The sequence below is a fragment of the Pholcus phalangioides genome, unplaced genomic scaffold (assembly GCF_987345545.1).
Source record: "Pholcus phalangioides strain wild (caught in Gottingen) unplaced genomic scaffold, Ppha-v1.0 ptg000009l_1, whole genome shotgun sequence".
Classification (NCBI taxonomy): Eukaryota; Metazoa; Arthropoda; class Arachnida; order Araneae; family Pholcidae; genus Pholcus; species Pholcus phalangioides.
In genome coordinates this window covers 18,294,075-18,582,432 of record NW_028301602.1, presented here as the reverse complement: position 1 = coordinate 18,582,432, position 288,358 = coordinate 18,294,075, and the positions used below count along the sequence as shown (strand labels likewise).

General features: G+C 37.2%; 1 protein-coding gene across 1 annotated transcript; it reads right to left on the bottom strand.

Moving 5' to 3' along the window:
* Nucleotides 1-48,165: 48,165 nt before the first annotated feature.
* LOC149082172 (alkaline phosphatase-like) lies at nt 48,166-212,252 on the bottom strand. The gene is made up of 9 exons (XM_089235689.1): nt 211,893-212,252; nt 87,629-87,849; nt 80,978-81,152; nt 77,495-77,673; nt 75,666-75,873; nt 73,135-73,275; nt 61,482-61,673; nt 59,815-59,937; nt 48,166-52,295 (listed from the first exon to the last, which is right to left on the bottom strand). Exons 1-9 carry the CDS (start codon nt 212,020-212,022, stop codon nt 51,943-51,945), a joined length of 1,722 nt encoding a protein of 573 aa, XP_089091815.1. The 5' UTR covers nt 212,023-212,252; the 3' UTR covers nt 48,166-51,942.
* Nucleotides 212,253-288,358: the final 76,106 nt, after the last annotated feature.

Here is a 288,358-nt window from a genome sequence, read left to right as displayed (position 1 = left end):
ATGAAATTTGGATTTTCACGTACGACCATTTCACGAGTGTACCGTGAATATCTGGAATCCGGTAAGAAATTAAATCTACGACATCGCTGCGGCCGGAAAAAGATCATGCAAGAACGGGACCAACGACGACTGACGAGAATCATTGAACGTGACAGACGTGCAACCCTTCCGTAAATTGCTGCAGATTTCAATGCTGGGACATCAACAAGTGTAAGCGTGCGAACCATTCAACGAAACATCATCGATATGGGCTTTCGGAGCCGAAGGCCCACTCGTGTACCGCACGACACAAAGCTTTACACCTCGCCTGGGCCCGACAACACCGACATTGGACTGGAAACACATTGCCTGGTCTGCCGAGTCTCGGTTCCAATTGCTTCGAGCTGATGGACGTGTACGGGTATGGAGGCAACCTCATGAATCCATGGACCCTACATGTCAACAGGGGACTGTTCAAGCTGGTGGAGGCTCTTTGATGGTATGGGGCGTGTGCAGTTGGCGTGATATGGGGCCCATGATACGTCTAGATATGACTCTGACAGGTACGTAAGCATCCTGTCTGATCACCTGCACCCCTTCATGTCCATTGTGCATTCCGACGGACTTGGACAATTTCAGCAGGACAATGCGACACCCCACACGTCTAGAATTGCTACAAAGTGGCTCCAGGAACACTCTTCTGACTTTGGACACTTCCGCTGGCCACCTAAATCCCCAGACATGAACATTATTGAACATATCTGGGATTCCTTGCAACGTGCTGTTCAGAAGAGATCTCCACCCCCTCTTACTCCTATGGATTTATATACAGCCCTGCAGGATTCATGGTGTCAATTACCTCCAGCACTACTTCAGACATTAGTCGAGTCCATGCCAAGTCGTGTCGCGGGACTTCTGTGTGCTCGCGGGGGCCCTACACGATATTAGGCAGGTGAACCAGTTTTTTTCGGCTCTTCAGTGTATATAAAACTACAGAGATGTCACTTATAGTGTTTCCAATGGGAGCGTTTTTCCCTTAGTATAACTTACTTTCGTCGTCTTAACTAATGCTCTTCCTTATAACCTTTTCCCCGCTTACAACGCTTTTTTTTAAATGATAGTTTTTGAAAAATGTAATAAGCGAAATCGACTTGTAGAAAAATTTATCTTTCTCTTTGCACTTTCATTTTAAACTACTTTTGCTGAAACATGCATCTCGAATTAACTGCTCATGCGCGCACACAATTCTAATTGTATAATAAATTTTTTTCAGTGTGTGGAAGGCACGAGTTTTTGCAACTGGAGAATTTGTTGCACTATAAATGTGTCCAATAACATATGAGACGCCAAACATGGCTCCCCGCTCTGGATTAACATAACATTAAGGCAGAGGAAAATGATCGAGACCTGATTGCACTTTATCCAGTTTTGGAAGATTCGCAGAAAGGGAGGGGGGGGGGCTGGGGAATTTCCCCCAAAGGAAACAACGATACCTAAACTAGAGGACGTGCCCCACCTGCCCATCCAACGCACCTACTTCTATAAAACTATGCTTTTTTCACCGTATATATAAATAACAAGAAGATAAGATACGGAATGGCATGGCGGTATCCTGCTGTATGTGAAGACTTCTTACCTATGGGGGGATGTACTGATATGCCCCTTCATACACGCATGAATAGGTGAAGAGATTTAAAAAGTTCTAATCTTTCTAGTGTTCATTTCACGCTTGCGCGCCCGAGGGGCGTGGTGGTAAGATGCTCGTATGCCACCGCGTGAAGGTTGCTGTCACGGTCCCAGGTTCAAACCCGAGGGAAGATATAGGTAAGATGTTTTACCTACCAAATATTATCCAACCAATAAAACCGGTCATTAAAATAACTTTTTCATACTCTAAAACAGAACCGCTAAAAACAAAAAATTCTGGAAATTTTGACGGCTATTGGTGACGTGTGGGGGGGGGGGGGGGGGGAACATAAAAATGGAGAAAAAAGGAAATAATTCTGGAAATCCGAAAAAGAGGACAAAAGGGCGAATTTTCGGAAACGAAGGAGGACACTTGAAATGACATCAAAACGGAGGATTGTTGATAAACCTAGGTAAAACCGTAAAGAAGTGAAATTCACATGTACAATATAAATTTATAGTGCTGCCATCTAGTACAGATAAAACTCTTTCAAAGTTTCCTTGATTTACGAAATCACTGACAATTACAAAAAAAAAAAAAAAAAAAAAAAAAAAAAAAATTGGTCCAAGAGATATTATATATTATTATATTTCTTAAGCCCCCTAGGCGCTGGTTTTTAAATGAAAAGTATTTTTATTTTAATTATTATCTGCACAAATACTTTACGCTACTCGCAAAAATGATAGCAAAAATATGTAAAGGGGGTATTAGCGGTGATTGGGACCCCTATATTTGGGACATACAATATTATATGTATATAATATTTATAATAATTATGTGTATATAATATTATATAATATTAGGGGCGGTATTCACCGACATGGTTTAAACTAGTCACAATTTTTTGATAAGAAATTCACGCGGATTGGTTAAATTCAGGTTTTTAATCAATCTATGTTGATCTCTCATCCAAAAATTGTGACTACAGTTTAAACGAGCGTTTCTTAACCGTTTTTCGCCCGTGGCTCCCTTTGAACTACATTTTTATTCTCGTGGCTCCCCTGTCTTACCCAGAGTCTTCAACTCTCATCTTGAAGCAAATCCCTTTATACGTATTGAATTGAATTGATTTTTTCAGTGAATTTATACTGAACGAAAATTTTGCAAAGAAGATTGGGCTCCGGACCACTGGCCTAGAATTTGTTGAGCTGCCCGCTAATTCGAGTTCTATTCAGGACCGTCTCAACATCATGGGCACCTTAGGCAAAGTGATGCTATGGTAGTCCCATACTGGAAATAAACAGCCTGCATATTTCCTACTTATTTTCAAAATTAATTGTACTATACAAAATATCATAAGGTGGGGTCACTTATGGACATGAGACCCCCAGGGCATGACCCCTCACAAGAGTGGGACTGACAGAGATGCAGCCCGGGCCTGATATGGTTTTCATCATTTTTTGTTTTTCACACTATAAATTTAATATGGAGGAGGGGTCTGTCAAAAAACCCCATCCTAGGGAACCTGCTGCAAGATGTAGGTGGTCAGGCCCTGGTGGGTCCATGCCCTAAGACGGCCCTGGTTTTATGGGTGGTTTTGTTGGATTCTGAAAGTGTATAGTCAGTCACTAATTATAAAAGCTTTATTTTTCACAAATTAATTTTTTTTTCTCAGAGCTTTCCGTGGCCCCCCTTGAAGTATCCCAGTACCACTGGGGTGGGGGGGGGGCATATGGCCCCGGTTGAGAACCACTGGTTTAAACCATGTCGGTGAATACGGCCCTAAGAGGGCCGTATAAGAACATAGCCAAAAATAAAACTATTCCAATTGATTTTACATAAAGAAAAAAAAAATTTATTCATGATATGATAACGATAATTTAATTGAACTTTATTAAGTTTGCTGAGCCTACACACTCAGCAAGGACCTTCGTACCCGCACCGTTCAAGGTTTCAATTGAATTTAATTGAAAACTGTGTCGTGCTGCCATCTAGACGCCAACACAGTCATCGAAATCACGGTCTTTTCATTATTTAGAGAATAATACAAACTTACTTTTTCACTATCTTAAGTTTATATGATTCAGCGCTAAACATGCACTGTGTGCATTTGTTGTAGCATTACAAACTGCGTCGCATGTTTATTGAGACAGTGAGAAAAAAATGTAAAAATAATCGACATGTGTGTGAGATAGATTGTTTCAATATTTAAATTATTAATGCTATGTAGTATGCTATTAAAAAGTTGAAATTTAAAAACAAACAGGTATTTTCAGGGAAAAATGGAAATGCTTCTATTCGTTCAATAAGCGCCTCAGCTCTTCTACGTCAGTGATTCCGAACGTGGGCGATGGAAAGTTCGGGGGGGGGGGGTGGTAGAAGCTACGGGTATAACATAAGATTCTATGGGTTAGATTGCGATGGGAGAAAAAAAATTCTGAAGAAGAGGGCGATGGGACAAAGAAAGGTTGGGAAACTATGATCTACATCAATAACTTCCCTGCCCCCCAAATGGACATATTGGGATTCTTTGCGGATGATTCAATTATTATCACCAACAACATAAAATCTGATAAATGCAGAGAAAATCTTCAGGAGACTCTGGAGGAGGTTGAAGACTGGTGTGAGGATAATGTTGCCGAGCTTAATCATGCCAAGTGTCAGTTCATCTGGCTAACAAGAGGAATCAGATTCACTAGAGCACCAATCTATCTGAGAAGAGAAGCCATAAGGCCTGTGAAGAAAGTGAAATATTTGGGATGTATTCTAAACCAATCATTATCCTTCGTTCCTCAAATAAATCACGTAAGAACTAAGGCTACCCAAACCATGGGAATGATGTCACGCATTACATTTCCAAGTGCAAGACTAACTCTTAAAAACAAAGTCATATGTTTAAATCAATCATTAGACCTATCATGACCTACGCGTCCCAGTATGGGCTCATGTTTCAAAAACCAACATGCAGCGTCTGCAAAGTCAACAGAATAAAATACTGCGAACTCTTGTGCGTGCACCAAAGTACATCAGAGGGGCTGACATTAGAAAAGACCTGAAGATTCCAACCATCCTCAGCTACATCCAACAAATCTCAGAGGATCACTTTGAGAGGATGAGGAACTCAGAATACGAGCATCTGAGATAGCTGGTCGATTACAACCCACGTCAAACATTAAAATTTCTCAGGCCTCAAAACGTGCCATGATCGGTGCGTTAGGGTCTGAATTACTGAGCTCTGTATAATCTTCGTCTATATATCATAATATTTTTGTACTTTTATCTTGATATCGAAATTATCGATCAACTCTATTGTATAGAGTAACATTGTGATTAAATGTGTATGACTGATCTTGCACTGCACCAATTTGTATAATTTCGGCTAACACACTTGTTTTTCTAGGCAAACAGGGCCGCAACTAGATGCTTGGTCACCCGGGGCAAGCGCGCATTTTGACGCCCCCTTGTAATGTTGAAGGAGAGGTTTCAGAATGTAATTTGCGCCCCTTCCGGTCCAGTGCCCGGGGCACGAGACCCTCCTGCTCCCCCTGGTTGCGGCCATGGTGGCAAACAGTGCCGTCTTAACGCATGTGCCTACACGGCCCAGGAGCTTCAAGGAAGAGGGGCATCACAAAAATGAGATTTGGTTGAAATTTTCTGTAATTTACCTAGTAGGGGACTCAGAAAAACCACTTGGCCCATGGTGCTCTTAAGATGGCCCTGGTGTGGCAACTCACCTGGTTAATATCACCGAAGAAAAAGAAATACATATTTTCTTGGAGCTGAACAAATATACGGTTTCCGGAAATAGCACTCTACAAAAACCCAGATTTTAAGGGCTGTTGAATGCCTATAAAAACAGCCAGAATTTACGAAGAAACGTCGTTGCGTTCTTCGATATGACAAAATTTGGCGGGCGCGGTAGCCCGGTCGATAAGATGCTCGCCTAAAGTACCAAAGGATGTTTAGAGGTGTCGCGAGTTCGATACCCGGTTCGTCCTTGTCAGAAGACTTTCCTGACACAGGGGTACAACAAAAAAACGGTGACTTGACCACAGCAAAAAATTGCTACCGCAGGGAGTTCCCCCATCGAGAGGTTAGCGCACCAACCTCTCGATGAGTATAAAAAAACAAGCCTGCCGTTCGGAATCGCGAAAAATTGTAGGTCCCGGTCTAATTAGCCCTCGTGTGCAGAAAATGACCGTGGTGCGACAAAAATGATCAAATGATCAAAATTTGGCTCTATGGTTTGATATACAGTAAAGCATCGATTACCCGAAACAATTGGGGGATGTTCGGATAACTGATTTTTTGGATAATCGATAATTGATGAGAAAAAATTGCACCAGCAATATGAAATAAAGAAATAGTTATATTAAAAACACGAAACTGTATATACAGGATGATTCAGAAAAGATGGGAAAAACTCAGAAAATAGGAAAAACAGGGGATAGTGCACACACCAATACAAACAATTGTCATCGAAGAATGTATGGTCTAACATGAAACGCGTGTTAGCGCGTCACGAAACGGCCGCTCCGCAAACATTAAAACGGCATTCCTATTGATATTTATCAGGGGAAAAAAGACACCATGCATGCAAATGTAACCTGGGAAAGAAGAAGAAACCGTATGCAAATCTGTGTCATAGTGAATAAGGGGCGATTCAAGTATTACATAAGCAAATTTTCAGCCATTTTTGACCTCCCCCCCCGTCAGAAAAAGTCAGCAAAACTCTGATCCCCCCCCCCCCCCCAGCAAATTTTCTTCAGCAGCTTAGAATATTTCATATCTCAAAAAATGGGTGGTTGATGACGTAAGCAACCTTCAAACCCTCCCCCCTCCCAATCTTGTCATCAAAAGTCAGCAAATCCGAATACGCCCTCCCCCCCTCCTCGATGCTGACGTAATACTTGAATGACCCCTAAAAAGGCGCGGACACTAGACCTGTGAAGTTATTCCAGCGTGCAACCGTTCCACCAGTTATAACCCGGGCCGCAGCTAAGGTGGGGGGAAAGCAGGTTCCTCGTGCCGGTTTCAAGAATTTTCTACTTATTTCGTCAACGATCTTGGTGTTGAACCCCCTGTCTATCGCAATTGCTCTGATGGTTTCAAGTTCATGGTCTAATGTGTTCCGACCTGAACAGATGGTAAATGCTCTCGCTAAATAAGTGCGAAAAGCCGAAAGTTTCTGTTGCATGGGATGGCAAGATCTGAGATCTGAAATGAGGTGGTAATGAGACCGCGAAAGGCTTGCGATAGACCGAGGTTTGGAACTGTGATTTCTGTTTCGTTACTAATATGTCCAAGAAAGAGAGTTCATTGTTAGTTTCAAATTCGGCTGTGAACTGAACATGGGGATCTATGTCATTCATAACGAGTAACAATTGTTCCAAGCCATCTTTAGAGCCGTCCCAAAGCATAAAAGTATCGTCCACGTACCTCCGATAAAATGAGAATCGCCTCCAAATCGTTCATTACAGTAATATGTGTTCCACATGACCAAACCACCACAGGGTATAACACATTGCAGGCGAGTCACAAATCCAGCAACGGCAGAGTGAAGAAGGTCCACATACACGGTTCACAACGGTCAACCGATTGTGGTTTAGGAGCGCAAGTTCTTATAACCGTCTCATTTGCATATTTCCACCGAAGTCGCTCGTACCAGCGCCACCTATCGGTTGTTTTTTAATTATTTTTTTTCTTGTCATAAACCCGTGACCCAGCGATGCTAACTCTACAAACCGTTTTTTTGTTTCGGTTATTTTCCCGGTTTTTATTCATTTTTAAAATTTTTACGGACTTTTTGCCCACCCTGTACATTAAAGCCGCATTCCATGGGACCGAGGATGAGAATAGTGTCCGTTATAACGGGGGAGGTTCCACTATATCACCCTTGAATATACTATGGTCAAAATACCTGAGAATCCATACATAATATATATATATATTTGTTTACATTTGTGTGTGGTTTAAAATGTGAGTTTTATTCTACGAGTGATCGCGAAAAAGGATGTAGAAGAAGCCCGAATTTAATTTGGAAACAGCACGTACATTAATAGCAATGTCGTAGTCTTTGCAAAGAACTATCATGTCCGAATAGTCGCGTGAGACGAGGTAATCAATCACGATGTCATACTTGAGATCTTCCACATCAATCAGCCGAAAAAGTACGTGGACCTCGACCTTTAACATCTAGACATAGAACTTGTAGATGTTAGGACTGTAATCTGTCTGAACGGGAGGGACTTGGACAAATATTGAGACATTAATTAATGAAAGATCGTCTCTAGTTTTTTTTTTTTCTCTTCTGTCTACGCATCGGTATGTACGAACCATGTGATGCTTGTGCGAATAATTCCTCGTACAGACTTTTTGCACAGTAGATGTCTCTCCGACCGCTGACTTTAGATGCATTCAATTGCAAAAAGTTTTCGAATAATGTGCGGTTACTCGAAATGTCATTAATTTTCAAGGGGTAGTATACATAAGAAAATTGAAAAATTATCTTTTTAAGTAGGTGCTTGTGTGTTAAAACTTCTAAATAATAAAATGTGAATGCGGCTACTTACAAAATGCGGTTAATTACAACAAAAAAAAACCAACATATTTTTAAATACGATATTAAGGGGTCTCATACCTTTTAACATGGGGGGAAAACTATGCTCTAATATAGAAATATCATTAAAAATACTATTTAAGCATCGATTTATTCCAAATTTTTTACACATGTTCTTAATTGTATGTGCTACCCTATGCTGGTAGAAAGTTTTACATATCTTATATACTTGAGTTTTTGTAAATTTTCAAAAAACATTCATTAAAAACAGCTTGCGCGCTTGATAAAATACCATGACATCAATGTGATTGAATGAAAAATGAATCAAATTAAAGGAAACTGTTCAATTCATGAAACGAAGCAAAATGTTGAGGTTTCTTTGACTGGATCTTATTTAAAATTAAATTTTAAAATTCAAATTTTAAATTACAAAAACTTTTAAAATTAAAATTCAATTTTAAATAAGATTGAGTGAATGAAATATCAACCTGTTGCTTCGTTTCATCATGCGCGAAAGCTGTTTTTTAATGCATTTTTTTTAAAAATTACGAAACATTAAGTATCTAAGATATGGAAAACTTTATACCGTCATAGGATAGCACGTACAATCAAAAACATGTGTAAAAAGTTTGGAATAAATCGATGGTTAAATAGTATTTTTAATGATATTTCTATTAGAGCAGAGGTTCTCAATCGGTGCTCCGCTGAGCCCTTAGGACTCCTTGTGCACTCTCCAGAGGCTCCGCGGCCGCTCAGGAAAAATAAAAAAGACAGTAAAATTAAAAAATGGTAATTATAAATATTCTTAAACAGTAAAAATAAATCAATAACTTTGATGGATAATTAAAAAATTTCCCTACAGGGCTCCGCCATAGAATTTTCTTTCTAAAAAGGGTTCCGCGAGTTAAAAAAGGTTGAGAACCGCTTATTAGAGTATAGTTTTTTACCATGTTAAAAGGTGCGAGACCCCTTAACGGAGACATTTGAAGTTTTCAGCATTTATAGCCAATGACTGAGGGTGTTGTGCTTGCTTCACAAATTCGGAAACGTAAATTAAATGCAAAGTTGTGAAAATTCTGTAATTGCCAAAAATATAATTTTTATTAAAAACTAAATGAAATGGTTTAGCTCATCCCTTTTTGTGTACGGTCCCCCAAAAAATGGCAACTTTTGAGCCAATGAAAACATCCCGAAACAGTGATAAGTTACCAAAGAACAGTGATTAACATATGCAATACTTCAATAAATAATGCTTTTAAAACTATGAAATATTTGGCGAATGACTTTTCAGAGCAGGTGAATTTGTGAATAATTGGCATTTTTAACACGCGGAGACTATATAAAAATTTAATTTGTTTATGTTTTTGCGTACAAGACCCTTCAAATAAATTTTGAGATTTCAACCCTTTAGTTCGCAGTGCTGCTCTCTTTGGTCACTGTGTTGGTGGTCGAGTGGTCATAGCGACGCGGGGACCCGAGTTCGAGCCCCACCGTCGCCACAGATGTGGCAGGCTGAAGTTGGTTTTCTGTGGTTCCCAACTTCGATGAGTGAATGCAAGTCGATCTTGTGCCACAGACAGAAAGCCTACAACAGTACACAATCATAGTTGGAGAAATTGATTTCAGATAGCAGCACTGCACATAACAAGCATTACATTGAAACAAAGTTCAAGATAGGTTCACAACACGGACACTCGCAATCCAACATGTACCAATTCGTTAGAAGTTTCGCTGAGGAAAATGGACGAGGTGCATGTGGGGTTTAGTAGTAGGTATACGGGATATGTGGACTATGCAGAAAGTACAGTTTCAATAAAAAAACAGTTAAATTTTTGATTACCATGTGGATAAAAAGTGACACTTTTTTTTTGCAGTTATCTTTTTCCAATGGTGCAAATAACGTATATACCAGGTTTGAATGAAATACGTCCACCACAACGGGCACTACTTACGTCTGAGTAGTGTTAGTTTATTTATAACCACCCTGTATTTTTCAATTTTATATTTTAAGCTCGTTTCAGCATTGGTGCTTCTAAACAACTGCTTGAAGTTTAATTTTTGCACGTGAGCTGTTTACGAAGTTTCTGCAATTATCAGCTGAATGGCTCGAAGGTAGACACGTGTCTTCTATTTCTTGACAAGTCGAGCGAGAATTATTTTTGACCCATGCATTTGGGAGGGAAATACCATGTATGGAGGAGACATATTGCTGAGCATCCTTCAACAATGATAGAAAAAGAAGTTTTCAACAAATAAATGACGTTTTTACACTATTCAAATCTATGCAAATGATATAAATACAGTGTGTTCCTTGAAGTGAAACATCCAATATTTTCTTAGATATTGAGAATGCATTTTTTGTCGTGTAATATTTATTCATACAATATTGTTGGCCCTGGTGCCTATACAAGAGGATGCGATTGAAAATGACAAAGATATTGTGTGATATTAGACAAAAATTAGCATTCGGGATACCTAATTTGCTGAATATGACCCCTTGAAAAATTTTCTCGTCCGGATACTTCAATGCTTGCCAATTAAAGGGTCAAATAACTGCACATCATTTGAAAACTTTTTGTAACTAAAAGTATGTTCCCGAAGCGAACGGTTGCAGAGACATCCGCTGTGCTAACAATTTGGGACAGCCCGAATAATCGATTTTAAGAAATTGTTACAGACTTAACAGCACCTTACGTAACACCTTAGGGAAAAACTGTATGTCTCAAATATTCGTTTTTAGATAGCCCATGAATACTGGAGAATGTCAATGGCGGTTTCATTGTACGGTAGAAATTACATCACCAAATGGACGTATTCATTGAGCAATTTCGAAGTAAATGAAACAGAGTATAATATTTTTTTACAAGTAGGAAAATCAAACAAAAAATATAATTTATCGTAGTGCGTTTCTCAACATAATAGCTTATACATTATTCATGTCATTTCTTCATTCTCATGAAAATAATGAGAAGCTCTTCTGTCTCATAAATTGCCTCGCCTCACGCGAGTTTCTTATTTGCTGAATTATAACTTTATTTAAAAAAACAAAAATATCTCGAAAAAGCACCCTATTATTACTACTACAGACCTATACATTCCTCTCTGTATGAAATATATAACCTGCTATCCTCATCCTAATTTCTGTCTGAATTAAAATTAATTAATTAACAATTCTTTTTAATTGCAATTTTATCACCACAAGAAATGATTAAGTAATTATATTAATAATAATTTGTATTACTTTAAGCACATTGAGATCCGTAAAATTGATTGAATTGAATGAGACTGCAGGAAAGAGCCATATGCATCGAGACGTTATTCCTTATAGTGTGTGAAGCTTTATTTATCAATCGTACTGGAAAAACATATGATCGATATACAGTGTCGTATTTCTCAAATACACTCCATTCCAGTGGAACCCTGGTGCACACACATTCTGCAGTTTCTTAGTAGATATTTTCCTATCGTATTCTGCGCAGCTGTGGTATTCGAGTGGTCATAGTGGCGGACTCGCATCGCGAGGATCCGGGTTTGAACAGTACCTCCAAGAAGGCACTGTTTGCCATAAACGTCATTCAGACTACCTAGCAAGTTTGCCACATTTTGAATTTTTTTTCCCTGAATATTGGTGAGGGAAAATTGATTACTTACTGACGTCACAAGCAGACTGCGGAGGCCTTCTATCTCTAGGAGGTGCTGGTTCAAACCCCACCATCGCCGCAGTGGTGGTCGGCTGAAGTTGGTTTTCTGCGATTCCCAACTTCGAGGTGCGAATGCTAGCCTATCTCCCCTTTAAAATGTCTCGCCGCAGAGAGCAACAGGCCTACAACGCTAAAATTATTCATTTATTACACTTCAATCACTATGAGTTGAGAAAAAACTCATAGTTTAAAAAAGTGGCAGCACTACACATAACAAGCATTACACAGAAACAAACTTCACGTACGCACACATTCCAACATGTACCAATTCGTTAGAAGTTCCGTAGAGGAATATGGACGAGGTGCATGTCTGGTTTAGTAGTAGTAGTATCGTATTCTGCGCATGCGCATGTTTGAAACTGGTAAATGGGATCGCATTAGTACCCGAAATTTGACAAGAGCTCGGGAACTGATTAGTGTCAAATTATGAGTCACCACTGTATCTTCTGATTCAGTTAGTGCTAGATACAATGTGATTGCTACTAAATTTGTTTCCCATGCACTTTATGGACCAAAAATGAATAAATTCGAGAAAAACAAGTTGTGCAGACCAGCAGAAAGTATGTATAAGTAGGAGAAAAAGTTTCAGGACCGAAATATAAATAACAGAAACTATTTGCGGACGGTCAAAAGGACGTTTAAAAAAATTACAATGTTCATGATGAAATGAATAGAGAAACTATTGATAACGCAAATAACGCAACCATAATTTTTTATGATCGATGTATTTTATTTTGTCATAATCATTAGTTTTCATTAGTTTTATTTTAACCCTGGTGCCATAAATGTGTGGGTTGCGCTTTTTCAAACTGCAGATTTTTTTTGTTTTTCTGACCTCAGGGAGTGAAGCTCTGACTTGAAAAATTGTGCAAGTTTTGAGTTAGAAACACGGTGAATGTAATTTTTCGGGGCTTTCATCAGAGGGCAGCACTTAAAAATTTAACTTTCAGCGCTTTTTTTTTTCAAGATTTCCTCCACAGGAGAAATTTCCTCCGGGAAAAGTGTGATCTATTACATATAATGTAGCCCCCCAACATTCTGGAAAAAATTATATGTTAAGATGGCTGCATCATTTTGGCTGAAAAAACTTGAACGAAGTGAAATATTTCTTTACGAAAAAAAAAATGAAAATTTGAAAAAAAATATACATTTGCTGACATTTATGTTCGAAATGAAAAAGAAATTGGAAATTTAAAGAAATGATTGCTCGGGTCGGAAAAGGTTAAGTATGCATTTGTTCTTTTGTATTAATTGCTGTTATTTGGGGTTTCCGTATTTCAGTATATTTTATATCCATATATTTTATAGGCATTTCATTGGGCATTTTTCCTGTTTTAGCCTTTGTATTTGTATAACTCAGTATCTATAACGTGTCATCGATCATAAAAAAAAGGTATATTTATGCATCAGCTAATTTCAGTTAATCACCAAACCTCATCCCAAAGCCCAAAGCATCAAAAAACAACATCCTCAAAATAATAATAATAAAAAAAAATCGAGTAATTAATCATAGATTTTTATCCAAAAAAACTTCATCTGCGATAATCTGAAATTCCGGCAAAATTATCCTCCGAATCGGGAAAAAAAAACCAAACATGAACATGACATAAACATGCGGGGAAAAAAAAAGGCGATTTCCTCAAGGTGAACGAAAGCTAAATAAGTACGCAAAAAAATGCTCATAAAACGAATAGGAACCGAAATAAACATTCAGATGCCGCTTAGTTAATGACCGTAATAGCATTTTTACTTAAAGCAGCTTAATTATGAACTAAAATAAATAAAAACAAAAAGGAAAACGCGAAGCATTAACAGTTATTTATCGTAACGTAAATGAACCATTGCCTCGTCGGTATTCCAGGGACTCGTAACGCCATTAAGATGCAAATAACGCCAAAAAAATGGACTCTTAAAAAACGCTATCACTAACTTTTCTTTTATTATTATTATTATTATCATCACTATTTCTTTTTAAGAATGGAAGGGTTGGCAACACTGAAGAAAAAAGAAAAAAATCCCCAAAAATAATAAGGGAAAAGGAATGTACGAACGACGTTTTTAGGATGATGAAGGAATCGGGCAGCGGTCGCGTTAACGAACGGAATAATAATAATAATAAAATGTCGTTAATTTACCAGATGGTTGTTAAAGATCGTTAACTTCTTGAAAGAAGAAGAGATATTATACTAAGGGCGAGAGAAAAAAAATGGTTTTAGGTCGTAAAGATGAGGTGAGGACGGCTAAAGAAAATTACCGAACATTATGAGTATTTATTTTGTCCCCCCCATCATAAAAAGAGGGGGCGAAACCAAAAAGTAAATAGCCAAAACTGCCATCGTTTCAATGTAGAAAACTGTCCATAAAGATTATTATTACTCAAGAGACAGAAATAATATTATTCACTTCATACTAGTTAGAAGCAATTAAGTTTTAAAACTTTTTATGTATTTTTGAGTTTTGAAAGAGCTATTTATATTTTGAGATACTTTAGGAGGTGTATTTTTGGCTGAGAAATCTCTAATGAATCGTTTCGGTGGATGTGTTTTCAATTTTTTTTACAGGTTTTTGTGATTTTTAAAGTATTTTTTTTCAATGACTTTTGGTGATGATCAGGGCTCTGATTTTTATGCCACTAAAGATGGAACGTCGTTGCTGATCGGTAAATTCAGGTTTTTTAACCTATCAGCAACGACGTTTCATCTTTAGGGGCATAAATTTCCGAGCCCCAGTGATGATGAATTGAGTTCTTCTTCGGCTATGTATCGCTAAGCTGACCATATTACCTCGAGAGAAATCCGGGAAATTGGGATTCCAAATACGGAAAAATACGATGGGCAATACAAATATTGCTGAAATTACGGAAAACTCACAATTCTGGGAAATGAAGCATTACTGCAAATTGCAGTGGATTAAAATGCATTCCACGGAAAAAAAAAAAAAATTTTCACACACCAAGACAAATGTGGGAGATTAATGTTCTTATTTATAGTTGTAATTATCATAATATAATTTATGAGTTGAAAATTAATTTCAATCTTTGACTTCAATAAAGAATGCAAATTCAAGTTGGCTTCGTGTGAAAAACGGGAAAAATCGGGACACTTTTTTGCCAAAAAGTCGGGATGGCCAGAAAAACAAAAATACCGGGACTGTCCCGAAAAATACGGGATGTATGGTCTCCTATGTATAGCCTACAACATCTAGTAAAAAAATGCTATGCTTCTGTCTTGTCAATTAGTATGTTCATGACTGTCCTTATGGAGCAATATGAAGCAAGTTGTGCTGATTAAATGGAGCTGAGGAACATCTGTATTTATTTGACAAATCGAAACAGATGGCAAAGAATAAAAAAAAAATAATAATAATCGGAATTTGTAATGTATTACATATGTCCCGTATTTCCCGGGACAGTCCCGGTATTTTCTGTTTTTCTTGGCCGTTCCGACTTTTTGGCAAAAGTGTCCCGGTTTTTCCCGTATTTTACACGAAGCCTAATTGAATTTTTATTCTTTATTGAAGTCAAAGATTGAAATTATTGTTCAACTCATAAATTGTATTACGATAGTTACAACTATATATGAGAATATTAATCTCCCACATTTGTTTTGGTGAACTTTTGTTTCCGTGGAATTCATTTTAATCATTTTAATCAATTTGCAGTAACGCTTCATTTCTCGCCATTGTGATTTTCCGTAATTTCAACAGTATTTGGCAACTTTGTTCGATTTTGGCGTCATTTTTGGCAATAATTGGCGATATCCCGTATTTTCCCGTATTTGGAATTCCAATTTCCCGTATTTCTCTCTAGGAAATATGGTCAGCCTAGTGTTACATAAAACAAGATGATCGTAACCTTTTGACGATCACATTGTATCTGCGATATACACGAAAACAATATCCGGAATATAAACGAAATTTGTTTGCAATAGGACGGAAAACAAACACCAGGAATGAGAAGGGAAACAACACAATCAAAACCCAACATAACGAACTCCAAGAGACCGGAGGAATCACTTCGTTACAAGGAAATTTCGTTACAAAGGAATTCCAGATTTTTGCATTATTCCTATGCAAACTTCTCTGAGGAATTAGAAAAGCGTTCGTTAAAACGAGGTTTTCGCTATAACGGAATTCGTGAAAACGGGATTCGACTGTATTTGCAATGTAAATAAATGAAACCAATATTCGAAATATAAATGAACAGTATTTGCAGAATATATAGTATAGCAAATATACAGAAAACATTCGTAATACAACAAAAAACAATATTCGCATTTTAAACGGGAACAATATTCGTATTTCGTAAATGAGTAATATTTGCAAAATGAACGAAAACTATTTACGAAATCGAACGAGCAATATTTGCAAAATGAATGAGTAATAATGTAAAATAAACGAGTAATAGAAAAACAAAATAAATTGCGGAATAAACGAGCAATAACATCATATTTGCAAAATAAAACCTAAACAATATTCGGAATAAACGGGAACAACGTTTGCAATATCAAAGAAAGTATTCGCAATTTGAAAGAAAACAACGCTTGCGATACAAAATGAACTATAATATACACACAAAATTAGAGACTTTTTGAAGTTTCAGTAAATTTTGTCAAGTTAATGTGCATTTATGAACTAGTTTTTTTTTATGCAAGTTTTTTTTTTTGTATTATTCATATCTTAGATGATATTCTGTGGTTAATGAGTTGATAATTTCTCACGCGGGAGATGTTTTCCGATTCTCTCTCGTGCAAATACAAATAATGCAACAAAATTGGAAGAAAAAAAGCACTAAAATTTACTCAATTTCAGAATCTCGAAACAAAAACATGCGTCTGCATGATGATATCCATTTTCTACTCGAGAAAATTAGTTTTTAATTATTCCCTCGGAGACGAATTATGCCAGTTTATATACAATGTTTTTTCCGAATCACTATTGCTCGTAGATACACAAATACTCGCCGTAACCAGCGGTATCAAGTACACATTCGTCCCTAGCGTAATATATTTCTATAAAAAAATTTTTTCCTGAAGAGAAATTTATACTTATCAATTATACCTGATGTGCATGATTCTGATATTATTTATTTAATTACATAGCTAAATACACAATCGAAGCTCGATATAACGACTTCACTTGTCCCGTCGAAAACAAGAGGGACGACATATCGAAAGTAAATCATATATGATAGCCGTTACGTGAAAACAGTTGGGACTCATGCTACCGGTCGTTGCAATGGAATAGTAGCTATAATATTAGGGTTCATTATAACGAGCGTCAACTGTACTCAGATTTTGAATGAATCTCTAGTTCCCTATTTTACTGCGTATAACCTGTGGATTATGCGGTTCCGCAAAATTTCTCTCACGCAAGTCCTAGGAATGGGTAAAGAACGAAACAATATGCAGGTCACAAACTTATTTAAAACAGCTATTTACACGAATTCACTAGCAGATTTGCTTAGACGCGCTATACAGAGAGCCTTCCCTGAAAAGCGGCTTCTCAACCGTACAAAAGGGGGGAATTCTCTTTCAACTACTACCAGGTTTCGCTTTTGCGCGCATGTAAAGAACCAAAGAAAAGTCGAGAAGTTTCTCCACTAATTTCTCGCGGCATCCCATTCTGACAAATTTCTTTTTACGCCATGACATCGCCAGATCATCGGAGCTGTCGCCAAACTCGTCAAGTTTGTCGCCAATTCAGCGAGATTTAGTATTTAGCATTTAGCATTTTTATCGAGAAATGAGTTAATTTTCACTTTTACACAAGATAATGACTATTTACACTATTTACATACGAACAATGACATAATAAAGGATAAATAAGAACTATTTACACAATTTTCGTAACAACGCATTTTGCGGATTGCAAATCCAATAGTGCAAATTCCATTCATCAACGATAACATCCTAACGAATTGAAAAGATTACCTGTAAAAAAAAATCCCGATTTTTCTAGTAATATCCATACGCCATCTACAAATTTGAAAAAAATATGGTTCTTCAAAAATTATTTTTGAAAATATTAATTTCTATTCCAATGTCTTAGAAAAAGTAGTTGAAGATAAGATGCGCAACCGCATATAATCCGCACTAAGATATTGCGGGTTTACTTCAGTGTATAAATCCATGGATTATACGCCTGGAAATAGGGTAAATGGGGGAAATACATAAACAGGACAAACAGCCCTTCCATCTCTCAATATTTCATTATTTGATGAATGGAATTCTCAGTTGCGAATTATACCCTAATGCGAATTATACGATATCATTTTTTCCAAAGACTTTTCGGACTTTGGAAATAACATATATACTTTATTTATGATTTTTCCCATTTATACGAGTATCATGTATGCGTCCGTATCCATAATACAACATGTAGGTCTAGTTTATTTCTAAATATTTCGATTCAATAATTAAATATGATTAAATTAGAAAATAACTTATCTTTTCGAATCTCTTCATCTCCAGTAGTTTTACTAATACGATATTCGTGAATAGCGCTGTCATTTCAGCAAATCTTTCTTTATCTCTGAAATCGGAATTTCCGATAAGTCGAACTAACGATAACTCGAAGGTTTTTGTCGGCTGCTGCTGCAAATATATTCGACTTATTTAGATTTGACTGTAATTTCTCGAAGATTTGATGGAATACGGAATTATCTCATTCCGCGTGCATCACGGATCGCTCATTTTTCTCCCACACAAAGGGATTTTTCCTGTTTTAAAAGAAATAAAAAAAAACATATTCCCACCCAATTATACAACCATTAATGAATATTTTTCGAAATTATTTGATTTTTATGCGTTTTGAGGAATCGTTTCGATGAAAATTGGCGAAAACTCCATTTTCTTGCTCGATGTCAGTGACGGCTAATTAATGTAATGATTGCGTCTCGGGTGTGTTGTGCGGATCTTTTTGAAAAAAGGAAATATTTGGTTTCTCGCTTTCATATATTTTTATTCCTTCTTGTTGAATATACTCTTGAAATCACATGTGAAAGAGTTTTGTGCCTCATTAAAAATGTATCGTAAATACAATCAGTGTTAATTGGAAAAATTTTAAGGCGCATCGGGACACGTGGAAGTTTTTATTGTACTTGATGCGGATATAAATTCCACTCACTTGTCTACAATGTTTCGCATAAATATTCTCAAATGGGAGAAAGAGCCCTAATTTCGAAAATTTCCAGTTAAATCGTTAACGTGTGTGAATTAGAATTTAGCTTAGATTTCAGAACACATTAGAGCTCGAAAGTCTTTCGGTAAACGCAATAATGCTAGTAGTGTCAATTCATTTTCATGCACTGCCGGGAACTTGACATATGCAGTCGACGCTCGTTATAACGACCCCTCGTTATAGCGACCATTCCATTGCAACTACCAGTAAGAATAGTCCCAAATGTTTTCATTTAACGACTACCCCCTGTGTATGTCGTACCTCCCTATCGGCGGACACTCCCCGTTAGCGGACAAAATTTTTGGTCCCATGGGTGTCTATAATCGGGAGGTTCTACTGTAGCACAGTCGTATATGACTGGTTGATTGATCACCGCTCATGGCCAGAGCTATAGTTGTCTAGCACAACAGCTCTGGGCGTGTCATCAATCAATGATAATATAACGACTGTGCTACAGTAGAACCTCCTGATAACAGACACCAGTTGAACCAAAAATTTTGTCCGCTTGTGGGGAGTGTCCGCTAATAGGGAGGAGCATACGATATACACAAGGGATACCTCGTTTATTCGACTTCCTCATTTATACGACGTTTGACAACAGGCAAAATGCCCAACGAGGTGGCTGATAAAAATATGGATGTCATATATTTCAAAAATACAGCAACCCAATTAAAAATGCAATTAACAAAAATTATAATCAATATACACACATGATAAAATATTATACAACGCCCATAAAGAATACTTATGGTTGTCTTATTCTAAGAATGGATAGCTTCTTGATTTACCCCAACATGTTTATCGTATTTCTTTTTAAACGTGTCAATTGTGTTACAATTTACTACCTCCGGGGGTAAGCAATTCCATTTATTGACAACCTTATTAGAGAAAAATTCCCTGCGACACCATAGTCTTGCATTGTCCCTCACCAATCGATACTTGTTGCTATACATTTTGATGTTAAAATGCATGTTTCTGTATTGTGATGCACGGGGAGGGGGGGGGGGACATAATCACAAATCGTCAATAAAAAAAATTGATTAAATATTTCACTGCACTTATCACTTTTACTAGCGATTATGCATAGAACCCAAAGTTGGAAAGTCTGATAAATATGAAAAAAATGATAACTTTTCTTATCTTCATTAAACCAATTAATTATTTTTAACCATACATGATACGTGCACTACGTGTATTTGCAACAAAATATGTGAACATGATAAAAATATTAATAACAACATTATCAGGCTTGTAATGTTGGCTTTCTTCACACGTGTTAACAAACAAAACCAACATTACCATTCGACTTTAACATCCTATACCATATTATTATGCTTAGTTAAATAAGTAATAATTACTAAATTAATTAGTTAATAATTAACGCGATTTATCATAATTACCAATACAAACTAAGGATTAAACATAATCTTAGTTGAATATGATAAGTTCTCGGTTTTTGACAAAAAAATTAATAAATCTGATTATGGAAAAAAAATGTGAGTTTGCCAAATTTTACTGTCCGCTAACAGAGGTGAAATAAATTAAATCCCTATTCCACGGGATCGGGGATCAGAAAAGTGTCCATTAACAGGGCGTGTCCGTTAGGGGAGTTTCCATGATATATGTTTCTTTTCGATATAACGTCCGTTTTACGATAGGGGGAGTCGTTATATCGAACGTCAAACGTATAAAGCAAAAGGCTATGACATAACAAAAATAACAACTTAAAAAACTTTTGGTTTTAATACTTTTCTTGCTGTGAAAATTTAAAAAAAAAAAATCTAATAAATATTTCATAGCAGTTATTTTCAAATTAATAAAGAAAGGGGAAAATCGATCATTTTTCATTATAGTTTATTACCTTTTTTCATACGGGACAAATACATTGAAGTTTTAGGATGGCTTTTAACTGTCACGTAAAACAAAAACGATCGGCTTCGATGGTTTTGTCATTATGGATCGCGTTTCCCTCAAACTAGAATGATTTACAGCCCCCCCCCCACTAATTAATGAAGCTTCAACTTCATTTTCGCAGTTTAATTAATTAACGGGGCAAATAAAAATCTATAGCGTTCATCCTAGTCCAAAGAATGCCGCGTGGTTTCCGGGTCCATAAACATGGGACGTTATGGATTTGTGTGGTGAAGAGATGCCGTAATACAGAAAGGAGATTTACGGCATAGTTTTCCAACTGACATTCCGCGGAACCCTGAGGGGGTTCAACAAGAGCTTTTCGTATGGCGGTCTCAAAAACTGTGAAAGTTCTCATTGGTGTTCAGACAACAAAATTGGTGAAACACATGGTGCATCGAAGTTCATGAATAACTACGCGAATGGATTTTTAAAAATATATATTGTTTTAATCCGTAACAGCGGCATTACCGAGATATCTCGTTCTTCTTAAAAGCCTTGCATTCTGGCAATCCCGAGCCCAACTAGCTCTTTACGGAACAGAACACACCGAGCACGACTGACTTGTCGCTTACTGAATTTTTAGCTCATTGCCCCGAAGGGCACGGTCGTGCCGGAGAAAATTCTGAAAGACGAGGAGGGAGATTGGGGGCCACCCCCCTTTCGTAGGGTACAATATACATTCTTTAATCGTTATACATACAATCGTTGTCACAATATACATAGAATTGTTGTCACATTATACATAGGATTGTTGTCAGAATATACATAGGATTGTTGTCAGAATATACATAGGATTGTTGTCACAAAATATACCTAGAATTGTTGTCACACAATCGTATCAATTACTGAACCGTACAACCGTTGTCGCAAAATACATACAATCGTTTTGACATTAACCATTCATTCGAGATTCAAAAATATAATTCGCAATGTGTAAATGCAAAATTACAAAAAGAAAAATCGGGAGCCCTATCATGGAACCCAAAGGAGGGTGACCTAACTCATGGCATTAGTGGCTCTGCGTAAGTTTCAGGTCCTATCCTGCGTCCGACTGGATCGCTATGTAAACGCGTCTTGTTGTCAGTCTAGCTGATCTCCTGGTGACCACTGGGGTATCCGAGCCCACCCTTTTGTTCGTTATCATTTGGGCTCGCCATTAGCTTGGCCTTCTCTGGGTTGTCACTCAGGAAGGTGATGAGGTTTACCAGCATTCGTTTGATCAGTCCCGGCCTTTTGGATATCCATTTTATCCATGGGGGGGGGGGGGTAGGCCCCGTGCAGCGTTCAGCAGGGTCCTGAAGTGCAGATGCGTCGTGTGTGGGCAGGTCCCAACCTGACTGCATCCGCACTTAAGATTCGCTGCGAAGGGTCCATGTCCGGTTGGAAACATGATGATCTCTCTATTCTTGGCTTTCATCTTAGGGATCATGTCGTTCGTCCGGGTGGTCTCAAGCACGCTGCTATTCTTCTAGCCTAGCATGTTTCTCCAGATTAGCGCCTTGGCGGCACGTGGTGGGAGACGTACGCTGCTAATTACCTCTCCGTCACGAGTTGCTTCTTTGGCGCATTCATCTGCCTTCTCGTTGCCCCACAGGCCCACGTGCGCCTTGATCCATGACAGTTGAATGTTCGGGTGCCCGTGGAACAGTAATCAGATTTGTCTCGCTGTCTCGTGGATCGTCCTTATCGTCACGATGCTCCCCAAGCTAGCTCTGTACAGAGAAATTTGCCTGTTTCCGAACTTTGCCGGGAGAGAAGGAATGTTTTTCCCCTTCGTTTTTTTAATAGTTATAGGATTATACTTACAGCATGAATAACAAAAAACGATAGTTTTTTTTCACTTCTTCGTTCTATTATTATTATTTTGTGTTAGGGGAAAGCATGTATCAGCTCAGCAATCGGGAAAAAATACTCTTTTTGAAAATAGGTGGCAATTTCTAGAAGGTTTAGTGATTTGCACTGTGGCAGTTAAATTTGAGAAACCGCTTAAAGGTTTAATTCCCATTCGCCGGGTCAGGGTAATTTACTCGTATGCAACAACTATTACTTGACCGTGAATGCATCTCGTAAACATACTTCTGTGGAACTTCTAATGAATTGGTACGTGCCGGAAAGTTTCCGAGGCGCATTCGGATTTCAAATTTTTCGGCATCTTCTTTCGATATTTTAATTTTTTTTACAAAAACATTAACAGATATTTTTAATTTTTGATCATCTTAGGGGGAGGGGAAACAGGACCTCCATGCCCTTCAACCACTGCGTACTCCTCTGCATCAAAGAATGTCATGCCTAAAACGCCCCAAAAAGTTTGTGTTTTTTAAGGGCCCGAGCTTAAGACGAATAGACCATGATTGTGAGTGTGTGTGTGTGTACATATGCGCGGCCCTTAAGTACTTGTGTTTTCAGAGATATGCACGCTACGTGTTATGCTGGAGCTGCCATCTGCCTTCCGTATTTTGAAATCAAAAATGGAAAGTGAGACAGAATTTTCATGTTACGTAAGTATCGAAAATTATGTATTTGTCTGTTCAACTGTATCTGTGTCCGTTTAACTTATCTAATCTGCGCCAACGGGTGTGCGTAGCATTTTAAATTCTTAATCAGATATACGAACAAAAGAAAAAATGAAAATAGAAATATCTGTAAAAATATTGTCGAATATATTGTACAGGGTGTCCCAAAGTTGACGGGTCTAATGAATAAAAAAAAAAGAATAAGAAGAGTATTTTTTTGCTTTGTTAGCTTTGATGATTGGTTGCCTCTCCACAACGAGCTCTAAAACGATAAACGCTTGTCTAAATTGACACAAACGTATCTACTAGTGTTAAACAGGTGAGATTTGATTGCTATTAATTTCAATATGCCATCTGCCATCAACTTTTCTAACCGTGAGTGAAGTGTAACGATTGAAGATTTTATCGTTGTAGGCCTCTTTTTAACGGGGAGATCAAGATGCTAATGCGAGTCGAAGTTGAGAACCAGCCTTTGCAGGATGTCTTCCGACCTACAAAGTGCCTGCGATTGGCATATGAAGGAAAAAACAAGCTTGTGCTTGCGTGTCAGTAGTGTAGTGAGTGTATGTTTAGAGAAATAAATTTTAATGTCAATCCGAGTGGGTAATTTACAGATCTTAGAACTCAGAACATTCATCGCGAGAAATATTTACTACATTCTGAAGGAATTCATTTGTCGTTAGGAGGGGGGGGGGGAAGAGTAGCTGATGTTGTGTTACCCCAAAACCCCCACGAATAATGTCACATAATTGAGAGATGCTAATCAGAGATTCATGTTTATAGAGCATGGTCGTTCTTTAAAATATCATTCATTTAAATGGTCTAATAATTATACACTTTTCATTGTTGCACTGTCTGTGCACACCCCTCAGTAATCAACCCTCTTATGGGTTGTTACTAAATTACACAGACCTTGCAATACATTATGTAGACATTCATAACTATGCGAGCAAGCACAACAAATAATACGAGACTGCAATTTGAATGTCTCCGTCGCGTTCTAACCTTTGCAGGCTGTCTGGCGACTTACTGATCACCGAGGGTGGTATGTGAAGGAAAAAGATAAGTTTGTGCAAGAGTGTAAGTATGTGTGTAGAGCAGCGGTTATCAACCTTTTTTGACTCCCGGAGCCTTTTTAAGTAAAAAACTCTATGGCGGAGATCCGTAAACCAATTTTTTTAATTATTCATCAAAGTTACTGATTTATTTTTACTATTTAAAAAAATATTTATAATTATTTTATTTAAATTTTACTGTTTTTTTTTTAAATTTTTCTCGAGCGGCCGCGGAGCACCTGGAGAGTGCGCAAGGAGCCCCAAGTGCTCCGAGGAGCACCGGCTGAGAACCGCTGGTGTAGAGTATGTATGTTTCTCTCTTCCTACCTACAAAAGTTTAATTAAATCCTACCTCTTATCTGAGACTAACATGGAAGACACTTTTGAATTTATTTGAAATTCATTTTTTTCACGTATATTTATTTTGTAACTGTTCCCAATGAATTTATCTTTGTGTACCTATGCAATGTATATATATTTTTTCTCCACCTAAAGCTTACATGTCTTCAGCACTTTTTATACCTTCCAATTTTCGGACTAAGAAAATTTAAATTTATGCGAGTATTAATTTTTTACTGAGATGCCTACACACACATACGCAAAAATTACTTGCAGCGGAGGAAAAACAGAATATTCCCCCCCCCCCACATTTTTATGTTGCAACGAAACCTTAATGGGATGTGAAGAGTCAGAAATCTCTGCAGTTTTAAATATTAATATCAAAGTCGAAAGAAAGTTTTGAAGTTTCAGAAATTTCACGGGTAGAGATTCGCAGAAGTGTGGGCATTTCTTCTAGTGCTTGCTTTGCTTTTAAAATCAGAATGTATGTATCACACAAAGAGAGTAAAAATATCAAACCGACTGTTTCCTTCATGATTTATTAAAACAGGAATAAAATACATATATATATATATATATATATATATATATATATTTTATGAATATGGAAAGTGATGAGAAGAGTGTGAAACGCTGCTTCTGTCGATAAAACACTGTTCAGAAATCGATATGTAATGGGCACTTATCCTCGCCACACATAGAGCGTGTGCATTTGTATTCATCATCTTTCAGCTTTTAAGCACAGGGGTTTTGAATTCAGACTTTTTTCCTCACAATTGCTTGTAATTACATTGGTGTTATTAAATATGGAACAATTGGGGAAAGAGAGGGGGGGGGGGTCGGTCCTTGCAAATTAAAAAAAAATCAAAAAATTTTCATTTTTTTAAATACTCTGAAAATGTCTGTGTCTATAACTGCGTTCGAATCTTTTGTCCTAACTGCACCCCAGAAGTACTCGTATTTCAAAAATATTTTGATACACTCAAAACACATTTAGGAGATATGTATTATGTATATAAACTCATGTTTAAATTCATTCAAATTTAGTTGATTAACTCTTGTGACAACTCCTTGTGAATGCCTAACAATGTTTTTCGTCAATGCAGTCGAATCCCGTTTTAACGAACTCTAAGAGACCGGAGAAATCACAGTTATTACGAAATTTCGCTATAAAGGAATTCCAGATTTTAGTATTGTTCTTACGTAAACCTATCTGCGACTTTAGAAAAGTTTTCGTTAACAAGAGGTTTTCGCTATAACGATATTCGTTAAAACGGGATTTGACTGTTTATTTTATCAATTAAACATTTAAAAATTACAATTGAATAACATCTGCATTTTCTCTAATTGTTTTGAGTAGTATATAAACCACTGATAGGCATTACCTATGCTAATTGTTCCTCATTCAAATGCTCTTTTTTCAAAACTGTTTCTTGTCAGATAAGAGGCATTTTTTGAAACACAGTTTGTTAAAGTGTCTTGAATTTTTGTGCGTCTCTCAGCCCTGAGATGTTACATACTTTAACGAGAGCATTTCTCATTGCACGTTCTTGGCGTTAAAATTCGACATCTTTCAATACGTCACTTGTAGAAAAGTGCTTAGCGAAGTTAGTTTTTAATTTGTTTTGTTTGATCTATTCAATTATAGCGGGGAATCGGTATGTGTTGTGGTGAAGATGGTAAAGTAGAAGACTCTGACGAGGAAGGTCGCTAGTTCGAATTCCTTTCGACCGCATTCAAATAATATTTTTCCTCACTTCCATCTTTAGTTTTTGACGATCTTTGATTTATATTATTCTTCATCACTCGTCATTTATTTTTAAACAGTAGCTTTCTAAACACCTTTCGAAACTGACAGAAGGTGAACCAAACTTTTCCGAGAGTTTATCGGCAATCTTTGAGAGTAGAGTATTTATTTTGAAGTAAAAATAATGATTTTTTTTTTTTTTTGAAAAACAAATTTCCCTATATACAATATAGCTGAATCCTCTGTTTTAATGAATACCGTTATAGCAAAAATCTCGGAACGAAAATTTTTCCAATTCTCAAATAAGTTTACATAGGGACAATATATATTGCGAAATCCAATATTACGAAAAGAAAAATACGTTGTAACGAAAAAAAAAATAGTTTCTTTAAAATCACTAAAAGAGTACAGAACGTTCGAAAATTTTTTGAAAAATCGGACCAAGTTGGAATTTCAAATTCAAACAGCGGTCATAGAAACCCATAGAAAAAACGACTAGACTTTCGAATTTGTGGATGTAGCTGTCTTTACAGGACACTTTTTGTTCAAAGCATTTTCCAGACACATGCATTGTTTCAGGATATTCATTCCCGAAATGTGCCGGCCCACTCAGACTACTGCTGAATGAATGAATGAACGAACGAACGTCAGAACTTTGCCACTGGACTTATCCCGTTGCCGAGATCTCTTCCAGCCCAGCTTTGTGACAGAGTCTGGAACACTTTATTTTGTGTCAAAAAGAAGAAAAAAAAAGAACATACAAAATTTTTACAAGATATTTTTCCCGTACTATTGTGTACTGTTCCGATTAACAAATTTTGTGGCAATAAGAGATGAGATGGGGTTGAGAGTTGCAGAAAAGTTTCGGGGTTTCGTTAAAACGGATGAATGTACGCATATTAGGATGGAGGTATATTTTAAAAGCAATTGGAGGCCCCCCCAATACGAAATAGAAATTCAGTGATTTTTCTAACGTTTAAAATTGATTAAAGTGAAGAATTTATTACTGTATACATTATTAAAAAAAATTGTTTCATTTATAAGCAAGATTTTCCAGTTTCACAGTATCAAAGTTAGCGAGTTATTTGGCGGAACCCAGTTTCGCCAAGAGCTCCGCCCTTCGTGACGTTTTACTCTATCTTCGTTACCAATCACTGCTTTGTGATTCCTCCAGTCTAGTAGACCTAAGAATGTAAGCTTTACAATCACGCGTCCGGATCTTGCACCATGCGATTTCTTTCTGTTTCTGACGTTGAACGAAAAGGATTTACGGAAAATGCCATCGCCAACAATTCACCGTTACGCAATTCATCGGCAGGAAAATTCACCGAATCATTGCTGAGTAAATTCATCGACAACAGTTCGTTAGAATACAGATACAGTACAGATGGAATGTGAAAATAGCATTAAGAATATTTTATAAGAGATATTTCATAATAGGAATTTTCAATGTTGGTTGGCGACGTAATCACCCCATTCTGGACCGTTTTTACCAGACGCGGGGGCAAAAATAGTAGCGGGGCTCCTTAGCCCCGATTTTTTTTCTTCGGTGAGAGAATGAAATCAAAATTATTCAGAAAATGAAAATTCAGAATGAAAGAAAGAAATAATTTCCTAACTGATGTAAAATTAGAGTGAATGAAAGAAATAGTTTCAGAATTGAAGAAAATTTTCAGAACTGCAGAATTGATGAAAATGCAGATTTGATAAAAATGCAGATTTGATAAAAATGCAGATTTTCAGAATTGAAAATGCAGATTTAAATGCAGATTTACAGAATTGAAAATGCAGATTTAAATTCAGATCTACAGAATTGAAAATGCAGATTTAAATGCAGATTTACAGAATTGAAAATGCAGATTTACAGAATTGAAAATGCAGATTTACAGAATTGAAAATTCAGATTTACAGAATTGAAAATTCAGATTTACAGAATTGAAAATTCAGATTTACAGAATTGAAAACGCAGATTTAAATGCAGATTTACAGAATTGAAAATGCAGATTTACAGAATTGAAAACGCAGATTTAAATGCAGATTTACAGAATTGAAAATTCAGATTTAAATGCAGATTTACAGAATTGAAAATGCAGATTTAAATGCAGATTTACAGAATTGAAAATGCAGATTTACAGAATTGAAAATGCAGATTTAAATGCAGATTTACAGAATTGAAAATGCAGATTTTCAGAATTGAAAATGCAGATTTTCAGAATTGAAAATGCAGATTTTCAGAATTGAAAATGCAGATTTTCAGAATTGAAAATGCAGATTTTCAGAATTGAAAATGCAGATTTTCAGAATTGAAAATGCAGATTTTCAGAATTGAAAATGCAGATTTTCAGAATTGAAAATGCAGATTTTCAGAATTGAAAATGCAGATTTAAATGCAGATTTACAGAATTGAAGAAAAGGCAGATTTGCAAGAATTTATGAAAATGCAGATTTACAGAATTGATGAAAATGCAGATTTACAGAATTGATGAAAATGCAGATTTACAGAATTGATGAAAATGCAGATTTACAGAATTGATGAAAATGCAGATTTACAGAATTGATGAAAATGCAGATTTACAGAATTGAAGAAAAGGCAGATTTGCAAGAATTTATGAAAATGCAGATTTACAGAATTGATGAAAAGGAAGATTTGCAAGAATTGATGAAAATTCAGAATTTCAAAGAAATTATTGTTCCCGTAAATGTTCCCCAAAACTCGGAGCGACCGCAAGTATCGCACACCCCCCTAAGAGCTACTCTGTCTCCATTCAAACCCGCAACTCATCAAAAGCCAGCAAATCCGATACCATTTCCCTTCCCCCGATGTTGATGTAATAAGTGAATGCCCCCCCCCCCTCACGCCGTTTCTTGTGAGTCTTATGAATTCAAACACTTACTCATAGAAATCGGATTTATTACTTCCACTTGGAATATTTTCAGAAATTAGAAACAAGCATTTCTTTTCCAAAAAAACAAGATAAAAAGATCACGTATCTCTCGCATGATCATTAAATTAATTAGCCGTCACTAACATCAAGTAAGAAAATAGAGTTTTCGTCAATTTTTATCGAAATGATTCCGTGAAACGGAATAAAAGCGAATCTTATTGGAAATATTTCTTTGCGGTTGTACGTATAAGTAGCGAATATGTTTCTGAAATTTACAAAAAAAATAAGGCGAAATCCCTTCGGGAGGAAAAATAAGCGATCCGTGATTCACGGATGAAAATCTCGCTTAAAAATTCCCGCAGAGATAGAGGGAAAATTCGGTTTTCTATCAAATTTTCGGGGGAAATTAATTTTTGTGTGGGAATTTTCACTCTTCTTTCTGAGGAAAGATTTGGAATTCGAAACTTTTCCCGAGAAATTCCTTCGAGATTTCTCTGGTATACAGTCAATCAGGGAACCAAATACATTCCCGAATATATCATTTGAAAGTTTGTTGAAGAATGATTTCCATATGTATGCGAGTTTGCAGAGAAAATGCTATCATCAGGTCGAATGAAAGTATGTTTGTGGATGCAAAATCGTCGATGGTTATAGGTTTTCTCATCCCTTTGAAAAGAAAAATTTCCGTATATTTTACACCGGGAAAATATCTTAGAATGACTGTGAAATAGATTTTCTCGAAGACATATGAACTGATAGGAATGAAAAATGATCGAATAATTGTTGAATTTGCTCTTTGTATTTCAAAAAATAATTTAAATAACATACCGGATGGTAATAATTAAACTAACACTACTCAGACGTGTGTAATGCCTGTTGTGGTGAACGTATTTCGTTGAAATTCGGTATACAATACACATTACTAGGGCTAGGATTTTTATGCTCTAAGAACATCTAAGAAATGCTCTATAAAAAATGCATTTATGCTCTTAAAATACTGTGAATATGCTCTATAAAATGAAAAATATGTCCTAAAAGTTTTTCATTCATATCTAAAATTTCCCTAAAAAATTTACCTTTTCGAGTAAGTTTTTCTCCCACAAATTCAGAATTAATGTGCAGCCATCTATATGTAAAAATACCTAGCCAAGTGTCGTATTTACCGTTGGTAAAAGCATCGCACAAAATTAAATAATTCATTTTATTGATAAAAACTCTCAATTTCCCACAAAACGTTAAAAAATCCTCCCCTCCCCGGTTTACTAATTTTAGCCAATTTTTCCCACCAGTTGCCATCACCGACATCGATTCAGATGATAATCTATTTACAGCAACACACCAGTGTCGTTGAAGGGCTAGTTTTTGATGCTCTAAAAATTCAATGTCATTTCTAATTGATAAAAAAATCCTGAAATTCATAAGTTTTCACACCAATAAGCAACGAATTTCCATTTTTAGTGCACAAAAATCCTAGTCCTAAGAGCTCTCGTCGTAGACGGGACCGGAAAAGCCAGTCTGAAGCCACTGAGTTATAGAGGAAACACTTCCTTACAACTCAGTGTCCGAAGCAAGATTGGAATAGCGAGGAAAGAATTTACTTTTTATCGAAAATTATTGAGATATGCAAAATATGGCTTAAAATTTCAAAAATATGCTCTATCATGTAAGTATAGTGAAACATGCAAAAAAAAAAAAATGTGCAAAGACATAGAAATCAGAGTCCTACACATTATCGTGATGAAAAGAAAACTGCAATACAAAAAAACGTCACTTTTTCACCATGGTGGTCGAAAATTGGACTATTTGACGTGAATAAGTCTTTTAAATCATCTGACGATACTTGGAGCACTTGCATAAAGTTTGCGTGAATTAATCTTTGAACGCTCCTATCTTAGGAATTACCCACACAAGTCAGAAGCAATGGAATCATGAAATCAAGAAAGGTAGGTACAGAAAAAAAAAATTTCAATATATACACGTTGACGCAGGATATAACGACCCCCTTGTCTCATCGAAAACGGGCGTTGTATAGCAGACATCTTCAACCCGTTGCAAGCGAGCATCCAGAGTGCTCTACGAAAACATTTGGGACTTATCCTAGCTGTCGTTGTAATGGAATTATCGCTATAACGAGCATCGATTTTGTGCTCACAAGCACCCAACGCTTCAAGTAAATACATTGTACAAATTGTATTAATGGATTGAAATCATCATGATTTCATGCATTAAAATTCCATGCGTAAATTGACATAACATGTCAATTTTGCCGTAAGGGTGCTCTTCTTTTGATGATGGGTGCAGGCAGTGCTCGCGCGACTAGAAAAAAAGGTTGAAGACCTCTGTTGTATAGGGATGGTCGTTGTATCGAAAGTAAAATGTATATGATAGTCGTTCCATGAAAACATTTGGTACTTATCCTAGCGGTCGTTATAATGGAATGGTCGCTATAACGATCGTCGACTGTATCTTCCGTCAGATGATATTCAACGGTCCCATCGTTCAATCCAATTTTCAAAGCAAGTAGAGAAGGCTTTATCTCGAAAAGCTGTCTCTTTTTCTTTTTGAACCTTGCGTAACTGAAATTTTTACCAGTTTACAACGCGTTCTCGATATGTGCGGTCACAAACTTTTTTGAAACTGAAAAAAAAATGTTGTTCAAATGCAATATTAAAATCATGGAGCAACCCCTGTACAGTCCGGATCTTGCACCATATGTGATTTTTTGGAAAACGAACTTCAGCCGACCACCACTGTGCCGTCGACTATGTTCAGCTGCAGAAAGTTGCCGAATTATTGTCACAATTTTGAACCGGGGTCAACGAAGTTAAGCTCGAATTAGATTCTTTCCCTCCACTTCAATCTGCTGAAGTGAGGTGACGGAACGTTTTAATTTTCATACGTATTTTACACCCTTAATATCATCGTAAAATTTATTTATATATCAAATATCAACTAGTTTTTCATTCGTTTGACAAAATTGAGTCACAAACGCGAACCAATTTTTAATTTTTTACGGGTTTTTTTCTATAAAGAGCCAAAAACGCTTACAGTAGTTGAAAAATTCATTTGATATACATGAACAAGCAAAATAGCCATCTGAGTCATTTCTCCTGAATCCCAAAGACAGATGGCACTACTTATCAAACATATAACATATTTCTCTCTGAGACAATCATCATGCTCAGTACATAAGGCATAAACAGCACATTCTTGCACTAATTCGATAAAAATTTCTCGGAGGAATGTTTCGTTCTCAGAGGAAAGAAGGCATGCGGTTTAGAAACAGTAACTTTTTTCTTCAACTGTTGTAGATGCTTACAAATTTTCTAGTCTCACATTGAATGGTAACTGGATAGATTTCTTATGCTACGAACATAAGGATATGCTTTCCCTGTTCATAGTGTTACAAAAATTACGTAAATAATCATTATTTAACATGTGTATATTATGTCATTTTTCGCCTTTAAATAACCCAATAAATGCAATTCTTTGCAAATATCGCCAAGTTAGCTCATTTGGCGACGGCTATAAGTTAGCAATGTCATGATGCGATGCCAAACAAGAAGTGTAAAGATGTCACGCGAATCGTCGAGATTTTTCTAAAAGATTTATTTTGCTTATATAAGCGGTGACACAAAAAACGAAATTATATCCAGTTGTTGAAATTGTATCGGGGAGACAAGACCCTTATTTGTCGATCGCATTCTGTCAAGATCTCTGTAAATAGCTGTTCTGCGTAATAAATCTGCGGCGTCCTGCATTTTGTTTCATCCTCTGCTTATTTCAAGGACTTGTGAGTGAAATCATCTGGGACAATTTGGTTTCAGAAGTGGGATTCGAACCCGCGCCCGGAAACTGCAGGCTGCGTGGTCTGATGGGGTTTCCCCCCAACATCATTCCTTCAATCTGCTCCAAGAAGTTGGAAACACGGCTTGCAAGTTTTAACGTTACACTACCTATTTCTAATCATCATCACGGGATCCTGTGTACATTGCTGAGGTTCTCATAGTTGTAATTGGTACTTAATTAACACAATGCTGTAAGAAACCGTTCTTCTCAGTTGACACCGATGGCATTCATGCAGAGTTTCTCGTGATTACACTTTCGGTGAATGTTGTTCCCTAGATTTTTTGAACCCAACAAGCTCAAATGAGAATTTTATCACGTTGAGAGTACCTTAAATGGTGATGTACGAATATTTTCACGGCTGAAACTGTTTCCAAGAGATTCCAGGTGTTTACCAAATTACATACGGGCTAGTAGATGCAACTAATGCTGCATACAGGTGACCGTTATAGTTAAATTCGCATGAAATTGCCTATACCAGCGTTTTTCAACCTTTTCAAGGACCAGTGAAATGTCTGAAACAATTCGACTAACCACAATCTTACAACATGTTGGTGTCCCGTATTTAGCGGAAGTGTCTGAACGGACAAAGTTGTGTTTTTTATATATTTTTTTTTATTTCAACGAAACATATTTGAATTTGTAATGCTTTCTAAAGTCGTGAATGAAGATAATTTGTATAGCTTATAAATAATATTTTTATAATAATGAATGTAGAAGTTTTCATTTCAACTCGCAGCCATTTCTAGTAGTCCTTCATTTCGTAATCATTTGTAATTTTTCGGTGATTACAGCACCAATTGTTGATTTTGTCGACTTATGGCGACGTTTTCTGGTGGCAATTGGCGAGGTCCCGTATTTAGCAGTATTTAAGATCCTTGCTTACCATAAGTTGAGAAACGCTGGCCTATACTAATTTTACTACTGAGATACTTCAGTGTTGTATTCTACTTCATAAACAATGTTTGGTATTCTAGGGTAAATCTTTATGTTCAGGGTGACTTTGTGTGATCGCATTTTATGTTCTCACACGTTTTTGTAGGAGAATTCGCGCGTGACAAAAGGGGCTATACATTTTTCTTTCATCCTCAATAGGACATAAAAGTGTTCAGATCGATGGATCAACAGCTGCGACAAGGAGAAAGAACAAAAGTCGTTACTCGCAGCCCTGACACGCTGAGGTTATTGAATAGGTGCTGGCCACGCGATCTAGGTTTCGGTCCACTTGTATCACAATCGAAAATACTGGATATATGGAGAAAGCCATAAGTATGTGTTCGCCTCTCCCAACAAGACAAAAGGCACAAAGTACTTCTCCCGACATAAAGAAGTCGATTGCAGTTACACCGACTTTCGAGCGATATAATCGCGCCTTATATTAAAGAAGGCGAAGATAAATCTGCTGTGGTAGTGAATACAACCTATAGAACAGGGATCTTCAACTTTTCAGACATTGCGGGCCAAGTTAAAGTTTTCCATGGAGCCCACGTGGCAACAAGTCATCCCGTGTGTGAACCAGGGTTCCCCAAATTATTAATTTTTCTTACTTTTATTCTGAAATTACTATTACTCTTCATTTAATTTGGATGCTTATTTACTTTGAAATAACTTTTCATCGATTATGCAATTTCTTTGACAAATTATTTTTTAAAATTAACTTTAAATTTTTATTATTTCATTCAATTATTGGTGAAGGAATTAATTATGAAATTAATTCCTTCACCAATTATTGTTTTCTTCAGTTATTACGTTTAACAATTCGAAAACTAATCTCAGTGATTCCGAAAATATTTTTATCAGTAGTTCTGCAGTTACAGTATTTCTTTCAGTTATTCTGTAAGTAATTTCTCATTAATTATTTCCTCCATTTTAAGTTGTTTTTCAGTATTTCTGTAATTATGTTATATTTATTAACGCACCTTTGAGATGCCGGGCCATTAAAACACCTTTTAGATGCAAGAACTTTGCCTCTCGAAATGTATGAAATCGTAAGTTCTAGATAGTTTTGGGCAAGTTAGTTGGGTTAGTTGGCTAGTTTGGGTTAGTTTTAGTATTTTGCCTCCGGGTTCCCACGAATTCGCTACGCTGATCCTTTTAACTCTTTAATACCCAGACAGGAGACCTGGAAGGCTCGTGTAAATCCCGAGATTTTTGTGTTCGAAGTGGACTCTTCCAAATGGTGACCACTTTCTTTCTCTCCACTCTTTCTCCATGAGTTTCTGTTCATGCCATGCTTTGCATTGACACGTTCATCCTTTCATTTCAATGGAGTTTCGAGGGAAAATTTGTCTATATATATATATATACCAAAACCCCCTCCCGTTTTCAGAGTATTATGTTACTCTTTGTAAAATGCATTCAACACCCATATCTTTCTTTAATACTCCAGCACTTAAAATCCTATTCATAGGGCGTTCCAGTTGTCTCTTTGGTTCCCTTTTCTGACAAGAGTGTTCTTCCTCTCTCCCCGTTGCTGACAAAATCCTCCAAAACATGCCCATACCCCTATTTGGGCCGTCTTGGACCGCAAAGAGTTAATACATATCAAATGAGTTACCGTTGAATCTGGAGAGTATTTCACAGTTCTAAATACACACCAGTACAGATTTCTGTGTCAGCGCTCTCTTCAAAGAATTTTTGAAGTGAATACGTTTTTCAACCCCTTCACATACAAGTGGTTAGCGATAAATTTGAATGATCGTTATTACACGTATAGGCGATAAATGTAGAAGCCTTGTTCCACGAAAAAAAGGAAGGAAGAAAAGAAATAAGAGTGGGAAGGAACAGCACAGAGATGTATTGGATAAGGGAGTATTAGTACAGTGCCTTCCTTCTCCCTCACCTACAATCTTGTTTGTAGTTTCTAATTGTTATATTTTTCACTTCTATGTACAGTGTATAATAGAAAGATTAGTTCTGGGAAACACACACACACACACTATATATGCGTCTGTGGGGGAGGATTCCGAGGAGGACCGCCACCATTGTTATCTCTGCTGCTCGTTATCAGTTGATCCTTATCTCATTGAGATATCACGATAGTGATGGGAGAACAAAGAGCAGGGAAATCACTCACACACTCAACTTTGTTTCATATGGTTATAATAAACTTTCGCGATCAGGAAAAAAAAAGAAGCAGTCAGCCGTATTGAATTTATCCCACTGGCGTTTGGACGCAGTATTACGTCCCTGATCGTAAAGGGATTAAATCTCGCTTGACGAGATACTGGGAGCATTCGCAAAAAATTGCGTGGCGAAATTCTTTAAACGCTCATGTCTCAGGAACTACCGCACGCTGGTCAAAAACAATGGTATCGTCAGATGCACGTGGCAAAGGTGCATTCAGCTTCGGTTTCAATATATCTTCCCGTCTGGGCACCAGAACCACTGTCCTGATTCGTAACAGTTTTTTTTTTTTCGCGCTATATCTCCAGCAGTTCACAATGAAAATAGACGGCATTGGTGTCGTCGTTTGTTAGCTATTCCAAAGACAAAGCCGATGATAACACGGCCAGTACCTAACACGCGAATCAAAGCACAAAAAAACGTATTCACGTCAGAACTTACTGCCGTGTGTATGGCACAGCCTATCCAATTCTGTAATTTAATCGTTTCCAATGTAAAATAGCTATTTTCTCAAAATGAAGCTCCAAAGGCCACATTTGGCCCGCGGGCCATGCGTTGAAGATCCCTGCACTAGAGCTATGAGAAGGGCACATAATTCATAAAAAAAGTTAATGGTGTCGAATCTGCAAATAAATCCAGACTCATTGACCCTAAATTGGAAATATTTATGTAAAAAGTTGATACGCGCGTTATATCCAAGAGATTTGCTGGAACGGCAACGCTCCTTCTACAATTCGGTTTTAACAACCGCCAACCTGAAGCAGATGAATATCAGAGCTTTGTGCCTTGTCTGAGTGAAGGAGAACAATCACAGTGCACACGAGATAATCGAAAACGCGTAATTAGTATGACATCAGTAATAGCAGGTGGAAGGAACATGTTGTCATAAACACATCGCATCATGGACCCCACACGCCAAAAGCCACAATATAGTCTATTCCATGGCTGCATAAAAAAATTCACAAAATCTGGGTCCAAAACTTTACATTCCCGTGGGGCACGTAACTTAAAATGACTCGTGCTCTAATTTGCATCGTATAGATACGACTGTCGGGCAAGAAAGATCATTGAAGATTCAATGATTCAATGATTGAAGATCATTTCGGTTCAATAAGTTCATTGCGCGCGCCGTCAAAATTTTTACGTGCCTCAGGCAAAAGATTTGCCAAGATCTGATAGGCTTGTATGGACACGGTGATGGCACGCAGTAAGTTCAGTTTGCAATCAGGGGGATTAGTAGTGGTTCTCGACCTTGGAAGACCACGTCCCGGATGCTTGTTTTGTTTCTGTGTGTGAGTAGAAGGCGCGGTCATACACACACGACTAATAGGAAATAAATAAGAAAAAATTGAAACAATGAATCACTCACTGCCCATTTGACTAATATCGGGGCCCGCTACCGGACTGTGGCGCGGCGGTCGAGAAACTAGTGACGGCGGTTGACACTAATGTATGTATATGTTACTGTCAAAGCTCGAAATGCGGTCAGTACGCGAAGTGGCCGGAGATCGCTGGCGAAAGTTCACGGTGCTGATGTAAGACGGTGCGGTAGGCGCCAAATTAATTTTTCGTAGCCAATGTGTGATACGTGGCTATATATAGCGCTGTATTGGATTAGCTCCATGTGGCGAGAAAAAAAAGGAAGAGAAATTTGAGATGAAAAACAATAAAAATAATAATGTAGACAAAGTTTTTTCTGACAATTTTTGGAAAAACGAATTTATTACCGCATCGTGACTGTGGTTTGATGGGTTGCCATAGCTAACGTGGACGTAAATATCAACAAAAAATAAGCCAACCTTTTGATGACCACGAATGTCTTTTGCTATCGGACTTTCTCCAGATATCTCTCATCACTTCGCAAAGTGGCTGGCCAAATCCCGAAATTCGAATATTGGTCGAACCAATTTACAACGAAATCGACTGATTCGTGATCTGGCCGGCCACTCCGCGAGTCAACCAATTTTGGACTTTGACAGTAACATATACATCTGGTTCAGATGAAAGTGCACATTCCTCCTAACTTGAGTTTCAGAGTAACACGCCCATTAATGGGCTTTTCTCAGCCCAATACATCAATTACCTTTTTTGGACATTATGCTCATTTGAACTCGGGAAGAAAGTCACCCGGTCTCCACCGGGAATCGAACCTAGGTCCTATTGAATACCGGGCAAGCATGCTACACGCTACTGCAGACTAGATGATTTCTCTTTCAGAGTTCACCTCGGCATAAAATCAAGAAAACGTCTAAAACGCCATCTCACTCTCTCCACCGACCCAAAATGGGTGCCATTTTCTGATGTTGGGGGGGGGGGCTAATAATAAATCTGCTTCAGCGCCTCACACCACAGTGCGTTAAATAAGGAAGGTAGAATCAAATTTCCAGTGATGTGGAGGTTGCGTACTTGCTCGGTTTGCAAGAAGACCTCTTGGGTTCGATTATCGGGCCAGGTGAGTTTTATTTCCGAGTTCACCTCGGCATATTATCCAGAGAACGTCTATTACCTTGACACCCATTAATGTCACACATTCATACCAATGTGCTGTCAAGCTTTCAAAAAATGCATGCGGGGCATGAATGGATGACTCGAAGGAAACATGAGCATTCATTCAACTTCTTCATACTATTATTTTTGTTCCTGTTCAGTTTGGGGGGGAGGAGCTGGCCCCATCGACCCCTTCTATTAGGATGTCACTAAATTACCTTAGTTGGTGGCCCTCGGGCTTCGTGGGTAGTTTCAATTTGGCCCGCCGGCCGTGTCTGAAAGGTTGAGGACCCCTTCTCTCTAAAATATCAAACGGGATATAACACATAGACCCCCCATCAATAATGTCAGCTAGCAGCGACGTCTCTAGAAGTGGCGGTGCACACTTTGAGATCCACTGCCGTTCTGCACCGTGTCCGGAAAGCTCACCGCCATCAATTCAACAACAATTCACCGCTAGGAAAATTCACAGTCAGGAAAATTCATCGTTAGAAAAATTCACCGACCTCAGTTCGACATGAGTGAACGAATAAGCGAGTTAATGAGCGATTGAGTGGGTGAATGAAAGAGCGAGTAAATGAACGCGTGTGTGAATGTTCAAGTGAGAAATTGCACGAGTGAGTCAATGAATGAGAGCATGAGTGAATGAATGAGTGAAAATGGCCTGTCACTAAAGCTTGCTCACTCTCACTCACTCATCAGGTCACTCATTAAATCACTAGGTAGTTCATTCTATCACTCACTCACTGGGTCGCTCATTATAACACTCACTCACTCACTAAACAGCTCATTATATTACTCACTCACTAAACAGCTCATTATATTACTCACTCACTAAACAGCTCATTATATTACTCACTCACTAGGCCACTCACTTATACTCACCAAGTCACTCACTCATAATGTCACTCGATCACTCTTTCAGTAGGCCGGTCACTCACTCAATCTCTAGTTCGATCGTTTACTCCCTAGGTAGACATTTACTCAATATGTCGCTCACTTACTTCCTAGGCCACTCGATAACTCACCAAGTCGCTCACTCATACTATCACCAACTCACTAGGTTGCTCACTCTGTTACACACTCAATCAAAGGTCTCTCACTGTGTCATTCACTCACTCACCAACACTAACCACTCTGTCACTCCCTCACCAACACTAGCCACTCTGTCACTCCCTCACCAACACTAACCACTCTGTCACTCACTCACTCACTAACTACTGTATGTTAATTACTGATTCGCTCGGTCATTCCTCGCTCACTGACTCGTGTCAGACTGTTGTCGGGTAATTTTCGCAGCTGTAAATTTTCCGTAAACCGTTCTGTGTTGCTCTCCACACTCATTGTGAAACTATAAATTTCGAGTGATGCACTGTACTTGTTTCTTTTCCACCTTGACCCATGCCGTTGTGGCAAACCAGCTTATATCCCCTATGGGGACAGAGCGGGGGTCAAGGTTGGTCTGGATGTACTTGTTTGCTATACAAATACAAATACGAATACAACACCACAACAGGCAAAATGCCCAACGAAGTGAACGACATTAAGTGGATATACTTTTAATACATCAACTTTGAATGTATTAAATTCTCATATAAACGATAACACGTTTATTAAATATCGCATGAAGTATATTTTAATACTCTTTCTATTTCACACAATGAAGTGCAACAAAGAGTTTCCGTAGCTATTAAAACATCATCACGAAGAATTATAAAGAATGTACATGTACCTATATGTAGGTGGAAAATGTATTGGTAACAAACAGATATAGAGGAACTTGAATTAGAAAAAAATTTTAATAAATTTCATCGCAGAAGAAAAATTGTTTCTGATTTCAAAAATGGGGAAAAAAAAGTATATAATGATAATACATCCAAGTTTTTGGGCGATTTTCCAAACTTCATGTTATAAAATGAGATATAATTAGCAAATATCTCCTCATTCATCATCTCGTTCTTACTTTAAACATAAAAAGAAAAATATTTTACATGAATAACTTAGTAACAGCCAAGTTTATTTTGTAAATTATTATAATTTGTTCATATTTTTAACTTTTAAAAGTCTTCGAGAGTTTTGTTTATCTCTTGGGGCAACATTATTTTTTTTGGGACAAAAATTATTAATATTTTCACTATCCCTTCGGGCTTCCAAAAAACCGACTAATTAATTTCCCATTTAAAAAAAAAAAATCCAGTATTAATAACATTTCTTCGAGTGTTGCTTTCATATTTTTATTTTTAGTTATTAGTAAATAATGTATTTAATGATGTAAATGGTTTTTCTTTGTAAGTATTTTCAGAGATAACATCTGCTCTTGTTCATTTGTTTAATTAAAAACAAAAACTACGAAAATAATTATATTAATTATGTGTTTTTTTTGGGGAATGGATTCAAATCTGGAATAGTTTCATTAATGGTATTTAAGCGACTATAGAAAATACAGAGTGAACGTGGCTTGTTCTGCCAAATGAAAAGGGGTGATAGACAAGCCCAAGTGCAACATAAAACACCCTACAAACCCTGTCCTATCTCGAACCGTTTTCGAGTTATGGGAAGGGGGAGAATAATCGATCATGAAAGAAAAATGCGTCAAGTCTGGAAAAAAGGGAATTTGTGAAATTTTTGAGAGACCTACATGCAAACTAAACACATATTAGCAAAATCAGAAAAAACTTCTATAAGCTGGATGCTATTTCCATCGAAATATCTGGATTTATTATCGAGCAACAAGCGCTAAAAGATTGAAGTTAAAAATCGAATTGTCTCGCTAACTTTTAATCGCCAATTTATGGCGACACCCATCGCATCTACAATCGGTCAAATTTACCAAAAAACTTGTTCATTGCACCAGCTTTCGAAAAAGCTTATATTTAACCATATTGGTGATCCAGATCAAGAGAAATTGTAGTCTATTGTTCGCAATACGCGTGGCTGAAATCACCGTTTGTCGAAGAACTTGTATATCGTTATTAACCACTTCACGCACAGGTTTTATGGAGGAATTTGGATTATCTCTATTCAACGAATTGGCGATAAATATGGTAACCTTGTGCTAACGTACCGCACGTTAGGAAAAGAAAGAAAAAATACGTAGATAAGAGTTTTTTTTTAGAGTTTTTCTTTCGCTCTTACAAGTATGTAGAAATATACAGTATAAAGAAAGAGGGAAAGAAAAAAACCATTTTCCGTAGATAAAAGGGTTGCTATAAAGCTTCGCGATGGTGAAGAGAAAGGAAAGGAAACACAGAGAATTTGTTTGAATTTATTCCACTAGTGTTTGGATGCAATATTATGCCCGCGTTTGCAAAGAGGTTAAATACAGATATCCTGATGGAGGTGGTGTCACCAAACAGGATTTTTTTCTACAAAATACACTTGTAACTGTAATACTCCAAAATCTGTAACCACCAATTCCAATTTTTTTTTCAAATATCTACTTCGACGAATTATGATTTCATTGGTTTGTATTGCAAACAAAAGTCAAAATTTCTCTTAAACTACAACACCGTTCAATGGACAAGTTTTTGGTAAATTTGTAAAATCATAGAAAAAATTAGCACCCTAAGCAGGACGAACTGTATAAGAAGATAGTGCCCCAGTACATCTTTCCACGTCTACAAAGAGGTGGCTTTTATAAGGCTCCTCTCCTTGCTTGGACAAGGCAGCCCTAAGCACTGATCTCAATCCAATAGAGAATGTGTGAGGCTATCTTATCCCAACCAGAGTGACCAACAATAGGGGGGGATTATCAAATTGATGTGTAGGATTACCAGACGTCCTCTTTTTGGACACGTCTTCTTTTTTTTATGGCGTTTCAAGCTTCCTCCTACGCTTTAGGAAATTCGCTAAAGACTAGCTGTGCTATATGCATGTGTTACGGTGAAAGTGCTAAAGAGCTGTTATTATGAGTAGTCACCGGCCGTTTCGATGAGTTTGATAAATTTTGCTCACGTACGGTGAATCTATTACATTTGCAGGTCATTATGCATAATCGTTAAACCATGAATAATGCGATAAATGAATCATCGTTGTGTTCACATTATGTACGTAAGTAGAGCTAACATTACAAGACTAACAATAATTTTTATAATATGTTTCATATTTACTTACATTCGTTTTCATGGCAAAATGCGCATGGTGCTGTATATGCATCGCATAGCTGCTTCGGGGTCAAATTAAAAAATAACACAGTAATATTAAAAATGGACATCGCTTCTGTAATGTTGGCTTTTTTACATACATTGAAGTGTGTGGGAAAAAACAATCGCAGCAGCAGGTTAATAATGATTCTTATATTCATATGCAGGTACATGTTGGCGGATTAAAGCTCCTTCTCACATATATTTTGTGTGAAAAATTCAATTTTCTCTCACTTTTTAAGCTAAGAAAAATTATCAAATCTACAAGTTTCCAAGACAAAGAAATTGAAGTAGTTACGACCCATCGATTATGATATTTATGGATTAAGAATTTCAGAATTATGCATAATCGCTGGTAAATGTGATAAATGTAGCAAAATTTATCAAACTTTACCATTATGATCCGATTTTAACACCATTACCAACATATATGTGTGTTGTATATAGACTCAAACACTGTTTTCCACTCTCCCACACAACCTTTCGATAACTTAAAAAGGTGGACGAATTCCTTATTCGGCAATAAAAATGCATCTGTCGAATACGTTTTTAATTTTTTTTTTAATATGATCGTAAATAAGAATCATAAAAAAATTTCTATTAAAAAATTTACGTCATCTCTCGCATGGAAGAAAAGAAATGTACACTAAGAATCGAGCTAAGAAGTGGGAGAGTCACCCGATTCTTAACTACGGAAGGAAAACGATTCCCTCTCGGTTCTTAACTAAAGATCAAATCCGTAGTTAAGAATCGGATTCTTATTAAGAATCAGAAGGTGGTACTACCCCCCCCCCCTTCTTCCCCAAGGAAAAGAATGCATTGAAGTGATTTGATGCTAAGGAAACTCTGTAAGAAATAAATACAGTCGAATCCCGTTTTAACGAATAAAGCAAAAAATCTCGTTTTAACGAACGCTTTTCCAACCTCCGAGATAAGTTTATATAAGAATAATGCAAAAACCAGGAATTCCTTTGCAACGAAATTTCATTTTAACGAAGTAATTTCTCCAGTCTCTTGGAGTTCGTTATAACGGGATTCGACTGCAGGTAAAATATTTGGATTTACTTCTTACAATTTATTATGCCTGGTCGCTTTCCATAATTCGGTATGCTATCTGTGTCTGGGGAGAAGACTATGAATCAAATACGATTAATATTCATCTGAATAAAATATTACGTACGATGTTCCATTCAAATGGAGCTCGTTATCCAAATGTTTTTCATTTTATACTCTCAGCAGATTAAATATGGTTGGACTATTATCCCTTTGCACTCGAGAGGTGACTCTCGCTCACCACATCATTTAATGCCGTAACTCGAGAGGTGACTCTCGCTCACCACATGATTTAATGCCGCAACTCGAGAGGTGACTCTCACTCACCACTTTGTTTGGTGCGGAAATTCGATGCGCGGTGATAACTACACTGAAGAGCCAAAAAAACAGGTTCACCTGCCTAATATCGTGTAGGGCCCCCGCGAGCCCGCAGAAGTGCCGCAACACGACGTGGCATGGACTCGACTAATGTCTGAAGTAGTGCTGGAGGTAATTGACACCATGAATCCTGCAGGGCTGTCCATAAATCCGTAGGAGTAAGGGGGTGGGGGGAGATCTCTTCTGAACAGCACGTTGCAAGGCATCCCCGATACGTTCAATAATGTTCATGTCTGGGGATTCAGGTGGCCAGCGGAAGTGTCTAAAGTCAGAAGAGTGTTCCTGTAGACACGTTGTAGCAATTCTGGACGTGTGGGGGTGTCGCATTAAAATATTAAAATATAAAAGTTTTATGTGTTAATTTGTGTGTGTAATCATTTTAAGTTAGAGGTAAGAAATTCACCAAAAGCGCTACGAAACGCTTCGAGATGCTGATTAGTCCGCGCGGAAACGGCCTCGAGTGCAAAGGGTTAATGTTTATACAGAGAAATCCCTCATGGTTTGAAATCGAAACTGGATCAAACCCGGAAAGCAGACGGGGAATTTCCAATCACATTCACAAACCCCAAGAAAACCATTTTCCACAAACAGTTTCTTTATCTCGTCCTTCAGAAACTACTACTTAAACCGTGATTTAAAAAAATGATATCCTTTAGAATTCCATTATCAATTTTATGTTACGAGTTATTTACATATAAAATAACCAATAACATCAAATTTCTATACTATAAATGAAAAATAATTAAGGATTCGGAAACCATTTTAAAATTATAATGAAATTGGAATTTGCTCGCGATTGATTGTGGAAACCATGTTTAAGGGTATCCTATTCACTGTGCTTTATATGTGTGTTTGCCACCAAAATAGATATTCTATACTGTGTAGTTTACCGTGAACGGATTGCACTGAGAGATCCCTTAGGCACAACAGAAATGGATCATGTATGTTGTATGTGCATGTTTGTAACATGTGTCGTGTTGTAATTGCTTTCTGTGTCTTAATGTATTGTGTATGTTGCTACACCAAAGCCTGAAGTAAGGCCAGTTAGCAACGGGGCGTGCCACTTCGCGAATCGACCAAGAGTTTTGGCTGAAGTCCGAATTTCAGGAATCATTCGGCTTTTGGCCGGCCATTTCGCGAAGTGGTCGGAGATCCCTGGCCAGAGCTCGATGTGCTGCTGAGTGATACAAGTCCATATATATATATGGCAGCTGTATTGGATTAGCTCCATATGATGGGGGGGGGGAGCGAAAAATTCGAGTGATAAATCTATAAAAATAAGTATATAAACATAGTTTTTCTGCTAAATTTTGGAGAGAAAAAAATGATTACCGCATCGTAACTGGGGTTTGATGGGTTGGCGTATAATTAACGTGGTCATAATTACCACCAAACCAGAACGTGACTCCCACTCTGTCCCCAAAGGGGATATAAGCGGTTAAGAAGTCATAATTACCACGAAAAAATACGCCAATTCAACGATGATCCCGAATCATGACTTTTATTAGCGGACTTTGGCCAGGAATCACGGCCACTTCACGAACTGGCCCGGCAGGATCCGGATTTCGGATATTGCTCGGGTAAATATTTAAAGAAATTGGTCAATTCGCGAAGTGACCTGCCCCATCTAAAATTGGCCGATTTTGGGATCTGGCAGTAACATATACATATTAATGAATTTCAGTTTCAGCTTTTACGTGTGATCTAGGAACATTGAAACATGTTTTCCGATTTATGCCTGAACGTCTGAAACACTTGTTTTTCATACTCCGGAACACCCTGTACATATTTATTTACATTTTCGAAAGTCGAGACTATATTATATGCAGCATTGTGTGTGTGTGTGTGTGAATAGAATCTTATTTTCTTGCAGCGTCATCTACGTAGTTTTCTGTTCGTTTCCATTTTCTTGCTGCGCCTAAACTTATGAAACAGGCTGTATTATGCATTCCCTTGCTGCTATCATTATTTTAATAATTAAGAATTTTACATGAATTTTTAAACTTTCATTTTTTAAGTCACTGTTTTTATTGTCGGTTCTTGGAGTGAAACTTTGATCCGTGAAAAACCACTGCTCATCTCATTTTTCGGCAGCTAATAATTAAAAAAAAAAAGGAAACCGTGAATGAGAAGAATCGCTCCTCATTAAGTTAATTAGTAATTCATTATCAACGTTAAGTGGGTTCGAGTTCTCTTCTGGAAACGTCCGTAAGGAGAACCTTCGGGTCTTTTATTCTTCAAAAGGATTCGTAACCGAAAAAAGAAAGAAGAGCAGAGCTAACGCGTGACTTATGTAAATATCTCGCTTAGATTAAATTAAAAGACCGCGCTCTAAACAAAAAAGGCTCGTGAAAGGGGATAAATTAAATTATGTAGCGCTCATGTTAGCTCAAAAATCATGAGAAAATACATTTCGACGTGTATCATTCATTTTCTTGTTTTAAGGCAAATATTAGTGTACACAGTATGTTATTGCCAAAGCCCGAAGTTGGCCACTACGTGAACTGGCAGGTTCAAGTGACTCAACCAATGTTCGAAATTCTGGCTTTGGCCGACTCCTATATATCGATCGCAATGATTCGGGGTCTTCGTCACGTCGGCGTATTTTTTTTGCAATTATTATGTACATCTATAATTTAGAAATCGCTGACCATAATTGATTATTTTTAGCTATGTCAAGCCTAAGAATCAAAGAAATCCGAATATCGACATCTTACTGATATATATATAGGGATCGACATATAGGTGCCATCCAAAGCCCAGTAAGAACCGAATTTCGGACATTGGACGGATCAGTTGGGTCAGCCTGTTCGTGAAGAGGCCAACTTCATTCTCTCTTTGGCACTAACATATATATATATACATTCTTAGGGGGGGATATCGAAAAAAATCGCCAATCGCGGAAAATGAAGCACGACTGCAAATTTCAGTTAATTAAAATCAAATAAAAATATCTACGAAATAAAACGTTTTAATTGACAATTTATGTGGATGAACATAACGTATTTTTAGTCATGATCATCATAATCGAATTTATATAAGTCAGGGAAATAATTCTAATCCTCCATTTTTCACAATAAAGAATAAAAATTCAAATGAGCTTCGTCGAAAATATATAATTTTTTTTTTTAAATACAATTCCTTTATAAATATTTGAATGAGGAATGTATGTATTAATTATTTTTCACAAACTGAATTACGTCAACACCCGCAAGTTTTATGATAAGTGCATTCTTTTCAATAATCACATTTATCTTCTGTTTTTCAATCCGATGAAAAATTATCTTTCCCAGTAATTTTCACTATATTAGTACAATAATTTGAACGACGAAAATGAGATGAATATGATGTAACAAAGATTAATTTGATTCCTCTTTGAAATATAATTCGGTAATTCTCGCAGAACGACACAAATTAACGCATTTGAAGCTTCACTAATTGGTTTTGATTTCTGAATAATCAAATTGTATCTAATGGGGGAAAGAAATGCATATTTCCTGAAATAACATTATATTCGGGAGAATGAAAATGCGAGGAGCAAATGGAGGTAATTCATCTTCGGTGTGTGCGTCTCGTGAATAATAAATAAGACAGCAGGAAGCAAAAAGGATATTTTTATTCGAAATTTTCGACACATGCATACATAATAATCCGACGCGTTTCATTTACAATTATCGCCGTCAAGTACGCTCAGTTAACCACTGTGTACCGTGTTGATCGATCATTTGATAAAGCGTAAACCTGATTGATTGAGAAGCCTTTAGAGCGGTGGTTCTTAATCCCGCAATACCCCGTGTGAATGCGAGAAAGCAATTTTAGGGATGCACACTGAAAAAGAATCACTTCCACTATGAAGGTTACCGTCAAGGTCCGTGGATTCGAATCCAACCAAAGAACAACAGAAACAAGTTTTTTTGGTACCGAGCTTGGGGCGATCACCGATAGACAAATACAAATACAACGCCACAACAGGCAAATTGCCCAACGAGGTGGTTGACTTAAGAACATCATGGATCCCCGAGCCATTTTTTGGAGGCCCTACCTACTACTGCTACACCACCCGCCGCGGAACCCCCAGCGAATCGGTACATGCGGGAATGTGCGTGTACGCGTAGTGAAACCTGACGTGAAGTTTTTTGTTTCTCTGTAACGCTTGTTATGTGTAGTGCTGCCACCTGCCACCAGTTTTTCTAACTATGAGTGAAGTGTTATGATTGAATGATTTATCGTTGTAGGACTGTTGCTCTCTGTGGCGAGGCTTTTTAACGGGGAGATCGGTTCGCATTTGCGCCTTGAAGTTGGGAACCACAGAAAACCAACTTCAGCCGACCAGCACTGTGGGGTTCGAACCTGGATCCTCGCATCGCGAGCCCGTCACTATTACCACCACAGCGGCAAAAGTGTAACTGTCTGGAGGTGGGTAGGTTTGAACCCACGTACCCTGAACTCTTCCCATCTCTAACTCCGTATCTTACCAACCCATCACTACAGCACTGAACGGGGGCACTTTAGACGGGGGCCTTCATTTTCCACACAATTCCACTGGTTGGAAATTGCCGTATGACGATATATGACTGGGGTTGGTGTGCGATAAAGTAACAGGTGGCCCGCGGGCCACCAACTCATATAATTCAGTGACGTATATATTTGAAAGGGCCAATGGGAGCCTTGAGTTAAACAGGGACAAATATAATTGAAGACCTTTATATTGAAGTTTTTAATTGAATGTATAGGGGGCGCACATACGACCTACATTTTACGGAACATTCCTGTAATTGTGGTCCTTTCTCGACTTTTATACAAAATGTCTCGTTTTCCTTTTAATTTTCAACGAGGCTTACGATTTTTTTTTACATTTGAAATCAAGAATTGAAATCATTTTTATGACTTATAAACTAATGCCTTTGTCAAATTTTCTAGCTGTAACTGGCAACTTTACTTGCCTTTGAAATTTCTTTTTCTTGGCCTTCACTTACCTTTGAAATATTTTTTTGGCTGTATTTGGCACCTTATTAGAATATTTTTTTTAGATCAAATCGGAAACTTCATTTGCTTTTGACAATCTTTTTGGCTGAAATTGACAATTTTATTTGCCTTTGATAAATTTATTAGCTGAAGCTGGCACCTTTACTTGCTTTTGGCGATGGCTTTTTTTTGCTATAAATGTCTTTATTCCATATGGATTCCGATTTCCTGTGTTTTTATGAAGGGAATATGGTCAGCTTATGCATTTATCGTGAATCGATAGTTTTTCACCGGAACACCTTCCGCGGGTCGGATTGAAACTTTTGGTAGGCTGCCCCGTGGGCTGAAGGTTGCGCTCCCCTGTTCTAGAAAAAGATGCCGCGGGCCGAAGGTTGTGCAGCTCCTGTTCTAGAAAAAGGTGCCGCGGGCCATATGTGGCCAATCAGGGGAGTCAATGTGGCCGTCGAACAGTTTTTCTGTAGAAAACCATCAATCGCAAAAAACGCTGACCGTATTTCCTTCGCAAAAATGCGTTATAAATATGATCCATCGCTTATCACCGCCAAGAAATTGTCAAAGGGAAATGAAGTTGCCAATAATCGCTAAAATTTTTTGAAAAATTGCTAACGGTGGGTAATATAGGGGTTACCACAACTCACAATTGATCAATATGTGACTCGTGACAAAAAATGAAAAAAAAGTATCCGTTAGGCAAATACGTGAGATGAGTAGCCTATATTTATGTGACTATAATTAATTAGTCATTATCATCCGCAGAAAAGTATCAGTTGTAAGAAGCTGACCACAAGGCCGCAGCGAGGGGGAAGGACTTGGAGGTCTGATCCCCCCTCACGAAATGTGAGAAGATGCTTTAAAAAAGTGAAAAAGATGGCCAAATCCATTGTTCTATCACTTTGCCCCCCCCCCCCCAAACGAAATTTCTGGCTGCGGGCCTGGCTGATCATATTTCTTTCACAAAAATACGGCAAATTGATGCCGTACAATATGCACCATCGCCAAAGAATTGTCAAGTGGAAATAAAGTTGCCAACTATCGATAAAATGTGTTAAAAAATCGCCAACGGCGTGATATTGAGGGCAACTAGCAATTAATCAAAAATATAATTTACTAAAAAAAGTATGTTTGGCAAATACGCAAGATGAATATATTTATGACAACAATTATTCATTCTATCATAACTTATAAGTTATAATCTCAATCTTTAATTTCAGTAAAAATTGAAAATACAATTAAAATAAAATTGTTGAAAATCAGAAATAATGGTACCTTTTATAGCAAAGTCAGGAGACAGCCAAACTTACGGGAATGTCCCGTAAAATACGGGTCATATGCACCTACATATTCCAGTTTTTTTGCCCGCGTGGCGCAGAAATACTGCATATTTATTTTCCACGGGCTGGTAAAGAGGTTAAAAACCACTGCTCTATAAAATTATTACACCTTAGAATTTCAGTTTATAACACTAGGTTTACCGACATTTCTTATATATACCTATCTCTTATCATATCGAAATGGGTCAAAATTCCCGGTAAACCTGGTGTTAATCAAACTTACCGAGATGATCGGTGATTACGCACATTCACCGTTTTATCACATTTACCCGAACATAGTTTTCGAAAAAAGCGCGCAACTAGATATATCATCATCATTTTTTAAGATAAGTAAGGTGTCGTTTTCTCTCAAATACAATCAACGCTCGATATAACACCCTCTTCGTCCCGTCGAAAATTAACGTTATATTGGAAGGGTCGTTATATCGAAAGGAACTATATGATATTCGTTACATGGAAAACAGTTGGGACTTATCCTACGGGTGGTGTAATGGAATGGTCACTATAACGTGGGGTCATTATAACGATCGTCGACTGTATAAGCTTCTCCACCTTCGTTATAACTCAGTCTTTTATATGTACAATACGGATACCAAACTCATTTAACTCTGAATGTCTCATATGCCATTTTTTATCAGTTTGTACATCTTTCAGGAATGAATTTGGTTTCTTCAGTGTTGGGTCGAAGCTTTTTGCCGTTGTTTCATGGAAACCTTTTTTGAATAACAACACTCTTTGAAACACTGCGGGTACTTGATCCGTGTTCGGCACATGTCGCTATAACTCACCGGAAATTCATTACATTTTACATCTGGTATCTTTAAATGGATACCATCTATACTCATTAACGGTATCGAACACTAACTTACGACAAGTTTAAAGACCACGTCATCGGTCTATATACCGCGAGAGATGTATTTACCAGTTTCTCAGCGTCTGCCAGATGCTTCAATGGAGACTATTTATGAAAGACGTCCAATATATAGACAGATTATGAACACCGGCTTTCATCACACACAGAGTGGTATTTATCAATCATTCCACGCCGATATGAGCCCCCCAAAAAACGATATGCAAACAGTGATTCGATGTAGCTCATGTGCTTTCCGACAGCACGCGATGACTGACTATAGTCACGCAGCAGACTATGAGCAGGTGAAGGGCTTCGTCGTGACGAGTCCTACTGGAAGACCGATCCTCGGGATGAGTGTGAGCCGATGGGCACTCAATGATATGACGCGGTATGAGCCCGTGGAGGCGACGGTCGCAGTCGCCCTTCTGGGGCCCGATGCACGCAGCGTACGCAAGGGCGTGAGGAATGTACGTCTGTTCGACGACTCCCCGGAACAGGTGGGCCATCGGGCCCTGCGCGTACACGGGTACGTCCTCTCCGCCGTGGGTGTCCCAGCGCCTCGGTACTGCCGTTTGCTGGATGTAGTTCTTGTCTTCTGGAAACAGAAAAAAACAAAAAAAACACCTCAGTTATGGTTTGTCTCTTTAGGAATAATTACCATCCACACAGAACATACAAGTATTAAAATCAGGGCCGTAACTAGCCGGCGGGTGTCGTACCCCGAGCGCTGGACCAGAGGGGGGCGCAAATTTCATTCTCAAACCTTACCTTCAGCATTACGACGGGGCGCCAAAACGCGCACTTGCCCCAGGTGACCAAGCATCTAGTTGCGGCCCTGATTAAAATCACAAATATTCAAAACAACTGTCATTTCTCAGTTGGAAAGAGATCCCGGTTAAAAAGTCTCGCCGCAGAGACCAACAGACCCACAAACAGTACAAATGCAATTCAATCATAATACATCACTCATTTCACTTCTGAAATATAGATGGCGGCACTGAAAAATTTAACACAACACTATATACTCACTCAGACTGTTAGGTACACACACAGATACACTTCCGGCACAACTCACTAGGTAGTAAATCTCCCATAGATGGTGATAGACCGGAGTTGTGCTCGGTTTGAAAGAAAAAAAAAAAGCTTACAACGTTATAACTATTCATTCATTACTCATCACGCTCCGAGTTGAGGAAAAAAACTCAGTTTAAAAAATTGATTGCAGATGGCAGCACTACACATAACAAACATTACACAGAAACAAACTTCATGGAAGCCAAGGCTCATTATACACACACACATTCCAACATGTACCAATTCGTTAGAGGTTCCGTAGAGGAATATGTACGAGATGCATGGCTGGTTTAGTAGTTGGAAAGAGAGATGATAGCACTTCGAACATACAGCACTCATACCTCAGACATTCATATTGCGTGTTTCAAAATAGATATGTCAAACTTTGAGAGCTGTTAAAACACACACACAGTATAATCCAAAAACATAATTTTCAAGAGTAATTTCATTCTTCTCCAAACCTTTAAAGGGTTATTATGTAACGGAGGGATATTTTTTTTAATGAAAAACAGAGAGAAACAACTCTATTAAAAAAATTACCTACAATTTGAAGGAGTATTTTCACTCCCCAAAAAAATTTGGAGGAGTAAAATTGAAATTTCGAAGCGCGTGAATCACGCATCTGGATGCGTATTTGCGAACATTGCTCACACATCAAGATATGTTTTTGTCAGGGAATGCGTTGTCAGAACTGAAACGTGAGGTCACTAGAAAATGCATCCGCTTTATCCATATAGAAGTGTAATTCTCCACATGCATGATCAGTGAATTTCCTCAAAAAAAGATGGGTAAATTTTCACCAAAATGCTGTATAACCAAGTGCTCCGTAAATTATCAGGCTGGCTCATGCGCCATCTTTGAGCAAAATTGCATCATTACTACTGTGTTATTCAAACTGTTTGTCCATTGGACTATCTCTGTAACCGCTGACTATAAAAGTATACTTTTAATTGCAGAAAGTTTTCGAATGACGTGTGGTTTCTTAAATTTTCGTAATTTATTTGAGGGGTCAATATGCACATGTATAAAAAAATAACTTTTATACTCCCCCTCAACTTTGAATTAGAGAAGTGTTGACGTGTCTCTCCTGACGTCCAAAATGTAATCCCTAAGTTCGATATTCGCTGAGATATTTGAAAGCAAGAAACACACGGGGAAAAATTGGCAAAGAACGGCATAAGTGAGGGGAAGGAAGCGTTGTCTGTTAGTTTTTGCTGTTCTTTCGCAAATTTTCCCGGATTTTTTCAATTCAAATATCTCAGCGAATATTGCACCTTGAAACATGTTGTTACTTTTGTTGGCCTCGAAAAAGACGGGGCAAAACGTTATAATAATTATGTTTTTGAGGACGGGGGACCGTGTAAAAAAAAAATTGTTTTTCTATGTATATACGATATCTCAAATAAATTACCACAATTGAGAGAGAAGAAACCGCGTGTAATTTGAATTGTCTTCTAATCTCAATGGTTTCAGAGATAGCCTCGTGGAAAAGCAAATTGAATCACCCTCTATAAGGCAATCGATGTTCCCTATCCAGCATTTGTTTTTTCAACGATTTTTGAATTATTACTCGGAGTGGCAACCCTGTAATCGTCGCACCGCGGCCATTTTCTGCACACGAGGACTAATTAGACCAGGGCCTACAATTTATTGCCGATTCCGAACGACAGGCTTGTTTTTTATACTCATCGAGAGGTTGGTGCGCTAACCCCACGATGGGGGGACTCCCTGCGGTAGCAACTTTATCTGTGATCATATCGCCGTTTCTGTTGCACCCCTGTGTTAGGAAAGTTTTCTGACAAGGACGAACCGGGTATCGAACTCGCGACTTGGTACTTTAGGCGTGTCGTTTTTTGACTGTAAAAATTCAACTTTTTCACTAGCACAGCTTAGCATCAACAAGCACAGATATGTTTAGCAAACGGTATTAAAAAAAACGGTTGCATCAACATCTCAAACACACGAGTTGACCGATGATGTCTCCTATCGAAAAAATCAAAGCCGTTTGAATATTTTCATTAAAATAACCGCTAGGCAACTGTAATTTTTTTTTCAGCATCTATGCACGAAAATGTGGCAGTTTCCGATATATAGAGCAGTATATACAGCATCTGATGTGCGGCAGTTTTCATCAAAAAATTTGTGAATTTTGACAAACAAAAGTCAATATCTTAGTTTTCAACACAGCTATTCTTGGATTGAAATCCTCAACATATAACCAAGATCCTAGTTCATTGCTTAGCTAATATTATCTGAAATGCTGTTAGAAAATTTCATGAGAATATCTTGCATAGTTTTTGCGATATTCAGTTTCTTATTTAACGAGAAAAATGAATCTACAAAAAACGCGTTTGCTATTGTTTGCAGACTTTGAAACAATTGCTTTCGATGATTCAAATCAGCCATAACTTTGTTTTTACTTGTTCCACGTATTAAGAATGGAACAGTTTGGGATTCTGTGTAAAAATGAATTGGTAATAACATAGTGAACACTTCTAAAAGATGAAAATAATTCAAATGAAAACAAACAAATAAAATCAAAAATTATAGAAAATTTAAAATATAATTTAAATTATCTGTGTCTCGAGTTGGCTTTTAATCAATAAAAGTCAACTAACATACGTGATAAATGTGTTACTTTGTTGTTCATAAAATTATGTGTTAAGAATTCGTCCTCAAACCATTCATTCAAACCGAGCACAACTCCAGTCTGTCGTCTTATGGCCTATTTACTACCGACGACGGAGCTGTGCGAGAAGTGTGTTTAGTACCTAAGACTAGGCGCAAATTGAGCCGCGTGCAGTGTTCTCGAGTGGGACGGAACCGAGCGCGATGACTCCAACACGCCCAACGCTTAGCGAGGGGATGGGTATATTGGAACACTGTTCATTCGCGAACTCTAGACGCAGGGCCCCAGTGTCGATGAGAGTTTTTGGAAAGGAACGATTTAGGAAGTAGGGTAAAACCTTGGAATTTTGGAGGCTTCTGGAGCCCTGATATTATATATTGGTCAGGAAAGTCGGCATTAAAATGAAGATATAACATTAATTACAATATGAAGTATGGGAATGTTGAACAATATCTTTTAAAATAGCGTATACAAAAACGTGAATAATAAAAAAACATGACTGATGAAAATTCTAGATTAATGAAAAATTAAAAAAAACTATTGAAAATTCAGATTTTTTGATAAAATATTCCTTGACTAATGAAATATACAGGGTGTTCTGTTAATGGATCGACAAACTTAGAAGAGTTGTTAGTAGACAAAAGGAACAAAAATTGCAATGGAACATGGTGTCGCAAACCACGTTGAGAGGGTGAAAATCGCGAAAAAAACGCATGCAGGTTTCGACGTGAGCTGCAACCGCTCGTGTACTTGTCGACGGGGAATCGGCAAACCGTTGCAGCAGGGTTTCTTCGATTTGAGGAGTGCGTACATTGCGCGGTCTCCCTGCATCTCACGTCGTGCTGGGTGGGAGGTCCCCGTCTCAGGTAGTAGTCGATCGATCGTGGCGAAGGTAGTATGGTGCGGATAACGCCTCATCAGATATTGCTGTTGGTACATCCGCTGTGCTAAGCGCCCATTGCCATGTGCTCGACCGTAAATCAGTTGCATATCGGCGTATTCCTCGTTCGTGTAGTCAGCCATCACGATACTCATTGAAAAATACATCTAATTGCTACACGTGCTTACTACCGCAATAATTTACGTCGTCCGTAGTGCGTTGTAATCCTATCCCAGCGCATGCGTTTCGCGAAGCTGCTTACGTCAGATATGGTAAGCGAACCCACGAACGCATTCAGAAATCAACTGACATCCACCTTTCGTCTCCTCTGGACTCAGAGCCTGCACATGCGTTTTTCAACTCTCTCAACGTGGTTTGCGAAACCATGTTATATTGCAATTTTCATTCCTCTTGGTGCCTACTAACAACCCTCTGAGTTTGTCGGTCCACTAACAGAACACTCTGTATTAATGAAACATAAGTAATGAAATTTTAGAACTAAAGGAAAATTATTCCGTAATCAAAAAAAAAAAAAATAAAACTAAAGATGGATTTACGTAAATTAATGAAAACTCAAGATGGTTAGAAATTAACGCAAATTTAGGATTAATGAAAATTAATGAAAATTTAGAATTTACGAATAAACCGAAATGTATAGAATGAATCCCACAATTAATACAGTTAGCAAATATTGTTATATAATCAATAGAAATGAGAATGAATGAAAATTCCGGAATTAATGGAAAATAATCCCATAATGAAAAAAACTTGGAACTGATAAAAACTCAAAACAAATGGAAGGATTGTTCACAGTTTAAAATATTAATGAATAATTCCAAAACTAATGAAAATGCATATTTACTGAAAAATATTTCCTCCATCGATCGAAGAAATATCAAATTAATGAGTATTTGGAACTTAAGCCAAATTTTCAGAAATTCAAGGAAAATTATTTCGCAGGCTAACTAAAAACAATATAAAAGTGGATTTCTCTAAAAATATATAAATATTCAGGATTGATCACAATTGAGAATTTGGAAACAATTAATAAAAATAAATAAATAAATTATTGATTAATTAATTATTAATTATTAATTATTCTTTCATTAGTTCTAAATTTTCATTCATTATGGTATTATTTTAATTTCGGAATTTTCATTCATATACCGAATTTTTATTAATTAATTTTTATTAATTTTATTAATAAATTATTAATTAATTAATTTTTATTATTTTTATTAATGTAATTAATAAATTATTAATTAATTAATTTTTATTATTTTTATTAATGTAATTAATAAATTATTAATTAATTAATTTTTATTAATTTTATTAATGTAATTAATAAAATTAATAATTAATTAATAATTAATTTATTAATAAAATTAATAAAAAATTAATTAATTAATAATTTATTAATAAAATTAATAAAAATTAATAAAATTAATAAATAAAAATTCGGTATATGAATGAAAATTCCGAAATTAAAATAATACCATAATGCATGAAAATTTGGAACTAATGAAAGAACAACAATATTTAATAAAAAATCAGAAAGAAATAAAGTAATTCCGCTATTAATTGAAGAAATAATTAATAATACCGTGTTTATGTAAATAACATTGATATTAATCAATCTATATACAGGGTGGGCAAAAAGTCCGCAGAAACTTTATTTTTCCAGTTTTTATTCATTTTTAATCTAAATAAAAAAACGGTTTGCAGGGTTAGCATCGCTAGGTCACAGGAATTTTTTTCAAGACAAGGAAAAAAAAAAGCCAAAAAACAGCCGATAGGTGGCGCTGGTAGGAGCGACTTCAGTGGAAATATGCAAATGAGACGAGCAAATAAAAACTTGCGATCCTAATCCACAATCAGTTCGCCGTTGTAAACCTTGTATGTGGGTCTGCTGCACTCTGCCGTTTCTGGATTTGCGACTCGTCTGCAATGTGTTATCCTCTGTGGTGGTGATCATGTAGAACCCATACTGCTTTAATAAACGATTTGGAGTCATTCTGTGTTCGTTATTTGCTTATCTTTTCTTCGACTTGTGTACGTCAGTGCCACCTATCAGCTTTATTTTTAGTTTTTTTCCTGTCAAAAAAATTCCCGTGACTTAGTGATGCTAACCCTGCTAACAGTTTCTCTATTTTGGTTATTTTTTCCGGTTTTCATGAATTTTTAAAATTTCTACGCACTTTTTGCCCATATGAATCAGTGAGTCAGTCATGATAATCATGATATGTCGATATATATACATATATATATATATATATATAACATGACTGACTCACTGATTCATTGACTGATTCATCATCACCGAGCCGAAACCACTGCAGTTATGAACATTAAATTTGATCAGCAGTTTGATTTCATGAAGTGCAGACCCACCAAGTAGGGGTTTTTCGAAATTCGACCACTAAAGGGGTCATAGTGGTGCGGGGGGGGGGGTTCAAAGGTAACATATGCCCCGTTCACATGTGCAAATATTGCGGTGGCAATGGGCGGGTTTTAAACCTGATTTTTCTATTCCCCATGTGCTCGGGACTATAGAGAAATCACGCTAAAAAGCTATAGTTATGAAATTTGGTTACTTTTAGTTTTTGTAATGTGTGTAGACTTTCTCTCTCTCTAAAAAAATGGATATTTCAAAATTCAACATCTAAGGGGATCATATGCGGGGAGGGGGTTGTTCAAAGGCTACATGGTGCAATCATCGCTGAGTCCAAACAGGAGAAGCTGTTTGGATTTGATCAGCGCGCGCACACACACACACATAACGATGGCATTTCTGAAAATTGTAACCCCAACGGGGGTGCAAATGTTATACGGTGGAAATCATTGCAGAAAACTTTTCAGCTGACCAAATCCACGCGAGCGAAGCCGCTGGTTAAAGCTAGTACTTCATACGAAAATGTCAACTCTCCATCAAAATGACTGTTTATTTTTGAAAAAAAAAATAACAGAAGCACCTACCGAATACGAAGAATCGTGCACGGGGAGTACACAAAAATCTGCGGTTCAGCAGCAGCGCCAACGAGTACGCGCGTATACGTGATTAGAGAAGTGTCGCCTCGTGTCTCAATTTGCGCTGTCCTTTTGATTTCAGTTGGCTACAAAACAGAGTGCTGCCCTACGTCTTGTAGTGAACGCTGCACGCGGCTCAATTTACGCGGCCTAGTTTTAAAATGTCCGAGAGTTTCACCTACTACTACTGAACCACACATGCATCTCATCCACATTCCTCTGAGGGACTTCTAATGAATTTGTACATGTTGGAATGTGCATGTAGGTGTTGTGAACCTACGGTGAAGCTTAGTAATGTGTAGTGCTGCCAGCAATTTCTCTAACCGTGAGTGAAGTGCAATGATTGAATAATTGTACCGTTGTAGGACTGTTGTTCTCTAGGGCGAGACTTTTCAAAGGGGAGATCGGCTAGCCGACCACTTAGAGTTTCAACTGCAAGTTCAAATTTCCACTGGAAAACGGCTCCCAGCCCAAAACCGTCACGCGTTTCTTGCATACACTCACCAGTATCAGTCGATGTCAAGTTTTCTCTCCCGCTCTGGAAATTCTGGTTGAAACCAGGTCCATTCGTGTACAAAAGTGTCGTATACGGCATTCCGTCAACATCAGAAACCTTGCTGTCTAGACCTAATTGACAATCAAGGAAAATATATGTCAGTATATCTACATTATCGTAATTAGGAGATACACATGATGGCCATAACTGAAAGAAAAAAAAGTTGAGGTTCTTCATGGGTATATCAAAATATTGGGCCAAATTTGGCCCGCATACTTTCCAGACCATGAGAAAATATGAACCAGACGGCAGTAAACATTGAGTTAATATTTATATTTTTAATCATAAAACTCTGAATTATTAAAATTTTAATACACATGATATGTAAGCAAACATGCAATTTGGCTTCGTTTGGGCCCCACGATCAGTGGCGGATTTATGGTTTTGCCGCTTGTAGCCGATATAAATTTTGCTGCGCTTTACCCCTTCCAGTCTAATTTTCTTGACCACTCATCCCTGAAATTGACCGCTCTGGGCTATAGCCCGCTTTAGAACGCCCCCTCCGGTAAATATGGCTCTGTCTCTAAGTCACTTTTCTGGTCCCTCACATGCTATCGAACACTCTGGGCCACTCTTTTTGTCTCTGGCTTATCGGTCACTCTTTTTATCACTCCCATGCTTACACAATCTCTAGATTACTATTTTAGTCTGTCACTGGCGATGTTTCTCGCTCTCTTGTAAGCAAAGGAAGAGATTTCTGGGTTTTCCAACCTCTTTTCTTAATATTTTCACCCTTTCTTCTTAGGACATATGTGTACCTGACTCAAACAGTCTTAGTAAAGATATCGACTAAAATTAATTAATAAATTAATAGATTAATTAATTTATCTTTCTTTCTGAAGGGCATTTTGGTATACAATAATTAGACACAAATCAACCGAAAACAATTGTAATTATCAGTTGGTGTATAATCACAGGCAGTGGCGTATTTATGGGGGTATGGGGGGGGCAAATTTGAGGAATGAGTGGCCAAGAAAATTTGTAGAATGAGAGAAAAGTGGCAAAATTTGTATAATATCCTCAATAAATACACATTCACCCAGACAACTAGAGACTAGATCAGTGAATGACGAAAAAAAATTACCAATAGAGTGTGCAAGCACGTGAGTGCGCAAAAGAGTAGCCAACACAGCGAGGAACCAGGTCAATGAGTGACCTAGAGCGTGTGCAAGCATGTGAATGGCCATAATAGTGACCTAGAGTATGTGTAAAAGTAAAGGTGTAAATGATCAAAAAGAGTGACCAACAAAGCAAAAAACTATATTAGTGAGCAACCAAAAAGAGTGACCTAGAGTGTGTGCAAGTACGCTAGTGACCAAAACAGAGTGCAAGCATGTGAATGACAGAAGAGTGAACATGGGAATGACGAAAAGAATGAAGAGAGTGAGAACTTAGAAACACATAGATGTGTACTTGCAGGAGTGGAATGGGGCTTAGCGGGTTATAGCACAAGGTGGCGAATTCGAGGGAAGAGTAGTCAAGAAAATTAGACTAGAATGGGAGAAAAGTGGCAAAATTCGTGTAGCGCCCGAAGGCGACAAAACCATAAATACGTCTATGATCGCAGATTGATAATCGGGACAAAAAAAAATTTGAATCAATGTCATATTAGTACCTAGTATCGGATTCCCTCTTTTTGGATATCCTCCAAAAGCGAACACGTGCGAATGGTCAGCGGTCACGACTACTAGAGTGTCGTCGGTTCTGGTCATCTCCAGTGCGGCCACGACTGCGTCTTCGAGTGCCAACGTGTCGACGAGAGCTCGGTGAGCATTGTTGAAGTGATGAGAATGATCTATCCGACCACCTGAAAAGAAAAAAACAAACCGTGATTAAAAAAGGAATTGGTTCAAAATAGCGGGTGCAAAACCGTGCACCCGTGAAGTTGCCCGCGGGCCAGACGCGGTCCGCCAAGAAGTTCCATCAGGTTCGCGAAATACATCGCGCATATCAAAATATCAATACACACAACACGATGGCCTAGTGCGACATGAAGCCTGGCCTTATCACATTTAATTCAGATAAATAAAGGAAATCTGGATGCATTATGCGGTATCACCAATTATGGCGGTGGTGCACAACTTCCGGCGGCAAAGGATTCCATCTGGCCCGCAGAAGTTGCTCCTGTAGAAAGGTATCTGTGGAAACAGCTAGATAAACACCTAGGCTGGCCATATTTCCGTCGTAAAAATACGAGATATTATCAAAGATAACGGAAGTGGCCAGCTATCGCTAAAAGTGCTGAAAAATTGTCAATCGCGGAAAATGATCGATGCTATAAGTAAAAATGTAATTCACAAAAGAAAATGTTACATATGTTTGATAAATATTTGGGATAATATAATCATGTGTGTGTGACTATGATTAATTTTGATAACACGAGTCATAATTAAGTCGCCAACCATTGTAGGTCGATTATACCAGCACTTGATTTCTTCGCCTACTATTGCTGGAAGATTACACCTGATTCTCTTGATTTCTTCGCCAACAATTACTGTACGAATATAAGAGGTTCTCGATTTCTTCGCTAACCGTTGTTGGAAGATTATACCAGGTTCGTGATATTTCTTCGCCAATGCATTGCACCTTCTCTTCCCCGCGTACGCGCGTGAGTCGCGTATATACGAGACGGCTATCAACTCTCTCAGGACCCCCCCCCCCCTCCAATGTTTTCTTCCGTCGGCGCCTTCTTTGCTACCCGTTGCTGGAAGATTATACTGTACCGGGTTCTCGATCTCTTCGCTAACCGTTGCTGAAGATTAAACCAGGTTCTCGATTTCTCTTCGCCAACTACTGCTGGACGATTATACTAGGCTTCATAGGCGACGGAACCTAGGGGGGGTCTGAGGTCATTTGAGCCCCCCCCCCCCTAATAAATTTTGTTTGAGGGTCTCAACCAACAATTTGAGCCGTTCAAGTATTACGTAAGCAAATTTTTAGCCATTTTTGACCCCCTTCCCCCCCCCCGCCTTGTCAGCAAAATTTCGTCATCAGCTCTGCCCCTTTGAATCCTAATTAATATTTTCAAAAAGGGTGGTTGACGACGTAAGCATTATAACCCCTCCCCCGTCATCAAAAGTCAGCAAATCGGAAACCCCCCCCCCCCATCGATGATGACGTAATACTTGAACGGCCCCTTTGTGAAAAAATAATAATGCAATGCATCTTCTCTTTCCCATGCACGCGCTTGAGTCACGTATATACGGGACGGCTACAAACTTTCACAGCACCCCGTCCCACCCTTTCTTACGTCGGTGCCTTCTTCGCTAACCGTTTCAGGAACATTATATATACCAGGTTCTCCTGATTCCTTCGCCAAGTGTTGCCGGTCGATTAGTGGATTATACTAACTAACTTTAGCCTCTACTGCTCTTTTAGAAATTACTTTTGTATCATTAACTAATTAATAGGATGTTATTAGAGCATGTATATGGACTTTTCAATCATGATAAAAAAAAAAAAAAATTCAGACATAGTCCTAAAAAGTCATTGTGTGTTGATTCTTGAAAAAAGACGAATAAGAAACATCATAAAAATTAGTTTTAATTGGTATAATAATTTTTTTTTTGTGTGTTTAAAAAAATACATTAATGACATATGGCTATCCAGTTTCCCATAATAATGCTTTTTTATCCTGTTTTCAGAAAAAAACCATTTTTTTTCCCAACAGTTTCTGGTTACAGTTCGAAATGGCAAAATAACAATTAATAGGAAAAAAAAAATTCCTTTCTTATTAATTAATGTAAAATAATAATTTCTTTTTTCCAAGTGTTATTCTTATTACGATTATTCTAATTGAAAACAAAGATGATGCAAAGCCCTTCTGGCGAAAACCCTGCAGCATGTTTTTTTGTTTTTCTCAATTAAATGTTTAAAAAAAACCTGATTAATTATCTTTTTTCCCTGATTAATCATCGACTTGAAGAGTTTTGTAAAATGACGACATTACGGAAAAAGAAATGATGTGCGGTAAGAGTAGCAATGTTTTTTAGTTTTTTATGCAATTAAAACTAAAAAATAGAGGATGGTTTTGAGTTAAATGATATTTTTACCAGTTTTTTGGATGTTTGATTATTTTTTTTTTGTCATTGAAATTGAAGAGAAATGAAATGCAGATTCATATTATAATTTTGTGGTTTTTTTTTTATAAGAAAGCATCCCTTTCGTCCCGTTTGATGGGAAGTTTTGAGTATCGATTATTTCACTTGAAACTATCGATTTACGATAACACGATTTTTGTTCCTGGTTAGCCAGCCTCATTTCCCAATGAGTTACGTATGAAAAGGGAAGAAAATAACAATTTTATGTTTCAAGTGGGGGGTTATACCTTTTTGAACGTGGTGAAAAACTATGCTCTGATAGAAATATCGTTGAAAATACTATTTAACCATTGATTTTTTTTCAAATTTTTTACACGTGTTCTTGATGGTACGTGCTATCTTATGCTGGTATAAGGTTTTATATATCTTGGATGCTTAATTTGTGTTGTAAAAATTGTTTAAAAAAAATGTCATCAAAAACAGCTTTAGAGCAGGATGAAATAATTTCTATTCAATGCAATTGAATAAAAATTGAGTAAAAATATGTAAATAAACTGTTTTTTCAGGTCCTGAAATGAAGCAAAAGGTTGAGATTTCACTGACTCAATATCATTCAAAGTTAAATTTTAAAATTTAAATTTATATAAATTTAATATAAATTATTATATTATTTATATGAAATATTTTTTAAATTTAAATTTTTTTTAAATTTAAAATTTAATTTAAATGAGATTGAGTCAGCGAAATCTCAACCTTTTGCTTCATTTCAGGAACTGAACAGTTTAATCCCTTTTTAAGCACCTTATTTTCAATTACATTGATGTCATGGTATTTTATCACGCGCGCAAGCTGTTTTTAGTGCATTTTTGACAGTTTGCAAAAAATTAAGTATCCAAGATATGTAAAACTTTATACCAACATAGGATAGCACGTACAATCAAGAACATGTGTGAAAAAAGTTGAAATAAATCAATAGTAAAATTGTATTTTTAATGTTATTTATATTACAGCATATTTTTTCACCATGTGGAAATATACGAGACCCTTTAAATTTTACTTTTGAACTCAATAAACCGATTTGTTGTCATTTTGGAGGTCAAAATACCTGAAAAAGCAGGACTATGTGAGTTGTAAGGACGTATCCCATCAAAAAACATTTCATGTAAAAAAAAATGAAGCCAAGTCTCGAGATTCTTTAACCATAAAAAAATATGACATCTGATGCAGAGCCAAATCTGACACTTCGATTTCAATCACTTCAGGGCTCCACACCTTCAGTTGAAGAACATTCTGGAAATTGGCAATTACTCAGCACATATAACATCTTAGCATGTTGTGTAAAAATGAGTCAACACTATAAAAATTATTTGATGAAATGTGATTAACGGCGTGAATAATATAAAACGTAACCAGTGGCTTACACATTCCCGTGCTGTGTGATTGTCGAGTCCCAAAATGTTCTTCAACTAAATGTGTTGGGCCTAAGAGTGATTTGGGAATCAAAGTTTAAAGAAAATCCTTTAACGATGATTTTTATTTAGCAACTATACTACTAGATCTTCAATTTTTGAATAAAATCAGATCTGCAATCATAACACTGAATCATACCATGAAATTTTGATAATGATACTATACACAAATGATCTATACTCAAGTTATTAGACCAGCACTTCTTTATGCAGCTCCTGCATGGGTATATGCCACCAAAGGAAATATGTACCAAATGCAAATATATTTCAAAACAAGACACTCAGAAAAATCACTGGAGCTTCAAAATTTTTCAAATCATCAGACCTTCATAAAGAATTAGGTATTGGGTCAGTTTTCAAGTTCGTCGAGAGGACTTCAAGAAATTTTTACGATAAACTTGAAAATTCAAACTTGTCACATCTCAGCGAAATAGCGAGGTATAATGAATATGAGAGACTGATTCACCTCAGACCAAAGAATATATTGATGAATCAATATAGGAAAGAGTTCTGAAAATTACTAAAAAAGGGAAGTAAGTATTTCAGAGAATTCTTTGTATATATTATAAATATTAATTTTGAAAAAAATTAGCTACCTTGTAAATGGCTTTTTGAAATTCTGGAATGTTGAAATAATATATGCCCTTTGTTATACGTTATGTAAGTAATATCGAATTATTGCAGTTAATGAAAAGGATTGAATTTCATGCAGTGCGAGAGACGTATATATTTTGGGGTATAGTATTTTGTTTTTAATGGTAAGAAATTAATTACTATGGCATTTTATGTCTTGTTTTATTTCATATATAGAGAACATACATGTACTTTTTTAATGGTAAGAAATTTAATTACTATAATCTTCTTTGTTTATTTTATTTTCATATATAGAGAACACGTGTATATTTTTTGGAATGATAACTTATCAGAGATTTGATAATAGAAAATAAGGATTGAAATTTTGATTGAAAACATATTGTCTTAAAAAAAAAAAAAACCATGATTGTTTTAGAATGAAACCATAATGATGATTGACCGATCCTGCGTAATGGCTGAAAGGTACAGTGGGGGGAGATTGAGACTCTGAGGACAACATATCTGGAAGAAAAAGGGTGGGGGGGGGACAATTTGATAAGATAAAATAAGGTACTAATTAAATTTTTCACGTTAGTAGTGAAAACCCATGATGAAGGAGATGTAGATCTAAAATTTAATTATTATTTGATCTGGCGCTCTGTATCACTTGTTCACGGTCACGGTCTTATTTTTTGCCAGACGCACTGACACACGCTCATTACACTGACGACGCTGTGTGGTTTGCCGCACCTTCTCAAAAATACCAGGGGTATTCGGAAATGTGTGACGCACTAACTTCCTGAAGAGGCTTCGGATGGCGTTTGCAAACCAATGCGATTTTGGATTGTTAACGTGTGCCTGAATTGCCCGTTGATTTTAGCGATGTTTTTTTCGAAACACCATGTATATGTATAACAGGCGCATTTGGGGAACAGAAAATCCTGACGTTGCCGTTCCATCATCATTCCTTTAATTCAGCAACAAAAGTAATGGTTTGGGTCGTCAAATATCTCTTGATTGAACCTCATCTGGTACCGAACTTTGTAACTGATTTCGAAATGTATGTTTTTTGAATGAAAATTTGCCGTTTTCTCTCCCAAGCATAGTGCATCGAACGGTGCATTTCTTTCTCGTCCGGTATTTATTTCAATTAGTTTTCCAAATGGGCCAGTCGTTCTTGGGCCACTCCAGATACGCACACGGCCCCGGCTTAACTCACTTACCTATGAAACGGGTAAAAAAACGGTAGTTAATTATCTTTACAATGGCTGTAGACCAGTGTTACGCTCTCGATTTAGAAAAGATAGTACAACCAAATTCAAATGAACTTTTCAAACTTTCATACATTTAGATATACCACAATGTGGGTGCAGCATCATCTGGCGGATACAATTATGAATTATTATTTGTATGCGTTTAATGCTGCTATATGTGATAATTTTTCATGTTTTCGTAAATATATTTTTTTGAAATACTATTACTCCTAATGGGTTTATATAATACAAAATTAATGAAATTATAAACTATTATTTAAAATAAAAAATATTTGATTAATTATTTTATAAAAAAGAAAGTTTTCCATATACAGTCAAACCTCGTTAATGAGTCACTCTTGGGAGAGCAAAAATATGACTTAGTAAGCGGAGTGACTCGTTAAACGGAGTAAGCCATGGCTGTGCCAATTCTTGCCTGAGGACAATTGGGACTTTAAAAAGTGACTCGGTAAGCAGAGTGACGTGTTAACCGGGTGACGCACTAACGAGGTTTGACTGTATATAACGTCTCATATAACATATTACAGCTGGCTCGGTTTCGTCCTGGCGTGGCTACGATCTTTTGAATAAGGTAAACTTTTATTAACATAAGTTCAAAAATGAGAATTTGCCATATTCAACTAACATTATATTTAATCCCAAGCTCGTGTTATATGACAAATCAACAATTAATTACTCAATTAACTAAACATAACTATGGTTAATGTTAGGGAATTCGAATGGTTATGTTAGTTTTGTTTGTTGGCACTTGTGTGAAGAAAGAAAAAAATTACATGACTGGTAATGCTATATGAAGGTTTTCATCTCCTTCAAACGTATTTCGATTCAAATTTTATTGCAAAATATGTCTAGTGCACGTATGATGTACGGGTACAAATAATTAACTGGTTCCATGAAGAGAGAAAAGTTATTAATTGTATAATACTCATTATACAATTAATATATTTCCCAATAAATTTCCCATATTCATCTGACTTTCCAACCTTGTTTGGGAATCATGTATAATCACCGTTAAAAGTGATAAGCATAGTGTATATATAAATTTGATTGAATTTTCTTTTCAAGACGGATCGATGATTATGATTTAACCACCGGTGTATCACTTTCAGAGAGAGTAACATATACATTTCAATACTACAATGTATAGGAACCAATTGCGACCGAAGTTGACATCCATACTTTTTATGGGCGTAATAGGCAACTTTTTCTCATCCGCCTCGATGGGCAATTTACCTGTTGTGGTGTTTGGAGCCAAACGTCGTCGTATAAATATGAAATGGTATAAACGAAGGTCCGTTATCTAGAGGTTCCACTTTGTACTATTATTTTCATAACTAATGACAAAAAATTTCACTTATAATTCAAATATTAAAAGCGAATAATGACATAATTACTTTATGACAATAATAATTTACTTCATTATATTATGATAATTATGACTTTTACAATTAATTGTGTTCATCTTATATATAAATGTGAAAGTATGTATGTATGTATGTATGTATGTATGCTCTTTATACAAATCTACAGTTTTAGACCGATCATCGCCAGATTTTGCATATATACCAAACAGGACCGGGATTGAGCCGTAGGCTACTTTAAAAGTTCGTCAGAGCTGGGCAAATGCCCGAAATGGGCGAAAAACTGTCGGGCAACAATGGTTTTGGGGGCCTCAACAATCACTTTCGGAACGTTTACTTTGGTTACCGTGGTTCCCAACAATGCGTTTCAGACGGGAATATGTGCCTTTACAATGGTTTGTCAAATCTTTAATTCTGCCATCATTACAGTTTATTCCTTTATAATGGTTTGGCTCTTTTCCAATACTCCCAGTAATTAAAAAAAAAACCCTGGAAGCGCCAGATATTTTTGCTTGCATGTATACAGGGTGTCCTGTAAGTGCTAATGTGGCCTTTATCTCATCAACCACCCATCGTTGAGGTATAGTTTCAATTTAAAAAGTGCTTAAAAGGAGTTTGAATAATATTCGCTGTAGAAGCTGGACATATGGCGTCACTAACAACAGAGAACAACAACTACGGCGATAAAACTGGGAATAAAAATGTTCAACGCCAGCTGATGAACTCAATGCTTGCCTCAAATCATCAGCACTCTACTTCACCAAACACCAACTCTGGCCATATCGCTACATTGCAATTTACTGCCATTAGTGAGATGGGTTGGAAGTGAAGGTGCTGTCTATCGGTGGTCGCCTCGAGTTTGTTAGGACATCAACACTCTGGCATGAAGCTAAAAAATTATCATTATCCACCAACATGCGAGCTCAACTGCAAAATGACTCAGCACTGCTATCATTTTCACATCAGTTGATCAAACTTGGCAATGGAAGAATTCCCGTAGACCCAAGCACTAGACTGATAACGTTCCCAACTGGATTTTGCCAGTTATTATATATATAAACTCAGTTCAAGAACTTGCAGACCACGTTTTCCCAAACATTCAACAAAATCACCGAAACCATGAGTGGCTTTGTGAGAGTGCGATTCTGGCACCGAAAAATGGCAGTGTGAACAAGATCAACGGAAAAATCCTAAAAATTATTTCGGGAGACTCCACATCTTACAAATCGGTTGACACTGTCACAGACACAGCGCAGACAGTTCTGTATCCTGCAGAATGTCTGAACTCTTTGGATATTCCGGGTGTGCCACCACACAACTTGACCCTCAAAGTCGGAGCACCTATAATGATTTTGAGAAATTTGGAAACACCAATGCTCTGCAATAGCAACAGACTCTGCGTGAAGAAATTGCACAATTACATCATCGAAGCAACGATTCTAACTGGATGTGCCAAAAGAAGACGTCTTCATTCCACGTACCCCAATTATCACTGGAGAAATGTCATTCACTTTCAAGCGATTACAGTTCCCGATTCGTTTAGCTTTTGCCATGACAATCAACAAAGCGCAAGGCCAGTCGTTATGCCAGTGGCAGGTATCAACTTACTTGAGCCCTGTTTTTCACACGGACACCTTTTCGTCGCCTGTTCGCGTGTTGGTAATAGCAAAAATTTGTACATCTACACACCAGATGGAAAAAGAAAAAGTATTGTGTATCCACAAGCGATTGCCTGAAGATTTTAATTAAAATATTTAAAAATAAAAGTAATTTTTTCTTACTTGATGCAGAAATTTTTTTGATTAAGAAGTAATTAATAAGCTATACATTTTTTACGGGGCGGGCAACGTCGCCGGGTATCAGCTAGTCTTATATATAAATGTGAAAGTATGTATGTATGTATGTATGCTCTTTATACAAATCTACAGTTTTAGACCGATCGTCGCCAGATTTTGCATATATACCAAACAGGACCGGGATTGAACCGTAGGCTACTTTAAAAGTTCGTCAGAGCTGGGCAAATGTCCGAAATGGGCGAAAAACTGTCGGGCAACAATGGTTTTGGGGGCCTCAACAATCACTTTCGGAACGTTTACTTTGGTTACCGTGGTTCCCAACAATGCGTTTCAGACGTGTATATGTCTTTACAATGGTTTGTCACATCTTTAACACTGCCATCATTACAGTTTATTCCTTTATAATGGTTTGGCTCTTTTCCAATACTCCCAGTAATTAAAAAAAAACCCTGGAAGCGCCAGATATTTTTGCTTGCATGTATACAGGGTGTCCTGTAAGTGCTAATGTGGCCTTTATCTCATCAACCACCCATCGTTGAGGTATAGTTTCAATTTAAAAAGTGCTTAAAAGGAGTTTGAATAATATTCGCTGCAGAAGCTGGACATCTGACGTCACTAACAACAGAAAACAACAACTACGGCGATAAAACTGGGAATAAAAATGTTAAACGCCAGCTGATGAACTCAATGCTTGCCTCAAATCATCAGCACTCTACTTCACCAAACACCAACTCTAGCCATATCGCTACATTGCAATTTACTGCCATTAGTGAGATGGGTTGGAAGTGAAGGTTCTGTCTATCGGTGGTCGCCTCGAGTTTGTTAGGACATCAACACTCTGGCACGAAGCTAAAAAATTATCATTATCCACCAACATGCGAGTTCAACTGCAAAATGACTCAGCACTGCTATCATTTTCACATCAGTTGATCAATTGGCAATAGAAGAATTCCCGTAGACCCAAGCACTGGACTGATAACGTTCCCAAATGGATTTTGCCAGTTATTATATATATAAACTCAGTTCAAGAACTTGCAGACAAAGTCTTCCCAAACATTCAACAAAATCACCGAAACCATGAGTGGCTTTGTGAGAGTGCGATTCTGGCACCGAAAAATGAGTGTGAACAAGATCAACGGAAAAATCCTAAAAATTATTCCGGGAGACTCCACATCTTACAAATCGGTTGACACTGTCACAGACACAGCGCAGACAGTTCTGTATCCTGCAGAATTTCTGAACTCTTTGGATATTCCGGGTGTGCCACCACACAATTTGACCCTCAAAGTCGGATCACCTGTAATGCTTTTAAGAAATTTGGAGAAACCGATACTCTGCTATGGCAACAGACTCTGCGTGAAGAAATTGCACAATTGCATCATTGAAGCAACGATTCTAACTGGATGTTACAAAGAAAAAGAAGTCTTCATTCCACGTATCCCAATCATCACCGAAGAAATGCCATTCACTTTCAGGCGATTACAGTTCCCGATTCGTTTAGCTTTTGCCATGACAATCAACAAAGTGCAAGGCCAGTTGTTAGCAGTGGCAGGTATCAACCTACTTGAGCCCTGTTTTTCACACGGACACCTTTTCGCGTGTTGGTAATAGCAAACATTTGTACATCTACACACCAGATGGAAAAAGAAAAAATATTGTGTATCCACAAGCGATTACCTGAAGATTTTAATTAAAATATTTAAATATAAAAGTAATTTTCTCTTACTTGATGCAGAAATTTTTTTTATTAAGAAGTAATTAATAAGCTATACATATATAAATTTTTTACGGGGTGGGCAACGTCGCCGGGTATCAGCTAGTATTTACCCCGATCTACCATATTTTATAAAATTATCAAAGAAATGTAGTCAGCATAGAGGTTCCCCTCCCCCAAGAGCTCTGCCGCAGAACAGCGCCGCCAACCGGCTTACGGTAACTTTTATTTTTCTTATGGGGTTCCTATGCAAATATCTCATTGGTTTACCTGTTTTATCATTCCCTCGGCCGAAATTCAAAAATTTCCCTGACTTTTCCTGATCCGAACTCCTGAGAAATGAAATATTATTTAAAAAATTTCAACTTTCCAAATTTTTTTGGATTTTCGGTTTTTCCCCCTCACTTTTATCAAATATATGCATACTTCTCTGACTTTTGCAAAAATACAGTAGAACCTCGTTATAACGGACTAAAAAGTGCTGAAAGTTGGGGGGTCATTCAAGTATAACGTCAGCATCGAGGAGGAGGGGGGAGGGGGTTTCGGATTTGCTGACTTTTGATGACAAGTGGGGAGAGGGGAGTTTGAAGGTTGCTTACGTCATCAACCACCCCTTTTTGAAGATATGAAATATTCTAAGCTGCTGACGAAATTTTGCTGACAGGGGGGGAGGGGTCAAAAATGACTGAAAATCTGCCTACGTAATACTTGAATGGCCCCTTGTACGTTATAATGAAAGCCCGCTGTATAACAAATAGTTCTCAAAGGGTGCAATGCTACATCAATGAAAGTTTTTTCATCCAAGTGTATATTTTGTAAAGGTTTCCTGACCTTTGAATCACCCTGTATGTATTATGAAAGATTCGCAAGGAGAACACTATAAACTGAACTGCTTAATTCCACCTAGTTTTTCCACATGACTGACAGCTGATAATGTTGTGAGATAGATATTTGACTATCAGACTATACGTCTAGTATTTCAAGCCATCTGCGCCAGGTGAAATTGATTGCAATGCAGAAGATTAAATCGTAACTACCAACCTTCGACCATTAGAAAGAATCCATTTGGGTTTTTCTGAAGAACCTGGATAGCTTTTTGAGTCATTTCGGCAAGAGATGGCTCACCATCTGGACCTGTGTCTCGATCCGATTCGTACGCCATATGACCGGAAGTGAACAGACCTGAAATGAATGGTTACATAAGAACTATTAGTTACACCGGCAAGATACAGCATGTCCCATAAATTTGGGCAGATTTCAGAACACCCTAAAAAAATCAACAAATTGACGTACCGGGGTGTGTTTAGGACGCTTAAGTACTCTCGAACTGTGCCACACGTCACTCAAGTGATCCGCGATTAAGCCGCGGATCACTTAAGTAATCTGGGAATGCGCCGGGGGTAACTTGAGTGATGTAGAGCCACACTGAAGGGGGGGGGGGGGGGAGGTTCGCTAAAATACTCTAAAACTGTGTCAACTGTCACTCAAGGGCTTTGTAAATGTGCCACGGATCGCTTAAGTGTTCTGCTAGAACTGTGTCGTGGGTCACTTCAGTGGTCTGTGAATGTGCTACAGGCATACTTGTGTGATCTGTGAATGTGCTACAGGCATACTTGTGTGATCTGTGAATGTGCTACAGGCATACTTGTGTGATCTGTGAATGTGCTACAGGCATACTTGTGTGATCTGTGAATGTGCTACAGGCATACTTGTGTGATGTGGAAAAACGTGCCACGGGCCTACTTGAGTGAACTGAAAATGTGCCACGGGCCGCCTAAATGCTCTGGGATTGTGCCATGGGTAAAAATGTGCCGCTTAGTTCATTTTTACAAAATTAGGTTTGAGGGGGCAGACCACATCAGATAACCTCGGGCCACATTTGGTCCACGGGCCAAGGATTTATCTTTATCTGACTTAGAGAGTGGGTCACAATGATTATCTTAAAGGGAAGTTTTGAGTTCTTAGCCTTGGAATAGCATTGAAGTTAACAGGAATTGATTATAATTACATATAAAGATATTTTCTTTCGAAATTTTGATTTTTTAAAAATAGTTTTTTGCATTTAAAACAATTATTTTTTGATCGTTTGGGAGTGGCAGGGGCTCCCCCAAGCCCCCCCCCCCTATTCGCGTACTGTCTCTGATTCCATCAATATGTGATAGGAGGTGGGGGGGGGGAGGCAGAGATGACGAAAAGTTTGTGACAAGGGGAAAGGGGGGGGGGACGAAAATGGCTGAACAATTGCTGACGTAATACTTGAACGGCCCCCTTGGAAAATGTAAAAAACACGATATCGTACTTCATTAACGTTTTTGCATAGTGAAAATGAATTCTTGTTGCATGATCTTGCTGCATAAAACAGATGCATTTCTTGTATTTTGTTAACGGGGTGCTATACCCACCGGTGAGAATTTTAAATGAGGCAGTAGAAAACCTCTCGATAACGGACAGCCATGGGGCCAAAAATTATGTCCGCTAACTAGTAGGTACGGTAGGCAATGGAACCTCGTTTACATGACTTTCACGTTTATACGACGTTTGACTTCGGTCACATTTGGTCCCTATACATTTAAATGTTAAAATGTGTATGTTACTGTGTGTGTGTAAAAGGCAGGGTACACAGGTAATCTCAGGCTTTATTTCATCAATCGTCTCGATAAAGGAAGTTCGATTGAAAATTTCACTGCATTTATCACTTTTACCAGCGATTATGCATAATTCCCAAATAAAGTTGGAAAGCCTGATGAATATGGAAGAATTTGTAACCCTTCTCTTCATTAAACAAATCAATTGTTTTTGCATAACCACATTATCAGTCTTTTGATGTTGGCTTTCCTCACATGTATCATCAAATGAAACCATCATTACCATTCGAATTCACCATCATGGACCATAGTTATGTTCAGTTAATTAATTTATTGAGGATTTATCGTATTTACCAACACAAAAGCTTGGGATTAAACATAATCTTGGTTTGAATATGACAAATTCTCTCGGTTTATGACCAAAAATTTGTAAATTCGAGTTTGGAAAAAAAATCAGTGTGTGCTTAATTTTGCTGTCCGCTATCTAGAGCATAGTTTCCCAACCTTTTTTGTCCCCCATCGCCCCCTTCTTCCGAAATTTTTTCTCCTAACGCCCCTCTTCCCCAACGCAATCTGACCCATAGAATCCTATGCTATACCCGTAGCATCTACCACCCCCTTGGAACATTCCATCGCCCCATTCAGGGGCGTTAACGCACGCCCACGTTAGGAATCACTGATCTAGAGTGCCCACTAAAACGGGAAGTGAAATACATCAAAGCACTATCCCACGGGACCAGGGATCAGAAAAGCGTCCGTTAGGGGAGGCTCCACTGTATTATTTCTTTCTTATGTCAAAAACATTCCACTCTCTGTGGCAAGTCTAAGGGTACCAACCGATACCCGGTACGTAAATTTAATGATTTTTATTATATTTTAAAATTCTTCAGAATTTATGTTGAAGCTTGTATTTCATCGTTTATGATAATAAACAATAAAATACAGGTTAATACTTCATTCAATTTCCATAAACATGCAAAACGTTACCTAACAAATAATCCACTTTATTAGAATCTACATTCCGCAAGTCCTTCTTCGTCGTAACGTATTTGTATGCGAGGCCTCTCACTCTCTTCTCGGCTTGCCATTCTTCGACGAGACTCCTGCGGTCTGACCGACGGCCGTCTTTGGTCACGGTTTTGCCATCTAGTGACACGCTAGGTAAAAAATGCCGTCTCCCGCCTCCAAGGATGACCTTTGGAAATAAATTTCGATGTATTGATTCCCAAACACATATGGATGGAACTGTAATTCAATCGATGTTCACCGCGATACATCTAAATACCTCAATCAATATTTCTTCTGCGTATAATTCCGATATTACACTATAAAAGTTTGGTAAAAGATATTTTACAAAACTAGAAGGAAAAAAACCAATAAGCCTATTATTGTTAACCGATAAGCTTATCCATTGCATTTTTCATGTTTTACGGAAGAGTTTTTTAAAACTTTTATAGTGTAATACCGACCTTAGGCTCGTATAACACTATAAAAATTTTATAAATGTTCTATTATAAAACTTGAAAAATGTATCAATTACATTAGCTCGAATGTATCAATACGCTTATTGCTTGCATTTTTTCATTTTTGTAAAAGAACTTTTATAAAACTTTTATTGTGTAATCCCAGCCTTATACAAGGAGAAGACAAGGGAAAAACATCAAAAACGTTTCCTTTGTTTTAAATATGAGACAAAGGATTCCAATTCGGTAACTTTCTACAGCAGAAGAGAGAGTTTCATGTTCCGTTGGACTGAAATCGAAATTCCCCCAATTGCGATGTGTTAACTTGATTTAACCTCTTCACGTACAGGCTTTTGGCAACAAATTTGGACAATCTTCATTTAAAATGTCGGTAATAAATCTGAAAAACTGGTTTCCTTGTTTGCAATTGACAAATTGAAGGAGGAAATTATAAATGCAATAGATTTTCCTCATTTGTAATTTTTGAGGAAAAATAAGTCCGTCCCGCGGGAAGTATAGATGTTCCCACACAGCTCCACAGAAAAAGACGCTAAAAGGAGAGAAAAATAAAAATCTTCCGTTCATTACAACGAAGCTCCGCGATGATGAGATAAGGGGTCATTCAAGTATTACGTGAGGATCGGGGGGGAGGGGTTTCGGATTTGCTGAATTTTGATGACAAGAGGGGGAAGGGGGGTTTTGAAGGTTGCTTACGTCATCAACCACCCCTTTTTTAAGATATGAAATATTCTAAGCTGCTGACAAAATTTTGCTGACGGGGGGGGGGGGGTATCAGTGTTTCGCTGACTTTTGCTGACAAGGGGGGGGGAAAGGGGTCAAAAATGGCTGAAAATCTGCTTACGTAATACTTGAATGGCCCCTAAGATATAAAGATCATTTGATCGCTTCTGTCGCACCACGGTCATTTTCTGCACACGAGAGCTAATTAGACCGGAACCTACAATTTATTGCCAATTTCGAACGACAGCTGTTTTTTATACTCATCCTACCGCACCCTAAGAGTCAAAGAAAACACCCAGAGAAGGAATGAATTTCTCTCATTTGCGTTGGACCGCGATGTCCCGTCCCTGATTTTCAAGTGGTTAAATTATGTATTTTGGGCTATAAATAGGCCTACATGACTATAGGCAGCTACCATCTAGTATAATCGAGTGGTTACCTCACTAACCTCCGATTGGAATCTTAATCGTAGGCGTTAGATAAGAAAAAGAAAATCGAAATCATTTTGTACGCATAAAACGTCTGTAAAACGCAACTCAAATGATTTAGACTTCATTCAAAACTAAACACAGTCGTTAAAATTATTCTCATTCTTATGAAGACGAGACATACATTGATGTTTTTACCAGGATGGTCTTCTATCATTTGTCTGGCGATGTCCTTGCAGTCTCTTAGGTTACCAGATGGAAGTTTGTCGTCGCTCTCCCAATACCTATTCGCCGAATGAGCGTAGAGAGCGGCCGGAGTTGCGTGCGTAACCCTCGTCGTTGTGACCAACCCGGTGGACTTCCCTGAAATGCATCATTTTCACGGTAAATAGAAAAAAAAACACAACTGAAAATACGAGGATTTACAGTAAAGCCGGATTTTCCTAGGAGTAGAACTTTTGCGCCGTGTGCAGCGTGAAAACGCTGATTGGTTAAAAACCTGAAATTCAGGTTTTTTTTTTTTACCAATCCGCGTTTTCACGCTGCACGCATCATAGAAAACCTGCTCCTAGGAAAACCCGGTCATTGATCATTTTTGTTCCACCACGGCCATTTTCTGCACACGAGGGCTAATTAGACCGGGACCTACAATTTATTGCCGATTCTGAACGGCAGGCTTGTTTTTTATACTCATCGAGAGGTTGGTGCGCTAACCCCTCGATGTTGGACTTCCTGCGGTAGCAATTTTTTGCTGCGATCAATGCTGCGGGGACCGTTTTTTGTCGTACCCCTGTGTCAGGAAAATTTTCTGACAAGGATAAACCGGGTATCTAACTCGCGACACCTCTAAACATCCGTTGGTACTTTAGACGAGCGTCTCATCTACCTGGCCCAGGAAAACCGCCACCAGACCAACGGGTCACGGAATGAAAGAAAGGATACGGCATGAAAGAAAGAAAGAAAAAAGTAACAATTGTAGTACTCAATGAGATATGAGCATTGTGTGAGTAAATTAATTTCAACTACGCGTGAGCAGGAAATATCAATTTTATTTTCTCATAATTTGATTGCCAGATATATAGTGTAACTTATGTGGAACTTCCAGCTGCGTGTCGCAAAAATTCAGGAAGATGTCGGCGATAGAGTGAGCTTTAATTTGATTTACTTGCTGAAAGTAGCCGGACGATAAGGGGTTTTCTACAAATTGATATTTCGATTATTTTCTGTTAGTTCATTAATAATAAAAACGTTAGGGACAACACCTACACAACAATTTCCAACATGCACCAATCCGTTAGAAATTCATGAAAGGAATGTTTATAACAGTTGTATACACTGTTTAGTGGTAGTATTGTGGGTTGAACGTAGGTCATGGAGGGAAAGATTCAACATTCCTCTTTTTCTATTGCTCGGTAATGGAATTAGTGGCAGTTTCTTTGAGGTGGGATTGGAGAAGCTCGTGCTAAAGTATGATAAGTGCCTTAATAGAAATCGCAGTTACGTCGAAAAGTAGCAACATCCGAATAATAAAATTTGTACATTAATTTCCATTTTTGTATTGCCATTTTACCAGACTTTGAAAAAAAAGCCAATGTATTTGGTTTTCGCAGTTTCGAAATAAATATGGCTTGAAATATATTCAGCCTGATTAACAAATACAGATTTTCACTCATAATTACACGTGGGAATATCTATGGAAGATTATTCTGATACAGACCAATTCAATCTCAAAAAGATACCTTTGAAGAATAAAACGCATCTTTTTTTTTTCTAAATAAATACTAATGAAATTTATTTTTATCACGGAAACAAGTTTCCAATTGTATAATTTGCATTTAAAATTTTCAATTTCGCATCAAAGCAATGATTCCACTTATAAATTAATGCATCATATATAAAGTGCAGAACAAAATATTCTTAAAAAAAAATGATACTGAATACTGTATACATATATTAAAAATTCCGATTACGTGTTTCAAGAAACAATTTTTCATGTTCCTCTCTCTCTTATGAACAAAACCGTTTTCTAAAATTCTTCGAGCGATATTCGCAGCGAATAATCAAAGATCATCCGAATCGAACAAAAGGGGGTATTTATTCATTCCAAGCCAAACGAATAATTATGATTTCAAGCACGAGGGAAATATGAATCTTCTCCTTAAATATTATACGTTAAAAGCTGATGATTGGGCGCCATCGCGAAAAATCTTCCCTTAACTATGATTGAATTTCCGAAGCGACGAGACTATCGGCTCCCTCCCTTAATCTATAATATACGTCTGTGAAAACCGCATTCGTTCGAGAGAAATTGGAATTTGTAAATTCATAATATTCATGCATAACACACACACACACACACACACAGATTTCTCGAATAATCTTGGGAATCATGCGCGTTATCCATGGGCCAAATACGTATATGAAATGCTTACCACGTACTTCGAAGTTGGTGGAAAATTTAAATTGGCAAAGCGTGAACGTTTAGGTTAAAATAATTGAAAGGACATGTTCGTTCGTTGATGAAGATAATAGTAGTAATGATGATAATAATAAATGGGAATTTATATAGTAGAAGTATGGAGGGAATTCCCTCGAGAGAGAGAGAAAGAGAGAGAGGAATGACGCTTTTCACGGTAACGTAACATGATAATATATTCCGTGTATGGTGTTGAAGGTAAATGAAAGTCTTTTAGAAATAATGGGTTTCAATTTATTAATAGGCAATGGAAAAATCAAAGATCAAAACACAATTGAGGGTTTCAATCTTTGATTTTTACGTGAGCCAAAAGCACTATGTTATCACGATTCTTTATTTTTTGATAACTGTATCGAAGAATCAAAAAATGTTTTTCATGTTTAAAAACTCACTTATACAGAGAAGATGTGTAGAAACTTAAAATAAGGATAGTCGTCCGCTGGAAGTGATTAGAATGGATAGGCAAGTCCCACGCAGTCGTCTGTATTCGTGAGACTCATCCTATTGCATAGAAAGTGTAAGGGTAGACCAAGTGAAAACCGAACAGTTAATAATTTGGTTTATTATTTGTATGCGTGTGACGAAACTTTGTGTAAAGGTAGATCTATAGGTAAGGAAAAGACATCTACCGTGGAATGGACTTGCCCTAGCTAGTCGCGTGGAATCACGTGATATCAGCTAACGGTCGGCCAACGGTATCGTCCAACAGACAATTGGTTGTTTTTTGGTTTTTTTTTCATTTGCGTCTTCAGAATGTTTGGGAGTAAAGAAGAGCAACGTGGTGTTTGTTATTCTTTTTCAGTGGCAGCAGGAGTTTGTGAAGTGCGTCGGCGAAGGAAGGCAATGTACGGTGGACATGCGCCGCCATGGGCAGGACTGGCACGGGAAATCTGTGGATGATGATGCGAGACCTGGTCTCAAATCATCTCGTAAAGAAAAACCATTTCTTTACGTGACGCGAACATTTGTTTTTGTCAAGGCACTGCATTAAAAGTGGCTTTTATGAAAGTCTTTTCCGGTTTGTGTTTCGTTGCGTAAAATGCTGACATATATTATTAAATACGGTCAGCGCTTGATGCATATTTAAGTTAACTGATCCTTTGCTACGTTTGAGTTTGCGGTCCCTGTAAGTGGTTTTTTTTTTTGTATTTTCTGTAATATTTGAAAGGTTGAATAATCCGTATTTAGTACCTTCGGCTTGTGCCCAGTCAGCTAAACATTGGACTCGAGAATGAAGGCTGGAATTACATTGGTCGTATCGTCCACCATCGTCCAAACCAACAGTCTCGAACCTTCCTTTGACACCGCAAAGTAAAGCCGTGGCACACGCACCAGAGTCGCCGACTTGGCTGTCTGTGTTGTACGTCTACGTATACAAAAATATATATATAAAATTTAGAGAAGATATGCATACGTATAAAAATGCAATTTCTGAACGAAATAATGATAACTATAACCACACATTTCAAAACAAGATCCAATTGAATCTGTGTCTCTCATCGATACATTTCTCCACTTGTCAATACAAGATTCATTCAAAGACTGGTTATTTGTGGAGATGAAGATTATAAGGAGGAAAATTTATCACTGCCCCAACGGGGACTCGAACCCCGGTCTCTCGCTTGGCGGACGAGTGCTCTACCATCTAAGATATGGAAACAGATAGAATATTTCAACCTTGGAGCGTATATATATGTTGAAAGGCACCGTAGCTGGACGGCGTCAACAATCAACTAAATAGCTCGTGGACGACATAGGCCAACCAGATGGCCACATGCATCTAGAAATGTCCCCTCCACTTGTCAAACCACGGGGACTCGAGCGCCCGATCGAGTCTCCCCGTGGGGGGCAGTGATGAACTTTCCTCCTTGTAATCTTCATCTCCACAAATAACCAGTCTTTCAATGAATCTTGCATTTCTAATTAGTTTAGGAATTAAAAAACTTTCCGTGTTTTTTGTGCTCCTAAGAATGACGTAGAATATTAGATAACTTGCTGCACCTGTGCCCAAATCAGACAACTTCCGAAGTTACATAATAAAGTTTTTGACTACTTTAACCCTTAACTGGCGTTGTGGGGTCATTTTGACCACACGCATTTTTCATCTTGCCACCCCTTGCGAATAAAATGCATCTGGACCATCTTATTTTCAGTACCTTTCAAGACAGTTGTTAACACGTGTTTGACAAATTTATGATGGTATTCTACTTCTTCCTCCCTTTATATCATTAGTCAGTTTCCGTAGGGTCAAAATGACCTCATTACACCATTTTCATAAGTTTTTTTTTCTTTGTCTGACAGCTGGAGTGTTCAGATCGAAATGGCGTATCGGTAGAGCGCCAATTTTCTCGATAACGGTTTCAAATTAACGGTGAAACATCGAATATCCGAGGTGAACATGAGGACAGTGTCGTTAGTGAATAGTACGTGAGATCTGTGTGATCAACATGTCATGGTGTTGTTTGCAAGTACTGTGTGTTTTTGACTTAGAATAAGACTAATTTTGAAGCTTGTGAAAGTATAGTAAATGTTAATTTCATTTATAAATTTTATTTCCTGTGTATATTTTAATCATATCACTTCAATTCTGAAACATGGCAATTGCGTTCAAAAAAATTAATAAATAATTTAAAAAAAATTTTCAAGAATCATTTATCCCTTCATTTTTTTTCAGAATGTGTGTCTTAATAATAGAAAATTTTTGGGAAAGTAATTAAAGAAATTTAAAAAAATTATTCAGTGAATTAATTGATAGATGAATGAAGTCATGCAAAAAACACATTGCTTTTATGAAAATTTATTTTGTTGATTTTTAAAATGCATTAATACTTGCTGTCAATTCATCATGACAGAATTTTCACAACGCTAATTAAGGGTTGACCCTCCTTCCAGTAGGGGTTTTTGGCGAAATATTTGGATGATGTATAGTTGGAATACCAGCGATGCATCTGAAAAACTCATATCTTTGTTAACATATAGACGATAAAGGAGAAAGTGCTGGTAAAGCAGGTTGTCCCTTCTTTTCCCCCACTCCTACTACATTTCCCCTCATATGCAGTACGTAATACTATATCTTTTTCTACTCGTTGCAAGAGAGAAAAGAGAACAAAATAATACTTGCAAAAAGCTATTATAAGTGCTATTATTAGCACATAAGTGCTAATAATAGCACTTGTACACCAAGAGGTTAATATGAAACGTAGAACTCTTTTGCTTCTTTCGGAAACTTTTGGTGAAACACCCGATGTAATCAATAGGGCTAGGATTTCTATGACTTTGCATATTTTTTATGAATTTTGCGAATTTCACTATTCTTACACAATACAATATTTTCTTCATGTTTTCAGTGATTTTAAAGGCATTTTTTCATGATTTTTAGTAATTTTAGAGCATTTTTTCATGATATTCAGAATTAGAAGCATATTTTCATATTTTGCCGCATTATTTTATATGTCTCATCATAACAATGTGTGAAGAGTTCCCCCCCCCCCCCCCCCAAGTTCTCTCTTCTCTAGCTACATTTCCTCGCAATTGGCGATTTTACAATAATTGACAATTTTACTTACTCTTGGCGATTTTTCGGTGGTATTAGCAACTATAGTCAATTTCATTTGTGTACCTTTTTTTGGCATCATTTTTGCTAATGATTGGCAATTTCCTGTAATTTCCGTATTTTTCTAGAAGAAATATAGTCAGCCTATTTATGAAAGCATGTTTATAAGTTTTTTAGGGCATAAATGTATTTTTCATGGAGCATATTCTGTCTGTTTTCAGGGCATAAAAATCCTAGCTCTAGTAATTAATAATGTGACTAACGTAGTTAGTATTTCTCTCACAATACAGACTTATTTAAGATCTATAAATATCGATATTAGCCATACATGATAGTTGCCAGATGAAGGGTATCGTTCAATACAAGAAATTATCAGATGGATCCTAAGATTTTGTGCCCGGGATTGAGCACGTCAAGTTGGAACCAAAACTTGAGTCATATCATGGTGGCTCCTCAATAATGGCTTTGGGGGGAGCGTTCTTCTAACTACGTATCACAGCCAATTACCACAGCGAAATATCATTGTGATTCCCGAAATACTTCGTGGCAATCCTGAACGGTCTCATGGCAAGCTAAGGGTATCACGGCATTCTTCTTGAGAACTACTGCGTTAGTTTCAAAGTGCAACCGCACATAAAGATACGTCTGTTTTTCGGTAGCGGTAAAGACTGAAGCTAGCGTTCACACTCATAGACAAAGTCGCGATTGTCAAGCAACACTGCCTTTCTTTCTGATTTTTTTTTTTTTTTGATCACCCTGTATACAAAAATCAAGGAGCGTACAACTCGCTGCATTTACATTTTGCATAACCAGCACTAAGTGCATAAAAAAACAAAATAAATATTTATATAATATTAAAAAATATGTTGAATGTATCGTTATAAGTCAATTATCACTTGATTAGAACCGGAACAACACATTTACTGACAAAAAATCAGAATGTCCCGGAAAACCGGCGCATATGGCCAGCCTGTGTAGTGGGTCACCGGCAATGTTTTTCGGTTTTCTTTTCGGATCCAAGCTATAGCTAAAAACTTTTGTTCAAAGAATACGATTTTTTAATACATACGTAAAGGAATGTAAATTGGAAATTATGGTTTTAATTAAACTATGCGGTACTATAAGCATATACATTGTTTCATTATTTTTTTTTTTAAAGACAAATATGAATCAAAGTGCTCTAAGAGGTATATTACCGGATAAAACCGGTTTAAATATGAAAACTTGAGAAGTAAACAGAAGTGGATCCATAATCCGGATAATGATGGGCCTAAGATGACCTAATCCCGAATCGCCTAGGTTCCACGGAGTCCGGACCAATGATTAACCGCGATAGCTAATTGAAAAACCGATTCTAATTAATTAAATTGCTGTGTTGATGTATTGTTTTAATTATATGCATGCTAACAGCATCAATTGACGTACATTTTTGAAAAAGATTAGAAAAAAAATCAATACGTTTTTATGAGGGGGTGAACCTTAGATCAGTGATTCTCAATTTTGGGAAAGAGCCACGGCCCGGTTGATTTCTTTTAGGTGAGTTGAAGACCCAGTTATACACACGATTAATGAGAAATAAATGAGGAAAAATAAAACAGGTAATCATTCACGGCCCAGTTCGACTGATGTCAGGGCCCAACGATTGAGGAAACACTGACTTAAGTGAGCTGTGGCTTATTTACAGATGCTTTGAATGACCACCGGCACAGTTCTTGAGTACTTAAGTGGCCCGTGGAACACTTACAGATCACTTAAGTGACGCACCGCAGATTCATTAAATCGCTAAAACAACCTGCGACACTGTTAGAGATCAATTAAGTAGCCCGCGGCACGTTTCCAAATCGATGAAGTGTCCCGCGCTCTCCTAAACGTTGAACACCCTTTTTCTAGAGCAGTGGTCTTCAACTTTCGGAAGCTCGTGGCCCGGTATAACCATATTTCTGAGTGGAAGGCCCGGTCATAAACATGGGAATGAACGGGGAAAAAGGAAACGATGAATCTCACTCGCGGCCCGGTTTGGCTGATGCCAGGGCAAGATATTGGGCTGCGGCCCGGCGGTTTAGAAACACTAATAACTTAGAGGGTAAAGAGTTATTGAATTTCTAGATGCTGTATATCCAGCTTTTCGCAAGGATGCGTTCATGGGACGCGCGATTTCGACTTACGATATAACAAACATTAAGTCATATTCATTATTTGGCTTGGATACACTATTAATTACTTGATTGTTTTCACGACAGTCACCGAGTGTTACTAGATACTAAACCTAGAGATTAAGGATCTACCTCTTAGGTCCATGAATACTGCAATACCATAATCCCTTTAAGTGATTAGTCAGGAGACATTTAGCTTTTTTTCACCCTTCACGTACTTCTGACGTATAAGGGCTTGTATAACAACATTAAAGTAATTGCTTTGTTTAACTCCGTAAAGTTAAACATCCTGAAATGCGAGGAAACCCTGTCAAATGCCGGAGGGTTTAGAATGCATAGTGCGCATGAAATCATGATTTTCCCCAGGATACACGAATAAACTTCGCACGAGGTGCTAATTTCATTAAATTAAATGGAGAACTAAAGCAGGGTTATTAATGTGTCATTCGAGCATGTTATACATGAGTAAGATTGTTCTCGGATTAAACTTGTAGGGGCAGGGAGAGAGCCTGAATATATTTCCCCGGAGGATACCCTCACCGAAAATCAAATGTTTTATTTTAATTGAGTGCACGGATTCATCTTAAACAGTGTGCTGTGGGTACTGGTACGTACCGTATATATACGTTCTTGTGCGCGTGAGTGCTTTCGTAAGCAAAGAGTTGTTCCCGAAGTGTTTCCTGTTTTAATGAAAACACGGGAGAGCTATATAATAAAATGCAATACTATATTCCCCTCGCTTCTAGACTCGACGAGGAGTTTCAAGTGGTGATGCGAAAAGAGCCGAGCGAATCATTTCATGAATGTTAATAACTAATGAGTTTCCGCCGACAAAAGATACCGAATTTCTTCATTATTTTTGGAGGAATGCAGTGTAAAGCGGGGGGGGGGGAGAGGAGACTACTGCTGCAAAGTACACAAAATATACTATTCCTCGAGAGGCCGATAACGGAAGTTAAACTCCATGTCGCTCAGTTTACACAGAGAAGGGTTTCTCAAAACCTTTTGTACGAAGCAGGTTAAGAGACCATCCATCGTAGATATTCGTTAAATTTTAATTATAATTATATATGCACGAAGTCAAGCAAAGTGATTCGTCTAATTAATCAAAGTCTTTCTGAAGAACCCTATTATCAAGTAGTTATAATTTATTTCAGATCCATACAGGCCATAAGATTTGCATATTCTTTGAAATACGCATACTCTGAGACGTTGCCGATGATTGAACGGTTACTTTGTGTCCACTCTCTACAAAAGACTAGAGGCAGAAAGAGTTCTCCTTTCCCAAATATGGTCAATGGACATGGAGTAATTGCCTCCCTGAATTTCACAAATATTTCTTTGTATTAACCCCCTTCACGATGAGGGACATAGTATTGCGTGAGAGTGCCAGCGGCATAAATTCAGCTGAATATTTCCTCAAACATTTTTCTCCTCATTGCGAAGCTTATTGTAACCCTATGAACAAACGTGTGTGTTTTTTTCTCTCCTCTCTCTTCTCTTCTCAGCGTTTTTCCTCCCTTCTCGTTCTCCACGGAATTCGCCCCCACATGTAAACTCGCGTATACATTAGCGCGCGAATCAAGCAATGAAAGCATTCGGAATTGGTTGTTCAGTAATTTTTACGGTGTTGTGAACGATTCTTGAGCTGTTTTAAAAAACTGGGCCCACCTGGAATCTGTTTTTTCAACGAAGACAAGGGAAAGAAAGGAACACAAAGGAAGTTTGTTTTAATCCCACGAACGGATTAGAACCGCTGCAAGGGTCGTATGCTATAAGATCGGCACGCTAATGTATACGCGCCTTTATGTATCTCTCTCAGAACTAATCCTTCTATTATATACTGTCCGTGGAAGTGAGAAATGTATTTTCTCTTTTCCACTTTCTTCCGTTATTTAACGCGCGAACAAGGTTACCATATTTATCGCCTATACGTCTAATACAGATTATTCAAATTTATCACCAACAGCTTGTACACGAAGGAGTTGTATGGTATTGTTAGCTGAATATCGGATCAATTTATGCAAAACTTGGCAATATAATTGATATATTGATACAATTTGAATGTAGGGAATGCGTGGAAATTTTTGAGGACAATCGTGAATGAAACTAACGTGAGTATGGCGTAAATCTTACCTTTGCGAGTGCTATGTGCTGGAATTTGTCGAATGCTAACTCCGTCTCTTCACCAGTCTGGCCTTTCCGTTGCCCTCTTAGAATCCGGGCCGTAGTTACAGTGGTTATTCCCATACCATCGCCAATGAAGAGGATGATGTTCTTGGCGACTTCTGTATTATCCCAGCCTCTCAAGTTCCTCATGAGCTGCGACCTTGCCTGTTGATACCAATGGAATCGATCTGTTGAAGAAAATAAAGAACTATTAAATAATGAAAATAATAATACGATAAGAACTATTCAAAGCGTGTACGTTTCTATAAGATGTCTGGCAAAAGGCACCCCGGGAAGGGAAGAGAAGATCAACTTTGCCCAAGAAATGGTAAGAAGTCATCAACGAATAAGGTAAATACACGAAAAATACTAAATTCCTAATTGATTTCGACACACACAATGGGTATCCCACTTGGGTGGATACTGTCCCGCGTGATGGGTGGTTTAATATTTTTTCCTCTGTAGACGACACCCATTGTGTGCCGAAAAATGCATTAGGAATTTTACCTTATTCGACCTTATGATGACTTCCTGATAAAAGGCACCCAGACTTCAAAAAACTGAATATCATCATAAAGCTTATCGCAATCTTTCCCGAATTCGTCATGTGATGATGGTGGAAATTTTCAAAATCCCATAATATTCTAATGTGAATAATAGGGATTGGGAGTGTTTGTTCTGGTAGGGGATACATGATCCTACGTCTGACACCTAATTTAAGTTAAAAATCTGTACTGCTATTACTACTACGTTAACCGTACATGCACCTCATACACATTCCTCAGTAGGAATTAAAAAAAAAATTCCGTGACGCCATCTAACAGAAAAAAATTTGTATTGCCTATTACGGTTTAAATCTGTGGCCACACAATTTCTACGAACCTGGTAACTAGGTTCTACTGGCTTCAAGACAAATATCAGAAATAATTAATTTTTTCATCATTCACACACACACACACACACACACAATTTGATTTCTTAAGATAATCAACTTTTGACGTTAAGATGTCCCAAAAATAAAATTATTCCATCCCATACATACGATTTTAACATGGGGTTACGGTCATTGGCCAAGATCGTAATAACGTTAATAAAAGGCGAGATGGCGCTAAGGATGAAAAAGGTTTAAAAACTTTGATATTGCGGTAAATGTGATAAATCGGTTTTTTTGCATAATTGTCAATCGCCTCAGTAATTTTAATAAATGTGTCACTTTAACTCGCCATTATGCATAACACCCCAGCGTATCTAGTTATTTGATAAATAATTTAAATTTTTTCGCTTTTTACCAGTTGTTATGAATAATACGCTAGTGTAATTGAATAATTATAGATGATCCCACCCCCCACCTAGTGAATTTGATAAATATTAAAAAACAAAATTCTTAAATGAGCCGAGTATGTTTGCCCTACCCCCGATTTAAGACGTGTCACGACCCCTCTGAAGTCGTTTTTTTTTCTAATTCCCTGAAGTCGATTATGCATAATGTCCGGTAAAAGCGATAAATTTCAAGTATTTACCGAATTAACGAGTTATAAAATTTGCCAACGATGCTTGGGTATTATGAAAACTATGCGGTAAAAGTTATAAATTTATGAAACTTATAGAGATGATTATGCATAATAACTGATTCATCACAATTACTGTAACATTATGCCTCTTTAGCTCCGCCTCGTCTTTTAGTGTGACGCAATAGTGATTTTGGCCAATGAACGTACCCCCACGTTATAATCCTATGTGTAAGATGTTACCATGCTATTGCTGCCTGCCCGTTTTATATTTGAAATTACTCTTGGTTTGCTTTATTGGAAACAAAAATTTCTCATACAGTATTTCTGTATTAAAACGTCAACCGTTTATATTCGCGCATGCGTAATAAGTATAGTTAACATTGTTATGGATAACTTTCTGTTTGGAATAATAAATCAGCATAAAGAATCTATATCATCAGCCCATTCCAGAAACAAAAAGCAAAAACTATATCACAGATCATATCCAGCCAAATCACGTTGCGTGCAGTCGAAAAATCATTACAAACTGCAAACGGAGCCATTGAGGTAATATAATTGCGAACTAATACAACCTGAAAAGAAGACGCCGTATTGCACAAAACAAAAACAATACAGTAGATTTCCGTTATAACGAACCTCAAGAGACCGGTGAAATCACTTCGTAATAATTAAATTTCGTTATAAAGGAATTCCAGATTTTTACATTGTTCCTATGTAGGTTTATCTGGGGGATTAGAAAAGTTTTCGTTAAAACGAGATTTTTTTTCACTATAACAGTATTCGTTAAAACGGGAATCGACTTTAATAATCCGAATTATATCTATAATCTCAAAAAAAAACGTAAAAAACTAACATTTCAAGCATTTAAAATAGCTTTCTTGGTACAATATGGTGACCCAACGCTAAACTATGCATCTACACCAAAAATAAATGCACCCTCCCCCCCACCTGAAAATAATACAAATACAGTACAAAACAACAACTTTTGCAACAGGCAAAAAGCCCAACGAGATGGTTGAAAAAAGATGCCCATAAAAAAATATGGTTGCCAGAATATCTAAAATACAGCAAAGACATTTTTCTGAGGCCCACCTAATTGTCCAGAAATGCGTGCTTACAAATTTGCGTGCTTGGGAAACAAGGACACCCGTAGCTCTTCTATGCACCCATTCAACCAATTCCATGTCCCTCTGTAGGTATGGTCTCCCAAAACCTTACGGCTATGTCCAGGACGAACTAAGGCTCGGAAAAGCGGAAGGATGACTTTGGGAGAATGCGAAAAGACCTTTCTCAAGAATGAAGCGGAGCCTTCTATTCGATTTTTTCGCCACCATTAAACAATGTTCCGAAAACCTGAGTCACTCGTCATCCCAAATCGGTGACTATTTGCATCCAGTCATAGCATAACCTAGTGAAGTACAAGCATATAGCTGCACAGAATATGAGCACATTCCGACATCCATTACAAGTTGGATGTTTTTCCATATGACAACTTACATAGTGTGTATACAGAGTGATTCAATAATTCCTTTTGCCACATTTTACTGGCGAAACGTTGATCCTAGAAGCATCCTTCTAATTAGAAAGTGTCCAAATAATATGTAAAATTCAGATATACAGTCGAATACCGTTTTAACGGATACCGTTATAGTGAAAAAAATCTCGTTTTTTAACTAATACTTTTCTAATCCCCCAGATAAGTTTCCATAGGAATAATGCAAAAACCCGGAATTCCTTTATAATGATATTTTTTCATTATAATTTCGAAGTCTCTTGGAGTTCGTTATAACGGGATTCGACTGTATACGTCATTCATATTACAAGGGGTTATACGGTTATTAAAATATAAAAATGAACTTTTTATACTGACACCCCTGTCTTAAAAAACCAAATTAGAAAGCTGTTGGTTTGCCCTGTCTCTCCAGAGGTAAAAAAAAACATCAACGTTCCTAAGTGCAATATTCGCAGAGATATTAAAATTCAAAAAATGTAGAAAAATTGGGAAAAAACAGCATAAATGGAAGAGGGGGCAAGATCATTTTCCGATAGTGCTGTTTCCCCCCCCCCCCGCCCAATTTTTCCTCCAATTTTAAAATTTAAATTTCTTAGTGAAAATTTTACTTAGCAACGGGGAATTTTTTGTTGTTGTTTGTCAGAGGAGCGACACGGCAACAGCTTTCTAATCAGGTTTGTGAAGACATTATGTCCATATAAAAATTAATTATTATATTATAATTATACTGGACAACCCACTGAAACATGAATGGCTTATCTGAGATCTACATCGGATACTTTTTCTAATTGGAAGTGTGCCTCTAGGATCAACAGTCTACCAGTAAACTACGGCAAGGTGAGTTTTGGAATCACCCTGTATACATATTTCCCACAGAAAAACAAAAAGACATCAGAAATTTGGATGATTAAAAAAAAACAACTTAAAAACTTATGATTTAAGTCACTGTATAATTTCAACCATTAAAATTGCTCAAGTCCATTGCAAAAATATTAAAGAAACGTTTATTTTGTAATTGGAAGATTTTGCCTCAAATAATTTATTTATGACAATTATTCCATGACAATTTCATTGGTCAAGGAATGGACAGATATAAGGTTAGATACCCTTTTACAAACACCTTTAATATAAGCTACAAATCGAAATTGAATTCTCATCTCCGTTCGGAGTTCAATTTGTGGGGAATACAATCGGTGGACCTGAATCGATGGACATTAGATTGCAGGATGGACGCATTCCGAGATCACAACTAGATTAGCTCATTATCGTAGTATGTTTTGGCAATCAGCTTGAATAATGGTTCCCTTGTATACGTCAGTCATCTTGTCCATTCATTCTAGGCTCCGCGTAGTTAGTTCCGTTCATAAACACCTCCTGCTATGGTACAAATGGGATGACCGTAAGCGAACAACTGATACTTTCAACTCATATAGAAATGGATGGACGCCTAGAATCTTTATTATAAGACTGATCGGACATCTTGGTTTGAAACATTGTTTTTTGAGTAGTCCTGATGATATAGTGTCATATTTGCACTGGTCCACGTGAAATGATATTCAGACTTTTTTTTTTTTTTCAAACCGAGCACAACTCAGGTCTATTGCCATAGGCAATTTACTACCTAGTGAGTTGTGCCGGAAGTGTAAGTGCGTGTACCTAACAGTCTGAGTGCGTATCTAGTGTTGTGTATGATTTTTCAGTGCTGCCATCTATATCTCAGAAGTGAAGTGAGTGATGTGTAGTGACTGAATATTTGTACTGTTTGTAGGACTGTTGCTCTCTGTGACGAGACTGTTGATATTCAGACTGAAACATGGTTTTCTTCATACTAATTTGCGTTATTGGAGAAAGGAGGAGATAGAAAGCTGTTATGATAAGTTGTGGACTTTGGTGGCCAACTTTTCCTCATTCCGTGCCAATATTGAGACATTTTCACGCGTGTCACTCTCCAATGTTAAGACAGTTCACACTGGACCAGTGGACGTCTTAAACAGTGGGCAGAGGGAAAGCATTTTTTGGGGGTTGGGAGATATCAACAAAACTTGTAACATTTTCCATTGATTATTCAGGAACATTGAAATGATGAGAGAAATCGTATTTTTAAACTCTCTACAAAATATGATTCCTAGTAACCTTTTTCCTTACAAACCTTAATTTTTCAAGTTTTCTCTCATAGAAATGTATCATTTGAAATTTGTATATACCCTGTATGAAGAGAGAACAATTTTTTTTGCCTGTTATAAGCGGATTTAAATGCGTTTGAAAAAGAAGAACCTCAATTTTAAAATACAGTCGAATCCCGTCGTAACGAACGCCAAGAGACCAAAGGAATCACTTCGTTAAAACGAAATTTCGTTATAAAGGAATTCCAGGTTACCTAGCGTTGTTCCTATGTAAACTTATTTTGGGGGGATTAGAAAAATATTTAATAAAACGAGATTTTCGCTATAACGGTATTCGTTAAAACGGGATTCGACTGTATTAGGAAAAAGCAACAGGAAAAATTAGTCACTACAAATTGACAAATAATTTTCATTTTGTTGCGTTGCGATAGTAAGTTATACCCGTATGTAATTTTTTCCTGAATAAATTAATCTTTCACGTTCAGAATTTTTGTAACAATTAATTAGTGAATAATTAATTATAAGTAGCTAAAAGAAAGTTTTCTAGCAATTAGGCAATATATTTTCTAAGGTGGTGTGGGAAGGTGAATCGTGTTGCACTGGGGGTGCGGTAAGAAAGAAAGATTAAGAACCACTGCACTGTGGACCGATACTAAGTTATAACGATACGATTCGCGCAATATCGTATCGTATCAACCCGCCTAAAATTTTCTTTCGGGTATCAATCATTTTTGTTATTGCTCCAGTCAGGGTTGCCAGCGGCTCTATATTTTCACGAAAAATATATATACAGTCTAATCGCGTTATAACAAACTCCAAACGACCAGAGAAGTCATTTCACTATAAATATCGTTATATAGTCATTCCAGGTTTTGTCATTGTTCCTATGTAAATTTGTCTGACAGATTAGAAGAGTGTTCGTTAAAACGAGATTTTCGTTATAATGGTATTCGTTAAAACGGGATTCAACTGTACATATATGAACATTTTTTTTCTGTTATTTCATTGGAAAAAATTGCTATCACGAGAGAACCTTCAGAGACTTTGAACATCGTCAGTGATTCATTATATCGGTTATAAGCCTAAGATCAGGGACGGGCTTAAGTATTTTGCGGCCCCTCTGAACAGGGGTTTATCCAATGCCCCAGGGCGTCCATGGGTACTCTGGTGCTCGAGAACGACTGTAAAACTACTTCGTGGTCACAAAAAAAAGTCATTTGGCAATAAATTTTGACAAAAGTGTCCACTTTCCAGTGAAAAAATTGCGAGTGAGCCCCCTCTCACTTGAAGGTTTAGGGCTCTCAAGTCTAAAAACTGATTACCCAGGCCCTCAACCTTAGAAATTCTCTTTGTCTATCTTGGACTGAATTTTAAGCTATTGCTTTGTTAAAAAGTTGAAGTCAAAATGTAATCAAATCATTTTCATCCCCGTTTTGCGTCCCAAAAAATTTAGTGGCCCGATGCGGCAGCATCCTTCGCACCTGCTTAAGTCCGGCCCTGCCTAAGATGTAGTATCTAGGAGGCTTTGGTATTACTAAGATATGTTATTTGTGTTTCAAGGAGTTGTATGGTTATTATAATAAAAAAATTAATTTTTTATACCGTCACCGTATGCCCCAAAAACCCAATTAGAAAGTTGTTACCCTGTTTTTCCTGATGCAAAAAAAACAAAACAATTCCACGTTTTTAAGTGCAATATTCGCTGAGATATTCGAATTCGAAAATCTGAGGGAATTTTTGAAAAAAAAAAAACAGCGTTAAATGCGGGTTAAACGGTTTTTCCGCATTTAGAGCTGTTTTTTCCAACTTTCCTAAGTTTCTTTGGAATTCGAATATCTCAATGAATATTGCACTTAAAAACGAGGAACTTTTTCTTTTGGTGGCATTAGGAGAAATAGGGCAACAACTTTTCTGACTGGTTTTTGGGACAAACGGGGAGTATATAAAAAGTTGAATTTTTTATTTTAATAACTATACAACCCCGATGAAAAATGAATGATATATCTGAGTACTACTACTTTTCTAATTGGATGTATGCCTCCAGCATCAACGGTTCACCAGTAAAATGGCATACCTCCCCTGTTTGCCATGCAGCCTATAAATTGATTAATATAATTGTCACTATTATTTTATTGGCAATATTTGGTGAGAATTAGCAAAATGACTTGTTGGTGTCTCACAAAATCTGGTCATCCTACAATTATAGTGATCCATATTGCCGTGGTCATCGAATTCTCGATCCGTTGATCGAAACTACGTGGGTTTAATGAATGTCTTACAATTGAATTAGTTATTTCTATGGGGGGGGGGGGAATTAGAATGCTTTACAAATCACACAGAATTTATTAACGTGGGTAAAGCATGTGTTCTCTCTTCATCTCTCTCTTATTCTACGAACTTCTAACCGACGTATTGTGTTATCAGTGCTCCACTGGTAGACGATACAAAATGGTTGGTACTTGTGTTGCTTTTTATCAACTTTGCTGAGTTATAAAAGCCGTAGCAATCGATGAAAAGCGTCAGGGGTACATGAAAATTTACGCACGGAGGGAAAATGTGTTTTGCAGCGAAAAATAATAGAAAAATAAAGAAACAGAGATTATAACTCATTGGAGACGCCCTTGCGCTGTCTCCTACACCGATTACAACGGCATAAGTGTTGATGAGATAAAGACAGATCAAACATCAAGAAAGTCAGATTCACTGTGAATCACAGCAAAACTTGGAAAACAGCAGAGTGCAATGAAGGACGTGGTTGAAATATTTGGTTTTCAAACAGCTTGTGCTCACTTTGAGCCACAGTTTTCAACTAAAGACCATATTTTTTCTGCGATATTGAAACGGAAAAAACGAATTCATGACGAGTATGAGAAGAAGATTTTACGTAAAATCAACTCTTCGTTTACGAACGTCTTGGTTTGGGAATAATTCGGTTCATGAACAACAAAAAAGTATTCGAGGAAACATATATTTTCTGGATATTATGCCGAGGTGAAATATGTTTTCTTGATGTGTTGGGCTGAGAGAAAAGCCGTCTAGACGATTAGTCGGTTTACGAACACGTAAAGCGGTCTAAATCCCGAAGGAAGCATGTTTCAGAAGTCTGAGATTAATTTTTTTTTTCTCGACAGACTTTGTGATTGAAGAATCAAAAGTTTCTTTCATCAGAGTAAAGTTCCCGCTATTAAATACGACTCCTCTTAATCCAGCTCATGATTCATTTCAAACTTTATGAAGCTCTGAAGAAAAGAACTTTTTCAAAGACGTTTTGCAATAATATCAGACATAGAACTAACGAGATAATGAAGTTTCCAGAAATTACTGACTGTAATTTCTGGAAACTTCATTATCTCGTTCCATATTGCATAGTTCTTATTTACCAAACTTGGCAGCAAGAGTACAGAATACCATCTATTTGGCGTAGAGTATATTTTGTAACGGGATAGTATTGCAAGCAGAGTGATTATACATGATACATATTAACGAAATCAGACTTTGCCCTGGCATCGTTTTCATCCAACTTGCGTTTCATCTCTTTGAAATGATGGTAACTTTTTCAGTGTTGATTCAATGATCATTGAATTAAATTCACTATTAGTTACGTACAGGAACTGTAGTAAAAGCTCACACTTGTAAATGGACTACTTTTAAATAAAAGGAACCAAGCGCCATTTTTAACGTTTTTCAGATATACCGATATCTGAACTATTGAAAGGGGTGAGATTTTTTATTTAAATAGAACCAAGTGACATACATATAGGCCGTAATGCCGTCTGTGTGCACTTGAACAAACTGCCAAACTGAAGAGATAACTGAACCGAAGATAACTTTAAATAGCTTTTTCTCAATTTTGATTTAATTACCCGCTTGGTTCCCTTTATATTCGAATATTCGAAGTCCCAAGAACGGATTAATTCATTTTACATTGATTTCTTTGTCAAAAATTCAGATTGCGAATGGACGTCAGGAACGCATTAAGTTCGTAAACCCAAGTTTGACTGAAGCAAAACCTAGAGATTACCATCTTTTCCATTCTGTTACGTAATATACACCACTAACACTAAGAAGTTGATAACGTCCGGAATGCTTTATGATTATGTTTTAAAAAAGCTGCAGTGGAATTCTACCGAAATTGTATTTTCAAGCTGAAAAAGCGGTAGAAATTTGTGCAGAAAAGATTGAGACTTCATTGAAAAGTAAAGAAAATGCTGCATATTAAAAGGAGACTCTCGGTTTTTTCCATTAGTAAATTCTTAGTCATAAATTACAGCGAAGCCCCTATAATTATACCTCTCTCACGCTAATTCATTGCCGTCAACTATTTAAATATCCCATTCCTGTCACAGAGACAGATAATATAAATTAAAACAGGAATAAAAATTAATTATTAAATATATATTTTTGTGAATTTTAATTTTTTAAAAATTCCTTTTTAAAAAGTGTACGGTCTTGGAACAATTTTTTGAATCGAATGAACACCAGCTCCAAATTGGATCAAAGAATGAAATGATTTCGATTGCATGTTTCCGTGTAACATTTTTTTATTCGATTCCTCTCCTAAATTCGGAAGAACTAATTTTTTTTTGTTCTTTCAAATTTCATCCCCACAGTCGTCTCGTTTTGAATATTTAAATGAAACTCATTTCCCTTCGAAACACGTCATCTCCTTCACCGAAATGATACAACCATTCTCCTACATCATGTAGATGTGGAAATAAGATTCCGTGTAACATCCGTGAATCGACTGGATAATCGACTTCGACATACACACACAACGAGATCCTCTTTTATCTTCACTTCCCTAATTCTCATGCCATGGTCATTGTTCAATCTCTTCTCCGACATGTACATGAAATCAAATTAAACTGCCGTGTTGTTGTTTTTCCTCTTCCTTATTCGAATAAGATGAATCGGGAAAAACCGAGTGATAGCATCGAAAATAACAATTTTGATCGCGGAAATGTAATTTTAAAGTCTGTGTCGCAAATATGCAAATCAAGTTGTTAAATCTGTTTCCGGATGATATTAGTGTTGTTTGGCCGCTTTTTTTTTCTCTTCAAACTTTTCTTGGGAAGATAATAATAAGAAAGAATAAATAAATGAAAGAATTCTCGGATTTAAAAGAGACTTTAACGATGATTTCTTGCGTATTAAAATTCTTTTCCCAGTATTTTGAGCCGTTTTTGTGCATCTGCTGTTGATAGACTCGGTTACAATAATAATAATAACTTGTTGAAAATTGTTTCCTACTTCTTTTGAAATGCGATTTTTGCTTCGAAATTTAATTTAGACGGAAGATTTGCTTTATGTTTTCTGCCATAAAATAAAAAAAATAAGTTGTTAAATGAAGTTATGGAAATTTAAAAAAAAAATTATCGACAGCGAAGTTAAATCCAATTAATTTTTGAATCTTTAGTCTTTTTTGTATATTTCACTTTGCTCACAACGAGTAATGGAGATGAAATGTTCCAACGCAAGTAAATATAGATAAATTCAACGAAGAGTAGTAAATGGAATTTTATTAAAATTCATTAAATATATAGGGTTTTAAAATACGGTTTTAAAATTAACAATATATAGATTGGAGAAATAATTGGATTTGTTTCAAAATTTTACTGAAACAAGGTAAAGGTCCCAAGGTGACGTCTTCAAAAAGTTTAGCAAAAATTAACATTGATTCTACTCACTTGAAAGAACACAAAAATATAAGAAAATATGGAGAGGAGTTATTATAGGTCACTCAAAATAAAAAAGTAATTATCAGTCTGTTTGCAAGTATATAAATGAATTTGAGATGAATCTGTTTCTCTGGATCATATTAGTGTTGTTTGAGTGCTTTTCCTCAGACTTTTCTTGAGAGGATAATAAGTAAATGAGCAAATTCGGAATTGAAAGAGACTTTAACGATGATTTTTTGCGTAGTAAAATTATTTTTCCAGTATTTTGAGCTATTTTTGCGCATTTTCTGTTAATAGGCTAGATTCTAACATCTTGTTGAAAATTGCCGCTTAATTCTTTTGAAAAGAATGGAATTGAAATGCGATTTTGCTTTGGAATTTAACTCTAGCCGGAAGATATTATTTTGTGTTTTCTACCATAAAATGAAAAATAAGTTTTCGTATGAAATTATGGAAGTTTAAAATCATCGATAGCAAAGTTAAATCTAATAAATTTCTGGAACTTTGGTCTTTCCTGGATATTTTACTTTGCTCGCAACAGAGATGAAATATTTCAACGCGAGAAAATACAGACAAATGTAACGAAGAGTGAATGAAATTCATAAAATACCTACGGGATTGATCAGTATGATTTTAAAATTAACAACATACGGATTGGAAATAATGGGATGTTTTTATAAATGTTTTAAAATTTTTACTAACAAGGAGAGAGGGTCCCAAGGACAAGTCTTCATAAAGTTGTCCAATAATTACCACTGATTCTACACATTTGAACGCGCACAGAAACATAAGAAAATGCTGTGCTATTATTATGGGCCACTCAAAAAAAATAATATTTTGACTGCCAATAGAGGCCAAGAAACTAAAAATTCTATTTAAAAATCCCGTAACCCTAGAGTGTTAGAGTGACGTCATTCAAACAACACATGATCAAGTACAGCCCAGACAAAGGAAGAGAAATGTAACTAGTTTGTAGAACCAGTTCCGTTCACAATCCGTCGAAATCCCGACACGGTCAAATTCAAAAAATTTAATTTCTCCGTATAAGCCGCACTTCGCGATTTCTGTCGGGATTTGAATTTCTCGCGGTGAGGGGCGTTGAGGGGACGATGAGAATGATAAATTGCGATCAAATAAATTTTTAAATTTTAATTTGAACTGTAGAGAAGAACAGTATCTGAACAGAGAGAGAGAGAGAGGAAGCTTTGTGGAAGAAAGAAACAGTGAAAAGAAGTTTTTTAATAGATATCGCCAAAAAAGCGCAGTAGGCGATGTGATAAGTAGCCAACTGTTATCGTTTTCAATACTTTTTTGCTGCTTTAATGACTGTATCCCTCCGATGATTTTTTTTTTGTTATGCGTTTCTGGGTGAGATGAATGTGCTTAAAATTTTTCATAATTTTTTTGACGACGACGCCTTGAGGCTCTTTCCTTCCAAATACGCTTTGTTATTTGCTGTTTTATTGTATTACAGAGGAAGCAGTATCCATCTCAAACAAGATGGAAGTTTCTGAAAGCTCAAATCGTGGAAGTAATTGAACATTTTCTGTGATTGCCTTTTCGCTTAAGATCTCCACTCGTGAGTGTTCATTAAAATAAAATTGCCGTAAAAAAGTCGATTCATTGCTCAAAGTTTCTTGCATCTTAAATCGAACATTCCCATATAAAGTACTGAAGGTTCTTTTAACCTCTTTACGAACGCCAGTGGGATGAATTCAATATCGTGTTCTCTGTGTTTTCTTTCCTCCCTCTTCATCATCGCGAAGCTTTATTGTAACCGCTATGGACCGAAGTTGTTTTTCTCCTCCTCCATTTTTCTCTCTATGCTCCTCTCAGTGATACTTTCTCCCCACACATACTGTACTTTTTTCTACAGTCAAACCCCGATTTAACGAATTGAAAAAAACCGACGATTTTATTTATTAAACTAAAGAAATTGTTAAATCGGGATCAGTATGATCAGAAGCGCAAACGCACTAGAAACGGCAAATTTAAAAACTACTTGCTTTAGGGTTGTTGTTTTAACTTATTTCTAACAATAATTGAAATATATATATATAATAGCATGATATACAAGTTCTTTGATACGTTCAACATTTTTATCAAATTCTGTCGAAGTTGTAGTTTTTCGCAACCGAGAAACGCATTCTCTTGTATTGACCCCCGCCATTCTCTGCTAGTCAAGACAGAGCACAAACTTGAAGTAACTTTATTCCTTCACTGAAATATAAATATGCAGACAGCACGATGTTTTATGGTATTGGCGGTACCTGAAATCTTCCCACGCACATTTTAAATGGTATTATCGTATACACACACAAAAAAGGAACAGATTTATGCAGCCCCTTTTTTGTGTTAGCCTCTAAAGAACGCTGAAGTGAAATCTTCGTATTGTGCGATTTGGTTGACGAGAGACGAGAAGAAAAGATTTCGGATAGTTAAAAAAAATTCGTTATATCGAGGTGTTTTATTCGTTAAATAAGGGTTTGACATTTATTTTCGTCAGAATTTCAGAAAAAATTAGTCAAGTCGGAGGATTTATTGAATCGGATTTCGTTATATCGGGATCCGACTGTTTCTACACTTAGGGGTGAGGGTAAAGAGTGAAATTTGTTTAATCACTTCTCTCATCTACTTATTTATTATACCTTTTCCTTATTTTTTCGCCCTTCTTATCCCCCTTCTTTCTTTTTTTAATGTGCGGTTAGGTTAAGACAAGGTTACCATATGTATCGCCAATCCGTCAAATAGATCATCCGAATTTGTTACGGAAAGCTTGTAAGTGAAATGGTTAGACTTTGTTTATGAGATAAACACAGTGTAGTGTAGTCCGATCAACTTGGATTCGGATTTGAACTTTTTGAACCGATCGAGTTTCCGTACGCTAAATGTACTTCTCTTGTACGTTTCATACTAGTTTTTTGAAAAGTGAATCATTTTTAGCAAAGAGTTTTCTCGCAATTTAAAGCTGCTCCGCGATCTACAAACGTTCAACTAACGAAATTTCAAACCGAAATATTCGGTACTTGTAGACTGACCTTTTGGTGACATTTGCCTAAAATATTTCAACTAGACGAAGGGTTCTCAAACTGGGTGCCGCCAACTTTCGTCGGGGTGCCGTGGAGCGCCGGCCGACAAAGGTTTCTCTGAGAGATTCTTTGTTAAACTGATCTGGAGAGCCGGGGATAAGCTTTGATCAGGGAAGGGGTTGCTGCGAATGCAAAAAGTTTGAGAATCCCCTGTGAACTAGACTATTCAGCCAAAATATTCTTGAGGAGTATATGATAAATCACCAAGTGTCGCCAAAATGAAACCAAAGTTGCTATATTGATAAAATCAGAGATAAATCACCAATCACAGAAAATGAAGCACTACTGCAAATTGTAGAAAATTAGATGGAAAGAAACAACCGCGTCAAACATGGCAAAGTGTGCGACATGAATACTCATATTAAAAGTCATAATTGCCATAATATAATTGAAAGTTGGGATAACAATAAAATTGTAATCCTTAATTTCAATGAACAATAAAAATTCAAGTAGAACTCGTTGAACAACTTGGAAAAAACGGGACTTTTTTACAGAAAGTCGGGACGACCAAAACAACGCGAAAGTACCGGAATTCGCCGGGAAACACGGGTCATAGGACCTCTTTCACCTTTTTGTTTGTGATCCTAAATGATTTCGACTTACGGATGATGCTTGAAATGTATACTTGTTCGTAAATCGGCATTTAAACCAATCAATATCTTTCAGTTTCGTTGCTTCATTTTTTGATCGCATAGTAATTTGACGAAGAATTTTTTTTTTTAATAATATTTATCACATAACGATAGCATTACACGTGCCATCTATACAAACGAGAGATAATTTAAAACAGATTTTCCGCAATTCAGATGCTTCAATATCTATAACAAGCCGAATCCATTCAAATGTCGCATCAGAATTTGGCGATGTTTATACTTTCAAAACTGCACGAGCTCCATCTAATACGAATATGCGTCCAACATCGTTTCTGTGTGTTCTGAAGATAAACAGTACTTGGATTATGTTAAATTCAAATTGATTCATCATCATCCATTGCAGTAAAATTCCCTGCCGTTTAGATCTTTTCGAAAAGCTCGTAAATGTTTACCTAAAAATGTTAGCTCTCTCCTCTGCGCTTGACTGAAACATGAAAATAATAATACAGCGATACCTCGGCTAACGAAAGCATCGACTTACGAATTTTTCGGCTAACGAAGATATTTTTTTCCCGCGTGGGTTTACTGCCCCGATTGACGAATGCGGATTCAGCTAACGAACATTTTCATTGATATAGGTGCACACACACAGTAACATCAAACATCCGCGTCGTGAGCTAAATTTTAGGGCCAGTCATCACCATAATTACTGTTACCTGATGAATTACTGCTAGTCTGATCACCTCATGTCTATTGTACATAGTGTAGATAGTTCATTGTTTATCACAAGAAACGTCGTTATAATTCCTTATATAACGAGTACAGCTTATAACGAGAATCTCGCGTAGCATAATGATAAGTTATCAAATGATAAATGATTATCATAGCATAAATGCGTAAGATGTAATTTCAGGGAATTTATTTACATTGCAAGAGGCAAATTAACTATTTTTTTGGTTATGGATAACATAGGAAAAAAATGGAAGATGGATGAATGGAAAATATATATATAATGGGGCTATATTATATTATATATTTTATATAATATATATAAAATATATATATATATATAATGTAAGTGATATATGATGCGAAGGGAAATAATGCTAGTGAAGTGCAGTATGGGGGAATATTCAAAATACCCAGGGTAGCAGCCCTGTCCAATGATAACTATGATATAGATTCAAAGAAAAGATGAGATTAGAAAATGGTTGATGGACCGATCCCTACGTGTTTCGCTGAATGCACAATAAAGGGCGTATCAAGAGCTGTTTTTGGGATTTCATGTTTTAAAAAATCATTGGTAACAAGATTGAGATCACGTCATTAGTGATCCCCAAGATGAAGGCGATGTAGATCATAATAATTAATTGATTTGGTGCTCTACATAACTTAGTGGCGGCCACGGTCAACTCGTGTCCACTTCGGAATCTTCCTCCAGACGTACCTTCACTTCTCCTTCCGAATCTTTTTGAATTATTTCATGAAAATTATTCAGCTGATTGTGAAAATGCATTAACAAAAATAGAGCTAGTGTTTCAAGAAACTGTTCTTTTAGTGCAAGACTGAACAGTTTGGACCAAAGCTTTGGTCTGGACATTCTAGGAGTTTATCTTTTCATCTTATGTATTAGACACATAAATGAGTTGACCAAATCACAAACGGATGGGGACCATTACCAGCATAGTCTACCAAAGCCGGTGTTGATTGTGTACATAGTGTAACATAAAAAGATCTCCAGCTTCTCATCTTCCTGTTAATTCTCATTTGTCCAATTTTGAAGCTGTTCGTTTTTGCCTTCTGTCAATTGCTTCCCATTTTATAACGCTTCCTGGTGTTTTAAATTGAGATGTTTTTATGCCTTATAAATGAAAGACTTTGGAATTTCCTTTTTGCTGTAATTGATAACTTAACATGCCTTTGAAAAACTTTTTTATTGTAATTAGCAACTCGTTACTTGCCTTTAACAATTTTTTTTTTTTTTGCTGTAATCCAAAAATTTACTTGCTTTTGACAATTTTCCACTGTATTTAGCAACTTTACTTGTCTTAGAAAGACAAATTTTTGGCTATAATTGGCAACTCTATCTGATTTAGACGATTATTTTGGCTGTAATTGGTAAATTATTTTGCCCGTCATTTTTTTTTTTGCGAGAATTTACGATATTTCGTGCGGATCGTGATTTCCCGTATTTTTATGAAGTCAGAACTCGTGGTCAGTCTAGACTTTTATCGCGCTGTGTGTGTATTGATACTTTTCTTCCGGAACACCTTCCGTGAGCCAGATGGAACCCTTTACACCGTCAGCGGGACATGAATCCCTGGCTTATGTCTAGCACCAATGATTTCGCGCCATCTCTGAGTTTAAATTTAAACTATTTTAGAAAAAAAAACATAGTAATCACGAGGGAGAGAAGAGAGTTTTTCAATTCAAATGGCACTTTTTTTATGTCAATTAATTAATATTTATTCATTTTTGAAATGTGTTGTGGACTATTTGCCTACTCTGTAATTTTATAAATTTTTTTGTAAAATATTTAAATATATCAAGTATAAATTTCAAGTAGAAATGTTTTCAGTTATCTTTATAGCAAAACGTATTTGATGAAAACGTATTCGGTTAGAAATGATTCTCCTTTCATATCGTGCGCTGCCCAGGTTCTATCAGCAATTAGGCTTCATTGTGCATGTATAAATGGCAAATATGCAGTACGTCCATGACAAGGAAACACGCTATGAAAAAAAACAAATGACAATAATTCACAATAATAATTAGAGAAAAATAGCAAAAAAAAAGCTCACAGTAGCAATAAATCTACAAAATAGCTGTCCGATATCGCTGCCACACGAACAGTAGCCTCACTCAGTGAGGCTGTATGCTTTTCAGCTATGTATCCACATTGCCGACCGGCCTAGGGACCCGCTACTGAGAGTTTAGTATGGACCGAGATAGAAGGCCTCCGCACTCTGCTTGTGACGTCAGTAAGTAGTCCATTTTCCCTCAGAATATTCAGGGGAAAAAAATTCCCTGCTCGGTGCCAGTATCATCGTTGTGAGGATCGGGCTCAAAATTGGCGATTTCTATGCCCCACATCCAATCACTATGCGGTATTTGTGAGCCAATCAGAAAGATTTTTCGCCAAAATAAGAAGAAACGCAATAGGAGGATGTGTTTCAGAATGTGGCAAACTTGCTAGGTTGTCTGAATGACGTTTACGGCGAACATTGCAGAAGCCTGTTGGACCCTCAGTTCTCTGCCGAAATGACTGCCTACCAATTAATGAATATTCAGGGAAAAAAAAATTCCGTGCTCGGTGTTAATATCATCATTGTGAGGATAGGGGTCAGAATTGGCGATTTCTATGCCACACATCCAATGACTATGCGGTATTTGTGCCCCAATCAGGAAAATTCTTCGCCAAAATAAGAAGCAACGAAATAGGAGGCTGTGTTTCAGAACGTGTCAAACTTGTTAGGCAGTCTGAATGACGTTTACGGCAAACATTGCAGAGGCCTGTTGGACCCTCAGTTCTCTGCCGAAATGACTGCCTACCAATTAACATGCTTACTCTCGACAATTTGAACCAGATCTCATTATCATGGGTCACCCTGCACCTTGAGGCCCCCTCGGATGGACCCATGCGTTAACACGCCTTTGATTTAGATTTTAAAATAAATGACTGTTTTTTTTTTATTTCACACTCTTACAGCATTAATTTTTTTTACTTCACGATATTCAAAACACTTGCAATCGAGAGAAACCCATTTTAAACTAATTTCAGGAAAGGAAATTGTGCTCGTGTTTCTTCACTCACCCAAAGAAGTTTTTCATCCGTGTTTGATCAGTAATAAACATAGAAATACGGCGTGTATTCTCAAACACTGAACATACCGAGTATAAGCTTCAACCCCTGAAGGAAGCAAAGAGCGATTCCTACGCTTTTTTACCCCGGAAAAAAAAAATCCCTGTTAACGTACAACGCGCGGATTTGAATTTCCTCCAACTCAAAACTTTGATATTTATTTGAGCGGAATAATTACCGATTCGCAAAACCGTGAAAATTTCTAAATTTCGCTATTCACACGAAATAGAAAATTCTCGGAAATAAATCGATTTCTTTTTGATCCGGATTTTTCTTCTATAAAGTTTTTGTTTCTTCAAACGGCTGATGATGGAGAATTGTATACCGTAAAAACAGATGTAATACGCTATTCACAAATTAGAAAAAACAAATTTAAGAGTTTGATTTTACATAAAACAAAACAAAAAACAGGGGGCGCCAGAAATAAAAATTCGGAAACATTTTGAAAAATATTACCCTAAAATAGTAGCTCCTTGATAAATTATAGATGGGAAGCGAAATTTCCACGGCCTTTTTCACAAAATAATATTCAATATACAGGGTGTTCCATAATTTCTTAAATAGTTTAAAAATCCAAAAAAAACTGAAGGAATTAATAAAAGATCATGCATTTAAGGGTCTGTCTTAGTAATGGAATATGAAAACGGTTAATTGTGTGTGCAAATGGATAGCTGGATCAATTCGTAGATGTTAAAAAAATGGAGGGTGTCTCATAAATTTTTAAATTGTTTAAAGATTTATAAATATTTAAGGAATTTTTTTTAATGCATTTTGCAGAAAGATAAATAAGGATTTTTTTTGCTACGGGGGGAAAAAAATTAGCCCAAATGTTAGAGAGAGCTGCGGGGAAGGAAAGCACTGGAAATATGTAAATCCGAGTCCTATGAAATATGCAGGGTGTATAATTAACAGCTTATTTCACTGAATTTACCTGGAACTGGAGCTTAAGGTTTTTCATTGTGTTGTTTATATGGAGGTATATATAAAGCACTATTGAAGCTGTTTTACCTCATCCACGAATCACAGGCTGAAGCTTTACATGCGTTTTGGGCACAGACAAGAAATTGATTGAGCTTTTTAATGAAATTCTGCTGTTTTCTTTCGTGCAGCGTCCTCTGCTGACAAGAGTTTGAACTAATTTTTCTTCTGTATCCGAAAAAACCGCCCTTCGTGAGAATAAGTTTTCGCAAACCGCTTTGAAATATACAAATTCCTTAAATTTATATGAATTTTTATGGGACAACCTGTGCAATACAATTCAGTGGTGGGGGGGGGGGGGGTCGGTGTCGAGGATTCTGTGTGTGTGTGTGCTTGAGAATCCACGGAAATTTGTAGAACCCCAAGAATTGAATCAGAACATGGCCGGAGATATGGGGGGGGGGGGATTGCCGCCAGCTTCAAAAGTGGAGTCGATTGATCTGATGTATATGTGTATATATGAATTGAATTGACATCAACATCGCTGTGTCCCCCCCCCCCCCCGCAATAATGACCATGCCGTAAATTCATTACAAAGATATAGAGGAATAAAGAGCCTATAGAGAAGAAAATGCGTTCCTCTTTACAAAATACACAGGGAACTGGATGTTATGTAAAGATGTTCATTTTGGGATGAAAAATTTTCACTTCCGGCTCTACGGGTACTCGAACCCATACCCACCCATATTCTGAACGAGTGTGCTACCATTACGCTACAGAACAAGATCTAAAATTTCTTCTTTCGAACGTTTCTGTATATCTTGTAGTCATGGCCGCAACTAGATGTTTGGTCACCTGGGGCAAGTGCGCGTTTTGGCTCCCCCTTGTAATGTTGAAGGTAAGTTTTGAGAATGAAATTTGGGCCCCACCTGGTCTAGCGCCCGGGGCACAAGACACACCTGCTCCTCCCTAGTTGCGGCCCTGCTTGTAGTATCTGAATGAACATGACTCCGAGTCGGTTAGGTCCCAAACCAACGCTCCTCCCCGATTTTCTTGTACGGTCTCGCACTTTTGTTCACATTTGTATACTTGTACACGCTTCTTTAAATCCAGCATTTCAATGCATATCATCAAAGGGTCCTCTAGGCACACCTTAATATAGGGGGCGAACTTCTTGTATAACCTAACCATTTTTGTATTTTTCTGCCCTAGCTCTTTTTTTTAAAATTGCATCTGAATATACCTGCTTTGGGATCCTGTAGGTCCCACGTCAGGGCTCCCTTTTATTTTGTTATTTTTACTTATTTGCTTTGTAGTCTCGCCCTTTTGTGTATATATTTATACTACTCCTTGGTACTTTTAACCTCGTATTTGGATGCATATTGTCGAAGGGTACCCTAAAATAGGGCCCCCTCCCCCACGAAGTAATTGCATAATCGCATTCTCTTCGTTATACGTCTGACTTCGTTCATGATGTTTTGCATTTTTTGTGTATGAATGCACATACGTGACTAGAAGCTCTTTATATCCAATGATAGGGATTCCGATAATTTTTCCCCCTGTAAGAAATACTAGTAACCCCCGGCCTGGCGAATAAGTAAATTAAAATACGGGGTTCCCCGGTGGAACCCCGTATTTTATTTTCCCCTAGAGGAAAAAAAAAGAAAGAAAAATCATTAAGTTTACATCCTATCCCAGGGAGCATCATTAACAACTCGCGAGCAACAGTTTAGTGCCCCTGGGGTTCATAAAGATTATTTTATATTCTTTCTTTGAATGAAAACATTTATATACATACGACAAACATGTATACAGGGTGTCTTGTAAGCGCTAATGCAGCCTATATCTCATCAACCGTCCATCGTAGAAGTATAGTTGCAATTTAAAAAATGCTCAGAAAGCGTTGAAAACTTGCCCTGTACTAGTTTTGAAAGTGAAAATACAGTGCATCACAAAAAAAAAAATCTAAATTTTTATACGGTTCCGCATGTTCTCCAACCCCCAAACAGGAAGATGTTGCCTTGTCTCTCCTTAGGCCAACATAAAAAATTCCATGTTTCGAAGTGTTTCTAATATTCATTGAAATATTTGAATTTAAAAATCGGAGCAAAGTTGGGGAAGGGGCGGCGTAAATGAGGGTTGTCCGTAAGTTTTTACTGTTATTTAGCAACTTTTCTCCGATTTTTGAATTCTAATATCCGTAAAAAAGTTTAAATTTTTTATTTTGATTTTGTTGCACACTGTATTTGCAGTCTCAAAACTGGAACAGGGTAATTTCTGAACGCGTGTTGAGCATTTTTTAATTGAAATCATACATCAACGACGGACCGTCGATGGTATAAAGGCCGCATTATTACTTACAGGACACCCTGTTTAGATAGAGTATTGAGTCGGCAATAGCATATCATATCACATCAGTCCGACAATTTGAGTATCATTGTTAGGATTTGCTAAGGCTTGTACTGTCGATTTTGAATCACTAAAAATGTGCTTATTTTGAAGGTGATTTTCATGTATATATTGCACTGCCGGTGATTTCGCTGTAATTTCGGCTCTAAATACAGTGCTATGATCACTGTGAACCTCGTTAGTTACTCGATTCTTTTTAAACTGGGTGTTTTTATAATGTACATAAGCACAGCCTACCCTGTTTTCAATCATGGATCCATCTGTGTAAATAGTTTCCCATGGTATCCTTTTGATCCTCTCTCTCTCTCATTCCAGTCTATCTTCCTTCTCTCTCTCACGGAAATATTAGAGTTGGCTTGTCTTCTCTTCTATGTGTTGTCTTTTAATAGTATTTTGATTAATGCCTATTTGTTCTCCAAGTTCAAATAATGTGTGAGCTTCAGCAGGTTTTGAAGCGTAATCTGGATGGTCGGTGCCATCCCGGTAAGTAAATTCAATGTTTCATTAGAAACAACAGTAATATATCATATATTTGGAGATTACAATTAAAATTTTCTTCTGACTGGGAATTAATTTGTCATCCTGTGTTCTCGTATTTGTGCACCAGATTTCGTACTATTAGCGTTTCCTTCAAACATTCCAAATATTATTTTTTTTAGCACTTCAGCTTTGCCACCCCAAGTGGCCCTTGATCATTGAACAATTTCTTGCGTCTTTTTTGGCCATTTTGTACTTAATGTATTGTAGGTGGTTAGTCGATAAGTTCGTATTGATAATTACGCCTAAGTAATTTTATTTTAGTTTTTCTCCTTGTAACTCTGAATTTTTCTCGGATATAATATAATAAATAAATAAGCGGGGCAATAAGCTTATATCGCGTAAAGCTGGGTTTTTCTAGAAGTAGAATTTCAGCGCCGGGTGCAGCGCGAAAACGCTGATTGGTTAAAAACCTGCAATTCAGGTTTTTTGACCAATCAGCGTTTTCACGCTGCGCGCACCATAGAAGACCTGCTCCTAGGAAAACCCGGCTTAAGTGACATTGAACATTGAAGGACCGGACACACCCCGCTTCCCATCTCAGAGAGATATCGAAGCTTTCCCGGAGGATGGGTGTATCCGGAAATTTATTAATTTATGTGAAAATAACAATGATATACATATATACAATAAATAATCTGGAATAAATAATCGTACAAATTGTGATCATATAGCATCATCCCCAGATAATCAGTCCGTAATCGTAATAGTCCTTATATAAATAATCAAAAAAATAATTTTTATCTTGTATGTGATAAAATCTGGAAGTGAGTTTATCCAATCTAGAATATAACAATCTCGGCAATCAAGCTGTAATAAGATATAAATTGACGTCTATATGTCCGGCATCTCCATTTCATTCACACCCGCCGGAAAAAGGATGAAACAGTTGACACTTGTCTTCTTGGGCGTAAATTGTATCGATTATTAGATGTCGGTGAAACAACCGATGCATGTCTTCTTGGCCGTAAGTTATACTTTTTAGTAGGTAACCGTGTTACCTCTCTTGTTGGCTCGTAAGACGGGTCCTCCGAGCGCGAATTGCGTCCCCTTGATCCCGCAGCTCGTGTCTTATTGTGGAGTAGATGTAGGTTGCGGTCCAGGAATCGAATCAACCTCTGCAAACGTTGAAAGTTCAGAGGGCTATCTAGAATTCTCATTTTCCAAGCAAGCATTCTGGACTCTGGCAGTTGGCCAAAGTGGAAGTCTCTCGTCTGGGGACACGTGGTTATATAGTGCCATAGGGAACCATTTGAACCGCAGATGCATACGCTGTTACTAGAACGTTTAAAACGCAGAAGATACACCGGAAAAGGGCCATGCTCGGTGATAGCGATTGTTTTCTCTCTAGGCCATACGTTCAAACGCCATTGAACTCGTCGTTGTATCTTGTATGCGTCCTTTGCTGCACATGTATTCCAATTGGTCTGCCACCCCTGCAACACGTCCTCTTTAAGCACCCGATGGACCAAACTCCTTGGCCAAAGTTGGTCGTCTTGAGACGGAAGTTTTATGGCCTCCTTGGCAAGTTTGTCGGCTATTTCATTGCCAAAGATGCCTGCGTGGGCTTTAACCCAGGCCAATCGGATTCTCGTGTTGGCGCATAAAATTCGGCGAATCTCCCGTACATTATGATGCACAGAACGTGGGTTTTTGATTGATAACAGGCCCGAAGCGCTGTCTGAGAGGATCAGCACTGGTTTCGATAAGGCGTGTGCCCTTGAAACGGCATTCAGAATCGCATATATTTCAGCTTGAAAAACACTGTTTTCTTTTGCGAGCCGCCTGCTCCATTGTTCCTCGATGGATCCATCTTCTTTTATAACTACATAAGCGCACCCTGTACCGTCAGAAGACTTCGAGCCGTCTGTATAGATCTTTACTGTTCCAGGAGCCAGCTTAATGCATTCAGCACCAGACAGCACGACCTGATTTGCGTCAATGTCCACGCTGGGATGCATGAGCCATAGCTTGTGTTGCTTTTCAAAAGCCTGCGCTTGCAGTGATTGAGTACTAATGACAACGTCTTCATCCAAATGAAGAATGCTGGTCTTGCGGGCTTCATATTCAATATAACTGCTCAGCCGCGGATTCCCTGTGGCGACATATAAGACTTCATTTGCAGTGGTGGAGTAGGCCCCGGATACATACAACAGGAACGGGCGCTGGGCTATGTCCAGAATTCTCCTTTGTGTTTGCGTGGGATACCGAAACCAAGAGGCGCATCCAAAGGAAAGCTGACGCTGCACAACTGATCTGTATAAAATATTCCTAAAATTCTGCTGGAGCCCCCATTTTGGTCCGGCTACTCTACGAAGGAGTTGGAGGGTACCGTGTACCTTGTCTACTTGCTTAGTGATATGTGTCATAAAACTGAGCTTGTCATCTATGTACACCCCTAGATATTTAATTACTTTGGAAGGCCAAATCCGTAATCCATTGATAACGATCCTCGGCTTCTGTTTCTTGGGATGAAGCCAAAGAAACGTGGTTTTCTCCACTTCCATCTGCAGCTTATTATTACTCAACCATTTCGACAGAGACGTGAATGCATTTTGCGCTGTGAGAGTTATGTCGTCGTGGTCGTCCCCTGATATTACAAATATGAGATCATCTGCGAATGCTTGTATGTAGACATGGGGACCCCAGTTAAGTTTTAACAGCGTATCAAGCACCAGCGTCCACAGTAAAGGACCACTGCAGGATCCTTGTGGGCATCCTTGACGCTGCTCTTTTGTTGCTACACCTCCATCAGTAGTCATTGTTATGTAACGGTCTCGCAACATATTCTCCACGATACTTACCAAAGACGACGGAAGTGGCGTTCGACGTAACTGGTTTATAATGAGTTCGTGGCGTAGGGAGTCGAAAGCACCACGTATGTCCACCGACACGACAGCTGTTTGAAGACCATGGGCGTGTTTGTGTCTGACGACACGAAGAAGAGCCTCAATGGCCTTTTCCGCTGATCTTCCAGCACGGAAACCAAACTGGAGAGGACTTAACCAATTAACCTGTTCTAAATAATACACAATACGCTGGACCAGAACCTTTTCAAAAACTTTTCCTATTGTGGATAGAAGACATATTGGACGATATGATCGCAAGGACTCTGGGTCACGATCCTTTTTCAGAAAAAGAAGAATCTTCCCTTTTTTGAAATGGTGAGGAAACACCGATATGTCTAGCAGTTTATTGAAAACGAAGGTAAAGACTTCAGCATATTCTTCAAAAAGTTTCTTCAGAATTGGGATGTTGATATTGTCACAGCCTGGTGCGCTTCTGTTCTTGAGGTTATTCACTATGTGAGCTATCTCTGACGTCGTAATTGGTAAATCATGTTCGAATACGTCGCTTCGTCTCCGCACTAGAGCAATTCGTTCTACTGTATCCGGATATATAAGATTCAGCTGGTATTCTGCTGCCTCAAGAATGGTTGAGTTGAACATACCATTGAAACTCATCCTCACTTGAGGCGGTATACGTTTGCATTTAAATACTGAACGATATGCTCCACCGTAAGGACTGCTTTCCTCGGCACAAAACTTCGTCCAACTGGTGATTTTAGCCTTCTCAACAGAACGCTTGTATACTGCCCTTGCTTTCTTGTATTGCGCTCTAGCTATATTTTTGTCCTCTTTGGCCTTTATAAATCTCCGTTCCAGTGCCCGAACCTTTTTTCTTTCAATGGCCAACTGCTGGGTCCACCAGCTTGGAAGACGATTTGGTCTCATTTGGACGTACCCAAGAGTATCTGCGCATTTTCTCTGTAATTCCAACATAAAATTGTCGATGGTATTATTTACACCATCTTCCGTTGAAGCCGTCCCAATTTGCTTAAGGAGCACATTGAACAGCGGTCTTGTGACTGCTGCCAGCTTGCGCAGCCTGCTAGTTGTTGTTCTATAACGACCTTCTGTGATTGATCCGCACTCCGCACGCAAGGACAAGTGAATATACTTATGCGAACTGTGGGAATCTTCCTCGCCAATTGACCAAGTGACATTCTGAAATAGCGACGGAGAGGTCGTGAAAGTCAGGTCCGGCCAGCCTCGGCCATTTGCCAACTCATATGTAGGTCTTGTGCGGCTAGTGTTAAAAAGGAACATGTTACAGCCACTGAGGAAGTTTTGCAGTTTTCTTCCTCTGACGTTTGTGTCTTTATAGCCCCAGAGGGATGAATGACAATTTAGATCTGTGCAAAACAGTTTTTCGACTTCTGGGGAGGATTGACAGACGTCTTCCAGTTCTCTGATGGCCTCTTCTATGTCTTCGTAAGGTGACTTGTACGCACTAACCAGAATGAGCTCTTTGCTCACTGTACTGATTTGGACAGCCACGAAATGCCTCCCTACTCGAAAAGTAGCCGGGTGAATGCGTGTTGATGGAACTAAGATAGCGCTCTTACCGTCCAAGGATGTCCAGGTGGACCATCGTTGTGGCAAGCCGCACAAGGAACCTTTGTTGCTCCACGGCTCTTGAACAAGCACGATATCTACTTTATTCTCTATGGAAAATTTCACCAAATGATATGTGCAGTCCTTTGATTTATCCATATTGAGTTGAAGGAGCCGCAGGGTACTGTCGTCACTCGGGTCCTGAAAACCTATCTGGTCTCCCATAAGCAGTTTTTCTGATATCGCAAGCCTTGAATGAGGAGGTTGCTGTGGCACTCTCCGCTGGTTTTGCAGTGATTAGTGCTTAAATTCAGTCCCTGGGCCATATTTAACAGTACGCAATTGATACAGCGATTCCTTGATCTTCTATCAGGTCTCGGATGAGTCCCCGCCGCCTCATGATTGGTATTAGTCGTACCCCAATGGATTGTCCTAGTATATACTGGGTGCGTCTGTCGTTCTTGTCTGTTCCAGATGTTTCGTGGATCACCTCTTTTTCTACGGTTATGCCATGCTGTATCTTCAATGTGTTCTTTCTCGCCCCATATGCGCTCCGAGCAATGAGATGCTCCGTAATTGTGTTGTGCATACTCTTTCCGTTGTACCTGCATTGAGCCATTCAATCTACCGTAATCCCTTCCTTCCATATTATGCACGTAGTGTCTAGCAGGTTGTTTACCAGTCCTGACTAACTGACTGCTCCTGATTGTCCAGTTGTCGTAAGAATTTCTGTGGGACCTGTGCTCGCAATAATTCCGTTCACTCACGGTGTTCACATAACTCTTGGCAGACTGCTTACCAACATCATCAGATCGTTTACTCCTGCGTATAGAATTGATCCAAGTATTTCTGATCACGCTGCGCTCCCGTTCTTCCCGTTCCTCTGCTTTATTTAGATGACGTTTAGCAGGTTCTTTACCAGCATCCACAATTCGCCTGCTCCTGTGGACCGGATTTGCAGAAGTATTTCTAGTTAGGTTGCGTTCAAAATCGTCGCATCTGTCGGCCCAGTTCTTTATATGCGTTGGCCAAACATCAACGATATTATAATCTGATGGAGTCAATCCGTTCATATTTGACTCAACGTAGTCGCATATTGGCTGACCGGACCTAGGAGGCTCACGTGAATTCTTGGTCATCTGTTGGGCGCTCTTATAACCCAATAGCACGCGATAGCCGTACTGTCTTTTATTAGGGCTTCTGGTTTTGGCCACTTCCGACCAGGATCGCTTTTGTGCATTAGATTCGGGTAGCACTTTGTTCGATACTGGGTTTTCGGTTACTTTGTCTTGGTTTACGGTTGATTCCGTCTCACACTGTAGCTGTGGCCAGGCGTCCGTTATTACGTACCCGTTTGGGGAACATTGATCCCTCAAGTCGTTGTTGTTCGCCTCCCGGAAACATTTTCTCTGTCGCTCAGGCACCAGAGCTTTAGAAACTTCTTGCTTGTCTGATTCTACTCTGTCCTGACCGTATAAGTTTGTATCAAGGATCAGCGGAGGCACCACAGATGAGAGATTCAACTCGGTTTTCTTGCTCGACATCACTACCAAACTTGTCTTATCGCCCTCGTTGTTATTAGATTGATTCCTTTTTTTCCTATGATTCCGCTGCCGTTTTTGAGTAGATGAAGGATCTTGCAAAGAGAGATCCGCTTGCGTACACTTGTGCGCAATTCGAAAAGAACCCATAGCGTTCGTATGGGACGTACTAGTTTCGGTGTCGACCGTTTGTGTAGAACTGTGGGTTTGGTTGGTTGGATTACTCGCAATCACAGAGTTGAATATAGGCTGTTTGTCTTCCGCACCGTTTGTCAATGTGGGCTGTGGAGCCTGCTCAGTTCTCGTTCGAGTACCATCTGGAAGACCAACAATTTCCCTAACAAGTTCAATTAACAAATGTGCGACGATGCTCTGATCTTTCAACGGCACATTGTGTCGCACTTTCTTTGCAGTGACCTTTTTTGTGGCACTGAGAAGTTCCCAAGTCGATTTAACAGCATCTATTGTATCTTTGAGTAAACTTTGTAGGTTGGTGTGCTCACTGACAGGAAGACGATAATGAGGTCGGTTCAATGAATCTCTTCTCGGATCGGTCAAAAGTGTCCAGATGTGTAGAGCTGCGTCGTAAGTGTATGGACCCCTGACGGGAGTCTCTTCCGTATCGGGGCTGACCCGAACAGTCGTTTTCATACAGATCGGTTTGGTGTTTGCTTGAACGAGAGAAGGCAGTGTTGGAGTCAAGACATCGGACAATTTGCTTGTTGCTTTAAGAAAATTTCTCCTCAGGACCATCTTGTAGAGAGGAATGGAAACCTTTATCGATCGCCGGCGGCATCGTTCATCAGATGAAGATTCCCCGGGTACATTGGGTAAGTCTAATGCCTCCATAAGTCTTGAAACGCTGGCACTAGGGGCATCTGTGTTACCGCTCTGATCCTGCTGTGGCGTCGCACTCGTCTGAGCTAAATATTGGCTCAATTGATCAAATTTCATATTGACCCTGGAATTCTAGCCAGCTGGGATGTTTTCGGATGTTTGTTCACCTATTTGTTTTTATTTATTTTCGTAAACTTGTATTTCAGTTCCACCGCATAGTCCAATAAAGAGACGATAGCACCACATGTTGATTTCTGATCTCGAGCTTAAATAGAATCTGAAAGCAATAATAAAGAGGCCTCTATAATCTAATAGAATAAGGGCTGGCCTTTATAGTAATGCTATATTCGCCATATAATGGTAAGGCATCTCCATTCCAATTAGAAATCAATGGTAGTATAGAATATGGCAATTTCAGACGAAAATCACTTCAAAATCGATGAGCAATCATTTGATTATGAATCAAGATGCTAGGTTTAAAAATGGCGAAAGCCAAAACCACAAAGTTAATTAAAATTTAATAGTTATGGGCTAGTTAAGAAGCTTTAAAGTTCAATAGGGTCAGCAACCAATATGGCCGAGACGGAGATTCAGCTCCTCGGCTCCAGAAAACGATGATATCTTCTCAGCCCGTCATCACAGGAACTTGATTTTGGTATCACTGGATTCCTATTGAAGTCGTCGAATTCGGGTCACCCCAATTGCAGCCGAATTCAGAACAGAACCACCACTAATAGCAAAATCGCAGGAGCTTCTGAAAGAGGCGTCCGATTACTTTAAGATCCATTGTTCCACCTCACTTAAGTGACAGAGCCCGGTCGTGCTTGGTCCGTTCTGTTCTGTACATCTTTTAGTAAAGAATGTATACGTTCTTTCAGCCCTCTTTTCTGTTATCACATATAATTCGGCAAGAATTAATTTTTCAATAAATTCTATGGTATCAGACTCGTATGTTATGAAATCCTTGAATGCGAAGGCTCACTTTTCTGTCTTCTTCATTTCGCAGTAATTTTTCACTCCATGGAATCGTTCATAAATTGATTAAACAATCTCATCTCACACAAGACTAAACCATTTTCGAGACAAAGAGAAAAGCTGAAAATTCCTAGAAAGAATACTCGTAATCTTCTCAATTCCACGGTACGGCTTAAGACAGATTAGCTCTCACACAAAAGACTTATTCCACCATGAAAAGAGATCGAAGAAGGAGGTGGCAACTTCGTGTCACTAAAGTTTCCAGCACTAAATTCCACCCGTAATTAACGAGCTTTACATCCGTCTCTCGTCATTAGCATCACGATCGAGTTTCCTCACATTATGGTTGTTCTCGGGGAGGAACCCGAGACCAGCTTTCCATTTATGGCTCTACATGCACACGCACACACACACACATGGCGAACCTATCCTCGGTTAACTCGGCACGTCGGTTAGAGTCTCGTAAGCGGAGGACGATTAGGAGCAACAGTTCCGAATAATTACCCCCCTATTATCCATTAACGCGCGGTACACGCGAGAGCACAACCGATCACGACAGCGTAAAATTTCTGGGTGATAACCGTCGCGTATCAAACCAACCATGTAGACATGAATATGATGCATCCATCCTGTCTCGTCTTCATCCACCGCGTAATCAATTAACTTCACGTTCAAGGAGTTATTTACTAATGATGAACTACCGCTGTAAAACTAAATCACACTCGCTTTTAAAACGAGACTCCAAAACACGGGTCATCAGCACAAAACTTATTAACCTAGTGTTACGACGAAAACTGATCAAACAAGTGCGGCCATTATCCATTATAGCGTCAACATTACGACCTCACTTCATCAATCTACAATAACGTCTTACGAAATCTTACAACGTATAAATTTAATATATTTAGGTGGATCAAATATATATAAAACTGGCATTTGATTACAGAAAGGTAGGGTGTTGCTGGGTGACCCTCTAATGGAGAAGTCTTCAACGTTATAGAATTTGCGAGCCAATTTTTTTTTTTTTCATGAAGCCAGAGGGTCAACAAGTCATGCTACAGTATTTAAATTCTCACATTGACATCTAAATGAGAATGCCTATCGGGGGACAGGCCAGGGCTCCGAGTCTAACCGGAAAAAGCGGGCTATTTTATTGGAGTAATTTGTTTGTTCCAAAAGTATTTTGTCTCGGTGACTATTTTTCCATAAATGCCAGGTACGTTTTGTAATGAAAATGCTCTGGAAACTTGTGGGAACGCATTTTCATTCATCATTTTCCTTTTAGATTAAAATTTTTTGTTTGAATGCCCAATCACAAACAATGACGGAATTTCTTGAATACTACGAGGGCGCGGTAGCCCAGATCGATAAGATACTCGTCTAAAGTGCCGAAGGATGTTTAGAGGTGTTGCCAGTTCGATACCCGGTTCGTACTTGGCAGAGACTTTCCTGACGCAGGGGTACAACAGAACACAAAGATATTCGAATTTGAAAAAGAACAGCGTTAATTACGAGTAAAACGGCTGATTGATTTTTTTAATTAATTTTTAAATTATGTCCAAGACGATGAAGACGTCACTCTTCGCTATCGATACGAAGGTTTTCATCAGCCGGCTGAGGCGAAGATGAATTTAAGAAAGAGGAAAAATTCAACTGACGTTTCGGGGGAATCGAACCCACGTCCTCTCACTTGGCGGGTGAGCACCCGAGAATACTAAGCCCCAACCCCACGATTACTTGGTACGCGATGCAGGGTAAGATAATTAAAGTAAAAGATAATAAAAAGTTTTTGTTGTGTGAACATAAACCGCAAAAACCACAGCTGGTGTGCCGTTTTTCCGAATAAGTACGAAATTTCCTTCACGCCGTCTGTGGTTTTTGCGGTTTATGTCCAACTAAGACTTGTTACATATGATCTTTTACTTTAATTACCTTACCCTGCGTCGCGTACCAAGTAATCGTGGGATTGGGGCTCTAGACTACGAAGGCAAATGTTCTCTTTGTTTCCTTAGAACTTTATAAATGGCGTTGAATACGCACGATTTCTAAGGAATGATTGAGAATCGTTGTTTTTGTAAACTAGCGAGCTCACCCGGCAAGTGAGTGGACGTGGATTCGATTCCCCTCAAAGGCAGTTGGATTTTATCTCTTTCCCAAACTCATCTTCACATCAGACAGATGTCGAAAAGCCTTCGTACTTCGCATCTACCCTGTATATTTGAGAATATGAAGCTGTAAAAATGTAATACATTTTTTATATTTTTTTATTACTTTGAAAAACTACTAATACCTTCCGTGTGTGTATTCCTCCGCATTAGCCGGGATGCGTAAAGCTCGGAAGACACCAGCTTTTAGAATGTCGGTGTCTTGTTCATTTCCGGCAAGCCGGGAAAAAGCGAGGTTTAAGAAAGATCGCAATATGCATTCCGGAAATTCAGGGGATTTTTTAACGAAGATATCTAAGAATTTTGCAGAATCTGTGACTCGAATCTCCGGCATGACGGAAAATGCGGGAGAATATGGTTTAAAGTAATTCCGGTTTACAAAATTTATTCACCCACGTATAACCCCCCACCCCTTAAACTTTGATCCTAAAAGGAAAGAATGCCAAGTTGATAAATTATTCCCGACTCGGACTATTTGAGTAATGGACATCCAAAAATGTACAGACTAGAACTTGAAATCTCAGACGAAGCTTTACCTGGAAAATCCTAGACCTACATATATTCTCTTATTTCCCATCTGAGGAAAAACAAATTTTCAAGATATTTATAGCATTAAACTGAACACCAATGTATTAAATAAACTTTTTTTTCCTTCCAGAAATCTCAAGAGAAACTAAAACTCAGAGCTTCGTGTTATATTAGATATAAATATTGTATATATACATTATTATCTTTACTTATTAATCGTAAACATTCTTTCGCACATATACGTATTAGTTTTAGTTTTATTATTTGTTCTTTCATTATTTTAATATAGTCAATTTCCTTTATTATTTTACTATCTGGACAGAAAAATTAGACATAATTCGCGTAGGTATTTAACAACTGGCTGTTGCGAAGATATATTTCGGAAAGAGAGAAAATTCAACTGCCCCTCCGGGGAATCGAATCCACGTTCTTTCACATCCCGGGTGAACGCCCTAGACCCCCAGACTACAGAGGCGCAGAATCTCTCAATCTTTCCTTGGAGCTCGTGTACACTGATATCTTCGCAACAGCCAGTTGTTAAAAACCTTCGTATGGTAGCGGAGAGTGACGTCATCCTTGCATAATTCGCGTGCCGTCAAAAAAAAGCAAAAAAAAAAAAAAACACATAAATAACTTGCAGACAGGCAAAAATACAGAAACATGTGTGAAACTATTTGCGAACTGGTGAAAATAAGTAAATAGGAAGACTCAATTGAGGGCCGGAAAAAAATACATAAATATGGGAAATAATTTGAGGATCGGCAAAAAAAATACCTAAACAGCATTATGTTTATTAAATCTGAATTTATGTAGCAGCTATACGTGAATTGAACGAAATAATTTTCCCGAACAAGTAGCGGTCCGCGGACAAGCGATTGAAAAACACTGGGTTAGGAAAATGAAAATTTGTTGGGAGAAGAAGGTATTTCATAAAACCTAGAGATCATGTAGAGAAGCAATGTGTTGTTTCTGTATCTTTATTACATTAAAGAATTAATCTAAAATTGGCTTTCAGTGTGGGGTGTCTATCTGTCTGCCTGTCTCGCGCCCGAGTGGCGCTGGTAAGATGCTCGTCTACCATCCTGAATTTTGTTGTCACGATCCCAGGTTCGAAAACGAGGAAGGCTATAGATAAAGCCGGGATTACACTATAAAAGCTCGATGAATGTCCTTTTATAAAATTTAGGAAAAAACAACAAATAATCGTATCAATTACATTCGCTCCAATGCAACTGTTGCGCTTATTGGTGGCGTTTTCCAAGTTTTATAAAATATCCTTTATTAAACATTTATAGTGTAATCCCGACCAAAAGATATTTTCCTTAATGAGCTTGAGGCTACCACCGATAGACAGCGCCTTCATTTCCAACCTACCTCATTAATGGCAGTAAATTGCAATGTAGCGAATATGGCCAGAGCTGGTGCTTGGTGAAGTAGACGTCTGTATGTGTGCATGTTAGTAATTAGATCAGTGTTTCCCAACCGGTGTGCCCCGGCACCCTAGGGTGCCGCGAGATATTATGGAGATATGTCAAAAAATATTGCAGTCCACCTAAGGTCTTAAATTAAGTCGAATTAATTACTCTCATGCGTGACAGATTTATCAGATAAGTCGCCGTCTGATGACAGTGTCAGCAATGTGAGCTTTGACCTGAGTTTGGTCCGGCTGTCCATGTACGGCATGTTTGCGTGTTTCGTTGCCAACGGTAAAACCTGATTCCAAGTATCTGTTCTCTAAGCATCAATTACAAGTTTCACTTTAATAATTAATCGAGCAAAACTCTTTTCACTGATGTACTTGTTTATTTTTACTTAGTGATTTTTGTTGTACTAATCTTCATTCTGTTTCCAAGGAAGGGTATCCCAAATTTTTAATGTTATTCCCAACGGTGCCGCGAACTTCAAAAAAATTGGGAAACGCTGGATTAGATTAGACGCAAACAATGCGTTTCAGTCGTGTTCATCCCTTTAAAATGGCGTGTCACATCTTCAATGCTCCCAGTACATGGAGAAAACATGGTATATTACAGCTAGTGTAAAACAACTCTAGTTCATATTTGATTCACCCTAGTTTGATCCCAAAAGAAAATAATACCAAGTTGAGATAAATTATTCCCGACTCGGACTATTTGAGTAATGGGCATCGAAAAATGTACAAACTGGAACTAAATCTCAGGTGAAGCTGTATACCTGGAAAATCATAGACCTATATCTCTTATTTCCTGGAGGAAAACAAATTTCCAAGATATTTATAGCATTAAACTTGAACACCAATACATTAAATCAACTCTATTTTTCTTCTTCCAGAAATCTCAAGAGAAGCGAAAATTCGAAGCTTCGTGTTATATCAGATACAAATTCATATATATATTTTACCTTTCATTATTTTCAGTTAAACTTATTTATCTTCTTAGAAAACATATATATATATTTATTTATACTCGTCCTTATAAGCGTAAAGCCCAATTTTATTCGGCCGCCATCTTTTTCTATTTTCCTCATAGCATCAAATACTCGCTATTGCCTCCATCAATTTCTTCCACGTATATACGTATTAGTTTTATTTATTTTTTATTATTATTTATTCTTTCATTATTTTTTTATAAAGTCAATTTTATTATTTTACTATCTGGTTTAGATCCGGGAATTTTTTGTTTTTTTATATATATTTTTACTATTACTCATCCTTTTGCCTGTCACTGTCGTGAACATTTTTCAATGTCGTTTTCTTTTTCGGTCTTTCCTAGTGTTTTCTGTATCTGTAGTGTTTGGAAATTGTACTCGGAATATTTTCATTGTTATTTTCGTGATTTTGTATGTGTGTGAGAGGGAATGTTTTGTTTGCTGGTCCGCGAGGGATTTGGATTTGAAACGGGAAAAAACGTGAGAAAAATGCTAGGAAATTTTTTTTTGTGTGTGTGTGTGTTTGTTTGTTTTACGTTGTAGTACTTGTGTTTCAAGAACATAGTTGCATTAGAGTTGGGGGAAAAAATATTTGAAAACCATAATTACTCACTGTTATTCACTGAATTTTCTTTCTGTGGCAACTAATTTTTCGGAATACCCGTAGTCCGAATACTTTGGAGAACTCATTTTTATAGCGCAGTTCGTTGTATCGTCTTATCAAGTCTAGCAATGAATATCTCCATTAACATGTGTGTTTTTTTCCATTGACCAATTGCCATCAAAATTCCTAGATTCTTTTTTTTTTTTTTTTTGGCAAAATCATTGTTGTGGCCAGTTTTATTGTTCAGATTGGTGGTGCCATCTCTTGCGGAAATTGGGGAAAGTGATGTCACCAAAGGGTGCGCGTAGGCTTCCTCCTTTCTCACTTTTTCGATTCTGGTGATCCTAGTTTTATCGGAAGAATAGTGACGCCATCTGTTGTGAAACTTGGGGAAAGTGACGTTACTAAGGGTGCACGCACAGGCGTCCTCCTTTCTGAGATTTCGAATCCGGTAACCCTACGTAGGGGTAGTTTCTCGAAATCTTAGGTAGACAGTGACCTTCCTCTCGTTCTGGAGATCAAGTGCGCGATATTTCACCAAGGTCTGAATAGAACTAGATTTGTATATACATAGATTACGCGCATACATAGATTACCTTATAGTACTTCTATATATCCGTCAGCCTATATCGTGTACGTATGAGTAAATCGACAAATTTGGCGAAAAAAACCATCACTACTTCATATGGGAATGTTCGATTCAAGATACGAGTAACTTTTCGTAATGAATCAATCTCATGAATCGACTTTCACTGTAATTGGATTTAGATGCACACGCGCGAGGCGGAAAGCAATCACAGAAAATGCTTAATTATTCCAAAATCTGTACTTTCAGAAACTTCCAATTTGTTTCAGATGGAAATTGCTTTCGCTGTAGTAAAATTTAACAGTCAATAACAAACCGTACTTACAAGGAAACTGTCCCAAGGTGTCGTCCACAAAAAGTTATGGAAAATTTCAAGTGCATTCATCTCACTCAGAAATACATTTAAAAAAATGGCGGAATACAATAACTAAAGCCGCAAAAACTTATTCAAAATGACAACAGTTGAAACTTTTCACTTTTTTGTTATGGTCATATCGTCTTATAAAGTCTAACAATGTTTTTTTTAGGAGGACACCTTGGGACCCTTTCATTGTTTTAGACTTACTTAATAAAGCATGACGACACCATAATAAGAAATTGAAAATATTTATAGACATCGCCAAGAAGCGAGAGAGGTTAGATAGATAGATAGAAACGCTCACAACCCCGGACTGATGCAAAGCAACTTACTTCCGTTACCTCGAAAAGGCAGGGATGTGTCGGAAAAATTCACTATGATTAATAGTAGTGGCCCTTTTGCCCCGTGCTCGCAAGTATCAAATCACTCTCGTCATTCTCCCCATGAAGACAGCTATCAAGTCGATGTAACGTACAAGCCATTTGACTCAAAATGGATAGCTGAATTCAATGACCAGGGAGAAAAACTGCACGTGCGCTCAGTGACACATAAGGGCGGGAGACCGCAGTCTAAGATTTCAAAAGAGGTGTGGAGAAGACTTGTGTGGCAAGTAAGAAGATGAAGTTGCATGGTTTGAGGTGGAAGATACAAATACGAATGATCTAAATACACAATACATACAAAATATATACAACGCCTCCACTGTGACTGGAAACTAGGAAACAAAGCCTCCGTCCACAGTGCTGAGCAGTTTTGCTTCCCTCTCTTTTTACAGAATATGCAGTATATACACACACAGAGCCTCCACTGCGACGGGAATAATCAAACAGAGCCTCCGTTCACAGTGCTGGGCATTCACATTTGGCATTCACATTTGGCATTCACATATTGCATAGACAATTTACATAGTATAAGTTTCCCCTTTTTTCACATAATTGGGAATGCATATAAACATTACTATAGATGCAATTACTGCACACTTAAGAGCACATAATGATATTTACTGGGAGCAAATATCATTATGCGCTCATACAAACATTCATGGTTACAAAATTATAATCATGCTATGTCAGTGTATATACTAAAACAGCGAGAGAGGTGATGTTTTACAGTTGGGGAAAGTGGAATCCATGTCAAAGCTATGAATGTGGTCTAACGAGAGATTTTTAACCCTTTCCGCGGTTTTATAAATTTCTTTGATTCACATTATAAATGGCACAGCGGAAATCGCTAAACCCTTTGTAAAACCTTTTCTTCAAGAAGATTTTTTTTTTCGAATTTTTGGTTGGCATCAGGAAAGACGGGGCAACAACTTTCAATGGGTATAAGCACAGGGTATCAGTGTATAAAGTTAATATTTGTTTTTATTTTAATAACTATACAATCCCTTGCAACATGAATGATATCCGAGATCTACGCGTTATTTGGATAATTTTTCTTATTGAAGGTATGCCTCTCCAGGATCAACAATTCGACAGTAAAATGTGGCAATGGGGTAATAAAGTGATTGATCACCCTGTATATAAAATTTAGTCTATAGGACGATGAATTCAATATGTAATGTGGTTTTGTTTGCAAGTGTTTATACGTGTAAAGAAGCCAACATTAGAAGACTGCAAATAATTTTCATCTTTTTCAAGTTTCTTTTGATTTAATTTAATTTTTATGGTAAAATGCGTTTGGAGTGCGTAAAACGCAGGGCAAAATCAAAGAATTGATTAAATAAGAAAAAGATAAGGTGATGATCTTCTACATATTTATCAAACTTACATATATTTCCACCTTTTTTCGGAATTCTGCATGGTAGAAGTGATAAACGTAGTGAAATCTATCAAATTTACAATAACGATTGGTAGTTATGCATAATTACCCAGTTATTATGTGCTATTACTGATTTATCACATTTATCGTACATATGCCTACCTACATATGTACATGTTACGCTAAATATGATAAATCGGTTATTATGCAGACTTATTAATCGTCTTTGTAAGTTGGATAAATGAATCACTTTTACCGGTATTTACGCATAATAACCAAGTGTCGTTGATAAATTCGATAAGTACTTGAAATTTATCACCTTCATCTGTGATTATGCATAATTAATTCTCTAGAGTAATTGGTGAATTTGATAAATAGGAAAAAATTTCCGAAAGGGTCTATATAGTATGTGTGATGAATATAGTTGGACCCGGATATAATAATAACAAATTTTACGATCGCACCGAGGTATAATGATACAATACGTGTATGAATTTTCGTGTATAGCATATAGTATATAGTATAGTACGATTTATCATGTTAAACATTGACGCGAAGCTTGGGTATTACGCGTAATCACCGGTAAAAATTATCATTTCTTTAGTACCTATTAAATTAACCAACGACGCTTGGGTACCATGCATAATCGTCCGTAAAAGTGATAAATTTAGGGAAATTTATCAAACTTACAAAAATACTCAACGATTATGCATAACAACCAGATGATATGCATAATTACCGGACTTATCATATTTACCGTAATATATATATCACAAACACGCACACACACACTCTCTTCTTGAATTTACCAGCAACGCTCAGCTGAAAGAACTACCAACGACAATACACACACAGCTGCCGAATATTTATTTTGTTACATATATATAAAAATACCATTAGCCCCTTTCATATTTATACATAATACCTGTTAAGGGTTTAAATATTTTCTGCTGTCCCAACACAGATTCAATTAACTCTCCAGCGTCCGTTCTATCCGCCATCTACGAACGAACATGCTATGACGCGCGGGATTACGCCGAGTAAATTTACTAAGACAACTACGTTGTTGCTTTGGGAAAAATAACGTCGAATGTTCCAAGGCTTTATAATATGATAAACATAATATATGTATACAATATATTTTTGTTTTTCTGCCGCTACCCGCGTTATTCAGTTTCCCTCTCCCCCCCTGAATCTAAGGCCATCTTTGCGAAGAATCTTGATAACAAGAGCTCCGTATCTTCCAGGGAAATCAACTAGTACACTTTATTACTCCGAAAATTGGATCCTTAAGAGATGGAAAGAGATACAAGGTCCTCTCATGAATATGGTATTTCTGTTCCCTGGGGGCGATCTAATCAATATGGGGCCGAATACTTAAGTTGACAGCTTTGATAAACTTTCGCTCGCATTATATGGACGGAAGCGTAAGGTTACGATGAGCTCATTTTATGATAAATCGGCTACTTTGTATTTAATAGTGTGATGGATAATTCTCTTCTTTTTTATCCTCTCGTGGTTATGGTATTATTTAAATATAGTTATTCACGATTATACAATAACGAAGGAAGTGGTTTTCAGAATTTATTTTATGGATTTAAATTTTGCTTTAAGAATTTCTTTTGAGGGGAAACATGATACTTTGACGTATTACAATTGATAAACTATTGCTTGAAGGTGGGAATGATTGACTGACTGATTGAGGTAGGTGGATTTTCTGAGGACGTGACGAGTCTATAGACTCCCATAAGCTTCCCTGTTAGATAGTGCTCCGTACGAGCTGGATGGAGAAGAAATTGTTGGGTGTGTACGTGTATAAGAGGTGTGTCAATGAAAGATAAAATTTACAGCTTAAGAGTCAGCCGCTGTGGTGGTCATAGTGACGGACTCGCGTCGCTAGTTCCCGGGTTCGAACCCCACCGTCGGTTTTCTGTGGTTTCCAACTTCAAGGCGCGAATGCGAGCCGATCTCCGCCCTCCAAAATGTCTCGCCACAGAGAGCACCAGACCTATAATCAGTGCAAATGTAATTCAATCATAGCACATCACTCATTTCACTTCTGAAATATACATAGCAGCATTGAAAAATCGAACACAACACTACATACGCACTCAGACTGTTAGGTACACACACGGTTACACTTCCAGCCTAACTCACTGGGTAGTAAATCGCCCATACACGGTGATAGACCTGAGTTGTGCTCGGTTTGAAAGAAGGAAAAGCTTAAGAGGCAGTATAAAATGAATCAATTGAAATCATTTTAGAAAATATAAATTCGATCAGTTGAGGCTTACTTATCATAACTCTGCGACCTTCAAATATCCAAGTCCAAAGGAAGTAGAGAAACCTCTATTAGATATTATAATACACTGGAAACAAGATGTTTTTTGGTTCTGGATAAAACTCCTTAGTCTAGGGTAAAACCCGGTATGTTGTTATTACTGAAGTATCAAGAACACTGAGTAAATTTTACACTTTACAGAGGCCCATGATTTCATATGTAATTACAGAATCAAACTGCCAATTACGTGAAGTATTATTTCATATATGTGTGTCTTAATATAAATGAATAGAAAACTTTTATATACATCATTTCTTTATTAACTTATTAATTAATGTAATGAATTTAAAGTACTGCAAAAGGGGAGTATTTTGTTGAGAACCACTCCAGAAACGCACAAAACACTACTACTGAGAAAATTACTGTGCGTGTCCATTTAGTTCTGAACGTAAAGGGCATTTGAAAAAATCTATCCATCATATACCAGTTCACACACACAAAAATCTTCCGCATTATTTGCTCCTGAACTTGGACAGATGACAGGACTTCCTAAACGCGACTAAGCGGTCGTTAGATCATGACGAACTGGTATCACGAAGACGTGGATTCGAACTCCACCGTGGAGCAGTGATTTTCGGCTGAAGTTCCCAACCTAGAAGGTTCAATTTCGAGCAGCCAAAAAAAGTTTTAAAGTTAAAAAGTTTTGCCACGGAGACCAACAGCCCTACAATCGTGCAAATGATATTCAATTATTTCACATGTACTTCATTCCTAGTTTATAACAGTGCACTATGAAATTCACGCGAAACACTATACATGCACTCAAACTGTTACGTATACACATGCACACTTCCGACAAAACTCATTCGGTTCATGGCGACAGACCGAAGTTGTGTTCAGTTTGAACGAAACAAAAAAAGCACCTCTTAAACACATAAATGGGCACTTTTTACAAATGATCTTCACGTTAGGTGTATAACATATAGGCATACACGCCACATTTATACACATTAATTCCACCAGGGTAATGTTTTCGAGGCGCATGTACGGTTAAGTAGAGCTGCCGTTTATTACCGAAATCAGAAGTGATATGGATATGCAGTCAAATCCCGTTTTAATAAAACCATTATAGCAAAAATCTCGTTGTAACGAAAACTTCTCTGATCCTTAGATAAGTTTACATAAGAACAATGTACTGCGAATTCCGACATTACGAAATGAAAAATCCGTTATAACGAATTCGAAAACAAGTTTCTGAAAATCAACAAAACGGTACAGAAGTTAAAAAATTGATCTCGTAAAATCGGTTTCAGAGAAGAGATGGTATTTTTCGGGCCGAAATATACTGAGAAATTGAATGTTCTGGATGTTATGCCGAAACTAATATTTGGAAAAGAAAAGTGATTTGTCTTCTCCGAGAATCGGACCCGGGTCCCCTTGTATACCGGGCAAGTGCGCTAACCAAACCAATACACCGGAGACACGCATCTCAATTGATTATAACGTGCATTAGTAGCGTGAAGCGCTGAGTGGAGTCATAGCAGCCTCCTTTAACTAGAGCAATTTTCGCGCCAGTTGGCGTTTTTGTATTAAGAGATGGGTATATTTTCTGCCCTTTCTGTATGTTATGCCAAAAATTCAATTTCTCGGTTTCAGAGAATTAACATGTTGGACTGTTGGGGAAAGAAGGTTTATTCTTCTATGGCTTGTAAAGAGAAATTTTAACCAATAAGGTGGGTGAAAAATAAAATAAAATCTGTGGTGAGCCGCGTTAGGAATGTTTCATATCTCTTCTGTTTCGAAATGAGTGGCATCGAAAGGAAACAGCGTTTTCGATTAAAGGAAAACTTAAGATGAGGACATTTACAGGACATTTTCGTTCACGACATCTTCCAGAAACACCCATGTTTTGAGAACATTCATCCTGGAAATGTGCCAGTTACCAGTCCACTCATATGCCCGAGTGGCATGGTCGTAAGATGTTCGTCTACCATCGTGAAGGTTGTTGTCAGGGTCCCGGGTTCGAACCCAAGGGAGGATATCGATAAGATTTTTTTCCCTAACGAAACTCGAGGCGACCGCCGATAGACAGCGCCTTCACTTCCAACCCATCTCACTAATGGCAGTAAATTGCAGTATAGCGATATGGCCAGAGTTGGTGTTTGGTGAAGTAGTAGTCCACTCATAAAATCAGAAAATCCTTTGTAACGAAATTTTATTGTAATGATGTGATTTCTTCAGTCTCTTGGAGTTTGCTATAATGGGATTCGACTTTATATAATTATTCTTCTAATTATTATTACTATTACTTTTTTGGGGTCTACCGTCCATTGTGATGAGACTTGAAGGGGAAGCCTCGGTATGTTTGTGTCTTAGAATTAGAAAAAAAAAATTGTTAATGGCCACCACAGTGCGGTAGTTGCTACCGAACCCTTTGGTTTACGATCTGAAACTATTAGAACTGTTGCAAGGCGGCTAAATGGATGAAATTTCTTCGAAAAATGAAACAGCATGGGCAGGACTATATAGTACTGTATGCGCACCCCTTTACAATGAAGTGGATGTATAGGATGTTGAAAAAACATCCCCAAAATAAAAAGGCAATTTTGGCATACGATAACAATCCAAAATCAAATAGAACATGAGTGCGCAAACGCCATCTGGAAACAGTAGGCGTCACTTAAAATAATACGAAATACAAGGACGACGAAAAAGAATCTTTCCACAATAATTTATTTAGGAACAATATTACTAGTTTTTGTCAGACGTTAAGTCGACACTGCATGCTTGCTGCCGGGTATGTGTTCGGTATTGATTTTTAAAGTGGCTGGCGCGGCAATTCCCAGTAACGGCTCCGGCATGCGTTTTCGCACCTATATATAGGTGATTTTGGATTGTCGTCGTATGCCTGAATGGTCTGTTCATTTTGGCGGCGTGTTTTGAAAAACCCTGTATATGATTGATTTGATGTCGCTCTGCACTTGTTTATGCAAAAATATACATAAAAACTGAATGTTGTGCGAAGATGTTGATTTTTCTTTCCAAAATAATCAACATCTTTGAATAAAATGCATAATATGGATATACATTTCAAGTCTGCTCTCGCTCACCATGGCCAAGTAAATCTCTTCTCGTTGAAAATCATGAAAGAAATTATAATACATTCGAAATACATTAAAAAAATGATAACTTCCAAGAATTTTGTATTCATTCATCAATCTCAAAAATCTTCACCCAGAGATAAAATATTAAAGTTACACAGAGATATAGAACATTCCCCAGACAATCTGTCCGGTGGAATATCAACATCTGTACATCCATATCTAGAAATAATCCGAATTTATTAAACACACACTATTCCGAGTTCATTAAAAACTAATAATTATTCGAATGAAAAACAGCGAAAAGACAAACGAGAACAGATTTCAGAAACTTCGCGGCAGAACTTGGAAAGAATTCAAGATAACAGTAGACACTTCAGAAGAAAAAACAGAAGTAACAAAAAAGTTAATTAAACGGACTGCATTAAATTAATAGAAAATTATCGCCCGGTAGCCATTAAGAACGCGTGAAATATTTAGGAAAGAAGAGAAAACACGCGTATTCCATTCACTAGGATCAGGAGCCCAGATGTGTTTAGGCATTTAAAAAATGTCAAAATGGGCAGGCAAAACGGCACTAATGAAAGTATTTATAATGGGGAAAAGTAACTAAATTTTTTAACACCCTATACATTCATTTCATTGTAAGGAGGCGCACACACAGTACTATTATATGTAGTCCTGCCCGTGCTTTTGCAAGCTTGTAAGCATGCTAATCTACTTGAATATAAAACAAAATATCAAATAAAATATCTTTATATAATGTCGTTTTCTATTTCTCTCAATTTAAAATGCTTTTTTTGAAATGTTTCTTTTCGAAGAGATCTTCGTGCCTTCCTAAAACCGGTATGCTTTTTGTAAAAATCTGTTCTGAATTGATTCATTACGTCCTGATCTTCTTGTTGGGAATTTGGAAAACAGATGGCAACACCAACTAAACATGATCATGCATGTTACAAAAAATATACGTTTACTGGTAAGATCACACCATTCCTACAGCATTTCAAACGGTAAAAATTGCCTTGGGGTGATATACTAGAGCAGTATGGAGAAAGAAATTTAATCCATTCATCCGCCTTGCAACAGTTATAATAGTTTCAGATCGTTAACCAAAGGGTCCAGTACCAACTATCGCACTGTAGGGTAGCCATCAATATTTTTTTCTAATTCTAAGGCCGATATTACACTATAAAAGTTTTATAAAACTTGTTTTATAAAACTTGAAAAATGTAACCAATAATCACATCTGTCACATTCGAGCGAACTTAACCGATCCGCTTATTGGTTTCATTTTTCAAGTTTTACAAACGAACTTTTATCAAACTTTTATAGTGTAATGTCGGCCTAAGGCACAAACATATTAAGAATCCGAATACTGGCTAAAGATCACAGCTCTCACTGAATTTACTGTTTCAATAATAGATTATGACAGTTGGATTAATTTCGAAGTTCACATTATTATACGGGAAAAAAAGTGTTTGGGGTCCTTCAAGGTTAGGTAGGGGTTTGATTCAATCGAACACTTAATACGTATGTTATTTCCTGACAAACGGAATGGAGCACCAGCTGAAAATTGTAGAATAATTATATCTAAGTTATACAGAATATCGCACTAGCATACGTTAGGCTATTACATAGGTAAAGTATTCATTTTGATGTTGTGACAACCGTGGATAAAGGACTATTGGCGAAGTTGTTTCCCCTCATCCACGAATCGTCGACTAAAGCTCTTAGAATGTTTCGGAGGCAGGGAAGATTCAAGAATTTTCATTTCCAATCACTCATGATTTTCTTTAGTAGTAATATAGTGATGGGCAAACTAGGTAATCCCGCGGGCCAGATGAATCCTGCTTAGAAGTGGCCTTGTATTTGTATTTAGAAGTTTAACGATTGTATATTGTCACAACGATTGAATGTTGGCCTTGTATTTGTATTTAAAAATTTAACGATTGCATGTATATTGTCACAACGATTGCATGTATATTGTCACAACGATTGCATGTATATTGTCACAACGATTGCATGTATATTGTCACAACGATTGCATGTATATTGTCACAACGATTGCATGTATATTGTCACAACGATTGCATGTATATTGTCACAACGATTGCATGTATATTGTCACAACGATTGCATGTATATTGTCACAACGATTGCATGTATATTGTCACAACGATTGCATGTATATTGTCACAACGATTGCATGTATATTGTCACAACGATTGCATGTATATTGTCACAACGATTGCATGTATATTGTCACAACGATTGCATGTATATTGTCACAACGATTGCATGTATATTGTCACAACGATTGCATGTATATTGTCACAACGATTGCATGTATATTGTCACAACGATTGCATGTATATTGTCACAACGATTAACGAATGTATATTGTACCCTACGGAAGGTGGCCCACAATCTCCCTCCTTGTCTTTCAGAATTTTCTCCGGCACAACCGCGCCCTCCGGGGCAATGAGCCAAAATCTCGTGACACAGCCTGGTCGTGCTGGGTCAATTCTGTTCTGTTAGAACTTCTATCAAGCCCGCAGAGATAAAATATGAGAAACCAGAGATAGAATTAGAACCCATTCCCCCAGGGGGAAAAACATCACCGAAGTCACATCCAAAATTGTTCCGAATTTATTAAAAAACATATTTATTCGGATGAAAAACGTCGAAACAGAAAACACGAACGAGAAAAGAGATTTCACAAACTTCACGGCAGAACTTGGAAAGAATTCGTGCCAACAGTAGAGACTTCAGAAGAAAAACAAAAGTAAGAAACTATATATATATATATATAGAGAGAGAGAGAGAGAGAAACAAAAAGTTAATTAAACGGACTGCATTTAATTAATAGAAAATGATCTCTCGGCAGCCATTAAGAACGCATGAAATATTTAAGAAAGAACAAAAACGCGCATTCTAATCACCTTATCATTCGTAGAATCGAACTTCTTACCTCCGCGTCCGAAAAAAAATTACCCATCTTCAGGGAAATCACACATTATACGCGCCAATATAAGGGAACAGAAATAATTGGTTGTTTTTTTTCTTTTTGCAGCCAGGGAAGTATAATTGAAGAAAATTAACGATATACGAACAACGACTTGTAGTAAATTTGTTTTTTTTTTTGTTTAAATTTTATTTTTCGGAGACATTTTTCCAGTCGTTTTATTCATTTGAAACGCTTTCGCTCTTGTCAAAGCGATTCATTCGTTCGCTGCGAAAAAAAAAAATGCTTTTTTTCTTCCTTCAAAGTTTCACTCTAATTCGTTTCTCTGTTAAAAATAAATAAAGTAATTAACAGCGTGCAAGGGAAGATCGTAAAAAACATAGAAAATAGTAGAACGTATAAGAGTTACAGGGAGAGTTAAGCAACAAATAATTTCCAATTAATTTTTATGGCCCGCTCGGGGAAACTCTCGGATCCGGAGAAGAATAAGAAAATGGAATCGGGGGTGGGGGGAAGAACCTTGTGCTGAAAGTTTGAATTAGTGAAAGATTTATTTGACTCGTGATTACGAAACGGCACTGTTTTTTTTTTAGCTTTTGCCTTTTGTTAGTTGAGGATGAAAAACCGGGTTTTGGTTCCAATTAAGTTGTTAATTGGGTTTTATTTCTCTTTTGTTTTTTTTTAAGGTGTTCGTCTTTTCTTATTTATGCTCTAGTGTTAAGGCATTTTGAATGATTCGAAAACCTGGGATGATCGCCAAGCTAATATTTCTTGATTTTTCATACTGATGTTACCTTTGAACCGAAAGTTTGGAACTGGATTTCTGGTCAAATTAATCACCTGTTTTGAGAGGAAATGCAACGAGCAACGTTTAGTGTTAAGGAGGAAACTGTTGTGTGTTGAAGAATAGTTAGCCTTAAAACACTTGAAATAGCCGTTTAATGGCATTGAATTCTAGCTGATGTTTCTGGAGTGGGAGGGATTAGAAATACGTAACTTCGCAACTGAATGCTGTTTAAACTTTTTGTCTGTGACCTTGGCAGAATTTTTTCGAGTAAGGCACATTTCGGTAACAAAATTGTGTACTTGTTTTCGTCGTGTTTCTTCTCAGTATTGCATAAGTTCGGTACTCATTATTGCACAAATAATTAAAACGTATGCAATCACCTGATGAACCATATCAAGCACTACGAATAAAGTTATTAATATTTTTTTTCACAAATGATGGAACATTGTGTTCCTTGAAACAAGAAAGATCACGAGCACTTGAAATACACTCGTGCGTAAAATTAAGAGAATTTGCACATGGTGTCTATTTGAGGCATCTGTTGGACGGCCGCACACACCTCTATGTGCTTGATACAGGTTCCCTGACTACTAGGAGCTTTAGAGAGGTCTTGGAGCCCTATGTTCGACATCTCAGGGGCGCAGTTGGCCCTCGGTTCCTGTTCATGGACGACAACGCTCGTCCACATCGGGCTTACCTGATCAATGATAATTTCGAAAGTGGAAATATTCGGTGTATCGATTGGCCAGCCAGATTTTCTGACCTAAACCTTATAGAACATGTCTGGGAAGACCTTGGGAGGGCAATTGCATCTCACCATACCCCACCGAGAACCATCCCGGAGCTGGAAACTGTTGCTGCAGGAGTGGGACCGACTGCCTCAGGGTCGGCCCAACTGCCTCGTGTCCAGTATGCCGTCGCGCTGTGCAACCTGTTTGACTGTGAGAGAGAGGGGGACCAGACCATATCCCATATTAGACCCATTTTCGGTTCTATCTCACGACGTAGATTTTGGGCATTCCTGCAATGATGAGCTATACTGACAATCATGCGAGTGTATTATGACTCTTGTATAGTACATCGCTTTCTCTTTTATAACTGTGTATTCGTACCGAATTTAATTAAAATCTGCCCGTTAGTTTTTCAGAAATTCCACATAATGTGCTAATTCCCTTAGCACACGAGTTTAAGCCAGGTTTTCTTAGGAGCAGGCTTTCTGCTGCTCGTCCAGCGTGAAAACTTTGATTGGTCAAAAACCTGAATTTCAGGTTTTTAACCAATCAGCGTTTTCACGCTGCGCAGAAATTTTACTCCTAGGAAAACCCGGCTTTAGAATGAATTTGAAATGAAACTTGAAATGTCCCTATTTTACCTTAACTTTTTTACTCCTTCACTCAACTTACACAAACTTTAAACTTAAGATACTACAATGGAACGCCCGAGTTGATTGACCGAGCAAATTGACAGAACATTGCAATTTTGGGTGAACTAACGTCGGTCGTTCAATTGTATTATCTAACCCAAAAGATTATTCATTTCTTCATTTCTAACTTAACATACTCTCGTTTCTTCTGTTTCATTCGCCTCCAGTTACTTTCTGGTCAAATTTGTTGGAAAAACATAAACTTTACAGTGTGGGATGCCTGCATCCAACATAAAATTTTACCGAGTGAATCTCCTTAGGAGGAGAAATGAGAAAATATTTTATTGTTCATCAGTGTCAGTTATAGCGAAAATTGACACTGATGAACCTAGCATCACGAATGTTGCACCTCTAATACAATCACCTAGCGTCAAAGTGAACTAACAGAATCATCAAACTAACAGAACTAAAGATTTATAAGCATTTAATTTTCTTTCAAGTATAATGCAGAATAATTTATTCATTGCATCTACATATATATAAATACTACCTCCATTATTACCTTTTTTCTCTCATGCGTGCCAGTTGGAACTTGTAATTTATCAACTATAAGGCAGGGGAGTAGGCAATAAACTTTTATTGGTAACGTGACATTCAACATCCGATGTATGACGAACCCCTTCTGTTTGGTCTTCTTCGTCACCAATCTACCCGGAAACTATTCTAATTTTATGTTTTATCGGTAAATATTTCTACTAGTCGATGTTCACAATCGGTAACGACTCCATTCAGAAAAGAAAAAATTCTTTCATTTCAACATTTAAGCTATAAAATTTTCTTTTCTAAAATTGATACGCACTTTTACGCACTATATATCTATACGCACTTTTTCTTCTTTCACTGATTCCAGGTTCCTATTTCCCAGACCGCGCATATTTGAAGATGCAAATACGTATAATAATTTTTATTGCCCGGATATAGGGAAGGTTTACTGAATTTTCAGCATTTACGTAATGCATAATGAACACACATAATGATCCTATATTTTGAATTAATTTAAAATGAAACGAACCGGCGCAAGACATTCTTGAATGCATCACGGTGTTGAATTGACAATTGAGATGATTTTGGGAGAAGTATTGGCGAACAATCTTGAAGAACTACGAAAGCACTCACATATTCCTCAAGGTAAAAAATGCAGTGACACCTCGGCTAACGAAGATGATCCTTTCCGTTATCGTGTTCGTTAGCCGAAACACCATTTCCACGGAAAATCGTTTAATTCTGGCCAGTTACTGCCGAAGATTCAAAGATAAGTTTTTTAAAACACCAAAAGAGACAAAAACCAATAGAAAAATTTTTTGAACAGGAATAAAAAAAAGACAAAAACTGACCTAAAATAAAATTTTAAAGCAAAATTATGCCAAATTATGAGCAGAATTCATGGGATATTCTAAATACGATTGCAAAAAACTCTATGAATAGAATGTTTTGTTATTTTCACAGTATATTCAACTAGTAATAGTGCAGGTAAGGAACCAAAATTTAAAGGATTGTACGGTATACTCATAAGTACACTCAAACCTGCTTATGTACGTGTGAATTTTTTTAAATTTCATTCTACATTTCGTCTATTCGATACAATTCGACAAATATGTGTGATAGACCTGAGTTTTTTTGTTTTTTTTTTTGGGTTCATAATCTCAACAATTTGTATAGCAAAACATCATATTAAAATTTCGTAACGATACAATGAATATAATTTTAGAAAAATCGTGTTTCAAACTCAGGTAAAATGGGAAAAATATCATTCTCTGTTTTAAACTTGTTTAAAACTTTTTTCCCCGAATTACTTCTACGTAAAAACGCGGCACTAAAGTGGACGTAACTCCAGTTATGAAAGTAGTACAGGGTGGGCAGAAAGGCCGTAGAAACGTTAAAAATGAATAATAACCGGAAAAAACTGAAATAAAAAACGGTTTGCAGGGTTAGCATCATTAAGTCACGCGAATGAATGAATAAACGCCAGAACTTTGCCACTGGACTTATCCCGTTGCCGAGATCTCTTCCAGCCCAGCTTCGTGGCAGAGTCTGGAACTTCGCTAGATCCCAGGAATTTTTTTTAAGACAGGAAAAAAAAAAAACTAAAAATCAGCCGATAGGTGGCGCTTGTACGAACGACTTCCGTGGAAATATGCAAATGATGCAGTTATAAGAACTTGCGCTTCTAATCCACAACCAGTTCATCGTTGTAAACCGTGTATGTGAACAAGGATGCTGAGTGCGAAGTATAAAGCTTTGTGACTCGCCTGAAATGTGTTATTCCCTGTGGTGGTGCACATACTGCTGTAATAAACGATTTAGAGGCATTCTGTTCGTTATTTGCGTATCTTTTCTTTGACATGTGTCAGTCAGCGCCACCTGTCAGTTGTTTTTGAGTTAACTCTTTTTCCTGTAAAAAAAATTCCCGTGACCTTAGCCATGCTAACCTTGCAAACCGTTTCTTTATTTCGGTTGTTGTTTTTCCGGTTTTTATGAATTTTCAAAGTTTCTACGGATTTTCTGACCACCCTGTATAAACAACACTAGGCCTGTTTTGGAATCTCTTATAAAAAATTATAAAAAATTAAAATTAATTGTTTACAACGTAGTCGGATACTAGGTCATAAGCCCGGGCCGGGCATGTAAATTTTTAGGAATTTATTCAGCCCTGAATAAAATTTCAGAAATTGATTCGTCTACCATTATACGAAACAAATTGTCTTGAGAAATGATCAAACATATCCACAACTCTAGTAACTGACGCTAAATTAAATTTCTGAGCTTTTCTCAGAATACTTCGGGACACATGTCCGATTTCCTCAAGAAATAACCTTTTACTTTTTTTCGGATCACGACGCCGAATCACCCCATTTCCGTCAGTAATAATCGGACAGTCCAGTCGCTTAATTAACCCCTTCCAGCCGAACAAAATAACCTCACAATCGAACAACAGGAAAGAACGGCAAAATAGAAATAAATTATTAACATAAAAAAATAAAAAAAATTCAAGATATATATCGGATACATCTATCTACACACGGCGGAGCAAAGTTTAAAAATTCAAGACATGCTTTGGGAAATAATAGTAATAATAATAGCAGGAAACGGAGTTTTCTTGGAGCGGTATTACTGCTATTTTCTCAAGGGAAATCTACGGCAAGATCTTTTACAGGAGAAATCAAAGGCCCTTGACCGGCGGCGGATGCATCAACAAAAAGAAAAGAACATATAAGTATCTCCTTCATGCCCTGGAACTTACCCTGGGATTTTTCTTTTTATCGTTATTCTCATCTCATCTTTGCTCAGCTTTAGGCAGCTTCCATTATTGTAATGCCATAGAATAATTCCACTTTCTTTCAGTTTCGGCTCTGAAATTTCCTTCCTCAAATCGCGGGCACAGTTTCAAGTTTATCGTAGACTAAATTCGAGTTTTCGAGATAAAAATTTCGGGGCAATTTAGTGCCACCTACGACGGGGGTTGCACGGATCTTTATGGCGAGTCAAGGATCTCTAGCTTTTTTTAGTTTGAATAGGTAATGGAAAAAAAAAAAAATTTCCAACGCTAAATTGTCGGTCGGCCGTCTTGGATTCATCCGAAGAATCTTAGATGGGAGAATGAATTGGATCATTTCACGCTCGATTTATATGATAAATGCATAGGTTATTTTAAAACTATTCAGGTCTATATCTGAGTTGGAACCTGCAAAGGCTATTCAATCTTCAAGGCGGACATACTTCATTGAGTTCATGTCAGTTCATCGGACATTTTCTGCCTGACGATGTAGAAAACCCGAGTTAGGTATATCTATGCGTAATGCTGCTGTTACTACTAAACCAGACATTCACCTTGTTCATATTCCTCTGCGGAATATAGGAAATGCTGTATGAGGGCGTGAACATGGTGCGTCCGTATTTCCGATTCTGGAAACCCGCGTCGTTGTCCCCGATTGGTTAAAAACACGAATTCCAAGCTAAAAGAAAAGAATTGAAATTCGGGTTTTTAACCAATCAGTGACAACGATGGTTTCCAGAATCGGAAATACAGACACACTATGTTGGCGTATCAACGTAGTATAGTGATAATCCTAAACATGGATAACGCATATATTCGGCCCCGCTGAATCGGATAACAATTAAAAATTTTCCGACATTACAATTAGTACGATCTTACTTGGCAACAATATCTTGATTTTTCTCCGTTTAATGATAAAATCTATTCTTAATACTCATCAACCACTGCAGACATATTGTTTTTATCGAACGAGTAACTTTGAACAATAACTTTGTAATTACCGCAAAATATATTACTCAAATATATTACTAAGATTTAAAAAGTAATGATGAAACATTTATGAATACAGTAGGAGCTGGCCTCCAACTTTTCAAGTTATCTTCAATACTTACATTTAATCATCTTTCTGTTGTTCTCTGTTGAGCCAATAGAGAGCGCTAAATTCTCTAATGAAATGTGAAAAGTTTAGGTATTGTAATCATAGTAATTAAACAATATTTTCATTTCATTTTTGATATCTGACTTATTCGAGAAACTTTGTTAATATTGATCCTTCATCAGTTTCAAATGTACAAACTGTACTAACGTTGTAAAATGTCAATGAAATTTTTCCCCGCATAATCGGATACCCCACTCATTATTCGGATATACGTATTCTCGTGTACTAGAATCGTTGATATCCGATTAAGCGGAGCCGACTATACTTATTTCCATGTGTGTTCCTGTAAGGAAGGGATCCTTAACGTCCAGCGTTCCAAGAACCTTTTGCACAAATAAAATGAAGGTCACGGAACCTTGCAAAGACATAATGAAGACCATAGACCCCTTATACAAGTACAAAATATACTACTTCACCAAACACCAACTCTGGCCATATCGCTATATTGCAATTTACTGCCATTAGTGAGATGGGTTGGAAGTGAAGGCGCTGTCTTTCGGTGGTCGCCTCGAGTTCGTTAGGGAAAATACCTACAAAATATACTAGAATTTTCATTTTTAATTGGGAGTTTGCTGTATTTTAGAAATATATGGCATCCATATTTGTTATGGGCATCTTTTTCCCAGCCATCTCGTTGGGTATTTTGCCGGTTGTGTCCTTGTATTTGTATAAGCCAAGTATCCACCCCCAAGCGACAACAACATGAAAGCCGCAAACCAATGTTGCAAGTAAAATGAAGGCCACGTACAAACAGAATGATGACGGTAAACTTCTCATAAAAATTGAATAATGGCCAAGACCAATTAAATGACCAACTTAGATGATGCATGTCCAGTGACATGGCAATTGAGACATGTTGAATGACCAACTCGGACTGTTTATTGAACACGTCTCAAAGAAAGTTGAAAGGCAAATAAATAATTTCTGTGCTGAAAATTCATTGGTAGGACAATTCACCGCCGAAAAATTCACCGACAAACAATTCATCGACAATGTGACATAGTGAGTGAATGGATGAGCAGCAAAGTGAGCAAGTGAATGATTGATCAAGTAATCCAGGGAGTTGGTGAGCAAGCAAATAATTGAGTGAGTGAGCAAGAGATCGAGTGAAGTGAGCAAGAGAATGAGGGAGTGAGCAAGTCAGCAAACGAACAAGATAGTAAGCGAGTGAGCAAGACAGTAAGCAAGTCAGCAAACGGGCAAGATAGTAAGCGAGTGAGCAAGTCAGAGAGCAAGTCAGCAAACGAGCAAGATAGTAAGCGAGTGAGCAAGTCAGCAAACGGGCAAGATAGTAAGCGAGTGAGCAAGTCAGTAAGCAAACGAGCAAGAGAGTGAGCAAATCAGCAAACGAGAAAGAGAATGAGTGAGTGACTCACTCAAGCGGTCACTCACTCAATCTATCACTCTCTGTCATTCATACGGTCACTCATGTGGTAACTCGCTCAACCACACACTCGTTTGCTCACTCATTGAGTAGCTTTTCCGCTACCGCATTCACCAACTCATTCGGTTCACACACTCGCTCAACTCAATAACTCACTCACTGAACTAACTGACGAACTCTCCCGGCGAATTTTCCTCAGCGGTGATTCATCCGCAAAAATCCTCAGTTGCAACTCGAAACTACCAGTCATTCCCTCGAGGTTTTCACCCTATAATATCAGACACCCATTTCAAGCTTAAAGTTAGACGCAAGACGCGTATCAAACAACCGACATGGCCATAATGTAACCACACATGTACACCGGAATCACAATTCCATGTACAACCAAACATTACTTGAAGTTGCTGCTTCGAAAAACAGTAATTTAGATAGAGAGCATGTCTTTCTTTCTTTCAAACACTCAATGGGCATAAAAAGAAACAAAAAAAAGGAAAAGTTTCCCGGAAACAATCTCGCGTTGGATACGAGATTTATCGAATACCGATTTTTCTATATCAGCAAAATGGAGGGGCCAAATAACTTGAGACCAGCAAAAAAAAAACGAATGGAAAGAGAAAAAAAATCTTCCCGAAAATCCAGAATTTTTCCATTGTTAAGGCTCAGACAGAACATGATCAGAATTGATCGGAATTTTCCGTTCAGTGGGATCAGGAAATCACAGGAATAGGTTTTTACTTCATTAGAAAAACAAGAATCTCTCTCTCTCAGTCTTTCACGCGGATTCCTTCCTTTACGTGAAGGGTGCTCAACCTCTAGGGAGAATGCGGGGGCCCACACTTCAATGATTCGGAAACACGGCGCGGGCCACTTAAGTGATCTAGAAATGTGTCGCGGGCCACCTAAGTTCTCTGGAACTGTGCCGCGGGGTCACTGAAGTGTTCTGGGAATGTGCCGGAGGGGGCAGCTCAAGTTATGTGGGATTGTGTGCCGGGAGCCACTTGAGTGATCGATAGATGTGCCGTGTGTCAGTTGAGCGATGTGGAATTGCGCCGTTGGCCACTTAAGTGCTCTGGAACTGTGCCACGGGTCACTGAAGTGTTCTGGGAATGTGCCGGAAGGGGGTCACTCAAGTTATGTGGGATTGTGCCGGGAGCCACTTGAGTGATCAGTAAATGTGTCGTGTGCCAGTTATTCAATGATATCCAATAATCGTATACAATAATCATTCGCAATCCAGATGGAGAAGGATATTTGGAACCGTTAATTGTCATATACAGGATGGTTTTCAAAACTCATTAGAACTTTTTTGAAGCGATAAAGATCATCAAAAAATTTATAGTCCGCATAAAAACATGAGCGGATATGCTACCCGCAGGTGGCAGGTGTCACTGACATCCACGGCGAAATTTTCTACAATTATCAGCTATGAAGTGCCACGCCAAGACACACAATTTGGGAACCGCGATCTTATTAAAACTAAAACAAACCCCCAAAAATATTTCGGGAAGGTCCCCCTTTGACAGATCTTGCAATACCCTGAGGTGTCCAGGCATGCCGTTTGAGAATCAAGATGATAATGCATTCAAAAATTTGAAATAAAATTGAAACTTGAAATATTTTTCTTATTGAATATATAATCCGGCTGACGGATAAGAATAAACGGAGCAAAAAAATATATTCGGGGATTGTTCCATACTAAAATATTCTGTAATTATTTCCTCTTTAAATCTTATTCATTCTCAATGTTATTCTCACTTTCACTTTATGAATTCATCTTTAAATATTAGCTTTCAACTCAAGAATAATAATTGCATGATAAAACGTGTTTTGCATATTCCTCCTCATTCTTAAAACATGCGCATGATATTCATTTAAATAATTATCAAAGACTTAAGGAATGCAAATTGTTCTTATAAATAATTCCACTCGCTAATTAGTAGTATAGAATTGAGAGAATGAGAACAGGGGCGCCAGGGGCGCATCCGGGGGCGCACCTGTGTTCCGGAAGTGGTTTACCCCCTCCCCCACTGTTCTCGTCTCTCCCCTCCCTCCACCCCTTCGGCTGGCGACGGACTTCTTTTTTCGCGAGTGGGTGACGGACTTCCGGTATATAAATGTCTTCTTCTCCTCTATTTTTTTAGAGATGGAGAACGTTTACGATAATCCTCGTAGTGCGGCAAGCTATGGTGGTATAGAAGCGCTGTATAAAGCCTTGAAAGGGAAAGTTTCTCGTGAAAAAATAAAAGAATGGTTGGAAGGTGAGAAGTCGTATACTCTTCATAGGAAAAGAAATAACAAATTCGCTCGTAATCGGATAATAGTAGGGCGTATAGATCAGCAGTTTCAGGCGGACCTGGTTGATATGCGGAATTTAGCTCGGTATAATGATGATTATCGATATCTATTAACGTGTATAGACGTGTTATCGAAATACGCATGGGCCGTGCCGTTAAAAGATAAAACGGGAAAGAGTGTTGTTGAAGCGTTCCGAAATATATTTAATGAGAGACAGCCAATGGCTTTGCAAACTGATAAAGGCACGGAATTCAAGAACAGAATTTTTCAGAAATTTCTCAAAGAAAGAAAAGTCAAATTTTTTACCACTGAGAATGATACTATTAAAGCGGCTATAGCGGAAAGATTCAACAGAACACTGAAATCTAAGATGTGGAAGTATTTCGTGGCGAAAAACACATACAGATATGTGGAGGTTCTTCCGGATCTGATGCACAGCTATAATAACACATACCATCGGAGCATAAAGATGTGCCCAGTGGATGTTAACAAAGAGAACGAGAAGCAGGTGTGGGGTAACCTGTATGGAAAACATGAAAAAAAAGTGAAACAGAAATTTCAAGTAGGCGATTACGTGCGTATTTCACGCTTTAAACACACCTTCGAAAAAGGTTACGAAACAAATTTTTCGTACGAAGTGTTCGTGGTGGATCAGTGCGTGGACAGAGTGATACCAGTGTATATATTGAAGGACCTGATGGGAGAAGAGATAAAAGGGACGTTTTACGCAGAAGAACTAGTGAAAGTCAAACTTGATGACACTTTTCCAGTGGAAAAGGTGCTGAGGAAAAGAAAAATGAAAAACGGTAAAACCGAATTTTATGTGAAATTTTTACACTACCCGAAAAAGTTCAATTCGTGGGTGGAGCTATAAATACCGGTCGCATCAAGTGAACGTGATTATTTTAGCAAGATGCCTTCGTTTTACCTCACGTGTTCCAGCGATGCTTCTTTAAATTTCTTCCCGCAAAATACGTTATCCGAATTTACAGTGAAACTTCCCAACGCGTTGGAATTTGATTCTGATGTTGAAGTTGCCCTTACGGAACTTATATTCCCGCATTCTTTCCATAACATAACGGAGCAAACTAATTCATTCGAGTTTGATGTAGGAAACGGAGTGCTCAAAAAGGGTAAAATCCCATGCGGTTTTTACGATAGCACTTTGGATCTTATAAAAGCAATATCACATAATTTCCAAGACAAAATATCGGTTACGTTCAACAAGACTACGAAAAAAGTGAAAGTGAATTTGAGGAAGGGATCCAGACTTATTCTTCACACCGGTATAGCCGAAAACTTGGGATTCGAGCCCGGTGAGATAAAGGGACCAATTGTGGAAGGTCCGTTCGCAGCTGATCCGAAACTGGATTTCCATCTTCTCTACGTATACTGTGACATAGTTGAACCTCAAATCGTTGGAAACGTATACGCGCCTCTGCTTCGTATAGTTAAAGTGCACGGCCAAGACGGTGAGATAGTGAACGCCACTTTCGAAAGAGGTCATTACATCCCGCTCGCTCGAAGGAGTTTTGACACCCTTCATATTTATATAAGGACGCACACGGGTCGTAAAGTTTCATTCAAACGTGGGAAGGTGATCGTGAAACTTCACTTCCGATTGAAACACTTGTGAATATGCCGTACAAAAAGTACTGTTGCTGCATTGACGACATAGCTGGTTATTATGTTAGTCAATCAGGTGGTGGTGGCGGTAATTATCCATATTATCAAGGAGTGCCGCTGCAGCGTGGATCGGGAGGTTTCGGATCGATTTTCTCTGCCCTTTTTCGTTCGGCAATACCTCTACTGAAAAGTGGCGCGAAAGCGTTCGGGCGACAGGTCCTGCGTTCTGGAGTTGACATCGTTAAAGACGTGGCACATGGAAAAGACTTGAAATCTGCAGCAAAAGATAGAGCGAAAGAGGCGGGGCTTGTACTCACAGACAAAGCATCGTCTAAAATTAAAACCATGCTAGGTGGGAAACATAAAAGGAAGCGTCTGGTTAAGAAAGCTATCATTCGTAAGAAAGCGAGGACAGCGTCAACACCTGATATATTCGACTGATGGCTTTCATTATGGAGAACTCCCCCGAATGTTTGAAAAGTGAAGTGGATTTGTTCACGTTGCCCCCAACGCAAACAGCAATAGAAGGTGGTGAATGGATAGAGTTTCTCCCTCTCTCCAGCATCAGAGATGGCAATGGACCCTTGGAATTCAACGTCAGTGGAAGCGGAGACGATTACATCGACTTGTCCTCCACGAACCTATACGCGAGGGTGAAGGTTTCTAAGGCGAACGGAGACGCTCTATCTGACAAAGACATCATTTCTACAGCGAATCTATTCCTACATTCCCTTTTTTCACAGGTTGACGTCTCGTTGAACGGGAGAAACATCACTAATTCTTCTCACACTTATCCCTATCGCGCGTACATAGAGACTTTACTGAACTATGGACATGATGCAAAGACCGGCCCCCTCGCTATGGAAGGGTATTACAAGGATACGGCCGGATTTATGACAGATCTACAAAACAATGAGGGTTTGAAGAAACGAGGTGAATGCATTGCAAATAGTCGATCATATGAAATGATGGGCAGACTTCACTGTTCACTTTTCTTTCAGGAAAGGCTGCTTCTCAACCTAGTGGATATGAAAGTTCGGCTGGTGCGTTCAAAGCCATCGTTCTGTCTAATCGCCGCAACTACCGATTACGACGTTTTAATCGAACACGCGAGTCTATTTGTTCGCAAAGTCAAAATCAATCCGGCTGTTGCAATCGGCCACGCGAAAGCCCTTGAAAAGACAACTGCCAAATATCCAGTCAACAGAGTGCTATGCAAAGTTTATTCAGTTGCACAAGGAAGCATGTCATTTGTTCAAGATAACGTTTTCCTCGGGACTATGCCGCGCAGAGTTATCATAGGCATTGTGGATAACGACGCTTTCAACGGAACTTACACCACCAACCCTTTTGAATTTAAACACCATGATCTGAATTTCATCGCAGTTTACTTGGACGGGCGACCGATGCCCCATAAACCCCTGGAACCAAACTTCCGGAACGGCAACACTGTTAGGGCTTATAAAAACCTGTTCAGGGTTGATGAGGACCACGGAATTGATTTGACCCGAGAAGAATTCGAGAAGGGGTACTCATTATTCTGCTTTTCCCTGCTTCCTGATCAGAGTGATTGCGGACATCTGCAGTTGGTGAGACAAGGAAACCTCCGCGTCGAATTAAAATTCGATAAAGCGTTGCCGAAAACCATTTCTGTTATAATATACGGAGAATTTCAGAATCTCATAGAGATCACGAAATCGAGGAGCGTGTTGTGTGATTATTCCAGCTAATGGATACCAATCAGATACGTCGAGCCCTCCGAAAGAATCCAATCACAAGAGAAACATTTAGAGATGTTTATGCAAGCAACACCCTACCATCGCATATACGAAGTTACCCAACTGCTCTGGTTGTGAACACAGACACCAGCTTCGAGGGTGGAGAACACTGGTTAGCAATATATCTGCATGACGATGTTAATGCAGAGTTCTTCGACTCCTTTGGAAGAGCACCTACGGACTTTCAAAAAGGTGACATCGTCAACTTCCTGAAGCGATATCAACGAGTCCGCTACAATGATGTAGCGCTGCAGTCACCGGATACGGAAGTATGCGGGCAATACGTGATATACTATATATATTGTAAATGTTTGGGGGAGAGCATGCACGCCATTGTCTCGCGTTTTAATGTGAATAACGACAAGCGAGTGCATAATTTTGTGAAAAAGAAATTTTTCGTCTAATAAAAAGAAATTGCATTGTGAAAGTTTTGTCATTATTCAGCATGCAACCGTTAACGTTGCATCACCCATTCACAGCTGTGTGTGCAGGGGCGAGTGGAAGCGGGAAAACTTTCTTTTTAAAAGAATTATTGGAGCATAGGGAAAGACTCATGAAACCAATTCCAAAGAGGGTGATATGGTTTTACAGCGAATCTCAACCAATCCACGACGAAATAAAAAATGTCGAATTCAAAGAAGATTGCGATTTCGATAACGTTTCTGACGCGCTACTTATTTTTGATGATTTTATGTCAGAGCTCTCGGGTGATCAGAAAATTATTAAACTTTTCACCAAATACAGCCATCACAGAAATTTATCAGTCATTTTCATAACCCAAAACTTTTTTCACAGGGGGCTGCGAGAGATAACGCTGAACGCGCACTACATTTTCTTGTTCAAAAACAGGCGGGATTTGAATCAGGTTACTCATTTGGGGAGGCAACTGTATCCCACAAAGCTGAAATTCTTTCAACAAGTATATGAAGACGCGACGAAAGATTGCTATTCGTATCTCTTGATCGATTTACGTCAAGAAACGGATGAGAAAATGCGCCTGCGCACTAACGTGCTACCCACGCAAACCCAGTACGTTTATCTACCGCGAAGATGAAATCAAGCACCATTCCAACCATGACTGCAGTAATAGAGGTCGAAGGTTTTCAGCTCTCAAGCGGAACTTTCATAATTAAAGAGCTAGCATACTGCTGTCTACACACGGGTGAAACGTTTCGTGGGTCTTATAGACCCCCGTGTAAATTCGACGACCTGGCCGACAAGGACCAACGTCAGATTCGATGGGTCACAAATAACATACATCACATTCCATGGAATAATGGGCAATACTCATTCGAGATGGTGGAGATTGTGATGGAGAAATTGAGAAAAAAATTCACAGTGCTGTATACGAAAGGTTTAGAGAAAAGCCGTATGCTGGAACAGCAATATGGTTTACACGCTTTCAATTTGGATTGTGTCTTATGCCCCAACATCATGGAGTTACCCGAAATCGAAGTTGACTGTAATTTACATCACTCGAAACACTGTGCGTTAGCCAAAGCGGTTGCGTACGCTGAATGGTTAAAAGAATGACCTCTCGAACTCTCGTGTTATTCAACGTTATGACGGTGCGGAAGCAACATATGCTACGTCTCCTGTGCGCTTGCCCACAGAATCAACGAAAAAAACTTTTGAAAAAACTACCGAATAGCGGGATAAAAACAGTTTGTGAATGCGCTTTGAATCTGCTTAAGGGGAATATTCCCGTAACAAGCGCTCAGAAAACAAAGTTACGAAAGCACAAGCTGGTTATTCGCAGATTAGCAGACCGGAAGCTCCCGCTGTATAAAAAGAAAAAAATCATAGTACAAAAAGGAGGTTTCCTGAACGTGCTGCTGCCGCTTGCATTGAGTGCGATAACTTCGCTAATCTCTAAATGAATATGGAATTCACAAAGAAGATGATTCTTGTACCCGAGGAACGCGTCAATCGTCACATAATCCCAGAAGGTTATCTCTCTGAGATGGACATGGAGATGCAGAAAATATTGAAAAGCAGACAACCTGATTACATTAAAATAAAATTGTATCAGCAAGTGTTGAACAAGCGGATATCAGCTAATGAAAACAATCTACCTCAAATTGAAGAAAAGGAGGATGAGAACAAAGAAGAGCCCAAGCCGGTGACGAATCCCCCAAAAACCGAAGAGAAGAAAATGCCTAAGACAATGATGGAAAAGAAACCGGATCTCGAAGATGTGATTCTTCTTGGAACTCCAAAATCCAACAGACCGGCGGTAGAAAAAATACTTTCTTACATGAAGTTACATCCGCGAATCGTGAGATGGACACCAGAGGGAGAATTGGTATATAAAGGACGGAAAATTGTAAATTCTAACATAATCGACCTTATGTCCAGTGTCGTCAGCTCGGGAAAGAAGAAAGTTTTTCCAGCCCAGAAAGAATTTTTGAATGCACTAAGTGATATCAACCTTCCTTCCACGTACATAAAAAATAAGGTTTATCAAAAGAAATGGATCATGTTGTAACAACACGAAAGAGACACTTCAGCGTTGATGAGACAGGAAAAGCCTTAATATCGGTCATCATTGTGCTCATAATTATTATACTAACTTTATCCAGCCTGACATTGCTCGCGTACGACGAGAGAGGTAAAGAGTTCCAATTTGGAGGAAACTGTTCACGTTCCAAATCTCTTGGCGATGGCGTGTTTTTCACGAAATGCAATACGGTTTATGATATTCGAGTTTTTGCAAATAATACACCAACGATTAAAGGAATCAATTTAAATTCTAAGCAGATGTACAAATTAATTGAACATGCAATTGATATTTTAATCTAAAGAAATAAAAAAAAAATTTTATTTCAAAATAACTTGTTGTTTGCTACATTACTGTGCGTATTTTACTCCTTTATTTTATGATTATTAATTATCTTAAGGGGGGGGAAAAAAGGCTTCTTTTATGAAACGGTGAATGAAATGAGGGGGGGGGGGCTTAGCCTGGACGCCACTCCAGTTACCGAACTCAGGTGAACAGATTCCAACCATCGGCATTAAAAGATGGATGGAATACAGTCTCGGACCTGCCCCATGAATTCATCACGCAAACCTTTCACACACACATGCACACACACACATACAGGTACCCTAGAAGGGTATTCATTCGACGTCGCTCCAATCCTCGAAATCAATCTGATCGAGGTCATCAGAATCCATCTGATCATCATCATCATCACCGAAGATATCATCCCCATGGTTGGGGAAGAGTTCTTGCGAGAATTCAAAATCATTGCTCTGCGTCGGCATCTATAAAGAAAGAAGATATATTCTGATAATTGTATCGAAAGCATAAAAGTAATTAAGTTTTCTGTAATGTAAAAATTATAGTAACAATTATAATGGCAGAGAAATATTACCTCTAGAATCGACGCATCTGCAGATGAATATCCATCGCCTTCGCTCTGTGTCGGCTCAATCTACAAAGAAAAGAAATTATAAAATTTTCAAAAGTAATGGAAAAAAAAAAAAAAAATTATTCGAATTTTCTCTACTGCAGAAATAAAGATATTAATAATAAAGAAATTACCTCTTCAACCGACGTATCAGAGTGCGCCAACGGATCCCAGATGATGTCCATTTCAATCAACTGACTGCGGTGGAATGATATATCTTCCGATGAAGATTCTATTACTTCCTCCTCGGGGACATAGAGACCATCTCGCTGCATTTCTGCAAAGTCCTCCAAATCAATAAACTCAGGCTCCCTAGAACGTTCAACGGTCGGCTGCGGCCTAACCGTCGGGAAGACAATGGCAACGGGTATGGGAGCGTCGCTAGGTTTCTTCGCTGATGGTAACAGAGACTTCGACATCGTTTGCAACCGAGACTCAAAAGAGAAATGAAGTATTTTTTTGGCGTTGATGCGGAGTAGTATGCCAATTTGCAGTATATTCCCATATAAACTACATTCGCAGGAAATAACTCTTTGACCGCCAAGTTGACCCACATGTGCGTCGTGACAGGAAGTATTTCCGCGGTATGGATTGATGGTATATCAAATCAGTTTAATTCCTATAGAAGTACCGCTTTCTGCTATTCATTAGCATCTAATGCCGCAAATGGGCATGCGATATATATATGCCACATGTCCTCGCGGATGTTAAGAGCCACCGCTGATTAACACCGGATATCGGAAGTGAACGGTCATCGTTGATTAACATCGGGTGTCGGAAGTTAAAATACTAAAATATATTTTCAATATCCTCAAGGATGCATCAGACATCGTTCATTAACACGCGATGTCCGTAGTTTAAATATATGTATGGTATGATTAACATTAACATTACATCGCTGATTAACACCGGATGGTGGAAGTTAACATACTAGAATATATTTTCAATATCCTCGAGGATGTATCCAGACATCGTTGATTAACAAATGATGTCCGGAGTTTAAATATATCCTCGCGTTTCATATCATGGCGGATACAGGCTTACTTCCCCTTGATATGGGGTATGGGGAGGAAGTTGACTTGATTGGATATAACCGATGCGGAAGATGGTTGTTAGCATATCTACTTCCCGGATATCGACATCTAGTATTTAAACGCGAGCTCAAACGACTCCGATCGCATTTGCAGTTTGTTCATAGTAAAGTTGCTTAGCTGTTCCGAAATGGAATCCGGATTGAATTTGGAGTACATTGCTAACGTTCTCAGGTCGCCTCACGCAATTTTCGAAGAACTGGAGAAAGATGTCCACTACTTGCCGCCAGAGCTATCCAGAGTCACCGTGAATGGGAAAGAATATCCAATTCCTCGTCAACATTCAGCTTATGGGGATCATGGAGTAACGTATTCTTTTAGCGGTCTTCGATTGATGGCGAAGCAGTGGCTGCCCGCTCTACAGGAGGTGAGAGAAGTTATCCAGACCGCTACAGGATGTGAATTCAACTTTGTTCTCGTCAACCGCTATGCTGATGGAACACGCCGGATCGGGAATCATCGCGACAATGAAATTGATCTGGAGAAAGACTACCCGATAGCGACTGTTTCCCTAGGAGCTGAGAGAAAGATGGTTTTCCTTCGAAAGGGTTTCGAGCCAGTGACCCACATCCTGGAGGACAACTCTCTCTTAGTCATGAAATCACCAACCAATCAACTATGGTCTCATGGCATTCCTGCCGACCCGAACGTCAAAGGTGTGAGACTCAGCCTTACTTTTCGCAAAATACGTGTTGCGAAGCGGCATCGAGAGGGTGACGGCCAAGTTGCTGCCGCGAAACGCCCACGCCTGTTCAAGCTCAACGCCCTACCGGAGAATGCAATTCATGTGGGTGATAGACTCTTTGCCATCGTTGACTCGTTCAAGTCTGAGCTGAAAGTCAGTATACGCGAGTACCGTGACGGCGAGAATGGTTATCTCCTCCCCACAAAAAATGGGATATCCATAACTCCCTACGTGTTCCAATGCCTGATCGAGAAGATGTCCGAGAAGCATCAGTCAAAAAAAAATTTCTTCATCGTTTGTGAAGATCTCCTAATCAGAACGAGTGGACGCGATCTCGTGATTCAGCAGATGTATAGGAGGTTGAATGGGCCCTACCAATTGTCGGAAAACGTTCTCACCATCTCTCACGAATGTCGCAGCTCTCTGTTCAACGGTGACGTTGGCTACAAATGCTCGTCTTTCATACGCCAGTACATGTGTGTGGACTACATGCGCGAGTGTCTTGCGGAAAAAGATGAACTTTCAAGTGATGACCCGTATAATGACTTCGCGAAACTTCTCTCGGAAGAACTGAGTCACAACATTGGAGAGATTTTTGAATGCAGCGGTTGTGATCGAGGAGCCGGTGGCCAAAATTCGCATGATTGTATTCAAATGTGCTATGTGTCTCGTCTAGCTATATACTACGAGCGTGCATTCGCGAGAATCGATATCCGAAAGATTGCCGAAAACTTCCATGGAAACTCGAACTTTTTGGAAAAAATGGACGTTGACCATCTCTTAAGTATTGTGAAAGATTTGTATGTCGCTAAAGACCCCCAATCTTCATGGATGTTCCCACTAATTGAATAAATTCCATTACCTTTAAATTTAACTGATGTTTCTTCTGGTTTTTTTGAAGTTTCATGCTTTCGCATCCTCCTTTTCACGAAGCATCATGTCTCTAACCCATTTCCTTTTAGATTCAACTGGAGAAGCAAAGTCTATGGTCAGTATCCGTTAAAATCGATGTTAGAGGAAGCGGTCTTCCACATGTGGTCAATTTACACCTCGTGCTTATCGGATACTTAGTTGGCGATATCCGGTCACCAAATCATAGAAGAAATACATATGAAGTACAGACATCCAATTCTAAGAAACTTGGCTTTATCTTAAAACTTGGCGCATTTTAAAGTTTATTCTACGGACTATATATACTCATGCAACTTGAGAAAAACCATCTGAGCTTGTCTTGTGCACCTCCAGATACTTTTGCATTAGCAAAACTAATCTTTTTCTTTTTTCGTGAATTTCACCGAGAATTGTTTTTTCTTCGAGTTTTCGAAAATGTCTTCGCCTTCGTTTATAGATTTTGGAGTGGATGAGCCTGTAATGCAGGATATTGATGATTTCGTGAGTTTCGGCTTATCTTGGGATGAATTCAACGGATTATGTGATCTTTTTGAAGTGCAGGAGGAATTTTTTGCTATGGATATGAGTGAGCAGTTGGGAGTATGTCCCGAGTCATCGAAGCGGGCAGCTGAAGATCCATCAGGACCAGCATCGAAAAAGCAGAAAATGGTGAGTTATTTAATGATATACGTTTCATGATGATTTTGGGGGGGGGGGGTAGTTAAGTGACCCCGTAAAAGTAACGCAGTGTTAGCATGTTTGAAACAATGTATATACGCATTTTAAATTTGTTTCCTTTATCAACTGAATCGTCCGGTAATTTAGCGAGATACCCTTTAAATATATATTACCGGTTTTAGATTTGCAATTGATTATAGTTCCATGTTTTCTACGGTTTTGGAGAATTTTTCATATATTTGGTTATTCATATTATATTGGTTATTTGCCGAACATCTGACAAGTTAAAAAAAAAAAAAATAAATAAATAAATAAAATAGAAAATCTAAGTATGGTTTCTACTAGATCCCACCGTTCACTTTTCATGGTTTGGTTTATACCATCACTGTAGCTTATTTTCGGGAAATTATGATAATACAGGAATCCATGATAATAATAACTCCACGTTAGGCTTTGGTATAATGGTATTTATTTTAAATTGGTCCGCTATAAAATTAGTTTTACCAGGCTTCCCGCCAACGTAATAGGTAAATAAGAGTTGTTTGTTAAGTCATTCTTATGAAGTAATCATTCTTCGGAGGCGATGCCATACCGAAGTTAGTATACGATAAGATGAGGCATTTTCCCGATAATTAAAAGGGGGTATCCTTTCTATTTTCTTTCAGGGTTATACATGTGAGATTTGCGGGAAGGTTTTTTCGAAGAAATTTGATTTGAATCGGCATTCCACAACGCATACACATGAAAGACCTTATGAATGCATGAAATGTGGGGCTCGTTTCACAAGGCGTGATAAAAGAGTGTCTCATGAAAGAAGATGCAATCAGCGCGGGGAGGGGTCGACTCATCCGACCATTGTCAATGACCCGCAAATGGCAGCGAGGGACTCAGTTGTCAATCAACACGGGGAAGGATCAACTCATCCTGGAGCGATCGCTCATTCTGATGCTCGACCGCCAGCTGTCAATCAACCGACTGCAGATTCACCAATCAATCAACGTGGGGCGGGGTCTCCTGAAGCAATTGATCAACCTGATGCTCGACCGCCGGCCGTCAATCAACCTGCTGCAGATCCATCTCCGCCAATCAACCAGCCTGCCGACGTCGCACAGCATGCCTTGAATGCCTTTACAATCACAGTCATCCGCCCATCCGAGAGAAATGAGGGTGATTTGATGTTTTTTTTAAATGACGTGCGAGAACAACTTCAGCGCATTTTACTACATGAAACCCAAGTGAGAGGGGGGGTTAAATGGTACATTGCCGTTAACGTTCTTTTCTCTAGAACCAACGAATCGGGGGAAACTCAATTTATCCAACCGTTTTTCCGCTCCAGATGTGAAACGGCACTTTCTGCACAAGATTTAGATGATTGCATCGATGCACAGTACGAGAAAATCTTGTCGTCGTGTGAAGATTTCACAAGTCTGGGGAGTGGATGGGAATTTGAGAAGGTGTTGAAGATGGATGTGAACATTGCCACGTATGAGCCACTAGCGGCTGCATCATACATCCCCCTTCCCCCATCCATTGCATGCAAGATGGGCGTGATTAACGTACAGAACACTGACGACAAATGTTTTCTCTGGAGTGTGCTGGCTGCGCTTCACCCGCAAGCGAAAAACGCACATCGCGTTACAAAATACGCGCAATTCGAGCGGGAGCTACACATGCATGGGATATCATATCCTGTTAAATTATCACAAATATCCCGGTTTGAACAGCAGAACAATATATCCATCAACGTGTATGGCATCGATGATGGCCATGTCGTCCCAATGAGGGTGACGAAAAATACCCGGTGCTCCAAACATGTGGATTTGTTATTTTTAACTAATGGGACTGCATGTCATTATGCGTGGATAAAGAGTATGACTCGTCTGTTGTGCTCACTCACCAAACATAACGGCCGAGCCTTTTACTGCCCATACTGTTTACACAGATACAGTAGTGAGCGTTTACTAACCGAGCACAAGGTTCATTGTGAACCGCATGGGCCACAACGCATGGTGATGCCAGCAGAAAATGAGAAGTGGCTCCGGTTCACGCAACGTCAGTTTCAGCTGCGTGTGCCTTTCGTGGTGTATGCCGACTTCGAGTCGGTGTTGATGAAATTTGATGGCTGCGCATCCGACCCGGCATGTTCTTCCAGCACCGACATGCAACATCACGTCCCCAGTGGTTTCAGCTACGTGGTCGTTGGACCAGATGGGTCTCTTCATAAATCCCCGGTGGTGTATAGGGGCAAAAACTGTGTTCCGGTGTTTATGGATATGCTCATGAAAGAAGACGAGGAGATACAGAAGTTGTTGGGCACCATAAAGCCATTGAAGATGTCACCCGGTGATGAACTGAAGTTTGAGCAGACGTCCATCTGTGAAGCTTGCGGTAAACTTCTTGGTGTCGATAAGGTGCGTCACCACGATCACCTATCGGGAAAGTTCATTGCCGCAATTCACAATGCCTGTAATCTACAGTTGAAGTATTCAAACCATGTACCGGTGATTATGCACAATCTGCGCGGCTATGATAGCCATTTAATTATGCAAGCCGCCGAGTCGTTCAAGGATAAAAATATTTCAGTGATTCCAAACAATATGGAGAAATACATATCATTTTCCATTGGTAATCTCCGGTTCCTAGACTCTCTACAATTCTTGCCAACATCTCTGGAGAAATTGACGGCGAACCTATCCCGGTGTGAGTTTAGACTCATGGACGATGTTTTCCCGGTGAGAAATGTCGACCTACTTGTTCGAAAGGGGGTCTACCCATATGAATATATCGACACCTTCGCCCGGTTCGATGAAACGGCCTTGCCACCCCGCAAAGAATTTTCCAGTGTATTGACCGGTGAAGAGCTCAGCGTAGAGGACTACACTCATGCTCAGCTCGTGTGGGAAACTTTTAACATAAAAGATTTAGGGGAGTACCACGACCTATATGTGAAGTGCGATACCATATTACTCGCCGATGTGTTTGAAAACTTCAGAGATCTGAGTTTACGATACTATAAAATTGACCCCGCCCACGTGTATACATCCCCAGGATTAGCATGGCTCGCATCGCTGAGGATGACCGGTGTGAATTTGGAGCTCTTGACGGATTACGATATGTACCTGATGTTTGAGGAAGGTATCAGAGGTGGCGTTTCAACCGTCACGCACCGTGTTGCAGAGGCCAACAGCCGCTATTCCTCCAACTACGATCCCGGTGAACCAACTCGTGAAATTGTTTACTGGGATGCGAACAATTTGTATGGATACGCGATGTGCCAGTATCTACCAGTGTCAGGATTCCGGTGGCTCTCCAAAGATGAAATTGAAGGAATCAACTTTCGAAATATCCCCGGTGATTCACCGAAAGGTTATGTATTGGAGGTGGATTTGTTGTACCCCAGTGAATTGCATGACCATCATTCTGAGTATCCTCTCGCACCCGAAAATATCGAGATAACGCCAGAAATGTTTTCACCGCACATGTGGAGTGCATGGAGAAAAATGAACCCTGTGACTAAACCGGTGAAATCAAAGAAACTTGTCCCCAATCTCTACGATAAACAAAATTATATCATTCACTACAGAAACCTTCAACAATATCTGGATCTGGGCATGAAGCTAACCAACATCAAACGAGTGATTGAGTTCGATCAAAGTCCATGGCTCGAACCGTACATAATGTTCAACACCCGGTGCCGTCAAGCAGCGAGAAATGATTTCGAAAAATCATTTTTTAAATTAATGAACAACTCTGTTTTTGGCAAAACCATGGAGAACATGCGGAAACATGTGAACGTAAAGATTGTGAACAGCGAGAAAAAGGCTAAGAAACTCATCGCCTCACCAGCTTTCGAAGCCTTCAGAATATTCAATCCAGATCTTGTTGCCGTAAAGATGAAGAAGATGACCCTGAAACTGGTACGTCCGATGTACGTGGGCTTTACGATACTAGATAACAGTAAGACCTTGATGTATCACTTTCATTACCGGTGGGTGAAGGAACGTTTCGGTGCCAAAGCCAAGCTATTGTTCACCGACACTGATTCGTTGGCATATCTGATCGAAACCGATGATCTGAATCGTCATATCCTCCAGAATATGGACGAGTTTGACACTTCAAATTTCCCGGTGAACCACCCCCTGTACAGCGTACAGAACAAAGCCGTCCTGGGCAAAATGAAAGACGAATCCCCAAATGCCCCGATACTTTCATTTGTGGGTCTAAGATCGAAAATGTATAGTATGCTGACAACGGAAGAAGAGAAAAGAACTGCAAAGGGGGTGTGCAGAGCCGTCAATAAAAAACAGCTGCGGCATCATATGTATCGGTCTTCCATAGATGACCTCGTGAGGTATCGGCATGACATGGTAAAAATTTCGCACCGAAACCATCAGCTTTTCACCACATCCACGAGAAAAATTAGTCTTTGCCCTTTGGACAATAAGAGATATATCCTCGATGACGGTATCTCCACGTTGGCATACGGACATTGGCGAATCAACGACTCTCCCCCTCTCACTTAACCCCCGGTGTTTTTTTTTTTTACGAAGCAGGTAGAAGACCCATATACCAGTGATGATTACCAGTGAATTCCCGGTGCGGTGGTTTTATGGAGGGGACCCATTTTCCACCTTTAAAAAAAGAAAAAATGGGATGATCTGAAGAGGCTGCGTCCGGACTGTATTCCATCCATCTTTTAATGCCGATGGTTGGGGTCTGTCCACGCTCAGGTCGGTAGCAGACGTGGCGGTCTGGCTAATCGCCTCATGTCCTTTTCAGGGCAAAACACGGTAGGTTCAAAAAAAGAATAAAACTTTTTTTTTTTTTTCCACATAACTCAATATTTTATTTATATATATTTTAATAAACATGCCTTCTCTTTCAGACAATTTTCTTAACGGGGGGGGGGGGGGGGAGCGGAAGTTCGTCACCCACTTGCGAAAAAAGAAGTCCGTCGCCAGCCGAAGGGGTGGAGGGAGGGGAGAGACGAGAACAGTGGGGGAGGGGGTAAACCACTTCCGGAACACAGGTGCGCCCCCGGATGCGCCCCTGGCGCCCCTGTTCTCATTCTCTCAATTCTATACTACTCTAATTCATCATGCAACACATTATAAACTATCCGCGCGTTACTTTCTCATGGTAATTATAAGAATTATTATTTATATCATCTCTGTGTAAACCCTTTTTACAATTACATTCTTTGAACTATTTTTGCATCACAATTTTTTCGATGATAATGACTTTCATTATTTTGATTAACGGAAATCGGAATAAAATTTTTGAAATTATCTGAATATAATACTAATAATAATACTTTTTTATATTAATTAGCAGTAAAAACATTAATTGAGAAGACTTTTTTTTAAAAATAAAAGTCTTGAATAGTTTTGAAAATTCTTGAATGATTAATTGGAGTAATTGGCAGTTATTATAGTGATCAGCATTGTTCAAAATGGATAGGTATCCACTTGAACTGAAGGTTAATTAACTTTGTGACTTCTAATGAGACAATTTTTCGCAAAGAATTAAAAACTTGTCTCATAAAATATTATTATTTAATTCTAATGAAAGGTTTTTCTAATTTTTTCTGCGGAATAATAATTATATTACTAACGGTGAATATAAATGCTTATTATGAATTGAATATATTTATTTAAACGGAAATAACAATAGCTAATTTAAACAAAATTTTCAAAATTATAAGTTCTAAGTAGTTTTAAAAGCATCGGATTATTAATTGAAATATGTATTTGTTCTCGTAATATATAAACATTATATTAGTTCTCAACATGCACGAAATAATGATTAATTTTGTGGCTTCTGATGAGACAATTTCTGGTACTGAGTAAAAAGAAATTGTTATTAAAGTTGTTTCATTATTGAGAAATTGTTGTCTCCTACCTAACCAAACATTTTCTTAAGCATTTCTTTCAGGTTATTAATTTACTAATAATATTTAGAACTTCAACGGTAACATTCTGAATTTAAAATAACTATGGAGATGTTCTTTTCATTGAGACAAAAAAAGAAGTAAAAATAGTGAACAATTTTGAACATTATTGCATTATTAGTTGAAATAATTATTAGTTTTCATAATAATCAACACAGTTCAAAAAAAGAGATTATTTTAAAGCTACCACACGAAATTGAATAATAATTTCATTTTGTGACTTCAAATAATATTTGGCATCAAGTCCAAAGAAATTACTAAAAATTTATCTCATTATTGAAAAAAAAATTGTGATAATTTCTTTCTATCCGACAAAATATTTTAGATTATAAAACTGGGACTTTGTAGCCCAGGTCGATGAGATACTCGCCTAAAGTAAGAAAAGATGTTTAGAGGAGTCGCGAGTTCGATACCGTGCTTTCAGAAACTTCCCTTGGATGCAACAGAAACGGTTACATGACCACAGAAAAAGATTACTACAGCACGGAGTTCCGCATCGAAGGGTTAGCGCACCAACCTCCCGATGATTATAAACAAAGCTGACGTTCGGAATCGGCAATAAGTTGTAGGTCCCGGTGTAATTAGTCCTCGTGTGCAGAGAATGACCAAACTCTTTACGCAGGAAGATACAGCTGTTCAACAAAATAATTTTTTGTGTAATGTTTTTTTCAGAATATTAATTTATTGATAATATTTGATGATTACACAATTCACACAATTTTCTCGGTAACATATAAATACTTATCTGAGGATGATGTCACTCTCTGCTATCCATAGAAAGGCGTTTTTAACAGCTGGCAGATACGAAGATATATTTTGGAAAGAGAGAAAATTAAACTGCCTTCTTGCGGGGAGTCGAACCCACGTCCTTTCACTTTCCGGGTGAACGCACTGGACTTCAGCGGCAACGAATATCTCAATCTTTCCTTGGAGCTCGCGTGCACTGAACGGGACTGTTCATGGACGGTCGGATCTAACCATCACCTCCTAGAGATAGAAGGCCTCTGCAATGTTTGCCACACAGTATAGTATTTCGTTTCTTCTTATTTTGGCGTCGAATCCTCCTGATGGCCTCACAAAAGCCGCAAAGTGATTGGATGTGGGGCATAGAAATCGCCAATTCTGAGCCCGATCATTTTTTTTCCTCAAAACATTGATACTAGCACGAGCAGGGAATTTTTTTCCCCCTGAATATTCTTAGGGAAAATAGACTACTTACTGACGTCACAGGCACAGTGCGGAGGCCTTCTATCTCTAGGAGGTGATGATCTAACTCGGGCCAAAGCTCACAACTGCTGACAATGCCACCAGATGGCGACTTATCCGGGGATGATGTCACTCTCTCTGCTAATCCATACAAAGGTTTTTTTAACGCAACTGGCTGATGCAAAGATATATTTTTTTTGAAAAGAGAGAAAATTCACAAAAGAACCTCTTTGTATATAAATACTTATTATCGATTAGAAATAATTATTTGTATGGAGATATTCATAATTCATGTGGCAAATAAAAAAAATTCAAATAAAAAAATTTTTTTTAAATCATCAGCTCATTTGTTGAAATAATTATTAGTTGCTGGAGAACTGGAGAAACCGCGAGACACCCAGGCTCTGTCGCAAGAAGCAACGTAAGCTCTTCGGTGTCCCCCCCCCCCCCAGAAGTGGGGAGGTCCAGGGCATCTCCGGCAAAACCATTATTTATTGATTCGTCAAAGATTACATATAGTGCAAGGAAATTAAAAATTATGTAAAAAGAAGAATCAAGTTAAAGTCAAAGTGCAACGGGCACTGATAATAAATAATCATGAAAAGATGCATAAAATCATATCGCAAAGGCGCAATCAGAAATTTGATTAAATTAAATAAATAAATAAATTGAAATTGAATAAATTGAAATTGAATAAATTGAAATTGAATAAATTGAAATTGAATAAATTGAAATTGAATAAATTGAAATTGAATAAATTGAAATTGAATAAATTGAAATTGAAATTGAATAAATAAATAAATTGAAATTAAATAAATAAATAAATTGAAATTGAATAAATTGAAATTAAATAAATTGAAATTAAATAAATAAATAAATTGAAATTGAATAAATAAATAAATTGAAATTGAATAAATTGAAATTAAATAAATATTTTTTTATTTAATTAATTAATTTGATATTTTTATAATTAACAAAAACAAATAATTTTCATGTAACAAATTTTGGATAATTCTGAATATTATCGCGTTTTTAGTTGAAAGAACTATTAGTTATTGTAGTAATTCAAAAGAAAAAATTATTAAAAATATATTTTGTCATAAATTATTGAATTATATGTCACAATATTTATTTTTCACTTTTATATTTTAGATTTTTAATTTGTAAATAATGTAGTATTTGTTGGCAACATATAAATACAGTCGAATCCCGTTATAACGAACTCCAAGAGACCAGAGAAATCCCTTCGTTATAACAAAATTCCGTTATAAAGGAATTCCAGGTTTTCGCATTATTATTTGAAATAATATTTTGTTATAAGAATCAACACTGTCGAAAAATTGGATTAGTTCTCAACTGTAACAAAAAAAAAATATCAATTTCATTTGGTGACTTCGAATAACATAATATTTGGCACTGAGCCAAAATAACTAAAAATAGATTTTCATCAAAAAAAACTATCAAATTCTTACTAGAGATTTTTTTTTAAATCAGATTCGTAATTGCCGCTGTGGTGGTCGAGTGGTTATAGTGACGGTCTCGCGATGCGAGGATCCGGGTTCGAACCCCACAGTGGTGGTCGGCTGAAGTTGGTTTTCTGTGGTTCCCAACTTCAAGGCGCAAATGCGAGCCGTTCTCCCCGTTAAAAAGTCTCGCCACAGAGAGCAACAGTCCTACAACGATAAATCATTCAATCATAACACTTCACTCATAGTTAGAAAAACTGGTGGCAGATGGCAGCACTACACATAACAGGCATTACGCAGAAACAAACTTTACTTCAGGTTGCACTATACGTACACGCATTATCCCGCATGTACCGATTCGTTGGGGGTTCCGCGGGGGGGGGAATGGCTCGGGGATCCATGATGTCCTTAAGTCAGCCACCTCTTTGGGCAATTTGCCTGTTGTGGCGTTGTATTTGTATTTAATTTGCCACTTAAGTGATCTCTAAATGTTTCGCTGATCCAAGTAATCTGGAAATGTGCCTGGGCCGCTCAAGTACTCTGAAACTGTGCCACGCATCACTGAAGTGATCGGGTAACTTGAGTGATGTAGAGCTGTACAGGGGACCGTTTAACTGCTCTAAAACTGTGTCGCATGTCACTTAGGAAGGGAACTCTAAATGTGCCACGGATCGCTTAAGTGTTCTGGAACTGTGTGTGGGGGGTCACTTAATTGATCTGTGATTGTGCCACGGGCCGCTTAAATGCTCTGGAATTGTGCCATGGGTCCCCTAAGCGATCTGTAAATGCTCCGCTTAGTTCATTTTTACAAAATTAGGTTTGACGTGGCGGGCCAGATAAGATAAGCCAGAGAGCCGCATTTGGCCCGCGGGGCATAGGTATAGCATATATGGCTTAGAGCAGTGGTTCTCAACCTTTAGAAGCCCGCGGTGCGGTTGGTTTCGTTTTTGTGAGTGGAAACCCGGTCATACACACAACTAATGTGGAATAAAGTGGTAAAAATGAAACAGTGAACAGTTCACGGCCCTGTTAGACTGATGTCAGGGCCCGGTACCGGACCGCGGCCGGGGGTTCAGAAACACTGTCTTAGAGGGTGGGTGGCAATGAATTTCTTAAAAAGAAATTTTGAGTTCTTATCCTTCAAATAGCATTGAAACTAACAGAAATTGATTGTAATAACACACACTTTTAACTTAAAAAAAAACTTTTTGCATAAAAAAAAATGTTTGTGTGTTAACCCTCTCCCCCATCCCTCATGCTGCGTACGTCTCTGATACCACCAATATGTGTTAGGAGATAGGGAGCAGGATGGCGAAATTTTGCTGACGAGGGGGAGTCAGAGTTTTGGTGATTTTTGCTGACAAAGTGGGGGGGGGGGAAAGGTGGCCAAAAATGGCTAAAAATTTGCCGACGTAATAACTTGAACGGCCCCTAAATGCGGGTAAAACGTTTTCCCTCATTTAGTGCTTTATGTTTTTCGAATTTGAATATCCCAGTAAATATTGCACTTAGAAACATGGAATTTTCCTTGTTGGCATCAAGGGACACAAGGCAGCAACTTTCTGGTTGGGTTTTGGGGCACACGGGTACTGTATAAACATGTAATTTTTTTTTATTTAATAACTGTACAACCCGTTGAAACATGAATGGCATATCTGATTACTACACGTTATATGCAAACTTTCCCTAATTGGAAGTAACCTATACCTCTAGGATCAACGGTTCGCCAGTAAAATGCCACACACCCGCGTTTGCTATGCACCCTGTATGTAAATGTTTATCATGAATGAAAAACAATCATTTCTACGGAATTAATAACAAATGTGTGAATAATTGGTCGCGGATAAATTTCTCAGAAACTATAAAAAAAGGAAAAATCGTATTTGAAGGGGCTTAAAGGCTTAATATATCACAGATGAAATTTATCAGTTAAATTTATCACCATATTTTCTCCCCCTCTCATAACATAATGTGATCATTCATTGAAGAATAACAAAAGCTTCGAGAATTTCCATACCAATGAAATAAGGCAATTTCTCAATGTGATTAATAACTATATCTTTATTTTAAATAAATTGAAAGAAATGTACTTTGAGGTAAATTGACGATAAATTTCGACCATTTCTTGAAGTGTTTTCTGAAATATGTAATTTACTCATCAAAATTGCATCGAAAAAATGTGGAGAATAGGAAATTTCCGAATTCCTAATGATATTCGATTTGTTAATCCGTGTTGTAAAACTTAATCCAGGATTATTTTGTAAAATTCCTCTACGAAGGCGATATTCATTACTTGAAGTGTGAAATTTTCAGAAGTGAAGCATTTTAACTGTTTCTCATTATTTTTGATTTTTTTCAATATGTCTAAAGAGAGAAATTGGATATTATACAGGAATACCTTTTTCATATGCTGATGAGGGGAGCATCAAAACAGATTCGTTTGTGTAATGTTATTGTGAATAATGTGCTTACGTGAATTACATGAATAATGTGGTTCCATTATTCATGTTGAATTATAATGATGTATTTTCGAAAGCGATTTTGAAACGTAAGTGATGTATTTTTCGTGTAAGCTTTTATTTACGGGCATACCGAATATTTTCGTTTGGTTTACTATGGATATATATATATATATTTGCGTTCTAGACTCCCGTTCAGGCATTCAATTCTGTGTAATATAGTCTGTTTTTTTTATATATATTTTTGTTGCGAATGCGAAGTTCGAATTTGAAATTCAAAGTTTCGAGATGAATTTTCTTGGATATTGGAACGCACCAACTGTCACCGAGCAGTTACTGCTCAACATGACCCCCATGCTTCGATGAACGCATATACTCGTTGCGGGTGGGAATGATCGGCATCCTTTTGCCCCCATCCTCGACTACTGCACCGAGTTTCGGACAGCATTTGACTGCAACCGAGCAGCTTTGCTTTTAGAATCCATGTATGGATATTACGTTACAATTTTTTTCATTAATTCTGAAATCATTTTTCTGTGGAAAAAATAATTTCAGAACTGATGAATTCAGTTGAAAAATTTCAGAATAATGGAAGAGTTCATATTTAATGAATATATATATATATACTCACAGAATAGCTAAACGCCTCCCATGATATGGCCCCCCTCCACTCTCCCATTTACGACCGGCCACGGTAGACTTAATACAAGGCCAACGAAACTAGAGTTCACCTGACTTTATCCGTCCGACCTAAGCGTAAATTCCCTCTGAATGAATATGAGTGTATTTCCTACGTTCATCCCCCCCTTGCGTCAGACAGAATGTGTCACGTGACCAAACACAACAACGTGGCCATACCATTACCTCCTAGAGAGACTCAGGTGTGTGTGTATCTAGGACAGACATCTCCAACCCATTGCTCGCGAGCACCTCGGTGCTCTCTAAAGTACCCAAAGTGCTCAATGCTCGTGTCCGACTTCGTGCTCGCGAGCACTTGATCAATGCTCGAATTAACACCTGGTACAAATTGCATTCAAGGATTGAAACCATCCTTATTTCATGAATTTTGTATGCTAAAACTTGCCGTAAGGGCGCTCTTCTTTTTGATGACGGGTACAGAAAGTGCTCAGAACTGCGAAAAGGTTAAAGACTTCTGATCTATGAAGTAATTTCTACACCCGAGGATCGGACGGATAAAGTCGGACGTGATCTCTGTCCATAAATTCAGACGGCTGTGGTTGTGGACAATTTTTTTTTTCAAACCGAGCACAACTCAGGTCTATCGCCATAGGCAATTTACTACCTAGTGAGTTGTGCCGGAAGTGTAAGTGTGTGTACCTAACAGTCTGAGCGCGTATCTAGTGTTGCGTATGATTTTTCAGTGCTGCCATCTATATCTCAGGAATGAAGTGAGTGATGTGTAGTGACTGAATGGCCACTGTGGTGGTCGAGTGGTTATAGTGACGGACTCGCGATGCGAGGATCCGGGTTCGAACCCCACAGTGGTGGTCGGCTGAAGTTGGTTTTCTGTGATTCCCAACTTTAAGACGCAAATGCGAGCCGATCTCCCCGTTAGAAAGTCTCGCCACAGAGAGCAACAGTCCTACGACGATAAATCATTCAATCATAACACTTCACTCATAGTTAGAAAAACAGGTGGCAGATGGCAGCACTACACATAACAAGCACTACAGAGAAACAAAAAAAACTTCACGTCAGGTTTCACTACACGTACACGCACATTCCCGCATGTACCGATTCGTTGGGGGTTCCGCGGGGGGGGGGGGTGTAGCAGTAATAGGTAGGGCCTCCATAAAAAATGGCTCGGGGATCCATGATGTTCTTAAGTCAGCCACCTCGTTGGGCAGTTTGCCTGTTGTGGCGTTGTATTTGTATTTGTATTGTTTGTAGGACCGTTGCTCTCTGTGGCGAGACTTTTTAACGGGGAGATCGGCTCGAATGTGGTTGGACCCTGCCGTTAAGACGCCAATGTGTGTGGTGTTAACGGGCCCACAGATACCTCAGTACGGCTTGTTCGGTGTCGGGAGCTTCACTATTTTTTTGGCCCACAATGTCTGAAATTTTGAGGTCCCCCCTGAGATAAATCCATGATTCTACGAGGTTAAGAAACGAGAAAGGAAAAAAAAACACCCCATACGTCATGATCATATAAAGACGATATACAAGAATTTATCGCAGTTCAGAGAACAATATCTCGTGCGCGTCTTAACACTCGGAAAGCGATTGATTTTCCATTTATCAACGTGATCAAACTTCTTTATTTTCTTTTTACTTCCATCCATGTTTTTTTTATATATCCCTTGGATTTTTCCCGATCATGTGATCATTTTTATTTATTTTATCCTGGAATTTTTTCCCCCGTATCATAAAGGGGAATTTTCTCTCCAGATTTTTTTTCCCTGATACATCGAGTTCTTTTGGGAATCCATTAATTACATTTCCCCTGCCGTGAAAAAAAAATAGTAAGCCGAAAATAGTTCGTGGGAAATTAAAGTCGAAATACTTTTGAAAAAAACTTTTCTCTCTCTCTCTCTCTTCTGCGTGGAACATTTCTCGTGATGAATGTTCTTATTTTTCGTGATTATCACTAAATTTGGAACTACATTTTCCTAGGTAATATGCAAATATACCGTGAGAAATGGTAATGTGGCTTTTTGATACACGATGGGCGTTTCATCGTTGAAGTATTTTAATGAATAATGAATGGTTGGTGAGGAAGGGAGTTATTTAATGGGATTTGACGGTTTATTTTCATTCTAGAAACTATTGGGATTTTTGTGGGTTCTGGGATACTGTAATATTGATGGTATATCTGTGAGATGAACTGAATCAATGTGACTGTTGAATTAGTCAGTGGAGCTCGCGGATTTGTTGCTTCGGAGGTTTCCGCGGGCTGATTTCTAGGAAATTATAATGAAATTTATGATAGGAGTCGTGTCCATTCACTTCGCTATTATAATGAGGTTAAGAAAATGATTGTTAATAGAATTCTGACTACTGTTATTCAGTGGCGAAGAATCCACTTTCCCCTCTGGGAGATGTCGCGTTTAATATTTTCAGTTCAACTAAGTTTTAAAAGAAATCTAAAATATACAACTCAAAGACTGGACGATGGATAAAAAGAAGACATCATAGCAAGGACCCTTAGAATTTTTCAATTTTAACGTCCGCTGGATAGTGTTTAAGTCATCACCAGATTGCACGTATAATAATTCACCAGCAAACAATGAATATAATTTCTCTATTAATTTCTTTTCGTAATACAATATATATTTTTTTTGTCTGATGCATTACCTACCCATCAAAAAAAAATACAAAACTTTAGGAACGTCTTATTGAATGGATAGAGAAATTTTTCGGAATCCCTTCAATTTTCAAACTACTCTCATCGCTTTTGGATAATGGCCTTAAAGACCTGCTCGATCATAGTCTGATGATTCGCATTGATTTTTTTTTTGATGACGTATAGAGATGGCGTACGAATATATATTTTAGTTTTTGCTTTCTTTTCTGATATCTCTATTCTTTGACAGATTTGCTTGTACTATATAATCCACTCCATTTTTCTAGTTTATCCAATCTATGCAACCTTTGAGCTTTGGTTTTAATTGCCGTCCATTTTTCCACAAAAAAGGGGGAATTTTTTTACTCAAAAATAGAAGCATATTTCCAACTATTTTCGTAGCCAAAGGGTTAAAAATCGAAAATCTCCGAATAGCTTTTGATGCGGAGAATCACCGAGCAATTTCACACCAGCAAAGAGTGTTCTTGTAAACATATCATTCTACTCTTTGATGGAAATGGTTCTGCGGAGATGTGTTTAGATACCCTGCCGAAAAGCTTGCACAATTTGGTGACCTGTTCGCCAAAAAAAAATCAGTATGTGCACAACAGTTTGCATGGAAAACATCCTGTGTGGTGGTGAATACCGGAACAAATGTTGTTTTTATCTAAATTCATATTTTCCGTCACTTTACTTCATTAGGGTTGGGATTACACTGTACAAGTTGCATACAAGATCTTTTACGAAACTTGAAAAAAAAAACAACCAATAAACCTATTGGATACATTCGCTCGAATGTAATAAAAAAAAAAATTTAATCACAAAGTTGATTTTTAGGTCTAGTTTCATATAATGCTATGAAATGTCAAAATTTTACGAAGTTGAAACCGTAATACAAAAACAATTTTTATATATTGCACCTGAAGAATATAACAATTTGAATCAACGAAATAAAATCAGAAAAATGTATTGAGGGGTCACATACCTCTTAACACATGGGGGAAACTTAAAATATCATTAAAAATACTATTTAACCATTGATTTATTAGAAATATTTTTGATTAAATATCCTATCCTATGCTGGTATGAAATTTTACATATATTTGATACTTAATTTTTTGCAAATTTCCAAAACAAAAATACATTAAAAACAGCTTGCGCTCATGATTAAATGGCATGACAACAATGCAACCATACAATATTGAAATTAAAATAAAGAAAACGGTTCATTTTTCAAAAAATTAACTAAAAGATTGAAATTGCATTGACTCATTCTTATTTAAAATACTAATTTTCAAAAATTCAAAAAAAACCCCTTTTTTTTTATAAATTAAATATTTATGAATGGATCTGAAATATTTTAGTTCATTTTATGAAATGAACCGTTTTCTTCATTTTAATTTTTATATTGTATGGTATCAAACTTTTATACTGTAATCCCGGCCTAAGTAAAAACAGAAATTGGGGGGGGGGATACCCCGTGTTTTGAAATTTAAGGAGGCCAAAGCAAAAAATAACGTTTCTTAATTTTAAAAAAACAAACAAAAACTTTGTTATGGAATAACCTTTGTTCAAAACTTTATTTGAAACTTCACAGCTTCCATACCTGTGAAGCTTCACCACCGGGTGGACCCCCCCGACAAAAGGGGACATTAGGATTTCAGAGATGCTTTGGTGGGGCGTGGCCTAAAAAATGTTGGCAACCACTGACCTAGATGGACCCGTGCTTTCATCTTTGGCTTCTCATCACTGATGCAGGTCGCAAAACTTCGAACACTCAGTCTTGAGCCTTTCTCTACTAGATCCTCCCCCCATCATCTCGACAATTGGATGTTCGCATCTTGTTGGAGGTCCACCTTGTTTTCCTTGACCATATCTTGGATACCACCTCGTATCTAGGATACCTAGGATACCAGGTCTGCCCATCTCCTCTTGCTTATACATATTGCCTTTACAAAATCTTTTTCATTTGTTTTTGCACGGATATCTGTATTTTTAATGTGATAAAGTTTGCTGACATTGCCCATCCGACGCTCTATAGCATGTTGAGTTGTGTTCCAGACTCTGCCACGAAGCTGGGCTGGAAGAGATCTCGGCAACGAGATAAGTCCAGTGGCAAAGTTCTGGCGTTCATTCATTCAGCATGTTGAGTTGACATAGTATGAATCATCCTTAAAAACAGCCTTATGTTCTCAATGGTATCAAATGCTTGCTTAACGTCAATGGAAAGAAAACATAGAGGAATTTGGTATACTTGACATTTTTCAGTTACTTGTGTAAAGTGTGATTATGGTCAATTTTAGAAGAAACCACTTCTGAAACCTGCCTGCTCCCTTCGGTTTGCTTACTCAAGAGTTTTTCGAATTCTGTTCAGTATGATTCTTGTTGCAAGTTTTTACAAGTGAGGTAGTAAACAGAATGCCGATAATTTCGAATTTCTTCAATATTTCCTTTCTTAAAAAGAAGAATATCCTTTGATATGAATTCCATGCATTGGGTATTTTACTTTCCCTCAAATACCAGGAAATACTCTCAGCCATTGCTCTACAATCTACATAATATTGGTCCTCACTTTTTTGCATCTTATATGCTTAGATGATCCTTTCCCTTGGCCCTACCAGATAGCGTTTGCCATATTGCAAATTTTACTTCTTCTGGGGGAATATCTGGCACTGTAAAGTCAATTTCCAGTATTTGGGCTTCTAAGTTTTTCTTGGAAGAAAGCAGGTCAATATAAAAATTTCTGACTGTATCTTCCATGTCTTTTTTGTTTAATCTCGATTATTATATCGCTCGTTAATAACGAAACATTCTGAGGGATCGATTCTTTTTTTGGGAGAGGAGGGGGTGCCCCATACCTCCGTCAACTGAAACAAAGAGTCCGTGAATGATAAAAGTCAGAAATTCTACGCTAGATGAAATTACGTGAGCCTTGGCAAAATAACGAAATCTTGAACATGGTGAAAAAACAAAATTTTCGTCCCCTAAAAGGAAATTTTGCAGTGAAATTTTCACCTGCATTTCCGGAACAATCGGTCATTGAAGGTGACACTAACTTGCTAATCCTTGATCAAGTACGCAAATCTAGTAAGTAGTGCTATCTATTAGTGAAAATATAAAAATAGTTAATTCACGTAACCATTTAAACTTTCAAAAAATCAGCTTCGAATATTTCGAGTGTAATAGTGCTTATGAAATTATATTAATAAGTTTTTTGAACAAATTCAGAAACGTTTGTAAATTATGTATTACTTATATATATATATATATCGATTACATATTTTTAATACTGTTATATATTATAAATATTTTTATTAATTTTATGCGTTACACTGTTAGAGAATCAACTCCGATGTTAGTATTCAGTTCGTCGTTGGGCGTCGGATCACTAGTCGCAACGGTTTTTGCTCTCTGAAGTAGTGTTGTTTCGCCTAATTGTTACGAGATTTTGGGTATCGACACGGATCAACGGTCTTGATAGTTCAACGGACAACGGTTGTCTTCTAAGTTTCCGAAACGTGTTCCCGGGGTTTGCTTTGGTCGCACGGTCTTGCCCAGGGTAAAAACCTGACCATAGATGTGGCTCGTCAGGGGTAAGTTCTCGACTTTTTCAACTGCGTCATGCCACTCTGCTGTATCTATTCAAATCCGGTTGACAGGGCCCAAATTTTGAGGCTTCGAAGGCTTGCGGAAAATACTCACGAGGACAAAGGGAGGGATCTCGAAACCTTTGCGGGAAGTTTCTGTCCCTGGATTCGAGCTCAATATGATGCAGGCAATGACGGTTTTGTTGATGACTGTGAAGTGATTAGAGAGTTATTGAATGTAATTTCAGTGTATGTCGAGTATCTGGTAGAACCATCAAGTGGTGAAATATGCCGTAAATTAGTAATTGAAACTGTCAGATTTCTTAATAATTTGGATGGTTTTGATTATATACATAAACTAGCTAGTGGTTTCAAAAAAAGCTTTCGCTTTGAAACAGATGGTAAATTGCCAGTAATTAGTAAAAAAGGTAGGCCTACACATAAAGCAAAATGTGTTAAGGAAGGTCAAAATTTTTTGGATGAAAATAGTGTTTCCTTTGTACCAAATTCAAATAGTGATACCAATGGTTTCCATTTGGTATGCTATGCTCAAACCTCAGTATTTACTAACGGTTGTGCCTCTGTGGAGGACACTAAATCTTTGGATAAACATGATATTTCTTCTGTTAATGACACCGATAAATATAGTAATGCCAATGATTGTCATTTAGTGTGTAGTGCTCATATATCAGAAGGTGTAATAAATGATGGTAACATCTTAAATGTCACAACATTTTTTGATGAAAATAGTGTTCCAATTGGTGATAATTCTGACATATATTGTGGTACAAATGATTATAATTTAATGTGTGATGCTCGAACTTTAGAAGATGTTCCTAATAATACTGCCACTCTAAATGACTCTACTACTAATGGTACTGATATATATGGTTGCTCTACTGATTGTCTCTCAGAGTGTAATGCTCAAACCAATGAAATTGTTCTTAATGGTGGTATCACTTCGCACGATAGAACTGATGTGGTTAATGAATCTTTGCCTTCTAATAAATATTTGTTGAAATGTAATGCTTGTGCACATGATAAACGTGCTACTGTGCACACTAATGCTCCAAAGCACTGCGTTGCTAACGTTGGAGTTACTAATCATGATAATAAAATTCATAAAAATTGTTCTCACATTGTTTGTAACTCCCAGACTGAAATTATCAATGAATGTAATGTTCTTTTGGAAGGGAAAACTCGTGTTGACAGTACACAACTGTCAGCTGACTCGGGAATTAGTGGCTATAACAAAGCCCCAAATGAGTCTGTTACTTCAAACTGTTTCTTGAACGAGAATACGTACGCTAATAACAGGTTAGCTACTGTGAAAAGGGGTGACTACTCTGTCATGGACGTTCTCAATGTATCTAATGACCTTAATGGTTAATGGATCTGATTCCCTGAGCAGTGATTGTGGTTTGGACTGTTTAACCTTCGGTATTAAAATTTCTAATGTTTATGCTCCTTTAAGTACTTCTGATCCCATGAATGCTACAGAGAACGATGATGACATGATGGGCACTCCAAAAAATTCTGATGCTAATGTCAATAATATCATAAGTGATGTTGAGTGTAAATCTGGCTCCTTATCGGAGATGCAAAATAGTGTGTTAAAAAATAAAACGAGTATAACTAGAAAAAATAAGAAATCTAGGAAAAAATCGAAAAATAATTATTGTGATGAAAATCTAGCTAATGAATCTGTAATTGATTTTATGAACAGTGAAGATATAAATGCTGACCTTGTTGGCGATAATGCGACATTCAAAGCAAATAAAGATTAAAAAATAAAGAATTAAAAGAAAAAGACCCCTACTCATGATGCGGTCCCTGGTACTAGTGGACTTTCAACAGCTGAGCTAAAAGCAGCAGAGAGGAAAGGACAGATGGAACTTATAAATTCTTACAAAGATGACAATAAGAATAAACTGACAAGCTCAACCCAGCTCTCTCAGCTTAAGACTTCCAAAAAACAGGTTGTGTCTGCGACCCATCAGCTTGACAAAGATAGGAGGATACAGCCTACTGCCAAGGCTGCACTCATTAACAAACCTGGTCCTCAAAGACCCCCCCCCCCTCTTGCGGCAGTAGCTAAAGAAGATGGGTAACTTTCTGACGAATCAGAGGATGATAGTGACCACAACAATGATTATTTCACGCAAGTGAACCACAGAAGAAAGAAATCAGGTATTCCCCAAATAGTTATCACCAAATGGGGTGAAAACTGGATTAATGACTTCAAAAGAATTAGGGGATTATGTGAATTCCCTCCGGTAGCCAAACCAACATCGAGAAATATACTATTAAATGTCTTTTCTGAAAAAGATCATAGAACGGCTACTAAGTATCTAAATGAAAAGGAACTGGAATACCACACATACCAACTAGACAGTGAGAGATCTCTAAAATTCGTCATCAGAAGTCTTCCGGCCAACACCAGCTTTCAGGAAATTAAATCAGACTTGATCGACAAAGGTTTTGAAATAAAAAAAAATCTCCAATATGAGAAATTATTCCTCTGGACGTATTCTACCACTGTTCTTGATAGAATTACTTATCAGCAGCAAAGAAATTGCCAACTTAGTTGATATTCAAGACGTACTAATTGAAATAGACCGTTACAGAGGTAATAAATTCTCTCTACAGTGTAGAAATTGTTTATTATTCGGACATTCATCATACTACTGTTTTAATTCCCCAAACTGTGCATTTTGTGCCCTTGGATACAGCACTAGAGATTGCCCCTCAAAAGGGAATCAATCTAAAATGAAATGTATTATGTGTGGTGGTCCACACACTGGAACTTTCACAGGCTGTCCACAAAGACCTTCCAGTATAAGTGACGGGGCAAGAACTTTTCTTCCCAAGCTACCTCCCAGCTTTATGGACTTTCCCTCCTTGGAAAAAAGTTCTAACAAGTCAACCACTTCACATCTTCAGCCCTTCGCCCACAAGTGGGCTACCGTCAAGACCTCGGCCAAACCCTTGGAACATAGGGGCTAACAACATTGACAAGCAGCCAACTCCAAATCAAGAACCCCTGTGGAAATAACGAGGAAAGGATTACACATTTTGGGGCAAGGCAAGCCACATTTTTCCATGGAAAAATTATCAGCGGAGCTGCAGAACAAATTTTTAGAGGCAGAGCGTGGAAACTAGTTAAAGTCAAAGCCAGCGAAACAGGAATGAGATATAAAGAAGTCTTACAAGATTTCATGTTCCCTCATGTTGCACAGGACAAACTTTAACAAGAGTTGGAAGTGACGAATCAGGATAAGGGTGTGTCTTCAACAAACTTCTCCCTTCTACGGCCTTCACTTTTCCGGGACTATGACGACAGCAAATGTGATCAAACCTACATCATAGTCGAAAGTACAGAAGAGTATATAGACAGAGACTTACTAAATAATGACAACTCACAAAATAAAGTTTTAGTCCATCCAATAGCAGCAACTTATTCCCCTGCTTAAAATATTGAACAATTCTTGAAACTCTTAGAACCGTTCTTGAGGGAACTGGGTCTATCCAGGGACAAAATTGAATTCATACTGCAATTTTCGATAACTATAATCGCACACTCCAACAATTAGCACGCCAAGACATGCTAGCAGCAAACCGCGGCGTATTTTGGCATGGAATGCCACAAGTATGAGAAAGACCTTAGATAGTTTGGCCCATCTTTATCAACAGGCATCCAATATCTCCATGTGCAATATACAAGCCACCTAGACATAGACTTGACCTAAATCTACTTCACTTTCTGATCAACACCAACAATCCAATTCTGCTGGCCGTGGACTGGAATTGCAAAAGTCCTGCCTTCTGCAGTAACAGATCAAATTCCTGTTGTAAAATTTTGGAAAGATGGTGTAGAAACAAATGCCTACAAATACACTCCAGTTCCACACATGGGAGGGCGAAATACACCGGATGTATTTGACTATGGTCTATCTAAAAACTTTCAGAACAATGGTGACTTAGAATCGTTCACTGGCCTCAACTCAACACATAATCCAATCATATTCACAATTGATCTAACAAGGCCTCAAGATGTTCCTTTCTGCCTTGTCACTGACTGGAATAAATTCAGAGATCTGCTAGATGTTGACGAAGTTCTCGAGCACCAGCATGCAAACAAGGAGGAAGTTGAAGCAGCAAGTCATCTTTTCGGACAGTATTAAAGCCGCATTACACAATTCAACTAGAAAAATCAAATATCCGGGAAACAAATTTGGAATCTCTCTTGAGCTAAAGAAAAAAAATTAGACTCAAAAATAAAATAAGAAAATCCTGGCAAAGATTTCGTCGCCCTTTGGATAAAGTTGTCACTCAATCGACTGGGAAAGGAAATCAGTAAAGAAATCAAAGGATTCGTCAACGAGCGCTTTTCGAACTTCGTTGAAGAGGCCACTGCGAGTGAAGGTTCCCTTTGGAAAGTTTGGAAGATCTGCAAAAAGAAAAGCAAGAAAATTACCAAAATTCAAAACGAACGAGGTGAACTGGTTTTCACTGATGCTGAGATAGCGGAAGTGCTTGCCGAAACTTATGAGGGTCAATTCAAACCTAACACGAATCAACCGATTGGCACTCAGCGGGAACACTTGCATAAAATTGAGGAATTTCCCAACAGACCACGTCATCCGAGTCTTAGTGGGTTTCAAGATTCAGAGCTAACAACTATGGAGGATGTTAGAGAACTTATTAACAAGCTCTCGATCAAGAAAGCTTCTGGCCTCTGGATGCAATCTCCAATCTTGCTCTCAAAAATCTGCCCCTATCTGCCCTTATGAATCTCACCAACATTTTTAATAGCTTGTTAAAAACTTATCACTTTCCGAAAATATGGAAACTTTCAGTAATCACACCTATCCACAAATCTGGCTCTAACCCTCTCATGGCCAAAAATTTCCGACCGATCAGCTTTCTGAGCAATATATTTGAGCTGTTTGAACGTATTCTTATACGATTCAATAACTATCTCGAATTTTCGAATTTTCGAATTTTCTCCGTCCTGAGCCGCATGGATTCAGAAGAAACCACTCCTGTGTCGCACAGCTGCATCGAGTCGTATAATTCGCAATACAAGCCTTCAATCACAAGGAGTTCACCAGCGCAATGTGCTTGGACATTAGCAAGTCGTTTGAAAAAACGAATCACGTAACACTGTTGGTCAAGCTTCTTGAATACGATTTTCCTGACCACTACGTGTTGTTCTTCACCAGCTATCTTGAAGACAGGCCTTTTCTGTTAAAAAATTGAAATGCTTGTTCTTCTATTCGTCCAATATGAGCCTCGGTTCCCCAAAGATCAGTTCTTGGGCCTCAGCTCTTCTCCATCTACCTCAATGACTTCCCTGCCCCCAAATGGGCATACTGGGACTCTTTGCGGATGATGCAATTACTATCACTAACAACAGTAAATCTGATAAATGCAGAGAAAATCTTCAGGAGACTCTGCAGGAGGTTGAAGACTGGTGTGAGGATAATGTTGCCGAGCTTAATCATGCCAAGTGTCAGTTCATCTGGCTAACAAGAAAAACCAAATTCACTAGAGCACCAATCTACCTAGGCAGAGAAGCCATAAGACCTGTGAAGGAAGTGAAATACTTGGGATGTATTCTAAACCAATCATTATCCTTCGTTCCTCAAATAAATCACGTAAGAACTAAGGCTACCCAAACCATAGGAATGATGTCACGCATTACATTTCCAAGTGCAAGACTAACTCTTAAAAACAAAGTCATATTGTTTAAATCAATCATTAGACCTATCATGACCTACGCGTCCCAGTATGGGCTCATGTTTCAAAAACCAACATGCAGCGTCTGCAAAGTCAACAGAATAAAATACTGAGAACACTTGTGCGTGCACCAAAGTACATCAGAGGGGCTGACATTAGAAAAGACCTGAAGATTCCAACCATCCTCAGCTACATCCAACAAATCTGAGAGGATCACTTTGAACTCAGAATACGAGCATCTGAGATAGCTGGTCGATTACAACCCACGTCAAACATTAAAATTTCTCAGGCCTCAAAACTTGCCATGATCGGTGCGTTAGGGTCTGAATTACTGAGCTCTGTACAATCTTTGTCTATCTATCATAATATTTTTGTACTTTTATCTTGCTATCGAAATTATCGATCAACTCTATTGCATAGAGTAACATTGTGGTTGAATGTACATGACTGATCTTGCACTGCACCAATTTGTATAATTTCGGCTAACACACTTGTTTTTCCTATTACTTCTTTTGTATGTTAGATTTATTTTTTATTATTATTTTCTCATTAATGCATTATGTAGCATTTTGGTGAATTGTACATAAGTGATTTCATTTTTGTGTCCATTATAATACTTGTATTTATCGCATAATATATATATATATTTTACTACTATTGATTTTGCTGATCAACTCTATTGCATAGAGTAACATTTTGATGAAGTTTGGCTGATCTTTGTGTATTTTACTATTCTGAAGGTAGCATTTATCGGACTGTATGTTTGTGGTTTTTTTTCTATTAACTTACAAGCTTCACATCTACACAAACTTGTCTATAACCCCCTTTGTAGCTAGCAAGAGCAGTCTGTAAGTTGCCAGGCAACGACGAGAAAAATTAAATTCTGCCTGTCTGTCATGTTGCACTGTAGTAACACGAATTAAGTTTTGCGGTGACTGGGTTCGAGAGTTGCATGTATGCGCTTCGCTCCATGGATGAGTTAATTGTGGTTCTTATATGGGAGATAATTGAGCTAGGTTGTCTCTAAGTGTTTGAGCATATTTATTGTGTCAAAACGTTGTCATAATAGGTAGGCATTTGTGCTAGAGGGGCCCAGCAAGCCTTCGCATCGCTAACATTAGAAACATAATTTTTATTGTTCTCTGGTGCGAACATTTTATTTTCGACCACGAGTCCATCCTTCGTGGAAGCGAAGGAGGGGGGGGGGGGTATGATGATGACATCCATTCATGTACATGGGATCAGTCAGCTCCCCATTACTTTATGCAACACGATTTTTGTTCTTGGTTAGCAGACCACATTTCACAATGGTTTACAACTAAAAAGAGACCGAATACAGTCAACAACGGCGGACTATAGCCGGTGTTGATACGGCAAACTTAAAACTTTGATTTTGTGATGAGGAACCGATATTTGTGAATTGGTTATTTACCATTAAGTGAGTGGAACATTGAATTGACAACAACAAAAAAAAATTTCGCTCTGTAATAATTTTAAAAACTGTAAATAACTTTTAGAATGCAAGTCCCGTATTTAGACGTTTAATACAAAATGCAATTTGAGTAAAAATAAGATTTTAAATTAAAAAAAAATGATGGGACATTTTCCATTTTTATTTCCATATGCCCTTCCTTCATGTTGTGGCTCACAAAAATAATTGTCATGATATTTTCATTGTGTTTTCCTTTATGTAGATGTCGGAATTCAGGAATTCTTTCGTGAAGGTTCTCTGTTTTGGACAAGCACCCACGCTTTCTTTGAATTTTTCGAGACGAGAGTGGAGGATGCGATGCGTCACATGTACTGTAATTGCTGTAAAGAATGTGGAACACAGATAACTTCACAAAAAAGTGAAAGGTCGATAAAGAAGCTTCAAATATATCTGTTCACATGCTTAATGGGTTCTTAAGTAACCGCTAGACTAAAACCCACCTTGAGCTCTTTTGGGAGAGATCTACACAAAAAAAGAATGCCCAATTATTCACCAAATGGCACATCGCAGCCTTCACGTTCGTATCGAAAAGGTCAAGGGAAGCATGTATGCCTTCCCAAAATAAAAGAGCACCTTCACCAAAGAATTTTCAACGTGGAGCACCTTTATAAGGAAAAACACATCGGAAATACGAAGTCAATTTCTTTTGAGTTAGAAACAGCCCCATTATTTTTTGAATATTTGAAATTTTATTTTCTGTTAAACGTTTAGATACGTGACAACAACAGGTGATGAGTTTAAACTACTCTCGTTATAGCGATATCCTCTACTACGGTAAATCCCTCTATAAAGATATTTTTTTATCGATTTTGAATTTTGACACCACTAAAACAGTATTTTTCTATATTTCATTCAAAATCAACATATATATTTACACCATCATATATTTTAAAATGCCTTAACCAGTTTTTATTCTTTCGAAAGTATCAATAGCAGCGGCACTACCGCGCACGCGTGTGTGTGTGTGTGAGGGAGAGGGGGGGGAATTTTTGGTTCTGAATAAGCGCTCAAAAATGCATTTGTGGTGGGTACTACTAACGCCGATTCAGAAGCGATGCCAACAACAGAATACATTTGATGGCGACTGATAATAATCCTACCTCTGTAACGATAACCTCTCCGCAAAGATATATCTTCTTGTTCCGCAGAGTATCGTTATATAGTTTCACTGTACTGCAATAATCTGACCTGAACCATATCATGTTCAGAACCCTTTACATGAGAAATACGACTGCGCCAGAGGAGGAGAAAATCAATCATAAAGATAACCGAACATCCTGTACTTAATAATAACAGCACGAGAAAAAGAATAAAACGATAATAATAAGAATAGGAAACACATAAAACCAAATCGCATAGGAGAGCGAGCAATACTTATGTACCCAAAATACAGCTCTCCAAGAAGCAGATTGCTGTACGACTCTCGAAGCAATTGATTACTTGAGGGGGAATGAGAGACCCATAGGAAGTCGTTTCCTTGGAGAGCATGAGAGCGACTCACAATGCAATCATGCCTTTTTCCTCTCTCTGTACTACCATCGCATGTCTATCTACCGACTCTCTCTTTGTCATGTCTGATTGGCTGGAAGTAATCCTTTTCCTCCACAAACGTGAATTCATCACTGGAAGGGGTCTTTATTAGTTGGATCTCGGGTTGTCCCTTGAGAAACAATAAACGGCTGCCGGTAGAGAGAAGCTTGATGGCTGAGCAACTGATGAAGCTGCTGCTGCTACCACCACCGCCAACATGGATGGGGGGAAATGCAGCCGTACCAGATTTTGGTAGCATGAAATCTCGTATGGCACATACTACACCAACATACTCGGAGAAACAGCTATAGGTAGCTTTCACCGCTTGTAGGGCGAAAGGCTAATGTTTCACACATACACACACACACAATGGCCTTGTAGGTACTAAAATGAGCTAAATGGAAACAAGGAGAAACCATCATCTCCATTTTCGCTACTCATCCTATCTCTCTCTCTCTCGTAAAAGCTTTCTCATTCAGCTTGTTGTTGTTGTGAAGATGACATCCTAAGCACACGGCGACTCCAGTAAATGACGTGCAAATTATGATGCCTTTTAGCCCAGCCTTTCACTTCCATCCACCCTCCATTGGCTTGTGAGGTGTGTGTGTGTTTGAGAACGATGAATATCATCCTCGAATTCGATCATATTATGATCGATATCTGCGTGAAGGTGTGTGTTTGTGTGGGTTGCGTCTCTCTCTATTCCATGTAGACTCGCGGAATAGGATTTACGGGAAGCTGTTTCCGAATTCATCGCGTCACATTCAAATTCGCGCGGATTTCACGTACAGGCCACAAGGTACTTATTGAATGACAATCACGTACGCGGGAAGCTTGGCCGAATGCGTCCTTCCCACGAAGGGGAAAGAATAATTCAATGATTGGATTTAGAAGGAGATCGGATTCAGTGTCCCGAAGAATAACGGTGGTATAATGTCGATGTGGAGATGAAACGAAAGCGACAGGCCCCTTTTTGGAAGTATCAGTCTCTGCCGCGGAAATGAATGCATACGGTAATTGTAATTAAAATTTCTAATGACAGTCGGCTCGATCATTTCCACGTCCGCCCAATAATTCCAATGATTAATTAAATCCATGCTTTAATCACCTTTCCGCCAAATAAAATTCCAATTTCGAATCAAATCAAAGCGAGAGTTTACGTAACCCGCGTTTTCTTTCCAGTAAATTTAGAGTTTCAAAAAAAGAAAACGGGAATCTCCCCTTAGGACTCTGTTAACTTCCTCTGAGGGAGAGGACTGGGTCCTCGTTATTCAACAGCAGAAAGTTGCTGAGTGTCAAATCCTTTTTCATATTTTGAAAACGGGATGAAAGAGATTGTGCTATCCGAATTCATCCTTTCATCCTCTTTCTGATATAGTACAGTTTCATCCACTCCTTTCCCCCTCCCGTTCGTATGTTGACATCTTCAAAAATGGCGGTACGGAGTGGACTTCAATATTTTGAATGTCAAATATTTTGAATGTTCAATATAATGTCAAGAGCACCGGTGCACATGCCCATCATTAGAAGAGAAGCACCTATGTGATCAGCCTTTAGGATAGTGTGGGTCACTTTATTCGTTTGAAAACGTGTCACTGACCACTTTAGTGCTCTGGAACTGTGCCACAGGTCACTTAAGAGATGTGTTAATGTACCACGAGAGCCACTTGAGCTATTTGTAAATCTGACGCGGGTCATTCGAGTCGTGTAAATGTGTCGTGGGCCGCGGTCACTTAAGTTATCTGTAAATTACGCCGCGGTCACTTAAGTTATCTGTAAATTACGCCGCGGTCACTTAAGTTATCTGTAAATTACGCCGCGGTCACTTAAGTTATCTGTGAATGTGCTGCCCATTTAATTTTTACAAAATTAGGTTTTGAGGTCGCGAGCTACATCAGATTACTCCGAGTCACATTTGGCTCAAAGGCCATGGGTTAAGCATGTATGACTTATATGTATTCATATGCTTACATTATGATCAACACCACAATGATGAATGCGTAAAACGGGTATCGATCCCGTGAGTATAGAACCATGCATGTGTTGAGAGCTGCACTGTTAATACTTTAAAGAGTTGTCATCGGCACGCAATGTTGAACCAGACTGTGCCGCAGGAATATCTAATTTTCATAAGTTATGAAGTCTTCTATTCTTTTGATTGAAGGAGGGAGTCCTCTTCCTTTGGAAAGAAAAGTGGCCGAAGAAAAGTGGATCAGAACGAGATCCTTTTCATCAAATGGAGAATAAAACGATATTTTGACTTGGGGATGATTCCGTACCTAGTCGAAAAAAATAGTGTTCGAAAGAAATATATATATTTTTTTGTTTTCCTTAGTCTGCTGATGAAGGGGGGGGGGAAGAGGAGCCACGGGGGTTGCAATATCGCATCAATCCTAAAAGAAGGTTGAAGAAAGTTGCGGTAAAACACATCATTATACAGCTGAAAATCACCCGCTTAACGAATCAGGACTGCATTAATGTTCCTTTCACACGCTACGGATTCGTCCGTACGGAGATAATTGCTTTCTGCTTTATTACCGAGTAGGTCCGTACGACTGAATGTCCGTAGCGTGTGAAAGCATGCATTTAGTCAAGTAAGGCCACTGTGTTATTGGAAACGGCACGGCAGCAGTGTGCTGTAGAGGCAGAACGTCGGTATCATATGAAAGCTACCACGCCACTAATGGAATGTCTCCGAGCGTCCGATCCTCCGTACGGACGAATCCGTAGCGGCTGAAAGGAGATTTAGGCTGGCGCAAAAAGTGCAGTTACACCAGGCCGAAAAATGGGATTAAAGTACATTTTTTTCCGTGTTTTTTTTTTCATTTTTACTAAAACTGCTCAGCAAAGCCATGGTTGTAAAAAAACTAGAATGTCCATAGGTGTAAATTTGTTGATTAAGATGATTAGCTCAACCCAAACATTTCAATAGATATGAAAAAGCCAAAGCTATAATTCGTCTTAATGAGATACGCGGTGCCCTTGTGGCACAATATACCCTCGTCATCATTGCTATGTCGATTGTTTTTGCCAGTGCGTAGAAATCGCCATGGTGGGTGTATAAAGTGATTCTCTCTCTCTCTCTCTCTTATTTTTCAATAATTTAAATTGCTGTGAAATTATAGAGATGGTCGGAAATACTGGGTAGGGGCTCAATATACACATCTATGGATACTCATTTGAAAAAGAAACAACAAATTCTTACAGCTTTTTAAGCATCAGCATACGAGGGCCGTGCAAGTTAGCAATATACCTTACAAAATTTAAATTTCATGCATGAGAATATTTATTCATTGCCAGTTTTTTTTTCGTTAGGTGGTGGCAGCACTTGAGCACACACATTCATGCATGAAATTTACATAAAAAGCACACGGGAAAGATGCCGTGTTTACTCTTCGTTCGTGGAGGAACACTTATCCGGGAAGCCAGTGTAATATTTTGTTTCTAGTTGAGCCGTATAATTTCGACTCAGCCATCTTTCCGGAAGTAAAATACAGTCATACAGACTCAATTCGTTCCTGATGTCTGTTCATAAGCTGAAAAAAAGTCTCCCCATAGGAATCAACGTAAAATGAATTAATCCGTTCCTGAGGCTCCAAAGATTTCTGGTGTGAACAACTCCTATGAACACTCAATGGTAATCAATAAACTAACACCGAAATAATTACCATAATCCGAAAGAGATAAGATGCAAACAGATTCATAAGGATGTCGGGGACACACAAAGTCTCGTTTTACTAATATGTATCATCTATAATTCCAGTGTGAAAGACCTCAAAATTTCCGTTTCCATCACTATACGGCCGCAAAATATACTCCAACCCAAATAAATGACTATGTAATGTGTAGGCTAATAAAATAATGTTTCTCCAAAAATTACTGAATGTTAGTTCCGTCAGAAATAATTGCAAAACATCTTTGAAAAAGGTCAAACTTCATAAAAATGACCTGCTGGTCCATGCACTGAATGGGAGGAGCGTGGCGGGGAATTTTATTCTAATTAAATCAATTTTCTTTAACCAAGTTTTGTCAAGAAAGAAATGTAATATCTCAGACTTCTGAAATATGCTTCCTTTTGTATTTAGATCGTTTTGCGTGTTTGTAAACCGGGACTAGTTCATAAACCGAATTTTTTTGTAAACCGAGGGTAGACTGCAGTTGTAAATTGCTTGTATGGCAATTAGATCGTACTTTTGCAAATTTAGTAACTACAGGGTGTCTCATTAATTCATAAATGGTTTAAATTCATTAATTGTTTAAAATTCATTAAAGTTGAAGGAATCGATGTGGAGTATTGGGTATTGTTTTTTTGGTACAGAAAAAAAAAATTAAAATTTTTACCTACAGAGGGTGATGAACGAAAGAAACTATTAATAAATAAACCTGAAAATATGAATGAATAGGCCTACTGCAGAAACAAATTAAAAGAAATTATATTCAGAGAGGCCCTGGCAGGCTTTCCCTTTGAGGAGTCATGTACACAGATAGTGTAAATGGTCGCAGTATTCTATTTACACTGAACCGCATAATAACCATGTCTAGTCATAACCGAATTTCAAAGACATTCCGAAATTATTTCCGATTCAATATGTGTCTTCTGACGCATTAATACGTAGAATCTTAAAGCATAACACTCGATATTTTCTGCCTTAAGAAAACTCTCAAAAGTTCTTAAAGAAGTTCTTTCAACCGAACTTCTTAAGAATTCTCTCGTTTATACATGATTCTTTTTTCTCCTTCTCCTGTCTGTGTCGGGTATTTGATCAAGTTGCGAGTTGATCCTGTCGATAACTCGCCAAGTCTCCCATTTGATCCGACTAACCTTTTCATTTCTTACCTTTTTAATCCGATCAGTAGCTAAAGAAATGCGGTTGAAAACTCTCAAAGAATAAGAAAGAAAGAAAGTAAAAAAAAAGACGTTACGAATCCAATATTATAGGACATTGGAATCCTCTTTCTTTCATTGCAGCCATTGAAGAAAAGTTTTCTTTCTATGGCTTCTTCTTCGTTCCTCCTCTTTTTATTCTGAAAAAAAGTTCTACTTGAACTTGGTCTCCTCTTTTTACCAAAAAAAATTCTCAGATTATTTTTTTTTTATCCTGTGAAAATTCGAGACCACTTATAAATAAATTCCGATATTCCTATATTTTCAGATCGATCATCGAAATTCCATGTACTTAGAGCTGAGATTCTCCCCCCCCCCCCATATTCCGTTTGTAAGTGGTCAGCATATCCGATCTCCGGGGCTCAAGTTTTCATTTTTAGATGTATGTAGTTCTGATATGAAAATAGCTCAGGGATAGAAAGCCGTAGTAAATCGGAATTCGACTTTTTATACATCTGCTGTGGACACGGAGACGCTGTGATCTGCTTGGTTATCCAGAGACGACACTGAGAATGAAGCTGCAGCCGGAGAACTAAGAGGGATCACAGAGACTCCTCACCTTCCACCCACTGAGAATAAAGCTGCAGCCGCAGAACTAAGAGGGATCACAGAGACTCCTCACCTTCCACCCACTGAGAATTAAGCTGCAGCCGGAGAACCAAGAGGGATCACAGAGACTCCGCACCTTCCACCCACTGAGAATAAAGCTGCAGCCGCAGAACCAAGAGGGATCACAGAGACTCCTCGCCTTCCACCCACTGAGAATGAAGCTGCAGCCGGAGAACCAAGAGGGATCACAGAGACTCCGCACCCTTCACCTCTGAAGATTTCCCCAAGCAACTGCAGATGGAAAATTTGGCAGTAATGTCAAATGTTCAAAAGTTATATGAGTCAATATACATCATCGCTGAGCCCAAACCGCTGGAAGCTATAAATATGAAATTCGGTCTGTATTATGTTTTATAATATAGGGATCCATCAAGACGGGATTTCTGGAATTGCAACACCCAAGGGTGGGGTGGGGGAATGTCATGCGGGATTCATATATTATTGGAAGGAATCATCGCCAAGCAATTTTCAGATTACCAAATCCAAGCGAGCAAAGCCGCGGTTAACAGCTAGTTAGTATACATGCTTATTTATTTTAACTTGTTTCGTTCAACCATTTAAATATTTAAAATTAGATATTTCGCATTTGTTTATATGAGGCAACTTCCACTAATGAATATTTTTCTCTGATCCATTTCATTTGAATCACGTGCGTTAGTCAACTTTTGTTGAAAGTTAACTCGAGGCACATAATCTCAATTATCTTCTGAACTTTCTAATAATTTGTAATTATCTTTTTTTCATTTGAATTGGATACAGCTTTTGAAAGCCCTGAACTTCGTAATTACCAATGCAACATAAAAACATCGGAAGCAAGGAAAAAAAATCCTAATATAAAACATTTAGGGTTATTATTATTATCTTGAATGCTAATATCAAAAGGAACATTAATTACTTACCGACTACTTAGATTTTATTCATGTCTTTGGTTTTTTCGTCTCTTTCCGAACGCACTTTTTATCCGTATTCAAACTTTTAATTCTGATAAAAGTCCTTATCCTAGAATGAATGTGGATAGCTTGTGGGGATATATCAGGGAACTCCTTCGTAAGTCCCTTTCATCTTTTAATAACACCTTCTTTACGGCGAAATGGCTCGCGTCACCATAGAGAAATTCAAAAACTTTTTCGAAGCTATCAACCGTTCTTCCCCATATCGCCGACGGCATTGTTAATCCACCAAAGGATAAAGTATTTATCCAAGAGAAATTTATTCGAGAATTGTTCTTGCACGTTGCAGTCGCACAACAACCTTGTACCAATTGAATTGAAGGCATGCATCATTCGTATGCCAAACTTGCCGTAAGGGTGCTCTTCTTTTGATGATGGGTACAGGCAGTGCTCGAGACTAGAGAAAGGTTGAAGACCTCTTCTCTAGAACAAACGTCTTCAACTTATGTCCGAAAAGCCAAATGTGCCCCGGAGCTTATCGCTGTGGCCCCGCCGCCCGTTTTTAGGAAACATAAAAAAAAAAGGCATCGAAAGGGAGATGTCTAAATACATTGAACGAAAGTCTTTACAAGTTCTTGAGTGGGCAAATATTTTGTGGAGCCCTTTAATTTCACTTTCTCTGGAGGTAAATATTCGCCATCCATAAAAAGCATACGTAATTTGCACAATTAACAGAAATGCTCGAGAATCTCTTGTTGAAAAAAAGAAGTGTTCGAATTAGTGAAAGAAATAGTTTCAGTGACAATAGAAGTAATGATTTCGGAATTGATGGAATTTTTTTTACAATGAATAAAAGAAATGATTCACAAGTTAGTGAGATAAATTACTTCAGAATTGATGGAAAAATAGTTTCAAAGAAGTCAGAACAGTTAGAAAGCATCACCTTCAGTCACTGGACGCCCCCACCTTTCTACTTCTTCCACACAAAGCAGATACTGTAAAAATGAGATGACTAAGAAAAAGAAATTACGGTTTGTGTTCTTCATGGATTTTCCGTATTCGCGATCACCCCTGGAATCCCTGAATAAGCTTTATTATAACTTAACGTATACTTGCAGGAAAAGATTTTTAGTGTCCTAATAATGTCAAGTCTAATGCGTATAGATGCTTTCCAATGTCGGAAAAGTTTTGGCGATGTGAAAACTAGACTGTCATCGTCATCATCAAGTCACGTAGGAGGATTTCAGTTTCACCAAACTCTAGAGAAAATACGGAGCGTGAGGAAAAGTGGGGAGAGAGAGAGATGGGGCGGCCAGAACCTCTCCCAACCCATTATCGCCCATACTTCAGCGATCGTAATTAAATACTAATGGCCTGGAATGAGAGTTGAACGTCTGTCTTAATGTCGTACATTTGTTCGCGGTGTAAATTAGTCGTCACCGTGGGAGAGAGAGAGAAGGGGAAAACGGGAAAGTAATTTCCTTGCTCTGGCGATCAAATCAGTTTCCATAATCCCAATCTAAAGGAGGAGAACGAGTGGTTTTTAATCTTAGCTGACGACCAATTTAAAGCGACCAACCTTATCGGGAACCCTTTATTAGCTGGCTGGCTCCTTCCTCACGCTCTTATAGCTCCGAGGGCCTTGATTCAAACGCATGGCATTGAATACTTATTTTCCGTGGGTCTTCAAGATACGTTAACGCTCAACAAGAATACGGTAATCATGTTACGGTACACCGGATTCATTTGCATGTCTTTAATGTCTGTTTCATGGCGTGATACGCAGATAGCTCGTGGCATTGCCTTGCCTTTTTTCTTAATTTACAGTTAATTGCAGATGGCATAATTAATCAGTATTTAGTCGTCACTGGTTTGTAGGAATCAAATTCTGCAGCAGTTTGGGTGTCAGTTTATAGGTGCCAGTGATATCAGAGTATTGGTACCTTTGTGTATTCACCTTTTTAGGCCGGGGGGGGGGGTGTATAAGGTTTAGATGTATGAGTTCTTTGATCTTATACACCTGGTTAGGCCGGAATTACACTATAAAAGTTTGATGAACGACGTTTTAGAAAACTTTGAACAACAAACTTAAGAAAAAAACAACAACCAAAGCCTATTGGTTACATTCACTCGAATATAACCGACAGGCAGGGTTCACACTGGCGTGATATGGCAAGCGATGCAGCATACAACTCGACGTGAATTGGTTAAAAACTTGAAATTCAATTTTTTTTTCTACAAAAACGTGGCAAATAACCCTTTTCATTCCTTAAAATTCCATTATTGATGAATGAAATTTCCACATGAGGATTATATGCTTGTCTTCTGATATTTTTGTTATTGTGCTACGTGCGACAGTGCTTTGAGCGGTGACTCGTGCTCTGAGTGACCAAATTCTCCAACATTCTTTACTTGGACAAATCTTTTCTTGGGATATTTCTTCGATAATAGAGAAATCTTGCGTATGCGACTCGACATTTTTTTTCCTTCTTTATACAGTAATTACCCCATTCCACTCCCCTCGTATCTTGTATCAAAAGTAAAGTACAGAAAAGAGTGTGGTCGCCCAAAGTACGATGGTATTTACCTTGGTCGCGTGTAGGACGTTTTTTCCTTGGTCGCTCAGAGAATGGTTACACAGAGCACGTAATCATATTTTCTGTCGAAGTGAAATTTGTTTCTGCGGATTGCCACAGGAAATTACTTTCTAAATTAAGGATATAACAGAGTTCAACATCGGTTTCTGTGAACGGCTGTAGACAGCTCAGAGAAGAGAAGCTTTAACCACAGGAATCGTGGTCATTTGTTACATCACTGCCCGAAAAAAAGACTATAGGCGTAACCCACCATGATATTCAGCGATGCTTTTTATGTAGAAAAGCATGATGAAGTAGACGTCCATATATCATCCATTCATATTAAAAAATAATGGATAAAATAACAGCTTACGTAAGAGGAAGGAGTAATAGAAATCGAGAAATCCGCGTTAAAGTGAAAACTTCCTCACCCCCCGAAACCAAAAATCCGATGCATTCATCAAAATCATCAGCTGTGCTGCTGAGCTGAGCAAATACAAGGAAAAGCACTATACTCCCAGCGTAGTTCCATACACGGATATTTTTCAAAGAATTGACTCTCGCAAAAATACGTATAAATCGTGTTTGAATGATCAACGAGAATCCTCCCTCGATCAAACATTACTCTTTTTCACCGTTTCTCCCTGCCTTTTTGATTATGGAATAATCCCGACGATAAAATTTCCATTCGTATGGGGACATTTATACGTGGAATTTCCGTTCAGAAAGATATTTTATAGATACAATGTTTTACTTTATTCCGTATCTTAAGGCCGGGCGGGATACATCAAAAGAGCAAAGTCAAGAATATCTGGGCCTTTGATCTCTTCCAGTTTTATTCTATTCCGCTATTTTTTCCTCTCTCTATCTCTATCCCGGAATTTCTATTGATCCAACCATTTTTATAGCTTGATATTCCCGAGAGTTTTATACATTCATTGTATTCCATGTCAACATGAATCAACCTAGCCTATTTGCTTCTCTTTTTTTCCCCTGTATGTTTTTAACAAAGACTCCGAATAGGAACCTTTCGTTAAATATCATTGGATTATTACGCAAATATACAGGGTGATTTAAAACTCAATATACAAACTTTTAAGGGAGGTAGAAAACGCGAAAACAGAACAGAATCACATAGACCTGAATCACCAACATGATCAACTGGAGGATAAACGAAGATGCGAACATTTTGCTCTAGCGGTTCCCCCTAGATTCTAAAGATCTGCACACACACCTCTTCCTATACTCGTATGTTTTTTCTTTAAATCAAAACTGTACATAAAATATAGTTTTAAAAATTCATTAGTTATCCTTCCTCCCTTGCGAAACTTTGAACGCCCTCCATTTCTTCTAAGCTGCAACATTCATCGCAACTCACCCCTAATGGATATTCAAACGGTTATAAATTCTCGTATGATGGATTAAGGATTCGTAAATTTCACAAAAAAAAAAAACCCTTCAAATCAAAAATTCTGCATTTGTTCGCTGAAATCGACTCAATTTTTTTTTCAAGTACAGGGTGGGCAAAAAGTCCGCAAAAACATTAAAAATTTATAAAAACCAGAAAAATAATCGAAATAAAAAACGGTTTGCAGGGTTAGCATCACTAGGTCACGGGAATGTTTTTAAGACAGGAAAAAAAACAACTAAAAAAACATCTGATATGTGGCGCTGGTATGAGTGGTGTATAAATTAATAAAATAAAGCAATAAAATTTGAGGAATCGAAAAAAACCACCTGAAGCCACGTGCAAAAATAAAAGTTAGAGGGAAACATACTTCGCCAAATTTGAATTTTACCAAGTATTTCACTATGAGTGACGCAATGTTTCGTCATTAACTTCGACTAATCACGATGCGCAAAATTTCTATAATGTTGCTAGAAAAGTAGGATTTGTTTATACACGTCTCGGGTGTATCGATCCGGTCCATCCAATCTGTCGGAACTGAAAGATGCGATCCGCCGAGAGGTATCATGTATACATCCGGACCTGCTGCACTCCGCCGTTGCTGGATTTGTGACTCGCCTGCAATGTGTTATCCCCTGTGGTGGTGGTCATGTGGAACACATACTACTGTAATAAACGGTTTGGAGGAATTCTGTTCGTTATTTACGCACTTTTTCTATGACTTGTGTACGTCAGCACCACCTATCGGCTGTTTTATTGTTTTTTTTTACTTTTTTTCTCCTGTGAAAATAATTCCAGTGACCTACATAAACGATGCTAACCCTACAAACCGTTTTTATTTCGGTTATTTTTCCGGTTTTTTATGGATTTTTAAAGTTTATACGAACTTTTTGCCCACCCTGTATAATTACAGCTATGGTATGTTCTTGATTTAAATTAATATTTGTCCTTGAAAGGTTGAAGTACCGACATTATTTTTCATATTTGAAATTCACTACAAATACTACATATACACTCATGTCCATAAATTAAGGATAATGCCAGCTCCGGCAAATAAAGGTTCAGAAACAAAACAAACGTTACTTATTCATAAAGCCCATTTATTAAACAAAAGAACAAAAACGATGGTGTATGTATGATACCATTCATAAAAACTACGATTTTTGCTCCCTGGAGAAATTGTAAAAAATATCTCCTTTACAAAAACTTACTATTACATGGTTTATATGATGGTTAATACATTGTATGTCTCCCATGCGATGAAATACAGTCCGTACAACGCCTAGGCATGCTGAGTATCAAATTATCGATCTGATCTTGGGGAAAATCACTCCACTCAGCAAGCAATGCTCTCCGAAGTTCCGGTACACATGTAGGAGGTGGTTGACGGGCTGCAACTCGTCGGCCAAGCATGTCCCACACATGCTCTATCGGATTCAAGTCAGGTGAGAATGCTGGCCATTCCATACGGGTTATATCCTCAGATTCAAGGCATTCGTTTACGATGTTTGCTCGGTGAAAAACGGGCGTTGTCATCCATAAACACAAATTCTGCGCCCATGGCACCCCTAAACAAACGTACATGTTGTTCCAGAATGATGTCCCGATAAATTTGGGCTTTCATGGTTCCGGTTTGAACATGCAGATCTGTTCTGGACCCCAGTATAATTCCATCCCAATCGAGCAATGCTGCACCACCGTAACGGTGTCGTTCAATGATGTTGTCTTGGTGGTAACGGGTACCTGGCGTTCTCCATATGAAAGTCCGACGTGAATCAGACTGCAAGCTAAACCTGGACTCGTCGGAAAACATCACACAAGCCCACTGTGACGATGTCCACATTGCATGTTCTCTACTCCAGGCTAATTGCTGCCGACAGTGAGTTGCCGTGAGCGGAACACATCTGACAGACCTGCGAGCATATAGACCAATATCTCCCAAACGTCTGTACACGGTTTGCCTTGAAACTGTGGTACCCGTGGCTGCAGATAGCTGACGAGACAGGTCGGATGCTGTGCTCCGTCTGCTTCTTTTGGCAGTTACTGCCAAATACCGGTCTTCATTCGGCGTTGTAACTCGGGGGCGACCTGTACTATAACGTCTACTGACATTTCCATTATCTTGGAATCGTTGCCAAAGCCTAGAGATGACACTTTGGGCAATTCCTAGTTCCTCGGATACTTCCATCTGAGTACTCCCACATTCCAGGCAGCCGATAATTCTACCACGTAAAAAATCATACACATGCGTCCTCTGTGTCATAACTATTCGCTTATGGCACTGAGCGCCTTACAGAACTCATGTGAGCAATTTTACTTCTTTGCCACCATTCCTTATATACCCCCCCCCCCTCTTACACTCTCGTCATTGTGACGTACTATCGGCATCATCTGGTGGCTTCCTAAAATTTACATATCATTCTTGTAAATGTGTGTGATAATTCTACAGGTGAAATTTTTACTTTAGATTTCGATTTCTGTGTGATTCTGAATTATCCTTAATTTATGGACATGAGTGTATATAACCGTACATGAAACTCGTAAACATTCCTCTGGGAAATTTCTACGAATCGGTATATACAAGAATATGGTGTGTATATATATGCCCTAACACATTTATGTTGCCGAAGTTATGCATGTTTCAGGATATACTGGGGGTAACTTTGAAGCCTGTATGACATAACCAAAATTATGGCGGTACTAGAAGTAGCTGTCCGTTATCATGATCGTTTCCCCCTTCCCATGTCACGTCTTTAAAAAATATATAAAAATTTACGGAAAAGTCTTCCAGTAATAAATTTGGGTACAAAGATGATGTAGGTGTTGTTGTTGCGGCTTTGGATGTCTAAAATGCATATCGATATGCTGATGAGCTTCATTTGTAGCGTTTGGCCGGGATTACACTATAAAAGTTTGATAAAAGTGCGTTTGTAAAACTCGAAAAATTCAACCAATAAGGTGATCGATTGCATTTGCTAGAATGTTACCGATGCTCTTACTTGTTGATTTTTGAAACTTTTATAAAAGAACTTTTAACAAACTTTTATAATGTAATCCCGGCCTTAGATGTCATGTGTCGATTTAGTTATCTGCTGCTGTCTTTAGTATCATATTGTGCCCTTCTTCGATTCACTATTTTCATTTGCCAAAATTTTTGTCTTTTTTAAAAAATGACCTTATTTTGGCGCTCAAAATATTTCAAGACCATTTCTTACTCCTCAAGACTTACGTAGTAGTAAGTTACTACTTAAGTAGTTTGGTCGTTCCGAATTGTCGATTAGTCCCATAATTTTCTTAGGCCAGTGTGTACCCGGCCTTACAGAACTCAGAAACGAAAGCCAACCGAACTTATTATTATACGAGTTGGAACATCATTTTCAAAACTGAAGGAAGGTTTCATGAACCATCACATATTTTGTGAACCAATCACATGCAAAAACGTGATCTAGTTTTTGCTAGAGAATATTGGCTTTTAAGCACACAAGGACGCAAGGCGTGTATACTGAGGAAAATTATGATAAATTTTCGCTTTTAAAACTGTCAATTATCAATATTTCACGGAAAAGTTGTGAAAAATCAAATTTTCACATTTAATCGTAAAAATTCACAAACTTCATTTATTTCACCAATTTCGCATCTATCGCATCTATTTCGTAAATATGAAATTAACGTAACCGGCATCACACGTACTTTCCAGTTAGCACGCAACTATCATAACACTTGTATAATGGACGTAACTGAACTAAATAAACCAAATTTATTAAAGAAAATATCTCCTAAACCTATCTTCCATTATGTAAATAACAACGAAAAGAGGAAAAATTTGTAATTAAAATTTATTCAGCTACTTAATATTCATCTGATCATCATCGTAGCTTTAAGTGCATATTCGTAACATAAGAGAGCCTGTACTTGACTTACAAGACAAAGTACAAAAAATAATCTAACTTGTTCCGGGGAAATTTTTTTGAATATTTACACTGATTTATTGTATTTTTTTCCTTGTAACAAATCCTCTTTTTTCCTAAAAAAAAATGCAGGAAAAATCATATAATGTTCAAACAGGCATTAAAAATTGTAAATACCCCTCCAGGACCAAATCATAAGTTTTACATCCGCCTCATTGCGAATCATCGATGCATTAAATATTTCTATTTCCTTAGAAAAAAAAATTAATAAATATATATATTTTTTATACGTAAAGCGTAACATTTAAACGAAGAAAAAAAAAAAGAGGAAACAATTTCCCGGTTTTAAATTTTTTCCAGGATATTTTTTGTGTGTTCCGGAGAAGCACATATGTCCACGGGAATCACTATTATTAAATTTTTGGAGTCTATCCAGTCAATTTCACTGTCACAGTTTTGACACTAAAAGACTCACGAATAAAGAGAAAGTATATAAAAATGTTTTTAAGCATGACAAGAGTGTCACTAGTTCATTTTTTGTTAAATTTTTTTTTGTTTTGTTATTCCGTCCTGGAACAAACAAATCGTTAAACATTTTTGTATGTGGAAATAATTTGTCTTTATTTTTATTTTCGGTCCGGGACGGGAAAAAAATAATGTTTTTTTTTTTTTTTGACCGGGACTTTTTCCCGTCCTTTTTATTCACTCGGTATTTTATCTCACAGCAACTCAATTATAGATTTTACGACTGACAGGATTTTATGACAAATCGTAAAATTGTATTTTTTTTTTTTTGTCCTGGACGCATAAAGAAATTTTTATAACTTATGAAGACTTTTTCTCCTGTTTTTTTTATCTTATTTTTTTTTTTTTTTACGAGAGAAATTTGAAAGAAACGATAATAATAGTAAAAGAATACGAGGTTTTGAGATTTTTAAGATTATTTTTCTTTGAATTTAAGACCATTTCACTCTCTGTTGTGTTGATTTAAATAATACTTTATTCATCAAGTATTAACTTTTTTTAGTTCATGGTTTACGGGTTTTTCTAAGGCAATTTGTAGGTTAGAAAGTACGAATATAATTTTGTTTCATTTAAATCGAATTTTTCCGAGGTTTTGATATTTTTTATAATGATTATGAACTTTATAAATTTTTATTTTAGGGAAAGATTTTCAAAGACTTTTTATTAAAAATAAGATAATTATCTCTCTTCTTTTACACAGGATTTTATGGAATGTATTGTCCAAACTGGAAAATACTTTGTCGTTATATCGGTTTGTGAAAATTGAATTTTTTGGTCAAGGAAATAAGCAATTTCGAACAGAATTCAGACTTAAATTGTATTTTCGACTAACAAGTTATGGATCTCGATGTTCATCTTTACCGAGAGAAAATATTCCTATTTGTCACTAATAACATCGATTTTAAGAAATATTTCCAATTATAAAATTGTTTTTATAACAAATCCAATAATGAAACTGATTTTTTAAAATATTACTTTCCATAAAGTCGATTTCAAAAGTATCGACAATTACAAAATTGATTTTTTTTTAATATCACCAATTATATGTCGGTCTAAAACTTTGTTAGTCAGTTTCATGAATGAGTGATTATTTAATTAATGACATTTCACGCACAATTATATTGTAAATATAATTTAGTTTTATTATTTTTAATAAATAATCAAGATTTATCATTTTTTAGTTTCTTATCACTATTTCAATTTAAATTTTTCCAAAGAAAATAGTTTGATAGGAAAAACACAAATCACAATTCTTTTTCAGATAATTAACAACTATTTTAAGTTAACAAATGGATGTTCGTGCCCATTTCAATAGATATTTCCAGAAATTAAATATAAAAAAAATACAGCAATAAAATAAATTTTAAAAATGTCACTAATTATAAAATCGATTTTCAAAAATATATTTGAATCATTAAAATATTACCAATTATGAAATTGCTTTGTTAAAATATTATAAACTACAAAAAATAATCACATAAAACAATTTTTCCATTAACCTATTTACGATCACGGGCGTAATATTACGTCACCAGTGTAATAAGTTCAAATAAGTTCTCTGTATTTACTTTCTCCCTCTCTTCACCATCGCGAATCTTTATGGCAACCCTATCATCAACAGAAGTTGCTTTTTCTTTCCCTCCTTTCTTCACAATGTATCGTTCTACTATATAAATGAATGAGCAAAAAAGAACACGTGTGGGGGGGGGGGGTGAAAATATGATTCTTAAAAACTCTCTTATATCTGCCTTATCTATTATGCTTTTCCCTTTTATATTCCTTTCCTTTCCCCATGCCCCTTCGTCTTTACAGTGGGTGGTTAGGTTAGGACAAGGTTACCAGATTTATCGCCGATTCGTTGAATATAGATAATCCAAATTTCTTGCCAAACCCTTGTACGTGAAATGGTAAAAAAAACCGGTCTAAAACTTTTCTAGTCAATTTTACAAATCAGTCATCATTAATTAATTACATATCACGCAGAATTATATTTTTATTGCATTAATCAATACCATAATATTATTTTATCACGAAATAGCATTCGTTAAAGAAAATAATCTAGATTTATAAATTTTTAGTTTTCTTATATGAGTATTTCAGTTTAAATTTTTTCTAAGAAAAGAGTTTGACAAAAAAAAACACACAAATTACAGTTTCTTTTCAAATAATTAACAACTAACTTTTTCCAGTTAAAAAAATGGATGTTCATGTTCATTTCAATCAGGAAAACAGATTTCCAGAAACTAAATATTCAAAAAAATACAGTAATAAAAAAATCATTTTCTAAATATCACTAATTATAAAATTGTTTTTAAAAATATCATAAACTACAAAAAAAAAATCACATAAAGCATCAGTTTTTCCATTAAAAAGTCAGTTTAAAAATTTGCTAGTTAATTTTATGAATCAGCGATTATTAATTAACTGCATCTCACGCAGAATCATATTTTCATTGTATTAATCATTACAACAATATTGTTTTATCATGAAATAACATTGGTCAAAAGAAATAATCTAGATTTATAATTTTTAATTTATTGTTAGTAAATTTTTCCGAAAGAAATAGTTTTATATAAAAACACAAATTGCAATTCTTTTTCAAATAATTAACAACTAATTATTTCGAATTAAAAAAATGGATGTTCGTGCCCATTTCAATCGAGAAAACACAGATTTCTCCTGAAACTAAATATTAAAAAAAAAATACACCAATAAAATAAATTTTCAAAGAATTTGTTCGAGGAACAGAAATATATTTATACACGGGAAAGCTATGCAAGCGTATAATTTGAACATCGTACGTTCGCGTGATCGGATCAAACATCGAGTCCATAAAGAAATTCATGGAAGTTGAAATAATGGAAAGAACCAAAAATGTATATAAAAAAACAAAAAAAATTCATGGCAAGTTTCCATTTTTTTCAAGTTTCCTGCAAGACAAAATGAATTACTTAACTACTTTTTTTATTTCATTTCTTAACATACCGTAAAAGAAAAGTATACGTGATTTAATACAACATTCTATCCAACCAGTTAATAAAACACGAGCTGAATTCCACTTCCAGAAATTTCCTTTTTCCAATTTTTTTTATTTGCAGCGTTAAAATGGGAAAATTCCTTGAATTATTCATTTACACTCTTCCTTGCCTCGAAGGCAATTTCTTTTTTACTGGCTTATCAAGTTTATAACACGTACGAAAATCGGGTTTGTGTTATGTAATAGTCAATTTTATATACATGATATGTTTGCATATAGAGTAAATACAGATTAATTCGTCTATAACGACCTTGATTTTAACAGAGGAGTTCTCAACCTATGGGTCGCGGTCGAAACTTGATTCGCCGGGGCTTCCGAGATGGTTCGTGCAAATTCATTTACAGCCAAGGATTCTTGAGCTATGCACCACGACCCAAATTTGCAAGCCGTAAAGAGTAGAAATGGTCCAGGACCTTTTCTGGTCAGGGCTCAATAGAGCCACCATACCGGGGGGGGACGGGGGGGAAGACATGTGACCCAACACTCGTGCTGGCCACAGTGACAGGAAGAGCTCACCCGAGTCACCAAGTAGAAAAGAGTAGACGTTATCCAGGACCTGGCCTGTCGGTAACTAACTTTCCCAACAAGCCGAAAAGGGAGAAGTAGCAGCACAGCACCTGGGCTGGCCACAGTGATGCAAAGGGCTCACCCGAGCCTCCAAGCCGAAAAGCGTAGACGGGGTCCAGGACCTGGCCTGAACACGGTAAACAACAAAGACCACCCAGCCCCTTAACCGGGGCAATGGCTAAAACTGACAATTGTTGACAGACATACCTGGATGGGTCATACAAATTCATTTACAGCTAGGAAATCTTGAGCTACGAGCCACGACTCAAACTTGATTCGCAGTCTTCCGAGATATTGCGTACAAATTAATTTACAGTCAAAGATGTTTAGCTACTACTACGGAACCACACATGCACCTCGTCCATGTTCCGCTATGGGACTTTTTAACGAGTAAGTGCATGGTGGAATGGTCGTACATGTGTTTTGAACCTAACAAGAATCTTGTTTCTGTGCAATGCTAGTTATGGTGCTGCCATCTATTTTCAAACTATGAGTGAATTGTAATGACTGAATATTTGTATTTCTGTTGAGGTTGTTGCTATCTGAGGCGAGACTTTTAAACGGGGAGATCGGCTCGCATTCGCGCCTCGAAAAAAAATTTCCATGAAACTCTACTAGACGGCCGACAATTCATATTTTGTAGAGATTCTTCTAGATTCACACGGTGGCATTTCAACGGGTGGCTCACCCGGGTCTCCTTCAGGGATACGAGTCAAATGGGGGAAGACTCCCTACTTTATTCGGGAACTTTATTTTTATTGATATTATTTTTTCACTAAATACGAATCTTTATTATTATGAGAAATTATTCTCTCATTAAATACCAGTATTCAAATTAATGAAATATTTATTTCAATAATTCTGGAAATATTTTTCATAAATTATGAATTTTCATGACTTCCGAAATAATGTTTTTTCCACCAATTCTGAACTCATTTCTCTCGTTAATTACGAAATCATCTCTCTCATTAATTATTAAATTATTTTCCCCATCAATTATGAAATCATTTCTCTAATTAATTATGAAATAATTTCTCTAATTAATTATGAAATAATTTCTCTAATTAATTCTAAAATCATTTCTCTCAATAATTATGAAATCATTTCTCTCAATAATTATGAAATCATTTCTCTCAATAATTATGAAATCATTTCTCTCAATAATTATGAAATCATTTCTCTAATTAATTATGAAATCATTTCTCTCATTAATTATGAAATCATTTCTCTCATTAATTATGAAATCATTTCTCTCATTAATTCTAAAATTATCTCTTTCAATAATTTTTAAATCGTTTCTCTCATTAGTTCTGAAATGTTTTGAAATTCGAAAGTGATTTTGAAATTACTTCTTTCACCAATTCTGGAATGCATTTTTTTTTCGTCGAGATTTTATTCCTAGCATTTGTACAACGACCTTGGATACAACGACAAATTTTCCATTTTTTCTTTATAGCATTTTTCCTAAAAAATTGCTTGAATTAGAGCTAATAATACATCGCACTAAAGCAATGTTTGTCGGTTGTTGATACCAAGCGTTGAAAAAATTATTTATTACATGCTCGACGCTTCGATTTGCTTATTAGCATGAAACTTACGTGGAACATCCCCGTATATATTTCTCCGTAATTTTCCTCTCCCCAACTCTTTTATTTTATTTTAAAAAAAGTCCTGTTTTTCCAACAAAGCTTACTTTAATTCATAATCATTACTATAATCAGGGTGAAGGTCATTTGTAAATTGTGTTACAATGGATATGACTATAAACGTAAATAATTATTACCGTCTCACATTTCCGTCAGGTTCAACTTTTTTTCAGTGAGACACATTTTAAATCACTGCAGGCTTGCTGTGCCACGGCCGACTAGACATTCAATTGTTATAGTGGGCCATGGCTGTACCATTGCATTTCTCGCCAGGGGGTTTTTCGATAAGCAATATTTAGTGATTTTGCCGACGGCTGGCAACATTTTGGGCGAGAGTTGACAATGCTCAGTATTTATGATCCCAATTTCCCGTATTTCTAATCGATGAAATTTGGTCCACACTTTAAACACGATGGCAACTTCTTGTAAGTATTTAATTTTGAAAGGTTTTGTTCATGAAAGGTCTCTGGGAAAGTTAACCTTGATTGCAATGTGACCTTTGTCATAACGATAAAATTTCGTGGAAATTTCGATATCGTTATAACGGAATTCGACTGTACTTGTTTTTAAAAAAATTTAAAACGTTTCGGTGGAAATTAAATACTTCTCATTCATCGAACGGAATTATTCTCCTCTCCCCCCCCCCTCCACCATGTTAATAGATCTATCGATATTATACCGACTCCGAAAATCGATGTTAGTGATCGTGAAAATTACCACCGATGTTGAAAACGTAATTAAATTCTAACTGCATGGTGCCCATCACTCCGCGGGAAAAGATGAGATTGCAATGGCACAGCTGCGAACGATTTAAATTAGTGATTCGTCGCCATCGGTTTTCAGGCACGAAGGCAGGCAGGCACATGCTCGAAATTTAGACGATTTGCTCGGGAACACGGAATGAGATTAATTGATGGTGGGAGGAATTACGGGCGCCATATATGCCCAAAGAAAGGAGGAGATATACAGCAGGGAAATATAGGCTGAATGAATGAACGCCAGAACTTTTCCACTAGACTTATCCCGTTGCCGAGATCTCTTCCAGCCCAGCTTCGTGGCAAAGTCTGGAACACTTTATTTTGTGTCAAAAAAAAAAAGAAAACGCACAAAATTTTTACAGCATATTTTCCCCGGACAATTGGGTAGTGTCGCGATTAACAAATTTTGTGGTGATTACAGACAAGATGGGATTGGGAGTTGGAGAAAAATTCGGGGTTTAGTTAAGACGGATGAATGTACACATATTAGGATAGAGGTATGTTTTAAAAGCAATTGAGCCCCCCCCCCCCCATGCCATCTCATCTCTTATCTCACACTTGCCATATTATATACACCGGATACAAAAAATAGAATCATATTGTGAAAGGAAAAAATTAAAAAACCATATGTATCCATCGCGCGCGGAGTGAGTCATCTCGCTTAACAACCTATTGATGAGCACGTGGTAATAGGCTGAGATCGGTTCTCTCCATATGAGAACGTTTGGTATATGCAGAGTGTTAACTATCGACCGCCCAATTATTACACTCGTGATTCCTTGTGAAAAACTGATATATAGAAAAACGTTTCAGTTTTTTGATCTGACCTATAACCCTTTAAAAATTGATGACGTCACTTAAACATCTGGCCAAATTTACCAAACGTTTAATTTGGCGTTTTTAATAATGCTAAAAATATATTAACCTTGCTATGCAGAAAACGAAAGAGGTATAAAAGCAGTTTGTTTTCTCCTCGCACTTTTCAGGAAAAAGAAAAGCACTTTTTTGTTTACAAGTCAATCAGAAAAAATATATTCTTTGCATCTCACAACGCCAACTTCACAAAAGTTATAGATAACAGTTAGTCCTTTTGTTTTATTCTCCAGAAAAAGTACTGCGTCTATTTATATTTTTTTATATAATTTCTAATTTGATGGCATTCAGCATACAAGAATATTTTGGCATGCACCTTATATTAGGTGAGTGCCACGGATCAGCCTTGCAAGTAGCAAGGTTCTACAGTCAACGGCATCCAACGAGAAAGCATACAGACCATAAAGTTATTTTGTGACTAGATCGCCGAGTGCGCCAGTCAGTGTGTGTGTATTACCACGACGAAACGTAGACGCTAGGCCAGTGTTGACCGTAAGGACACCGGCAACTTGAAAGGTTTGTACAATCTTTCCAAGTTGTTGTTTTTTTTCAGGGAAATTTTCTTCTCTGGAAAAAAAAATTTCCCGAAACCTGAAAAGGAGGACAAAAGAAAGAATTTTCCGAAACGTAAAAGGACGCTTTAAATGGCATCAGAAAAGGAGGACGTCCGGTAGCCCTTGTCCAATCACTCTTGGTGCAGCGCCGTATAGCGAAAGAAATGTGAACTAATTTTTTTTTTTGTGTGTGTGTGTGTATCAAAAAATCTTCCTCCATGAGAATTGCGCAAACCACATTCAAATACAGTGAAACCTCGCTATAACGATAAATCCCTCTACAACGGTATTTTTTCAAGTCTTGTTCGGAAATGTCTATACTCTAATATTTATAACTGCCTGCCCTGCCTCTCTCTCTCTCTACGTAACTATAATCCCTCTACAACGATATTTTTTCTTGGTCCTCAAGGTATTGTTATACCGAGGTTTTTTACTGTGCACCGATTTGCCTCCAATTTTTACAAATTTTTAAACTATTCACGAATTTACGGGACATATTTGCAAACTTTCATAATCACTGATATCCAGTATAGGTATGATATACAAATACAACGCCACAACAGGCAAAATGCCCAACGAGGGCGGCTGAGAAAAAGATGCCCACAAAAATATGGATTTCATATATTTCAAAAATACAGCAACCCAATTAAAAATGCAATTAACAAAAATTATAAACAATATATACACGTGATAAATATCATACAATGCCCATATAGAATACTTAATGTTGTCTCATTCTAAGTATGGATAGTTTCTCAATTTACCCCAACATGTTTATCGTATTTCTTTTTAAACGTGTCAATTGTGTTTACCATCGATATGAATATAGACACATCATCGTTGCCAATTATATTCCAAAAATTTTCACAAACCATAATTTCCTAAAATTTCATCCTATTGTCATCATTACAATGGGATTAACCTATCAAAACCTTTTGAGAAAAAAAAAGTGGGGGGGGGGGGTTTCGTTAACGAGTTTCCGGGACGCGTAATATCCTCGCTCCATTCAATTATTTCGCATGAAATGTAGTGTAATTTTTTTTTCTCTCCCTCTCTCTCTCTCTCTCTAAAAATAATTAGCATATAATTAATTATTCTCAAACAGAATTGATTTCGTGAGTAAAGAGGACAAAGAGAAAAAAAAGAGAAGAAACTTAATTTTTATGAGATTCTGGTTATAAAACGCTTGCAATTAATTAAATACTAAGTAGCGAATTATCTTCTCTCTCTCGGAAAACAAACTCTTAGGAGATCCATTTCCTTCCAAATAAAAGGGCTTAGACAGTCTTGTTAAAAGAGACAATGGCACCAAAAGAAAAGAGATACTCACATTCATGGGTGAAAGAGAGAGAGATAGAATTGGTTTCTGTGGAAAATGACTGCTGCTGCTGCTGGCCAACCCCCGAAAATTTCCGTTTTCGTTGGTGCTTCAAGATACAGTCGAAAACGTTTCCGTCTTCATACAGATTAAACTTTTCACCGCTTTGCTCGTCTTAATTAAAGGTTTCTACCATTTCGCCACTTTATTCACGTCCCACTTTTCTCTCTCTCTCTCTTTCTCCCCTGCCCGCTCCCGGAACTTTTCCTGGGAACGGAATAGATTCTAATTATGACGTCATTCCTACTCCCGAAAAGTTGGGAAAAGGAAAGAGAGAGAGGGAGAGAGGGAGGTTAAATGCGCCGTCCCAGTTAATTTAAAACTTTTCCTAGACAGTAATTAGAACCGTCTTTTACTCTAGAAAGATCCACTGTGAAATCCTCCTCTGTATGTATATACGTATATGATAAAGTCAGTGCATAAGGTTTCCGCTTAATGGTGGCAATTCTTTTTCCTTTTTCTAACTCCACTACTCCTCAATGTTTCATTGAGTTTCTGGACGAATTGTGATGATAGGAAGCGGAGAAACATTACAATCAGTATTTTGATTGTATGGAAATTTTCAAATAGTGTGTTATTTGTTTGGAGGAGTTTGGAAATGACTGGAAGAAGTTAGCACGGTAATCATAATTATAGAAAAACTAAGATGCGATAATGATAAAATGGTAGAATCACTGTTAAAACACTCTTATATAATTAGGAGACTCACAGATCTACCCTACGTATAGAAGAGAAATGATCCGAGATAACTGAAAAAGATATTCATAGCCGATTTTAAAACATATGCACGTCTAAGATATCAAATTAATGTGGAATACAGTAAAACGCCTAATAACGGTCACCCCTCAATTGGGATCACCTCTGTTTTACGGCCAAATAAAAATATCCCGGCAAAAAGCCTATTTAAATAATGCATTTTGAACCCCTGTTTAACGGTCATCCTCAGATACGGTCACGGACACCATTTTCATCGTTCGTTCTATTGAACTAAAACCCCCGTATGGCCACCAATAGTTGCAATTTTGGTTCGAATTATGGCCACTAGATGGCAGCAAAAGTTGAAATATTTGATCAATTTTTTTTTATACATGGCTGCTTTTGTATGAAATTTTACCTTGCAGTTTGTTTAATGTTTGGTACCTCTGATGTCCGTTTGGAATCTGAAATCATGTGTTACTGATTGTGCCCCTATATTTCACATTATTCCCCGCTGTTTGATATGGAAAGCTCTAGTATAATCGTCACTCTCTATCACTAAGGAAAAAAAATTGATTCACACTATCCGACCAAGTTAAAAATTAATACGTAATCATTTCCCGTGATTCCAAGCTGCACAAAAACTGATGTTGTGCAACTACTCAAAATCGACCATTAAAATCTAACCACACCTCAAAACAGGACAGGTTTTTGAGCTGGTTAGAGAGTAAGCGCAGGAACATTTATTTTGCATCGCGGAAGTAATGGTAACAGCCCCTCAGTCACCTACATCAAGGACTTTTAAAAAACCGAAAACTGTGAGCTTTGACTCTTTCATGTTATGCCTACCTTTTAACATTTGCGTAATCATTTACGAATGAAGAGTGAAATGATGTTAAATAACTTTTGTAAGAATCAAACTTACGGTTTACGTTAATCTTTTGTTTACTTTAAAGGCGTATGTATTTGTACTCTGTAATGCATATGGTTTTATGTCTACTGAAATCAAAACTTTATCCTGAAACCTAAAATAAGCCCAATTTGTTAATAAATTTTTTAATGAATTTTTAATATGTACAGTTCAGTATGTAATAAACAGTTATTAAGTATTCACCTGTACTTAGCGGTCAGAAAATATGAATAAGAGTGGGTTTGGACATAAACAGGATGTTTTTGTTCGCGTGGGTGGGAGTAGGAAGTGAGTATTTACAGAACTCCGACCTATTCGGGTTTTCTGTTATCCGGCCGCACAGTCCGGATGGCCCCGAGTCTATCGTATTAACAAGACGCGTTTACGCAGAGATTCAGTCGGACGCAGAGGGATAGGACCTGGAACATACGCGGAGCCACTTACAACTTGATTTAGGTTCCTCTCCTTCGGGTCCCACGATAGGGCTACCGATTTTTATTTTTGTAATTTTTCATTTACACATTGTGATTTATATTTTTGAATCTCGAATGAACGTATATCGTCTCAACGGCTGTACGTAAAAAGAATTATACGATGTATAGCGATTAACGAATGTACATTGTACCCTACGAAAGGGGACCCCCAATCTCCATCCTTGTCTTTCAGAATTATCTCTGGCACTACCGCATCCTACGGGCCCAATGAGCTAAAATCGGTTAAGCGACAGAGCCTTATCGGGCCCGACCTGTTCTGTATTAACAAGAGAAGAGGACATCGTTTTCTACGCGTCGATCGCTAGTTCATGCCTTTCGTTTAGTTCATAGAATAGGAATTATCTGAGACAATTTACGAAGGCTAATTTAAAATAAAATGTTTCGTATCTTTGATTTCAAAAATATGCACGTCTCGGATATCGAAATAATGGGGAATATTAATTACATATTCTGGGTGGGAGAAAAAAAAATCAGTAAGAAATATCAACGTATTGACATCAAATAGAGTGGTCTGAACAAAAATACAGCGGATCCTTCCATAACGGGCAATTCCCGTTAGCGGAAACCTTCCGTTAAAGGACATTTTTTTCTTGAAATACGTCGACGGGCCGCAATGTATTTTACTATCCCCTTAACAGACATTCCTCGTCAGCGGACAAAATCTTTGTTCCTAAGGGTATCCGTTATCGAGAGGTTCTCCTGTAGGCCTACTTATTTGTGAACCTCGTACAAAGTTTCTCCAATGTGTTGAAGACCGTCGTCTTACTGGCAAAAAGAGATGTTATATTGCAAATAGGAAATTTCTCGAATTGCAAAAATCTGAATCAAATCCAAATAAACCTAATTGCGGCATTTTTGTAAGAAAAAAGAGAATCCGGTAATATATTATGTATATATATATATATATATATAAATTGTAGGTCCTGGTCTAATTAGCCGTGCAGAATGACCGTGGTGCGGTAAAAATGATCACAAAAAAAATGAAATGAAAACAAAAAATATATGAAGGACCAACAAGCGTTTTATGAATCTCAAATTTTGTTGAACATACGTATTATGAATTTGTGTTACATCTTATGTCTAGGAGCTGCTGAGTTAAGGCTTCTGTGTATCCATATTGTTATCATGAACTTCGATACACAGCCCGACTAGGCGTTGTGTGGGCCTTTGCTTACTTTTCACCCAATCACGGCATATTGTACTACTGCTCCGAATTGGCGAAATAATAATGAAGGGGGGGGGGAGGAGTTCCTGAGTCATTATCACACACTCTAAGGAACCTACTGTATGATCGTGATTGCAATCATCGTATTATAGCCATTGTTTAATTTTGTAGCAGCTTGTTTTTGCTAGTCGTTGTCGGGAGAAAATCGGGGACCAGAAAATGTTCATCTAAGACAGTGATGGGAAAACTTTCTCAGGAGCGGGCCAAAAAGGAAAAAAAAAAAAATGTCGGGCCGGTTTTCCTGTATCTATCGTAAAAATCATATTCCCTTAAGTATCAGTATTGCCTTAATAAATAATAATCCCAGATCTAAATTATACATATTGCGTGCATATTTCTGTAAAATGAAATTCTACGTCACTTTTCTGGAGTGACCAGGTGACAAATAGAGCAGAATATTTTGTATTGTCAATTTAGATAGAATCTATTGAATACAATAATAATACATGATTTATTAATTGGTTATTGCTTCTAAAACGAAAAAAAAAAGAAGTCTAAATATACTTGTTTGCGTTATATCTCTTTAAAATTGCAAAATATTTTCTGAACTAAAATAATTTACGATCAGAATTAATAACCTAATAGAAGAAAAAGTGTACATGATCTAAAACGTACAATTCAAAAAATTCATTGATACATAAAAAAAAATTAGAAACACACAAATCAAATACAAAAAATAAATTCAGAACATTTGTTACATATTTGAAAATATGAAATGTATTTCTCACATGTATTGTTATACATATTTGCAGTCTTTTCAGTAATTAAAAAGTTTACCCTTTCATTTCCACACTATGAAGAAATGAAATAATTATTATGCAAATTTTTTAGTAGGTTATTTTAGTTATAGTTAAGCTTAAAAAACTAAAAAAAAAAACCCATTTAACACACAACAAATTAATAAACCCGGTGCTTAAAAGATTCGTCAGCACTGTACGCTTACAATAAAATTAAAACATATTTATTCAAATGTGTTGAATAATGCGTAAAATAATGAATATTTATGTATTTTACCACAAAGAAAGTTGTTTTATACATTCGTTAGGGGTACACTTTGTGGAATGCACTGCACCAGACAGGAGTATAATTCAGTAAACACTTTTACAAAGCGAAATATATAACTGAATTTAATTAATTAATTTATTAAAAAAAAAAACTAGTTTTTTGTCCTACACTTGTGCTGTCACCTAGTAATCGTTTTTATACTTCAAAGTATCAACATCCAGCAGCGCATGTAAGGATGTAAGGAATGTTACGGGGGGGGGGGGGGGTTGAAAAATTAGAAGCACCGTCAGTAAGGAAAAGCCATCACCATTCCCGTATGTTGATGACATATGCAATATTTTCGCATCTTTTGTATTTATCTGCTTATTCTCACCATTTTCAGGCATTTTCAGAATATTTTTTCACTTTTTAAATTTTTGACAATGGAAAGGATTGAAAAAAATAATAATAATACATGAATAATAATTGCATCGAGCACCTATGTAAAATGTGCTTAAATTTCTTGAAAAATAAAATGAAACAGATTTTTTGTTTTTTTTTTTGCTTTCTTAACCATAAGCGTACACAGGATTTTCTCGGGGGGTGGTGGTTCGTTTTTACTGCAAAGAATCCTACCCCCGCCCCCTTCCCAGTACTCCAGCAATGGACTTCACATCAAGCAACGGGACGCCCGGATCAGATTCTTCACGGGCCTCTCAATAAAGAATTTCCTGTGAGAAAAAAAAGAAGATAAGAATCGTCTCAGCCCCCACAACCCAGTGCCGGAGTCCTGTGAACCCCCCACTCTTGTGGGAGGGGGCATAACTTCAGGGTTCCTAACCGATTCATGAATTACAACTCGTTTATTAGAAATTTTCTTATCCTTGATGAACCTAAACGTTGAGAGAAAAAAACTTACACATGGTTTTTGGGTTTTGATGCTGTCAAAACTCTTTCTTTCGACTTTCGAATATAATACGTTTCTAGAAAACTTTAGTTAATTATTTTGATGGCATTTTTTCCCCAATTTTCAAGGGCATTTTTTTAAGATTTTTTAGGGCCGCAATATCTGGGCCTTGATGATGACCAAGGATATTGTTGACCTAAGAAATCCCGAAAAATGAACATAAAAATGGCTCAAAAACTTGAAAAAAAAAGATCAAAACCTGAAGAAAATGCTCTAAAACTTCGAAATAATGTCTTAAAAGCTAAAAGAAAAATTCCCAAAAACTGACAAAAAAATGCTATCAGAATAACAAAACAAATTTCTTTAGAAATTGAACCAGTCATTAATTTATTGACAAATTTCTAAAAAGATTTACTTCACTCAACATCAACAGATGTTCTTAGGGATATTTGGAGGGGAGAAGGAGATCTGATCACAGTGTTAATTTCTCTTCAATTTCGAAATTTTTAGACGTTCCCGTAAAGACCTCAAAATTTTTAATAAATGAATAAGGTAATAAATCTGCTTTTTTCCCTTTATTTTTTTCAAATTTCATAATAGCAAATTGGCCTACCCCCGCCCTCCTTTCAGCACACCGACTTTATCGATAGTATCAATAAGCTCCATACTTTTCTGCAGGGACTGAATGGTGGAAACCAGAATGCTGAAGATTGATGTTATTATCTTATGTTTGTCATGAGTTCTTCAATATTCCCAAGGCAAAACAAAGCTAAGGAAATCTTACTGTATGCAGCATTCTTGTGGATCAAAATCGTTTAACGTGAATTTGCCGATTTTAGAATTCTCTCTGTGTTTCGTGCAAGTACTATATACGAGTTCTCATATTATATAATGCTAATTCCTCTCTCTTTCTCTCAACATCCCATATAGGATCGTAATATCTTGAATTCACTTTCATTTATTGTTTTGTTAAGTGCGGCCAACTCTCGGAATATTTACTATATATACGGTAAAACATCTCTTTTGCGGTCACCGGTGAGACAAAAAAATTCGTCCGTAAAAGAGGGGTGGCTTCTAATCAAGGTTTTGAAATGGGGAATTATTATTCAACCGTAAAAAGAGGGTTGTCTGTAAAGAGGAGTTTTAATGTACTAAATTTACCTGGAATTGATTCTGAACTTAGTTTGTCATCTATAAAGTGATAAAAGTAATGCTTTTTTTTTTCACTAAAAATTTTTTCATCGTACTTTTTATTAAATAAAAAGATTCAAAAGTAATGTAAAAATGCCAAAGAAATGTCCTTAAACATGAAAAAAAAATGCCTTAAAAGTGGAAAAGTATTGAAAAATTCAAAAATTTCAAAAAAATACAATTGTCATTAACATCTAGGCCATGGTCATTATAAATGGTTTTTGAGTAAAAAAGTTTGAATGTATTGACACTTACCTTGAGAAGAACCGCTGCCGACAAAACAAGAAACAAACACGAAAACAACACACTTGCAGACAAACGAAAATCCATGGTCCGAAGAAAAACTTTTCAATCTCTTCTCGGATCTCATTATATAATTTTTCATTGAAATGAAATTTAAAAACAAATAAATTTGAATCACATAATTTCTAAAAAGTTTCCGTAAAAAAAAGTTTTCTCTTCAGCGGAAAAAAAACTATTCGCGAAATAAATTCAATTCCAGGCAGACAAGAAAATAAGTAAACAACAAGAAAAGTTTGTGTTTTTCTGTTGATATCCTTCGCAGTAAGATTGTCCCAACTTCTCCACAAGTTCGTGTGTGTGCGTGCTCCTGCTCCCGTTCCTGTATTTGAGAATTCGTGAAAGACCCGTCTTTTCGGGATCGTATACAAGGAACAGCTGTCGAATGCAGCGCCTCCTACAGCCGGACAAAAGAAATAGCAAATAAAATAAGAAAAAAAGGAGATTCCCCCGGCTGGAATCTCTGACAGCTTGACGCTCTCACTGATCATATCGGCACCTAACAGTAAGGGAAAAGTGAGAGATAAGATACTTACTTTTCTCTGGGATTCTTATTCTTTATTCTTGTTCGGAGATCCGTCTGATCCATTTTCCTCCTATTTCCCGGTCACGTCCAGGATTTCCCTTTTTTTTTATGATGTCATGTCTGCAAACTTCAAATATAAGTTACATGTGAATCTGTATTTATTATGAAATGAAAAAAATATGATTCGTATGTTACGTAAATGTGATAAATGCGGTTATTATATCAAATAATATAATCGGTTATTAAGCATACTTACCAAGCATTTTGGTAAGTTTGATAATTTTCCATAAATTTATCGCTTTTATGCATGGTACCCGGGCGTCGTTGGTAAATTTGATACATTTCCTTAAATTTACCACTTTTACTAGAGATTATGCATATAATAATACATATACTATACATGATTCATACATCTATTGTCTCGTTATATCAGGGGTAGGATCGTAAAATTTGTTATCATATCGGAGTCCGACTATATTCATTGTACATATTATACGCCCATTTGATACTTTTTCTTTTAATTTCACAATTACAAACATGTAATACACAAATTCAGACATGTGTTACATGAATACAAACGTGTTACACGAATAAAAACATGTGTTACACGAATACAAACATGTGTTACACGAATACAAACATGTGTTACACGAATACAAACATGTGTTACACGAATACAAACATGTGTTACACGAATACAAACATGTGTTACACGAATACAAGTATGTAGTACACAAATCTAGAAATGTGTTACATAAATCTAGAAATGTGTTACATATACAAACATATAATACACAAAAAAAAAAAAAAATGGATGAACACATATTACAAACAAACACTTTGTAGCCTCAAGGGACTAAAAAGTCCTTCCAGCAGGCCTAAAGGAATATATAAGCTATAGAATATTTTTTCTTTCTCTTGTAACAGCATTATTATATTTATTAGATATGTGTTCACAAATGTATTTTCGCTTATCTATTTCGCTCAATAAGGTTCACAATTAAGTTGTTTTTCGTGAAGCTCAATATAATGCAACCATCGTACACCACTTCTCTTATTTATTATTATACTCTTTTGCTCTTTCAATACTTTCATCTAAATGGTTTCGTAATCTATGCGTCTGACGAAGTCAAAAATCTCATGATTTATGATTTTATTATTATTAAATTAATTTTCAATGCGAGAAATGTTTAATATCTTAAGGGCAATGAAGGAAAAGCTCTTTTTATATAATGATTTATTTGGTTTTGGTACTTGATAAACTCGATTATATCTATTTGTGGTTCTATTTTGATTTTTCGTTAAGTAATTTTCATTTAACTATACTCAAATTTCATTTAACTATACTCAAATTTCATTTAACTATACTCAAATTTCATTTAACTATACTCAAATTTCATTTAACTATACTCAAATTTCATTTAACTATACTCAAATTTCATTTAACTATACTCAAATTTCATTTAACTATACTCAAATTTCATACTAGACTTAAAAAATTTACACATCTATCAAATTCACCAATTACACTTGGGTATTATGACTAATCAGATATACAGGCAATAAAATTCAAGTATTTATCAAATTTATCACGGCGCTAGGGGGATATGCATATTCATCGCTAAAAGTGATAAATTTACCAAACTTACCACATTATAACCGGTTATTTTATGTATAATAACCGATCTATCACATTTACTTAACATATACACGTCTTGGCAACAAAGAAACCGGGAAAAAGGAATTGGCGACACCTTATCATGTGACAAGCGTAAAATCTTTTGCTATTTAAAACCCCTTCAAGCTTATTTTAAAAATTTTCCTGATCCCGCATAACAACGGCCACATTTGAGAAATTGCGAAACTTTCCCAAATTGCCACGTATTTCAAGAATTTTTTTTTTCTCGTTGGAGCAGATAAAACTGCTTCTCCCCGCACACCAACAAGAAAATTTATTCCGTCCATCGCTTTTATTTCCCTGACTGTGATACAAAAACACCTGACATGTGTAGTGGATTTCTAGGAGGAGAAATACTCTTTCTTGTAGACATGGAAAAATGAAATAAGTGGCACATTTACAGATCGCTTAGGTGACCCGTGGCACAATTCTAGAGCATTTAAGCGGCCCGTGGAACATTCACTGATTACTTAAGTGACCCGCGACACAGTTCCAGAACACTTAAATGATCCGTAGCACATTTAGAGATCCCTTGAGTGGCATGTGGCACAGTTTTAGAGCACTTAAGCGGCCCCCCAGTGCGGTTCTACATACACTAAACTTACTCGCGGAACATTCTCAGATTACTTAAGTGATCTGTGGCATAATTGCGGATCGCTTGAGTGATGCGTTGCACAGTTCCAGAGCACTTAAGCGGCCCGGAAACATTTCCATAGTGCTTGAAGGGTCCGTGGAACATTTGGAGATCGCTGAAGTGGTTCTGTAAGGGATTTATCATTAGGGAGAATGTTAGAGTTCAGGTGCCCACAAACTAGCGAAAACTTTTTCTCGTTTTTGGTGCACCGAGTAAGATGTCATTAAGAATATTTCATATTTTCATGAAGGGTGGTTAAGCATCATCCAACCCCCTCCTCGTCATAATAAGCCTGTAAATCAGAAACCCCCCACCCCCATCGATGCATACGTAATACTGTCGAATCCCGTTATAACGAACGCCAAGAGACCGGAGGAATCACTTCGTTAAAACGAAATTTCGTTATAAAGGAATTACAGGTTACCTAGCATTGTTCCCATGTAAACTTATTTGGGGGATTAAAAAAAGTGTTCGTTAAAACGAGATTTCCGCTATGACGGTATTCGTTAAAACGGGATTCAACTGTTACTTTAATGACCCCTATCCGAGTATGGTGTTTCTCTCCGCCTTCTATACAAAGGTTTTTAACAGATGACTGATGCGAAGATATATTTCGGAAAGAGAGAAAATTCAGCTTCCCCTGTGTGGGGAATCGAACCCACGTCCTTTTACTTTCCGGATGAACGCCCTAGACCACAACACTACAGAGGAAAAGAATATCTCAATTTTTCTTTGGAGCTCGTGTGCACTGAACGGGACCGTACATGGACGGTCGGACCTAACTCAGGCCAAAGCTAACAATTGCTGAGAACTCCACCTGATAGCCACTTATCCGTTGATACCAGAAGCATACTTCCAGTTTAACCAGTGATACAATAAGTGCATTTCTAACAGTAGTGTGGGATGGTTTGTAAGGACTCATCTGGATTTCAAAAAGTCTCTCTGCAGACAGCACGCAGGCCTACAATACGATATTAACAAAACATGAAATTTCAAGCGTTTCCATCTTTTCTTCAGAAAATGGATGCCAGATGGCAGCATAAACACGAAACAAGTGCAACTCGACGACATAAATACGTTAGGGCCAATCATACACTCAGAACACACATTCTTGCATGAGCCGATTCGTTAGAAATTCCGTAGAGGAATGTGTACGAGGTGCATGTTCGGTAGTCGTAGTAGTCCCTGCGAATCAAGTCTAGGTTGTGTGTCATGGCTCAATAAACCCTGGTTGTAAGTAGATTCGTACGAACCGTCTCATAGATAGCACTTTATCACTAAAAGCTAGATATACCCAACATACATAAAATGCACAGAAAAAGAACATAGTCAATGTTTATTACAATTTGCGTTGATAAGTATTTCAGTGCAAACCGCACCTTTGTATGAGAATTGGTCGATTTTGAAAATTTGAAAGATGTCTTAGACTTTTCACCCACTCTGTATAACTTTACTGACGTTTCTGATGTGCAATCTCTGTAGTTTAAGGTTAAAATCCAATATTTTGTAGAACTATTCCACAAAAGCACTTTGCGTACATCTGCGCTAACTATAAATAAAATAATTTAATTCATCCATTTTGCTATACACAGTATACACGGGTAACAGGGATTATGGCATTTTATTGGTGATCATAGAGGCATAATTCCAATTAGAAAATGTGTCCAAATAACATTTAGACACCAGATACGTCACTCAAGTTGCAAGGGATTATTTATCCATTAAAATAAAAAACTATTACAAAATATATTTGGGATTATGTATCCCCAATATGTGTGTATCTCTTAAAAAAGATCATGTATCTTAAGTACCTTAAAGATTATTATCTTTTTATAGATATATTCTCGATTTATCCCACTACGTCTATCGTATAATTCTTTCTAAATACATCGATTGTGTCAGAATTCGCGACTTCCCACCCCCGGAGATAAGCTATTCCGTTGATTAACAATCCCATTAGAGAAAAACTTCCTGACACCATACCCTCGTATTGTCCCTTAGGGGCCATTCAAGTATTACGTTTACGTAAGCAGATTTTCAGCCATTTTTGACCCCTTCTTCCCCCTTGTCAGCAAAACACTGACCCCCCCCCCCCCCTCCGTCAGCAAAATTTCGTCAGCAGCTTAGAATATTTCATATTTTCAAAAAGGGGTGGTTGATGACGTAAGCAAACTACAAACACACCCCCTTGTCATCAAAAGTCAGCTAATCCGAAACCCTCCCCCCCCCCGCCCGATGCTGACGTAATACTTGAGTGGCCCCTTACGAATCGATACTGGTGTTCCCTTGTCGAAGCGCGCGTAGCTCTTCTCTGCACCTGCAAACCCAAACAGCGGTTCCCAAAAAACCTTGCAGCATACAGTGCAGGACGAACCAGGCCTCGGAAAAGCGGAAGAATGACTTTAGGTGAACGCGAAGGGACCTTTTTAAGAATGAAACCGAGCATTCTATTCGATTTTCCGTCCCCCGCTGAACAATATTCAGAAAACCTAAGTCACTCGTCATCGAGAATCCCCAAATCGATCACCCTAGCTGCATCCGGGATATATAGTAATACCATTCAATTTAGAAATAGTTCCTTCGAAATGAGCAGCGTTCGAATTTCCATCGAAGTACGTGTATTTTTGAAATTTGATCCCATTGTAGCAGCATTCTCGACAGCGTCTCTCGAATACACGTTCAATAATACACGATATAAAAACTATAAATGTAATTCCACAAAATATATCTAAAATATATCAGACTTACATTTCTCTTTCTGATTTAGTGACCCACGTGGAGATTACCGATCTTTATTTCCCCATTCTACGGGAAAAATAATCGTAACCGGCTTGAATAAAGCAATGAGAATCCGTGCTCAGAATTTCAAACAGCCCCCTACAAAAGCCGAAATAATAATAATAAAAATGTAACAGTAAATACAGTACATACAATATATATAAGGAAAGATAAGTATCAAAGATTTGTTCAAGAAATAAAATAAAATAGCAGTGATCACCGATTTATCGGCTTGTAAAAAGGAAATCTTTTTTCGGTTCAGCGTAACACGCCATAAGAACAAGAAGCTTCTATGTAACAAAAATAAAATAATAAATAATAACAAAATGGAAAGAAAAAGGGCCGAATACACAGAAAATGCAATTTAGATTCGCTTGGATTACACAGAACACTAGAAATACTCGCTACGGAGAAGAAGAAAAAACGGGAATTTTTACTTTAAAAAATGAAAAAAAAAAATGAGCATCTCGATATCCAGGAAGAGAAAATACAAGTTTTTGTTTTTTAATGAAAAAAAAAAAAGAATAAAATATATAAAAAATACAAAAATAAAATCAATAACCAACCCTTCAAAGATCAAAACACTTTCAACATCTCCGTTGCTGTAGAAATTGGGATTAGATAGAGGTATCTCTTCTCTCTTTTTTATATATTTTCCATTTTTTTTTACATTTCTATATTCTATATACATTTCTTTTTTTTTTATTAGAAATGTTTGACCGAGATTTTCTTTTTTTCTTCTCTAGGAAAACTGGAAATAGAAGCTTAAAATAAATAAATATATATATAACTGGAGAAACATCTGCTGTGTTACTGGATTTCTGGAAAACATAGGAGTGTACCATGAATAAAGAGATAAGATGGTTTTGATCGTTGTTTGGAAACAATGTATCGTGATCCATGATGGGTCGAAATCTTAACTATTTCTCTGGCATAATCCTTTTCCGACGTCGACATTGAAATGTTAAGATAGTCTTACTTACCCAGTTGAAACAGACACAAAGCATTTCGAGGATAAGCTAGCTTGTGAGTCCACGAAAACAATAATTGATACATGTTTGTCGGTACAAATAATGAGAGGTAAAAAAAAAAAAATTCACACACAAACACACATATATATATGTGTTATTTCCACTAGCCTCTTCATGAACTGGCCAGCCCGGGTGACCCAGCCAATGTCCGAAATTCGAGTCGGGCTTTCGTCGCCCCCCCCCCCCCATATATTCCTATATCGATCCCTATGATTAGGAGTCATCGCTCTGTTGGCGTATTCTTTTGCGATGATTACTTATAATTAGCAATAGCTAACCATAATTATTATGGTAATAAGAGATACTAACCCCCGGCCCGGCAAACATAGTTCGTTATTATGGTAATAAGTAATTACCAAGTTCTTGAAATTCTGGTCTTTCTCTGTAGTCTTGAAAATTCGTGCTATATAGTTTTCTATAGTATTGCTCTGAATTGTGCAGATGGGCATTGATGGTCATAATGATTCCCGATGCCATCCTTTTCATATTTCTATGGCAACATGTTTATTTTGGTATATTTTTTCCTTTGCAACATGTTTTATCCTACATACGTGAATATGATTGTGTATTGCTGACACATCGCATCGTATTAATGGATGAAGACTGATGTTCGTAATGATTTCCTCTGCTATCTGTATTATATCTCATGGAGACATGTTGTTGCTACGTAGTATCTGTAATCGATGTAAATCTGCTATCTGTATCAAGGTAAATCAGTATCAATGTAAATCTGTTATCTGTATCAAGGTAAATCTGTATTAATGTAAATCTGTATTAATGTAAATCTGTATTAATGTAAATCTGTTATCTGTATCAATGTAAATCTGTTATCTGTATCAATGTAAATCTGTTATCTGTATCAATGTAAATCTGTTATCTGTATCAATGTAAATCTGTTATCTGTATCAATGTAAATCTGTTATCTGTATCAATGTAAATCTGTTATCTGTATCAATGTAAATCTGTTATCTGTATCAATGTAAATCTGTTATCTGTATCAATGCAAATCTGTTATCTGTATCAATGTAAATCTGTATCAATGTAAGATCGGTTATCCTAACTTTTGCTCCGTATCATATTGACGAACATTGATGTTCATTGTGTTTTCCGCTGCCGTAAATTTCAGATTTTTGTACCAATATGTATGATGTTCATAGTGTTTTGTTACGGCTGTTGCGACCTCTGCGTGGTGGCTCTCCCAGCCTGGATGCTAAAAGGCATTTCCAGCATGACTTCTTAAACGCTTATATCCACTTTGGGGACAGAGTGGGAGTCATGTTCTGCTTTGTGGTGGTGAAAATTCATGCACCATATAGTGCGGAAACATCGCTGAATCAGGGAACAACTTTGTGTGTTCAATCTTTTTCCTTTCCTTATTTCTTATAACAGATGTGAAAAACATTTTCCTTTCTTTCTTTCAAACCGCGCACTATTCGGGTCAATCGCCATGGGCAATTTACTACCTACTGAGTCGTGCTGGAAGTGTCAAGGACACTGTTAAGTGTGTGTACCTAACAGTCTGAATGCGCATCTAGTGCTGTGTCTGGTTTTTCAGTGTTGCTGTCTATATTTCAGAAGTGAAGTGTAATTGTAAAAAACACTGGTGTAGAGAGTCCTCAAAATACAGTAGAGTCCGGACTATCCGGCCCAATGTGGCGAAAGGGCGACCCGGATAACCGAAAAGCAGGAGCTCTATAAATGCTCACTTCCTACCCTCACCATACCATCAAAAACACCATTTCAATGCCAAAAATCGTTCCTATTCATATTTTGTTATGTACTGTACGTTTTAAAAAAGCAATACAAAGAAAGGAAGAACATAAATATTGTTACGAAAATTATGTAAATAGTTATTATTTTTATGTCATTTTTCGCCGTTAAATTGTCATTATCTTTTGTGAAAATAACGCATTCCTCTGTAAATATCGCGAAATTAGCAACATTCCTAACGAAGTTTGGTGACAGCTCCAATGATTTGGTGGCATCATGTTACCAGAAACCAGAACGGATCAGAAGGAAAGCCGGATAGTCGAGATATTGTCTGTATTCCTTGCATTTTCTAGGCAAACTTGTGAAGGAGTATGAAAAAGTTCTGCAGTTTATCCGATATTGAAAATTTTGACATTTTAGCTATTCCTACTCTGCTTAGTTTTTGCACTTTTATTTCATATGAGCGGTTATTTTGTGATTGTCAATACCGTGCATGATATCCAATTGAATATTTCGGGAACAAAAATATTTTCGCCTAGCATTTTTCATATAACGGTCCCCTACTTGACCGATAGATGGCGCAAGGTTCATTTCATCTCTCTTTTTTTTTTTTCTTCTTTGCTTTCCTGTTTTCAGCAATTTCCTGTTCTTTGTCTGGATATCTTCCTTGAAACTTCCTAACAGAATTCATCTCCATCCATCATTCCATCCGTTGGACGTCATTTTATTTCCAGCCCGTACTTGTTTTTTTCACATATATATAAAATATTTTCATCTCTTATCCTTGGGACATTCTTTTCGATCAAGGAATTGAATGAGAAAGAAAAATAAAATGGGGGGTAAATTTTTATTAAAAGAAAAATGAAATGCAATTCGTGTGCCATTTCTTTTTTTTCATTTTTATTCCAAAGAACATTGCGTGACTTTATTTCTTTCCAATACCTACCTTATGTACTTAGACGGATATACCCCCCGCTCCGCTCCATGTTATATCGTGCCCGTAAATTTCCAAATTTATGGCTTCGCTAGACGAAGACAGTGTGCAACAGTGACACTGAAACTTTCCCGAGATCCGTATGGCGGATCGATTGAATATTATAAATCAAAACTGAGTTTGGATCTATCTCTCTGCTTCGAACCGTTCATTCGACTACGAAATGCCATCTGGTGTTTGGTATTTTCGAAAAAGTCGTGGATCACACAGTTCAATCAAATACTTTTTGTACAGTAGACTCTGGCGTAATGTGGCGGAAGGGCGGGCCGGATAATAGAAAAGCCGGATGGGCTTGGAGTTCTATCAATTCTCACTTCCGACCTCCACCCAATCCATCAAACTTTTTATATCAAACCAGCTCCCATTCATATTTTATGACCAACTAAGTGCAGGTGAGTATTTAATAAATGATTGTTATGTACTCAAAAAAAGTACGTTTTAACAACTTATTACATAATTAATCTTCCCAGAAGAAAATTACTGGACATATTTTTGTAGATTTTAGGATAAATTGCTTTTTATGTCTATCTTGATTGCAGGAAACATAAAATCACATACACTGTACTGTATGAGCACATACCGTAGGCTTTTAAGACAAACAAAACATTAACGTAAAAATGTACGTTTAATTCAGAAGTTATTTGAAATTATTTCACTCTTCATTGATGAATCATAACGCAAATATCAAAAGGTAGGCTTAAGATGAGAAAGTCAAAACTCAAGAGTTTTCAGCTTTTTAGAAGTCCTTGATTTAGATGACTGAGGGCTTCTCTCCCTTTTAACCCGCGCTTCCACAATATCCCTCCACTTACGCACACCACGAGTGATTTTATTGGTCGATTCTTCGTAGCCACACTCCAAAACTGGTTTTTGCGCAACGTAGAAACACAGAGAATTATTATGTATTAATTTTTAACTATAGACCGGATAGTCGAGAGTCTACTGTATGTTAATATTTAGTGGTGTGTGCTCGTGGCATCATGTGGCCATTGCAGTAAACAATTACCCAAGAACTAATTAATTCTCAATTATGCGTCCAGACTAGTGGTTCCAAACATTTAAGTACCTCTTAGTGCACATCGTCAAGTACCCCTTGGAAATGCGTATGTGACTCCACATATATTGTGGTACCCTTTTAGCTCTATTTGCATGTGCAGTTAACGTTCGTTATAACTACCCTCGCTCCACGGAAAACGAACGTTATATTGAAAGGTCGTTTGAAAACAAACATAGCTTTTCAAGAGAATTCCCATATTTTGACGGAATAAAAAGTTATACAGTCCTCGCCGGTAATGTGATCACATCGGGACTCAGGGTTTCTGATAACAATAACCGAATTATAGATATTCCAGTACGGCAAGAAAGTAGGAAGAACGATTTGCAAATAAACTACTGCGGACCGGTTAAAATAGTCGAACAATTTCGCGGACCGCCTCCTACCTAGATCATGACCCGCAGCTATGTCTCAGTGAAGAGATTACTGAGTAGTAAGTCATTACTGAGATTACTGGTAGTCTCTTCGACGACCCCCTAAAATACTCTGCCATGCTGGAAAATGTGCGTGTATGCAGGTCCGCAACTAGATGCTTGGTCAGCTGGGGCAAGCACACATTTTGGCGCCCCCTCATAATGTTGAAGGCGAGGTTAAAGAGTGAAATTTGCGCCCCCTCTAGTTCGGCGCCCGGGGCACCAGACCCACCTGCACCCCCTAGTTGCGGCCCTGCGTGTATGTGTTGCGAAGCTTGTTTCTGTGTAATTGTTGTTTTAGTGCTGTCATCTGCCATCAATTTTTCGAACTATGAGTGAAGTGTAAGGATTAGCACTAGGATTTTATGGCCTAAACACCGAAAGAATATGTTCCATAGAAAATGCATTTATGCCCTAAAAAAATTAAAAATATGTCGTAAAAACCTAAAAATATGCTGTTATAAATAGGCTGGCCATATTTCATCGAGAAAAATTTGGGAAATTACAGTAAATCTGCAATCATTTTCAAAAATGACATTAAAGTTGCACAAATAAAATTACTAATAGTTGCTAACATCGCCGAAAAATCACCGATCATTGCCGAAAACGATGTCAAAGGTAAGTGAAGTTGCCAATTGTTCCTAAAATCACCAATTGCGGTAAATAAAGATTCGGAAGAGGGAGCTTGGGAAAAAAAAACCTTCTCACTGTTATGATGAAATATGCAAAATAATGCACCGAAATGAGAAGATATAGCTTGAATTGTGAAGATCATGAAAAATACTACAAAATTACTGAAGATCATGAAAAAAATGCGTTAAATTTTCACTGAAAATCATCAAAAAATGCTCTATTGCAAAAATCGAAATATGCAAAATTCATAAAAATATGCAGTCATGGAAATCCGATACCTAGTAAATATTGAATAAATGCATCGTTGTATGTTTGTTGTTATCTGTGGCGAGACTCTTCAACGGGGAGATCAGCTCACGTACGTGCCTCAAAGTTGGGAAACCACAGAAAACCAACTCCAGCCAATCACCACTAAGGCGACGGGGGGAGGGGGGTTTGAAGCTGGATCCTCGCGATGCGAGTCCGTCACTATGACCACAGACTCGACTACCACAGTGATTATTTTCTTGGACCGGCGGAAATGGAAGACACAATTTGCGAACCAGTAAGAAAATAATCACAGAAAAAACTGATGGGGAAAGAATTTGTGACCCCCTCCCACGGCAGAAAATCAATACGTAGGAGATATTATTTATGTATAAATATTAGAAATAATTCTCTATTTCCGGACCGGTAGGAAATTCCCACAGGCCGCCACCAGCCAGAGGAACAGAAGTTCAAGGACCCTCTGGGTAGACAACTGGCTAGTACCGTCATTTCCTGACTGAAATACGTGAATTATATTTTTTTATAATACAAAAACATGCAATTTTCTTAACTCGAATAATAAACGGCTGCGTATAACCTGCAACTTTTTTTCTGGAGAGAGTTGGAATAAGAACAAGTATATATATATACAAGGTGGGCAAAAAGTCCGTAGTAACTTTAAAAAGTTAATAAAATCGGAAAAATAATTTAAATAAAAACGGTTTGCAGGGTTAGCATCACCAGGTCAGACAGGAAAAAAATAACTTCAAAAACAGACAATAGGTGGCGTTGGTAAAACTGACTTCGGTGGAAATATGCAAATGAGACGGTTATAAGAATCCACAACCAATTCACCGTTGTAAGCCGCATATGTGGACCTGCTGCACTCTGCCGTTTCTCGATTTGTGACTAGCCTGCAATGTGCTATCCCCCTGTGGGGGGGGGGTTCATGTGGAACACATACTGCTGTAATAAACGACTTGGAGGCATTCTGTTCGTTATTGCGTATCTTTTCTTTTACTTACGTATGTCAGCGCCACCTATCGCCCGTTTTTGAGCGTTTTTTCCGGTCTTAAAACTTCCCGTGACCTAGCGATGCTAACCCTGTAAACCTTATTTTATTGAGGTTATTTTTCCGGTTTTTATGAATTTTTAAAATTGCTATGGACTTTTCGCCCACCCTGTATGTATATATATCTTAAATATTTTTTCATGAGTAAGAGAGAAGGCGTATACATTCGAATTATTTTCTTTAAAAAAAAGCTTCTTTTTCTCAAGATTGTAGAATTGGTAAAAGAAACTTGTACTTGCGTATTTCACACGCACTATGGATTACGGCATTTGAAACTTCCATGTGTGTGGATTATATGCCGGAAACTACGGTACTTATATAAATGTTGGTACCTATTCGAATTGATTGTGAAATACCGTGTGAAGGAAATCTTATTTTACGCTCAACTGCGTGCTATATCCACTAATATTAAAATCAAATACTTTAAGATACAGTGTAATATGTTTCATCTTTCCACAAAGTCCTCCGAAAAAACTCTCAACATTAATACGAAACAGACAAAACAATCCTATAATTTCTCACCGAAAGTACTATTAACGCTTGACACGTAATACAAAAAAATAGCTCCATTCTCACCAGTTAAAACCATTCAGTACCATTACAAGAGAGAGATTAAAAGAGCAGAGAAAATAACTTCCACCTCTCCAATATATAACATGAATGGCATTTCATGTTATATATTGGAACGAGATTTCTGATGGTTCTTTTTTTCTCGTAGAAGAGAGCGTGAAAACGTCTGAAACATTCCTATCATTTATATCCTCACCAAAAGAACACGTATATATACGTACGTACATCTTTTCATTGAGTACGGGACTCAAGTTTATCTGTATGTATCCAGAGAAATCAGTAGATTCCCAAAGAAAAGACCGTTGAACGAAAAGAAAAAACATAGGATATGGTCCGGGTGTTGCGGCAAATATTTGCTTCGAGAAGATTTTTATTTGAAACGTCTTCAAGTCGAGAATTATATATTTTTCTCCCCAGATAATTCTACCAGAGCATACTTTTGAGGCTTTTTTTTACCATGTTAAAAGGTGTGATATCCCTTAAATATCTCACAATTAGTGAATGAAATTTGCACACACACAATACACGGCAAAGCGGATTATAGGATTGTTTTAAAAGAAGCGTAATTCACATGTGCGGATTATACTCAAGAAACAATAGTATATGTACAAGTTATGGTATCAATGCGATAAGACACAAAATCCACCGTGTAAAGGCAAACTACTTATTTTAAAGTATCCAACTACTTCTACTTCACCAAGTCTGGCCGTATCGCTATATTGCAATTTACTGTCATTAATGAAATGGGTTGGAAATGAAGGTACTGTCTATAGGTGGTCGCCTCAAGCTCTTTAGGGAAAAAACATCTTACCTTCATACTCCCTCTGGTTTGAACCTGGGACCGTGACAACAACCTTCACGGCGGTAGACGAGTATATTACCACCACGCCACTAGGGCGTATAACATATAGTCCGGCCCTTTTAGTGTTAAGGTATCCAACTAGCATTATTATATAAAATGGTACCGGAGTTAACTTTAATAACAGTTTTCGATATAAAAAAATTTCACAAAATGATGAAAGCAATAACAAATTTTGGACTGCCTAATGGGATTTTCTGTGAAAATGTCATTTTTATGTCAAATTTTAAGCTAAATTCATGTAATGTTCGAAACATGATTCAAAAAATTCTATGAACGAAATGTTCTGTTATTTTCACAGTATACGATAAACTAGTGACAATGCAGGTAATGAAACAAAATTTAAATTATTGTTTTATATGTTTATAAATTACACTCCAGTGTGTAATCTTTTTGTTAATTTTTTGGAATTTCATTCTACGTATCATGTATTAAACACTGCGATTAGAAGATCAAATACATCTGATAGATCTTAGATTTAAATTCTCATATAACCTTTACAATATTTGGCAGAATACCATATTAAAATTTTGTAATAATACAATCAATATATTTTCAGAAATCATGTTTCAATCTCAAGTAAATTGCCGAAAGTCGTCGCTCAAGTAAACTGTTACGTTTTGAAAACAGCCTTCTTTTCAAAACGTGTTTCGAAGTTTTTTATTCATGAAATACTTGATGTAAAAACACGACGCTCCAAAGTGAGCGCAATTTCGGTTCTAAACGTCATACAAACGAAACAAGGCCTCCAGAGCACTCGTCCAGCAATCGAGGGACCCGGGTTCGACTCCCGGTGGAGGCAGAGATGAGTTTTTTCCTTCCTTAAAAAATAAACATCTGAAATAATAAATATCTTCACAACATCCAGTCTTCCGTATATCTTGTATTAACAAGTGGAGAGCGACATTCATGTCATATATATAGCCCTCTGGTGGCTCGTCGTCAATGAGCTATTAGCTGATCGGTTTCACCGTCCATTGCACGGTTCCGTTCGGCATATATACGCTCTAGCGAAGGAAAATCTCTATCTCCTCTGTAGCTTAGTGGTCAGAGCACTCGTCCGGCAATCGAGGGACCCGGGTTCGACTCCCGGTGGAGGCAGAGATGAGTTTTTTCCTTCCTTAAAAAATAAACATCTGAAATAATAAATATCTTCACAACATCCAGTCTTCCGTATATCTTGTATTAACAAGTGGAGAGCGACATTCATGTCATATATACATAGTCGGATACCTCGAGATCAAAGGTGGAGTTAACAAAGGTGAGATCAAAGATGGATACCGAGCGTCAAAGGTGGAGTCGACCGATCTAATGTATATATGAATTGACATTATCATCATCATGCCCCCCCCCCCAGCTATAATGAACGTCCCTCCCCAGCATAGGCGGAGATAGACTTGGAAGTCTGGGGGGGGCACAGTCAATATTGCTGGGGGGCATGATGATGATGATGATGTCAGTTCATGTATACATATATGCATTAGATCAGTCGACTTCACCTTTGATGCTGGGGGGGGGATCAATGCCCCCCACCCCGTATCTCCGCACATGCTCCTCAGACTTCCAAGTCTATCTCCACCTATGTTCAACATTAATACGAAACGGAAAAAAAAAAAACCAATCCTATAATTTCTCATCGAAAGTACTATTAACTGTTGACACGTAATACAAAAAAAAAAAAAAAAAAAAAGCTAGCTCCATTCTCACCAGTTAAATCCATTCAGTACCATTACAAGAGAGAGATGAAAACAGAAAAGAAAATAACTTCCACCTCCAATATATAACATGAATGGCATTTCATCGAGCTTTCTGATGGTTCTTTTTCTCTCGTAGAAGAGAGCATGAAAACGTCTGAAACATTCCTATCATTTATATCCTCACCAAAGGAAACACGTATATATATATACACACGTACGTACATCTTTTCATTGAGTACGGGACTCAAGTTTATCTGTATGTGTCCAGAGGAATCAGTAAAGATTCCCAAAGAAAAGACCGTCGAACGAGAGAGAAAAAAAAAAAAAAGACAACCATAGGATATGGACCGTGTTGCGGCAAATATTTGCTTCGAGAAGATTTTTATTTGAAACGTCTCCAAAGTCGAAGAATTCCATTTTTTCCTCTAAGAATATTTTCTTACGTTTCTTTCATTGTACATATATATTTTTTTCCCGGGTGGGAATCGTTGTGCATAAGGATTAATGTATTTTATTCCGGTTTTTTTTTCCCTCTCCCTTTTTCCTGGGTTTGAAATCCTTTTAAGGAATTAGTTTGTGTCTCTGTGAGTATTTTTTTTTTATTCTCTCTCTCTTCTCATTCCGATGCCGCTGGCGCATAATCCAACATGCATCGATCACTTTCAAAAGAAACTTTCAATGACTTACGGGGATATTTCGGTGTTTTTTGTGTTACTTTTCTACTCCTAAATACTATAGAGATACGGAGGTTCTTTTATTTTACTTCTCTTTTCAAAGGGATATTATTTCATATGTTTCTCATTCACGGAATGATATTTATACTTTTTCCCTCTAATATTGATTAGGGGGAATGTTGAATTCTTTCTAAAAAATAAGTTTCTGCGAGGAATTATAAAGATTTTTTTTTCCTTTTTTTTAAGGATTAATTATATTTTTGTTATAGGTCACTGAAATGAATTTGCCTTTGATTTTGGATGTTGGAAAATATCTACAGCAAATCTTATTTCCTCTAGATATTTAACTAAGATTTATAAATTCTGTCTGAATGTCTATCTATCTATATGTACGTGGTGACAAGTAAGTTCTGATTCAGTATTCGTCTCATCAATCGTTCCTTCGTAGCGGTAATGTTTTATTTTAAAAAAAAATGCTCAAAATGTGTTCAGGAACTGTGCCAGTTTCGAGAGTGAAAATTTAAAGTTCATTAAATAATTTTTTTATACGGTCCATCGAAACAAGTTGTCGCCTTGTCGCTCCTGAGGCCAACAAAAAAAAATCCATGTTCCTAACTGCAAAATTCTGTGAGATTTTTGAATTCAAAAATCGGAGAGAAGTTGCGGAAGAACGGCACAAACTAACGGACAACTCTCCTTTCCCTCATTTATGTTGTTCTTTCTTAGCTTTTCCCCGATTTCTGAATTAAACTATCTCGGTGAATGTTGAACCATATCTCTACAACGAACGTATGATGAGATAAAGATCGAAGTCCCGTTGTTATATGTTTTGAGAACATAAATGCGAACATATAGAAAACCGATTTCTTTTACCCGCACTGGATGTCCGTTTCACGAACACGCGGTCACGATTCCAACAAAATATTCTCAAGGGATCCGTCTAGGAAATTTGTTTGTAGAAATTCATGTTCGAACTGTGTGATTCGAACCAAGACTTGAACAGCCGAAACATAGTGAGTGCTCCAACCATTCGACTACCAGGAAGCTTTTCATCTACTTACTACTCTAAAATCTACAGTTTTAGACAGATCCCTGCCAACTTTTGTATGAATACTAAACAGGACCAGAGATTCAAACGATAGAATAACCTCCTAATTTCGTCAGAGCTAGGCAAATGACCACTATGGGCATTTGGAATTTTTACTGTATTTAGTTACCTGGCTTCCAAACTTTCGTTTCTGACATGTTCAACCCTTTGCAATGCCATTCTCGGGTATCTCTTCTTGCTCCCAGCATGCATGCAAAATACCTTAAACATGGAAGGTATTGCTAGTTGTATTATGTAATTAGAAAATGTGTTCATTTCATCGGGTTTTTTTTTTCCTAACCTGGGATTATATGAACCTTTAAGGCACCGAAATGTTCTAAGTGCGTCTCATCTGAATATAAAAAATAAAATACCGCTGAATTTTAAAAAAAAAGAGCCGTTGCAAAAGAATTTGAATGCCCCAGATCTGTGGAAAAAAAAGACACGGGTATGCAGAAATAAAGCAAATTACTTAAATTGGAAATAACATTTCCATCGAAACAATCGACGACTCTTTAGCTGGTTCCACACCAGCATCGCTACGCCACGCACGCCGAGCCACTTAAAAACCTGTTTTTAAGATGTTGCTGTGGTAGTTTTTGCTGATATTGCCATCAAAAACCGGTTTTTGCGCGGCTCGGCATAGCGTAGTGTGATGGGTCTGAACTCGACTTCGGAGCTAACTAAAACCTTTTAAAACAGGGGTTCCTAACCCTTCTTATGGGGTTCTTTGGGTACCATGAGCACCTTGTGAAAATGCGATGGAGGCCACGGTCCCCATATACCAATAAAATGAATAACCACTGACCATTGACAGAATATTATCCAGTTTGTAAGAGTGAAGAAAAAAAATCGATTTTTTTTCTCATTCAATCTCACACACAAGACTCTTTTGAAATCTGCCCAAGAACCCCATCCGCTTTCTACCAAGGAGCCCGTGGACCCTTGATTAAGAACCCCTTCAAAAGATGAAAGTCGAAGCTCTATCCGGGAGAAGGGGTTCCGGGAGTCAGGAAGTGTAATTACAATCCTTGCATTCTTACTAACACAATAGGCATTAGCACGCTGTAATTATTAGTTATTACAAGCAAGAAAGATAGCAAGACGTCACGAGAGACGGAACTTTTGGCGAAACTGAATTTCACCAAATGACTCGCTAGGCGCTTTTTAGTTGAATTGCGGAAATCTTATGATTTATCCTTCTCTTCTACGATGTTATTCGCAAAAGATGATAGCAAATTCCATTGAAAAAATTAATTTGGCCCTTAAAAGGGGTTTTCCGAAATTTATAAAATAAAACAATGAAATTTAAAACAAGAAGCGCTGCAACCGCGTGAGAAAATTAAACGGTAGGGAACAAAAACACACCACTCAACTTCGCCAAATGTAATTTCGCCAAGTTATTTCACTATGAGTGATGTAATGGTTCATCACTAATTGCGACCAATCACGACGTCAAATTCCTTACAATGTATCTAGGAATTTTTAGGGTTTGTTCATACGCTGCCTGGAGATTGGCGTCATGAAAATACCTCTGAAGAAATTCAGGCAATGAGAGACCTGATTGAACTGTTCCAAAATGAAATGCCCACGTTTTGATCATATGGGGACGCAAATGGGAACAGTTCCAGCTCATATCATCATGGCATCACTCTTCTCACGGTCAAAATTATCTGAAATATTCAGAGTTCGTAATAGAATCGGGCACGTTGTGTGTATGAAACATTTTTTTAAGGTATTTCCAATATTCTGAATACGCATAGTGAAAAAAAAATTATGGTTTTGTGTCGGAAAAATCGTGTCTTTTTCTGTAATATAGAGGAATTTTTCTTGGTAGCGTCTTCTCACAAAGAAAACTAATTTGAATTCGGCCCACGCTATACTATGTATACACTCTACGTCTACATTGTTGCATAGAGTGTATTATAGCGAAACACACACACGCTTTGTTCCAATATGTGACAAGGTGACGAGCGAATAGCTGATGTTTGTCAGGTTCCGTGTCAATGTCGAAAAAAATAAAAGTTGTCGTAGACGTGCGTGAAATATCGTAAGAAATTCAGAATTTTCATACGAGTGGATCAAAAAAATTTTCCCCCTTTTATTATTATCTTTCATATGGAAGCATTCTTTCCTCGAGGCAATTTTTCCTGAAAAAATTTCATATATGCATATTTTTTACCCTTCTGTTCAATATTGTTCTTGAAAATTCCTCGTAGTCATGCATCTCCATCCATCAATCTGCCGTCTGTGATGACGTCACTACATATTTTTCCTTATCTTCCGTTTTGCATATTTCCTCTGAAGGGGAATGAGAAAATCTTACGTTAAGTTCCACCTTAAAACAACAGAATGAAATTTTATCGAAGCGTTCCAGAGTAAAATTTCTCTCACGATTGCTCATTATATCTTATATATATTCATTCGTCCATTAACATAATTTCTATTTTGTTTGGATTTATGAATTCGATTGTATCATTTTTACAGAGAAACTAAGCTTAAAATATCTTTGATTAGCGTTTTATAGCACGCGCCTTGTCAAAAAGATTGAAACTTGAATTATTGCTCTCTAACATAGTTCATTGGAGTACTTGAGCTCAGTCATTCTGAATCAAATTGGTTTTAGTTGAATATTATTTTACTCCGAAAAGCACCAGAAAGTGTACCAGTTTCAGAGCTACCGAAGGTATATCCGGTATATCAACCAAGAGAAATCCTGATGCATTGCATTCAAAAGAGTTTGTTTCGAGATATCTGCTAAAATCGAAATGCGTTCTCAATGGTGAAACACTGACGGTGGGAACTGACACCTGAATGAATTTGTAAGAGACAAAATTGTCGGTGAAATTGGTTCCTGAAAGAATTTTCGAAGGTTAAAACTGATGATGAAAATTGGCACTTAAATGAATTAATTTTCAATAGCAAAAACTGGCTATAAAATCAGGTACTTCAACAAATTCTCAACGATTAAAAACGGACGACGAAAACTGGCGATCGAATTTTCAACGCCTAAAAACTGCCTGTACAAATGAAATAGGAAATAACGAATAGAAAATGAGTAAAATTGGACTCAAATAAAACATAACTTTAAGCAAGAACTATGGACATCGCTTAATATGTTTGGGTGGACGAAAGAGAACACACCATGTATTTTACAAATCTCAGCATGAACTTGATACCTACGGAGTCGAATGTTTCCAGTGTGGCTTCAGGAGAGAGATTGGAATACATTCCCAATATCCAGAGCCCCCAAATGATCCCAGAGCATCATATACGCTATATATATATGGGATCCACCCAACTACAGACCCAAAATCTACCACAACTGACGAGCCGCAAACGCTACTAGAGATTGTGATAAAATGTATAATCCACACATACACGAGTTTGGTAATAATATCCGAAGCAGAATAATTATTCGCAATGACAAAATTATCTCGTTGGCAAATGTCGAGCAATTTGATAACTAAATCAATCAACTCGTGTGACAAAGGCATACATTCTCGATTAACGTGAACCCTCTACTACCGAATCTAGAATCCCTAGAGATTCTTTCACTCTACATGTCTGAGGTCGCACCCGGAGCCATTTCACTTTTAACAGTGGAGTTGGAGAATCTGCGAGATTCAGTTCGTGGCTTATTGATACGTCAAACTGAGACTTTATTAGACGTGTGTGTGTGTGTGTGTGTGCGCGCGCGCGTGTGCGTGCGTGCGTGCGTGCGTGCGTGCGTGCGTTTAATAAAAAAATTATCCCATAACTAATAAAAATTAATAATTGACAAAAGAAACAATTTCAAATTAAATAAAAGTCTTCAACTAATTTCTGTCCCTGTTTAACTCGGGACCCCATCGACCCAGAGTGCTATTAAGATGGTACTAAATTACATGATTTGGTGGCCCGCGGTCTTCGTGGGAAGTTTCAATTTAACCTGACACGTCTGAAAGTTTGAAGACCCCCTGGCTTATGCTATCACTGAATTTTCACAATTGTATTTTTTTCGGTTTAACGGGGTTGGTGCAAGCAAATTTTCCAAAACAAAAACCACTTTTCCTAGTTTTTCTGTGTCCAACTGTGTTGCAAGTACTAGAAATACCTTTTTTTAAATATTTTAATATAAACTGCATCAACTAAATTATACAGGGTGTTCTGTAAGTGCTAGCACGGCTTTTATCTCATAACCGTCCGCTGTAGAGGTATGATTCCAAGTAAAAAATATGCTCAACCGGCGTTCAAAAATTACCGTATACAAGTTTTGAGAGTGAAAACACAGTGTGTCACAAAGAAATGTGTGTGAATTCTCATATGGTCCCTCTGTGCTCTAACTTTGAATCAGAAATTGTTGCACTCTATCGAAAAAAATTCCATGTTTCTGAGCACAATATTCTCTATGCAAATGTGTGTGTGTGTGCGTGCGCGCGTATTTGACGCTGTTCTTTCCAAAATTTCTTTCGAATTTAAATACCTTTGTAAATATTATACTTAGAAACTTGGAATTTTTTTTTTTTTTTTTTGATGACATCAGAAGAGACAGAGAAACAATTTTCTAATTGGAAGTTGAAACATAGGGAGGCCGTATAAAAATTTAGATCTTATATTTTGCTACACACTGCATTTTCACTTTCAAAACTGATACAGGATAATTTTCGTTCAACTCATGTTGAGCATTTTTTAAATTGGAATCACATCTCTAGGACGGACGGTTGACGAGATAAAGGTATTTCTAGCACTTACAGGACACCCTGTATATGAGTTTTTTGTTAGGTGAGAAACATTTTTTCGAACACCATTCATTCAAATGTCTTGAAACTTTTCGTGTGTCTTAACCACTATTATGTTACATTCTATAATCCGAACTTTTTTTTAAAAAAATTTTACGGCACAAAACATGAGTAAATTTTGGTGATTTCTGGAAAAGTTGCGCGTTGTTGAAGTTAAAATTCGAGAGAAAAAAGTAACCAATGTATATAATCCTAAATGCTCGTATTAAATCGCATAAAAATATCCGCAGTATTGGACAAAAAAGCAATTGAGTGCCTACAAGTGAATAGAAAATTTTTAAATATCCCCTTTAAATAAAGGAGATTTTTCCCATAGGAAAGCATGGAAAGCCAACATCGTGCGCCACCATCCCCTTATTTTCCATGGAATATTACATGGCTTCTGGTCTTGATAAAACCAAAGCGCGAAACTTTATTTTTCATCCTCAAAGTGTTTCAATTACATACATTTGTTGTTTCCTTCTGTTACTTTTTCCCTCAAGGACAGCAAAAACATTTCCAGGAAGAAAAAAATTGCGGCAAAAAATAAAAAGTGATGTTATTTATCTGAAGGGGGGACAAAATAAGGAAAAGAAAGTTGGCATCAAATGAAAGAAATGACCGTCGAAAGTTGCTGCAAATATTTGTTTTCTAAAGTTTCTTATTTTGAAGCATTTTTCCACCTTTTCTTCTTTTTTTGACGTATGGAAAAGTCTGTTTCAAGTTTTTTACTAGCGCTAGAGGAAAAAATATTTTAAATTTTTCATCTCATTATTATTTATCATCCACCCCTTAGAACTATTTCTTTACTAATTTCTGACTAACTAGGATTTCTATGACTTTGCATATTTTTTATGCACTTTGCATATTTCCATATTTTTATGTGATACAGCATTTTTTTCCATGATTTTCAGTATTTTCGAAGCGATGTTCCAGTAATCTTAAAACATTTTTCCATGATCTTCAGTAATTTTTGGGCATTTTTCATGATCTTTAGAATTTTTAAGGCATAGTTTCATATTTTGCACCATTACTTTTCATATTCCGGCATAACAATGAAGAGGGGCCCACCCCCTCTCCCCCCCCCCCACTCTCCCCCGCTCTCTCCCTTTCCTAGCTTCATTTCCCACAGTTAGCGATTTTTGCGATAATTTTTAAATTTACTTACCTAGACATCATTCTTGGCAAACGATTGGCGATTTTTTTTTTTCCCGGCGATATTAGCAACTATTGGCAATTTTATGTAAATTTGACATCATTTCTGACAATGTGAGTGGTGATTTCCGGTAATATCCCGTATTTTTTTCTCGAAGAAATATGATCAGCCTATTTATACAAGCATATTTTCGTGTTTTTTTTAGGACATGAATGTATTTTCCATGAAGCATATTATGTCACTTTTTAGGTCATAAAAATCCTAGCCCTAGAAATAAGGACAAGAAACGCGTGCGTGTGACTTTTATTTTTCTGTAACAGTTATCTACACATTCATTGGAAATGTTTGGTTGACCTTATGTTAGAACTGTGATCAGCTGTTTATACGACTTCAACTCACAATACATCGCGGTTTGTTGTACGAGTTTCATTATACTTGAATTTAGATCCTCACTGATCAGGGATTCACTTTTATTCATGTTCCTTTATTCTTAAGAGACATTTCGATACCATACGAGGAAGGACCCAAAAGTAACGATAGTTTTTTTGTTTTTTTCGGGAGGGAATAATAGACGTTACTTCCAATAGTTCTCACTAGGTTCGTGTGAGTGACTAACCAACCTCCACATCGCGTGGACAAGCAAACTAAAAGGTCAATTGAACCATTGAGTAGGATGGCCATATCATCAATATTTCCCCGAACATTTCCGTATTTTCCAGTAGTTTTGGTCGCGCCGATGTCCCCGTTAAAAAGTCTCGACGCAGAGAGCAACAGGCCGACAAAGATACAATTATTAAATCATTAGTCATAGTTCGAAAAATTGATGATAGATGGTGGCACACACTATTACACAGAAACAAACCACGATAAATTCACAACACAGACACTTAGAAGTTCCGCAGAAGAATATGGATGAGGTGCATGGTGGTAGTTTTGGTCATCTCGACCTTTTTATGTTGGGGAAGCTTAACTGAAACTTTAATAAAAGCAAGAATTAAAATTATTTTCCTAACTAATTATTTAGTGTGTGTGTGTGTGTAATTCACACAAATCTACAGTTTTATTCAGTTCTTGATGAAATTTTGCTCACTTGACCTTCAAAACACGAGGAAGGTCACTGTCTGTATAAGATTTCGAGAAACCACCCTCACATAGGGTTACCAGGTACGAAAACTGAGAAGTGGGGACGCCTGCGCACGCACCTTTAGTGACGTCAAAAAAACAAATTCCGAGAATTTCGACGGCTATTCGTCAATGGAAAAAAAAAAAAAACACACGTTAATGAAGATTTATATTTAAAAGTGAAAAATGAATTTTCGAAGAAAAAAAAGAATTCCGAAAACACAACACACACATAAAAAGGAGGGCGGAAGGGCGAATTTTTCGAAACGTACGAGGACGCTTCAAATGTCATCCTAGCCTGGTGGACGCCTGGTAACCCCCCCCCCCCCGAGGTCCACACCCAGGGAAATTATATTAGAACGTTACACTCACGAGACCCATCTCAGGTTCACGTCGCCCTCAAATCCCGGACAACGCCGGGTAGTTCAGCTAGTTATGACTATAAATATGAATATTCATCTAAAATGTTCATCGTGTTTGAACGTTTATTTTCGTAGGATATATTTAAATTCACAGCGAATTGCAAGTAGAGCTTCATCTCCCACCATTTACAATTTTTCGGGGTTATTAACAGTAATCGGCAGCTTTTTGCTTCTTTTGGCATCGCGATGACTGGCGATTTGCTGCATTTGGGATCCCAATTCCCTGTATTTCCCTTAGTTAATCATAGTAAACTTCGTTAATATATATATTTTTTTTTTTTCTTCCTTTCTGCTCAAACATTCATTTTTTTTTCTCTATACGGAATCTAATCCAGTTTATTTGAACTGAAATACTCAGATCGTGGTTAGTGTAAAAGTGACATATCACCATGAAATAACCCATGAAACCATTCGTTAACCCTCCTTAGCCTCAATGCTTCTTCTTCATAAGCATATTGAAGCAGCTTTTTCTATGACAAGAAAACAAAAACATGCAAACACGTTTTTTTAAGTACTTTTTTAAACATTTCTCTCGAGTGATAGGTAAAATCTAAGTTGAAAGGAAATTGATGTCGCTGACTGTGATAAATAATAAGAATAATTTAGTCAATACTGGAATTTTGATGACCCTGAAGGTTTTTCCTCTTGTATAAACATATTAACAATCCTCATTTTTACGCAGAATTAATGTGAAAAGAATTAAAGGAGATGAATGAGTTGAATTTGCGTAGCACAAATGTTACCCTGAGAAAAGGAATTTATTGTCATTGTCTTTGGTTTTTAATGTTTGAACGCGCAACATGAGCATCACCATCGTGATTTGTAATAATCCCCTCCGGGTACACTTCTTTTTTTATTATTCTGTCTGAGATAATGGTTGCTCTTATTTTAGTATAATGAACGTAATTCCAATTCCTGGAAAGAAAAATAATTATTTTTAAAATGAGTTGTTATGAAAAAAAATTCACTAATTTTCAACGTCAGCCTCGTTATTTTTACATTCATGTCTACAAGTTGAATAAGGAGTAATTACATATGTTTACATCAGAACCTATTATACACTGTCCAGCAGCAAATATATCTCGTAGATTCATGTTTTAGGAGGACATTTTTACTCTGTATTAGCGTTTTAATCCACTACTAATAAGAAAAATGAAATTTCACAAAACAGAAAAATTGTTTTTGGATATTTTTTCTTCATCTGATGCAGGTTTAACTTTACAAAAACAGTACATTAAACTCATGGAGCACAGTATTTGGTCAGCTGAAAATCAGGAGTTCGAGGTTTCTTTGGTTGCTGACAAAAATCTAATGCTGATTAAGATGAGAAGTTTTAGTTTCATGTTGTGACTGAAAAGAAGATCTTAAACTGTGGCTGTAGAATGGCTTCATAGAAGGCCACATTTTTTTTAATGAAGTGAACCTCATTTTTCACTAAAGATGAGCCGGATGAATCAAACAAGAGTATTGCATCCCTGTGTATAGTGGTACACTGAACGTTTATATTCTTCAGAACTACCACTGATATACGAAGATATGCGACGCTGCTACTGTATAGCAGCGTTAAACTTCCAAAACAACTCCTATGTCGTCAGACTTAGGAAAAAAACCACATAATAGAATTTAGTTAAATATAAAGGATTAAATGATTTTTTCAATTTCTACTAAAACAAGTACCAATGACCACCAATCCTTAGCTTGAAAAAGAGTTTTTTTCAACGATAATGGATAGTTAATTAGATATTCATTTACGTTAGCAGCGTTTTTCTACACCGGACTTTTCCAAATATTAGGTTTCCTCCAGAAATAAAAATGAATAGCAGAGGCCAAGAGTTCAAGAAATGTTCCAGAGAAGATTCTCCTAGGGCAAGGGAATAAATTTAATGGTTCCGCAGTGTTGAAAAAAAAGCTGCTTTAAAGACTGTTAATGAACAAGTAATGAAATTCTTAAGTGATTGCATTAACATTACATTTGCATTAACATTGCATTTGCATTAACATTGCATTTGCATTAACATTACATTTGCATTAACATTTACTTAACCATACAAATAATTTGGCTTTTCTCCACATACATTTTAAAATTTGTCTACAATTTTTTTTTAATTTTTATGATTCTTAAAATATAACCAGATTTTTTAGAAATTTTAACCAATTAATTTTAAAAATTTAAATATTCAAATTTTTGAAAAATCTCAAATATGTTATTTAAGTAACCAGTAATCGTATAACCAGTAACCTTTAATAATACAGTCGAATCCCGTTATAATGAACTCCAGGAAACCGAAGAAATCGCTTCGTTATAGCGAGATTTCGTTATAAAGGATTTCCAGGTACTTGCATTGTTCCTATGTAAACTTATCTGGGGGATTAGAAAAAATGTTCGTTAAAACGAGATTTTCGCTATAACGGTATTCGTTAAAACGGGATTCGACTGTTCACATAAAATTCCACAGTTTCGTCAGAAATTCTAAGAGCGGTCAAAAACGTGTTAAATTAGACTCATTCCAGCATATATATATAGACCATTTAATAAGATTTTTGCAAATCCAGACGTTCGTTTAGGCGATTGAATTCAGCTCAATCATTAAAAGCCCCGACAACAAAGTTTAAACGCACGATTCATGATTGATTATGTGTAATCCAGCACCGAGAAATGACTAATAGCAACGCCGTGGTTATATATATATATGCGGCATTCTAAACAGTCATCAAAACTAGATCTAGAAATTCCGAAGACTTTCCAGCAGGGACATAAATCGCATTGTAACAAACACTTTCAGAAACAGTATTCTGAATGTAACCGACCGCATCACATGGCTCGGTTCGTTTCATATTCCGTTCCCGATGCCGCCGCCGCCACCACCTCGTTAATTAGGGCCTTTGATTTTTAATAAAGCACACGCCAGCAGAGATTCCGCGGGAAATAATTTCCAAGAGAAATTGAAAGTCTATAACTTGTGCTCGAAGAGTCGTGTAAGTGAACGTCGACGAAAACTTTGAATAATTCCGAGTTTGTTCTCGGATTGTTTCCGCGAAAAATTGATCGAGTTCCAGCAGGTTTTAGAAATTCTCTCGCTGTCGTTTCTAGTTATTTAATAATACATCATACTCGTTGCCCCCCCCCCCACACACACACCCGAATGTAAAGCCATTTCATTGTAAGCATAAGGGGGACAATGCATAACATGCCAGTCCGACCGCTAATCAACCAGACCTGTAATTTACTTGAAAAGTGGTCTTTGAATTCCACTCGAGCCTTGTATATCGACATATCGCTGGAGTTTGAGCAGAACCCTCATTGTTTTGATGTACGTTCTCTCTCTAGGAATAACATTACTTCATTAAAAGTCATTCGTCAGCTCATGATTAACGCTGCGGTTAATTATTGCATATTAAGGATGTGTGTGTGACTAAACTAAGAAATCTTATGTAAGTTCATGCAGCGACTCCAAACATTGCGAAGTTTATCGATAGTGTCACTTTGTAAAGTCTTAGCTAACCCTTACTTCGGCATGGTATTAATCAGTGTTCATCGTCCCGCTGGTCCGTGGACCGGTGCGGGTCCGTGAGAATTTTCTGTTTTTGGGCCCGTGAAACATTTCGACCAATTCAAATAGTTGCTGAATGATTTTAGTTTTGTTTCAAATACGTATTATACCGTCTCGATATTGGTTTTTATTTGTCTTAGCCGTCCAGAAGGTCTATGATTTATGATAATTTGCTTTTGGCCGCCCATAAAATATTCCTTTTTTTGTCTCCTCAAATTATTTCTCCCGTTTATTTATTTTTTACCCACCCACATATTGTTTCTTACATATTTTGTTTTTCACGACCCTCAGATGATTTTCCCATTTATTTATTTTTGTACGTGTCCGAAAATTATTTTTCCAATTATGTGTTGTTTGCCTGTCAGCAACTTATTTTCTCTTAATTACCGCAAATTTGTTCTCCCATTTATTTATTACGGCAAATGATGACCGCAAGTTTGTTCTCATATTTATTTTTTGGCAGACTGAAAATTATTTATCTTTTATTTACTCTTTTTGTCTCCTCAAATTATTTCCCAACTTTTTTTTATGTTTTTTGCCGGTCTCATTACTGTTATTTATTTTACTTATCTGCATTACATTACTTCTTCCACTTAGGTTTTTTTGCCAGTCCACAACTCATTTCTCCCATCCATTAACGGTCCAAAAAATTATTCGTCCATTTATTTTTTGCCGGTTCATCCACTATTTCTCCTATTTATTTAGTTTCTTGTCGGTACACAAATCATTTATCTCATTTATTTATTTATAGCCACTCTGCAAATCGAGTTTCCCTTTCATTTTGCCGTTATACAAATTATTTTTCCCATTTATTTAGTTTTTGCGGTACTTGAATTATCTCATCACATTCCTGCCAGTTCGCTTAATTTTTTAACTGGTTTCACTGGTCCACAGCTGTAAAAAGGTTGAATAACATTCGTATAAATCACTAAACCTCTTTTAAAATGCCATGTTTTCTTAAGAATGAGAGAATTAACAAATTTTGTTTTCACATTAAATCCTATCTCTTATACTGGGTGAATATTTTCGGCCGCCCAATAATTACACACGCGATTCTTTGTAAAAAACTAACATGGAAAAATGTTTCTAGTTTTTTTTTTATTTGACCAGCAATTATGGACTTATAACGCATTAAAATATTGATGACGTCACTTGCGAATCCTGCCAAATTCACCGAACTTGCACCAAACGTATAACTTGTCATTTTCAGGCAGATGGCAGTGCTGTAACCCTAAGAGTAATCAAGAAAGCAAAAGCTACGCAAACCAGTTTTTTTTCCCTGGAAGAATTTGACTTAACAGCGAAGGAAAGAAAATTACCGCATTTTGAAAAACAGTATTGATTTTGGGAAAACAGTTTTTCTAATGGATTTCGTTTGGCTAATGCTTTACAAATCTGGTGATAAATTCGCCAATGTAGTTTGGTGAAGGTAATACGCATTACCACGGTTAACGTCACACTCTACACCATAGTTTCCCAACCTTTTTTGTCCCATCGCCCCCAATATAATCTAACCCATAGAAGAATCCTATGCTATGCTCATAGCTTCTACCGCACCCCCCCCCCAAATACAGCTTTGCGCACCCCTGGAACATTCCATCACCCCCCCCCCCCCCAAGGAGCGTTAATGCCCACGTTGGGAATCACTGCTCTACACGAAGAGGGAAAAGCGCCAATCGTGAGAGAAAATAACTGAACTTAGCTTCTAACTGGTTCCGTTCAATTTTCAATTAGGGGCAACCCCCTGCATGGAGAAAGGCGGGGTTTTTTTTTCGTTGGGTGTTCGGCACTTAAACTGACCATTAGAAAACTGATACGTTACAAAATTTCAAAACTTAATATTATTATAACTCCCTTGATATTCGTCTGACCCGAAAACAGATGACACTTTCCTATTAGTTTTTGCACAAAGAATCACGTGTGTAATTATGGGGTGATCGGTAGTATCCACCCTGTATAAATTATTGGTTTGAGGAAATCAGCATAAATTTCCGTTTCAAGATTCATATTCATGAGATGAATACAAACTTTCAAATCACAATTTTCAAAATTTAATCCTTTCCATCCTGGCCAGAAACGGAAAATAAAGAACTTTAAAATTTTACACACGTATTTTATACATAATTATATAAGGACTAAAAAAATCGTACTAATTGCAAACATGATGATGCAAAACATTTCATCTTATTCCTTAAACCACATAAAACTTCTTCAACATTCTTTGAAAAAATTATGTTTAAAAAGCACTGGTGTTGTTGTTGTTGTTTTTTTTTTTTTTTTTTTTGTGTGTGTTATTTAAATTTCGGCCATGATAATAATAAAACGCAACATTACCTACGTAACCATGAAAGAAGCTACTTTGAAAAACATAAAGCATATGTGCTCAAGAATGCGCATGTACTTCAAGGTAAATGTGAAGTCATTCAAAACATGATTAAAACTAAACGTCTTCTTTTGTGTGCTTGAAATAATTTCCATGAAAAAAAATGTTAATTTTTTTTTTCGACATTTTTATTAACGGGTAAAAAAAAAAAACCACTTCTCTTAAGCATCGGAATAATGATTCGCATTCATTATTTTTTCCGCAAATCCCATTAGAAGAAAGCCATACCGCACACATTTTTTGTTACTAATTTATTGAGGGTTTAACCAGAGTAAATTGTAGCTTTTAATGAATAAAAAATAGCAACGATAATTAACATTTATGTCTTACACTGACGAGATTAATATTTGTCCACCTTTGAATACCCATAGTGAAAAATACCTAATTCCGGCATGAATATGCAAATTCAGATTAAATTCATAATTAAATATGTATAAAAAATTAGCTTTGTCCTTATTTCAAACCTTTTTATTACGTTCTTTTTCCAGAATAAGGTAAGGTACAATGAGAAAAAGTGATGATAAATCGAAACAGCAGATTTTTCTGCATAAAAAACGAAGGGAGGGAGAATTGATAAAAAAGGAAACATCTGAAAAAACTAAATGAACGGAGGAAAATACGGAAGAGGGAGGAAATAAAAAGGACAAAAAGGGGGATTAAAAATACTAACAAACGAAAAAAGATAAAAGTGAGATAGAGAAAAATAGAAAAGAAAGAAGCAAAAAAATCGAAGAATCAACGTAGCAACAAAAAGAACAGAAAATGGGGAACAAGTTAGAAAGAGTAAAAAAAATTAGAACTAAATAGGAAACAGAAAGAAAAAAGGGAACAGTTAAAAAAAAAAGACCAAAAAGTACAAATTAAAAGTTAAGGTAAGAGAGTCTTTTCTTTTAAAAAAAAGACAAAGCGAAAAGATTGAAAATTGAAGACAGAAAAGGGCAGGAAAAAAGTAGAAATGAAAGAAAGAAGAAAAGTAGATAACAGAAGGAACACCAATAAAAAATTAAATAAGAGAGCAGGAGGAACAGAAAAATAAAAGATGGAGAGAAGGAAAGAAAAAGTAGATATAAAAAGGACGAAAAAACCGGCAAAAGAACAGAAGGAAGAAGAAATAAAGAAAAATAGATAAAAGAACGAAAGGAACAAAAATGAAAAAAATATATATGTGTATAAAAGAACAGAAAGATCCGAAACGAAAAATAAAGTATAAATGAACAAAAGACACAGAAATGAAAATATAGACAAAAGACGAAAGGAACAGAAATGAAAAAGTAGATAAAAGAGAAGAAGGGAAAAATGAAAAAAACGTACGAGAGGGAAGAAGAATGAAAAAGAATTAAAAAAGATAAAATGAAAGAAAGAAGAAACGAAACCTGAAAGATAAGGCAAACGAGAAAAATGGTAGTAAACAGGATAGAAGAGGGAAAAGAATTGGATTGAAATGAAACAGACACAGAAAAAAATGAAACAAAACCGAAAAATAATAACAGGCGATAAAAAAAGAAAATGGAATAAATAAAAATAAAAATGAATGAAACAAAGAGAAAAATATATTGTAGTAAATGCTAGAGAGCAATGACAAGAAAAGGGGAAAAAATTGGGGAAAAATGTCTTAGATGGGGAAAACACATTTTTATATCGCCATTACAGACATTATGAAATGATAAATTGCTGCTCATATTTCTTCACTTGAAAGAGTCGAGAAATGCTCCGATACGTGGAGTATATCGATTACAAGAGATAGAAATTTTTATAATATTTCCATATTTCATTTTCTTTCAAGGAGAAACGGAATTCACACAAATTCTCATTTAATTGAACTTTGCTCGTGACTTGAAGACGCAAAAAAAAAAAAAATTCTCGAAAGGTAGAAAATCATTTATTTTTGATCTTCAAATATTCCGCATTCCTTTGCCTCAGGTCAACAAGAAAGACACAAAAGACACAAATATTTTTGGCATTTTCGAAAACTTTCTTTCTCTTCGAAACACGAAAGATTCAACTGCTCACTTTTCCCCCCAATTTTTGCGAAATTACTTTACGAAGTCTTTTGTTTTAACAGCAATTTTTCGAAGAATAATATAGAGTTATTACGTATAACTTATTTGAAATACTTCAGAGATTTTGCTCTTCGAATGAAATCTTTGAAGTTTTCCCAAAAATTTCTTTCACTTTATTTGAAATATAAAACTTTTTTTTTGTTTCCTTTTCATAGCCAATCATGCGTTAGTTTTTGGAATTTATAATGATTCAAAAACTAAAAGAAGTCTTTAAAAAAGGCAAATTTGTTTAGAAATTTATATTTTCCTCTATATTTCAATGTTATTAAGAACATTTCAATGTTATTAAGAACATTTCAATGTTATTAAGAATATTTCAATATCATTAAGAACCTTTCAAAAGTGTTATGAACTTTGTATCACAGTAAGGTCGTAAGTTTAAATCATGACTCTTATATGGAATTCAAATCATATCGCACTGTATTACAAAATAAAAATGCATTCAGGCATGGATCTTCGAACTTTCAAACATTGCGGGTCAATTCGAAACTTCTCTCCCGAGCCCGCGGGCCACCAACTTATATCAACTTAGTAAGTCAAAGGTCAAATTCGAGGGGCAATGGGACTACTTAAACAATTGAAGATTTTATATAATATTGTAAAGAATCTATTTCATTTCCATATGGACTTATACCACGTAATGTACTGTGTTTTGAGATACAGTAGATGGCTTTTTCTTAGCCCAAGATATCAAGGAAACAGTTATTTTCCTGGTCATGTCTTCAGTGGTGTAGATGGCAGCATGCTTGCCCGGTATGCAAGAGCGCCTGGGTTCGAGTCCCGGCGGAGACGTGATGACTTTTCTTTCCGAGTTCACCTCAACACAATATCCGGAAAGTAACTGTTTCCTAGATATCTTAGGCTGAGAAAAAGCCATCTCTCTCTCTCTAAACCGTCTCACCCGGGGGCCATTTCCTGAAGTTGAGAGGCTACTAATGTCTTTACTTCAGCGCCTCACGCCACAGTACGTGAAATAAAGAAGGCACGGTCATGTCTCCAGTGGTGTAGATGGTTATGTATTTTTTTTTTTTTTTTTTGACACAAAATGAAGTGTTCCAGACTCTGCCACGAAGCTGGGCTGAAAGAGATCTCGGCAATGGGATAAGTCCAGTGGCAAAGTTCTGGCGTTCATTCATTCAGTGGTGTAGATGGTAGCATGCTTGCCCGGTATGCAAGAGGGCTTGGGTTCGAGTCCCGCCGGAGACGTAATGACTTTTCTTTCCGAGTTCACCTCATAATATCCGGAAAAATAACTGTTTTCTCGGTACTGTGTTTTATTTAGGCATTGTTGAATGAAAGTGAGAGCAAAAATATCTATCTTCTCCCCGCGTGAGAAGAGAGCGAGAGTTGGAATGTGGCTTCTCTCCCGTCCTGGAAGGTGGTGTTTCAAGAGCGTGCCGTGAAATAAAGTAGTTTTCTTTAGGTTCAGTGGTTTTGTGAATTAATTGGAGATCCCTCCAATATTAAGTGTCTAGGAATCTTCCGCCACCGCTTCGGAAGGTCACACCCGTACGGAGATGTACTTATCATACGAAACTGTTTCTTTCATTATTTCGAATTTTGATCTCAATTCCGAAACAGTTTCTGATTAATTAATCCTTTTTTTATTCACGAATTACTTTAAATGACCCTCAATCAGTGTATAATATCTCCATTGTGCACTGGGCAGGAGCCCACAATGTAAAAATAAACTATTTCAAAAGAGAAACACTTGATTGGCCAACACAGACGAATACGCAGATGCAGGATCTAATACAGGGTGGGCAAAAAGTCCGTAGAAACTTTAAAAATGCATAAAAACCGGAAAAAAGAACGGAATAAAAACAATTTGCAGGGTTAGCATCACTAGGTCACGGGAATTTTTTTAAGACGGGAAAAAGAAACCTCACAAACAGTCGATAAGTGGCGCTGGTACGAGCGACTTCGGTGGAAATATGCAAATGAGACGGTTATAAGAACTTGCGCTCCTAGTCCACAAGCAGTTCACCGTTGTAAACCGTGTACGTAAACAGGGATGCTGAGTGCGAAGGATAAAGCTTTGACTCGCCTGCAATGTGTTACTCCCTGTGGTGGAACGCTCTCCGGTCTTGAACATAGCCCGGTTCTTCCAGCATACTCACACCTCCTTGGGGTACCCAGATTATATCTCTCATGGAGACAGAGCGGGAGTATGTTTGGTGATGAAGTGAAGTAAACGCCATGCGGAACACTACTGCTGTAACAAACGATTTGGAAGCATTCTGTTCGTTATTTGCGTATCTTTTCTTTGACTTGTGTACGTCAGTGCCGCCTATTGGCTGTTTTTGTTACTTTTTCCCTGTCAAAAAAATTCCCGTGACCTAAGCGATGCTAACCCTGCAAACCGTTTTTTATTTCGGTTATTTTTCCGGATTTTATAAATTTTTAAAGTTTCTACGGGCTTTTTACCCACCCGGTATAAACACGTAAAAAATACGAAACAGGAAAGAAAAAGGAATACATATATACAATAAGGTGATCTGATCTGACACTCAGGTGATCTGTAAATATGTCACGGGTCACTCAAGTGCTATGTAACTGTGCCGGGGTCATCTGTAAATACGCTACAGGTCACAAATGTTTTAGAACTGTGCCACGAAACTCTCAAGTGATCTGTATTGGACTGTGGTACGGGACACGTAAGTAATCTGGAAATGGGCCGCTTAGTTAATTTTTACAAAAATTAGGCTTGCCGTCGCGACGGGCCACATCATGCGACTCAAAGGGGCATATTTGGCCTATGGGCCATGTGATGAGGAGCATACATGGTAAATATGATACTTAAGTTATAAAAAAAATACATTATTTATACATTATTATAATTCATGAAGTTAATAGAACCTACCAATGCCTCTACTTCAGCGCCTCACTCCACATTGCGTGAAATAAGGACTGAGGGGTCCACTGCCGTCTTAACGCATGGGCCCACTCGTGCGCGGTCCGGGGTCCTCACAAACATGAGAATCAGTTCAAATTTTTGACAATTTTCCAGGTAGAGACTCGGGAAAATCAATTGGCCCGGGGGGCCCATGATGCTCTTAAGACGGCCCTGGTGGGGTCTTGTCTCCAGTGTTGTGTGTAGATAGTAGCATGCTTGCCCGGTTTGCAAGAGGTCCTGGATTCAATTCCTGGCGGAGACAAGATGACTTTTCTTTGACGAGTTTACCTCGGTATAATATAAGGAAAATATTTGTTTCTTTGAAAATACATCATTTTCCACCAATCTTATAAAATTCAATCTTCAAACGCAAAAAAAAGGTTTCATTGACGCTTCCAAAAACCGATCATTTCTAAAAATTACACGTCTGTGAATCTCTCATACACATATTCCTCCACACCAGGTACCGATATTTCTAGACCCCCCATAAATAAAAACAGATACCATAATAATTAAATCGTCCGTATCACAAGGGACATTCCTGAAACAAGAATCAAGTGGGATTTTGAAAACTATCCGAACACGAACGTTATTTTAGTTCTTATCTCGCGGCGCATCATCCATCGTGCATCGACCGAGCGTTAAAATCACTCCACCATCTCATATATATATATATATTTAGAAAAGGGAAAAACTCTGACCGAAACTACAAATTGCGCTCGAACCTCCAAACATCGTTTTCGAGAAGCCATCAGAAAAAGGCAAATCAATCACCGATAGCCTTTCCTCATTCCCCCACCTATCTGTGGGCCATTAACACAAAATAGATTTCAACCATTCCATTGCATCCTCTCTCTCTATCTCTATACCTTTTTGCTTGTTTCATTTATTTATCTCCTCAGGAACACGAGCACATACAGTGAGTGAAACTTATGGCAACGCATTTCGAGGCTCGAATACTTTGCTGTTCTCTCTCCTCTGTTACATTACTGCGCTAAACGCGGGTTTTTATGTTTGTTTCGAGATTTTTTTTCGTTTACTTTTTTTTTTAAAGCCGTATCGTAAGCTTTTCCGAAGCATCAGTTCGATATTGAGATTAATACGCTCTGGTGAGAAGATAAGACCTCTTCTCTCTTAGGAGAGAAATACATTTATACATACGGTATCTAATAAAAACGAAATTCCGACATTGCGTGGGAGAATTCGCCCGATTATATTTTGAGCCGTCTACATGATGGGCTTATCAACGCCCATGGATACATTACGCCTTCAAGAAGCATCTGGAAGATTTTATAGAATTATTTACATCTTTTCATAAATTACATTGACGACTAATAATTTAATTAGTAAATTCTTCGACTCTGGGAACCAAATCCAACTCAGAAGTGTTCACGAAGAGCCGTAGAAGTTTGGTGGTCGGAATTTGTTATTTCAATAAAACATCGATGTTATCAACTCAAGTTATCCAAAAACTATGACGGCTGAAACGGAGTGACGACCTGAGAGAAGTCCAGTCAGTTTCAAGGTGCAATATTGGGAAAGTCGTATAGAGAGAGAGAGAGAGAGAGATTCAAAGTGATATAACTTTTATGTAGAAACGTCCTCTCCACTTATTTCCTTCCACAAGACTCCTCGAAAGACTTTCTATTTTTGGAGATGATTATTACAGGGAAGAAAACTCATCTCTGCCCCACACGGGGACTCCAATCCCGGTCTATCGTTTGCCGGACGAGTGCTCTACCATCTAAGCTATGGAAACAGATTGAATTCTCCAAGGGAGAAAAATCATCTGGCATCCTCTGCTGATACCAGTCTCGGCAAATCTGTCCTAAACATAAGATATTCCCTTTTTGGTGAAGTGCTGTTGTGCAATCTCTAAAAACACCCTCTACCGATTTTGCTATTGTGAGTTGACCACACATTGTACGACTAAAAATACTTGTTTAGGCGTCTTATCACCTCTTAAATTTCATCCAATAAATTCAGAATCACCCTGTATAGTAAAGCATAAATAGAAAGGACACGCAGATACAAAGAAATCCTCATTTTCGTTACATGATAATGCCCTGAAACTGTTCTAGAAAGACGAAAACAGCCCTAGATGGGCGTTCAGAACCTGATCCATAAAGAATGCACAGGGTGTCCTGTAAGAGTTAAAGCGGCCTTTATCTCATCAACCGTCCGTCGCAGAGGTATGGTTAAAGTATTAAAAATGCTCAAAAGGCGTACAAAAATTATTCTGCGCCATTTTTGAGAGTGTGTTTGTGTAAGAAAATAAAATATCTAAATTTTTAAACGGTCTCCTCGTTCTCTAACTTTCAAGCAAGCATAGAAATATCAAAAATATCGATTGTTTCTTTCTTTTGTCAAAAATATGATTCTTAGTCACACGCGCGGTACAACACCAAATCAAATAAATGATTTCATTATAGTTCACTTTTTAGGACCTCTATAGGTTTTTCTTGTGCGATGAGCAGGTTTTGTATTTTATACAATGGTGCCCTGTAAGTGCTAACGCGGCCTTTATCTCATCAACCTTTTGACGTAAAGGTATGGTTTCAATTTAAAAAAAAACCTCAAAAGGCATTAAAAATTACTCTGCACTAGTTTTAAGAGTGAAAATACAGTGTCACAAAATAAAATAAAAAATACATTTTTATACGTTCTCCTTCTCCTTCAATTAGAAAGTTGTTGCCCTATATCTCCTGAGGTCAATAGAAAAAATTCCACGTTTCTAAGTGCAATATTCGCTAAGGGGTTTTTTAATTCAAAAATCGGAGAAACGTTATGAAAGAACAGCAAAAACTAACGGACAACATCATTTATGCTGTCCTTCCCACACTTTTCTCCAATTTTTGAATACGAATTTCTCAGAGAGTAATGAACTCAGAAACTTGAATTTGTTTTGTTGGCTTCAAGGGCAACAACTATCTAATTGGAATTTAGAAGACAAGAAGACCATACAAAAATTTAAATTTTTTATTATTTTGAAACACACAGTATTTTCATTCCCAGTAGAGTGTAATTTTTGAACGCCTTTTCAGCATTTTTTAGACAGAAACTGCTTCTACAACGGACGGTTGATGAGATAAAGACCACATTAAAAGGTAGAGGTATAAACATACAGGGGTGTCCTGTATATTTATACCTCCATGAATAAATACATCAGTGCTCATATCTTTCATTATAGATGGTTTTTGCAAACTAATATCTCTTCAAGAGCAAAAAGTATACTCTTTCTTACAACTTTTTCTCTAATATTCCTACCACGTATATAACATACGGAGAGAGAGAAATTGTCTTCAAAAGTACTTCACACTGAATTTAAAAAAAATTTCACTTTCTTTTATATATGGTTCCAACGAAATTTAATAACTTCGCATTTTCGCGCCATCAAGGGGGGAAATAAAACTATTTATTCGTTACTCTCGGGTTTTTATTAATTTCCATGGAAATTTATTTTTATGTAACTCTCCTTTATAACAGACAAGGTAGGAATTCCTTGACGGTAACAAAAGAGCTGCAAGAAACTATCCATTGTACGCGAGAAGTTTGATAAAAGAAAAAATATGAGAGAAAAATCAAAGGACTCGTGGACAAAAGTATCGTTATTAATTCCACGATGTAAGTGTGTATAGGGCTTTTTTTTCTTTTTGTTTTGGAACCGTCAATAGAGTTTTTTTATTATTATTATTATTACTATTTTGGTGTTTTTGGCACCAAACTGGAAATTTTCTAAAGAAAATATAATTGAAGTCTCATTTTGCTCCGAGCGAAATGAACTAAAACAAAGAACGAAAAGGATTTGTTTCTCGGGGAATCAAACCTTAAGCGTCAATAAACTTCAATTTATTTCTTGTTTTTTGGGATTCCCCTCTTATGATGTTGATTCGGGAACTTTGTCCTTTGACATGCCAAAGTAAAACTCGTGAAAAGTGAAATGTTTCATTACTTAGTTCAAAAATCAGGCAGAAATCATTTTTCTTATTATTATTCTCTATGTTTACCCAATGTCTCAACTTCTATATCCGTAAGTGGAGACTTGACCTAAGTCTCTATGTAAAGAGGAGGTATTTTTGACTTGTTATTTCACCTGTGAGTTTCACTGATATCGTTTTTTCCGGATTTTATGTCAAAATATCGCTTAAAACGCCAAACTAATGGATAATTGTCAATAACTATATTTGTTAATTTTGTAGTTGTGTTAACCCATTGACTCGCCTCCTTAAAAGCCTCTCATTTTAGCATTCACAAGTCCAAATATTTTTTGTAGTCGATGTCTCAGTGGAATTTTGGAATTAATGAAAGAAATAATTTTGAATTAGTAAAAAAAAAAGAAATAATTTCTGAATTAGTAAAAAAAAAGAAATAATTTCTGAATTAGTAAAAAAAAAGAAATAATTTCTGAATTAGTGAAAGAAATAATTTCTGAATTAGTGAAAAAAAGAAATAATTTTGAATTATTAAAAAAAAAGAAATAATTTCTGAATTAGTGAAAAAAAGAAATAATTTCTGAATTAATGAAAGAAATAATTTCGGAATAAATTGATGAAAATTCATAATTTTTGAAAGAAGTAATTTCAGAATTAGTGAAAGCAAAACAAACTTATTTATCAATAAGAGGAAATAATTTCGTAATTTGTGATAGAAATAATTTCGTAATTTGTGATAGAAATTATTTCACAATTAATAAATGGATAATTGCATAATTATTGAAAGGAATGATTTCAAGATGTATTGACAAGAAAAATGGAATTATTGAGTCATTTAAATAAATAACTAAAGATTCATCTTTAGTGATTTAAAATCAAAACTAATCATAATCAATTAAATTAATCAGTAATTATCAGAAAATTTCCCTTAATTGGGGAGAAAAAATGGATTTCAGAACTATTCAAAATTGATAATTTATAAAATAAGTAATAATAAATAACTTCATAATAAACAGGAGTGTTCAATTATTTTTGTCCCAATACAACTCGGGCCCCATTGGCCCCTTTTATTAAGATGTCACAGGAAATCACATGATCAAGCCCTTGTAAAAAAATCTGCGTTCATGCGTGCGAGCGCGTGTGTGTGTGTGAGAGAGAGATACTGTCTGGTTCAAAATTACAATAAATTTCCAGTACTGTACATGGTGAAAAAATGAGACAGAGAGAGAAAATTCGTTATTGAGCATCTTGAATAATGAATTTAAAAATGGCAAAAAAGTGCTTCGGATTCAGCTAATTCATTTGTGTCACATAAATTTCTATCAGCCATGAGTGAATCTATTAACAGTGGAAAATAAGCCTCACTATTTGCATCCATGCATGTGTGAAAATCTAGAACAGTGGTTCTCAACCGGGAGCCATAATGTTCCCCCCCCCATGGCCCCCTGGGATATTTTAAGGGCCACGGAAGAAAATAAAAAGAGATTGATTTCATGAGAAGTTGTTAAGGGGGGGGGCACAGAGAGCTCAGAAAATAAAAAATTTGTTGTGAAGAAATGATGCTTTTAAGTGAAATACAGGAGGAGGGCGAAAATGGGACTGCATTTTCTGAGCCAGTGCAGCCTGGACCATCTTAATGCATGAACCCATTCGGGGGATCTCATTGAAGGCATACAAAACGAGACCTGGTACTATCAATTTTTCCCATATAAATCGGCTTTTGGGAGGGGTGATTGCCCTCGCCCCTTCGGATCATCGCCTGGCTCAGGGGACGACCTTATTTATAAAATTTCTGTGTATTATAAATTTAGTTTTAACTAAATTTCATTTAGTGAAATGTGTTTCCTTCCTGGATGAGACAGGGGAGATGACCCAGCATAAAAGATAGAGCAGACGAAGAGGGGGGGGGGCCAAAAATCACTAAATCCCCTTCGAAATGTTATATCTTTTTTAATGAAGTAACCTTTCCGATTTTTAGCAGGTGCTAACTAAGGGGGTTTTGGGAAAAGTGCTCCATTGAGAAATAAACTTTGCAAAATATCAGGGCTTTTCAATGCTAAAATAAGAGACTTTTAAAAAGGAGGCGAAATACCTCGTCAGTGCCACTTACAGGGTTCAAAAAAAGGTTGAAAAACACTGGTATAGAATATCACAAAAATAAGGCAATAAACTTTTAGAGAAAATGGTGACAAAAATTCTCAACTTCAGACTGATCATCGAATCCTCCTAATGAATAGAAATCCGTTTCCGTACGACGTTATTTTCCACAACACCGACACGATACAAGTTGATATACGTTCTAGCGCGTCGTGGGAACTTAGTCTTCACATCACGACCAAACAGATCCTTGTTGTTTTTCTCTCTCGAAATCCAAATACCCAGCACATCTGGGCACGAAAACTGTTGTACCTGACTGAAACAATACTTTTTTTTCCTTTTCGTATTCTTTTCTGATCCGATTTCACATGAACTGTCCCAGAGGAGATCAAGGATATCTAGTAAGGAAAAAACAAGAGAGAAACTTTTCTCTCTCTTCCCTTAAGGCAATGTGCACTTAATTCATCTTCTTTCCGGTTAAAACATCCAATCACGCCTACACGGACGTATACAATACCAGGCCGGAAAGTGAAATTCTTAGAAACGACACTCTTCGAACAGAACTGGACCGAAACGTCTTCAGGATTCGTCCTCTCTTGTACTTTATTCCTGCTGGATCCAAAAAATGAGGGGAAAAGAAAAGAAATTGTAAGCGCAATTTCTTGGTCTGGAAACTAAATCCCGTAAGGATGAATACACACACACACACGCAAAACAATAGTGAAAAGGAATCCGTCTTCCTGATTTGTTTGTGATGATCCCTATAGGTTTAGCCCGAGAGCAAAAAAATAGAAATGGTAAAACTTGAAACAAATGGCTGCGCATATATAAACAAAAAAAGGATCTCTCTATGAAAATCATTTGGGAAAGTGTTACGTGAACGCATCCGTAATCTGGATCCGTTCCCCCAAGAAACTAAAAACAAAATGATACAGAAACGATGAATCCTACTTTCTCTTTAATGTAAAAGTCCCTGTCTTTTTTACCATTCTGTATCCTTTTACAAATGTTTTCTTGGTTAAACAGAATGTGTGCTTGTGTGACGGAGGTTTTCTGTACGTTCGATCACTAGACCATACATTACGGATGCACGAATGGCTCTTAAATGTATCAATGGAACAAATGCCAAATTAGGAAAATTTGATGCTATATTATTGTTTTTGAATTAATGTATCTCAATATATATGGTTTTTTTTATATATTATATATACACAGCGAGTATAGAATAAGTTAATCAGATTATTTTGTAGGAACTGATGCTAAATTTTTTTGCAGATGAGTACGTCAAAGAGTACGTTGAACGGTTCTAAATGTAAAACAGTTGTTTCAAAAATATCCGATAGATGGCTACGCTGACAGTGCTGAAAAAATTGTTTATTCGTATTGCAAATCGTGTTTTTTCCAGCGAGTGATGCAATATTGCTCAATATGCTCTCCACTGTAAATTTATGTTTGAATGTGGTCAACTATACTCGCGTGTGCAAAATTAAGTGAATTTGCACATAGTGTCTATTTGAGACATCATGTTGAACGGCCGCACACCCCCTCCTTGTGTTTGATAGGAGGTTCCTGACTGCTAGGAGGTATAGAGAGGAGATCTTAGAGCCGTATGTTCGATTTTTCAGAGGCGCAGTTGGCCCTCGGTTCTTGTTCATGAACGACAACGGTCGTCCACATCGGGCTCACCTAGTAAACGATTATCTGGAAAGTGGGAATTTTCGGTGTATGGATTGGCCAGCCAGATCTCCTTACCTAAACCCTATAGAGCATGTCTGGGACGCTCTTGGGAGGACAATTGCATCTCGCTATCCCCTCCGAGAACCATTCCGGAGATGAAAACTGCGTTACTGCAGGAGTGGGACCGATTGCTTCAGGGACTCCTCAACTGCCTCGTGTCCAGTATGCCGTCAAGCTGTGTTTCATCTCGTTCTGTTTGTCTGTGAGAGGGGACCATATCCCATAGTAGACTCATTTTAGGTTCGATCTCTTGCAACGTGGATTTTGGGCATTCCTGCAATGATGAGCCTTACTGACAATCATGCGTGCGTACTATGGCTTTTGCATGGTGGATGCGATGGGACAATATGTTGGGATTCTGCGCCTAATGGGGTGCTCTGGGCCTCCGTGGGAGGCTTGACTTCTTTCCTACATGCTCGCTATACGTTAGAGATTCCTGTTGGAATGTTAAAGTGGGAGTGTGTGTGGTTCTCATGCTTTTACATGGTGCATTCCTTACTCTGTTATAACTGTGTATTCGTACTACCAAATTTCATTAAAATCTGTCAATTCGTTTTCAGAAATTCGACATAATGTGCTTTTATAATTCTTTTAATTTTGCACACGAATATGTTGAAGTGTAAAGTGTCATATCCTTGTACGCATTTCATTTTTTGAACCGTTGGCGATAGAAACATACTTTCAATTAGAAAAAGTAACGTTCAAGTAACGTGCTCATTTCTTGTCGATATTTGTCGTGATATTTGTCTCTCGTTCCTTCTTCTTCCCCCCCCCCTACTTTCTTCCATTTCTTTCTTTCAAATTGAACACAGCCCAGGCTCTATCGACTTTAGCTTATTTTAACCATTGCCCCTGTCAAGGAGTGGGACCGTGTCGGGAAAAAATTTATTAAATAATTGCAGTCGAACTTGGTTGATTCGAAGTTCGAAGTCACTGGAAAAAAAATTCCGAATTATCCAGTTAATCTAACCTGGATCAGCAACATTGATTGCAAATATTGCAACGTGATCGTCAACATTCACATATGATAACAATCATCAATTATTCAACTTTTATCATCAGTTACGAAACTGCCCCTAAATTTTAATAGTTTATAATTATAATAATTTTTCTTCTTGAAGTTCTGGAATCGGCACCACTGCAGAATTTCTTGACTATGTAATTGAAAGTATGTTTCGGCCATCGACGGTTCGAAAGATGAAGAGTGTACAAGGATATCACTCTACGCCCTTTATAAAACTAACCTATACCAATTAATTTCCAATCCTGACAAAAGTCACGAAAGAACGTTCATTTTCCGGTTGAACCCGTAATTTTCCCACATCAACCTCCGTCACATAAAAGCATTCTGTGTCCAATGTCCCAACCAAAAATTACAGACGTACCGCTATGTATTACACGAAGGCTTTATCCAATTCTTTGATATGGTGTCTCTCTTAATCCTGTCACTGCTGCTACACGTAATAGCGACCCGCAATGTAAGATGAACGATCACCGAGATTATTATTTCCACCACCCCTAAGAACACATATCATGGCACGAATATTATTCATTCATCATGTTACTCCATGAGAAACTCGATAAGAGAAATAAAAAATACATGATAATGTTCAGATATATTCTCCTCTATAGGAAGGATCGCTTCTCGCCTAAGTTGATATGGAAAACGCTGTTGAAAATCACTCTTGTGAACGTAATTAAGTATCTCGTATTCGGAAGTTCTTCGAAACTATTACTTTTTTTCAGTCTGTGTTTGATCAGGAAACTTTATATACGCCCTGGCGACGTATATTTCTTCTCTTTTTTTCCGAAGCGTATTTCGACGTATTTACTGTAGCGTTTGGAGATCACGATTCGCATCGATTTCTATTACTTTTCCCTTATCGTCATTCCGAGAGGAAGACTTTTATTTCGTTTCACTCTGTGCTATCAATTTAAGCGGAATAACAAGTGATTTTCTCTGGAACGTGCGAATTTTTAGTTCGTGTGAGAATTCTCCCATTCGATTCAAAAAGAAATAATAAAATTAATTTTTCTTTTGAATTCACGGATAATTCGGCAAATGGTCTATAATTTTGTACAACAGAAATCCCTTCTGGATATTTTCCGAAAATAGTTTGGTCTATATTGTGTATACGAACTTGATTAGTCAAGCTATATCAGAATTTCGCGGAAAAACTTAAGAATTAGACTAAACAAACATAGTCTTTTAGAAAAATATCCAATTTTTATTCAGATTTAATTTCAATTCAAGAATTTTTTTAAGTTTCTACGCGGAATTCTAATATAGGGTGTTCCAAAAAGAATCATCCGATTCGAAAAAAATCATAACTATCGAGCTTTTAATTCGTTTTGATCGAGTAATGTATAGGTAGAAAAAAGGAAATCTGGAGTTCCACGCAGTTTCCGACAGGTAGCGCTAACGCTCTTCCTTCGGCCGCCACTTCAGTGTTTGTCAAGATCACGACTGCTCAACAGAAATCGTCTTGTGTTCTAAGCTTCGCGAAGTGTGAGTCCGTAACAACTGTTCATTGTGCTCTTCGTCGACAATACCCTGGTATTGAACTTCCTACCGCTCAGAGCATTAGGCGATGTTATAATATAAACAATTCCGAGACACGGGTTGTCTGTGTAAAGGGAAATCCCCTGGCCGTCTCCGCATGTCAGACGAAAATGTGGAGCGCATCCTACAGAGTTTCGCACGTAGTCCACAGAAATCCACTCTCAGTGGATACATGCTCGCAAAAGTTTGGGACGAATTTGACTACCGTATAGACATATGCCGTGCATCCCAAGGTGGACATATTGAGCACCTTTAATTTGGTTTATAAAAAAACTTTATGATCAACACAGCCGTGCAATATGAAAATAATCTTGTCTATTTTCAATATTTTCCGTAATACACGCATTTCAAATAGGTTGATTCTTTTTGAAACACCCTGTATAGCTGGACGATAGTAGCTTGGCTAGTAGATGCTACTACTAATTAGCCTTATATGTATTTCGCACACCTTCTTTAGATACTGCTACCTATCTATGAATAGATGGTTTTTCCTCCCGAATTCACAACATATATATCTATTCTATAATATAAAATCACAAACAAACTCGAAAAGGGCCTGTTGCTAAGCAACCGAGTGACGGAAGTCTGTTACGGAAGTGGGTTCGATTCATATATCGATATTCACATTCATATATCGATATGATATCATATATCGATATTGGGTCGATATTCACATATCGGGACCCATTTGACCCATCGGGACCATGTTATGTGCATGTACCAAGAGGCTCCTACATCCTACAGCAGAGCCCTTAGGCTGGAATTTAGATTTCGAGCCCCCAAACCAGCTTTTCAGGGGCCCCTCTGTGATTAATTTATAGTGTGAAAAATAAAAAAGTGATAAGAATCGTTGTGGCCCCTGTCAGCCCTTCCTTTGTGGAGGGGGGGGGGGAGGTCCATGCCGAGAGGTATATATATGTATAATATACACACACAACAGCAGTGCTCCCAACACAGGGTCGGGGTACCCGGGGAAGATTTCACGTATAAGTAAAAAGTTTTCATTTCCAGGGGCCCTTGATGGATCTCATTGTTTTCTTGCCGCTTTAACGTTGAAAAATTTCGATAGCGGAAGCAAAAGATATATCCAGTCTGGGGCCCCACCAAAAGTAAGCGAATTGGTGTCCCGGGTAATTGGTTGGGGGTCCTGGATTTTATTCGTTGGTAAAACGAATACAAATGAAAATTTTTCATGGCACTCGCTCCGGGGGATGACCGACAAGCTTCCAAGTCGGGGGCCCCATGTTTACAGGTTTCATTTTGGGTGCCCTGGATTTTATTTGTTGGTAAAACGAATACAAATGAAAATTTTTCATAGCACTCGCACCGGGGGATGACCGACAAGCTTCCAAGTCGGGGGCCCCATGTTTACAGGTTTCATTTTGGGGGCCCTGGATGAATCTCATTCTTTTCTGTTGTAGAATTTGCAACAGCGGAAGCCCGAGATAAAGCCAGTCTGGGGCCCCACCAAAAGTATGCGAATTGGTGTCCCGGGTAATTTTTTGGGGGCCCTGGATTTTATTCGTTCGTAAAACGAATACAAATGAAAATTTTTCATGGCACTCGCACCGGGGGATGACCGACAAGCTTCCAAGTCGGGGGCCCCATGTTTACAGGTTTCATTTTGGGGCCCTGGATTTTATTCGTTGGTAAAACGAATACAAATGAAAATTTTTCATGGCACTCGCACCGGGGGATGACCGACAAGCTTCCAAGTCGGGGGGCCCCATGTTTACAGGTTTCATTTTGGGGGCCCTGGATGAATCTCATTCTTTTCTGTTGTAGAATTTGCCACAGCCGAAACCCGAGATATAGCCAGTCTGGGGCCCCACTAAAAATCTGCGTATTGTGTCCCCGCTACTGGATGTGGGGCCCTGGATTTTATTCGTTGTAAAATTGATAAAAATGAAAAATTCTCACAGGGGGGTGTCCGACAAGCTTGCAGGTCAGGGCTTCATGGAAATGTTGGCAGGTTGTAATTCGGTGCCCCTGAATGTATCTCATTGATTTTTGTGGTTTAACATTGTAAAATTTGCAACACATCGGTAGCCCAAGATATATCCAGTGTGGGGCCCCACTGAAATTCAGCGAATTGAATCTGGGGACCCCCATGGGGGAAGTTTTCTGGGGATACTTGATGAATCTCATTTGTTTTTTGTTGCTTTATTATTATTTTCATTAAAATTCGCTTCTTCAGTAGGCTGGTGCTTTCACACGTCCCTTTCCCCTTTTCCATAGCACGCTGATGAAGTGGGACGAAATAAACAAGATATGTCCGGGAGAGAAGTGGGGGGGGGGGGGGTTGGCCGCCAAAGGCGGCAGGGGGGCAGAGCCCCCCTAGTATATATATATATATATATATATATATTATGTGTCTAATATTGGGTTTCTATGGACATATGTGTTTCTATATATGAGCATAGGTGTTTTTATACGTGTTCATTAGAGAGACTCACAATAAGAAAATTCAAATATATTCAGAAACAATGAATTATAGTTAAAATAATTCATTGTTTCTGAATATATTTGAATTTTCTTATTGTGAGTCTCTCTAATTAGTGTAAGAATCGTGTTAAGAATTTGTTCAGGATATTTGAAGATTATATCAACTTATGGTGACGTCTCATTTATTCAAAGAATAATCGAGATTATTGTGAATATTTACTTGAAACGATAATCATTTAATTAATATTCTTCAAATGATAGACAGTTTAACGTCTTTTTTAAAGCATTTAAATGCTTTCCAACTATGCTATTTTTGTGAAATTTAATTTCAATAGTATTTCTATCAAAGTTGCTTGAATATTTTTTGAAACCAGTTTGATCTTTTAACGAGAGATAATTTTATTATTCGAGCTATATTAAAGTTCTGCAAGAAACATAAAGTTCTCGAATTGAAATTCGTATATTTCAAATTGAATCTCAATGGAAATTGAATACTTTTTCGAGACTATGATCGTTTAGTCTAATTCTTTAGTACACATTATTTAGACACCGTAGTTATCTATGAATAAGATGGTTTTTCCTCCCGATTTTTTTTCACAATATATATCTGGGATATAAATCTATTCAAGTATAATATAACTTACTGGTATAAAAATTATAAAAGAAAAAATATCGATTGAGAAAAATAATTCTAGATACATTGAGACATACGCGTTTTTATACGTGTTTACATAGTTGAAATAATTGATGACATGCAAAATTGGAATTTTTTCAAACTATGCTCTATTTTATTGTAAATTTTATTGTTTAAAAGATTTTTTATAAGTTTATCATAATTTTGTATACTTTATTTTTATAGATTTATTTTATATTTAACTTTAATTTTTCTTTATTTTACTATAATTTTTTATTTATTTTATTATTATTATTTATTGTAATATTTAAATTATAATATTTAAATTATAATATTTAAATTATAATAATTTATAATATTTTAAGTTTATAATAATTATAAGAAATCTATTCAATATTGTGAAATTATATTGTGAATATCTATCTATATTGTGAAATTTATTTTTCAACAATGTTCTGTCAAAGTTGTTTCAATATTTTCTGAAACTGGTTTGATTCTCTACATGAATTCGATTATTCAAGCTTTATTAGAATTTCACAAGAAACCCACGAAATTCTTCGGATATTTTAAAAAATTGAATTTAAATTCGTATATTTGAAATTAAATCCCAATAAAAAGTGAATCTTTGTGTGTGAGACTATGTTCGTTTATATAGTCTGATTCTTTAAGATGCTACAGCAATCTATGAATAGACTGTTTTTCCTCACGATTTCACAATATACATGGAATATAAGTCAATTTAAGTATAATGTGTAGGGGAAAATAATTCTAGAGACATTGATAATCCGCTTAGTGATCAAATTCCCTTTGAAATGTTAGGTATTCAATTTCAAGGTAAACATACTTTCATGTGACTAATATTAAGTTTCTTTAGATATGCGTGTTTTTATGCGATATTTATATAGTTGAAATAAAATTTCGTTTGAACAATGCCTGAATATTCTTTATGTAAATCTCTTTAATTAGTGTAAGAAGCGTGATAAGAATTTGAAAGGATATTTGAGGATTATAGCAAGTTATAATGGTTGGTAACATTTAATTTACTGCACGACAAAGTCAAGAACGTTACGAATATTTTCCCGAAACCCTAATGATTTAATTATTATTCTTTCAAGAATGCAGCAACAATGGAAATCGAGCAACAATGTTTTTTTTTTAAATCGAAATTGCAGCTATGCTCTATTTTTAAATGTATTTTTTAAGTGTAATCTATCAAATAACAGAAATCAATAAAAATCTATAAATGTTCCTGTATTTATGCGCTAGCTTTTCAAGCGATTATCTGGTCAAGAAGCTTTAAACAGGCTGTAAACGTATTTTCAGATTCAAAAAATTGCGCGATTATTTAGCAAATATCATGGGCAATTAAACAATTTTTTTTTTCAAAAACTGTGTGATTAGCAAATGCCTTGTAATAATTTTATGATTATCTAACAAATATTATTCAACATGGGATATTTAAGAAATGTGTTTCAACAATTGCAAATGTTTTTCAACATAATTGAAAACATCGTCCAATCTCATCAACCATACAAACAGTTCACCTGTATTCATTTAATAATAGCATTATTATTTGTCGTAAACCTTGATATTATTATAACCCCCCCCCCCAAATATTATTGATTGTGAAACAATTTCTGATTTTCTTTGTGACATCAATCATCTCTGTATAACTTCATCACCGCATTCCCTTGTATAGGCCTCGGCCAACCAATGTTGAATAAATAAATATAAAATAAAATAAATATTAAAGCTCATTATTTCTGTGAGTTTCACAAATGCACACGTCAGAAATGTGTTCAACGTGCGATTAATTTTTTTATAAAAAGGAAACAAGATTTCAAATTTTTCATTTAAATAGAAGTCAAGCGTCATTTATCAATGTTCAATATTGTATGCCCATACTGAATCGGCCTCTGACCTTGACGCGCAAAGGGAGGGTTCACTTTCCAAGGAGGCCGACGGAAAATACCAACCTGCTTCTTTTCCCTGCGACCTTTTTACCGAAAGAAGATAAATGGAATCGCCCATCGTGACTTTTCATGACGCAGTCAGAGGCCAACTCAGCGTGGGTATACAATACTTATAGGAAGATATCAATCAAAATACATTTTGAAAAAACAATTTTCTCTCGATAAATCTGCTTACATACTTTTCGGTATTTTTTGTATGATTTTCGTTTTAAATAACATTCCAAGCGCATATTGCTTCCTGACGGTTGAAAAATAAACACCACGTATTTAGAAGGGAACTGCGTGGAAAGTACTTGAAAGTTTTTCCCGCACACATATGCCAGCCAAGATTAAAATCTCTAAGGAAAATGAGAAAAATGAAATATCAGTATGACGAATAGCCTTTCCTCATCCTAGACGGTCTTTGATCGCGGGACGTCATTTCGAATCACGGAAGCTCATCATTAATGAAACCGTTCATTATTATTTTTATTCTTCCTCGTGATAACTAATAGATTTTGCCTATGAAGTCAGTAATTATAGTGAATTATTGCTAAACTATAAAATAAACTCTTTGATATGCATCTTTTAAACGAAAGTCAATCTCCCCCTTTCACTGTGTACTTGAGAATAGTTAATTCGGATAATTTATTTCACCGAATATTCTAAATTAATTTATCAGTCTATTCATGGATAGAAGTCATATCACGGTAAATATACTGAGACAGTCCCTGTGGTGAGCATTATTTAATTAAGATGTCGCTACCAATTAGCATTTACTGAGTAATTACTTTAAGGAGTCGCCTACGATTTTTAAAATTTTGAAAAACTATGCTCTAATAGAAATATCACTAAAAGTATCCATTCACTCATTTGATTTATTTCAAATTCGCTATGCATATTTTTGATTACACAGGGTCATTACTCAATTCCCCTTGCCGCATTTTACTTTTGAACCGTGGATCCTAGAAGCATACTTCCAATTAGAAAAATTATCCAACTATAACACAGATGCGTCATTCATGTTGCAAGAGGTTGTATAGTTATTAAAATAAAAAAATATTTTTATACGGTCACCATGCCCTAAAAAAACCCTATTAGAAAGTTGTTGCCCTTTCTCTCCTGAAGCCAAAAAAAAAACATCCACGTTTCTAACTGCAATATTCACTGAGATATTTGATTTCAAAATCGGAGGGGAAGTTTAAAAATAACAAAAAAAAAACGGGCAACTTCTTTCCCTTGGGATTTATTTTACTTTCCTCGAACGGCTGTGGAACCCCTCGGAAGTGCATACGAATCACCCCAAGGGCACCGCGAAGCACCCGTTGAGAACCATTGTGTTGTATGACTTCTTAAAGTTTGTTCATTAGTTTTGAAACATTGTTTGCGACCACTAAACAGGATAAAATTGCTAATCATTCCATCTCACTTATCAACTTCGTTCAGTTTTAATCATAGGTTAATCAATCCACAAAGGTTTATGAGGGAAAGAATTTTAATTTCTTTTTGTACCACCAGGGGCCATTAAGTCCCACCTATAATTAACTATTTCATTGCTCTGTTTTTGAGGTCATAAGAATGAAATATCTACTTAAGTATAAAACTTGAAAATGGTAATAAAGAATTAAATTAAAAAAAAAAACAATGAAGCATGTTTTCAATTATTTAGTTTTCAAATCATAAAAATAATAATTGCCAAAATTTCCCAATGCAGCAAACTCTCGCTAATCCGGCCGGCACATATCAGACCAGTGTGCAAGATTACTACTACTACTAAACCACACACGAAACCCTCTTCCATATTCCTCTGCGGAACCTAACGAATAGGTACATGTTGGAATGTGCGTGTCCGTGTTGTCAACCTACGTAAAGTTTGTTTCTGTGTAATGTTTGCTACAGTGCTGCCATCTGCCTCCTATTTTTCGAACTATGAGTGAAGTGTAATGATTGAATATTTTACTGTTGTAGGCCTGCTGCTCTCTGTGGCGAGACCTTTTAACGGAGAGATCGGCTTGCAATCGCACCTCAAAATTGGGAACCACAGAAAACCAACTTCAGCCGACCACCGCTGTGGCGACGGTGGGATATGAACCTGTGCCGAATTAATGGAAGTCAATTGAAAAGAGCCCCTTTAAATAATATAAACTTCTGCGCAAATATATGCAGTAACATGATTTTCTCTATCTCGAAAGAGACCCGCCTATAAATGCCGGATTACTGGACGGGCCGGAAAAACGCACGGCCAGATTATCGGGAATCTATTGCATTCTAAAATTAATATTATATTGAGATAAGTTTTACAAGTAAATCTCATGACAATTCCCGTGGGACAATCGAAATTTTTAACATTTTAAAGTTTTATTCGAATTTATTGATCAAATCGGGTATCGAACTCATGTGTGACACCTCTAAAAATTCTTCGGTAATTTATTAGGCGAGTATCTTATCCACCTGGGCTACCGCGCCCTTCTGCCACTTCATAATTGCATAGTAAGTAATAAAATTCTATAGAATATATATAGTTCTACGGGAAAAAAAATCTTTTCACCGTCTGTACCGGCATTTATATTTACCTCTACATAGACCATAGTTTCCCAACCTTTATTGTCGCATCTCCACCTCCTTCAGAAATTTTTTCTCCCATCGGCCCCCCAACGCAATCTAACCCATAAGATCCTATGTTATACCCGTAGCTTCTATCGCCCACGTTGGGAATCACTGCACCTAGACCAATGGTTCCGAAACATTTTCCACCAGCGCTTTCTAGGATTTTTCATCAGTTATCCGAGGCTCCCCAGGATAGTCTAGAAAAAAAAAATATCTTTAAAACACTAAACAACACATGAATACACCAGTTCCTCGCGATTTATTATGATTTATTTTATATGAAACGAATGCAGTTAATTTGGTTTGATTAATTTAATGAAAAAAGTTTTCACAGCAAATTTCGCTGGAATATAAAGGGGAATGTGTGACATTAATTAACAATAGAATATTAGAATTGTGTGCAACAAGGAGTATACAGGGTGTCCTTAAAGTTCTAATGCATTGTTGATGTTATTCAGCAGTTTGTTCAACAGTTTGTCGTAGAGGTATGGTTTCAATTGAAAAAATGATCGGAATCACTCTCTACCAGTTTAGAAAGTAAAAATACAGTGGATCACAAGTTGAAAAAAAAATCTGAATTTTTATGCCTTCCCCTCCACCCCTCTCCGTCCTCTAACTACTAATTAGAATGTTGTTGCCCTGCATTTCCTGAGGCCGACAGAAAAAAATCTATTTTTCCAATTGCAATATTCACCAAAATATTCAAATTCAAAAATTGGAAAAAAGTTATGAAAGAACAGCAAAAACTAATGTTCAACGCTCTTGTCCCTCGTTTTTCTTGTTTTCCGCCCCCCCCCCCACTTTTCTTCGTTTTTGAATTCGAATATCCCAGCCAATATTGTACATAGATACTTAAAAAAAAAGTTTTTGTTGGCCTCGAGAGATACACGGCAACAATTTTAATTGGAAGTTAGAGGACAGGGGATCGTATAAAAATTTAGTTTTTTTTTTAATTTTGTGTGGTATTTTGTTTATTATTATTATTATTATTATTACTGGTATAGGCTAATTTTAGAACACCTTTTGACAAATTTTCAAAATGGTATTCTTCTACGACGGATGGTTGATGCGACGAAGGTCGCATTGGCACTTACAGGACAGTATATGTTACGGACATAGCCCGAAACCAGCCACCATCCAGTTGACCCTTCCAAGGTTCAAAATTCGGGCTTTGGCCGGACAGTTCACTTAGTTGCCGGTGGTCCCTTACCAAACGGAAGGCATGATTCGAGATCATCACCAAACCAGAACATAACTCCCACTCTGTTCCCAACCATACCCTTGTGGCAAACCAGCTTATATTCCCTATTGGCACAGAGCGGGGTCAAGGGTGGTCTGGATTAAAAACGTTCGGGATCATCACCAAATCGACGTTCTTTTTTTTTTTTTTTTGTTTGTTTTGTGATAATTAAGGCCATTTATAAATATGGTTAGCTATGGCCCTAAAGATCAATGGAATCATCAGAATATAATATATCTTAGAGGACTGATAAAGGTATTATAGGGATCTCCAGCTACACACAAATACAAGGCCACAACAGGCAAAATTCCCAACGAGGTGGCTGAGAATCCCCCTCGCGGTGGCTCAGACACAGACACACTTTTGTCCAGTGCTCGAAATTATGTGTAATTTCGGACATTGGCTGGATCAACTGGCCAATTTCGGGCTTTGTTGTAGCATATAAGTCACATTCTCTTGTTACAGATAAGCGCACCAGTACACAAACATAAAAAATTAACCTTTTTTCAGCAAATCATTTCCATGCATAAACCATTTCCATCATTATTTGAGGGTTTTTTCCCAATAAAAATCTCTAGTAAAACCATCTGTAAAACTTCACGCGATCTTTTTTACAGTTATAAATGAACAGTACATTCTCGCGTGACTTAATCTATACATTTAGCATGTCAACCAACGCTTCGAAACGCATCGAAATCGATTATCCATGTGTAGATGTGACCATACCTAATCCGAAATTTATCTCTCGCCCTCTCACGAGCACGAATTTCGATCCGGGATATAGATAGGATATCGCTTAGAGATTCCAAGAGCAATATCTGGTTACCAGCCGTTCATTGACTGCACCGTATATTACGGAGAATTATAAATCCTTGGAACTTATCGATACTACATAAATTATAGTAAATTGTTTCGAAAAACAGATAAACACGGATCTATATGCATATATCTATACACATATCGTGAACGCGTCAAATTGATTAACGGATTAAAGATCTCTCCGCTTATATGTCTACGTGGAAGAAAATTTTCTGTTCGAAAATTGGTTTTCATTCGATACGAGGGAGAAAGACAGCATCGGAATATTCCATTCGAAAGTTTAATTTTTTGGAAATTTTCGTTCTCCGTTAAAAAGACAATGTCGTAGAGGATCATGGGAATTCTATGGTAGGAATTTCCTGCAAGAGAAGTGAATAGAAGAAGGGAGACACGTGGTCCATATATTGCGAATTCAGCTGGAAAGAAATACTTTCTCAAAAACTAGTGCATATTTTGTGATCGATCCACATTAAAGATTCCCACATTTTTCTATTGTGATTCTTTATATTTTTAAAGACGAAATTACTTTTCCTAACTAATTTTTTTTTTTAAGTTATTACAGATATTTGTCATTTTTTTGATTGATTATACTCAATATAATAATGTAAATATCCCCCCTCATATTTACAGCCAAAAATTTTAAAATAAGCAATAATGCCAAAGTATTTTTAAAAAATTGCCACAGTAGTGAACATATTTCTTTTCCGGAGAGCTTAATTTAATATTCGCATTCATAAATCAGAATCATGAATTTTCATTCGCAAAATAAAATATTTTTTCCTCCTGTAGAGCAACACGTCAAAAATAAACAATACAAAATCGCAAAATATATTTTGTATTTTCGATTTGGATTATCCATCAGACATTACGCGTAGAATTTTGTTTTCAAACAAAAAAGATAAGAGGAAACCGCCGATTATTAAAAATTAACAAATATAGGTTACGGTAAAAGCCCGAGAAAAGCTTGTGTAAACGTTTTTATTTTTATTTTTACTAAGTCAAAGCCCGTTTTTAATTAATCAGTTGACTATGATGTTCATGTCGTTCAATAATTAATAATTACAGTTGTGTATTAATTAAAGTTAATTGGTAATTTAAAAATGAATTAATCAACCAACATGAACTTTTTAGTTCCTGACGCTAATTATGCGAGCAAAAGTATCATAAATTTATTAACTAATTGATTTCATATGTAGTGTTCGGACTGAACCAAAAAGCCTATTTTTAATAAATCAATTGACTATAATGAATTTATTAATCCCTGACGCTTAATTACTTAATAATTATAATTAAAGGTTTATTAATGGCCAATCATTGAGTTAATTCATTTAATTAATGAAATGGGGTCATGTGACAAAATAAGTTTCACTCAAATACTTATAATTATTAATTAATAAGCACCATTTGTTAGAAAGTTACTAAATAATTATAATTATTAATTGATTTTCATTGTTTAATTACTAGAATTATTAATAATTTAATAAGCATCAGGAACATCTTTTTAGTTCATGATGGTTTATTGATTCATTAAAAACAGGCTTTGACTCGGTGAAAGTTAGAAATGAAAACATCTACAAGCTTTTTTCGAGCGTTTACCAATTCGCTTTGGTAAATCCTAGGTATTACCAGTCTTCGGGTTTTTACCGTAACATATATACTCACAGTGCTGCAAAATATATTATTTGATTGTTTAAATTAGTTTACGCTAATCTAATTTTTTTCCGCAAATTAAAAATCTAGAAAAAAAAATCCGCCAGCAATGTATCTTTGCTTTTCAAATTTATCTAAAGCCGGGTTTTCCTAGGAGCAGGTTTCCTACATTGCGTGCAGCGTGAAAACGTTGGTTGGTCAAAAAAGTTGAATTTCAGATTCTTAACCAATCAGCGTTTTCACGCTACACCTCGGCGCTGAAATTCTACTCTTAGGAAAACCCGGCTTAAGCGATGTTGAAACTTCATCGTGCGTTGGCGGGATGATATGACATTAGCTTGTGCTGTTCCTTTCCGAAAGACTTTCTACTTTAGGATCCATTCTCTTCAAGCCAATATGTTGGAACATTCTCCGAGTCCTGCCCTGATCTTCGTTGGAGTATTTTCTATAGTTTATCGTTTTTTTCCCCTCTTGTAATCACGGCGAATTCTTTTGGAAGAAACGTGATAGGGTCTTGTTGCTGGATTTTAAGTTTTCTAGAATTTGGCTAATGCAATGTTTACATACTTTGACGAAATTTAAATCTTCCAAGTTCAAGGGAATGTTTACATTTTTTGTGTGTGAACTTTTCATCAATATTCAAATTGATTTACAGATTAAAGATCTCTCCGTTTATCTCTGCATAAAAGAAAAATTTCTGCCCGAAAATCGATTTCTATTCGATACGAACGGGAAAGAAAGCATCGGAACCTTCCATACAAAAGTTTATTTTTGGATCAGATATTAAATTCTGCAATGACATTTTCGTTCTCCGTTAAAAAGACAATGCCGTAGGATCATGGGAATACTATGTTAGAAAATTCCTGCAAGAGAGTAAATAGGAGAGACTGTGTCCATTATTTTCAGATACCCTAATAAATCCGTTTACAACGTTCTGAACCATAAATGTGCCCATAGAACTATTAATTTCCCAAGCGAGGAAACAGGAGAAAAATCGCGTTTATATCGCTGCCTCGAGCTATAAATTATTGAAGAGACGAGCTTTAAAAGTATATAAGGCCCATGTTTTTATTTGATATACTGTCAGAAGAAATTCGAATCGCACTTATTTTTCATCATTATTTTAGTGGTTTTTCCTTTTGCAGTGTGTTAACGTGAATTTTATTGTGTCTCTCTCAATTTATAGTATATTGAATTCCGAAAGCCTATAAAAGCGAGTTAATAATATGTCTTATTTGAACAGAACGTATGTATGATTGAAATATCCGAATTCTCTGAAACCTTTAAACGTAGCAGCATTACCTTGGCTGATGAATTATGAACTCTTCAGTCATCAAAGCTCACAAAGTCGGCCCGGAAAGTCAAATATCGTTGGAATGTACTGCTTTTGAATAGAAAAAAAATTAAATTGAAAACGCCATAAAAATAAAGAATGAAAAAATTTTGTGATTGCAAAACGTTTTTAAAATTTAGGGAATGAAAGAACAAAATGATATTGAAATTCGAAAAAAGGATTGTTTTTGAGATTGAATTTGAAAAGATAAAATTTGAATCTTAAAAGGATTAAATTTCTCAATTTTGAAAAGTACCAAAAAAAAGGATCGAAATATATTATCGTAAAGTATTATTTGTGCCGACATACATATAACAACTACAGTGGAACCTCCCCTAACGGACACTCTCCTTTAACGGACACCTCCCGTTAGAGGACACTTTTCTGATCTGCGGTCCCGTGGAATAGGGATTTAATGTATTTCATTCCCCGTTAGTGGATACCCTTGATAACGGACAGTAAAATCAGACAAAATCTTTTTTTTTTCTTCAAAACTCCAATTTATTAATTTTTGTTCTTCAATCGAGAATTTGTCATATTCAACGGTGATTATGTATAAAATCACATGCTCGCGTTATCAGCCACCTCGTTGGGCATTTTGTCTGTTGTGGCGTTGTATTTGTATTTGTATTTGTATTTGGTAAATATGATTATCCAGCAATCAATTATTTATTAAGGGAACATAACTATGGTCCAGGATGGTGATTCCGAATGGTAATGTTAGATTTGTTTGCACATGTTGATACATGTGAGAAAAGCCAACATTACGAAATTGATAATGTTGTTATGATTTTTTTATCTTCTTCACACATATTTTAATTTAATTCAACTTTAATTACAAAATACGTGTAGCGCGCGTATGTACGGGTAAAAATAATTAATTGGTTTAATTGGGAGAAAAAAGTATATAAATTTTTCCATGTTTATTGCACTTTTCATTTTTATTTCAGAATCATGCATAATCGCAGGTTAAAGTGATAAAATAAATGTAAAGAAATTTCAAATCAAACTTTCTTTATTGAGGCAATTAATGATTATGCATAACCACCGCACCGATGTTCACTTTTACATACGCACACACAGTGACATATACATTTTAACATTAACATTTATTGGAACTAATTGCGACCGAACCCGACGTCGTATAAATGTGAAAGTCTTATAAACGAGGTTCTACTGTACATCGTACCTACCCCATTAACAGATACTCCCCGTTAACAGACAAAATTTTTGGTCCCACGTGTGTGTGTCCGTTATCGAGAGGTTCTACTGTATTGTTTTTCGGAGCTCACAAGTTAGCTTAGTCGCAAAAATATTTCATTTTCATGTTTTGTGATTGAATAAATAAAGTATCTTATTTTTAAATTAAAAATAAAATATCCAACTTTTCGAGAGAAAAAAGACAAAATAATAGATATGTAAGTAAAAATGAAGATAAATTGCAGAAATAAAATACAAGTAAGAATAGTTTTTAATGTTTTGAAAATACGTACCCACACAAGGACATAAGTGAATACAGTGTACATATCTATATATAAAATTGATTTTTATATTTGTGTCTGTGTGTGTGTTTGTTCTCTTATACAAATCTACAATTTTATACCGATCGTCACCAAATTTTCCATATATACTGTTGGCTCCCAAGGAAATAGCCGCGGCGGCAATCAATGTATTCCGGGCTTTTTTCTAACGATTTCAAAAACAAACTTTATTCGAACCTAGAACATTAACATGCTTAGCCTCAATACGACTGCTTTACTCCGCCATTTCTCATTAAATATTCTCTTCTCTGTTACTGTTCGAATTGACGTTCTCAAACAGTCGGTCGTTACTCGAGCACAGTCACCATACATCTTTTCCTTTTCAGCAGCTGCTCGATAGCTTCCTACAATACGAAATAGGACCAGGATTGAACGATAGGCTGCTTTAAAAGTTCGTCAGATCTGGGCAAATCGCCGAAATGGGCTGAAAACCGTAAGGCAACAATGGTTCTTGAGCTACAACAACGACTTTCGGAATGTTTACCGTGGTTCCATAACCTTCCGTTTTAGACATATATATGCCTTTACAATGATTTATCACTCCCTTAATGACTTAACTACTACTACTAAATCACACATGAACTCTCGTCCATATTCTTCTGCGGAACTTCTAACGAATTGGTACATGTTGGAAACCCAATGTGAAGCTTGTTTCTGTGTAATGCTTGTTATAGTGCTGCCATCTGTCTCCTATTTTTCGAACTATGAGTGAAGTGTAACAATTGAAGATTTCACTGTTGTAGGCCTGTTGCTCTCTGTCGCGAGACTTTTTAACGGGGAGATCGGCTTGCATTCGCACCTCGAAGTTGGGAACCACAGAAAACCAATTCCAGTCGATATTAAGGGCATCATGTGTTTGATGCCCAATTATATCCAGGGCATTATGTGACTCACATTTCCAGTTTATTTCTCTTTCTGTTTGCATTTCCACAAGTTGTTCTCAGTTTCTGTCTCGTTTAACAATGTCTACACGCAAGTGTGAACAATCCAAATGTTTTCTGTTGCATTTGTGGAAATTTTGTAGAGCTTAAGCAAAGGATGGATATAACAGACTTTGTGAAGAAAGCTTATTATGCTTATTTTAAAATAAAACTAGGTGATCAGGATAAGGCATGGGCGCCAAAGAAAGTTTGCCGCTATTGTGTTGAAAGGTTAAGGTTATGGACAAAAGGAAAGAAAACATGCATGCCGTTTTCAATTCCTATGGTGTGGAGGAAGCCTAAAGACCACCTTAATGACTGTTACTTCCGCTTAATTAATGTACAGGGGTGCAATGTAATAAGAATAAAATTGTGTATCTAAGCATTCTTTCAGTCATTAGGCCATTTCCACATGGACAAGAATTGCCTGCCCCTGTTGCTCCAGCTGCTTCACAGTACGTGGCAGACGATGTTGAATGTGAACATACTGCAATCTCCGAAGATGATAGTGATGATGTCTATGAGCCTGAAGATGAAATAATTCACAACGGTTCTACCAGAAGTGAACTTAATTATCTAGTACGTGATCTGAACTTGCCTAAGGAATCTGCAGAACTATTTGGCTCCCGGCTTAAAAGCAAGAATCTTCTGGCACCAGGAACATTTTTCTTGGTACAGACACATAGAAAAAGGACTACTGCTTTTATTCTCAAAGAAAGATCCATTATTTACTGCAATAACACTAACAAGTTGATGGTATTGAACATGATCCTACTGAGTGGTGACTTGTTATTGACTCCTCCCAGAGGAGTCTCAAAGGTGTGTTACTGCATAATGGGAATGTGTATGGGTCCATTCCTGTGGCCCATTCAGTTCAAATGAAAGAGACATTCGAGAACATGAAAGAACTGATAAGAAATATTCAGTATGCGTTACACAAATGACTCATCTGTGATGACTTCAAAGTTATAGGATTACTATTAGGACAACAAGCTGGGTACGCAAAATGCCTTGCTTTCTATGTGAGTGGGACAGTCGGGCAAAGCAAAAGCATTGGATTGTGAGAGTTTGGCCAGAGTGGAGAAATTTTTGTTCTTGGGATTGAAAATATCCTGCCCGAACCGCTCGTAGACCCCCAAAAAATCTCACTTATTGGATGTTGAAGAGGGACAGAATTGATGAAGGCGGATCTGCAAGAAAGAAAGTTAGCTATTAAAGAGTAGTCACGAAATTATTAGGACAGTTCTTTACAGTATTTTTAAAGTGTGTAACCAAATACTTTGTATGAAATGGTGATTGATTTTTGATTACATTAATTAAAATATTGAAAACACGACTTCTTATTTTTTGTAAAAACCTGACGTGATAGACAAAAATGGAAGTCATTTCTGGAATCAGCATCAAAAATTGATTCGGGAACACTGACTTTTAAGAAATGATCTGACAAAAAGTTTGAAAATGCAGACTAGTGTTACTGGTAAGTAGAAACGAAAATAGTAGTAAAATATATAAAAATGTGATGAAAATTATTATTTTGTGAATGCAAATAAATATATAGCAGGGAAGGCCCCACAGGCTAATTTGTGGTTTGAGGGGGCGTCAGAGAAATTCTATTTTTTTATTTTTTTACCTTCAAAACAGCGTTTCGAATTAGCAGAAATTGATTGAAACAGCTTTCAAATAAATTTTTTCAATACATATATTTTTTTTAGTTTTTGATCATCTTGGGGCGTGATGGCTCAGTCCTGCAGCCCTTCCCCCATATGTGTCTTTTAAAGGGGAACATCAGGACAAAACAAGATACTTAGATGGTGGAAGAAGGATTTGGAACCGCTGACAGTTGGTTGTATCTTATATAAAAGTATTAATCTCTTTTGCTAACAGATGCATTGTGATGCCAAATCCCACTTTTTATTAATAGATATACCCACTACCTGTTGAAAATTTTTGTAACTATTTTTTATGGTTTTAATTATACTCAATGTTGTTTCTAGCATTTGTGTCAATTTCTATTTCCCCATGTTCTCGTACATTTTTTCGTGAATCATCAAACTTTCAAATAGCAACGGAGTTTTGGGTCATTTGTATATCCATTCATAAAACTTTAAAATCATAATATACTTTCATAATTTTGAATTATGATTAATGTCTCAATTTTTTGCCAAGAATTATAGAACTTTCAAGCGGTAATTAACGTTTGGTTCACCCTGTACATTAGTTGAGAAGGAGCGAGACAACAGGAAAAAACTGTGCAAAAATATTTATCCCTTTTCGTCTAGTTAAGCTTCAGATCTCATTATTTAATTAAATGAATGGATGAGGTTTCTTTCTTCTCCCTTCATCAATCCATTGCGTTAATTCTTTATTATTTCTTAGAAATATCCGGAATTTGGAATAAAACCTCTGGAATGAATTCCAGAAAAAAGCAGTAAATTGGCTCTTCTCCGAACTTTTTTCTTTCCTCTTCTATTTTTCCCGTTTCTGAATTTCTTGGCCGTTCATCGAGTTCAATTTCTTTCATGGGGCCCTTGTATCTATCGCCGTCTTTCTTATTTCTTACTGATCTGCATTACGTTCTTAGAGAGAGAAGAACCCTATTTTTTATACCCTTTATTACTTCTTTTTCAATTTAAGGAGCGAAATCTAGAAAATTTCATTAGGATCCGCTCTCAAATGAACGGAAAAGATGGCGTAATTCATCGGCCTTTGATATTCATAGCGTTGATGAATTCGTGAATTTGGCTCGCGCATATAACTTTCTGGTGGAAAAACTAAACAACAACAAAAAAATAGTAATATTTTCTCGGGATCTGGAGGAAAAAATGTCCTTATTGCTCTGGAGTTTTTGGGAAAAATTTTCGGGTGAAATTATTTTTCTTGACTCCTTTGTTGCGGTGATTTGCGTTGCAACATCCGGACAATTCATCGCATTCAATCCACCACAATAGAAATAAAGATGTCTCTATCTCTCTCACACAAATGAATGCAATTCTGGAGCCGTTTCCCAAATTCCCAATCACAATAACCACTGAAACGAGTCCATGATCATTTACGAGCCGAAACTGATGAATTTTAGCAATGCAGCTAAACTTGTTCAGCGATTCATGTGTAAAATAGTTAAGAATTTAACGTGCCTTTTCGTAATGTGGTGTCCTATTTATGCATGATGCGCTTTCTGCTCGGGAAATTTCGTACAAAACGGATGCTTTCTCTTGTCAAATAGGATTCATAAAATTTGGGTCTGTTTGGTAATGAATCCGTGCGGTAGTGGTGATTCTTTGGCACGGATAAGTGGTTTCATTCGAGTTGATCACGCAGTTACTAGGTGAAAGAAGGTGCTAACGAGGTGCATTGCGCTCAGTGATGATTTGTTCACACGCATCTATATCTCGGACATGGGTATTGTTAGTCAATGACTGGTCAGTCGACGCTAATAAATCTAATACCGCTTCTTTCATGGTTGCAGCAGGTATAGGAGCAGATGAAATTTGAAATAAATAATAATAATCCCACAAAGCTCTCCCTTCAGTGTCGGAAACAGCCATAAATCGCATAGTGCGAGGATATAGGCATGATTCGAATATTGATTTACATATAATATTTCAGTTCTGAAAAGTTTCTGACAACACATATCAAGAAAACGGCCTTGAACTGGTACAAATTTCAGCTGTGTAGGGTTGGATTCTGGTCCGCAAATTATCAAACCTATTTGCTCACCAATAAGGTGTTAAGCGAGATGACTCTCTCCGATGAATTCTTTTATTTCACAATAAGATTCTCGTTTCTTTTTCTTTTTGTATCCTGTGTATATAATATGGCAAGTGTGAGATAACAGATGAGATGGCATGGTAGTGGGGAGGGCCCTCGATTGCTTTCAAAACATACCTCCATCCTAATATGTGTACATTCATCTTAACTAAAACCCGAAACTTTTCTCCAACTCCCAATCCCATCTCGTCTGTAATCACCACAAAATTTGTTAATCGCGACCGTACCCAATTGTCCGGGGAAAATAATGTTGTAAAAATTTTAAATGTTTTTTTTTAATACAAAATAAAGTGTTCCAGACTCTGCCACGAAGCTGGGCTGGAAGACATCTCGGCAACGGGATAAGTCCAGTGGCAAAGTTCTGGTGTTCATTCATTCATTCAGCTGTGTAGGGTTGGTTCGTTAAGGCAGCTTCTAGAAAAACGCTTCTGCTTTGAAAAGTGAATTGAACGATGGGACCATTGCATATCATCTGAGAGAAGATACTTTAGAAAATAATAAATCATTTTTTGCTGTACCTATATTTCTTGATTTTCTTATGACTTAACTGTGAATTCTTAAGGAACGCAAAACAGAAATATTCCGACGTATATTATCCACCTTTTCATGGGTAGAACAGCAGTAAATTGTCTCATACGGCGGTAGACCAGATCTGCGGGTTGTTAGCACCAAAAAGCACGAAATAAAAAAAAGAAATGTATTATGAAAAGCGTAAGTTGATGTCAAAATAAAAATGGTTGGAGTTTTTCCCCGTGGATGAATTTTAATGTCCCTCTCAGACATGGAAGGATAGTGTAAGGAAAAAGTAGAAAAGGACTGCTCTTGTCACAGACTATCGCTATCTTCTTTGCCATGAAGAAAAATATCGAAGGAGAACAAAATAAAGAGATTTTCATAGACAGAGAGAGATGGAGAGCAATATATGAGTGGTAAGCGCATATGAAAAGAGAGTTTTCAACGGAATGATAAATTGCTCTCTCTTTCTCTGGCATCCACGGTCCTTACAATGGATAACAGGAACTGAATTTTCTTGGATAAACTTTTATAGGCAAAGTGACGTTGATATATCGCCCTGTTAAATATGATTTTTCACAAATATCGAAACGATGCTCGAGGCGATATTCGACAAAATGAATAATGAATAGCATTTACCCCGAAGGTGAAACGGAGATAAAGTGATTTCAGATGATATTATAAGTATTATTAAAAAAAATGAGAGTATTATAATCTATCTCTTCTCCTCTTTTCTTGCTTGGCCGGATACATTATATAAGACTTACTTCTGTAATTTATGTTTTGTAGACATACTAAAAGTTGATGAATGATAGCTTTTAATGGTCGTTTTGTCTTTGTTGGAATACACGGATATAAACTATTAGGCTGGGCGTACACCGGTTGGACACAACAAGACAAGATATTGAAACACTCGTACTCCATGTGTACGTTATGGCCAGTTGAATTGCCCGCGAGTTTTGGCTAAGTCCAATTTCCAGAAATGAATGGTGATTTTTTTCGAGCTTTGGCCAGCCAAATTCGCGAAGATCGCTGGCCAAAGTTCGATGTGCGGATGTAAGACGGTCGGTGCAAATCCATATTTTTCATCTCTAACCTGTAATGCATGGCTGTATACAGTATAGCAGCTGCATTGGACAAGCTTCATGTGACGATAGAAAAAACGAAATTTGAGAGAAAAAACTACCTGTATAATATTATAGACACATATTTTATTCCGCCAAATTTAAAAAAAAAGTAAAAATTACCGATTCGTGACTGCGATATGATGTTTGGAAAAAACCATTCCTGATATTATCAGGAAAAGATACGCCAATCTGGCGATGACCCCGAATCATGGCTTTTGTTTTCAGACTTTGGGCACAGGTTTCCAAGGCCAATACCCGAAATTCAGACATTAGCCAGGTCAATTTACAAAGAAATTGGCCATTTCGCGAACTGTCCGATTTCTGACTTATGCCGTAATATCATATGCCCCTAAGCACTTTTCTACTCCATTTTCTATCATGAACATGCATGTTTTTTGGGTTAATGCACACCGATATCTAGTGGAAATGGCTCTTTTTCTTAATGTCCTGATCGTGCTTTTATAAAATAAGAAAAACATTATTTCTTATTTTTCACCATCGATTTCAAATAGGAGAAAAACTTTAATTGAGATGTAAATTATATAACATTGTATGAGAGAGTTCGTGATTATTTATCTGCAATGCAACCGAGTGCGAACGTGAGCCGGTTCCCATGTGAAAAAGTCTCTCCGCAGAGAGCGGGAAAACCCTCAACACGATAGTGATATAACATGAAAATTCAGGAGAAATTCAGAAGCCCCCCCCCCCCCACTCATTCGGAGGCTTCAAGTTGGAGCAAAATATATTTGTTGACAAACCAGGCATTTTCCTCACAAGTCCTTCTGATGTCTGCGTCGCGATGCCCATTCCCCGTACAACTTTCAATCAGGCCCGTTATTCGAGATTACCTTATGTTTGCGCCATGAACTACTGCTGAAGAATTTAAAGCACTAAAATAAAGTATGTTGAATATGTTGTAAAACTGAAGTGAATTAATATCTTAGAGAAGAAGTTGAATATTGCTCTAAAACAGTTGCGAATTCGTCTAAAATAAAATAAAATTAGTATAAATGGTAAGCGGTTTACGGAAATTTTGCCCCAGACATTTGTCCTTCCCTTGCTGTGTGAGTGACGAAGTGAGTCTGTGAGTGACTGTATGAGAATCACCAAGTGTGTGACCACACGAGTTAAGTTATCAGGTGCGTAACCGTATTAGTGATCAAGTTAGTCAGGATGAATGGCTAAGGGCGGTATTCACCGACATGGTTTAAACTATACTCACACAATTTTTCGATAAGAGATCGACAGGGATTGGTTGAATTCAGGTTTTTAACCAATCTATGTTAATCTCTTATCCAAAAATTGTGTGTGACTACAGTTTAAACCATGTCGGTGAATACGGGCCTAAGTGAGTGACAGTATGAGTGAGACATTTCGCACGGACAGTCCATTCGTGCTAAAATATTAATACATATATTTTTTTAATACAGTGAAATAACGATATAACGATATTTTATCAATTGTACACAATGTAACACCCTCACTCACTCGGTCACTAATACAGTCTCTCGCACACTCACTTGGTCACTCGTACGGTTATTCACACAATCACTCACTCACTATCTCGATCACTCGTAAGGTCATGGCAGGCATAACGTCAGGGGAGTAATTTCCGAGGGATAAATATACTGGGTCAAAATTTCCGGATCCTATCGTAAGTATGTGCTTGTGTGTAGTCGAATTGTAATATAAGTTAAATACTCTAAAACTAAAAAAAAGCATTTATACAAAAAATTGACACGCTTTTAAGACAAATAAAATTTTAATTTGTTGACGCGTTTCGGCTCTACAATGGAGAACCGTCATCAGGTCCTCGTGGTCGGAAATCACACAAGTGAGTCGTTGAAGGGGTGATGTTTATGTTTGGTCGTCCGGAGAGTTCGCCTTTGTATTTGCTGAGGCCGATTCGTCTTCGGATGCGAATCGGGACGCCATCTTTTGCAAATTGTCGAAAATTCTGTCTCGACTGGGGTTAATAAAGTTGACGGATCTCTCCATTGTAGAAATACGTCGACCAATTAAAATTATTTGTCTTAAAAACGTGCCAATTTTATTGCATAAATTAAAACCATGCAAAGTTCTAATTTTTCTGATAAAAAAAAAGTAAAAAATGCGTTTTATTTTCTTTGTTTGATCTATTATAAATTTGCCATTTACGTAATTTTAAAGTATTTTGATTTTTAATTTGATTTAATTTTAAAGACTTTCTTTAAACTGACGATGCTTAAAACGTCACAATTTCTCGGAAATTTCAGTGACGGCGTATCGAGGCCTTATTGCATTTAAACAATAAACACTTGTACAAAGAAACCTCTAGAAACAAAAACCATTAAACAATTAAAAAAAAAAGAGCTTTTCCAATGCAAGACTGCACATTTAAAATTTAAAAGCATTGAAATTCAACAAAACCAGGAACATGAAATAATACGTAGGAGGGGGGGTTTTTTTCCTCTTTTCTCCGGCTTTAATGCCTGTGAGTCCGGATATTAAATAATAACGGAACCACGTGGATGCCTCGGGGAATTCCCAACTCTAATGTCATGTCCTAAAGACAAAAATTTAAAACAAAAAAAGGAACTTTTCTCCAGAAATTTATTTTTTTCATTTTCCTTCAACAACATGAAATCAAAAAGTTTAATCAAATTGAACTTTTTTTTAGGCATTGAATTAACCTCTTCAAAGTAATTTTTTTTTTTTTGTCTTATTTTTTCAGAGTTTCAAGAGTCAAGAGAGAGCCTGAATTGAATTTTCTCCGAAAGGACAATTTACCTTAAGGGGAAAAAATTGCTAGAATAGTTAAAGTTTTCTCGATCTGCCAGCTGTATATATATATATACAATTCTATTTTTAATCTCTTAATTAATTTTCCCGAATTATTTTCCTTTTTTTTTTGAGGCACAATGAACTTTTGAAATACGACTAGAAGATTTAATAGAGGTACATTATGCATTTATTATTTTATAGAAATGGGTATTAGTCCTGGATATAGAAATGGACATGTGTCTATTAGGGTTTACGGATATTTCTGCCCTGACCGTATGAGTGGCGAAGTGAATCGGCGAGTCATTCTATGAATGAATGAATGATCGTAAGACTGACAAAGTGAGTGGGTGAGTGACCGTATGAGAGACCTTGTGAGTGCAATCAATCAATACGCTGACTGACTTGATGACGAAAACAGTCACTCACTTGATCACGAATCAAGTCACTCACTTGATCACGAATCAAGTCACTCACTTGATCACGAAAACAGTCACTCACTTGATCACGAATCAAGTCACTCACTTGATCACGAAAACAGTCACTCACTTTATCACGAATCAAGTCACTCACTTGATCACGAATCAAGTCACTCACTTGATCACGAATCAAGTCACTCACTTGATCACGAAAACAGTCACTCACTTGATCACGAATCAAGTCACTCACTTGATCACGAAAACAGTCACTCACTTGATCACGAATCAAGTCACTCACTTGATCACGAATCAAGTCACTCACTTGATCACGAAAACTATCACACACTTATACGGTCAGACACTTGGTCACTCACACAATCACTCATACGGTCAGTCACTCATATAGTCAGAAACTTTGTCACTCATACAATGAGTCATATGGTCAGGAACTTTGTCACTCATTCAATGAGTCATATGGTCAGGAACTTTGTCACTCATTCAATGAGTCATATGGTCAGGAACTTTGTCACTCATACAATGAGTCATATGGTCAGGAACTTTGTCACTCATACAATGAATCATATGGTCAGAAACTTTGTCATTCATACGGTCACCCATTCACTTTATACGGTCACCCATTCACTTACTCACTTATTGATAAGAAGCAGCTGGCTAAAAATCTGCTGACGTAATACTAGAATAGACCCAAATTCAGAATTTCAGAATTCACTGAACGTTTTCAGAACAACACGACGACCTCCTCAATAGAAGGCAGAGTGACTCGCTTGAGGATTCCGAAGACCCCGAACCACGTCAAGCGAGATATTATACACGACTGCGGCGAAGAAAGGAAGTTGAAAATATGGCAAGCACCCGTGGGGGACAGTGATCTGTGCTGTGACTTTTCGCGTGCGCGCGCGTGTATATTGATATACTGTGATATAACGCGCTGCTCAGGTGAATGCTAGCTGGATTCTGGTTCTGATTCAACTGAGTCTGACAATTTTTTTCCCCCAATCTTATTTTGCTTTGTGCATGTTTTAATGTGTGCATAAACAATATTATAATATGTTTTGCGGCAATCCAAAGTGTATGCAAAAGGTACAGGTAATATACGCATACAATGTACATAAATTGGAATATAAGAATAGTAGCATGTATCTATATCAACGTGTCAATATTTGAGAGTTTGTGTGTCGAGGTAAGACGGGCTGGACTGATTTGCGCCAGTATTTTTCAGCCAGCGAATGTAATACTGAAAAGTTGTAGAATACTGTATTTTTGTTATTATTATTATTTTCTTTTTCATATGCAAGAATGTAAACCTTAGGGGCACTAAATGTCTGCTCGCGAAATGTTAATGGTGCTTCCTGGGATAAAATATATATACCCGTATATAGGTGATTTATTTATTATTTTTATCCCTTCACAATCGTGTCTGATATCAGGCTCTCCGAGACCACCCATCCCTTTCGGAATGAGCGCAAACCATCCCCAGATGGTCTCTCTGGGCGGTCAGCGGTATGTCTGTCTGTCTGTCTGTGCACTGAACGGGAGCGTACATGGAAGGCTGGACCCAAGGTTTCTAGAATATATAGGGCTGGACCTGACCAACACCCACTAGAAAACATTCTCTAGTAGGTGTTGACCTGACTCAGGCCAAGCTCACAACTGCTGACGCTGCCACCAGATGGCGACTTATAAAAGGATGACGTCACTCTCCGCTTCCAAGGAAAGATCGAGAGATTCGTTGCCTTTGTAGAGAGTCTAGTGCGTTCACCCGGAAAGTGAAAGGACGTGAGTTCGATTCCCCGCAAAGTCATTTGAATTTTCTCTCTTTCCAAAAAAAATTCATCTTCGCAACAGCCGGTTGTTAAAATCCTTCGTATGTATGGCGGAGAGTGACGTCAACCTTTCATAATATTATACAACCTAAAAAAAAATCATTTAACCCAAAAGCAATTCATATATATTTGGCTCCATTATATTTTGATAACCTGCCAAATGAAATAAAATATCAAAATGAATTACGAGCTTTCACAAAACTAATTATTAATTATATCAATCTGTTACTACAATAAGAAGTTACTACTCGGCCCTCGGGGGACTTTTTACTTTTCTCTATCACTATACTAGTGTTGTAACACTATACTGGGCCTCTGTAATGTTTGTGTCTGTTTGTATATTTTGTTTAGTACTTGTAATTATGAAAGTGTTTTCCACCACGGAAAAATTTAGGTTTGTATACTCTGGACGGATCAAGCGATCCCCTGAGTAGAATATTGTATGTATATACAGTCGGACCCGCTTATAACGAACACGTATATTACGAATTTTCATATATAAGTTTTACCGTGAATTTCGTATTGCATATCTATGTCATTTTGACTGCTTTATAACGAACACCAATTTCAGCAAAGTACGCTTATAACGAATGTTCCGCTCGTTTTAAAATACGAATTGTTATGAATTCCTTTGTTATCTTATATATATCTAAATCTTTTTATCTGTGAATTTACCTTTCTACAATGGCCTTTTTTTTTTTTGGAGGAAAATCTGTTTGAGTGTTTTTGTGTATTGTAGAAATGGTAAGATCCTCTCCGTTCACTTTTTTATGTTTACTTTTCTCTATCAAATCCTAAAGAACGCGTAGAGCCTCCTATACCTGCTACAAAGATAAATCCTATTTCGCTTGCAGGAATAGAATGGAAAGATTAAGTGTATTTGTTGTCAAGAATCCAACCTTCAAAACACCTTTTGTGCTTTTTTTGCCCATCTCTGGCTAGATTCGAACGCTGGTTGCGTTGGAGTTATCGTGTAGTCAATTTTGAGAATGTTCAACTGCAAAAACTCTCGCCATTGCTTTAAAAATAAGAGCTATACAGCTTGTTGATAGCTAAAAATTGAAGAAAAAAGCGAGGTTTCGTTAAAAAAATTCGAGATGCATCATAGGTTCGTTATCAACGATTTGGAACAAAGAGAAATCGGAGAGGAAGTTCTTGAGCGGTTCAAGAATAGATTCAGAAAAAGAAGATCATATTGATGTGAAAAGTCAGGCAAAACTATGCATCAATGAGTCGGCCCTTGCTAAAATTTAAAAAAAAAAACCCATATTAAATTTTACACGATTAATAGGCAAAAATTATTTTAGCACAAACCTCACACAATCATATCAATTGAAACAAAAAGTGGTTGACAGATATTTTCGTTGAATTACGTAAGATTTTTAGATTAAATTTTGTCTTTTTTTTTTCCAAATATATTAGTTTTATCCTTATGTGTATGTAAATTATATTACATTTCCCTTGAACGCATCGTTTTCAAAACCGGTACAGATATAACGAAGTTCGCGTATAATGAAAACTTTCGCGGTTTTTTCCGATTTCGTTATGAGCGGGTCCGACTGTATATTGTATTTTTCTTCCTCAATAAACTATTTATATAAAAAAAAAGAAAATGCGGGGCCCGGTGTGACAGTACCTGCTGCACACCCACTAAAGGCGGCTTTGAGTGACACCGATTGTAAGATACTACTTAACTGTACACGCACCTCGTACGCATTCCTCTGCGGAATTTCCAACGAATCGGTAGGCCTACATGCCGTAATGTGTGTTCTGAATGTATGTAAGGCCACTTACGTATATTTATGTTGTCGGGGTTGTGCTTGTTCCGCGTTCTTGTTCTGTTGCTGTCATCATTTCCTTCCATATTTCGATAGAGATGGTGTTTGCTTCAATTTACATGTTATGTGAGTATCATGTTGAAGGACGACCTGCTCTCTCTACAAAGAAACTTTTTTTAAAATGGGAGACCACCTCGCATTTGTGCCCTCAACTTCGGGAAGACCGCAGAAAACCAACTTCAGCTGACCACCACTGAATGAATGAACTCCAGGGGCTCTGCCACCGGACTCATCCCGTTGCCAAGATCTCTTCCAGCCCAGCATCGTGGCAGAGTCTGGAACAAGTAAGTGCACACAACAGTCAAGTGTGTTGTATTTTTATGCTCTAAAAATTCGATGTCATTGCTGATTGGTTGAAAGACCCGAGTTTCAGGACTTTTTAGCAATAAGCAACGACGTTTCAGTTTTAGTGCATAAAAGTCCTAGTCGTCAGAGGCAGGAACCGCAAAAAATTATTAAAAGTTTATGAAAACTTATAAAAATTAATACAAACTCAACCAAGTGACAAAAAAACTTTTGAATGCAAAAAGTTAATGCAAAAATTTTTGTACTGAAATACTTATTCTGGCAAAGAAATACCGTTATTTGTTTGTTCTTTTATAAATAAAGAAATAGTTAAAAATATTGCCCACACACAGAGAGAGATGACGCTGTATCAACATAAACTACATAACACCTAAATTTTAGGTCCTAAAACGTTACACACAGGGGCGTAGCCAGAAATTTTGTTCGGAAGGGGGACGGGGGACCGAAGTGATAGAATAATAGATTTGGCCATCTATTCCCTTTCTTCGGTCATTTTATCACATTTCGGGGGAACCAGACCCCAAGTCCCCCCCCCCCCCGCTACGACCTTGGTTACACATGTTTATATTATATTCGCTCAACTTTTAGTTCGAGAGTAAAATTTTGTATTTCTTAAAATTTATCAAAAAAGAATCTCTGTGTTTTGATAGTATTTTAGTGCTAACCTCGCTTTTCCAAATACAATGCCGCAACAGGCAGTATGCCTAACGAGGTGGCTGAGAAAAAAATGCCCATAACAAATACAGATGGCATATATTTCTAAAATACAGCAATCCAACCAAAAATGCAATTATAAAAACTAAAAACTATATATAAATGATGAAACAAAATAATTTCATGACGATTGGTTGATTTTTTTTTTATTTGCGGACTCTTTTTGCCCATCCTTTAGTTTTCTTAAACACATTATTTTTCATTGATTTATTTTTGTTTCTTCCAAGTGAAGAACCTCATACCATTTCAGGATCGAACAATTTCTCAGAATGCGGAATAGGAATTTAATACGGGACGCTACTCTTACACTGGCTTGAGGTAGGCGGGTCATCAGCAGTCGGTTGATGTCGTGGTAAATCCTGACTGTTTTCTCTGTGCGTGAAAAAGGATCCGCCCGTTCATCTTGTTCATCGAACAACAGGAGTCAATTGACATCGGTTTAAGGAAGTCGGTCGAAGGACCGATGTGAGAAAATTAATGGGTGTCTCCTTTCATGTGAGAGACTCGAACCGGTGACAAATGGCCTGGAAATTTCTGTAGAAGTTCACTTTTAAACTTCTCCTGGTGGAAGCGCATTAACTCTGTTCTTCTTCTTCTTCTCCTTCAAAGATTGATGACTCAAATGATTTTATGCTCACACAGAAGACTTTCTTTTCAAAGGTTTACCCTCTTCTATATCTAGCGTGTGTGTGTGTGTCTCTCTCTCACACACTCATACAAAAGGTTGAGAGCAGCATCCAAGCTTTCACAACAATGTGAAGAGGAATTCCTGGATCATTTTCCTCTGGCAACGAATCATTTGAAGAACCGCTTCAAGTTTGCTTTCCTAGATTCCTCTTAATAGGTCGCTGAACAAAAATCTTTACAATAGACTCCATACTTCATAAGCCATTCACTCACGGAATTTAATAATTATTATTCATCGGTATTAACACAAAAGAATTCTCAAGTATCCTTCTATATCACATCGTTAAAGTAAAGTTAGAGTATATTCAAATTTGTCAATTATAATTTCGAGCAAACATGAACCGGGTTACGTTAATAGTTGAAACGTGTATATAACGGCATATAGCGTGTCCCATAAATTGGTAAATACTTTAAAAATTCATAAAATATCAAGGAAATGGTGTTTTTTCCTGAATGCCGTTTGCGAAAAAGTTAATCTCACGAAGGGGGAGGTTTTTGGTGCCGAAAAAAAATAGTTACAATTTTGGTTGATAGAGAGCACTGCACAAAAGCAAATCAGGTGTGATAGGACCTGAACCTTTCTTCCATCTATCCTGTGTCTGAAACGTTCGCAAAGCTTAAGCCGGTGATTCTTGGCTGAGATAACACAACTTCACTAATATTGCTTAGTGAACTTATGTGAACGCCAGTAAAAGGAAAATTCAGAGATTAGTTGTGAATCACACACCCTGCATTTTATAGGACTCTGATTTGCATACTTCCAGTCATTTGCTTTCCTGCAGAGCCCACAATCGAAAAAAAATTTGAATAATTTTTCTCTGCATCAAAAAAAAAAACATTCTCCTACCCCCAACCCTTGTGATAATAACATTTTCGCAAGTCACATTCCATATACCAATTCCTACAATTTTTATGAATTTTTAAACTACGTATTTACGAATTTATGTGACACTTTGTATATTTGTTTCA

Excerpts from the sequence above, each read along its gene's own strand:
- LOC149082172 (XM_089235689.1), bottom strand. The coding sequence starts at position 212,022 with ATGAAAAATTATATAATGAGATCCGAGAAGAGATTGAAAAGTTTTTCT. Across the intron at positions 77,674-80,977 it reads TGACTGGGCACAAGCCGAAG|GGAAGTCCACCGGGTTGGTC; the intron begins GTACTAAATACG and ends GATGCATTTCAG. Across the intron at positions 73,276-75,665 it reads TAAAGTGGATTATTTGTTAG|GTCTGTTCACTTCCGGTCAT; the intron begins GTAACGTTTTGC and ends CATTCATTTCAG.